Consider the following 285,460-nt stretch of genomic DNA (forward strand, 5'->3'; position numbering starts at 1 on the left):
TTATAAATGAAGAGTTCCCTGAAGACACACAACTTGGTAAGTGCAAACTCAGAGTCCTCTGATCTTTGTGTTATATGTCTGTACTTTTTTCCTTCTGTATGACTTGCCCTTCTCTTATGCTCATTCCCCTTGGACATTCCTCCTCTCTGCACCCTTCTGGCTCCCATCCACCAACCTGCTTCTCCTGCCTTGAGCCTTGGTGACACAGGAGAGCAGAAGCCAGCTGCTGATTGTGGCCATGCCTGTAATATCTGCCTTTAGCCCTATGAACTAGACTCTGGGTGACCTCACAGAGAGACACTGAAGCTAGGGTTTGTGTGAAGAGAAAAAGTGAGATCCAGCCTAAGCACTGACTTTGATATTTCACACGCTGGCATGAGATGACTCAGAGTTTTTGGGTGCCCTGGAAGTACATTCCGCCTCAACAGCCATACCCCCAAAGTATGATATTCTTCTACACTAATCTGTGGATTGATAAACCACTCTGAGACTCAGTTTCCAAACCTGTCAAGTGAGGTGGGATCGTTTACCGCACATGTCACTATGGGAGGGTGCCTAACAGAAACCAGTCAGTAAGATCACCCTCATTCTCTGGAATAAAGGGACAGTAGGCTGGGCTTGGTGGCACATGCCTACAGTCCCAGCACTTTGGGAGGCCGAGGCAGAAGAATCACCTTAGCCCAGTAGATCAAGACCAGCCTAGATAACATAGTGAAACGCAAACTCTTAAAAAAAAAATTAGCCATGCATGACACCTGCAGTCTCAGCTACTCAGGGGGAGAAGGCAGGATAATGGGGCATGAGCCCAAGAGGTCGGGGCTGCAGTGAGCTGTGATCATGCCACGCCGTGCAGCCTGGGTAACAGAGTGCTGTCTCATAGATAGTTAGTTAGATAGATAGATAGATAGATAGATAGATAGATAGATAGATGATAGATAGACAGATAGATAGACAGAGACAGACAGACAGATAGATAGACAGACAGACAGACAGATAGATAGATAGACAGATAGACAGACAGACAGATAGATAGATAGATAGACAGACAGACAGATAGATAGATAGATAGACAGGCAGATAGATAGATAGATAGACAGATAGACAGACAGACAGACAGTTAGATAGACAGACAGAGACAGAGAGACAGACAGACAGACAGAGAGATAGATAGATAGACAGATAGATAGACAAGCAGACAGATAGATAAACAGACAGACAGACAGACAGACAGATAGATAGATAGACAGACAGACAGACAGACAGACAGTTAGATCGATAGATAGATAGATAGATAGGCAGACAGATAGATAGATAGACAGATAGACAGATAGATAGATAGATAGATAGATAGATAGATAGATAGATAGATAGATAGATAGATAGATTGATAGATAGGCAGGCAGACAGACAGACAGACAGACAGACAGACAGACAGACAGATAGATAGATAGATGATAGATAGACAGACAGACAGACAGACAGTTAGATCGATAGATAGATAGATAGACAGACAGACAGACAGACAGACAGACAGACAGATAGATAGATAGATAGATAGATAGATAGATAGATAGATAGATAGGCGGGCGGGCGGACGGACGGACGGACGGACGGACGGACGGACGGACAGACAGATAGATAGATAGACAGATAGATAGACAGACAGACAGACAGTTAGATCGATAGATAGATAGGCAGACAGATAGATAGATAGACAGATAGACAGATAGATAGATAGATAGATAGGCAGACAGATGATAGATAGATAGATAGATAGATAGATAGGCAGACAGACAGAGACAGACAGACAGATAGATAGATAGATAGATAGACAGGTAGACAGATAGAAAGATAGATAAATGATAGATAGATAGATAGATAGGCAGATAGATAGATAGATAGGTAGATAGATAGATAGATAGATAGATAGATAGATAGATAGCATTTTATTCTTTGTAGCCTCTTCCTTCAGGCTTTCCAGGAGCTCTTGCCACCTCCACAGGACATGCAGGGAGGCTTTCAGTGCTCCCGTTTGTGGTCAGAGGGGCCAAAGGGCACCATAGCCACTGCCTCAGACCTCCCCCTCTCTAACCTAGGCTGGAAGGGTCTGGTTTGATATTCTGCAGGGAATTCACCCCTTGGGAATCAATCATCTTTTCCTTTTTATAATCCATTTCCTTCTCAAACTCAAGAGAGTTCTCTGTACCCGCTTCCTTTTATTTTATTTTCCATTCAGGGACCTATCATATTAGCCACCTGCCTACTGGAGAGAGTGAAAGGGATTGGATTTAGGAGGGAGAGGTGGATGGTATGTGGAAATAAGAGAAAGACATAGTAAAGAAAATCCTGGGCCGGGCTCAGTGGCTCACCCCTGTAATCTCAGCACTTTGGGAGGCTGAGGCGGGTGATTGCGTGAGCTCAGGAGTTCAAGACCAGCCTGGCCAACATGGTAAAACCCTGTCTCTACTAAACTTACAACAATTAGCCAGGTGTGGTGGCATGCACCTGTGGTCCCAGCTACACAGGAGGCTGACGTTGGAGAATTGCTTGAACCTGGGAGGCGGAGGTTGCAGTGAGCCAAGAATGTGCCACTGTACTCTAGCCTGGGCAACAGAGGGAGACTCTGTCTCAAAAAGGAAAGAAGAAAGGAGGGAGGGAGGGAGGGAGGGAGGGAGGGAGGGAGGGAGGGAGAGAAGGAAGGAAGGAGGGGAGAAAGAAAGAAAGAAAAAAAGGAAGGAAGGAAGGAGGGAGGGAGGAAGGAAGGAGGGAGGGAGGGAGGGAGGGAGGGAGGAAGGAAGGAAGGAAGGAAGGAAGGAAGGAAGGAAGGAAGGAAGGAAGGAAGGAAGGAAGGAAGGAAGGAAAGAAAGAAAAGAGAAAGAGAAAGAATCCTGGCAGTCAGAGCAGCAGGTGCCTCCTGCCAGCAGATGGCAGCACCGCACCACAGAACCTGATAAGCACTGAGAGGACAGAAGGGGAGGAGTGACCCAAAGTGAAGTATGTTTGGATTGGGAGCGCAGTGTTGAGAGAGAAGGGGTAACCTGAACCCACAGCAGGACAGCCGGCAGGGAGACTGCCAGATGCAGGGTCTAGACTGCGGAGTTCCATCCTGGGATGGAGTCTGCAGGATCTGGTCCATCCACGCTTGCATCCAGTCCTCATTTCCAATCCTGCTACCTGGTATTTGGACGACTTTGGTGAAGTCATTTCTCTGCTCTGAGCCTGAATTGTCTTCACCTGCAAAAGGAAGCCGTCTGGACAGCTCAGGCTGCAGTAACAGAACTCCATAGGCCAGGTGGCTTAAACAGCGGAAACTGGTTTCCTTATAGTTCCGGAGGCTGGAAGTCCAAGATTAGGGTACTAGCATGGTCAGTTTCTGGTTTCCCTCTTCCTGGGTTGCAGGCAGTTACCTTCTTGCTGTGTCCTCACATGGCCTTTCCTTTGTGTGCATGAAAAGCAAAAGAAGGAGAGAGAGACAGAGAGATCTGGTGTCTCTTCTCATAAGGACACTAGTCCTATATGATTAATCCTGTACCCCTATGAGCTCAGTTCACCTTAAGTAACTCTCTAAAGGCTCTGTCTCCAAATGGTCAAACTGGGAGTTAAGACTTCAACATATAGGACGGGCGCGGTGGCTCAAGCCTGTAATCCGAGCGCTTTGGGAGGCTGAGGCGGGTGGATCACGAGGTCAAGAGATCGAGACCATCCTGGTCAACAAGATGGAACCCCGTCTCTACTAAAGATACAAAAATTAGCTGGGCATGGTGGTGTGTGCCTGTAATCCCAGCTACTCGGGAGGCTGAGGCAGGAGAATTGCTTGAACCCAGGAGGCGGAGGTTGCGAGGAGCCGAGATCCTGCCATTGCACTCCAGCCTGGGTAACAAGAGCTAAACTCCGTCTCAAAAAAAAAAAAAAAAAAAAAAAAACTCCAGTGGGAAGAGGAAGCCATCTTGCTAAATCTTTCTAAATCTTGGCAACAGTTGGTATGAATACAAAGGGAGAAGACCTTATTTAACTGGCTTCAACCTCAAGAAGTCAAGCTAATCTTTTTAAACTAGAGCTCTGGGAAACACATTTGGAATCTATGGGGTCTCCCTGGAAGATTATGGGCAAGACAGGTGTGGCTTGGGATGGATCAGTAAGAGGGTGGAGCTCGGTGCTTGCACATGGATTTCCTTCCCCCACAACTTGACTCCTCTCTGGAGGACATGTCCAAATGCACTCCTCCTCCATCTCAACATAAATGCTTCTCTCGACTTATGGTATCAGTTAGAACCTCGAAGAACCTTAGAGATGTGACCACCTGCTTCCACTGTCTTTGGGGCCTGGGGAACATGCGGGACAGAAAAGAGAGGCCGTGATGGGATGCTGAGGAAGTCAGCCTGACAACATCTTCATTAGCATCCTCATATTATCGTCAATGGGACCATGTTCATTGGGGTCTGAGTCCTGGCGCTGAAGGAATACTTAGTCTAGCCAGGTGAGTAGGATAATCAATGGCGTGTGTAATGTGTTTCATGTGTGCATGGCACTTTGCAAGTTTTGAAGAACTTCATGGAGGTGGCGAATGTAGCTGAGGTAGTGTAAGAAGGCTTCGTGCAGGAGATGGGCTTTGAGCTGAAAGCTGAATGTGAAGTAGCAGACAAGAAGAGAAGGGCGGGCAGGCAGGAGGAATGCCACAGGTAAATCCTTGGGGAGACATTTACTTGGGGAGATATGCTAGATCTCAGCCCCTGTGGCTGTTGCTGAGATAAGTAATGAGTGATAAGACCGGGAAGGAATGAAGACAGTTCTTAGAGCATCTTGAATGTCAGGCGGGGGTATTCAGATTTCCCCACTAGGCCCTGGAGAGCTAGTGAGGCTGGAGTCTGTCCATGCTCTGCCTGAAGTGAAGACCAGTCTTTTAATACCTATTTCCTCCCCTCACTGTCTCCCCAAAGGTTAGACCGGGGACTAAAATCCTCCTGTGACTTAAAGCAGATGGCCCTTCTACGGGGGCCTGCATCCAGAGGCCTCCACTTCCCCCTCCCCTCCCCGGCCTTCACATTCCAATTCCCCAGCTGCGAACTCATGTGAGATCATAAGTCACAGTATCATAAACCACTCCAGAGTGTGTAATAAGTGAATTATTTACCAATGACCCTGGCTAAATGTTCACAGGGATAAATGATTAAGCCGCAGATCTGTCAAAAAGTTCCCATAAATAAGTAATTCTGTGCCGCCTTAATGGGCTTTGTAAATTACTCATTCATGCCACTGCTGGGTCATTCTCTGGGGTAAATTCCTCACACCTGCTGATTTACTGCTGAGGTCTGCACAGGGTGATAAAAATTCTGCTAGCCAGCTGGGCAGACTCCCCAGGTGCCAAGCCACCTGGCTAAGTCCCCAGGGATGAGGATACCAGAAACGGAAAGTATCCTGCATCATCTGACAAAAATGTGGGGTCAGAGGTGGGCTGACCTTCTGGGCCACTTGGAGTCTGTCCTGCAGGGCAACGTGGCAGAGCCAGAATCCTTTTGTTACAGGCCTCCATTCAATGAGCATGTACTTACCACGTCCTGTGTCCCAGGCTCTGTGTTACATGCCCAGACACCAAAGACACAGAAGTGTGCCCCAGTGGGCTTGGTCGCATGAAGGAAAGAAGGCTGGACATATGATGTAACTGATGCCATGCCAGAGTGCTACTTGAGCCCACTGGGGGAATATCTAGCTCAGATGGAGAAATTGAGGAGATGGCAAAGTATGAGGTTTGAGTTTCATTCTGCGCTAGAAAAGCCTCACTCCAATTCAGTCCAAATGGGCTGGGCCCGGTTGCTGTGATAGTGAGCAGCCCTGCATTTTCTGTGGCTTATAACCACAAAGGCTTATTTCTTACTAGGCAGTCTTGAGGGTCAGGGGAGGGCTCTGCTTCACCCCATCATCCTCCTCCCCCAGGACCTGGGCTGATGGCACAACATTATCTAGGTTATTGCTAGTCTCTGTGACCAAGAGTAAAGAGAACAGGGCAGAGCATAACTTGGTTCCTACAACTTCTGGCCAGAAGTGACACTGCCACTCACATTTTATGGGTCAAAAAAAGACCCATAGTCATGCTTTAATTAAACAGAGACAGGAAATTCTAACCTAGCGAAAAAGAGAGAGAGAAAAACAAAGGATTTGTGAACAATCCTAATGATGACCCCACAGGCAAATTCTGGTCCTGTGAATTTAGGAACCGCTATGGACTGAATGTATGCATTCCCTGCAATTTTATTTAAGCCCTAATCTCCAATGCAACGGCATTTAAAGGTGGGGCCTTTGGGAGGTGATTAGGTCATGAGGGTGCATCCCTCACGAATGGGATTAGTGCCCTAAAATACACAAAAGAGAAGATCTCTCTGTCCCTCTCCACCATGTGAGGACACAGCAAGAGGTCCAGCAAGAAGCTCAGAGCCCATCTGCCGAGGCTCAGAAGAGCGGCCCAGGACCCCGTCTGCCGAGGCTCAGAAGAGGGGCCCAGGACCCCGTCTGCCGAGGCTCAGAAGAGCGGCCCAGGACCCCGTCTGCTGGCACCGTGATCTTAGACTTTCAGCCTCCAGAACTGAGAGATACGTTTCTGTTGTTTAAGCCACGCGGTCTATGGTATTTGCCATAGCAACCCAATCTAAGCAAGACTCTACATCTGTGAGCAGGTTTCCTAAACTTACCTTTCACTTTCTTCAGCTATGAAATGGGTGAAGAATAGTAAGGACTACCTCCTAGAGGATTAAATGTGATCATCTGTGTCATGCGCTGAGCGCCATGCCTGGCGCCTGGTGAATTCCCCGTCGCTCTCTGAGCCTCTGTTACTACCATGGTGATTACCCTTCGGTGTGACAGCCTCTGTTACTACCATGGCGATTACCCTTCGGTGTGACAGCCTGTTACTACCATGGTGATTACCCTTTGGTGTGACAGCAGCAGCAGTATCCTGTAGAAGGGGACCTCTGAAGTTGAATATCGAAGAGCAGGTCATACCCACCAACACGTGTGCACACTCACCTTTACTGGTCAACGTGGTCTGAGGCAACAACATCCTCTCCAGTATCCTCTCTCCATCACCACCACCACCATCATCAGTCAGAAGCAGGTGGCAGCGATGGGCATTGCAGCAGGCCTGAGCTGCCCCATCTTCTATCTTCTCTACACACATGAAGAATTCACCTTGCTCAGGTCACTCCCCCAACCCAGGCCTCCGTTACTTCAGTACAAAACCAGAGCAATAATACTATTTAATAACCCGAGGGGTGGGCCAGAGAATCCTTCGACTTCCCCTTCCCTGCCAACGCCTTTGGTTCTTTTCTCCAACTGTCATCACCCCCACGCCTTGTAGCCTTCCTGGACCATATCTCTGCACTAGTCCTACATGACTCATGGCCTGGGTTCCAGGTGGCCCGGAAAACAGAGGAGGAGCTTCAGATGCGGCCTGGGTTTCCTCTGCCTTCCCAGAGGCCAAAGAGACATCTGTTCCTGTGGCTACCACGTCAGCACAAAATGTGTGCCAAGGGAACAGCAGGAAGGAGAGTGTGTAAATCGGCTGGTCTTCTGTGAGTGTTTCAAACTGCCTCGTAGAAGCCCAGAGCTATTGTTGGGAGGAGATCCCTGAACTGTTGCTGACCACTGAGGCTCCCAGCCTCCTCCATCAGCTTGCACAGGGGACTGTGAGGCTTAATGAGCTGATTGTCATTTAGATGATCAAGGGTACAATTCTTAGCCCAGGGGCCCACAGCCCTACCTGCTCTGCCTGAGCAAGCCTGAGGAGTCTGGGAAGCTTTATGTTCCACTCTAGAAAAAAAGACATGATTTCCCATCTTTCATAATCAAACCAACTCACACTTATTCACAGCCTGGCAGGCTTTCAGCACTGCGTGGGCATCAGTCAACTCTTCATTCGGTCCATTCCACGGCAAGCCTGTGGCCCGAGCAAGAGGCAGGTACTAAGACATATTTAGTGTGCAGTTTGTGCCTTCTAGAAATGTACAGACTATTAGGGGAGATGAGACAGAGGTGTTGCAAAATGACTGTGTAAAACAATAGGCGTTGAATGTGGCGAGGGTCAGTTGAAAACAGCTCTGATGACAATGAGCAGACAAAGAAAAGATTTGTGACATCAGAAGCTTTTTTTTGCCCACTTTCCAGCCTGGTGAGTGTGGTCCTAGCCTTAGATATGGCGGACGTTTTAGGGAGAGGTCAGGGTTCTGACCACCGAGTCCAGGTGAGCTGGACAGGTTTGGTGGTGAGGAGAGCGCAGCAGGAGAGAGCGAAGACGACGCTCACCGTGTGGGTCTGTGAGCCAGGTCAGCTGTTTCTAGCACATTTATAGAAGCAAGGAGAGCTGGCCTCGTGGGACAGGACATAAAGATGGGGAAACTGAGAGGCTTTTTGCTCCTCTCATGTAAGACTTTTGATATTAAAATCAAAACAAATATTTGTTGTGAACCTATTTATCTGTGTCATGCTCTGGATTAGGGACTTTCGTTCTGTTATTTAATTTACAACACAGCCCTTTGGATGTGCTTCACAATTCCGACTTCCCAGATTATTAAACTGAGGCGCAAAGAAGGAAATGACTCACGCACTGGCAAGTGTTGAGCCGGATTATACAGTCCGGTCTTCTAAATCCTGCCTCCAAATTCCACCCCCTCATGACCATCCTCCACTAGGGGCCATAGTGAGCCACTTAAAACACCAAATCCCATCATATTGTTAGCCTATGATCCAGCAGTAGCTCCCAGCATCCCCAGGACAAAGTCAAAATCCTGGGTATGGCATGCAAGACCTTCTCCGTCTGGCTAATTACATTTTCAATCTCGTATTCCATCTAATCCCTGCCTCACTGTCTGCGCTCGGTGATAAGAAACGCTGTGATTTATTGAGCATCTACGACGTGCCAGACACTGTTCCAAGCACTTCACATGAATTGATTTCATTCCTTCTCATGACAACCCTATGAGGCAAACACTATGATATTCTCCGCTTCATGATTGAGGAAACTGATTCACATCGTGGTTTAGTAATGTGCCCAAGGTCACCTATCTTGCAGAGAGTCTTGAAGTCACACCCAGGCAGTTCAGTTCTAGAAGAGAAATGCTGTACTCTCTGCGATTTCCACACACAACATGCTGTTTCAGGCTTCCATGATTTGATTTATATTCTCCCTCCTACCTGAAATACCATTCCCTTCTTTCTTCCCCTGGATAAAAATCACTTATCTTTCAAAACTTGGTTTAGGACTTATCTTTTCAAAGTATTTGCGTTAGTCCATTTCACACGGCTATAAAGATATTTTCTTTATAAATTACCAGCCTAGAGCTGGGTAATTTATAAAGAAAAGAGATGGTAGCTCATGCCTGTAATCCCAGCACTTGGGAGCCTGAGGTGGTCAGATCACAAGTTCAGGAGTTTGAGACCAGCCTGGACAACATGGTGAAACCCCATCTCTACTAAAAATACAAAAATTAGCTGGGTGTGGTGGCACGTGCCTGTGTCCCAGTGACTCGAGAGGCTGAGGCAGTAGAATCGCTTGAACCGGGGAGGCGGAGGTTGCAGTGAGCCAAGATCATGCCACTACACGCCAGCTTGATGACAGAATAAGACTCTGTCTCAAAAAAAAAAAAAGAAAAGAAAAGAAAAGAGATGGGCCGGGTGCGGTGGCTCACGCCTGTAATCTCAGCACGTTGGGAGGCCAAGGCGGGTGGATCACCAGGTCAAGAGATCACGACCATCCTGGTCAACATGGTGAGACCCCGTCTCTACTAAAAATACAAAAAATTAGCTGCGCATGGTGGCACGTGCCTGTAGTCCCAGCTACTCAGGAGGCTGAGGCAGGAGAATTGCCTGAACCCAGGAGGCAGAGGTTGCGGTGAGCCGAGATCGCGCCATTGCACTCCAGCCTGGGTAACAAGAGCGAAACTCCGTCTCAAAAAAAAAAAAAAAGAAAAGAGATATATTTTGGCTCAACAGGCTGTATGAGAGGCATGGTGTTGACGAGCGCAGTGGCGCGTGCCGGTAGTCCCAGCTACTCGGGAGGCTGAGGCTGGAGGATCGCTTGAGTCCAGGAGTTCTGGGCTGTAGTGCGCTATGCCGATCGGGTGTCCGCACTAAGTTCAGCATCAATATGGTGACCTCCTGGAAGCGCGGGACCACCAGGTTGCCTAAGGAGGAGTGAATCAGCCCAGGTCGGAAACAGAGCATGTCAAAACTCCCTTGCTGATCAGTAGTGGGATGGCGCCTGTGAATAGCCTCTGCACTCCAGCCTGGGCAGCACAGCGAGACCCTGTCTCTAAAGAAAAAAAAAAAAAATTAAAAAAAAAAAAAAAAGCAGCATAGTGCTGGCATCTGCTCCTGGTAAGACCTCAGAACCTTCCAATTATGATGGAAAACAAAATGGATCACATGGCTAGAGAAGGAGCAAGAGAGAGAGAGAGAGGGAGAGAGAAGGTGCCGGGCTCTTTTACACAAGCAGGTCTCCTGTGAACTCATAGACTGAGAACTCACTCATTACCACAAGGATGGTACCATGCCATTTATGAAGGATCTGCCTCCATGACTGAAACACCTCCCACCAGGCGCACCTGCAACATTCTAAGTCACATTTCACCATGAGATTTGGAGGGGACAAAACATCCAAACCATATCATTCAGCCCCTGGCTCCCCAGGTTTCATGTTTTTCTCACATTGCAAAATACAGTCATCCATTCCCAATAGTCCCCAAAAGTCATAGCTCATTCTAGCCTCAACTCAATCAAAAGTCCAAAGTCTCATCTGAGATTCAAGGCAGGTTCCTTCTACTTATGAGTCTGTAAAATCAAAAACAAGCTATTTACTTTCAAGATACCACAGTGATACGGGAGATACCGGCATTGGGTAAACATTCCGCTCTGAAAGGGAGATGCCAGCCAACAGAAAGGGACAACAGGCCCCACAGGAGTCTGAAACCAGCAGGGTAATCATTACCTCTTAAGGCTCCAAAACAATCTTTGACTCCACCTCCTGTATCCTGGGCACATTGATGCAAGATATGGATTCTCAAGGCCTTGGACAGCTCCACCCCTGTGGCTTTGCAGGGTGCACCCCTGTGGCTGCTCTCACAGGTTGGAGTTAAGGGTCTGTGGCTTTTTCAGATTCAGGAGCATGCTGCCAGTGGCTCTACCACTCGTGGGTCTGGAGGACAGCAGCCTCTTTACCACAGCTCTACTAGGCAGTGCCCTAATAGGGACTCTGTGTGGAGGCTCCAACCCCACATTTCCTCTCAGCACTGCCCTAGTAAGGTCTCTCTGTGGGGGTTCTTCCCCTGCCACAGGCTTCTGCCTGGGCACCCAGGCTTTCCAACACATCCTCTCGAATCTAGGTGGGAGATGCCAAGGCTCCTTCGTTCCTGCATGTTGCACACCTGCCGGCTTAACACCATGTGGAAGCTACCAAGTCCTTTATTTTTTGAGGCGGAGTTTTGCTCTTGTTACCCAGACTGGAGTGCAATGGCACAATCTCAGCTCACCGCAACCTCTGCCTCCCGGGTTCAGGCAATTCTCCTGCCTCAGCCTCCTGAGTAGCTGGGATTACAGGCACGCACCACCATGCCCAGCTAATTTTTTGTATTTTTAGTAGAGACGGGGTTTCACCATGTTGACCAGGATGGTCTCGATCTCTCGACCTCGTGATCCACCCACCTCGGCCTCCCAAAATGCTGGGATTACAGGCTTGAGCCACCGCGCCCGGACCGCTACCAAGTCTTGTAGTGGCACTCTCCAAAGCGGCAGCCTGAGCCGTATCTTTGCCCCTTTGAGCCAAGGCTGCAGGTTGAGTGACCAGGACGTGAGAGCAGTATGCTGAGGCTACACAGAGCAGCAGGGCCCTATGCCTGGTCCCAAAATTGGTCTTTCCTCCTAGGCCATTGGGCCTGTGATGGGAAGGGCTGACTTGAAGCTTTTGGAAACGGCTTTGAGGCCTTGTTCCCATTGTCTTGGATATTAGCCCGTGATTCCCTTTTAGTCATGCTAATCCCTCTAGCAGTGGTTACTCCGCAGCCTGCTGGTATTCCTCTTCTGCAAATGTTCTTTCCTCCTCTACCCTCCAACCAGGTCGTACATTTTCAGAAGTTTTATGGTCTGCTTCCCTTTTAATTATAACTTCCCATTTTAAGTCCTTATTTTGTTCACACATCTGACAATAGGCTGTTAGAAGCAGCCATGTGCATCTTGAATGCTTTGCTGCTTAGAACTTTTGCCAGATACCCTAGGTCATGACTCTTTTTTTTTTTTAGACAGAGTCTTGCTCTGTTGTCCAGGCTGCAGTGCAGTGGCACATTCTCAGCTCACTGCAACCTTCAACTCCCTGGTTCAGGCAATTCTCCTGACTCAGCTTCCCGAGTAGCTGGGATTACAGGCACACACCACCATGCCTAGCTAATTTTTGTATTTTTAGTACAGACAGGGATTCACCATGTTGGCCCGGATGGTCTCAATCTCCTGACCTCATGATCCTCCCACCTCAGCTTCCCAAAGTGCTGGGATTACAGACACGAGCCACCGCCCCCGGCCGGTCATCACTCTTAAGTTCAGCCTTCCACAGCTCCCTGGCCCAGACACAATGCACCAAGTTCTTTTTTAAGGCATAACAAGGGTGACCTTTGCTCTCTCAATAAATTCCTTATCCCCATGAGACCTCATCAGCCTGGCCTTCACTGTTCATATTTCCAGCCGCATTTTGGTCAAAACCACTTAATAGCTCTCTAAGAATTTCCGAAATTCCTCTCCTTGTCTTCTTCTGAGCCCTCCAAACTCTTCCAACGTCTGCCTGTTACCCAGTTCCAAAACCGCTTCCACATTTTCAGGTCTCTTTATAGCAATACTCTCCTTCTTGGTACCAATTTTTTTGTTAGTTCATTTTGCATCGCTATCAAGAAATAACCTGAGGCTGGGTAATTCCTTTTTAAGGAAATCTTTTTTTTTTTTTTGAGACGGAGTTTCGCTCTTGTTACCCAGGCTGGAGTGCAATGGCGCGATCTCGGCTCACCACAACCTCCGCCTCCTGGGTTCAGGCAATTCTCCTGCCTCAGCCTCCTCAGTAGCTGGGACTACAGGCACGCGCACCATGCCCAGCTAATTTTTTGTATTTTTAGTAGAGACGGGGTTTCACCACGTTGACCAGGATGGTCTTGATCTCTTGACCTCGTGATCCACCCACCTCGGCCTCCCAAAGTGCTGGGATTATAGGCGTGAGCCACCGCACCCGGCAGAGACTGGGTAATTCATTTTAAATAAATAAATAAATAAATAAATAAAAAGAGGTTTCTTTTGGCTCACAGATCTGTAGACTGTATAAGAAGCATGGTGATAGCACCGGCTCCTGGTAAGGCCTCAAGAAGCTTCCAATCATGGTGGTAGGCAAACTGGGAGCCAGTGTATTACACGGTAAGAAAGGGAGCAAGATAGAAGGGAGGAGGTGCCAGGTTCTTTGCGACAACCAGATGTCGTATAAACTCATAGAATGAGAACTCACTCATTACTGCAAGGACAGCACTAAGCCTTTCCTCAGGGATCCACTCCCACGACTCAGACACCTCCCACTAAGACCACCTCCAACATTTCAACATAAGATTTGGATGGGGATGCCGGGCGTGGTGGCTCATGCCTGTAATCCCAGCACTTTGGGAGGCCGAGGTGGGCGGATCACAAGGTCTAGAGATCAAGACCACCCTGGCCAACATAGTAAAACCCCGTCTTTATTAAAAAAAAAAAAAAGATCTGGATGGGGAGAAACATCCAAATTAGGCTAGAGTTTAAATTCTCCAAATTAGGCTAGAGTTTAAATTCTCCAAATTAGGCTAGAGTTTAAATTCTCCAAATTAGGCTAGAGTTTAAATTCTCCAAATTAGGCTAGAGTTTAAATTCTCCAAATTAGGCTAGAGTTTAAATTCTCCAAATTAGGCTAGAGTTTAAATTCTCCAAATTAGGCTAGAGTTTAAATTCTCCAAATTAGGCTAGAGTTTAAATTCTCCAAATTAGGCTAGAGTTTAAATTCTCCAAATTAGGCTAGAGTTTAAATTCTCCAAATTAGGCTAGAGTTTAAATTCTCCAAATTAGGCTAGAGTACGTAGGCACAGACCCTTGTAAACAGCTCCATGCCATCTCTTCTGCCTATGTGTCTGTCTCCCCCTAGACTTACGGCAAATTGAGGACAGACCATACTATATTCATCTTTATTTCGACAATCTTAAAGAAAGAATCTTGGCCCCGCTTCCCTCTCTAGTTAGCACCCATTTGTTCCCTTCTTTACACAGCATAATGTCTAAACCATGGTCCATACTCATTGTCTCTCACGTCTTTCCTCACATTCTTTCTTGAACCCACTTCGGGCAGGCCTTAGGCCCCCACTACCCCACCAGGAAGGCTGCGGCTTTTGACACAGCCGACCCCCCCTTTCCTCCTTGCATTTTTTTCTCCCCTTGGTTTCCAGGACAGCACACTCCTCTGCTTCTCTCCCCACCCTCCTTCAAAGTCTCCTTTGCTGGTGCCTTCTTGTCTCCCTGACCTCTAAAGATTGGAGCGCCCCCAATTTCAATCCCTGGACCTCTTCTCTTTTCTTACCCACACTCAGTCACATCTTACGTGATCGCATTCAGTCTCGTGGCGTTACATACCATCTATATGCTAATGACTCCCAAATGCATAACTCCTGCTCGGAATATTCTTTCCTAAATTCTACATCCCGTTATCCAACGGCACAGTAGCTCTCTCCACTTGGGTGCCTAACAGATACCTCAAACTTACCATGTCCAAAAACACGTTCCTGTTCTTTCCTCATGACCCCCACCTGCTCCTATGACTTTCTTTCCTGTCTCAACAGACGGCAGTGCCTTCACCCAGCTGTGTGGGTCGAGATCCCAGGCATCATCCTCGACTCTGTTCTTCACATACCTCATGTCTAATCATCAATAAATCATGTCCACACTGTCTTCAAGAGAAATCCAGACCCCAGCTCTCATCTTAACCCAAGCCACTCTTCACAGAAGGTTGAGCAGTCCCCCCATGGCTCTTTGCCTTTGCCCCTTTCCCTTTGCCCTCTATCCCCGACTCGGCAGCCAACAAGTTTCTATTAAAGGGTAAGTCAGGCCATACTGTGATCATTCCTCTGCTCAACCTTCCATGGGTAGCAGATCTTACTGATATTAAAAGCCCACAGTTGGCCGGGCATGGCGGCTCACGCCTATAATCCCAGCATTTTGGGAGGCCGAGGCGGGTTGATGACCTGAGGTCAGGAGTTCAAGACCAGCCTGGCCAACATGATGAAACTCCCTCTCTACTAAATATACAAAACTTAGCCAGACGTGGTGCCATGCACCTGTAATCCCAGCTATTTGGGAGGTTGATGCATGAGAATCGCTTGAACCCAGGAGGCGGAAGTTGCAGTGAGATGGCGCCACTGCACTCCAACCTGGGCTACAGAGCGAGACTTGGTCTTGTGTCTACAGAGGAAGCCCAGAGTCTCTACAGTGACCTGTATGGCCACTAATTGCCTTTCTAACCACTGCCTTTCTGATCACTTACTAGTCTCCTCACCCTCCTCTTTGCTGTTCCTCCAACACATTAAATGTGCTCCTACCTCACAGCCTTCACGTTTGCCGTGGCCTCTGCAGAATGCTTTCCCCAGATTTCTGGGTGTCTAACTCCCTCACCTCCTTTAAGTTGGTATTAAATGTCACCTCTTCAGGGAGTCTTTTTCTGGTGAAACCTTCCCACCTCCTAATATGTTCTTTCCCCACTTTCTGCTTTGTCCCCTTAGTACTTATCATTACCTAACATACTATGCATTTTACTTATTTATAATATTAACTATGTATTTCCCCTTCATAAAGGCAGAGATTTGAGGAATTCTGCCTTTTTTTTTTTTTGACATGGAGTTTTGCTGTTGTTATCCAGACTGGAGTGCAATGGCGCGATCTCAGCTCACTGCAACCTCCGCCTCCTGGGTTCAGGCAATTCTCCTGCCTCAGCCTCCCCAGTAGCTGGGATTACAAGTACACACCACCGTGACCAGCTAATTTTTTTGTATTTTTAGTAGAGACGGGGTTTCACCATGTTGACCAGGATGGTCTCGATCTCTTGACCTCGTGATCCACCTGCCTCGGCCTCCCAAAGTGCTGGGATTATAGGTCTGAGCCACTGCGCCCGGCCTTGGATTCTACTTTTATCACTGCTGTTTCTTCAGTGCCTAGTACAATACTTAGCATGTAGTAAGCACTCAATAAATACTGGTTGAATGAATGAATGAATGAATGATTCTTTGGCATTTTAGCACCTACATCCTTGGTAAGCATTCGTGGAACTGAGCAAGTTCTCCAAAGTCGACCACAGAGTGGTGTTTCTTTATTGGCAGCCAGAACAGCAAATTTTCCAAGCATCAGAGCTACTCCATTCACATGTAAATACGGAAACACAGCCCTGAGCCAGGGAGAAATTACTTCCGTGTTCTCTCTTATATGTTGATTGCCTAGGCCTCTGTCCCATCCATCAGAGAGAAGAACGGACAGTTGACTGGAATGCAGTTCACTTACAAATAGAAGAAATGACTTGAAAACCAGCTACTTGATGAGCCAAGTTCGGGAAAACGCTCTCTTCAGAAGGAGAGAGGAAGTTTCTTGCTCACCTGGGAGGAAATTTCTGGTTTACTGTGTTTCTCTCCGAAGTTATGGCTTTCCAATCCTGCCAGAAGCCACCAAGGGAGCACTGCCTTTCAGAGTGGGGCTTCCAATTCTGAAAAATTAATTTTAAATAGAGACACATTACACCTCCCCACAGAACACTTAGCAAGAAAGTGCTACTTAGACTCTGCTTGCCTGCCAACTCTGCTCAGGCTGGGGTACTGATGGCGGGTGGCTCTCTGTCCCCCAGCCCATCCCCATAGACCCAGCCCTGGCCTGGCTCCCAGCTCCTCCTCCCTTCCTGAATCTATACACACAGTCTTGCCTTCTCTTTTGCTCCTCTTCAGCGATTTCAATTCCACAAATATTTATTAAATGCCTGCTTTTTTTGCCTTGCCCTGTGCTAGGTACAGGGAAAGGGTACAAAGACAGAATGAATGTTTCCTCATTCCATTCATTAGCACTGAAAAAGGTACATTTTAGAGGCTGGACACGGTGGCTCATGCCTGTAATCCCAGCACGTTGTGAGGCCAACGCGGGAGGATTACTTGAGGTCAGGGGTTCGAAATCAGCCTAGCCAAGATGGTGAAACTCTGTCTCTACTAAAAATACAAAAATCAGCTGTGGGTGGCAGTGAGCGCCTATAGTCCCAGCTACTTGGGAGGCTGAGACAGGATAATTGCTTGAACTGGGGAGGCTGAGGTTACAGTGTGCCAAGGTGGTGCCACACTTCCTTTTTCTCCCTACATTGTGAGTTCTAGACCACCATACTACTTTCTGCCTAACTCCCCTCTCCCAGTCACCATATTCCAGCTTCCATGTCTTTCTTTCTGCCCAAATTTTTGCCCTATAAAACTGTGAGTAAGTGAATGTGTATTGTTTTCGGCAGCTGTATTTGTGACATTTTGTTACACGGCAGTGATAACTACTACCCAGAGGTCTTGAACCAGAAAAGCAGTAACAAAGAAATGTGCCTGGTCTGAGTTTCTGTAGGATCTTCTTATTTTTTTTGAGACGGAGTCTCACTCTTATTGCCCTGGCTGGAGTGCAATCTTGGCTCATCGCAACTTCTGCCTTTTGGGTTCAAATGATTCTCCTGCCTCAGCCTCCATAGTAGCTGAAATAACAGGCATCCACTACCACTCCCAGCTAATTTTTTGTATTTTTAGTAGAGACGGGGTTTCACTATGTTGGTCAGGCTAGTCTTGAACTCTTGACCTCAGGCAATCCACTGCCTCCCAAAGTGCTGGGATTACAGGAGTGAGCCACTGCACCCGGCCTTCGTAGGATCTTTTTCTGTTTTTTTTTTTTGTTTTTTTTGAGACGGAGTTTCTCTCTTGTTACCCAGGCTGGAATGCAATGGCACGATCTTGGCTCACTGCAACCTCCGCCTCCTGAGTTCAGGCAATTCTCCTGCCTCAGCCTCCCGAATAGCTGGGATTACAGGCACGTGCCACTATGTCCAGCTAATTTTTTGTATTTTTAGTAGAGACGGTGTTTCACCATGTTGACCAGGATGGTCTCAATCTCTTGACCTCGTGACCCACCCACCTCGGCCTCCAAACGTGCTGGGATTACAGGTGTGAGCCACCGCGCCCGGCCTCAGAATCTTTTTCATAGAAGAGACACCTCAGAGCTGAACAGCCATGTCTCTCCCATTAGTTTGAAACACGCCCAATGCCAGAGACCTTGTCTCCTATACTGGCTCCTCTGTTGTCCCTCCTGCCTTCCCTCCAGGCCCTGATATCCCCCAGGTGTTAGGAAACCTTGGTGGATTAAAGTTTTCAAGACACTCCTCTTAAGAGGACAGGCATAGGAAACAACCCAAGTGTCCGTCTATAGGGGATTGGTTAAATAAATCATTTTACATCCACATAATAAAATACTATTCAGTTATTACAGAAAAAAAGTTAAGCCATTTGTATAGATATGGGGAAATCTCCTGGATATATGGTTAGGCGAAAAAAGTAAAGGGTAAATCAGTGAATACTACCATTTGCATAAGAAAGGAGGAATAGGCACGTATGCATCTACAGGGGCTTCTCTTTGCATAAACACTGGGAAGACACAGCAGAAGCTAATTAAACCTACCCCCTGTAAGGGGTGGGGTGGGGGAAGAAACAGGGTAGGTGGAGGTGGTAGGAAGAAGACTCCTCGATGTATTCTGTTTTGTGTCATTTTTTGGAAACTTTGAACTAGTCAAAATGAAGTATTTAAAGGTACTGAAACATTAGGGGCAGGAGAGAAGGTGGGAATTGATTTCTAAAGGACCAAAGAAACTGAAGAGCTATGATTTGACAATAGGCAGCCCCCAAATCACAGAGAAAGAAGCCAGAGGCCAGCTTTGCTCTCGGGACCAGGAGGTTGATAACCCTGCATACTAGGTTACATTTGCCAGGTTACTTGGGCCTGTGTGGCCAGGTAGCTCTGAAAGGGCCCAGACGTGGGAAAAAAGCAGGAGAGGTGTTACGGGGGGGAAAAGCAGGAGAGGTGTTACGGGGGGGGAAAGCAGGAGAGGTGTTACGGTGCGTAGGTGCGTGCCACAGCATCCAGTCTAGGGTAATCTTGCGACCTGCAGGATTTGGTGGCACACTGTCTAGACATACAAGGTGTTATGGGCTGAATTGGGTCTCCTAGAATTCATCTGTTGAAGTCCTGACCCCAGTAACTCACAATTGACTATTTTTGGGGATATGGTCTTTAAGTTAAAATGAGGTCATTAAACTGGGTCCTAATCTGACTGATGTTCTTATAAGAAGAGGAAATTAAGGCCGGGCGCGGTGGCTCACGCCTGTAATCCCAGCACTTTGGGAGGCCGAGGTGGGTGGATCACGAGGTCAAGAGATCGAGACCATCCTGGTCAACAAGGTGAAACCCCGTCTCTACTAAAAATACAAAAATTAGCTGGGCATGGTGGTGCGCGCCTGTAGTCCCAGCTACTCAGGAGGCTGAGGCAGGGGAATTGCATGAACCCAGGAGGCGGAGGTGGTGGTGAGCCAAGATCGTGCCATTGCACTCCAGTCTGGATAGCAACTGCGAAACTCCGTCTCAAAAAAAAAAAAAGAAGAAGAAGAGGAAATTAGGACACAGGTATGCAGAGAGGGAAGACCATGTGAGGACACAGAGTCAAGAGGCCGTCTACAAGTCAAGGACACCTCAGAAAGAACTAGCCCTCCCAACACCTTGACTTGGAACTTCTAGCCTCCAGAGCTAGGAGAAAATAAACTATTGTTTTTTAATTTAATTTTATTTATTTTTGAAACAGGATCTTGCTCTTTCAACCAGGCTGGAGTGCAATAGCATGATCTCAGCTCACTGCAACTTCCACCTCCTGGGTTCAAGTGATTCTCCTGCCCCAGCCTCCCAAGTAGCTGGGATTACGGGCACCCGCCACCACCCCTGGCTAATTTTTTTGTATTTTTGGTAGAGACGGGGTTTCACCATGTCGGCTAGCTGGTCTTGAACTCCTGACCTCAGGCGATCCACCTGCCTCAGCCTCCCAAAGTGCTGGGGTTACAGAAGTGAGCCACCACGCCAGGCCACTATTGTCGTTTAAGCCGCTCAGTCTGTGCTACTTTGTTATCGTAGCTCTAGAAAATTATAACACAGAAGGGGACTGGAGGGCAGTGGAAACCGCTTTGCTAGGAAAGGGGTGAGCTTGGAGGACAGAGGTGGGTGGTATCGGGGTGGCACTGGGGAAGCACAGCTCAGGGGGATCCTGTGACAAAATGAAAGGGGTGGGTGCTTTCAAAACAGGAGCTAGCAACTTTGTGTGGAGGGGGGATTGCAGAAGACAGAAAGTCTCATTTCTCTCTCTTAAAATCCCATTTTCCCCTGGGCCAGCCCATTTCCCCCACAGCCACACTCTCAATGTGCCTCTGTTCTGTTCAGGGAGCAGAAGGTTTGTCTCCAAGGAGGGGACGGTGCCGGGCTGCCCCAGTCCCTCCCCGCCATCTGACGGCCCATTGTGTCCACAGAGCTGAGTGGAGTGATTCCGAAGGAAAATATTCCCCCCAGCTCCGGGAAGTTCTCTGGCTCCACGGCGTCCTCGGTGCAAACTGGGACGGGGGGTGGGCGGCTCTGAGGGTGCGGAGGGGCTGCGCGCCAGGCTGCGCTTCCTCCCCTGCTTTCCGCCACTCGGCACGTTGCCCCTCTCCCCTCGACCCTCGACCCCGCGGCAGCTGGGCTAGGGGCCTCCCCTTCCCCCAGCCCTTTATGGCTCTAGTTTATTTTCCAGTTAATGAAATGGGGGGAGGCCGAGTCCCTGCGGCTGCCCCTGGAGACGTCGGAGTTCAGAAGGCATCTCCTCCAAGAGACTCCAGCCTGCGTCCCCGTCCCCTTCCTCCGCCCCAGGCTGCCGTTGGGTCACACCTGCCGAACATCCCCTCCACCCGGGCCTCAGTCCGCCAGCAGGGAGCGACTGCGATCCGGCCTGGACCGAGGCCGGTGTTTGCTGGTGTGGGAGGGAAAGCCCTGTGGCCTGGAGGTCTAGCGCTGCCATGTGCCCGCTGTGCATGGTCCAGCAGGTCACTCGACCCCTCTGAGCCTTTGCTGCACCCTCTGTAAGACATGCCTTAGTAAGTGCGACATTGCTCTTTCCTCTGGAGTCAGGGAAGGTGAGGAAGACGGAAAGAGGAAACAAGCTTTGCAGCCTCCCAGCTGCCTAACCGTGGGCAGGTTACCTGACATTTCTGGGACTTCAGTTCCTTCACCTGCAAAATGGAGACGACATAGTCACAGAGGAGTAAATGAGAGAACTCATGTAAAGCCTTGGGGGTAGTGATGATGCATAGTAACTGTCAGGAAAGGTGGTGTTGTAGTTATTTTTATTTTATTTTATTTTTTTGAGACGGAGTTTCGTTCTTGTTACCCAGGCTGGCGTGCAATGGCTCGATCTCGGCTCACCGCAACCTCCGCCTCCTGGGTTCAGGCAATTCTCCTGCCTCAGCCTCCTGAGTACCTGGGATTACAGGAAGGCGCCACTATGCCCAGCTAATTTTTTGTATTTGTAGTAGAGACGGGTTTTCACCATGTTGACCAGGATGGTCTCGATCTCTTGACCTCGTGATCCACCCGCCTCGGCCTCCCAAAGTGCTGGGATTACAGGCTTGAGCCACCACGCCCGGCCCTGTAGTTACTACTATTATTATTATTATTACTATTCAACACTACCTTAATAAAATACCAGTGCTGTGGACAGAAGTGAATGCAATTTTTTAAATTATTATTTTTATTTTTGAGATGGAGTTTTGCTCTTGTTGCCCAAGCTGGAGTGCAATGGCATGATCTTGGCTCACCACAACCTCAGCCTTCCAGGTTCAAGTGATTCTCCTGCCTCAGTCTCCCGAGTAGCTGGGATTACAGGCATGCGCCACTACTGCCAGCTAATTTTGTATTTTTAGTAGAGACAGGGTTTCTCCATGTTGGTCAGGCTGGTCTCGAACTCCTGACCTTAGGTGATCCGTCCGCCTTGGCCTCCCAAAGTGCTGGGATTACAGGCAAGAGCCATCTCGCCTGGCGATGAATCCAATTTTATGCGGCATGAAGCTACACCAGCTGGAGGCGGGGTCTCCAACCCACCCCGTACAATTTCTGACAGAAAAAAAGATGAAAGCATAAATGCAAAATTAGATACATACTTGAAAATTTATTTTTAAAATGAGAAGAGGAATCGTAACAAGTTGCAAATTAAAGAGTTGGCAAATCAAAAATCATTTAAAATCCAGAAAAATAACATAGTAATTTATATTAATTAACTGCCTAGCACACTTATATAATATTTTTTTAGTTTTTCTGGAAGCATGATCTTTGATTGATTCTTCATAGTGATTCTGTCATTTTTTTATAGAGAGAGAAGAAAGCTAATTCAGTTTTCCTCTGGCATGGCTGATGAAAATTTGTTTTTTTCTTATTGATAGTATTTAAAAGTGTGTTTCTTTTCTTTTCTAAGACGGAGTTTCGCTCCTGTTACCCAGGCTGGAGTGCAATGGCATGATCTTGGCTCACGGCAACCTCCGCCTCCTGGGTTCAGGCAATTCTCCTGCCTCAGCCTCCTGAGTAGCTGGGATTACAGGCACGCACCACCATGCCCAGCTAATTTTTTGTATTTTTAGTAGAGACGGGGTTTTACCATGTTGACCAGGATGGTCTCGATCTCTTGACCTCGTGATCCACCCGTCTGGGCCTCCCAAAGTGCTGGGATACAGGCGTAAGCCACCGCTCCTGGCCAAAAGTGTGTTTCAACTTTAAAATTTTGTGAGGCTGGACGCGATGGCTCATGCCTGTAATACCAGCACTTTGAGAGGCCGAGATGGGTGGATCACGAGGTCAGGAGTTTGAGACCAGCCTGGCTAACATGGTGAAACCCTGTTTCTACTAAAAATACAAGAAATTAGCTGGGCATGGTGGCATGCGCCTGTAATCCCAGCTACCAGGGAGGCTGAGGCAGGAGAAGCACTTGAACCCAGGAGGCGGAGGTTGCAGTGAGCTGAATTGACTCCAGCCTGGGTGCCAGGGCAAGACTCTGTCTCAAGGGGAAAAAAAAAATAAGCAAAATAAAATTTCTCTAGGTAATACCATATATAATTTTAGGATAGGCCAGATATGGTGGCTCACACCTGTAATCCCAGCATTTTGGGAGGCTGAGGTGGGAGGATCACTTCAGCCCAGGAGTCTAAGGCTGCAGTGAGCTATGATTGTTCCACTGCACTCTATCCTGGACAACAGCAAGACTCTGTTTCTATTAAGAATAACAGGAATTAGGATTGTCAAATTTGAAAAAGAAAGCTATGCAAATTTTTTTCATAATTTAGCTGTTAGATTTCAGGACAGTTCAGGCTTTCTTATGTAGTTACTAATCTTAAATACTTGTTATAAAGGATGATAGTAACCGGTTTGTCCTAGATGTAGTGATCTATTATGAAGTTTATGAATGTTATTTTTATCAAACCACCAAGAAATTAGAACCTTTTGCAATGTATTCATATGAATTGCTCTTCATTAATTGAATTATTAAATAATCCAAGATCCTGTTAGAAATCTGTCTCTTCCTCTTACTGCAGTATCTCTCTGAGGATTATCTGAGTTTTATGTTACAATTCACTTCTTAATGTCAGAATAATTTCTATCTAACAATTTTATATAAAAATCAATGGAAGCTGGGCATGGTGGCTCACGCCTGTCATCTCAGCACTTTGGGAGGCCAAGGCAGGTGGATCACGAGGTCAAGAGACCAAGACCATCCTGGCCAACATGCTGAAACCCCATCTCTACTAAAAATGCAAAACTTAGCTGTGTGTGTTGGCAGGGGCCTATAGTACCAGCTACTCAGGAAGCTGAGGCAGGAGAATTGCTTGAACCCAGGAGGCAGAGGTTGCAGTGAGCCAAGATCGCACCACTGCACCCCAGCCTGGCCACAGAGTGAGACTCCATCTCAAAAAAAAAAAATCAATGGGAAATACTTTTGTATGGTATGTTTATAATTGTATATCCCACCTTATTAAACATAATTCTGACATTTTGATAAAGCACCAGTGAGAACCCAATCCACTGCTTGCAATGTTACATGTCTAGTGATCAGGAGAATTTTCCATGGGCTGGCTTCTGACTCTATACAATTCACATACTGCTTCCAGGTCCAGGGACTAGAGAACGTGCTCTTGTCACCATCAGCCTCAGGTTCTGCATCTACATGATGATACCTGAGTCAACTCGATGGCTGCAGGAATATTCCTGGAAGCCATTCCTATAACCAGAAGTTAGCAACAACTATACATACAGGTAATTGTGGGCCACATCACCTACCCCTTTAATCAAACCTAAATGTAGGTTGTGTGAAGTATCTCATGCCTGTAATTCTAGCACTTCGGGAGGCCAAGGCAGGTGGATCACTTAACGTCAGGAGTTCAAGACCAGCCTGGCCAACATGGTGAAACCCAGTCTTTACTAAAAATACAGGCCGGGCGTGGTGGCTCACACCTATAATCCCAGCACTTTGGGAGGCCGAGGTGGGTGGATCACGAGGTCAAGAGATCGAGACCATCCTGGTCAACAAGGCGAAACCCCATCTCTACTAAAAATACAAAAATTAGCTGGGCATGGTGGCACGTGCCTGTAATCCCAGCTACTCAGGAGGCTGAGGCAGGAGAATTGCTTGAACCCAGGAGGTGGAGGTTGCGCTGAGCCGAGATCGTGCCATTGCACTCCAGTCTGAGTACAACAGCGAAACTCCGTCTCAAAAAAAAAAAAATTAGCTGGGCATGGTGGTGGGTGCCTGCAATCCCAGGTACTTGGGAGGCTGAGGCAGCAGAATTGCTTGAACCCGGGAGATAGAGGTTGCAGTGAGCCTAAATTGTGCCATGGCACTCCAGTCTGGGCAACAAGAATGAAACTCCATCTCAAAAAAAAAAAAGGCTATATGTATTTTCAACTCAATTTCCACTTAGCCAAGCCCCCAAAATACCCATGGCTCCTTTACCACCTAACATGAGGGGAGGTGGGGCAGAGAGGAAATTACAATGGAAAGAGACAGGAGACTTAATGAATTGTGGTTACAATATCTTACTCTTGCATCTTTTATGCAGGACCACGTGGACATTCTAGCAGGGTTCCTCCCAGGGCCTTAGGAGGGCCCTGAACAAGTGAGCTTCATTAATTTTATGATAAGTCTGCCCCCGAATGCAGACTCTATAATTTCAGGGGGCTGTAGAAGGTCTCTCTAATATACCTCCTTATCAAGCAGAAGGGTGTCTATAATTACACTGTCAGAAATGTATTCCCTTGGTTACAGCATTGTGCCGACGCTTGCTCTCTTTTAAAATACACGTTGGTAGGGGATATGAGGGGAGGCAGGATATGGAGTCCCTCACATTTTAGTATGAATGCATTCACCGGGGGAAGTTTAGAACCGTAGGAGAATTCTCACGGTTGTAGAATAAAGAATGAAGAAAGAAAGACCGTATCACCAAAGGCGAACTTTCTTTTCTTTTTTTTTTTTTTTTTTTAAAGACGGTGTTTCACCATGTTGGTCAGGCTGGTCTCAAACTCCCAACCTCAAGTGATAGGCCAGCCTTGGCCTCCAAAGTGCTTGGATTACAGGCATGAGCCACCACGCCCAGCCAGACGAACTTTCTTCACTTCACATTTTGTGTAAAGTGATGTGCTGTGTCCTGCAGCCAAATTTGGGGTCCCAAGTGGCCTATGTGAGCAGGAGGGTCAAGGAGAACCCCTCTAGCATCCAGCATTATTTTGAGTCACTTTTCAAGTATGAGCAATAGTAGAAAGTAATTGCTAATAGTATTAATTGCAATTTCTCAACAAAATCACATTGCTTGGTAAGTATTTTGGATGGTACTGAGTGCGTTAAGCCACATTTTGGTGACTTGGTTCAGGCTAAATTGGAGAGACATGATATTTCTTTCTTTTTTTTTTTTGAGATGGAGTTTCACTCTTGTTACCCAGGCTGGAGTGCAATGGCGCGATCTCGGCTCACCGCAACCTCCGCCTCCTGGGTTCAGGCAATTCTCCTGTCTCAGCCTCCTGAGTAGCCGGGACTACAGGTGCGTGCCACCATGCCCAGCTAATTTTTGTATTTTTAGTAGAGATGGGGTTTCACCATGTTGACCAGGATGGTCTTGATCTCTTGACCTCATGATCCAACCGCCTCAGCCTCCCAAAGTGCTGGGATTATAGGCGTGAGCCACCACGCCCGGCCTGGAGAGACATGATTTTTCTAACTTCCTCTGGCTTGCTTCCCCTGCTGCCCTGTGTCCCCACTGTCCAACCTCAGCTTGTAAGAGATCCTAACTCAGGAACCAGCCTAGCCAAACTCTACCAACACCTACCCCATCCACCGTGGGCGATTTCCAGATTGTACTTTCCGTGAGCTGAGCCCTTGGTGATGTGTTCGTGAAAAGGAGAATATCAGTCCACCTTGCTTCACTCTCCATTTAGACTCTAAACAGAGGTGGTGGTAAAATCACCTGAGAAAATCCAGGAGCAGAGGAGCAGAGAAGCAGAGACTGAAGAGGAGAGCCCGTGCCGTGAGGAGCGAGGCTGGCAGGTAGGTGAGCGTTTATCTCTCCCTGAGCTGGCTCCGAGCTTTCTTTTCCCCATGTAAATGAAGCAAGGGAGGAGAAGACCCCCAGATCATAGACAGGGCCTGGGCTGCTTTTTTCATAGCAGCCATTCTCTGAAAAGTTCCTTCAAAAAACTCCACTTCGATAACCCCAGCGCCTGAGCGAGCACATTGGAACTCTCCGTGAAGAGGCAGGCTGTCAGCTGGCTGTGTGCAATGTCTTTGAGAAGAGACTACAAACCCTGGGATATGGGATAGAAATGAGGCTACGGAACACACAGCCCAAGGTCTCCGGGAACAGAAGAAACAGGGTGGAGTTTGACACACTGGGCGAGCATCCTGTGGTCACATTCACATAAGTGTGCCTTTGGGCAAGCTACTTCACCTCTCTCTGCCGCAATTCCCCTACAAAGAAGCGGGAATGATAATGCCTATCTTGTCATTATGAAGATTGAAACTAATGCCCGTAGCATGTCCGTCATAGTACAGGCATGTTGTAGATGCTCAGGAGGACTGGGTTGGCAGGAGGGACAGATATTTGGTTGAAAAAAATGTGCTCTGAGCTTCCGCCCTAGGACAGGCCAGGGAGAAAGTAAGATGTGTGGGGAAGGCTTTCAAAGTGTGGGGAGGAAACAAGCTACATAAAGACATGATGATAATAGTAAGCAGGTGACCTCCAGAAGCGGAGAGTCAGGGACTTTGGAAAGAGAGAACTGCCAGGTGCAGCAGCTTACACCTGCAATCCTAGCACTTTGGGAGGCTGAGGCGGGCGGATCACGAGGTCAGGAAATCGAGACCATTCTGGCTAATTATGGTGAAGTCCTATCTCTACTAAAAATACAAATAATTAGCCAGGCGCGGTGGGGGGGTGCAGGTAGTCCCAGCTACTCAGGAGGCTGAGATGGGAGAATCGCTTGAACCAGGAGGCGGAGGTTGCAGTGAGTCAAGATTGTACCACTCACTGCACTCCTGCATAGGTGACAGAGAGGAGACTCTGTCTCAAAAAAAAGAAAGAACTAAAAGGCATGCCTTCCCATCAGGCAGCTCAGGGAAAATGTGTCTGAGTTGGGCCCTGAACGAGGAGTTTTGACCAGAGATTACGGTAGAAAAATATATCATGTGAAGGGGAAAGTATGAACAAAGAATTAAGGAGGTAAAAACCTGAAGACGGCCGGGCGCGGGGGCTCAAGCCTGTAATCCCAGCACTGTGGGAGGCCGAGGCGGCTGGATCACGAGGTCAAGAGATCGAAACCATCCTGGCCAACATGGTGAAACCCTGTCTCTACTAAAAATACAAAATTTAGCTGGGCATGGTGGCACTCGCCTGTGGTCCCAGCTACTCAGGAGGCTGAGGCGGAAGAATCGCTTGAACCCAGAAGGTGGAGGTTGCAGTGAGCCAAGATTGCGTCACTGCACTCCAGCCTGGCAACTGAGCAAGACTCCGTCTCAAAACAAAACAAAACAAAACACCTGAAGCCTTCAGAGAACCACTAATAGGTTGGAGATTAGGGTCCATGTGACATACATGAATAAAGCTGGAAAGTGACAAAGCTGTCCATGAAGCTAGAAGGCAAGTTAAGGCCAGAGGGTTTGCGTGCCTGGAATGTGTAGCTTCAATGTTGAGAATTCTCCAACAAGCAAAGAACCACTGCGCGCTTTTGAATACACATTTTGCAGAGACAGCTCCACTTTTCAGAGCAGCCAAACACCCCCAGAGCAGGTGCCTGGCCCAGCCATCCTGTTTCATCAGAAGAACAAGGAATGTGGCCACTACAGAGCAGGGAAATGAGGGAGGGCAGGCAGGCAGGGAGAAGTACTAGTGAGTTACACCGTTATAAATACACTTTAGGGCCGTGTGACTTGGCCATAAATCGCCGCACTGTGCTCAGGTGATGTCACCCGACGCTCAGCTGTATTTATAGCTTTGTTCACTGTTCTCTGGGATTTTTTTTCTTGGCACATTCGCAGTAATAAGTGTCTCCCCCCACACACTCATCCTGAACAACAGAAGATAAACTTTTATGCCACTTCTGCTCGTCTTCTCCCAGCTCCTTGGAAGGATGATTTCCTGGACTTATCCAATGCCTGCTTAGCTGGGAATAGCCTCCTGCTGTTCAACTGCTAGCCCCGTGGCTTTGCACTCTGTAAAATGGCGCTCAGCCTCCTCTCCACTCCAGGAAATCCTTTGTGGAACTCAGAATCAGAAACATCTCCCTTTTTGCCAGGCACGCTGGTAACAACAGTCAACACCACCAGTACATGCTCCACCTGCACGGGGCTTATGACCTGGCATGGGAAACAGAAACTGATTACTGAATTAGAAGCATGTTGAATGTCACCAGTGGAAACAGAGGGTGCTTGAAGGCAATAACAAGGTGATCTAACTTGTCTGAGGAATTAGAAAGGCTTCTATGGAGAAGTGGTGTTCAGTGTGAGGTCTCAGGGATGAGTAAGACTTAGCTTAGGGGGTGAAGTTGATGTAGAGCCTCAGGTAGAAAAGAATATTTCAGGCAAGGGAGCACATGTGCTGAGACCCTAAACAATGAGAGAAATATGGCCAGTCCCCAGAACTTAGAGAAGCCTGGTGGAGTTGGAGTATAAAGGACAAGAAGGGGAGTGGAGGGTAGTGGGGTTGGGAGGGAAGGCAAATGTACCCCAGGCAGGCTCTGGGAACCAACAGGAAGGTGCTGTATCAGATCCTAAGGGAAATGGGAGCCCCAGTGAGTTTCAAGCAGGGGAATAATGTGAGATTTGAGTTTGATAAAAATTACTGGGCCTGGGCTTATGCAGAGAGGTCTTGCTGGTGTCAAGGCAGGAGAGAATATACATGGAGTAGGGTAGTAACAGTGACGATGGAAGAAAACAGGCCGCTACCTGGGGAAAAAAACAATCTACGGGATTTGGAGACTGACCGAATGTGAATGGGGATGGAGAGAGTACGTTCTCAGGGATGTCTGTTCTCAACAGGAGGATGGAGGTTGATGCCATTCTCGAAAGAGGACTGCTGAAGGAGTAGCCAGGATCTGTTGTTGTTCTGTTTTGTTTTTTGCTTGGAGGACAACATATTTCTCTGAATTTGCTTTTCTCTGGATCTGTTCCCCAAGCCTAGACCAGGGCTTTGCATGAGCAGGACCTACAGATGGGGAAGCATTGAGGCCCAGGGCTAAAGGCGAGTAGGAGAGGGAAACTGCCAATGCCTGGAAGAGAGGACTTGGTACCAGGACCTGTTTGCTGGCTCTGTCTTGGAGGCTGGAATAGAAGCACTGGGGAGATAGTAAACCAACATTCTCCATCTGTCCATTTAGGAAATGCCACCTGAGCCAGCAGCCAGACCCTGCCTGGCAGGTACCACAAGGCCTGTTCCCTGGCACAGAAGCCGGAAAGCCAGTGGAAGTAGACAGGACTTCCACCGCCCTGGAGCTTGGCGGTCACAGGCAGGAAGGCACCAAATCAGGTGAAAGGAGTGGGAGTCAGAACATTGGTCCCCATCCCTGGGCCTGGGGAAGAATCTTAGCTCTGGTTTGTTGAGGGGAAATGGACCAAGAGTTTCCGGAAGTAGTTCTAAAACACAGAGAATTTACAGAAAACCCGATGGGCTCTGATGGAACCCCTTAAAAGGCATTTCTAGAAAATATCTTGTACTTCAGTATTAGAGACAAAGAGTATTACATGCAGGCATCAGAGTTAGCAGGAAACTGAGCCCAGAGAGGGAAGCTATCTAACGCCACACTCAGGCTCTGACTGAAGATCCTGAATCTCCATTTCTAGGACACTTTTCTTGATGCCTGCAAGCTGAGTGACTCCTGTTTTACACTCAAAAAACACAGGCATTATTCTCTCTGCACTTCCCAACTCTGTTGTAATTATCTGTCTGTCTTTCCCACCGGACGATGAGCTCTTGGACAACAAGGGGCTGTGCTTTATTCTTTTTTATATCCCAAGGGCTTTGCCCAGTGCCTGGCATACAGTGAGCTTTTAATACACGTTTGTGGGATGAATAGATGAATGAATGGGTGAATGGACTAATTAATTAATCTCAACCAAAACCCTTCGCAGGCCTCTGTTCAGGAGTTACAAGAGTTGGAGTGACATTGTTAAGAGTTGTGCTTTAAGTTAATGGCCTCTCTTAGAGTCAGGGTTAAGTAAGCTTAGCCCTTCTATTTCCACTCCTATGAACCTTATTTAACTTCACTCTTCAACTGCTATGATATTCAGTGTCCTTAATACAACTCCAGGCCGTAATCCTAGCTGCAAATTCAATCTTATCTCTAGCTTGGATGAAAACATAAACCATAACCCTGTAAACCAGTTCTGATACGAGATGGATCTAATGAATGGGTGGTTATAGGTCTTCAAGGAAACACTGGGGAAGGTGAAAGATCAAGAGACTCTGGGCTTGGGGATAGAATCCAAGAAAACGAAAATCAAGGGCCAAAGGAAGCTGAGAGGCTTCTCCCTTCTCCTCGGTATCCTCTGCTTCCGGTTCACTTGATTCTCTGATTTCCAGACCCCTACAGAAGTCTAGAGCCACATAACGGGCAGAGCCGTTTAAGTATCAGGAGCGTCTCTGCTGATAAAAGCATTTGGAGTAAGACTGGGGTGCAGGGGCGGGGAAGATAGACTTAGTAAGACACGTCGGTGAATCTTGGCCTGAGAGGCCTGAGTTTTAGTCCCTCTGACAGACCATTTTACCACCTCTAAGGGGAATGGACTTCATGCTTTCTCGAGCTCTGCAGCTCCCCATTTGTTATTAATTCATTATTACTTTCTCCATTTTTTCCAAAACGTCTATTTCCCACTGCCCTCCCTGCCCCACACATACCCACTCCTAATCTCAAGGCCTCTGCCCAAAGTTGCTGAATGCTAACGCTCTTCTCCCTCTTTCTAAGCAGGTCTCCTCAATCAGGCTACTCACGGGAAGCAGGATTCTTCCAATCCCCATGACTCAGGCAATGAGAGATTCATTAAACCTACTAAGAGATAACTGGTTCGTTGAGCATAAATTGCCCTCCCCTACACACACACTTCCCTCGCCACACTGGAGCTGGAATATGAATTAATGGAGAGGGAAGGGCTGAAAACAGTGGTGTGGGATGGATCCCAGTCATTCGCAGGCAATGCCGACACATGGTAGATATACACACCGCGAGCCTGTCTTTGCCAAGGTCATTCTTTCTAAGCCTCTGCCTCTAAGCAGCTTCAACACATCCAAAGCATTTCTCCCTAAATGTTTTGGATACTTGTCAGCAGACAGTCCCTTATGGTGGCTAGCCCCTAGTCTTTCTCCTTCCACAGCAGCACTGCTTCCTTAAGTGTCCTCTGACACCCATGCCCCATCCATGGAGCTTGGCCTCCTTGGTCTCCCGTCTTCCCTTCTGGAGGAGGCCTAAAAGGACCACTTAACCCCATTGCTGCCCAGGGTGCCTCATTTCTATTGTGAATCTTTTTTTTTTTTTTTTTTTGAGACGGAGTTTCGCTCTTGTTACCCAGACTGGAGTGCAATGGCACAATCTCGGCTCACCGCAACCTCCGCCTCCTGGGTTCAAGCAATTCTCTTGCCTCAGCCTCCCGAGTAGCTGGGACTACAGGCACACACCACCATGCCCAGCTAATTTTTGTATTTTTAGTAGAGACGGGGTTTCACCTTGTTGACCAGGATGGTCTTGATCTCTTGACCTTGTGATCCACCCACCTCGGCCTCCCAAAGTGCTGGGATTATAGGCGTGAGCCACTGCACCCAGCTGTTGTGCATCTTATTGGCATCCTTATATCATTTTTTTTTTCCTTTAAGATGAGTTAGTCTAATTTCAGGTGACACAGTTTAGGGTAGAACAAGGACCAAGGAGCAGACTCTGGCAAGGTTCTGAGCTGTTTTTACTTTAAATTCACATTTATGGTACGAATGACTTAATGAAGTAAGGTTTTTTTTGTTTGTTTTGTTTTTTACAAAAGTTTATTCTTTTGTTTTGTTTTGTTTTTTTGAGACGGAGTTTCGCTCTTGTTACCCAGACTGGAGCGCAATGGCCTTGCCCAGCTAATTTTTGTATTTTTAGTAGAGACGGGGTTTCACCATGTTGACCAGGATGGTCTCGATCTCTTGACCTCGTGATCCACCCGCCTCGGCCTACCAAAGTGCTGGGATTATAGGCGTGAGCCACCGCTCCCGGCCTATTTTATCCATATTTAAACATCTGTATTCCCTGCCATAGCATCCTTTGCTACCTATAGCTGGAATTAAGCCTTGTCTGGGAACTGCTGCACATTTAAGAATAAACTTTTGCCTGTAATCCCAGCACTTCAGGAGGCCGAGGCGGGTGGATCACGAGGTCAAGAGATCGAGACCATCCTGGTCAACATGGTGAAACCCCGTCTCTGCTAAAAATACAAAAAGTTAGCTGGGCATGGTGGCGCTTGCCTGTAATCCCAGCTACTCGGGAGGCTGAGGCAGGAGAATTGCCTGAACCCAGGAGGCGGAGGTTGCGGTGAGCCGAGATCGCGCCATTGCACTCCAGCCGGGGTAACAAGAGCGAAACTCCACCTCAAAAAAAAAAAAAAAAAAAAAAAAAAAAGATGAGATAAAGGGGTCACCATCTCCTCAGGGACAAGAACAACTTGCTTTTTGCCAGATTTCTTAATTCCACCTGTGGCCAGGGGCCCCTTCCCCGAGGCCTTCGCTTTTAGCTCCTCGTGTTTCTTCTGCTCTTCTTTTCTCGTTTCCACTTGAAAGCCTTATCTTCCTCGTCCATCTCCTTGGCCTGCTTCTTGGGCTGTTTCAGGGGCTTCTTCCTGCCACTTTCACAGCCAGACATGGCACCTGCCGCCCCTTTCCCAGACCCTGCCCCCAGAAACTTGCATCGTCATGTCTTAACGCATCACATCAGAAACGTGCATCGTCATGTCTTAACGCGTCACGTCAGAAACGTGCATCGTCATGTCTTAACGCGTCACGTCAGAAACGTGCATCGTCATGTCTTAACGCATCAGGGACCTGGAGTACCTTCCTTGCCCCGCACAGATGTTGGAGAAGATGGACTAGCATGTCAACTGCTGAGCTGCCTGTTGTTTGGCAAGACATCAAGCACAGATGGCAAAACTGAGATGAGGAAACACCAGTCCAGGCCCAGAATTCTTCTTCACTTTTTTTTTAATAGGACCAGATACTCTCTACAGAGAGGCCAGCCTAACTGGACCCAGGCTCAGGGCCCCTTGGCCACTAAGGGGAGCTCTGGGGTACTTTGACTGATGCTGTCTTTCCTCTTGCCCCACTCTCTCCCATCACAGTGCAGATTAGACTTTTTCCACTGCCATAAGGCAGTGCCTTGCCTCTGCCCTTTTTCTTGTACCTCTGAAAAGCTGGGTATCTTAAGGAAAAAGAGCACATGAGAAATAAACTGGTATAACAGCGGGAAATCTCAAGGCTGACTATCTGGAAGGACTTACACAGTCACCAGGGCTATAAGATACAGGAGTGGAGAAGGGATGAAGAGCCCCCTTTACTGGGAGGAGTTTTGAAGAAGGGGCACATCTCTCAGTCTCCCTGCTCTGGGCTATAGTCTGCAGCAGAAGAAGAGACAAGGTGTCCTCTGGTGAACCCTTACCCTTGGGGACTCAAGGTTCCTTTTAGGATCAGGATTATTTTCCAGGCTGAGAAGAAGGATCTTGGCCTTTCTCTAGTAAGCAGCAGGGACACAATCCTGCACCTCTCTAGGGGGAAAAGGGACAATTTATAGAATTGCTCTGCTGTTCTTAGCCCTCATTGAGACAAAGAATTCATTTCTGTCTCTCAAGGTGGCTTCTCCTGCTGATGGTCATAAATTGCCTTCCTGCTCACTCCCTGACCTCTTGATCTTTTTGCTTTTGTGCTCAAAAAATTATTAATATTTCTCTTAACTCCATTTATAACCTTTGGCTGTTTCTCTCCTTTATTCTAGGTGCAGTAGCATCCTCAGGGATTACTTCCTCCGCCTCCGCGCCTGCCTGCTTCTGTCGGGGCAGGGCTCTGTGCACGAGGATGAAGACAAATCCACAGGAGGAGGATTCAAAAGATCTCTGTTTGGGGGAGCTCCAAAACTGAAAAATAATCACAGCTAGCATTTACTGAGCATACACTGTATGCCTGGCGTTATTCTAAGAGCTGTCTGGATATGAACTCAATCCTCACAACTACCCCGTAATGTAAGTGCTGCTATTATCCCCGTTTTCATATGAGAAAAACAAGAACTACAGATGTTAACCACATAAAATGTCTAAGGCCACGCAGAAAGGAAGGGGCAGAACCTAGATTTAAATCCCTGTGTAGTTTCAGAGCTCATGTGCTTCGCTATCAACTACTCTGCCAGGGAGGGGCTTACCCAGCTTTTGCTGTGCCCTCAGGGAGCTCCAGACTGGGGAGACATGCATATTCCTTGCCCCCCACCAAGAATCCCCAAGTTTGATAGGGGAGGCAGGTATCCTGTCCTAGGAAGGTATGTCCAGTCTGATGTAAAAGACAGAAGTTTATCTTTGGATCATCTGACTGATACTAAGGACTCAGCCCCAGGGTGTCTGCAGTTTGATGAGCTCTGTTATTAGATTCCAGGAGACTCAGTTAATTCCACTAGACCAAATTGTAAGCATTGGTGTCAGAGAGATGAGGATGGAGCAAAGCTGGGGCAGCTTAATTGGGGTTCCCCCCAGGAAGGGAGGGTGATACAAGATTGGCAATAAGCAGTAGAAATGCTAGAGGAGAGCCAGGCGCGGTGGCTCAAGCCTGTAATCCCAGCACTTTGGGAGGCTGAGGCAGGTGGATCACGAGGTCAAGAGATCGAGACCATCCTGGTCAACATGGTGAAACCCCGTCTCTACTAAAAATACAAAAAATTAGCTGGGCATAGTGGCGCGTGCCTGTAATCCCAGCTACTCGGGAGGCTGAGGCAGGAGAATTGCCTGAACCCAGGAGGCGGAGGTTGCGGTGAGCAGAGATCGCGCCATTGCACTCCAGCCTGGGTAACAAGAGCGAAACTCTGTCTCTATTAAAAAAAAAAAAAAAAAAGAAAGAAAGAAATGCTAGAGGAGAGAAGCAGGCAGGACTCTTGGTGGTGTGCAGGCTTGCCAAAGACAGTGTCTGGAAAGCAGGGATTTGCTTAGCTGAATAGTTCTCCACCCTGGCTGTCTACTAGAATCACCTGGGGCTATGTCTGAAAATACTGATGCTTGGACTTCACCCCAGAACAATTCATCTTTAGGGATGAGGTCATGGTACTGGTGTTTTGTAAAAAGCCCTCAGGGCCAGGCATGGTGGCTCACACCTGTAATCCCAGCACTTTGGAAGGCCAAGGCGGGTGGATCGCCTGAGGTCAGGACTTCGAGACCAGCCTGGCCAACATGGTGAAACATTGTGTGTACTAAAAATACAAAAACTAGCCAGGTGTGGTGGCATGCGCCTGTAATCCCACCTACTTGGGAGGCTGAGACAGGAGAATGGCTAGAACCCGGAAGATGGAGGTTACAGTAAGCTGAGATCATGCCACTGCACTCTAGCCTGGGAACAGATCAAAACTCCATCTCAAAAATAAAATAAAATATAAGGCCCTCAGGAGATGCTATGCACAGCAGGTGCTGAGGACCACTAGCTGGGGCTGAGGTCTATGGGGCCTTAAGCTCTGGGATCTGGGATGCTGGATGGCTTATATGGAAGAGATTCCAAAGATGTGAGTTTCCGGTGGACTGAGCTGGTGAGGATTTGAAATTAAAGGAAAGGGGGAGGAAAGAAGAGAGCTAAAGGACCAGAGGAGACAGGCCAGATTGTTGTTTTGGCCACTAGTGAACTAGAGACTTGGCTCCTCTGTTTCTAGGGTTTCTAGGTAAAATGGAAGGCCCACAAAACTCCAAAAGCTTTAATAACCCAGTCTATTCTCATGAAAAAAAAAAAAAAAAATAGCTATCGGGCCAGGCTCGGTGGCTCAAGCCTGTAATTCCAGCACTTTGGGAGGCTGAGGCGGGTGGATCATGAGGTCAAGAGATTGAGACCATCCTGGTCAACATGGTGAGACCCCATCTCTACTAAAAATACAAAAAATTAGCTGGGCATGGCATGGTGGCGCATGTCTGTAATCCCAGCTACTCAGGAGGCTGAGGCAGGAGAATTGCCTGAACCAAGCAGAGGTTGCGGTGAGCCAAGATTGCGCCATTGCACTCCAGCCTGGGTAACAAGAGCTAAACTCCATCTCAAAAAGAAAAAGAATAGCTATCAAGCCTGATACCAGAGGTGGAGATTAGGCAGGAAGCACTGAGCTGAGAATATTCCCTTCCTTTGATTAAAGACTTTTTAAAAATTGATACTTTCCTAGGCCAAGTGTGGTGGCTTATGCCTGTGATCCCAGAACTTTGGGAGGCCACGGCAGGCAGACCACTTGAGGTTACGGTTTCAAGACCAGCCTGGCCAACATGGCAAAAACCCATCTCTACTAATAATAAAAATATTAGCTGGATGTGGTGGCACACACCTGTAATGCCAGCTACTCGGGAGGCAGAGGCACGAGAATCACTTGAACCCAGGAGATGGAGGTTGCAGTGAGCCAAGATTGTGCCACTGCACTCCAGCCTGGGTGACAGAATGAGACTCCATCTGAAAAACAAACAAACAAAGACCCACACATACACACACACACACACACACACACACACACACACACACAATACTTTCCTAAGTCAGGGTCACCCTGGACTTCCTCTCCATGCCCCATCATGTGGAGTGGAAAGGAGAAAAGCCTATCTTGCTGACATGTCCAGAGCACCCTGCCTCAGGGCCTTTGCATTTGCTATTACCATCTGCCTGCTGCTTTCTTCCCTCAGATGCCTGAGTAGCTGAACCCTCAATTCCTTCAGGTCTGTGCCCAAAAGTGGCTTTAGCAAAACGGCTTTCTCTGACTTCCTGTCCTTCTCCCTCTCCCTAATCCGTATTCTGCTTTGTCTCCCACAGCATTTACCATAACCTAGTGTATTTTATATTTTTTCTACTGCCTCTCACTTTCCTCCAGAACATTAAAGGGAAGGACTTTGTCCATTTCTTTTTTCATTATTGTCTCCCCAAAGCCTAGATTGGTGACTGGAAAATAGCAGCCTGGAGCTGAAGAACTTTCTGTGGCATGTATGATTAATGAACTGAAAAGCCCTATTTGTCTGCGAGTTGGTGTCTGTGTATGTATGAGATTGCAGTCCTATTTCTCTGGACAAGGTATGGCCCTGTTCTTAAACCGTGTGTTTGCCTGTGCTTTGGAACATATTAGGAATTCTCTGGGTCTGTGCATACGGGGCTTGTGAGCTTGGGTGTTTTCCTGCCTTTTTCTGTCCTCTAGTTGTGTGTGGACCGCAGGCCGGTGTTAGGATCTGTGGAGGAAAGAGGAGCTGTGGCCGCTACATATCAGCAGAGGGCACCAGAGAGCCATGCACTTACTTTCAGGGGGCAGAAATTAAGAAATCTTCGCGGGGAGTGTTAGAGACCCAGGAGTTCTGGTATCTGGGAGGAGGGAGGTGGAGACCTCTTTAGACCAGCACATTACTGTAAACTTGCGCAATTCCTGCGACTCCTCTGTTCATTCCCTAGGGTCCAGACCCTCCAGCATTCCCAGCAACCCTGTGAGCAGAAGCATCTGGTTAGGGGTGAGAAGAGGAGCTGGTTGCCAAACTGGGCCCTTAAGAAAGTGGAGATCCTTCCTGAATGCTCTTCCTTCCTAGTTCCTCCGTTCCTATCCCAAAAGATCTCAAACTCCAGCGTGCTTAGAGATCCTCTGGTGGCTGTCCTCTCCTCTGGCTTGCATTCAGGGAAGTGAGGCCAGGCCTTGGCCCTTCAAAGCCATCCAGTTGGCTAGCTTCTCCATCGGGATGGATGGAAGGCTAAGATGAACAAAAGAAGGAGTCAAGTGTGCCTCTTCCAGGCTGCTAAGTCCTCCAACGCCTAGCTGTGCTCGACCTTGTCTGGGTGAAGCCAGGACAGGGTCTCAAGGCAGGTCCAAGGGGTAGCTCCGATTCTCCAGCTCTGGGTTTTGTGGGTAGGGAGAGAGGCAGGTATGCCCCTCCCCTCTCCAAGGTTTCATTAGTCAACTGAGAAATCTTAATTTGGGGAATTTAGGGGTTAGACTTTGGGTGTGGGATTTAAAAAGAAATGTCTTTATGTTTATTTAACTCCCTGCTCCCCCACCCCACTTCTAGACACACACACACACACACACACTCCCCATCCTCTAAACTAGAGGCTATGTCCCTCAGCCGTGTTCCTCCTCCACTGCTTAGTTCCATAGCCCGCGACCAAGACTGCGTCTATAAATGGGAGGGGTGGGGTGGGCAGGGGTCCTGTCGTGCCTGCTCCAGAGCCCACGACGGTCACGTTGTTCACCCCTTTTGCCTTTGCCCTCAATTCCTTTCTGTCTTTGCTCTCCTTCCATCTCAGTTCCAGCGAGGGGTGTGCGTGTGTGCGCGAGGGTTGGGGGGGGGGAGGGGGAGGGCCCGTGGAGGGAGGCGCCGTCGGAGGGAGAGTAGACGTCAGGCGGAGGGAGGGAGGCAGACAGGCAGGGAGGCAGGGGGAGAGAGGGAAGGAAGAGAAGGGGAGAGAAAGGGGGGGCAAAAACCGAAAGAGACCCTGAGAGTTAAAGCTTGAAAGGAGAAATAATTAAAGGAGGAGGGCGACCGGGACGAGAAAAAGGACTGGGAGGAAAGAGAGATAAAGAGAATCGGAGGGCAGGGAAGTGAGTTTGTGCGCGTGAGTGTGCGCGCGCGCGCGTGTGTGTGTAGGGGCGGGCGCGGGCGGGCGGGGGGCGGGCTCCCGGGCTCCCCTCCTCCCCAGCCCGCTCCTCTAGCTCGCTCGCCAACTCCGGGCCCCAGCCGCGGGCGGGCGCACGGCGGGCGGACAGCATGCTGAGCCTCCTCGTCTGGATCCTCACTCTCTCCGATACTTTCTCCCAAGGTAAGGGCCCCCAGCCCGCCCCCGGACGCTCGGCTCCCCGCCTGGGCCCGGGCACTGCGCCCCCGCTGGGGGAGTGCTGGGGTGCTCGGCGGCCCGTGGCCAGCCTCTGGGTCCGGACGCCACGAGGCGGGGGCTCGGTCTGGGCGCAGAGCCCCGGGGGCGGAGGCGCGGAGTAACGGGGGCCTGGGGAGAATGAGTTTTCCGTTGATTTGCCCAAGTTGTTTCCTCTGGCTGCGCGGGAGAACCGAGCATTGGGGCCGCGAGGGCTGGAGGTCCGAGTAAAACGGGGAACCGAACGCTTTCTCCGAGCTTCTGGCAGCCCTACCGACCCTCGTCCTCTGAGGCCCGGGTTCCGGACGCCTGAGTCCAGGCTAAGGGGAAGGCTGGGAAGAGTTTGGGATTTCGGATTTCGGGCGAGGGGGTGAGCGGCAAGCTGGGTCCCACCTCTCGAAGATGTTGCTAAGGGGATCCCTCTACTCCAGCCCACCCTCTCTGGGGACCGAGTCTGAACCACCGCTCCAGACTGCCTGGGGATGTCCCCTCTAGAGGAAGGGAGGGGTGTCTCGGGGCCCCTCCCTCTAGAGGAAGGGCTTTGGAACCCCTGCCCGCGGAGGCTCTGAGTGGAGAGTGGAGTTCCAAATACAGCTTCAGGCCCGCTTGATACCGAGGGGGGAACTCACCGGGGCGGGGGCGGGGGCGGGGGCAGTGGGGAGAGGGGGCTGACATTTTACTTGGGCTCAGGAAAAGTGTTGATGTCTGGGGTTATTTGGAACTGGCCGGGGAGAGGCGGGGAGGTGAGGGAGGTGGTTGAGAGAGGTGAGGATGTCAGTGTATCCTGGGCAGGGCTGGGGTTGGGGGAGGGAAGAGGGCTGAGGGAACCAAGGGTCCAGAATGCAGCAAGGACTGGGGTCTGTGGGAGTTGGTTCTTGCCTCCTGGGTCTGATTCTAAGGAAGATTGAATCCTGCTGAACTCCTTCCCTTCCCAAAAATGGAGCTGACACACAGAAATTGACACACAGACACCGTAAAACATTCACAGACACTGAGACAGACTACTCACCTACCGAGACAGACACATTCCCGCAAACATCCCCCACACTGAGGCAGACACATATACACAAAGACACTGAGACATCTGAGGAAGACAGATTCCTCCCCCAGATCCGCGCATACATTCATCCACCCAAACGTTACAACTACACACAGTACATGTATGCAGGCGTTTACAAGGACAGGACACACGCTCGCACAGAAACCAACCCTCTAGCAAACAAAGAAACTTGAACCGACATTCATAAGGGCAGACACCTATGGAGAAGTGCCGACTGCAGATGGTGGAGGGGGTCTCTTTTAGGGGTGTCTGGGAATGGATCTGAGAACAGCCTCAGGCATTATTGCCCTGCTTTCAGTTCCCTTCCTGCGTTTGTAGGTTCGGTGTTATGCTGGACCTTTCCTCTCCTTGCCAAAGAAGCTCCAAAGGCAGAGCTTGGCTGAGTTGGTGGGGGCAGGTCTTGATTCATCTCTCCCCATAGGGCACCCATGCCAGCCCCCCCCAACACACATATGGGAGGGGCATACATCTCTGGTGTGCGCCGAGAGTGGGAGGTGGTGCTGGGGGAAAGGAGGAGGCCTGGCCCTGGGGTTGGCAGGCCAGGCCAGCCACTTGGCAGAAAGTTGGTAAGATGACTTAAGTTCTGACTTTGTTCAGCCAAGTTGTTGGTGTCGGGGAGGAAGGGGGGTGGGCCATGGTGGGGGTGGTAGAGGGGGCCCCTGGGTCAGTATTGGTTTACGTTGGGGGCAAGCTTACATCTGCCCCTTTCTTGCAGTCCTTGCATGTCAGCAACATGGATACAAATGAGCCTTAAGGAACAAAAGCAGCAGTTAGCAAACAGGAGAGACATGTGGATTGAATTGGGGACAGAAAGAAGTGTGTGCTGTGTGCCTTTCCCTCTGGAAAGGAGTGAGGGGCTAGGGAATGCTAAGCTCCCACCTCCCTGCTCCAACAGGGGTGAAAGCAGGACCTGATGAAAGTATCTGGGGTGGGGGGAGAAGATATCAAAGAAAGGGAGAGACTAGACAGGAGGGGAGAGAAATCACTCGTGAGTGTTGGGGGAAGCTTGGCAAGGGACCGGGGAGGAGGCGAGGAGGGAAGGAGTGGGGGTCTGGGGAGACTGGGACGCACATGGGGGTGGAGGGCTTGGCAGGACCTCCTTTCCTTAGCCTCCATCCTCAGAAAGGAGTTCTAGGTCAGGGACTGGGGCAGTGAGAGAGGAAACGGAGAAGGGCGCTACATCAGGGAGGAGGGATGGTGGCTGGGAAGTGGGGATGGGGGAAGTAGGTGTCAGGAAGAGGCCACAGAATGGAGGGGAGCAGAGAGGCGAGGGGAAGGGGAGATTCAGCCTAGGCTGAGAAATAAAAATTGCATTTTAAAGAATTTCAATGGGCTTCATCAATCTTCATTTTTCACTAAATAATTTTCTGTATCTTATCTAAATGAAAACCATTATCCTTCCCCCCGTTTCCATCATGTGCCGGCTCCACAGACTGATTGCGCCGAAAATTGAAATATTTATTCATTTTCTGGGAGATTTTCTCGCTCCCTAGTCTCAGGGAGGAGAAATTGAAAAAGAAAGATTATAGCTAATCAGAGCAATGTGGGATGACAGGCCAGCTCGGGGCGGGAGCTGCCTCCAGAGGAGGGATGGATGTGGGGGCAGGAGAAAAATAAGCCCAGCCAGTCCCCAGAGCTCCCCCCGCCGCATTCCTGTCACAGCTTTTGAGGGGAGTAAAGGGTAAAGGGAAGAGGCCCGAGGGCCTCCTAAATTCCCAGGATTCAACTCCCTCAGTGCAGCTGAATCCTGGCAGAGAACGGCGGAACAGTGGGTCTGGAGAGTGGCTGGGCACTCCCCTCCGGGGGCTACACACAGACACAGACGCACACTTGAGATGTCCTACTTCTGCCCAGAGCAGGGCACTGAGGTTGGGGAAGAGGCAGGGGAGACATGGCAGAAACCAGGACACTGGGTTCCTCTCCTTGACCTTGACTGGACTCCACTTTCTGACTTCTACTCACTTAGACCCAAAGGGAGGGTGTGAACCTACCACTCGGAGCCTCAGCCCTGAGCTCCAGAGCACCCGGAGGATGCGTCAGGCCTTCTCACCTCTGCTCCTTCCCACAGCTGAGTGGCTGGTTGTTCTCGCTCTGCCTTCGGTGCTCCAGTGAGATGGGAGTAAGCCCCACCTCTTCCCCACCCTTACTCCTCTGGGACCTCTTTACATCCTTGCAGGGACTAAGCCTTAATGTCTTGTATCCTATAGTTTCTGGCACAGTGCTAAGCATGTGGTAAGTGCCCCTTAAATACCTTATCAATTGATTGATTCGATGAGAGTGCTGCAGTGCTGGAAAGAGGCAGCATTCAATGGCGATTAAATCACGGACTCGCATCCAGCCCTCACCTCCACCAACTGGTGTTCATGAGCTTGAACAAGTCATGTGCCTTCTCTGTGCCTTGGCATGCTCTTCCAGAAGTGAGAATAGAAGTCATACTTCCTCCGGTTATGGTGGCACTTGAATATGTTAGTCCACGTGAAGTGCATGAACAGCATCTGGCACAGCAAGAAGGGCTCACTTGCTATCTTAACTTTGAGGTGAGACATAGATGGGCATTTGAGTTATCTGGGCTTTTTCTTCTCTTTATGATTTGTGTGTGTGTGTGTGTGTGTGTGTGTGTGTATGTGTGTTCTTGGTCCTGGGCTTCAATAACCCTCTTTGTATCGCTCCTGGAAAGAACTGGGTTGTGGCAGACCCAGAAGGAGAAATTGTCCTCCTCCTTGGAGACCTCAGAAAAGATCTGGGGAAGGGATTTGAGGAGAGAGAACAACAGTGGAAGAGGTTGGCGTTCGAATGAGAAGGAACCAGAGCTCTTGTATGAAACAAGGAGAGACACTAGCCCCGAGGTGGCAGTATTTCAGAGTCTGAGAATAATATGGATCATTTATTGAGCCCTGTGTTAATTACTTCATATGCATTATCTAATTTAATCCACGCTACAACCCCCTGAGATTGGCTCTGTAATTATCCCCATTTCATGGATGAGAAACTGAGATTGATTTTTTTTTTTTTAAAGATATGGTCTTGCTCTGCCGCCCAGGCTAGAGTGCACTGGCTAGATTGTGGCTCACTGCAACCTCCTTCTGGGCTCAAGCCATCCTCCTACCTCAGCCTCCTAAGTAGCTGGGACCGCCCACACCTGGCTGATTTTTTTTTCTTTTGGAGAGATGGGTCTTGTTATGTTGCACAGGCCACGTCGGCCTCCCAAAGTGCTGGGATTGTAGGTGTGAGCTGCTGTAGCTGGCCAAGAAAGAAACTGAGCTGTAGATACATGAAGTCTCTCCTTGGGATACCCAGCTGATCCCAAAGCCGGTACCCTTCTCTTTTGCCAGATCCTACATGCCAGCAGAGACTGATGCTGGGCTGGGATGGGGATTTCCCTGGTCCATAGCAGAATGAGAACTAGGAAGAAAAGGGAGTATTACATAAAGGTAAATTCGCTCAAATTTTAAAAACAATCCTTTATTCTGAGATTCTGTCCTACATTTGTTGGTGTTGAATTGTTTTTCTTTGATATGATAAATCTAGCAAATGACTTTTTTCAAGGACTTGGCAAATAAAAAGGTTTATTTATTTATTTATTTTTTATTTTTTAAAGATGGGGTATCACTATGATGGCCAGACTGGTCTTGAACTCCTGACCTCAGGTGATCCACCCACCTCGGCCTCCCAGAGTGCTAGGATTACAGGTGTGAGCCACCGTTCCTGGCCAAAAGGTTTATTTCTAATATTAAACACAAATTTAATCTAATATTAAACTACGATTTGGGAATTACTCTTGTTCCATGCAAGGCTGACTCCTGAAGGGCCCAGAACCATAGAGAGGCAAGAGAAGCGCTGAGAGGGGGTCTGGGGGAAGAATCCGGGGACCAGGGTCTCCCCAAGTGTCAGCGTCCAAATTTGTCTGGTCCCTAGGTAGGCTGGTAGAATGGGAGCCTAGGGTTTTAGCTGGCTTGTTCCAACTTGCCTGGGAAAGTTTTCAACCCTCCTTCTCAGCCTGTGCTCTGGGGAACTGCCTGACCTAGGGTGGTGAAAAGTCATTGTAGGAGGTCAACTCCATACCAAAGCATCAAAATAACCTTTTATTGATTTCCTACTGTGTGCTTTTCAGGCTAACGTTGCTCCCATTTTGTAGATAAAGAAACCGCCGTTGAGAGTTTTAAGTAACTTGCTTAAGGGCACGCCTGGGGCATTAGATTCCAGATTCAAACCCTCTTTTGTCTCACTAGGAAGCCCCTTGAGTGTCCTTCAACCTGCCCAGAAGAGCCACACCCTCTCTCTCGGCATTAAGGCAGCTGTGTGGAAGGACAGGAGGAGAGAGGCTGGGCCTTTTTTCCTTTCCTGGTGCCTCACTCAGCTCAGCCCTCTTCCCCAGTTCTCAGCCCAGAAATGCCAAGGCCATGTCTATCTCCCTGCCTTGCTTTCATGATCATTTGTGAAGCAGAAGTTAGATGTCAGGATACATGTTTGAATCAGTGGGGCTGGGAGCAGTAAATACCGCCTCTAGTCAGAAGGAGGTATGGAAAGCCTCAATCCCGCTGGCCACTGTGGCTCACGCCTGTAAGCCCCGCACTTTGGGAGGCTGAGGCAGGCGGATCACCTGAGGTCCACAGTTCGAGACCAGCCTGGCCAACATGGTGAAACCCCGGCTGTACTAATAATACAAAGAAATGGCTGGGTGTGGTGGTGCACCCCTGTAATCCCAGCTCCTCGGAGGCTGAGGCAGGAGAACGGCTTGAGCCTGGAAGGCAGAGGTTGCAGCACCTGAGATCACACCATTGCACTCCAGCCTGGGGGACAGTGTGAGACTCCATCTCAAAAAAAAAAAAAAAAAAAAAAAGAGAGAAAAGCCTCAATCCTTTTCCTCTCACCATTAGAGTCTTTTATCTTTGTATCTGTATGGTGCTTGGCAATTTTAACAACTTTTTACATGTACCATTTGATAGAGAGATACAATCATCCTACGATGTAGTCAGGATAGTTATTTCTCCATTTAATAGATGAGAAAACAGAGACCTAAAGAAGTTAAATAAATTGCAAAGGGGTGGCCGTTGTTCTGGAGGGAGGGGATGGGGACAAATTCCTTAATCTCCACAATTTCTGGGAGATGTTTCCATCTGAGGCTAGAGAAATTTCTCTTCTTTCGTCCAGAGGTGAGAAAGCTGTGCCCCTTCCCGACCTACCAGCTCCTGTCTGGTTCCTTCCCAGAGCCTCTGGGCCGGTGTACCTGGCAGTCTCTGACCTGGAGGGATGGGAGTGTAGGAGTGGGTAGTCAGCGGTGGAGGAGAAAAAGGCTGTCATGTCCTTGATCCTCAAATGTGAAACCAGGGAGCAGGAAGAGGTAGTTTCAGAAATCAGGAAAAATAATGGGCTCTCTCAGTGCGAGGGAGAAAGCCATTCACTTCTGTGATGGGCTATTTTGTATTTTGCATATTTTAGCAACTAATTTAATACTGACAGTAATTGTTGGAGTTAGGTGTTATCCCCATTTTACAGATGGGCAAACAGGGATCCGAAGAAGTTAAGCAGATGGTCCAAGATGATCCAGCTAGTAAGTGACAGAGCCAGGACTAGAACCCAAACAGGAAAGCTGGGGTGGGGGCTGAGGATAATTCCCAGAAGGAAGACTGCCCATCTGCCTATTCCGCATTACTGCTGCAAGCAAGCGTGTGAACGCAACCTCACTGTATGCATATGCACATGTATTCACACATGCCTTCATGTGCGGCTATCCATGCAACCACTTCTTCTCCCCATACCCATCAGGACAGCTGTCTCTCACCTTTACGCCAGTCCTTTCAGTCACCGGAGCACTGGTGTGCAACAGTACTCCATTCTTGTGAGTCAGTTTTCTTCTAGCTATAGCAGCCCTCTGAGTCTTTAAAGGCACCCACCGCTTTTTGCCTTGCCTTGCATGCTTCGCATCCTCTCTGGTAGATGCACGCACTGTGAGTTATGAAACTTGAGAAAGAGGCTTGGGGTTCCTCATTCTGTAAGACTGGGTCCTCTCCATTCTGTAGCTCCAGCTCTTATACCTTCCCGCCCCTGGCTGTGACAATGCAAACCTGATTAAGTGCTTGGAGCATCCAGGATAAAAGTTGCTCTAGCTCCCAGATACCACTGAAGATGACATCTTCCTTTCTTCTTTCTGTCCCTCTTGCTCTCCCTCTGTCAGCTGACTCCAAGCTCCCAGCTTGTCCTTCTCTTCATGTTTAATTTATTCAGCCACTTTTATTAACCTCTGTTGTCTCCAGGGGCTGCAGTCCTCATCCCTCTCTGCCCTCCTTGAGCCCATTTAACAAAATAGGGATAGTATTTAAATGAATGAGCCTTGCAGCCAGCCAACCCCCTCAGGATTAAGGGTCTTAAATCCAGGGGTAGAAATCTCCAGAACTCTCTAGCAAATTCCATTAGTTTCCCAGGAGAGAATGCTGCTGCTTCATTCTGCGGTCTGGCTCTGGAAGGTGATGGGAGACTCACCCAGAATGCTGTGGGGCTTGTGTTTTGAGGCAGGGAATGGATAACAGGAACCCAAGTGTCTGCAGGTGTACTTGGTGCCCGGCAGAATTATCCCAGGAGGCTGCCCCATCCTAGGCTGGCTTCGGAATCTGCTAGGCATTGGATGCTTTTTCTCTCTGCCCCTTCTGAGGCAGTCTGAGGCATATATCCTCGCTGGAAGATGTGTGGGAAGGGGAAGGACTTTGGTTCCTTCCTTCAGTGAAAGGGAATTGTGTGCTTACTGTGTGCAATGCTCCAGTGTTGCAAAGTGAATAATGTACTATTTCCCTGCCCTTGAGAATCTCACTTTGTGATGTGGGTGCAAATTACTTAATCTCAGTAGGCCTCAGTTTCCTCTTTCACCAGATGGGGAGAATTATTATCTTTTAATCATCAACTGTACATTACTATATGCAAAACATACTGGTAGACATTATATGGACTAAAAAATATGACAGCACACAGCACGTGGTCCTTTCCTTCTAAGAAACTGAGATATACATACAAGAAGACTGCTGGTGGTACAAGGCATGGAGTCATTGGTGCTGAGATAGCAGCCTGCAGGTCAGAGCTGGAGAGTCCAGAGAAGGGTTTCCTGGTGGGCTGAAGTGACCAGGAAGGGCTCCATGGAGGAGGTGGGCCCAAGGGTGGACAGGACATGGATGTGGCAGGAAAAGGGAGAGCATTACCAGACCCACTGGACTTCCTAAACCAAGATGTTGCTGCTGGGATGTGTGGGGGACACTGAGGCCAGTTGGACTGAGGATTTGGGTTGGTTGGGGAGAAATAGATGAGGTGATCCAGAACGGTAGACTGGGGACAGACTGGAGGAGGCCTGCTAGAGCCAGGCCATAGGTTTCTTATGGAGACAGCCCCATAAGAAATAAGAAGCCATGGATTTTGGTTTTTTTATTTTATTTATTTATTTATTTTTGAGACGGAGTCTCGCTCTGTCGCCCAGGCTGGAGTGCAGAGGTGCACTTTAACCTCCGCTTCCTGGGTTGAAGTGATTCTCCTGCCTCAGCCTCCCTAGTAGCTGGAACTACAGGCGCCTGCCACCACACCCAGCTAATTTTTGTATTTTTAGTAGAGACGGGGTTTCCCCATATTGGCCAGGCTGCTCTCGAACTCCTGACCTTGTGATCCACCCACCTCGGCCTCCCAAAGTGCTGGGATTACAGTGGTGAGCCACTGCTCTTGGCCAGGATTTCTTATTTATTTATTTATAAAGACAGGGTTTCACCATGTTGGTTAGGCTGGTCCTGAACTCCCAACCTCAGATGATGTGCCCACCTTGGCCTCCAGAGTACTTGGATTACAGGCGTGAGCCACCACACCTGGCCTAGGATTTCTGTTTTTTTTAAGCAGGTAAAGGATGTGTTTAAAACAGATAAAATCCCCATCTCATTTCTCACCAAAGCCTCCCCTCCTCTTAAACATTACATCTACTGTAGATGCTATAGAAATTTGTAACCCCTCCAATTAAAAACATTTAAAAAAAAAAAAAAAACAGATAACCAAGGTTTGGCCAGGCAGAAGTGAACAGAAAATCTTAGAGAAATCTCAGTTCTGCCTTGGGAAGTCTCAGATCTGTGGCTTGAGCTCCAGAGACTTTGGGAGGATGAGGAAATCTTTTTCTCTGAGAATCCTTCAGTATAAGATAAAGATGCCTGGAGGCAGAGTTCAGTGGCTCCGCAACCTGACTCTGAGACCAGCTTTCTGGTACCTGTCCCCACTAGGCTTGGGACTTGTCTACACTGCCTAGAGTCAAGGGGAGCCCTCTGCTTCCATCAGAGGGCCCATCCCGGTTTAGTTTCCTTCAGGGTCAGTTCTGGGCCATTTCCATTGGTCGGTGTGGCTATAGATACATGTGCATTTAGGAGCTGAGCCTAAAGATTCTTAAAACTTCTGCTAGGAAGCGAGCTCTGGTTTTTCACATGGAATCCTTGGAAGAGGGTCTCACCAGGGGGGTGAGAGGATGTGTTCAACTTACAAGTGTTTTTTTAAATGGCTGTGCTGGGCCTAGGCCTGGGGATGGAAAGGTAGCTGAGATTTAGTCCCTGTTCTTGAAGCACTCTCAGTATGGTGTGGGAGATGGATGTATAAACACATATTGACAATTTTATAAGATAAAGGTTGAGAGAGAGGTATGTGAAACATGCTGAAGCCTAACTGTCCAGTGAGGGGGAGCGGAACAGGGAGCCAGGCGGGGGAGGGGGCCACAGATGTGAGGCTCGGGCTGCGGAGCCTCTGGAATGCGGTGCCGCGAGATATCCAGGCTCTGGACAATCCCCGATTGTACCCCCTGCTCCGGATGGAAGGAGCCGAGGAATCCAAAGGAGCAAGCCCTGGTCCCTCCCAAGGATTATGATTTCCAGGAACAAAGGCAGTTTATATAAAGCACACTTCCCCCAAATTGAATCTCCCAACCTCTTGTGTCCAGTTCTGTACTCTCCACCCCCCACTCGCACCCAATAGGGCTGTTTCTAAATTAACTTTGTCCTTGTAATCAGCTTAGCTGAGTTTTTATTATTATTATTTTTTCCTCCTCCTTCCTGAATTCTCCCAGGAACAGCCCGGGGCCCTGCTCGCTCCATTACCCAGCATCGTCAGGCCATGAGGTGCTTTTAAAGGCTTCTTCCCATTCCATTCGCTTAACTGGGAGGTTGTTAAAAGGAAAAGGAGCAGAGGTGGGCAGGCAGGGCAGAGGAAGAGAGAACGCAGTCGAGAGTGAGGGCATTTCAAAGGAGCAGAAACCAGGGCTAGGCAGGCTGGCAGAATGGTGCCTCTGAGAGAAGTGGAAGTTTTCATCTTGACTCCCGAGTCATCCAGAAGGACACTTCATCTAGACAGTGGCACTCCTGGGTTTTAATCCAAAACCCTGGGCGATTGACTTTCTCCTCTCTGTCTCAGTCCTCCCTGCCACTCCCCTCTCTCCCTGGAAGTCTCCCAGCTTGACCTCACTGTAGGATGGGATGGGGCACTCCCAGAGGTCCCACACTCCCCTCGTTGCTCGACCCTCTTCCACACACACTCTGGCTGTGCTGCCAGTGCCAGAACCCTCCAGCATTCACCCCCGGGGCAGCTACATTCTGGATGATGTTGGATCCCAGACTGCCATGCCTATCACACAGCACACATCTGGGAAGTCTCCCTTCACCAGGCAGTGGGTGAAGTGAGAATGCAAACTCGTTTCAATGTCAGTTTGAGCCAAATATAATTAGAAAGGAAAATCTTTGACCTTGCAGAAAAAAAAATCGAATGCATTGCAAAAGCAAGTTGAAATGACTTCTGGATTGTCTGCACTGCTGCCGCTCTCCATTTATGCAGAAAATCGAGAGGGGAACCTGTGAAGCCTGTGCCTAAGGGATTTAGTTCGTGCACTTTGCCTTCGGTTTCATGCCAGCGTCGTGTTTTAAGACTGTCCTCTTTCAACGCAACCTGGTTCCTGGAATTGGGAAGTACCTACAGTGCCCTGGGACCTCCTCACCAGGGGGCCTGTGGCAGAGTCAACCTCTTTGCCAGAGGGGCTTCTCCTCTGTGATCATAACAAAGTCACTTACCTGGAGACTCAGTTTTCTCATCGATAAGATGTAAATGATTACATCTATCTCCTCAGGTTGTAGTGAGGATTGAATGAGAGAATCAATATTAAGGAATGGTATCTGGAATACCATAGGTACTCAATAAATTATAGCTGTTATTAATACTGCACAGTCCTTGCTTTTTACAGTTCAGTCCAAGGCAGATCTGGAGAAAACAGACAATAGAAATGAGACATGAACAAAGAGGCCAAATACAGATCAGTCTGTTAAAGGGGCCAGGGAGGGCGACCAGTGAGGTAGGTAACCCCTGAGCTCTGTTCTCTGCGGTTCAGTGCAGTGGGAGCTTTGGGAGGCAGCACAGCATAATGGAAAGCACTCTGGTTTAGAATTAGGTCTGTGTCTTGGGTCTGGAAATTGAATGGCCTTTTTCCCTTTGTGAGTCTCAGTTTCCTTATCTGTAAAACAGAGTGATAGCACCCACTTTACCCTTTGTAAGTCCTGGAAAAGCACTCTCAGGACAGTGTACAGTAAGCTCAACTATCATTTTAAACCCTGTCTATCAGCCAGGCGTGGTGGCTCAGGCCTGTAATCCCAGCACTTTGGGAGGCTGAGGCGGGCGGATCACTTTACATCAGGTGTTTGAGACCAGCCTGGCCAACATGGTGAAACCCTATCTCAACTAAAAATACAAAAATTCACTGGACATGGTGATGTGTGCCTATAGTCCCAGCTACTCTGGAGGCTGAGGTGGGAAGATCACTTAAACCCAGGAGCAACGGTTGCAGTGAGTGGAGATCGCACCACTGCACTCCAGCCTGGGCCACAGAGCAAGACTCTGTCTCAAAAATAAATAAATAAATAAATAAATAAACAAACCCTTTCGAGATTTCAACCAGGTATGTTAGAGCAATGATTCTCAAACTTTAACCTGCTTACAAAACATCTGGGGATCTTGTTAAAATGCAGATTCTGACTCTTTCTGTATTTGCACCAAGCTCTTGGGTGATGCTGATGCTTCCTGTCCTAGGACCCCACCTGGAGGTGTGAGAGGATGCTTTCCTCGGGGAAGTAGATCTTCAACGTAATAATGAGAATCTAGAGAAAATAGATTCATTTAACTGCGTTCGCTTTTCGGCCAGCTTAGTTGTATAGCAGCCTGATGGATCACTGATCAGGAACATTGGTATGTTCTTTTTCGGGAACCAGGTTGTGGGACAAGAGAGGGCACAGAGCTTGCCATCGCGCCCATCCTCAGGCCCAAGATTGACCTAACCAAGCTCCTCCCTGCCACCTCACAAGCTCCCCGCCTCCCCACCCCACCTTGCCAAGTCTTCATTCAGGCTGCCAGCTGCGGGGTTGAAAAGCGACCTGCTGGTGTGCTGGTGGAAACCCATCCGTGCTGGAGCCAGTCATTTCCACTTTTTTTTTAAATGAAAAAAGTCCTCATAATTCATCTCTCAATGGGAGATGCCAGGGAAAGCATTTTGACAGAGCTTCTGGCTGGGGCCTTGACCCTGTTGGCTTTGGCTGAAAAACTGGGTCATGAGCAAGTTGTGTTATTTGGGAAGGAAGGAAGGAAGGTCATAGACTTAACTGGGTACATGATTTGGGGGAGCCATGGGGAACCGTCTCTGGGCAGGTCAGCACCTCACACTGACATAGACCTCGTGACTGTTCAGCCCACATGGTGAGCAAACGCACTCTCCCTCCCTTCTCTGTGTGCAGAATCCTAGGCTGTAGAAGGAGATTCACAGGCCAGAGGAGAGACTGCCTGCCTGAAGGATTCCCTTGGTTCTGTGGGAGAAGCCTGGTCCTTACATGCAGGGAATCCTGTCTACTGGGGCAAACAGGAACTCCTATTAATTTTCCTTCACCTTCTCTCCCCCGGAACATCAACACACATTCAGCCATCAGCAAGTGTGAATGAGAGCAAAGATGGGGGTGGGATCAATGTATTGGGCTTCTCGGAATGCAGAACCTGAGGTCAGGAAGTTCCTTAAGAACCTCAAAGTGGACTCTCAAACTGTCTCTTTTTTTTTTTTTTTTTTTTGAGACAGAGTTTCGCTCTTGTTACCCAAGCTGGAGTGCAATGGCACGATCTTGGCTCACCACAACCTTCGCCTTCTGGGTTCAAGCAATTCTCCTGCCTCAGCCTCCCAAGTAGCTGGGACTACAGGCGCGCACCACCATGCCCAGCTAATTTTTGTATTTTTAGTAGAGACGGGGTTTCATCTTGTTGACCTGGATGGTCTCGATCTCTTGACCTCGTGATCCACCCGCCTCGGCCTCCCAAAGTGCTGGGATTATAGGGGTGAGCCACGGCGCCCGGCCCAAACTGTCTCTCTTTAGGTTGGACTAATTTGAAGCAACCCAGAGACATTAGTGTTTGTCCTTTTTCTGAAGAGAAGGGAATTTCATTAGTACTCTCTGCTCACTCACTTTCATTTCAAATACTCCCTGGCAAGCAGGAAGTTCTTCTTTGTGTCTAACCTCAACCTTTACTGCTCCTACATGGAAATTGTCTAATTAGGTATGGTAACTGAATACGTCTCCAGTCTTCTCTATGTCTGGATAAATAACACTTTCCCCAACAGGTTTATTTTCTTGTACTTCGAGGCAAAGCTCCTTGTAATAGAGAAGCAAGCCAGGAGAGGTCATAGGCAAGACTGCCTCCTGGGCCCCATGTGAGCCCAAGAAGTTTATCTCGTTAGGGGTCAGATTTGCTTTCCAGCAAACCACCAAGGCTGTCCTCCCACAGTACCCCCAGCCAGGGCCAGGAGAACAGTGTTCACGAGAACCTGGCTGAGTCACCATGCCCTTACCTGTCTAGTTTCCCCTTCTCAGCTGCTCAGAGCAGTGGGGGCTAGAGGGCTCTGGTGTCCTTCCCGTCATTTCTAGCTGATGGCCTGAGGGCCCCTCCTCCTCTCTCAATGGGAGCCAGGCTGAGAGCAGTGCTGGCATCTGCTGCTGAAGTCAGCATGTAGGAAAGTGGGCATGGGGGTGATGGCAGAGGTGGGCCTGCCCCACAGCCAGGGCCAGTTTTAGCTTGGGAGCAGGAATATTTTCCTCTTGGAAACACTCAGAGATGTCCTTAGCCCCGCCTTGCCAGAATGGATCCCAAGAAATAGCAGCATACGCAGAGAGAGGAGGGGATGGGGTTTGTGTGATAGGGTGCCTGCCTTTGGGGATCTCCTAATCTGATGAAGGAGTGTGGGTAATTTCCTGGCATACTGGACCGTATAAGTGCAAACTTGGCTGTAAACTTGAACTTGAGGCCGGAGACTAGGTTTCTGGTACCAGCTGGCTAATTATAATGAGGGGGACATGGGTTCCCATCTCCCTCAGTGTATAAACACCTATAAAAATCATTTAAATAAGGGAAGCTTTTGGACCCTGTTGTACATCTGCACAGGAGAGGATAGAAAGAGACGCTGCAGCTGGGTCATCAGCGAGGGTAGGTTCCTCGGAAGGGGTGGGGGGAAGAGGCAGGAGGGAACGTGGAACCAGGTGGAAGGAGGACACTGGCTGGAGCCCATGAGAGAGATGAAGACCGTTCTTGTAGGAGGTCTCATAGAAAGGGTTGGGGGGCCAGAAAGAGGTCGCGCAGTAAGGGCTACGTGGGCCAGAGGGTCTGGAAGCTGAGACCTGTGGTATAGCCTTGTCAAGTGTGGTTCCTGCAGCTTTCACACATGCACAGGCAGGAGAGGACTGGGGTGAAATGTAAATCCTCTGAAGAAGTGGAGCCCATGTGTCTTCGGAGAGAGTGCAGCGTGGGCAGCCTGTCCTGGAGTTAAACCGGGCTCCAGCCTGGAGCCTGCTTGTGGGGCAGCCTGGGTTTGCTTGAGGGTAGTGCACCCTTCAAGGGTAGGAGGCTAGGACAGCCGTGGCCGAAGTCCTGGAAGTGCAGCTCGCCTGAGGCTGGCCGTCCACCGGCAGTCCCTGCGCCCTGGCTTCTCCTCACCCCGGCCGGATGCTCCCTGCTCCTGCTGTCCTTCCCTGTCTGTTGGTCTGTCACTCGGCAGGAGTGAAGTGCGCCCTGCTCCTGAAGCATTTGGAGCTTGATAATTTGTGGATTATAGCTAACTCTCGATAAAGATTCCCCTAATTGCTTGGCTCACCTCAGGTTCTATCATCAAAGCAAAGCCGGGAGGCCCCCCTCTCGCCCTCCTTTTCTTTTTATTATCTCTTAATTAATCATTCTGGCTTTCACACTTAGCAGATAATTACAGTCTCCTGGGCATGCAGCTCATTTTCATAACCTCCTGCTCCAAGCCGGCAGCTAGGGGGGTGGGGAGGAAGAGGGAGAGAAGGGGAGAGTGGGAAGAAATATACTGGAGGAGGGGGGGCAGTGAGAAGAAAGTGACACTTGGGGTGGTGAGGCAGCATGGGAGCCAGGATCCCTGGGATGCCCAGGGGACTCTGCCTGAGGGCAGGAGACTGTGCCCCCTGGGAGGCCTTACCTGGTCTGCAATGCTGGCTGCTGGCACAGCCTTCCCCTGAGCTCCCTTGGCCTGCCCCAGGGGTACAGCGGGAGGTATGTATCGGTTGGTGTCCAGGAAGCTTAGTGAAGGGCAGGAGATGGTCCCCAGTAAAGTTCAGTCAAGAATGGCTGTGATGAGGAAAGGAAGGACAGAGCTGCCATCAAAACAGGACCCGGAGACTGGCCTGGGAACTTTTCTGTTCTGGGCGAGCAGGACGCTTATCCCGAGGTTTGAGCCTGTGGAAATGACCAGGGAATGATCACTCAGTAGGATGATGAGACGAAGAGGGGAAGGGCTCACCTTTACTCAGTACCGTGTGGGAGCCACGCCAAGCATTTCACAGTGTGCTCATCACACCCGCTTTAGAGGTGAAGAAAACCGGAGAGCCAGTTATTTGTCCAAGTCACAACAAATTCATTCCAGGTCTGTCTGGTTAGTGGTAAAGGTCATGTTCTTTCCACCCAGTGGCCCGGTCTCCATGGGGTCAAGCACAGGACAGGACGTAATGGAAAAAGGGAGGGAGGGGACACCATTCCTGCTGGGCCTTCCCCTCTGGACCCAGTGGACGGTCAGCTCTGCTGTCAGAAAGGACGCCTGTCCAGATGATGAATGGGGAGGCCCAAGAGACAGAAGCCTTTGTGAGTTAGACACAGAGTTGGACCAGTGGACTAATCTCTAGTGTGCCTCATATCTGTCCCTCATTCCTGTTCCTCAGCAGTTCTTTGCAGCCCGAGTTTCTTCAGGTCCCCGAGAAGGGGATGAGAGGGACATGGAAAAGTCCTTTCCCTGGGCGCATTGAATTTTCCATTCATGACCCTAGTCCACTGTGCTTGGATTTGAGAATTAAATGAATTGGATCCTACTTCTTTGCCATTAACTAGCAGTTAGACCCTAGAATATAAACTCTGAGTTTCAATTTCTTTGTTGGCAAATGGAAATCTTGAAGAGATTGGTGACAGTATATGCAAAACAGAGCCTTTGACCCATGATAGGTGCTTAACAAATAGTGGCTGTTATTACTGCTACCTTTATTACGGCCACATGTGAAACTGCCTAGTTTAGCAGAGAGCACATAAAGCAAATGGGTTTCTTAAAAAGTTGGTGAGGGCTGGGCATGGTGGCTCACACCTAATTTAATCCCAGCACTTTGGGAGGCCAAGGCGGGCGGATCACGAGGTCAGGAGATCAAGACCATTCTGGCTAATATGGTCAAACCCCGTCTCTACTAAAATACAAAAATTAGCTGGGCATGGTAGCTTGTGCCTGTAATACCAGCTACTCAGGAGGCTGAGGCAGGAGAATTGCTTGAACCAGGGAGTCAAAAGTTGCAGTGAGCGGAGATCACGCCACTGCACTCCAGCCTGGTGACACAGTGAGACTCTGTCTCAAAAAAAAAAAAAAAAAAAAAAAAAAAATGGTGAGGGAGGCAGGGTCCTTTTGCTCTACTTCCTTGAAAAAGGAAGGAGGGCACAAAATTTCTACCTTGTGCTGCTTCTGGGGTGTGCTATTGAGAAAAGTCATGACAGCCTGTGCCGGTACAATTTTTTCCACAAATAATTGTCAGTCCAAGCTGGGGCTGCCTCTGGCTCAATGCTCATTGGCACCCAGCTCCAAGCAAAGCTGATCTCGCCTCTGCGTCCTTCCAGACCTCGGATTGCCCACCTAAAGGCTGTGTGCCAATGGGTTAAACACATCGAGTGTCACATGGCTTGCAACTTCTGACTCAGCTTCTGGTTTCCTGGGCATTACAATAGGAGCATCTATATTCAGGAGGCTGTATGGAAAGAGCACTGGGTTGTATTTTAGGTCTGGATGTGGATTTTAGCCCCAGTTGTGTCTCTACTGGAGCTACCTTACTCAGTGACCTGGGCCTGTTTGCTTATAAAATGAGGTTAATCTCCAAGATTCTTTCTGGCTGCACAGTTTCCAACTCTTTGCCATTCAGTGGGAGTTCATGAAAAGGACTGGTTCTTCCCAAGTGAGGTTCTGGATCTCTGATTTGGTTTATGAGCCAAGGCCAAGAGGTACTGATTTCAGAGGGCCAGATCACAGGTATCCCAGGAGCAGCGTTTGCTCAGGAACTAGGGTGGAAGCAAACATTTCATGCATCTTCAGATCTGGTCTGAACTTGGGGTAAGGAGAGCAGGAGTCAACACACACACCCACACACACACACACACACACACACACACACACTGTCCTGAGAATGTCCCCAGCACACACACACACACACACACACACACACTCTCTCTGTTCTGAGAATGTCCCAGCCTGCATTTTGTGCATCTTCAGATCTGGTCTGAACTTGGGGTAAGGAGAGCAGGAGTCACCAACACACACACACACCGGCACGCACACACACACTCTCTGTTCAGAGAAAGTCCTGGAAGGTGGGAACCTGAACCAAGGGTGTGGCTGCTTGTGTGTGCATGTTGATAAGAGTTTCTCCCTGAAGAAACACGCTCTGGCTTTGCCCTGGACTTTAGCTTTGGTCTATGAAAAGGTTTTGCAGAATCTTGTGGGAACATAAACATTCGGCAGATTTCTTTCCCTGAAAGCTATTTCTTCTCTTTTTCTGGGAACTTTTGCCAGCAAGATCAAGGGCCCTCCACCCTTCCCTCCTCCCTCCCCTTTGCGTGAGACACCCAACCCCCTTTCTCCTCCTCTCCAAAATGAAAACAAAGTTAACTGGTGTGTACTGGGAATCATTTCAGAGCAAACTGGGCCAGAAGAAAGGAGTAAAGCAAACAGATAGCTGTCCCAAGAGGAGAAATTATAGGAAGTGAAGGGGGGAGAGAGAGAAAAAAAAAAAATAAGCCAATGGCATCAGTGGTGAAAAGTGAATTCCAGACATTTAAAATTCTTTTGGTTTTAATCATCTCAGAGGCTGACCAGAGCTGAGCTGTGGGGGAAGGGAAAAAATGAAAACCAGGGCCCTCTACGCAGAGCAGGCTGGAATCTCAGACTCTCTGCAAAGACCTGGAGCCTTCCTGTGCAAGCTGCTCGCTCTTCTCAGCTCAAGCCTCATGACCTCCTGGGTCTGACCTCAGAAGGGTTACGTCCCCCAGAGAGCACATCTTGACTAACCCTCTCTTTTTGTCTCACTTTACTCTCAGTTTTCAAGCACTGACCTTTCGGTTTTCCAACCGGATTGCAAGTTCCCCAAGGCTCTAGATTCTGTTTTGTTAAAAGCAAAACTAACAGACGACAAACCACAGCCTGTTTCATAATCATGTCTCAGTCCCCTGCCTGAGGGTTGGACCCTTAGAGAAGCCCCAAGGCCTCTTCCTCATCCGTAAAATGGGCTGAAGAGCTGTGCCCAGCCTTGAAGAGCCTCCGGAAGGAACGGGCAGCTGGGAGGAGCCTGGCGCTGGCTCCCCCGCTGTGCCGTCTCTATTGGGCACTTCAGGAGTCTCTCAAGGCTGCCCTTGTAGGAGAGGGTGGATGCATTTCACTGAGGCCTAGGGGACGTAGGGGATCTTCTTGTCCACTTTCTCAGGGGTAGGGCTGGTTGGCAGTGCGTGAAGCTCTTGGACACAGATGGCTGGGAGATGGGATGAGGGATTCCAGGCTCTTTCCTTCCCTGGGCTGGGGTGGGTTTTAAGGTGAAGGAGGGAACCAGGAAATCTTGCCAGCTGTGGAGAGGCGATCAGTGGGAGGCGCCGAGGGCAGCAGGGTGGAAGGAGCCTGGAGGAGAAGCAGGAGACCAGGCAGTGGCCACCAGAACTTCGCTAATAGCCACACGCAGAAGCCTCCTTTCCCTGGACCGGGTCCCTCTGTGCTCAGCATCTTTCTTCTTTCTGGGCTCCCTCCACCAGCTCTTCCCGCTCAGTGTTGAGCTCTCAGTTTCCTTCTCCATCTGGAGGCAGCTCTCCTCATTCTCATGACCACCGGCTGTTTCTCCCCCCTCCACCCGCCCCCCACTTTCCCTCAAAGTTTGATTCCCGGGCCTTTGGACTTCGGTCTGTTTTTTATAGTTTTATAGTGTATCTCCCACCTCCTGCTTCCCTTTCCCAGTAAGATTGAAAAATGGAGAGCTTGAGGGTAGATTAGAGTTGATCTTAGAATGGGAGTCAGGAGACCTGGATTTTAATCTCAACTCGTCTTCTTAGACTACTTTCTCTTGGGCAAGACTTGGTTATTTTTGGGCCTCGGTTTATTGTAGTAAAATGAAGAGCTCTGTGAGTGATGCCTGAGGCCCCAAAAGTGCTTTACAGCTTCTGGAAAAAAGAGCAAGATCTGGCCGGGCGCGGTGGCTCACACCTGTAATCCCAGCACTTTGGGAGGCCGAGGCAGGTGGATCTCGAGGTCAGGAGATCGAGACCATCCTGGCCAATAAGGTGAAACCCCATCTCTACTAAAAATACAAAAATTAGCTGGGCACGGGGACTTGTGCCTGTAACCGCAGCAACTCAGGAGGCTGAGGCAGGAGAATCACTTGAGCCAGGAACTTGGAGATCACACCACTGCACTCCAGCCTGGCAACAGAGCGAGACTCCATCTCAAAAAAGAAAAGAGCAAGATATGGAGTTCAGACTGCTCAGATTCAAGGACCTATCACCTCCTGCCAGGGTAACCTTGTGCAAGTCACTTCACCTTTTTTTTTTTTTTTTTTTTTTTTGAGACAGAGACTTGCTCTGTCGCTCAGGCTGGAGTGCAGTGGCACGATCTCAGCTCACTGCAACCTCTGCCCGCCTCCTGGGTTCAAGCAATTCCCTGCCTCAGCCTCCTGAGTAGCTGAGATATGGAGTTTCACCATGTTGACCAGGCTGGTCTCGAACCAGCCTGGCATCTGCTTCATGGGGTGATGATAAAGACTGCATTAAATAATGTGCATAGAATGTGTGGCTTGGTACCCAAGACGCTGTGAGCCACTGGTATATGTTAGCTCTTACTTTTAAATCCTAACCTGATTTTGGAGTGGTGTAATAAAAAGAGTCCTGGATTTGTTATCAGAGATCTGAGTTGACATTCCATTCTTCCTTTCCCACTTTCTGTATGACCCTGTGCAAGTCTGTTTCCCTAACACTTTATAACATGGAATTCATAAGTCCTGGGATTCATAAGGCTGGGATTCTTGGGGTCTTCCTCAGAAGAGGAGGTGTGTTCTCCTCCTTCTGGTGCTTTGCCCCTCACTGGGAGTTGTGAAAATAAATTAATGTGAAGTCTCTGGGGGCCAGGGCCTTTGTCTCAGCCTCCATTATCTCCCTGGTGCATGGGCACTCAGGAAATGTAAGATAAATGATGATTATTGGAAGATACTAGTCTAGGAACAAAGAAACTGAGGCCCAGAATGGGGAAATGACTTGCTTCAGCTGGACATAGCTGACCCTTTGCTGTAGGGGGCTGTCCTGTGCATTGGAGGAGGTTTAGCTGCATTCTGGCCTCCACCCACTGCAAGCCAGTAGCACCCCAGCCTCCAGGTGTGACAATTTAAAATGTCTTCAGACACTCCAGACGTCACCTGGGAAGTAAAATTGTCCCAAGTGAGAACCACCGAGCTTAACCAGAGGAAAAGCTAGAACTGGAAATCAAGTCTTCTGACTCCCCTCCTGTAGCTTTTCCTAAAATGCCACACTGTTGTCCACCTCTCCCTTTATCCCCTACCCCATAACATTAAACGAGAGTGGTATATGTTGTTGAGGACAAAGTATTTTGTCCTCTAGCTCATTTCAGACATAACTAATTTCCACATAGTTGAGGACTGACCCGTCTGTCCAGGGTTGGGGCTAAGGAAGGAGGCAGGTGGCAAAGAGAGTCACCTGGGCAGTCCACTAAGCGAGTGGACGGAGGCCGTGACTTCCCCTAGAGCATCTCATGTTTATGATGAGGACTGCTGGATGACCTACCACATCATCACCCCGAACAGATAAAAGCAGACTCCTCGGCTGGGCGCAGTGGCTCAAGCCTGTAATCCCAGCACTTTGGGAGGCCGAGGCGGGTGGATCACGAGGTCAAGAGATCGAGACCATCTTTGTCGACAAGGTGAAACACCGTCTCTACTAAAAATACAAAAATTAGCTGGGCATGGTGGCGCATGCCTGTAGTCCCAGCTACTCAGGAGGCTGAGGCAGGAGAATTGCTTGAACCCAGGAGGCGGAGGTTGTGGTGAACCGAGATCACGCCATTGCACTCCAGTCTGGGTAACAAGAGTGAAACTCTGTCTCAAAAAAAAAGCAGACTCCTCACAATGCCAGACAGAACTGTTTGAGGTGCCTACGGCTGGCTCCCCATTTCTTCTCACCTTTCATACCCCCATCCCCCACAGTAGGTCTGAGAGGACCCAGGGCACCGTGGAGTACAGTTTGAAAATTGCAGATTTATTCCAACCCTTGAATGTTACAAACGAAAACCCAGACTCAGAGGGGAAGTGACCGGCTGTCCCATAGCACTGACCAGAACTGCGAGCTCCACGTTAGCCTCTGCCCTTGCTCTGCAACCAGCACACACACCTCCCTCCTGAGACTGGAGAATGGCCACTTCACCTAGGCTGTCTCCACAGACCTCCCTGCCTCCCCCTACCATTCCCCACTGCACAGATCAAAAAGTCCTTTCTGGGCTGGGGGTGGGGGTGGTGACTTAAGGAGCTTACTGTCCATTAATTGCAGGAGGAAGGTGGTGGTCCCTGGAGGATTTTAGGTGACACTGCTCCTGGGACTGTCAGCAGATCCCCCCCATCTTCTCCAGAGATGCCCTTGTTTTTCAACCTCTGCCCCCATCCCTCCTAAGGGGCCTATTCTTGCTGTCATGGCAACCAGGGGATTAGGACCAGCTTGGAAGCCCAAAGATACGGGAGAGGGCTTAGTAAGAAGGCAGGTGGAAGGAGGAAATGAGAGAATGAGGTGACCATAAAAAAAGAGAGCTGGGTGGGGGAAGTGGAGGGCAATGAGGAAGGTGAAGGGAAGCGGGAGATGAGAGAGAGACCTCATCTACAGTAAGAGAAAAAAAGGAGGGAGGAGGGGGAGGGAGGAGAGAGAGAGAAACCTCAACTTTTATTTAAAATCAGAGAGCAGTTGTAAGCCTGGAGTTGTTGCCATGGCAACAGCAAAGAAAAGGAGATAGAGAGCTTGTGAAGCCGTGAAAACCCAATAGGGGTAAATGTTTAAAGCCAGGAACAAAAACCATTCAGAGATAATTAAGTAACCGGCTGCAGGTTCCACACTCCTGCCCATTGTCCGGGACACGGCCTGAGATTCTAGACTCCTTCCCCCTCTTGCCTTCTCCCACCCTTGACTCCTTCCCCTCACTCACAAGGATTTCAGAGCAGCAGCCGGGGAACACCTGACCCTCCCTGTGATCTTTCCTTTAGCGAGGGACTGACCTGCTTACTTTCGTCCCAGCTCCTCAGACCAACGCTGGGCGAGTTTTCTCTCCTTCACTATTAAGAAAAATATAGTCTTTATGTGGGGGAGAAGAAGGCTTTGGTCAGACAAATGGGAGAACTTCTTGACGCTGAGTTACTAGATGGAAAACTAAGTTGTGGACTTCTTCCTTCCTTGGATACGACAGGCAAGGCCCACCTCTGTGCGAACTGCCCTCCAGGTCTCTGAATTGCCGGGATCCTTGGGGTCTTCTCGGAAGGGGAGGTGCGTTCTCCTCCTTCCAGTGCTTTACTGGCGCTACTTAACCGTGTTTAAGGCTACCACTAATTCCTCTTTGAATGCTTCTTAGGATTTTTCCAGCAGGCTTAATCTTCCCAAGCCTCAGGATGGCCAAAAGCTAAGCTGATGTTTGGGAGGGTTAGGTGTACTCTGAAGAAATTGTTTTTATGCCAAAGCCCTTTTTTCTTTCTGAAATGAGTTTCATAAAGTCATCTTACTCTTACCGCAGACATCAGAACAGCTGGCTGGCCCCTCACCTCATCTCCTTAGGGAAATAATCTTCTGAGTCCTGCCATACCTTCAATGTCTCCTAAGAAACTGTGAATATCGGAGAGGGCTGTGATGTCCTTTTCTTCCTCTCATCTCCGATGCAGTTCTGAGCTGGGGGCCAAAATAGCTAAGTAAGAAGAGTCCTGGTTTGCTGCACCTGTGGCACTCCCACACTTCTGCCCGCTGTTATCACCCACCTCCAGTCCATTCCCACATTTACTCTCAATTTTATCCTCTGACTAAGCCAGACCTCTGGAGAGTTTCGAACCAAGACAGAAAGGTTTTGGCCTCTTGAAGAATTGCTTTTACTGAACTGAGCCTTTGGTGCTGTGCCACCAGCCTGCACTGAGGAATGCTTTCAGAACAGCCCGGGGAGACTCCTTATTGCATTTACGGTAGGAATATTCTCCAGGACATGGTTCAACATATCGCAGTGTCCTTTTATGAGGATCCATGGGAGAAAGTTCCACAGCTACTTGACCTAAGCCTCTGGTTCATTTTTATTTTACGGTTACTGTAAATTCTGTCATGAATTTCGAATTTTTCCTCTTTGCAATGGCTGCTTGGAAGCTCAGGGCTAAATCTTGTACTTCATCTGATGAAGCGCTTAGGATCTTTATTTTTTTTTCTTCCTGAGACTGAGTCTCACTCTGTCACCAGGCTCGACTACAGTGGTGTGATCTGGGCTCACTGCAACCTCCATCTCCCAGGTTCAAGGGATTCTCCTGCTTCAGCCTCTAGATGGGACTACAGGCGTGCTGCCACGCCCAGCTAATTTTTGTATTTTTAGTAGAGATGGGGTTTCACCATGTTGGCCAGGATGGTCTCGATCTCTTACCTCATGATCTGCCCACCTTGGTCTCCCAAAGTGCTGGGATTACAGGCATGAGCCGCTACGCCCGGCCTGAGACACTTATGAGCTCATGGCATATGTTTAGTATATTAGTTTCACCCCAACCTCAATTTATTTCCCTGTTTTTAGTCTCTTTCCCTGCTTCCCTAATCACCACCATTCCCATCCCATTGCCCAGTTTCTTGTCTTATTTTTAATTTCATTGACCGAATCTATGTATGCTGCTTCAGATTTTCTATGGAACAAGTAAACTAATTGACTTAAGATCTATAAAACATACAGCACAGTGCCTGACAAAACAAAGCAAAGAAAATGTCAACTACTACTTTAAGTAAATAAATAATACAAATTGTTTCTAATCTTTATTTTAGAGATGTTGTAAATACAGACCAGAGACTGCAGAAAGCTAGCCAGATCAAAGGCTGCCAATTAATGGCAGTAAATATAGTTAACTCCCAGTTGACCCAGTAGAAGGAAGAGCCTTAACATGAGTAACACCCAGCCACTGATTTTTTTTTTTTTTTTTTTTTTTTGAGATGGTGTTTCGCTCGTTACCCAGGCTGGAGTGCAATGGCGCAATCACGGCTCACCGCAACCTCCACCTCCTGGGTTCAGGCAGTTCTCCTGCCTCAGCCTCCCGAGTAGCTGGGATTACAGGCATGCACCACCATGCCCAGCTAATTTTTTGTATTTTTAGTAGAGACGGGGTTTCACCATGTTGACCAGGATGGTCTCGATCTCTTGACCTCGTGATCCACCCGCCTCGGCCTCCCAAAATGCTGGGATTACAGGCTTGAGCCGCCCGGCCTTGATTTTTTTTAATCTTTTTTTTTTTTTTAACTTTGGGGATACATCATGGTGATACTATGATAAATAATCAGATTTGCCTTGCTTATTAGAGTTGACTTGGTCTGCTATTTAAATGAGTTTCTAATTCCCTGCTCACACCAGACAGACAACTGAAACCTTCTGGGTGGCAAAGACAATCAGCTTGCTTGGGATTAAGATTTTTCCATGGATAATCTCCAAAGTGAGGAACCTATGTGTGAGTAATTGAGAGCTGACAGCATTTCGTTGGATCAGTTTTGCCTAGTGAGACAGGGAGAGAACTAAGCCCAGGAAAGACAATAGGGTAAGACTAGAGGAGGCTGACAGAGTGTGACTTCTGTTTCTCAGCCTTGCTTGTACAGTCTGCCCCAGCTCAGGTGAAGCTGGCCTTGCGTTCTTTGTCGCTTTCTTATTTGCTCATTTCCAACCTACCTTTCATTTGGTCCCAGGGTAAAAAGAAAAAGAAAAAAAATCGCGGTGACATCTCTGTTTTGCTCAACCCCGCCTTCACTGAGCGTTTGCTATATGTTAGGCACTGTCAGGTCCCTGCGAGCTCCCTTTCCTGCTGAGGATGGGTTCCAGCGGAGACGCTGCTCAGTGCAAGCAGCCCAGGAAATGGGCATCCCCCCGCCCTCCCCGCCGCCCGCCGCCCGCCAGTGCTCATTTTCCTCCTTTCCTGCTTCCTCCTGTGTTTCTCAAGGACCCTCTTCCCCTCACTCCTCTCTGTTGTTCCTTCAAGGTCTTTCCAGCCCTTCTTCATTTTCTCTCCTACCCTCTTTACCTCTCTCTCTTTTTTAAGGTCCTTCTTTTCCTTTTACATTTTCAAGGCCTTACTCTTTCTTTCTATTAATCCCAGCACTTTGGGAGGCCAAGGTGGGGTGGATCATCTGAGGTCAGGAGTTTGAGACCAGCCTGGCCAACATGGTGAAACCCTGTCTCTACCAAAAATACACAAATTAGCTGGGTGTCGTGGTGTGTGCCTGGAATTCCAGCTACTTGGGAACCTGAGGCAGGAGAACTGCTTGAACCCAGGAGGAGGAGGTTGCAGTGAGCTGAGATCGCACCACTGCACTCCAGCCTGGGCAACAGAGTGAGACTCCATCGCAAAAAATCAAAAATAATAAAAAATAAATTTCTGAGAAAGGAAATAATTTTTTTTCTATTTTTGTTTTGTTTTTTTTTTTTTTTAAAAAAAACTTCTTTCCTAATTACTTACAAGGAAAAAAAAGAAGGCAGCCCTCCCTTTCAATCTTTCAGTTCTTTTGCCTAGAAGACAAAAGATCCTTCAGAATTAGAGAGGAAGACGGGAAAAGAAAAAAAAAAGATTCCATTTAAAAATCTTAAAAATCTTCATCAGGGTCAAAAACCTGACAGAAAAGCTTTGTTTGAAGGGAATGTGAAGGGGGAGGAGGCGGGAACTGGCAACTGGCAACTCTCAACCTCAAAAGGCAAATATCTTGAGAGTTGAAGGAAATCTGGAGATAGTGAACACTCCCACTGAAGTAGTGGAATAGCTTTGATTTCCTTTTTAACGGGAGAGTCTTGTCCTTTTGAGGCCAGTGGAATATGCTGAGAGGAAGAATTGGGGGGTTGGAAAGCATGGGGAAGCAGGGAACTGCCATTTAAATTTCCCCCTGGGTCAGAATTTTCAGGAGTTAGGATGACTGCAGAGAAGGCCTAGGCCTGAAGCCTCAGGCGCGGTGTGCTGCGCCATGGGTCCCAGCCTAGTACTTGCCAGAAAGGGAACCAAGCTGAGAGTAGACAGAATCAGGATGCAGGGGGACGGCCATGATGTAGAGAGCTAGTGATGGTGAAGATGGTGAAGCCCAGGGAAAGACCCATGGGCAGATAGGAGGCAGCTGGCATCATGGTCCTGGAGCCAGGAGGCATCAGAATGTGAGATGGTGCCAACCTGGGAATGCAGTGTGGTGTGTAGGGAAGCAAGGTTCCAACTGGTCAGCTTCTCTAGGGCTTTAAGCAGAAAAGACAGGTATGTCCGTTGATTGGAGGAAGGGTGAAAGCAAAAAGTAGCATGGGCCATTATCGAAAGGGTGTCAAGAATGAAAGAGGTAGAATGAGGAAGCACACATAAAACTGGACATCCAGACAAGGGGGAACCCTGGAAAAAGAAGGGAAGGGTAAAGAGGGGCAGGACCCATCACTCCTTAGGCCTCCTTCCCCGGGGGTCGTCTGAGGGAGGTTCTGTGGGCCAGTGTGAGAACTATCTGTGGCAAGTGTTTAAATCCCAGGCTGCTTTTTGACCCTGCACCTGGTTTCCAGCCATCGATTGATGTGCCACGAGAGAAGATGAACCAATTTTATCATTAGCCTGAACAAAACATAATTAGGAGGAGAAATTTGCTTCTGCTGTTGTGTTTGCTGCAGCAAAGAAGTTACATAAAATAAGGCTCATTCGGATGACTTGGGAACACCTTCCCTATTCCTGTTCCCATGTCCCGGACTCGAACCAAGTAAATAGAGCCTCAGAGCCTCCACTCTGCCTTCTAGACAGACATGTGTGTTCACGGAGCAGATCTAAGACCCTCAGCCTGCAGCAGACAGGGAACAAGGGCACACATCGAATAAGCCGGGGTGTTGTCATGATGAGCAAGTGGACAAAGGGGAGAAAAGGGAGAAGGGACGAGAGAGAGGAGCAGACTGGAGGGGAAGGAATAAAGAGCTGAGGCATAGCCCGACACCTGTGATGTTAGAGGAAGGGAAGGTGGAAAAAAAAGGCATTGAATTAGTCCCAGACAATTTCAGAAGGACAAGATGGATTCTGGAAGGAATTAACTCTGTTACATCCTGTACTAGTATTATTACTACACTCGGGCAGAGGAACGGATTCGGAGCGTTTTGGCAGACACTCTTTGGGTGATTGAGAGGGTAGGTGGGAGGGCATGGCTGTTGGGGTGACTTTGGGGATTGCATTTGGGCTGAATGTTAAGGCCACAGACACATCCCAGGCTGAGCTCCACGCTGGCCCCCTTGGACTGAGGCTTTCACTCAGGGCACTTAACTTGGGTGGAGGGAGGCAGGAGTGGAAACTCCAGGCCTAATTGCTAGGTCTCTCTCAGCTCTTCCAGGGAGCACGGGGCAGGAAATTCCTCAAATTCCAGGCTTGTAGGATCATTGCTGAGCTTAACCGCAGAGCAAGAGAAAGGCAGGAGAGGCCGAGAGCTGCCTTCTCTCCATCTTTTTTTCCCTTGCAATTTTAAAGCTGCAGCAAAATAGAAGGGTTTGGAGGTGCTGATGGCTATGAGAGAGGCCCCACACATAACACCCTCGCCCAACCGTGATAACAGAAGTCCCAAGTCTGGGAATCCCAGAGAAATTAACCCTGAATTGAGTAAGTTTGAAGTCAAAAATAGACTGCTGTGGCCTGGGTTAAGCATCTTTCCCAGGGTGAATTTTTTTTAGCTCTTCATAATAGCTAGTGGAAAGGAACTTGGTTTAGGAGAACCTGAGAAAGAAGTGACTGTCTTGCTGAAATAAATGATGGATGTGCAGAGAGCACGTCGGAAGGGGTCTTGGGGAAGCATTTCCTTTTGCTCTGACAGTGAAACCAGTCAGGTCGCTCCCTTTCTGAGCTCCCCTCCCAGAGCAACTGGCCAGGATATCCCAGCCATCACCTCTGGGGAGATGGTGCTGCCTGGACAGCCCATACGTTTTGTCACCTCCATACTGCCCCTTCAGCCACAACAACCCCACTTCCCACCCTCTACTCTCCGGAATTGCCTTCAAGATGCACCTCCATGCCACTGTCTTAAGGTAGTCTTCTCAACTCCCCCCAAAGAATGAATTGTCCTTTCTTTGGGGCTTCCAAAGGAAATTGCTTTGAAATTCCAAAAGATAATCTATTCTATTTTAATCCTAGTGGGTTGTTTAGCTCCTGCACTAGACTATAATGCTACTTGTGGATAGGGACTATGACCTGTTTATATCTGTAACTTCCATCTCTTACCTCTTTTCCCCAGCATATAGCAGAGTGACTGCCACACAGTAAATCCATCCCCCGCAAAAAAGCTGTTGAGTGAATATGCCAGTTATTTGAGTGTGGATTATCCACTTGGTAGATTCCTATAATTAATGTTTAATCCAAAGTCTAGTTTCTCTTCCAGCTCAGCTCCTCGTACTATCACTTAATATGTGCTCAGAGAATGCAAACAATTTTTAAATATTATCTTCAGTACAACATAATTAGGTGCTGCTGGAAATTCATTATCATGCTTTCCAAAGCCAAAAAGAAAGGACTTTCGTATCATCCACTCCACTGCTCTTCCTCAATGGTGTGGATAACTGAGACATAAACATTTTCATCGTAATTGATGATGGGACCACCTTAAAGGGCAGTGGGATTTACTGGGTCCCAGGAGGAGGAAGCAGTGGCCCACATCCTGTGTCATTCTTTCTTCTCCAGTTGCTAAGCTCCTTGGATTTGCACAGAACACTTAGAGCTGATGGTCCCACCCTCAGCAGCGACCTAACACTGGCCAGTGTGGGCTGGCATTAAGGAAGTATCTCCACCAAAACCTCAAAAATTCACAGTCAAAAATGCTGTATCCTAGGGCTCTTAAGTTTTTTCTTGATGAAATTATAAAATCCTTTTAGTTGTTCTTCAGACCAATTTGTCCCTCTTGGGTTATCAGGATTCTTTTCTGGTGACCAGGAGAGATTCTTTCACTGGGATATACTGCAGATTCTCTGCCAAAAAAGCAGAACTCAGCTGGCTGCATAATGCCAAAATGACTCCTTGCTTTGGCTCATTCAGTCAACTGGTGAAAGTGTCATGGTGTTATGGAAGGACCCCTGTTCGAGGCGTCACCCTCATCTTAGTTTCATTCCTGATTCTGCTACTAATGAGCTGTGTGGCTTTGAACAGTTTGCTTAGCCTCTCTGGGTTTTGGTCATCATAATCCCTAACGTGGAAGTTGGGCTAGGGAAAAGCAGAGGCTCTTTCTAGTTATAAGTCTGTGTACATCTGTAATTGAGGTTAAGAAGAAATGTGCATGCACATGACTTTTGACTGAGTACTGTTTACTTTCTATAACGGTTTACAGGATATATATAAAGTTCTATTTTCAGCCTCCCTCCCTTTCCTGGGGAAGACTGAATGGGCCCTAGAGGCTCTGTGGGTGTGGCAGCTGTGGTGGGTTTTACAAAAGGGGTTTTTCTTGGTCCCTTCTGTTCACTTGTACGATTTCAGAAGAAAATTGTGCCTATACTTAACAGGATAAACGTAAGCAGCTGCACAGAAATGTAATGTAACCTGAGGTGTTAAGGGACAGGAAATCATACTGGGTGCGGTTATGGATGGGGCCAGTTTGGCCAGGCTTCCTTAAAGAGGTAAATGTGGAGCAGGGCTCGGCAGGAGGAGACGTGGCATGGATTGCAAGGGGAGAAAGAAATCCACTCCAGGTGTGTGGGTGGGCGCAGCTGGGGTGGGGCTTGGCGGGTAGTTACTAAAGCCTTATGCGCCTGGATTCTTAGTAGGCAGCTATTGTGGCTTCTGGAGAAGTGGGTCAACATAATGAAATTTGAGAGGCTGCATTCTGATTTCTGGGCACATAAAAGTGAGGGAGGCGTGAAGCAAGGAGGATGCTGAAAGGGCCATTATCATCCAAATGAGACCAGTGGGATGTAAAGGATAAGAGCATTAAAAGTATCCTGAGAAAGAGAGTCTCAGAATTGTTTCTACTGGGGCGTCTAACTTGTAGGAAACACCTACCGTGTTCTGGGATGCCAGTTCTGGAAAGGACCTTAGAGGTGCTCTGTTCTATGAATTATGAAACCGAAGATGAGAGAAGGGCTGAGAACTGCCCAGCGCCACTCAGCAGATTCTGACAGAGGCTGGTCTAGAAGCCCTGATTCCTGACTCCCACTCCACTGTTCTTTCCGCTGCAGCTAAAAACCACCCATATTCTTTGACTTCACTCTCCCTATTGAATTTACATGTAGTTCCAAAGGGGCACCACGTGGTACCCCCAGGACCCTTACTATAGATGTGCTTCCCACCGTGGTTACCAGTTAGGAATTGCCCCAGATCCTTTGCCAGCTGCCGAAATCCAGGCCCTGAGATTTAAACTCCCCAAACAGCCTCCAGGACAGATTGCATAATAACTTCATCGGAAGGGCGGGAGAGAGAGGGTCCAAGTGTTCAGGCAAGCACCGCTCTGCCAGCTCCTCTCCACATCCGCATCTGCCGGCCTTCTGCTAAAGTGCCAGGCCCTCGCCCGTTTCCAGCCCCTTCCTCCCGCACTCTCTTACCTGCGGATACTCAGTGTTCATGCAGATGAAGAGAGACCTGGGATTAGGTCCGGGAGCAACCAGTGCCCCCCACCCCGATAATGTTAGGGTCCACGGGTGTCTTCTGAAGTTCTTTTTGGAGCCCTGTGTGGCCCCTGTTCTCTCCTCTACACAGGTTTCGCCTGCAGCCATGAAGCAGGCCAAGTGAATGGCTTGGAAGGTAATGTCTTTTACTTTGGGCCTTGGAAAGGGCAAAAAGTGCCAGTTGTGTTCCTAGGCATCATTCCAGGTCCCCTTTTCCTTTGGGAGTGGTGGAGAATGGCAGGTAGAGAGCTTCCCCCGCACCCCCACCAGCCGTGGAATGGGCCATGCCTTATCATTCTTGTCTACGAGAAACCTCCCTCACCCTCTTATTGATGGAAGGGCTCTGTAGTTTTAGATAGTCAATAGCATGTTTTCATTTCAGTTAGTTTCAATTCAGCAAGCATTTATTGAGTGCCAGGCACTGTTCGGTGCTGAGGAAACAGAGATGAATACAATATGGTTACTTGCCTTCCAGTTAAGTAAATTTTCACTTAAGAACAATAATACCAGTCTCAAATATAGCACACAGACGGACTGCAAGGGAAAGTACTTTGAAGTAGCGAATAAGAGGCTTAATTACAGGAGTCCCTCCGTCGGATGGGACCATCAATTCTCCATTCTCTGTTTAAAAGACAGCCTGGGACCAGGGAAAGAGCCTAAGAGAGGGATCGGGAGATTTGCGTGTCTTCTCCCAGCCTTGCCATTAATATTCTAGGTGCACTGGGCCATGCTAGAGCATTTCACTGCTCTAACATTCGGTGTCCTAACTCTAAATTGAGATGGGATTAAATAATGTCTTCGATCTCTTCCAGCTTTAAGATGGAGTCAATCCAGGGCAGCTTCCTGAAGGAAGTGCAGTTTCAGGAACCATTTGGAAAGTGGGAAGGAAACATTAAATTATTGGGCTGCAAAAGGTGTCGTGTTGTCAGATATCTTGGTAAAATGAAGAAATGAAGATAGGATGGTGCGGTAGCAGAAGGGGATGGAAGAGACACAGGGGTTTTGTCTTTTGTTTCTTTTTCTTTTTTTTTTCTTAAGACGGAGTCTTGGTCTGTTGCCTAGGCTGTAGTGCAGTGGTGCGATCTCTGCTCACTGCAGCCTCCGCCTCCTGGGTTCCAGCGATTATTCTGCCTCCCTAAGAGCTGGGACTATAGGTGTGTGCCACTACACCTGGCTAATTTTTGTATCTTTATTAGAGAAGGGTTTTCACCATCCTGACCTCAGGTGATCCATCCACCTCAGCCTCCCAAAGTGGCTGGGATTGCAGGTATGAGCCACCATTCCTGGCCGAGACACAGGGTTTTGAACAGGAATTGTGAACAGGTAGTGTAGGAAGTGGTAGACAGGGAGGATGAGGGTGGGAAGGCCCTTGGACCCAGCTGTAGAAGGTCATACCTGAAAACATAATGGCTTATAGAGGAGAACTTGAAACAGACCTGGCAAAGGGGATCCTGGTGTTTTCCCTCTGTCCCTTCCCCAACCCAGCTCCCCAGGATCCACCCTGACCTCAGAATTGAAGGCAGCTCAGCCCAGCAGCATTTTTAGAAGAACGGGTTAGGGTGTGACAAAACCAAGTTAAGTAACTCCTCAGAAGTCGGGACTTCTTGCCCTAAACTGAGGAAACCAGACAAAAAAAAGGGATCCTCCCTTCCGATTTCTGCAGCCACGGCTGTGGGCAGCCCAGGTGTGTGGCCAGCAGACACCCTGTCACTGAGGGACCCATAGACACTCCTACACAAAGCCTGCCCCTTTGTAGCTGCCTCCACTGGGTGGAGAAAGCCTCTTCGCTTTTCTTCTGACTCTGCAAACTGACCTGTCACCGGGTCTCACCTTCTGGACTCACGCACGGATTGAATGCAGGGGAGCACTTGGGATGAGAAAAGTCAGATGTATCCTCCCCATGGCCCCCTATTCTCTCTTCCCACCAGGAAAGGGAAAGAATGCGTGCGCAGATTTCTTTCTGGGTGGCGAAGACATGGAGTGGGAGAACCACAGGCCCTGGTAGACAAAGGAATGGAGAGGAAGGGAGTAAGAAAAGGGGACAGAGAAAACTCGGGGACACGACAGAGAAAGGAGAGCTGGAATAAACAGAGCAGAGGCCAGAGGTGAAGCGAAGGAGCAGGAGGAGCGAGGAACTGGACTGAGGAGGGACAAAGGCTAAGGGTGCCCCAGGGAGAAGGCTGGCCAGAGAGGATCTGAGAAAGGAAACAAAGGAGAGAGGTGGGGGTGGGGGACTGCCGAAAAGTGGTCTGGAGAGGAAGGAGGAAGGAAAGTCCAGAAGGAAACAGCCAGAGAGAGAAGAGAGGGGACAAACAGCAAGACCAGGCCAGGCGGGAAGAGATGCAACTGAGAGCAGCACAGAAGAGGAGAAGCAGAGGCCAGAGGGTGAGAAGATGGGAGAGGGAATGGGAGCAAAGGTGATGGCGAGGAGAGGGCAAGCAGAAGAGGCAGAACCCAGGGAGGGAGCTGCTGAAGAGGCAGCATGGCTGGTTTAATGAGCCACTCTTCTCTCCCACTCCCCAGGAGAGGCGGCTGCTGATTATGCCTTCATCCTCCCCAGGCAGGAGGAGGTCAGGAGGTCTGAAGAAATGCCCTCCCCCAGCAGAAGGGCTCGGGGAAGGAGGGTGGGGGGAGCGAGGGCTGGGGCAGGAGTAAGTAGGAGTGCTGAGCTGGCTGGGCACCAGATGGGGCCCCTGCCCTGGTTCCTGCGGGCCTCTCTTACTGCCAGCCCTGGTGGGGTGGTGGGAGGGGGCACACCTATTTGACTTGGCACTCTGGCACTGCCTTCCTCTTGGCTAAGTCATAAGAAGGCCAAAGGCTGAGTGAGAAGCAGAGAAGGAGCTGCAGGCTGGGGTTTCTCCTCCCCAGCACCTCCATGGGGCCTTTTCTCTGCCCCATATTTCTATCTGGTACTGATGTTTGCCTCTGAATCTCAGAGGCACAGAAAGCAAACCAGGGGAAGGTGAAACTCCAGCCTCTGGTCGACCTGGCTTGTCCCTGTTGCTGTCCCTCTAGTGTATCTTCACTGTAGACCTGATTATCTGGGTTCAAGGACTGAGCATCCTCTAGGCCTGGCAGAGAACACCCCACTGTTAACCTCATGGGAACATGCAGAAGATGGGGACAGCATACTTAGAGGAATACAAGGGAATGGGACACTATGTGGAAAAGTGGAAACAGCATGGGTTTGGAAGGGAGACATACTTGGTTACTGTCCCAGCTCTATCACTTACTAGGTCTTGGGCAAATGTCCAAGCACCAGTTGCGATATTAACTAACCAAGGGCCAGATACCCTTGTAAGTGATATTACTTCATTTGATCTTCACAATGATCCTATGAGGCAGGAATTTTATCATCCCCATTTTACAGTACAGGAGTCAGAGTCACAGAGAAGTAACTTGTCCAATCTCACAGCTAAGATTCGACAGAGCAGCTGGGATTGGAGTCAGACAGTCGGTCCTGGAGACCATGCTCCAAATCTCCATGCTCCAAAGCGGAAGGAAAAAAAGCAAGCCCTTTTCCCTCTGCTCTGCACCCACCACGCGCCACAATAGTAAACACAGAAGACTTCTGTGACCAAATGTGTGAGGTTTTCCCTGCACTTCAAGCAAGCAGTCAGTCCTCTAGCGGACATGGGCTGGGTGTCCTTCAATTCCACCCTGACACTATCTACCTGGAGGTAGCCTCAGATCCCCCGGGTGGAGAGCTCAGTCCTGCAAGACCGTCACCCACTTCCAGCGTCAGTTGCAAGCCCCCCACGGTTTTACCCGTGCTTCTGACTGACTGGCTATAAATGGGTGTTCCCAAGACCTCATCCTGGGGTTTTATTTTTCTCTAGCGGCTCACAGAGGTAGGAAATATGTTTACTGGTTTATTATCAAAGGATAGTAGAAAGGATATAGATATTTTTTTCTCTTTTTTATTTATTTTATTTTATTTATTTATTTAAGACGGGATTTCACCATATTGGTTAGGCTGGTCAGGTGATCTCTCCGCCTCAGCCTCCCAAAGAACTGGGATTACAGGCGTGAGCCACCGAGCCCAGCTGAAAGGATACAGATAGAGATGCACAGAGCAAGGCATGTGGGAAGGACCGTGGAGCTTCCATGCCTCCTGCGGGCGGTCTATCCTCCAGGAGCCTGCGTGTATTCAGCTACCTGGAAGATCTCAGAATCCTGTCCGTTTGAGGCTTATGAAGGCTTCGTTACATAGGCATGATTTATTAAACCATTGCTCATTGGTGATCAACTTAGCCTTCAGCCCCTCTTTTCTCCTTAGAGGCTTGGTTATGGAGCTGAAGGTCCCAACCCTGTAATCCTGCCTTGGTTTGTCTGGTGAACGTCTCCCATCCTGAAGCTACCCAGGGGCTGCCAGCCACCAGTCAGTTCATTAGCATACAAAAAGACACACGGCTTGGGAGATTCCAAGGACTTTAGGAGTGCATGCCAACAACCAGGACCAAATGTGTATTTCACCAAGGCTTTCTTAGAAAGACACAGGTGTGTGGGGAAAATTAGATCAGCTGAAAGCACTGGGTGCACAGTAGGTCCTATATGTTTGTGTTGTCTCAAAGTAAAGCAGTAGATGTGAAATTACCTTGTGAGTAGCATAGCCAGGGAGCTCCCAGCAAGGACAAATAACTTCTTATTAGGGTGCCTGGAGAAGGATTGACCTTCAGGAAGAATTAATAGGATTTCAGTCTTAGGGATATTGCAGGGGCAGCTCCAGGAAGGAATGATAATCTAGAGACTTCTTCAAAAAAGACCCACACACCTATTTCCCCATTACACTTCCCTGCAGGTTTTTTTTTTTTTTTTTTTGAGACGGAGTTTCGCTCTCGTTACCCAGGCTGGAGTGCAATGGCACAATCTCGGCTCACCGCAACCTCCACCTCCTGGGTTCAGGCAATTCTCCTGCCTTAGCCTCCTGAGTAGCTGGGATTATAGGCAGACACCACCATGACTGGCTAATTTTTTGTATTTTTAGTAGAGACGGGGTTTCACCATGTTGATCAGGATGGTCTCGATCTCTTGACCTCCTGATCCACCTGCCTCGACCTCCCAAAGTGCTGGGGTTACAGGCATGAGCCACCGCGCCCGGCCTCCCTGCAGGTTTTAATAGTGGTGTTTCTCATCACCGTCCCCTCTACACAACTCCTCCCTCACTCTCCCACCCTACCCTGTCCCTGAGGTAGGACCTGCTCATTCTGTCCCCAGGCTTGGAACACGCCACTATCTCTGCCTGAATGTCCTCTCTCCACAACAGGACCTTCACCTCCTGCAAAAGCAGCTGCAGTGGTCTGCAGGAACTGTGACTTCATTAGCCTTGTCTGCCTGCTCAGGGCCTGATGGACACCTGGGTCCGCAGGGCGTACTGTTGCATGGTAATTTGCACTAGTTGGTCCGTCACTTGAACTCCCTAATGTTGGGGAGTGTTTAGCTGTGTGATGTGTCCCATCTGGAATGGCTAGAGAAGGGTTAATGCAACTTAAATGAAATTTAGGGAGAATTTGGGCTGCTTCTTTCCTCTTTTCGTTGTTCCCAAAGCTGGAAGCAAATTCTGCTTTTAATTGTAGCAACTAGCTTTTACAAGGATCTCTGGAGTATTCATTCCATTTGCAGTGCTGTGCCAGGCCTTATGCGAGGCACAGGGCCTATAGTTTCCGCCGAGGATGGAAAGCCCAGGAGACATTTTCCTGGTGATAAGCCCTGGGATGCTTCCACATCTTAAGGGTTTGCTCAGTTGTTATTTTTTCATTTATTTTTTCTGCTTTTTTAACTCATGTAACTGAAAATGACACAGTACTTTTCAGTTTTCTAGGGATTCACAGTCTTTTTATTTAATTTTCACTACAGTCTTGTGAAGTAGGTATTATGATGTCCGTTTTATAGGTGCACAAGCTAGTAACTAAGAGGCTAATTCTCTTGCTCTGAGTCTAGGTAGAACCAGATACAGTCAGGATGCAGAAGTTAAGTTGACCTTTCTTCAGATATGAATGTATATTCCACTGCGTAACACCGTCTGGTGAAAATTACCTACCTAGAGGGCTCACAGCCCTTTAAGTTAGAATAAATGACCTTTATCTTTGTGGTCATCTGCTCAAACCTTTATTAAACACATAATTGCTTCTGGCTCAGTGTGGATGTAGTATAAAGAGATAACGTGTGGTCCAGCCCCTGCCCTCTGGGGCCTGCAGTCTAAGCCAGAGGCACTGACATGGATAAACCTGCACAGGGCATGTACAGCAGAATGAAAACAATAATCCGTCATGAATCAACAGCAAAGTATTTACAAGACTGTGCAAGGCAAGGGTAGGCGCATTTCCAGGGTAGAACAGAAGGAACAACTCTTGCCAAGGTGCCGGGGCAGATCTCCACAGTGCCAGACCGCTGCCCTAATTCTCTCTCCCTGTTGCTGTAACAAAAACCTGTGTGTGTGTGTGTGTGTGTGTATGTATGTGTGTGCACGCACGTGCGCGTGCACGTGTGTATGTACATGAATGTATGTGCATATATGCGCATACGTATAATGCACATAAAATACGTACAATTTTTAAAACACCATTCTTCAGGCTGCCAGTGCACAACTGGGCTGGTTAGAAGGTGAACAGTTATGGGAGTCTTATATTTAGATATGATGGAGAAACCTGTAGCCCTCCTGCAGCAGTATAGTGAAATTTATTTTCCTCCAGTGTACATGAAGTTTACCTCTTAACACTGAGCTTTTATGAGATGGAATGAGCACATGTAATACAGGAGAGAGAGAGAGAGAGAGAAGCAAATAGCAACTCCGAAATCAGAGAGATCCGAACTTTAATCCTCAACCTGCTAATGTGCAGTCACAATTGTGACATTGCACAATTCCTCTGAGCTTGCTGAGCCTCAGTTGCCTCTCATCCAACTGGGAAAATTATCTGTACCTTGCAGGGCAGTTCAGATAATTAAATGAGTTTGTATAAGTGAAGCACTCGATAACCGATGGTTTAATGTATTTTTGTTAAATTTTTAATTTTGTATTTTTAGTAGGTAATGTACATAGTACAAAATATAAAAACTAGAAAAGAATGAATAGTGAAAATAACTCCCATCATTCTCTTCAAGCTACCGTTTCTCTTAACTGTAAGTATTTTGGTCCTTACAAAACCCCTGTGTATAAAGCAGGGCAGGGTTTTTGATTTTTATTTCTCAGGTATGGAAATTGAAGCCCGAGAGATTAAATGGTTACCTAAAGTTACCCACATGAAAGCGGTGGGACTGGCGCCCATGTCTTCCCATTGGTACCCCAGCTTGCTGTATTTCATGTTTCACACTAGAAGATATGGTCAGAGATGGATTCCAGGCTGCTGAATCTTGTGACTTTGGGACCATAGGCTCTTTGGAGAATCTTATGAAAGTGATGGATGCTTTCTTTCTCACCCTCACATACACATGCCATTCTGACTTGCATGTATTTTAGATGGTTTCTCAACCACTAAAAGTTCAAAAGTCTAAACCATCCCAGTGCCTTTGTGTCTTCGCCAGGGTTTTAGCTCTGGGATTTATCTGGAGAGTAGTGGTATGTGCTCAGTGACCTGTAAACCAAGTCTGCTCCCCAGGGTTCTGGAGTCAGGACCCTGGAGTTGTGGGCTGGACCACACGTATCTCTTTATACTACATCCACACTGAGCGAGATGCAATTATGTGTTTGATAAAGGTTTGAGCAGATGACCATGATGATAAAGGTCATTTATTGTAACTTAAAGGGCTATGAAGCCCTCTAGGTAGGGTAATAGCCCAAGGTTCTGGAGTCAGAAGATGTGGGTTCTACTCCAGGTCATGGCATGTCTGTTTTGTGACCTTGAGTGCGTCCCTCAATTTCTCTGAGCTTCGTTTGCTTTGTCTGTTAAATGGGGTTGGTATTCTCTGTCCTCAGGAGCTGTGGACTAACATTTATAAAGTCATTTCGCAAACAGTGAAATTACAAATAAATCTAAGATATTGTTTCTCCCTGCAAGACCTGGAGCAGGTGAAAAAACCAGAAAGAAGTCTCATACCTGGAATTTCATCCAGTAGCTGGAGTACCTGCCTTGCATGGTAGAGGTTGTCCAGCCATGCACCCCATTTCTGGATTTGGTACCCAGAGTCAAGCTCCCCAGGACTAGGCATGAGTGCTGATTCATGCTGCATTGAGCATCTCAGCTCCATCTGCTTGTCCTGGTCTAAAGTGGGTGATAATCCCATTGTCAAGACATGTCTCATTAAGATGGAGCCAACAAACAGCCCAGTAGCATCAAGGCTGCTGCTTGGGAAAGAGTTCCCCCCACCGTTCATTAATGATTATGGGAGGTTTTATTCCCCCCAACAAAAGTGTTAATTAGACATTGTTCGGAACAGGGATATTACACAAATGAATTAAACTCAAACCAATCAACAAGCCAGCTCTGTGCTTCAGATCCCCTGAACGAGAAGGGAATTGAAGGCTGTAATGGGAAACAAATGGTAAGATGTCTTCCCTAATATCAAATAATAAGTAGGAAGGCGCCTGCGCTTCTAGCACTCCTCTGTCTTCTTATGCCTTTCTTTTTTTTTTTTTGAGACGGAGTTTCGCTGTTGTTACCCAGGCTGGAGTGCAATGGCGCAATCTCGGCTCACCGCAACCTCCGCCTTCTGGGTTCAGGCAACTCTCCCGCCTCAGCCTCCTGAGTAGCTGGGATTACAGGCACGCGCCACTATGCCCAGCTAATTTTTTGTATTTTTAGTAGAGACGGGGTTTCACCATGTTGACCAGGATGGTCTCGATCTCTTGACCTAGTGATCCACCCGCGTCAGCCTCCCAAAGTGCTGGGATCACAGGCTTGAGCCACCTAGCCCGGCCCTTCTTATGCCTTTCTTTCTCCCCTCCCCATCCCTACACACACACACAAACACACACACACACATATGCACTACCATGAGGCTTGGAGAGTTAGGGTTCCATTCTTGTGACTGAAACTGGCTGGGACTGCCCAGTGGTACTTCTCAGGTGCCCTCTAGGCTCAGGGCCGAGTGGGATGGAAGGGAGTCAGAAGAGCCCAGTTCCAATCCCACTCCGTCACTCACCACCCTCTTCATCAGAGAATAATGTGTGTGTAATGCTGAGGAGTTCACAGGGATGCAGTAGGCACTCAAGTGTTGAGTCCCAATGGCTGGGCGACTTTTGGAAGCATTCTGTGCCCTGGCAGCAAATTCCTGAGGCTGATGGCCCCCTGTGGGGAGAGTGGGAAGAACTGGAGGGAAAAGAGTTTTAGTCCTTGTCTTTTGAGGGATCCCAGTTGCTCAGAGGGATAGATTATAAAAGATTGAAAAGTCTTCTAAACATGGACAAATGAAGCCAGTGCAGAACTTTGGGAGGCAGGAGAGGTGCTTGAACCCACAAATTGGAGACTAGCCTGGGTAACATGGCACGAAACCCTCTCGACAAAAAGAAAAAAAATTAGCCATGTGTGGTGGTGCACACCCTTAGCCTCGGCTACTTGGGAAGCTGAGGTGGAGGGATTGCTTGAGTCTAGGTGACTGAGGCTACAGCTAGGATCGCACAACTGCACTCCAGCCTGGGCAACAGAGCCAGATCCCGCAAGTGAGAAAAAAAAAATGTAAATGAGAACAAGATAGGGCAAAATTAAGTATTAAGGACATGACGTGTGGCTGTATGGCAGGGTTGAGAAGTCGGGGCGGGGATTCTCATCACTTCTACCAGCCTGGAAGATGCTGGAGAGGATGAGGAGGAGCTGGGCCTGTCTGGCCGAAGCAGGAAGTTCAGGCTTGGGAGCCGGGAGAGAAGGTTGGGGTAGTGAGAGGCTGGCCGTTTCTGGACTCCCTGAGGGCGAGGCTGATGTTCCCCTAGGGTCTCATTCCCGGGAACATAGTAGGTGCCTGAATGCATGCATGAAGTTGGCTTTTATGCCAATGGGCTGTAAGGGAACTTGTCTCTAGGATTAGTAGGAGTCAGAAGGTAATTGAAGACGGAATTTAAAAACTTACTTTTCTTGGGAACAGGATGCAGAGGGTGGAAGTGTGGAAAAGGAAGTCCATTCAGAGGCCTCCCTGCAGGTCAGAGAAGAGATGAGCTGTCGATATCGCTTCCTTTAACTCCCTATCAGTGTGTCCGCAGGCGTAAGAACCGCGCCCCACCCCCACCTCCCACCTTTCACTGCTTGTCCCCGGGCTTCTTAAAAACCATCCCCAGCCTGGGATGGGGGATCCCACTTTTCCTTTCTTTTCTTTTTTTTTTAAGATGGAGTTCTGCTCTGTCACCCAGGCTGGAGTGCAGTGGCACGATCTGACCAGCCTGGCTAACATGGTGAAACTCTGTCTCTACTAAAAACAGAAATTGGCCAGGTGTGGTGGCGCATGCCTATAATCCCAGCTACTAGGGAGGCTGAGGCAGGAGAATTACTTGAACCTAGGAGGCGGAGGTTGCAGTAAGCTAAGACCATGCCACTGCACTCCAGTCTGGGAGACAAAGCGAGACTCCGTCGGAAAAAAAAAAGAAAATGAAGTTTTTCTTCATCCTTCTCCTCTTTGATTTTAGATGCCTCAGTTTCCCATAGATTCCCCTTTCCCAATTTTCATTATATTTTATGTCCAAGTACTTGGCATTCTTCATATCCCTGGAACCCAAGCTTCAGTAGGATTCTGAGCATGACCAAATTGAAGGGCATTGTTTCCTAGTCTCTGTTATCCAGTTACCTGGACCTTTTATTTTGTAATGTGACCTAGTGAAAGAGAGTGTGTATTAGGAGTCAGATGTGGGTTTAAGTTCCTAATCTCTCTCCAGCTGTGAGACCTTGGGAAAGTCAGGAAACTCACATTCAGCTTCCCAGGACTGAGTTCTTGTGTGGCTGAAAAAGTTAACATCAAAATGATGTGTGAATTGTAAGCTGTTCATCAAACATAAGGGAGTGTTATTTCTTGCTATTTGCATCTTAGCACAGTCACTTAGGCAATAGGGGTTAAGGGACAGGAGACTCTGGTGATCTACACCTTTGGCAACTAGGGTAGCCATATTTTTGGATAATGTGGGGCCATCTGGTTATTACTGAAAAGTCACACATTTATATCTCATGCTACCACATATAAAGGTGTATTATGTTTTCATTAAAGAAATTGAGGCAAGCTAGAAAACCAAACATTTAAATTCTCTCTCTGTTTTCTGTCTAACAAACATCTGTACTGAAATGGTTGTGTGTATGTGTTTGTGTATTTATTTTTGCCCTTGTTCTGTTTTTCTTAGCTCCTTTTCTTTCACCTCTTTGGGTATGTATTTTATCTTGGAATCTGGGAATTGAAGCAGGAACTGGTAGGAGTTATTCCCCTTGCCCCCTGGCTAGGTAGCTGTTCAGGCTCCCTCTCTGCCTCTTTTAGGAGATCAATTACTTAGCATCCGTCAGTTTCTTTTATCTTTTGGAAGGAAACCTGTTTAGAGCAGCCCCCTTGGGACTAGGGCCCGGGGCAGTGAGTGTAGTAGAGAAGTGAGGTCCAGATGCTGTATGCTGATGTACAGTTGCAACTGTACTCAGGAGCCCAACAGCAAGGACTTCAGAGAGATTTTCCCCCGTCTCTGGCATCTTTCCTCCATCAGCAGAGGGTCCAGGGTATCAGGATAATGACAAGACCCTGCCCTGAACAGTAGAAGCGTAGATACAGAGGAAGGAGAGAAATCAAGGGGGAGACAATTTTTTTTTTTTTGAGACGGAGTTTCGCTCTTGGTACCCAGGCTGGAGTGCAATGGCGCGATCTCGGCTCACTGCAACCTCCACCTCCTGGGTTCAGGCAATTCTCCTGCCTCAGCCTACTGAGTAGCTGGGATTACAGGCACGCGCCACCATGCCCAGCTAATTTTTTTGTATTTTTAGTAGAGATGGGGTTTCACCATGTTGACCAGGATGGTCTTGATCTCTCGACCTCGTGATCCACCCGCCTTGGCCTCCCAAAGTGTGGGGATTACAGGCGTGAGCCACCGTGCCCTGCCGGACAATTAATATATTATGAGTACCTACTCTGCATGAGACACTGCTAGATATTCTATTTACTGTTGACCCATTTAATTTAATTCTCATGGAGCCCTGTTAAATAAGAATTACTAACCCTATGTTCTAGATGAGATGTTAAGGCTCAAAGAAGGGAAGGTGGAGCTGAGATTCAAACCCAGGACTGTCTGACCCCTAGCAGTCCATGATCTGCTGGGGCTTCAGAGAACCACTCGGATGGAGACAGGCCATGCCCCTGCTACATGGAGACCATGTGGCTAATAACAGTAATTGAAGGCTTGGGTGATTTTAGCCACAGTCCATGTCCTAGTAGCAGTAGTGTCAATAATTTGGGAGGAATATACCTCTGCCCCTTAGAAAGGCATTTTACCTCCCCGAAGTCTCAGAAACCTACAGAGCCCTACAGAACTACACAGAGCCAAGGGAATCTGGTATTTCCAGGGGTGGATTTACGCATTAACAGTTTACCGTCAGCCTTCAATTCTCAACAAATGCAGAGAACCATAGTGTGGACAGATAATTTCCTAAACGGATAGTCAAAACCCAGGGATACTGAGGATAACTAAAAGTGTGGTTGGTTTGTGTTTTGATACAGAAGGGACCTGGGCCTTGATATCGCAATGCATATGGACTATGGTGCAAATGGCGCCCCCTGGAGCACAGAATCAGAATACAGAATTTCCATTTATTTATTCATTTATTTATTTATTACTGTTCCATACATATTTTCTGGTTGTAACTTATTCAGATAAATACTTCAATGAACTTGTAGCACCAAGTGGACAGATCAGCTGAAGGCGTTGGCCGTGGTAGATAGTTCAGGTGGTTTAGGGAGCTAAACTAAGGTGGAGAATGTGCAGCTTTTTTGGCAGACTGGATCATAAGGGGACATGCTTGATGCTTCGGTAATAGAAGGCAGTCCACTGTGTAACCTGTATTTACAAACGAGGAAAGGACATGGAGAATGAGAGCTATCCAAGACTGCTCCTGGACCTTTCCAGGTTTTGGCAGGACCTGTAAGGAGAGCAGCAAGGTTCATGGAGGAGGATGGTGTAAGTTCTCTTGAAGTAGTCACAGCCCGGGAAAGAGAGGCAGCTTGATGGCGCAGATGAACATCCCATGGACCACGATGCTTGGTGCAGGCTTAATCAGCTCCCTGGGGCTGATGTCCTCCAGTCAGCCCAAAGGGCTTGGGCTGGATTATACCTGAGGCCTCCTGATGCTTATGGCTTTCATATTTTCTGGCTTGAAGTGGGGGAAAGAGAAGGCAGTTTGGGGTGGATAGGAGGCTGTCTGGAGAAGAAAGACTGGGAGAGCCGACCGATGAGGGCCGTCAGACAGAAATGAGTTTGGCCGACGGCTGGGCTGTGGGCTTTAATCTGCCGGAGGAGCCTTGGTGAGCAGGTTTGCAGAGGGAGTCTTGGACTTCGATGGAGCCTGGGGCAGGACAGTCTCAGCAGGGCCCTTCAAGGCCTCCCGTGTCCCCTTTGGTTCTCCTATGGTAAAGAAATCCCAGAGGCTGCTATGGGCCCATGGGTGTCATGCAGCTGTGAGTCCACATTTGGAGTCCTGGACACCTGGGTTCAAGTCCCACTGTTGCCACGACTAGCACTGGACCTTGGCCTAGTTGCTTCATCCCTCTAGGCTTGTTGAAAGGGTCAACCAGCCGGGCGCAGTGGCTCACACCTGTAAATCCAGCACTTTGGGAGGCCGAGGCAGGGGGATCACGAGGTCAGGAGTTCGAGACCAGCCTGACAAATATGGTGAAACCCCGTCTCTACTAAAAATACAAAAGTTAGCTGAGCATGGTGGCACGTGCCTGTAGTCCCAGCTGCTCAGGAGGCTGAGGCAGGAGAATGGTTTGAACATGGGAGGCAGAGGTTGCAGTGAGCTGAGATCGCGCCATTACACTCCAACCTGGGCAACAGAGTAAGACTCCATCTCAAAAAAAAAGAAGATGGTCAATCACACCTACTTCTCAGGGTGTTGTGAGCATTAAGTGAATCTATGTCTGTAAAACAGTTAGCAGAGTGCCTGGCTTATATACATGTTCAATAAATGACCGTTATTTTAATTACTATTAGCTATCATTCCTTCCAAACCCTGTTTATAGCTCCCTCCTCCAGGAAGTGTACTCTGATTAGGGTCACAGGACTCCAGTTGCTCCTACACACTGCACCTGGGCTCTTGCAGCCTCACTTTGGGGTTCCCAGGTAGCTGTTGGCCTGTTGTCCTGAGTGTCCTAGGAACATGGTCTTCAGGGTGGGGGACTGTCTCCTTGTCTCCCCAGATCTTTCCTCATGGCCCATTGCAGATTCTGGCCCGCAGGGCACTGGGCTGAGCCCAGGGTGCCTGACGGATGGACTTCCTGCGACTCATACCTATTTCCTCCCCAGGAATCAATCCCAGGCCCAATGTCAGCTAGACACGGGTCAGAACCAGCCTGACAGTGGCTCAGTAGCTCTCACTAAGTTAGAATCTGGCTCTGTGCCCACAAACCTTCCTGGGAAGCTGGACTCAGGCCTGCCACCCATCTGCCTGGCTGATGAGGGAGGGAGGTCAGCTATTTCTTCCTGTTGGAGAAATAGAGGTCCTTGTGCTGACTCCATCCATTCTCCCCATGTGTGAGCTGAGTCCTGTGCATTCATCCGTCTAGTTCTCAATTCAGCAAATGTTTACTGAGGCTTCCACTCTGTGCCCTGCACTGCGATGGTCCCTGAGGGCCCAGTAGGGGTCGCTGTAATGAGACTGTGCCCTCATAGCTTGGCGGGGGCGGTCAGTCAGTGGTGGGGGGAGTGGGCAGAGAACAATAGCAAGTAAACAAGAACATATGGACTATGAATGAGTGCTATGATGTTAAAGATGAAACAGAGGGGCATGAAAAAACTGATGTCTTCCAGTCCTTTTACAGCTGTCTCTTCCTCTTTTTTTTTTTTTAGGAGGCAGAGTCTCATTATGTTGTCTGGGCTGGTCTTAAACTCCTGGCCTCAAGCGATTCTTGTCTTTGCTCCCCCCTCACCCCTTGTAAAAAAAAAGCACTGAGATTACAGATGTGATCCACTGTGCCCAGCCATTGTCTCTTCCTCTTTTAAGGAACGCTGCCTCGTGTGTAGTAGGAGAGATTATTCTTAGCCCTGAGAGATCTCACAAACTGAAGACTGAACACAAATAGGGTTTCAAAGGGTCTGGGGAAGCATTCTGTGTCATGTCAGAGAAACAGTAGACTTGCCCACCAGGGACTTTGTTTCATTCACGGCTATAACCTCAGAATCCAGAAGAGTGGTACGTAGTAGGTCTTCAATAACTATTGATTGTCTCCAGAGGGCTAAACTAGGATGAATGGATGTGAACATTGCAGAAAGGCAGAGCTCCACAGACGATAAAGAACACCTTTTTAATAGCTGTAGCTGTCAGCAGATAGAAAAGGCTGCTTCATGAGGCAGTGAGCCCTGCAGCCCGCGAGGGTTCAGGAAGAGCCAGGCTGACCGCATGCTGGGCACGCTGGACCGGAGACTTCCGATTGAGAGGAAGGTTGGACAAGGTGACCGCCGCTGTCCTTCCAACACTAGAGGCTCTGCCATTTCAGCACCACCCCTTCCCAGGCCCAGCCTGCCTGATCTGGCATCATAAATGCCCGGACTTTGCTGACAATGCCTGTGTCTTGCTTGCCATAGAATTGTCTGCGAAGAGGCGCCCTGACTGCTCAGCAGTGAAAGGGAAAATCACTTGGAAATATACTTCCCTTTACTGACCCTGCAGCTCTGTCCTCATTTTATTTTTCTGTATCAAATTGCCAACAGTAAAAATGCTGGATGCACAGCGTGTGTTGTTTGCTTCCTTTATGGCCCCTCGTTCCCACCAGTTGGCCAATGGAGAAAACAATTAGTGGTATTGGCTCGAGTCTCAGGCTGGAGGACACGAAAGCAGCAAGGGCTGAGTGGGATGTGAGAGCTGGGCAAGCTGGGGCCACCAGAGGGCCGGGATGCGTCCCACCCCGCACCCCTCACCTATTCATCAAGCCAGCTTTTCCCCGAGTCACGCCAACTGTTCCTGAACCCTCTGTCCCGCAGGGACGACCTCTTTGCCTGAGCACAGTTCTTTCCTTTTCCTCCCTACTCCATGTCTCCTGCGATGTAAATACAGTCCGGTCGTGTATCGATTGTCTGTTTCTAGGCCTTCTTTCCAAATGGCCTAGATGTTTCTACCTGTGTTGCTGTATGGGTCTCAGGGGAAGGTCCCAGAAGGCAGAGAGCATGTCTGTCTTGTTCTTTATAGGGAACTGTTCTTGTCACCTCTGGGCGCTGTTGTTATGTTTTTTGGTTTGTTTTGATGTGTTTGGCTTTTTGTTTTTTGGCAACCATGCCATCTCCTTGTGGGCTGTTGATCTGCTTATACAGCAGAGCTCAGAAGAGAGGAGGGAGTTGATCACAAGGGGTTCTCCGGCAGAGAGCATGAGACTGGGCCCCCCTTGAGGATTTTTCCTCTGGACAAATTGTTGCTTTCCTTCATTATTGCTCACATCTGGGGGATAACATACTCCTCAGTTTGGTTATTCATTCATTCATTCACTCATTCACCCATGCATTCACTCACTTGTTTGTTTAATTAACCACAGTTATTGAGGCCCTTGCATAAGACCATTCCTGGGCTTGACCTTCAGGATGTAGATATGAGTAAGAACCAGCCTCTGACCAGACATCTAACAGGGGAAACAGACATGTAGACCAAGAAATGCCGTAAAGCATAGCCAGCAAGTCCTGTAAGAGAGGTCAGAGACATGGAGAAGCAAAAGCTGGGACTTTAGAGTCAGGCAGAGCAGGGTTGAAATTCTGACCCCAGCTTTTATTGCTTTTATACCTACTCCAGCAAAGGTTTGATGGAAAGATAACACCTATCTTCCAAGACTGGTGTGAGAGAGAATTAAATTAGATAATACATAGTCAACACTCTGTCAATATGGATTCTTCCTCTCCATCGTCTAGGAGAATATAAAAGGAGTCACTGGCTTTGCCTAGGCAAGTTAGGAGGACTTCACGGTGGAGGTGGGTTTTGAACTTGATGTTATAACACAGAGAACAGTTTTCTTTCTTTTTTTTTTTTTTTTCTTTTTTGTGGAGAACGGGGTCTCAATATATTGCCCAGGCAGGTCTTGAACTCCTGGATTCAAGCTATCCTCCTGCCTCTGCCTCCCTAAGAACTGGGATTATAGGTGTGAGCCACAGCGCCCAGCCAGAGAACAGTTTTCTAGGTGAAAAAGGAGGGGAAAACATTTCAGAAAATGGGAACAGGCATTTCCTTAATATCAACCCTACTAAGGAAAAGGCTGATCTGTTCAGGGCTGGGGATGTGCTAAGGTGGCATTTGGCGGGGATGCTGAAGATAAGGTGGAAAGGAGGTTGGGAATCTGGTTATGAAGGGCTTTGGGTGTCCAGCTGAGGATTTTGAATTTTATTATCAACAACAAGGATATAATGGAGCAGTAGGTGATGTGAATCGTTTTGTGTTTTAGGATAACTCTGGATGGGGGGGCAGGGCGCGTGTGGAAGTAGAAATGGAGCAGAGGAGGGAGAGCAGGTAGCTGTGTATCCAGGAGAGACTACAAGCTGTCACGCAACAAACATTTATTGAGTAGCTGTTATGTGCCAGGCGCTCCACTGAGCATTTGGAATACAAAGATGAATTGAATAGGATCCCTGGGGTAGACAGATAAATAGAGAACACAATAAACTGTGGGAAGAGTGCTAGAGGGAAGAACAGGTCCTGTAGAGGCCTTCGGGAGGGTCACCTAATAAAAGATGCTGTGGACAAGGCCACTCATTCATCCACACAGGTGTGCATACATCTCACAACTCCCGTGTGCCACTCACAGGCAGCTTCATAAGGTGGTCCTGGTCTTGAAATTACCCAGGAGGGAAAGAATACACATTCGAAGCAAGGGAGAGACGATTCAGGAGAGGTAGCATTTAATTCAAAAAAGTATTCTGGAGTTGGAATTGACCAGTAACTTGAGATAAGGATTAAGGGAGGAGAAGGGATCCAGGCTCCTAACAGTCCCTCTGAAAGTGCTGAGGCTTGAGTGTCTAAGGGGAAAGGAAGTCCAGCAGAGCAGCCAATGGGAATGACTAGAAACCTGAGGGACCCCTGCCTCCTGAGCCTCACTTTTCCTTGTCTTAGAACCTAACCCAGAGGGGATGACTTCTCTCCACTCTCCCTGTGGAGAGGCTTTCCCACCTCTGTCTTCAGATTCCTGTCTCAGTCCTTTCCCAGAACCAGGTTCAAATCTCAGCCCCCTTACCTACTATGTGCATAATGGTGAATAAGTCTCCCTGTGGTTTGTGCAGTGGTGGAATGGGGGTGCTCTGCACCCTGTAAAACCCTAGGCTGATGCTGGAACTCTAACTGTCGTCACTGCAGGCAGCGGGCTGGCTTGGGTGGAGTGGGAGGGCATGGATTGGTGAGCTAGAGATGGCGAGGAGGGTTAGGCAGTTGGTCTGGTTCAGAGATTCTTTCTGAGGAAAGAGGGGAGAGGGACAAAGTGGACCTCAGAAGTTCAAGGGCCTTCACAGGAACTCAGAGAACTTGCTGCATTGCCCGAGCACTTCCAGAGCTCAGAGAACTTTGTTACGTCACCCTGAGCACTTGCAAAGCTCATGATGTCAGAGGAGGCTTGGAGGGAGGGACAGGAAAGGAAGGGAGTTCCTTCAGCACCAGAGTGAGGCAGGCCCAGGGCTGTGAGTGGCTGCGTGGTATGGGACTTCTCCACACCGTGTGTGTGTGCGCGCGTGTGCGTGTGTGCGCGTGTGTTTGACTCAGACGCGGTAACCTGCAGGTGAACGTGCAGGTAAGGGGACCTAGCCTAGATGCTCAGGGCCTCCTTTGCTTCGGTTTCACTGGGAGACCGCTAAGATATTTGGAAGGAATCTTTAACATGAGCCCAGAAGTATTTGCTTCTTTGGCTACGCTATTACCTCATTCTCTGTTACCTGAGCCTCAGTTTCCACGTGCGTAATATGGGGTACCAGTCCCTCCCTTGCAGAGCTACTATGAGATGAGGTGAGATTATGGAAGCAGAGTTCCATGCTGCCATAACACTAGGCAGGATTTACTGAGTGTCAGGCGCTGGCCTATGTACCTTACACGTGCATATTGCCTCATTAAAATCTTCACCGCAACCTGAGGTAGGTACGACTCTTCCCCAGTTTTGTAGATGAGAAAATGGATGCATAGACTGACTCTGGTCTGTGCTCTAGACCACCTGCTGCACCCTCCTGGTGTTACTATCTATGCCTTATAAGTTAGGATTGCCCTTCCTCGTGAGGGTGGGGGCGCTCCAACACCCGCTGCGAGGGAGCAGTGGAGAGTCGGAGAAGCCGCGTGCCGAATGGACCGTGAGCGCCACACTGTGAGAGGCTATGGGTAGGAAAAGAGAGTGGATGGAAAGCTCCTGAAAACTGAAAATGGTGACGTAAGCATGGGATATTGTTGTCCTGGCCAGCACCTCCTTCCCCCGTTATGGAAAGAGTAGAGGAAGAATGCTGACTCCAGGCCACCCCTCCTCCATTCCTGCTCAGATGTGCTCAGCCCTCGCAGCTGCACTCCTCCCTTCCCCCAACCTGTGGCCTCCACCCCAGGCGGGATCAGATATGGCCTTTGTCTTTCTGCCTGGCTGCTCCCTTTCAGGGATAAAGGCCTCTGTGTCTGGGAACACTGATAGTTCAGGGGAGCTTGAGGGGCAGCTTTGGGAAGTCAGACAGGACTCCCAAATCAACGCCTTTCCTCTCCACTCAGTGGCCCCAGCTCCCCATTACCCTCCCCTAGGCTGGGTACCCCATTACCATGAGTTCTGGGGGCTATGGAGAAAGCCTCTGCTTTCTTGGGTGCCTGCTTAGGGGGAAAGGGGACAACAGGAGAAAAATGTGCCTTCCTGGAGAGGCACTGGGGGTGGGGGTCCAGCGGTGGTGGGCTGTGCCATCCATGGCAGGGAGCTGTGAACAGCAGCGTTGTGGTGAGGCCCCCTCCCTGCTCTCTTCATGTGCTCCCACCAAGACCAGCCATGGTCTCAGCAGTGCCAAGAGGTGATGGGGGCTCCTGACCGCCCATGCCGGGTTGGGAGGTGGAGGTTTCCATGAGGACATCATGTACTTCCTGCCAGGGGAAGACAGGTACTAACTATTCCCTCGCTTAAATTAAGGTAAGCTGAGAATCATGGTGTGGAGGACAAAAAGACTAATGCAATTTTATGTCATTTTATTATCAAAATTATTATTAATGGCTATTGTTCACGTGGCGTTTACTGTGGCTAAACAATTTACACTCTTTAGTTCATCTAATCTTTACAGTCATGTTTTATAGATGAAGAAACTGAGGCTCAGAGGGATTACTTCACTTATCCCTGGTGACATTACCATTGAGGCAATGCCACAGTGAGATGAGGGTCACGCCCTTTGTAAAACCCTAAGCTGATGCTAGGACATTAATGCCGAAAAGACCCCATGTTGAACCCTGTTTTCCCAGCTTCACCCTGCAAGTTACTAGCTTTGTGACATTAGGCAAATTATTTAATTACACTTAGCCTCCGAATTTCCATCTGTAAAATGGGGTTAGTAATAAGATTATCTTCTTTTTTTTTTTTGAGACAGAATCTTGTTCTGTTGCCAGACACCAGGCTGGAGTGCAGTGGTGTGATCTCGGCTCACTGCAACCTCCGCCTCCCGGGTTCAAGCAATTCTCCTGCCTCAGCCTCCCGAGCAGCTGGGACTACAGGCGCACACCACCACGCCCAGCTAATTTTTGTGTTTTTAGTAGAGACAGGGTTTCACCATGTTGGCCAGGATGGTCTCAATCTCTTGACCTCGTGATCTGCCCGCCTTGGCCTCTCAAAGTGCTGGGATTACAAGCGTGAGCCACCATGCCCAGTCGAATAATAAGATATGTTAATGGCGGGTGTTGAGGATTCAGTGAGGCAATCCACATAAAAGAACGAGCTCAGTGTTTTGGACATTCACCCATTCATTTAGATGTGAAGTAGATGCCAGCCACATGCCAGGGACTGTGCTGCATGCTAGATATGCAAAGGTGAGCAGCTGGACATGGCCCCTGCCTTTGTGAACACAGCAGTCTCTGCAAGCCATGGTTTGTGCCAGATATAAGAAGCATTACGTAAAAGGCAGCTATAAAAAAGTGGCAGAAGAAGGTGAGCCTTCTGTCCACCTCCAAAGCCAGGTCGGGCTTAATACAAAGTCCCACATCTGGAAGGGGACAGTCGTGTGTACTGACTGAGAGGTCCATGCCCAGAGAGTGCTTCCCTCCTCCCTGGACACTCACTTGAATGAGAAGTGGACAAACTGGACTTCACTAATGGAGGACAGTGGTGAAGCGTCCATAAATCATAACGAATAATAAATAAATAAATAAATGAAAAGATTCATTTATTTATTCACTATTTTTAAAGCATTAGGCATTTTTTGTTTCTTTTGAGGCAGTCTGGCTCTGTCACCCAGACTGGAGTGCAGTGGCACAAAATCAGCTCACTGCAACCTCTGCCTCTTGGGTTCAAGTAATGCTCATGCCTCAGCCTCCTGAGTAGCTGGGATTACAGGTGTGTGCCATCACACCCAGCTAATTTTTGCAATTTTAGTAGAGGTGGGGCTTAGCCACGTTGCCCAGGCTGGTCTCAAACTCCTGGTCTCAAGTGATCTGCCCGGCTTGGCCTTCCAAAGCGCCAGGCGTTTTTCTAAGTGCTGAGGATGCAGCAATTAACAAAATGAGAAAAGAAAATCTCTACCATCATGGACCTTATATGGCTGCTGTCAGAGACGGAGACAATAAGCAAATTAATTAATAGGTTCAATATCAGTTAGTTGGATCTTGATAAAATGGAAAATAATAAAGCAAGGGAAGGAGAATCCGGAGTCTGGTGGGCAGTGGTCCAATTTTAAGTAGTGCAGTTAGGAAAGAACTCACTCAGAAGGTGATAATCAAGAAAAGATGTGAAGGAGTTCAGGGAGTAGGCACGGTAAGGGGAAGAAGCATTCCAGGCAGAGGGAAGAGCAGATGCAGAGGTCCCCGGGGCAAATGCACCTGGTGCGTGTGAGGATGAGCTAGCGTGGATGGAGGGAAGTGAGCAGGGCAGCTGGTGATGGCAGTGGGGGCGATGCCTGCACATGTGCCCGGATCATGAGGGGCTACAATACTTCCATATGATTCTAAAGGCAACTCCCAGACTCTACAGGTTAGGTAAGAGCACAGTCCCCAACAAGATTGCCCTGTTTCAGATGTCAGCTTCAAATTTGGGAGTCCCCAGGCCACCTGTACTTCCGGCCAACTGGCTACAAATTCAGCGGTTCCCACAACCCCTTTGGGTTCAATAATTTGACAGAATGACTCTCAGAACTCAGGAAAGTGCTGTACTGTTTCAGTTTTATTATGCAGGATATGAATCTGGATGAACCAAATGAAGAGACCCATGGGATGAGCTGTGAGAGGGTCCCAGGCATGGCGCTTCCGTGCCCTCTCCCTGTGGAATCAAGATGGTTCACCCTCTCTGCACATCAGCGTGTGCACCAACCAGGAAGTTCCGTGACTCTAGGTGTCCAGAGTTTTCACTGCAGTTTCATTATCAAATCATTTGACCATGTGATTGAATTCAGTCTCCAGCCTCCCTCTCCTCTGGAAGCTGGTGTCATGTAGCTCAGTGCCCTAACCTAGTCACATGGTTGATCTTTCTAGCATCCTCAGCCCCAATCCAGAGTCACCTCATAAGCCTAAACCCAAGTGTGCAATGAATAACGAAGACATTCTTATCACCTGGGACGTTCTACGGGTTTAGAACCTCTGCCCCAGGAATCTGGACCAAGGTCAGAAAAATTCTTCATTATAGGACCAGAGTCTTGAAGGAACCCTGGGACTTGGTCTTTTACTTGGAATGAAATCGGAAGTCACTGGTGGATTTTGAGCACAGGAGTGACATGGTATAATTCATGTCTTAACAGAATTGTTTTGGCTACTATGTCAAGAGTAGATTGTGTGAGGAAAGAGCAGGAGCAGAGAGACCCGTTAGGCAGCTACTGCAGGCATCCAGGCACGAGATGATGACTTGGGCACCGTTGACCCACCTAGAGGCCACAAAGAATGGTCCATTTCTGGGATTATTTGGAAGTTAGAATCAGCAGGACTCCCTTATGGATTGGGTGGAGGGTGAGGGGGTAAGATGAGTCAAGGATGACATTGAGGCTTTGTCTTGTGGACCTGGAGGAATGAAGCTGGCTTTGACTGAGAAGACCAGGTTTGGGGGTGGAAGATCAGGAGCTCAGTTTTGGACACTTTAAGTATGAGAGGCCAATGAGACACCCGAGTGGGGGTGTCCGGTGAGCAGTGTGAGTGATGCCACTGCAGCTGGAGGGAAAGGTCTGAGCTGGGATAGAACATGGAGGTAGAGATGATGTTTGAAGCTGTGCAACAGGTTGAAGTCACCAAGGGAGCGAACTGAGAGGGAGGAGAGGGCCAGGCAGGATCCTTCAACGGGACAGGGAGGAGGAACTATCAAAGGAGGCTGTGGAGCAGGCAGGGGAGTGGGAGGAAAACCAAAAGACTCTGAGGTCCTGCAGGACCGGGGGGGAAGGTCTTTGAGGAGGGAGAGATCATCTGTAACAAGTGCTGCTGATCCATTAAGCAAGATGAGGACGAAGATGAAGGCCGAAGCTGGATTTAGCAACTTGTAGGTCATTGGTAACTCAGCACTAGAAGTTCTGATGTGAGTTCATGAGTGAATGGGAGGAGAAGGATTGTGTGCACAACTACACTTCAGTACTTTTGTTATAAAGGAGAGCAGAGCGTGGAGGGGGTGGCTGGGCATAGGGTCAACAGAGGGATTTTAAGAGAGGAGAAAATGCAGCCCCTTCATATGCAGATGCCTGTGGAAACAGCAGTTTGAGAAACAGGGACGTTTGGTCATGAGAAGAAGACACTCCAGGGACATGTCATAACTTTCCTCACATGCTTAAAGGACTGTCATATGGGAGAGAATTAGATTCATTTTATGTGACTCCAGAGGGAAGGACTAGGACCAATGGTTACAAGCGACAAAGAGGAGGATTGTTGACAGCCTAAATTAGAATTTCTTGCATCCATTTATTTGCTCATTTGGGAAGTCAGTGCTGAATGCCTGCTGCACGCCTGGCACTGGCCTGGGCACCAGGGGTTGTCATGATGAAGATTCAGCCCTTTCTGGCTAATGGAAGAGAGCAACACAGACAAACAATGGTTGTGCCCTGTGGAAAGTGCTGACAAAGCCCCCGTCTGACTGGGGTGGGGAATGGGGGTTCAGGGGAAGGTCAGGCTGGGTGGAGAAGCCATCCTCGTTGGCTGAGGATATTCCATCTTCTGATAACCGAGAGCCTATTTGGCCTAAATAAATGAGGCTTAAAAAGGCACTTGAACCTCAGTTATCAGGTGCATTTTCTGGATGGCTAGGCCATGTAGATAGAGCCTTCATAAAAATGATGTCTGATAGATGGGCGGTGCTTTATCATGTACAGAGAACTTCTAATCCTCCCAGCAGCCTGCCGGGATCATTCTGGTGTCCCTGTTTTATAGTTGGGTTAACCAAGGCTCAGAGCAGTGAGCCTTGCCTAAGGTCACATCATTTTTATAAAGATGGAGCTAGGGGCCAGAACCAGGTTCATGAGTCCCTGGTCCAGTGAACACACCCTCCCAGAGCTGTGAAATGCTGAGGATAATTTACCTTCTCCCTTCTCTGACCCTTTCACCAAAGTACTTTGGGGCCAGGATTTGGGTCTCAGCTGAAACATTTCCTAACTCATGCCCCTTCCCCTGATTTCTTGGAGCTTTCCCCAGTCTGCTTTCTGCAAAAGAATCTCTTCTGATGAAGCCAGACACTTTCCTGGCCTCTGCCTGGGGCTTTCTTCCCTGCTCTTTCGCTTTGGTTCCAACCCTTCTCTTTGAATCTTACATCACATTCTTACTTAAAAAGATCTCCGGGGCCGGGTGCAGTGGCTCACACCTGTAATCCCAGCACTTTGGGAGGCCAAGGTAGGCGGATCACGAAGTCAGGAGTTTGAGATCAGCCTGGCCAACGTGGTGAAACTCTGTCTCTACTAAAAATACAAAAATTGGCTGGGCGCAGTGGCTCACGCCTGTAATCCCAGCACTTTGGGAGGCCAAGGCGGGTGGATCACGAGGTCAAGAGATCGAGACCATCCTGGTCAACATGGTGAAATCCCATCTCTACTAAAAATACAAAAAATTATCTGGGCATGGTGGCGCATGCCTGTAATCCCAGCTACTCAGGAGGATGAGGCAGGAGAATTGCCTGAACCCAGGAGGCAGAGGTTGCAGTGAGCCGAGATCGCACCATTGCACTCCAGTCTGGGTAACAAGAGCAAAACTCCGTCTCAAAAAAAAAAAACAAAATACAAAAATTAGCTGGGCATGGTCTCATGGTGGTGCATGCCTGTAATTCCAGATACTTCGGAGGTTGAGGCCAGAGAATCACTTGATCACTTGAACCAGGGAGTTGGAGGTTGCAGTGAGCCGAGATCGCACTACTGCACTCCAACCTGGCAATAGAGCGAGACTCTGCCTCAAAAAAAAAAAAAAGAGAGAGAGAGATCTGGACTTCAAGAGTGGTCTAAAATTATGGGATTCCTCAGATTTCCTAGGCCAGCAGTCCTTGGGTTCTTCTGATATTGGTGAGATCTATTTCTCCAAAAAAATTAGGGGAGTTAGATGTCTAAATGCTGTAAATAAGAAGGAAGGAAGGAAGAAGGATAGGGCAAGAATAATAGTGATCATTAAAACTTAATGTCAGGCTTACTACCTGTGAAGAATTATTTATGTTATCTCCATTTTACAAATGAGGAAACTGAGGCACGGAGAGCTTAAGCAGGTTGCGCCAGGTTGAGTAGCAGAGCTGGTTACCGAGTGGCCATGCCTAACTGCTGTGCTCCATGGCTTCTCTTAAGAAGGAAAGGAGGAGAGAAACAAGACTAGGAAAGGCTTTTTTTCAGCACAATTGTTTTGAGCCGGCAGTGTGCTGAAGCTGTGGGGGAAGAAATAGATCTAGTCCTTGCCCACAGTGAACTCACAGCTACAGAATTACAGAGCATCAAAGTTGGAAGAGACTGTGGAGATGTCATCCAAATTGGGGCACGGGGAGGCGAAGTGAAACACCTATGAAGGAAAAGGGAACATGTGCTTTTGCACGCGTACAAAAATAGCATAAAACATACAAGTCCGCGGTTCAAGGCAGGCCATTAACAACTGACGTTGAGCACCTGTTACAGTAAATGCACGTTTGGGTGCTGCTGCAGGAGTGAAGTCAAGTCCCTACCCTCCAGCTGATGGGAACCTGCCAGAGGAGGACATAGGATGACATTGACTAGGGAGTGTGAAGTATTTAAGGTGTTTGAAAAATAACGAGCAGTCCAATTTGTAGGAGTTGAGCTCACTTATGAGAGAAAGGTGAAAGGTAAGGTGGAGATGCTAAGGGAGGTAATGCAAACTGAGCTCAGAGAGTCTAGAGAAGCAGTCAGGTGGGATTTATCAGGAAAGGTTTTCTGGAAGAAGGGGGCATTTGGGTTGCAGTAACGAAGAAAAACTTGGATTTGCAACTATGGAGACAGAACGGACAATATTTGTAGAAGGAGGTGGTGTGGGAAGTAGAAAAGGAGGGAGTTAACTTTCGGATTCAGTTCAATTCCGCGGATGTAAGTTGAGCATCTACTAAGAGCCATTCATGCTTGATCAGTATAAAAATGAATTAAAAACATAGTGCCTGTCTTCAAGGAGCTTAGAATTCAGGACCTTACAGAGTTGATGGAGGATGCACAGGTACTATGGGAGTTCAGGTGGGGCCCTTGGCTCAGAGTGAGGGTTTAAGGAAGGTTCTGGGGCTGTAAGCTGGATCTGCGTCTTAAAGGATGGAGAGGAGTGAGCCAAGTGACGGTGGAGCACCGAGAGCATGGTTTGACGTGTGCAGACACCTCTGACAGTCGGGGATTCCTAGAAGATAAAGTGCATGTGGAGCGAGCAAAAGGGGATGCTGAACAGATACATAGGGCTAGATTGAACAGGGTCTGACTGAACTTGAACTTCCTCTGAAGTCCATGGAGAGCCTTTGAAGGGTTTTTCACAGGGCAATATTAGCATTCGATTTGTGTTTCAGAAAGATTATTCTTGCAACTCTGTTGGGAATGGATTCAAGGGGACCAGGCTGGTGAAGGGAACCAGTTAGAAGGTTATTGCAGTACTGCAGGGGAGTGAGGACCAAGACCTCAAGCAAAGTGGTAGGGTGGAGAGGAAGGCGTAGAAATCAGACTTCTTCAGGAGGGATATTCTGTGGTACCTGCTATGAGGTAAGAGAAGAAAGTCTGGGATGAGCTGCAGGTTTAAATGAGGGTAGGGAGGTAGCAGGGTTGGTAGGTAGAAGGACTGGAGAAATGCAGCTGAAAATCCCCATATCACGGCAGCCATGGCCCCTCAGTGAATTGGGGAGGGTCATTAGAGGCAGAGTCCACAAGTTTTGTGGACTGAGCTGGTCTTCAAGCGGTGGTGAGCAATTCCTGGAAATCCCTGGATGGGGACCAAGGACTTGGCAGTTTTTCAGATTTAAGTGAAAAATCAGTGTCTGGAAGTGGAGATTGGAGGAGAAAGGGGTGTGTGTGTGTGTGCACATACGTGTGAGATGTGGTTGGAGATTACAACATTTGGCCAGGAATTTCTGGGTTCCAGGGACTACTGCACTTCGGAGAACACACACTCAATGCAATTCTCCCCATCCCAGAGTTCTGCAAGGGATCAGGGAAATTTCCTTGACTCCTTGATTTAATCCAATCCTCTTATTTCACAGAGAGGTGAAGTGAATCCCCTGAGGTCACACAGCTGGTCAACAGTAGAGCCAGAAGCATAACTCTGGTCTCTGGACTTCTAATCAGGTGCTACTTCATTCCCACCTTTCCTCCTCAGTTCCCATTCACGGTAAACATCCCTGGAACACTGAACATTGGAAATTTCCTTGACCCCTTGCAGAACGGTGGGATGGGGGGAATTGGTTTCTGCCCATTAAAGCCAGAAGCCACTCGCTTAAGGGACCACTGAGCACCGCAGCACAGTGTGTTCCGTGTTCCAGGGACCTTTACCGTGAATGGAAACCGGGGAAGAAAGTGGGGAGTGGAGACGGCACCTGATTAGAAGTTATGCTTCTGTCTTTACTACCCACCAGCCTTGTGACCTCAGGGGATTCATGTCATCTCGCTGGGCCTCAGGTATTTCATCTGTGAAATAAGAAAATTGGATAAAATCATCTCATGTGGATTTCTTCCAGGTCTAAAATTTCATCGTTCTGAAGAATGCAGTCAGATATTTGCTCTAAGATTAGTCTGTTTGAGGCTTCACTGGTCTTGCTATCTACACTTTACCAAAATCCTACTTTTTCTGCATTCTTGAAAACCTAAGAGCAAGAAGTCCTTCATGTCTACCTTCCCTTTCTCCTGCTTCAGCATGCTCCTTATGGGGGGAGCGGGGGAAAGACATCTATCTGTCCACTGTTGCTCAGAACAAAGGTTCCCACCTCATACTTCAGTGCTGGCTCCAGTGAGTCAACTGTTCTGGTGGTGGGCATGGTGTGTGGAGGCCGAGAAGCAGATGGGCAGCCCAGCGTAGCTGCAAGGTTTTCTCACACTCGGTCCATACTCGGTGCCTTCCCCTGTCCCCTTGCCTCTGTGCCTGTGCTTATGCCGTTCCCTGACGATCTTCCTTTCCTTCCTGTGGTCTTTCCTGGAGCAAGGGGAGATACAAGAACCCTGACTCCCAGCTCCTACTTCCAGCTCTGTCCTCTATAATGACAGACGATAGAGCTCGTCTCTCTGGACTTGAGTCATTATTATGAGTGGTTCATGGCCATGCAGTGAATACTTATAGATGACAGAAGTGGCATTATTGAAATAATATCAGTGGCTAATATTTTTAAATACTTGCTATGGGCTGGGTGCTGTGGCTCATGCCTGTAATCCTAGCACTTTGGGAGGCCGAGGTGGGTGGATCACCTGAGGTCAGGAGTTCAAGACCAGCCTGGCCATCATGGTGAAACCCCATCTTTAAAAAAAAAAAAAAAATTAAAAAAAAAATAGAAAAAAAAATACTTGCTATGTATGTATATCTCATTTAGTCAACACTAGAGTAACGATCACTCTATTTAACCTCTTGTTTCCTCCTTTTTGTGCAGACATAGTGAATGGATATCTGCTCTCTTCCCCCTTCCGCTCTGTTCCTTCTTCCAACTTACTCTCTCTTGCTTCCTATTCTCCTGGGAAAAATGCAAGAGTCATTTTTCTAAAATCTTCTCTTCAGTGAGTCCCCATCATCTATAGGATGATGTTCATACTCCTTGCAATGACCTTGGATGGCCACCAGGCCACTTGCCGTTGACTTCTGCCTCCCCATCACCACACCCCTCTTCTCCAGGAAGGGAGAAGGGTGTGGTGTAAATGCCTTCACCGGCTCTGTGGTTACTCAAACTGAAGATGACCCCCCTCTCTCTCAGCTTCCACATTCTCCTAACCATTAAATCCTGTTGATTGTACCCCTTCATTTATTTCATACCTATTCCATTTCTCTTTATCCACTGTCTTCGTTTTATAATTGTTCTCCAGGAGCTATGTGGCAGCTCCCTGCTGTACCCACCCTCCCTCCAACTACTGGCAGAGCCTTCTGCCTAATCACTTCTCTTAACAACTGTGATAGAATCCGAACTCATGATCCAGCATATAATACTCTACATGATCTGGTCCCAACCTACCTCCCTTGCCCCATCTCTCTTCCCTCTCTTCTCTTGAACTCTAGCTAATCAGAACCACTTGCTGCATATGCAGCAGTCCACAAACATCCATGCCCCTGAGCCCTTGAGAACATTTATCTTCTGCCTGGAGGAACCGCCCCGCTCCCAGCTAACCCACCCAACATCCCCCTTATCGGCTTAGTGAACACCTATCATATTTCAAATCTTAGTCTAAGTGATATCTCCTCTATGACGCCTACCTGACCACCAGGCTTCCTTACTTTTATCATTGCACCTTGTATTAGTCCATTTTGTGTTGCTGTAAGGGGATACTGAAGGCTGGATAATTTATAAAGAAAAGAGATTTATTTGGCTCACGGTTCTGCAGGCTGTACAAGCATGGCACCAATATCTGCTCAGTTTCTGGTGAGGCCTCAGGAAGCTTTTACACATGGCAGAAGGCAGAAGGAGGAGCTGGTGTGTCACATGGTGAGAGAGGCAGCAAGAGAGAGAGGAGGAGGTGCCAGGCTCCTTTAAACAACCGGCTCATGTGTGAACTAACAGAGAGAGAACTCACTCATTATCCTGGGGAGGGCACCAAGTCATTCATGAGAGATCCACCCGCATTTCCCAAACGCCTCCCACAAGGCCCGCCTCCAGCATTGCCAATCACATTTCCACATGAGATTTGGAGGGCACCAACTTCCAAACCATATCACACCTAGACAGGCTGGCTGTCTTGCCTGGTTGGGGCTCTAGGAAGAAGAGGAGCACCCAGCACCTGCCCCAGGTGTGTGCCTATGGCCTTCACCCTCAGCCACCCCTCTCCTGTCCCTGGTCACATGTCATTGCTGTCACATTTGGCTCTACTAACACATCCACTGCATGTTGTGTTAATGTGCGTAAGTCTGTACCCACCTGTACGTTCCTTGAGAGCAGAAGGCATGTGGGATTCTACTTCCTGCCTCCGTCCCCCAGCACAGCACCTGACACACAGTAGAGTAAAGGTGCATTACATATTGAGTGGATAAATGAATGAATGACATTCGAGACCTGGCACAATCTGGTCAGAGTCTAGCTGTCCTTTCTTATCTTTCATGAACAATAAAAATGCAGCATCTTCAGGTTGCCATGCGCAAGTAGCTTGCAAGTGTATTTAAGGGGATTATCACTTTTAATCCTCACAACCCTGCCCTTCTGCAAATACCCAGTGACTCAGCCACACCAGACTCTTCCCAGACACACCACAGGCTTCTCTGCCCATGTCCTTTCTGTTTTTTGTGCCCAGAGTCCCTTTACTCTCATATTTCCTGGTTTGAGGTTTAATTTTGCCCTGAGGCCCTTCTCAGATTCACCCTCTCCTCCCTTCCCATTGTCGAAATTGATCATTTTTCTCCTAAACCCTAAAGCTGATGATTGACCTGAGCCTTTTATTTAGCTGAAGCTAAACATGATTTAATATAAATTTCTCAAGGACAAGGCTATGCCTTAAATAATAGAAATTTAATATAAATTTCTCCTGGACAAGGCGGTGCCTTATTAATCCTCTATCCTATGGGGCTCAACATAAACTCTGGCACATAGTAGGTCCCTAATACTTGTTTGCTACTTAGAATAGAATGGAATTGAATGGAATCAATCGTTTAGGTTTCCGAGTTCTTCCAGTTTTTGCTGGAACCACAGACCGGAAGGAATCAAGAAAGTGGTGGGGATGGGTTGAGACTGAGGGTGGGTGAGGGCAGGACCAAAGAGGGGAGGCTGCTTAACCGTGACAGGATCTCATTCATAGAAGTTATATAAACGAGATTTCTTGCCAACAAGTTGCCTGTGGATATTTATGGAAGCATCCTTGTTACTATTATTTAATTTTTTATGATCCCAACAGCATGCTGAGCTTTGAGTAACGTGCTGATGGCCAACCTACGCCTGTGCCAAGAATTTGTCAGGACGTTTTCACAAAATGGTTTTCCAAGCCCCCTCCCTGTCCTCAAAGAACTCACAGCACCTTGAGAGTTGCAAGGCATCTTCAATGCCTTCTGTCTAGCCATTCACTTTACAGATGGGGAAACAGGGCCTACAGCCGGGTGGCCCACCCACGGTCCCTCCCCGTGGCAGTAAGTGGCGGAGCTGGAGTTCAGATTCAATTCCGATTTCCAGCTGATATGCTTTCTGCTGCTTTCTCTACTAAAACCTGCCCTTACCAAATTGTCATTAGCATTCCTCATATTCTCTCTTCCTCAATTCTGTTCAATTCAACAAATATTTATTTTATCGAGTACCTACTCCTGCAGAGAGACCTGTGCTGGGGGATATTGAAACAATAGAAGGACGGGGAAGATGGAAGTTCCTGGTCTTGACAAGTTCACTACCTACACTGTGCGTGGAGGTGGGAGGCGACTGGGGTGCACTTTTATTGAGCACGAGACCAAGCATCTTCAGACTCATGTCTTTGGGCTTTCTCGCTTCCCCCTTTTTTGGGCTATCCACCATGAATCACTGTTTTTCCATGGAGGAAACTAGGACTCAGAGATGCTGCACTGGCCCCTGATTGACACTAAGTGCCTGCCCTTGAGACTCTGCTGCCTGCCTTCCCCCCGAATGAATGAGAACAAAGAAGCCTGGGGTTGTCTAGCTTATTCTCAGCCACCTGAAGAAGATGGGAGCACAGAAAGACATGAAACCAAGGAAGGGGAGGCGGCCATCTGGAGCCCCTAGAGCCTGACAGTCACTGTCATCACCAACAGCTGTTTGCACCTTGCTAGCTCCACTCTCTTTGGTACCTCCGGCCCCCTCCACTTCCTTTGGGAAGAAACACAGGTTAAGTCCTTTACTTTTGCTACCCTCATTGAGCTGAGGATTTAAGAAAGATAAGCTGGCAGGTCTGGGGGACCTGAATGTGGGGTATCTTTGTTGAGAAACAGGAGATTTATGTATCAGTAGCCTCAGTTTCCCCAACCTCATGGGCAGGAGCCGCAGCCCCCCTTCCTGTGCCCTGGCCTTCCAAGGGCCATCTCAGGAATGCCAACATGTCATTAATTTGTGTGCCTTGCAAATGCTTTATTGGCATCTCGTGGTGTTGAAAGTCATGTAATTATGAGCAGAATTTATATGTCGCCAGGGCTGCCTGGGTGCCCTGCCTGCATCTCCTTCCAGGCACTGCAAATATTGAAGGCTGGCTTAGAAAAGAATCAAACCTACCCACCTTGATATCTATGCACCCTGTAGCTAAGGTTTTCATTGAAAATCGGTTCATCTGGTCCCCGTGCCTAATTACAAGGTGCCTGCACTGCCAATGGAGCATATGGATAGGGTCCCGGCACCCTCTAGGAAAGCCTGGGGTTGGGGTCCCACATGGGGATGGCAGTGACTTAGCAGCTTTACTTCTTCCGCATCTACCACCTGAGGCCTTCTGGTTTCTTACCCATGAGCAGGCACTGGTGTTTGCTGGGAGGACTCTCCCTCAGCCCCGTCCCCCTCCCTCTCTGGCTGGTGCTTCTGCAGTGAGGACAGGATGCAGCTCACTGCCTGCTTCCTCCCTTCTGCCCTGCCAGGGATATGCTCCTCCACCCCCCCATCCTGCCCACTCCTTTCCTTTCAGCCCAAATGGGCAAAACCAGTCCCTGTTTGTCAACACCATTCTCTTTCACACCTCTGGGCCTGCCTGGAGGCCCCACGCCCCCTTCCAGGGCGCTCCTTCTCCATCCTGCTTTGTACCCTCCTCTCCCGAGAAGCCCCTGCAGTGGTGATGACAGATCATCTGCCCTTGTGTCCCTCTCCCAAGGACTTGCCTTTCCCATCAGGCTGAAGAGTCCACCACCACCTGCAATTCCTCCTCACAGGACAGGACAAGGTTCTGCACCTGGGGAATGATCAACAGGGGTCTAGGGGTGAGTGAGCCAGCCAAAGAGCCCCTGAAGGCTGATGGTTGTGACCGGGAGAGGCAGGGGTCAGGTTGGCTGTCTTGCCTGGTCAGGGCTCTAGGAAGAAGAGGAGCAGCCAGCACCTGCCCCAGGTGTGTGCCTATGGCCTTCACCCTCAGCCACCCCTCCGTTGTCCCTGGTCACATGTCACTGCTGTCACATTTGGCTCTAACAATAATTCCCTTGCTGGAGAGCAGGAGGAAGAATTCGTTTTCCAGCTCCAGCCGGGCGACTGTGAAATATGATTTCTAAAGTGTTAATAATGCATCACGTTTAGATAGCACTTTACATCTTCCAGAGCAGCTGGCTGGGTGGGGGTGATGGCAGCCTGGGCTTGGGGCTGTGGGACTGACTTCTGGGTTTCATTTCTGAACTTCTCATGTGGAACCTGTGCCTACTCCTTGGTGCCTTAGTTTCTCCTTCTAAAACAGGGAAGGAATCATTCAGTCTTGGCCTTCTGCCAGGATACGGAGGTGCCATATCCTGGCATCTTTGCCACGCCCATCTCCCTCTTCCAAACCTTCATTTATTGCTTTTTTGTCTTCTAGAAATACTCCAGCATTCCTTCCTTCATTCAGTCATCAAACCCTAATTAAGTGCCTGTCAAGTGCCAGGACCTGAGATGCAGAGATGCTACTGGCTGATGGGGGCTCTCGGGAGTGGATGGGAGAGGCATGAGTCCCGTGCCCCCAGCACTGTGGCCTAAAGTGAAGGGAGCTGAGGGTTGACACCTCCGCTCGGCTTTATTTGGGGTGTGGGGACATGTGGAATGGCCTCTGCAGGATACCAGAGCTTCTGGTAAATACCAGCCAGTTCTTTCTGTTATCCCAGAAAGGAAGCCCTGCCTTGTCTTTGGTGGTCTGCTCAAAGCCACTAACCCTTTAGGGACCTTGACTTCCTAAGATCTGGAATCTTCTCAGTCCCCTCTCCTGTGCAAGATAAGTACTCCTGTCTTTTAATTTCTCTCCAGGTCTTTTCACAGACCTAGAATATTCCTCTATATTCATGCCACTGAGCCCTTTCCCACCATCACCTAAAGGCTTGGGAGCTATATCTCCATTAGTCAGTTCATATCCATAGCCACTGCTTCCAGGAAGGCCTCCTAGGATGATCTGAGGGAAAGAGAAGATATGTAATAGTTTTATGGGTCACCCCAGGTTTCCCCATTGCTCCCACTCTAAAGTCAGTTGCCCTTGAAATGCCAGAGTACCCAGGTGCTCCGCTCTTTGCAGCAGGTAGTCCCCTGAAAAGCATATGGAAATTCTGTTTTTGTAGGTAAAATCATATTAATTTCCAAGAGACCTGGATTTCTAGTTTCCAGCAGTCCTGCTTTTGCCACCAACTGTCTGTAGTGTCTTTGGACCTCAAGTGTCCTCATCTGAAAACGAGGCTATTGAAAAGGTGGTCACCAGGGGCTTTCTCTAACCTTCTTGGATGACACTCCTCCTTCAAACAATTCCTTGGTGAATTATTAGGTAAAGAGAAGAAGCCCTTTGATAGGCATGTAATTGCCTTTGATTGATTTCACAGGGTGAGTTGGGTGCTTGTGGTTTTCTGGAGGGGCAGCTTGGCTGTGCTCAGTAATGTCCTCATAGATTGCTTGTGTCTTTGGCTGCGTCTGTGACCTGCGGGTCTGGCCCAGAGTGGAAGCTCCCCGAGGGCCAGGCCTCGGGTTCTGTAATTCTGTTTTCCCTTTGTCCTACACCACCAGCTGGATGCTGACGCAATGCTTTGTGGCGCCTGGGATGAAGAAGACACTTCCTCCCCGCCCTCAGCCCCTCTCACTCCTTTCACTTCCTAGGAAGACAATTCCTCACCAAGTTTTCCCAATGGGTTGCGCTGCCGCTGCTGCTCAGCTGACACCATAGCTGACGAGTTATTAAAAATCCTTCATTATTATTCTGTGCTGTCTCTCTCCCTCCTCCCTCCCTGCCCTGCCCCAGGCTTCCAAAGCCCATGGCTGTCACTGAGAAATGCCTGGAGGCCCCTAGCCAAGAGCTGAGGCAAGCTTTTCCACCCTCTCCTTCAAAGTGGCCCCCACGGATGTTGGCAGCCAGCCAGCCGCAATGGGTCTCACCCAGGGCGGGGGATTCTGACACCTGAGTTCCCAACTCTGCTTTCCGCAGGTCTCCGGGAGCTAGTGCAGGTACTATTAAGGCTCAAAGGTCTTTATATCAAGAAATAGTTGGAAGCCAGAGAGGGATTTTCAGTCCCTCAGGGATCTTGGTTAGGGAGATATCTCTTAGGTATGCACGTTGCAGACGACATCTGGGACCTGATGCTTCATCCCCCGGGGAGAGAGTGACAGGCCAACTCCATCATCCCATTCCTGAGCTGGGGGTCCAAACCCAGCTCATCCATCACCCGTCCTAATAATCAGATTTGGCTGTGGCAAGAACAGAACAAAATATGGAGCTCCTCTCCCAGACGCCACAGCCGACAGGTCCTGAGAGACATGGAGGGCCTTGCTCTTTGGAGAGGCAGAGAGGGAGGGGCGGGACCCAGAGGGAGACATCCCTGCTCCTGAGCTGTGGGGCAGATTGGAAGGGTCTTCAGAGCAGCTCCTTCACGGCACCCTCCCCGCCCTTCACAGCGCCCTCCCCGCTGCGTGTTTCTGTGGGCACGCCATAGCGCACTCCTGCACCCTGGGTCCGAGCAAGATGTGTCGGTTCTGCCTTCCAAACTGGAGTCCTTTCACTTACTCCCTGTCAGATTTCCTTCTGCAGGAACTGGTCTCTTCACATCGAACTCATTCTTACTGCTGTCTGAAGCATCAAGTCCCTTTGTCCGGAGCCTCACAGCCTTGGCCCAGCCCTCAAACCCATGTTCCCTCCCAGTTGCTAGCACCCAGTCCCTGGGACAGGAATAGGACCGTAGGGGAGACCGCTCTGGGTGTCTGGGTTAGAGGCAAGGGTAAGCGTCCACAGCTGGCCTGAGGATCCAGGGGCCAACCTGTCCACTTTGGCTTGGCCTCCAGGTTGAGTTGACATCTTTTGTTTGTCTCTACCTTCATTTGCCTAAATGAATTCTGAAGACTGCCATCTATCCAGAAGATGGGGACAGAAAAATCCCTGGGATTTGAGTTAGATGAAATGAGATTGGGGTTAGGAAAGTGGCCTTTAGGATTAGGGTGGGGAATACCCAGAGCGGGGGTGTGGGATTGACTAGTGCTCAGTCTGAGCGTTGGGGTGGGCAGGGGTGGGGTGTCAGGCTTTCCTTTCCCATCCCTACCCAAACCCTCATCAGCCTCCCCCGTGAGCCTGTCTCAGCTTTTCTACTCACCCCAAATTCTGCGGATCTGGGGGCGCCTAACTCTGCTCACTCGTCTCGCTGTCCTGTGTCAGTATATCAGCCTCAGAACCGCCCTAGATGCCAGAGGAGGAGCCAGAAGCAGGTGACTGATGAAGTTACCCACTAAAGCTTCACAAAAAACTGCCTAGAGAGGAGCTGGATTCAGCTGTGGCAAAGAGGATACCCCACCTCCAGGTGTAGGAGAAACCTTCAGAAAGCAGCCTGCCTCTTCCCTCACACTCTTTCACTCCATCTCTGATTTCTCCTTTCCCTTTGATCTCCCTGTGTTGCCCACCCCTGAGGAATGGGGAGGTGATCTCTCATCCCTCCACCTCTGTTGTCCCTGGTGTCTGCAGTAACCTAATGATTTCTCATTTAGTTGTTCAGGGCTGGATGCAGAAAGCCGCCTTTTGATTGCTTGTGACACCTATCTCACAACAAATTTAGCACCTCGTTTCCTGGACGAGGCAATATTCCCCCTCGATTATCTCCCAGCAAGAAGGACAGGGTGCCATGCATTCCAACGAGCAGCCTTTGCTTCCTGATATCAGAATCAATCAAGCTCACAGTCCTCCGATGGATGGATGGATGGATGAGTGGAGGATTAGGTTCTCAGGGGAGCACAGGAGGGCTCCAAGAACAAGAAAGGGGCAGAGGACAGAGCAGGACACAGGGAACCCTCCGGAAGCCCAGCCCTCAGTGGGTTTATGGGCAGAATTCTCTGAAATGGATGGTGGGGACAGGAGGAGTTGAGCCTCTACTCAGGTGGTTCTGAAACTTCCTTCCCAAACCACTCCTGAAATGTGGGTATTTCATCCAGCCACCTCCTAAACTCTGGGCTGGAGACAGCCCCGGAGTCATGTTACTTCACCCTGGAACAAGATGAGAGCAGAAGAAACACTTCCCTGCTTCAAGCCCCCACTCCAGCATTCCTCAATGCCTAGTATCGCATGGAAACGACTCTTCCTACAAAACAACTTGCTCCTGGCAAAGAGGAAGAGCAGGAATTCTAGGGATCTGCCCCATATGATTGATGAGGGGAGATGAAGAGAAATTTCTCCAGCCCAAGAGGCAAGTAGAGGCAGTTGGAGGGATAGGTTGGGAGTCTCCTCGGAAGGGGGTTAACGGAAGAGGAAGGTGCATCAGGAAGGCGCAGTGGAGGGGGAAGGGCAGATTGAAATGAGAGACCAGGGGACTTCTGCGGGCACATGGGAAAGGGATCAAAGGAGAGAAAGAGTGGTAAGAACTCAGCTGAAGACAGAAGCGTGAGAGCTGGAAGCTGTGTGGGGCAATGGTGGAAGGAAGAAGGGTGGGAATGGGTACAAAGGGCTCATCCTGGTGGCTACAGACAGGGAGATTGAGAAGGAGGGGCAAAGGTCAGAGACCCCCAGAATGTGAGCTGTGAGAGAGGACAGAAGTCATCAGCACCCCGCCCAGGAATGCAGGATGCAGGCGCCCTGCTGGGAAAGGCGCAGGAGGAGCAAAAGGAAAGGGGAGGGGGCCGATCACTAGGAGGGGTGGCAGATGGTCGCTGTCGTTAAACGGATTCCAGTAAGTCCAGGAAGCCTGAGACAGCACAGACAAGCATGGGTAAGCAGTTGGAGAAGAGAATCAAGGAGCAGAGGCTTGGAGGAAGGAACTTACGCAGAAACCTCACACCAACCTGTGTGTTTACATATAATCTAAATGTATTCCTGCTTCAGCCCTAACCACAAACAGTAACCCCGAACCCAACCTCCACCTCAACACTAATTCCAACCCAGACCTAATCCTAGCAATCACTGTAACCCCGAATCCTAACTAAAGCATGAGCTCCTGAAGGGGCACAGCATCTCAAGTCCCCTCAGAGCCAGGTACAGCATAAGTGATCAATATATGCTTATTGAATAATGAGAACGTAATAAGCCAAACCTTAGCTCTATCCTTAACAGTAATCGCTGCTTCAGTCCTGACCGCCCCCCACCCCTGCCCACCCCAACGCTCAGACTGAGCACTAGTCAATCCCACACCCCCGCTCTGCGTATTCCCCACCCTAATCCTAAAGGCCACTTTCCTAACCCCAATCTCATTTCACCTAACTAAAATCCCAGTTTTTTTCTGTCCTCACCTTCTGGATAGATGGGAGACCTCAGTTAGAATTCATCTAGGCAAACCAAGGTAGAGGCAAGCAAAAGCTGTCAACTCAACCTGGAGGCCAAGCAAAAGAGGCTTGAGTAGTCTGGGAAGACTGCCTGGAGGAAGGGGATTTGAAGGTTGCATAGCAGGCTGTGGGTGGATGTAGGTCTGCTGGGAGATGGTGGAGTGGCTGGCATGTGGACAAGTAGGTTACTCTCTCTTTCTGCTAAATACTTGCCTCCTTCATGGAAATGAGGCCACAGAGCTGCCCTGGTGTTCATATTCTTTGGGGTCTCAGGAACAGTCATCAGTGTGCCTGCCCTAAAGAGAAAGTCTTTCCATGTGCTCACACCACAGACTTGCAATTGGTCACCAACACCATGTCCCCCACCAATATCCTGTAAATTTCTGAGAGTGGTAAGATAAGTAGTTTCGGCTTCCCTGGTCTCCTCTGCTCTTGGGGCATTTGTTTTCTGCCTGACAAGGAAACTGAGTCAGGCACAGCAGGGAAGAACAAGAGCCCCAGCCTCATCAACCTTGGAGTTCTACCTCGGAGTGCTCCCTCCTCTATGCAAGCCTCTGCCTATTGAATGCTGCCTTATTGAGACCTGCTCCTACAGCTCTTAATTATGGAGCCTCCACTCCAGGCTTCCTCAGCTCCCTGCAGGAAATTAACACTCTGTGCCCCTTGCACGTGTAGAGTGAACCGAGTTAGATGGATCGATTCAGCAGCCGGTTGGAACTGCTTTTACTTTACCCAGAATTGATCCAGATGACCCCAACCTGGGGATTCTAGGAGCGTCTTTGCAGGAAATCTTTTTAATGGAGATTAATTGGAAATCCCCAGCATGTCCTGCTTACGTTCAGAAAGTGCCTCATTCTCCCTTTTGGTGGCTATAAACCAACACTAGTATGTTGACGTGTGCTAACACATGCACGCTTACCTAGACAGGTGAACGCTAACAGGGACACATGTGTCCCCCCTTGCATGCAGATACAAAACCCACTCCCATCACCATCGCAGTCTCATCCTTTCTGATTCATCTGGAGCCCGTCCCCAACGCTTATCAGGCTGACACACCCACGGACCTGTGAAGCTTAGATGTGCCACAGCTTCCACTTCAGTCTTCCTGAATCTGGACCTCTTTCTTTGTGTATGTCTGTCCTCTCAATCGCCCAGAAGTTTCTGGAGGGCAGAGCCTGAGCAATTTTCAGGAAGAGAAGGTGTTCGATTTTGAAAGATGGCTGATCATGGTTCCAATTTATTTATGCCTGAAGCCCAGCCACCTCCAACTGCTCACTGGACTTTTATGTTTCTGTGTCTTGGCTCATGCTGTTCCCTTTGTTTGAAATACTCTTCCCCCAGTTCTCTGGCTGTTGAAATATTTCTCGTCTTCAAGGCTTAATGCCATTCTTCCCGATAAATGTGTATTTATGGAATACCTACTCTGTGCCAAGTAAGGCCACCCATATCCACCTTACGAGGCTGTAGTAGGGGACCAGAACTATAAAAGGCGAACAATATGAGTCATGGCCCAAGGGGAGACCAGTTTGGAAGTCAGATATGAAAAAAAATTCAGTGTTTTTGTTCATTCAACAAACATCAGTTAAGATATTCACTCAACAATCATCTATTAAGGCTGTAAGCTCCTGAGTGGAATAAGACCCCCATGTCCATGCCCTCGGGAGTATTCAGGTTGCACGGGTTCCCAGGTCATTGTCCCCACCAAGCTGGCCCTGATTTCATCTTAGCATTGGCGGCTGCTGCATGACACTGGTAGGGTTTTTCAGCACTTAATTTGTTGTTAACTCATTAGTGTCCCCTGATAGAATGTGAGAGCTGGAAACCTCCCATTTTCCAGCTTGCCCATCCCATCAAGCACACTGCCTGGCTTCCCGGAGAGCTGTGCTCAACACGCCCGCCAGGCCGACTGTTTCTAGGATCCTAAAAGGCTTTGCTTTCCCCACTTCACACTGCTGTCTATGCCCACTGCCTTCCCAGGACAGTTTCTTCTCCCTTCTCTCGCTGCTTACCAGGAAAACTCCTACCCATCCCTCAGAGCTTGTCATAGAAATCACTTCCTGTAGGATTTCTTCCTGCACCTCCGGTACTTTCCTCCATGCTGCCTCATCATGGCTGTCCTCACACTGTATGGACTTGGTGCTTGGGTGTGTCTACTGGACCTTAAGCTGGACGATGACAGGACTAGGTCTGTCATGTTCACCTTTGTATTCCAGGGTCCAGGACAGTGGGTCCTGTCCTGGGATGAGGCTGCGTGTGGTGATGTGAACGTGTTCTGTATTGAATGTGGTAGGCATTCAATAAGTACTTATTACATGAATAAGTGTATATTGAATCCAGTTTATTTTCTCTGGAGGGTGGTGGTTCTTTTTTTTTTTTTTTTTGGCTGAGCACAGGGGACTTTATTGATGGTACACGACAAGGTGGGGCTCCCTAGGCCCCTCCCTCTTCAAGGGGTCTGCATGGAAACTGTGAGGAGGGGCAATTCAGTGTGGTGGGGGACTCAGTGTGGCAGGGACTCCCCAGCAGTGAGGGCCTCTCTTCCTCTCGTGTTCTCACTGGGGCTGGTGGTCCAGGGGTCTTACTCCTTGGAGGCCATGTGGGACATGAGGTCCACCACCCTGTTGCTGTAGCCAAATTCATTGTCATACCAGGAAATGAGCTTGACGAAGGGATCATTGAGGGCAATGCCAGCCCCAGCATTGAAGGTGGAAGAATGGGTGTTGCTGTTGAAGTCAGAGGACACCCCTGGTGCTCAGTGTAGCCCGGGATGCCCTTGAGGGGCCCTCCGACGCCTGCTTCACCACCTTCTTCATGTCACGATATTTGGCAGGTTGTACCAGGCAGCAGGTCAGGTCCACCACTGACACGTTGGCAGTGGGGACACGGAAGGCCATGCCAGTGAGCTTCCATTCAGCTCAGGGATGACCTTGCCCACGGCCTTGGCAACACCAGTAGAGGCAGGGATGGTGTTCTGGAGAGCCCCACGGCCATCACGCCACAGTTTCCCAGAGGGGCCATCCACGGTCTTCTGGGTGGCAGTGATGGAGTGGACAGTGGTCATGAGTCCTTCCACGATACCAAAGTTGTCATGGATGACCTTGGCCAGGGGCGCTAAGCAGTGGGTGCAGGAGGCATTGCTGATGATCTTGAGGCTGTTGTCATACTTCTCATGGTTCATGCCCATCACGAACAGGGGGGCATCAGCAGAGGGGGCAGATATGATGACCCTTTTGGCTCCCCCTGCAAGTGAGCCCCAGCCTTCTCCATGGTGATGAAGACGCCAGTGGACTCCACCACGTACTCAGCGCCAGCATCGCCCCACTTGATTTTGGAGGGATCTCGCTCCTGGAAGATGGTGATGGGATTTCCATTGATGGGCTTCCCGTTCTCAGCCTTGACAGTGCCGTGGAATTTGCCATGGGTGGAATCATACTGGAACATGTAGACCATGTAGTTGGGATCAATGATGGTGACAATATCCACTTTACCAGAGTTAAAAGCGGCCCTGGTGACCAGGCGCCCAATACGACCAAATCCGTTGACTCCGACCGTACCTTCCCCACGGTGTCTCAGGGATGTGGCTGGCGACGGGAGACAAGATGCAGCTGTCTGTCAAACAGGAGGAGCAGAGAGCCGAAGGTGCTGTTTTATACATTCATCCTTAATCCGTAACCAAACAATAACCAAACAGTAAGAATTTATTAATAACCAAATAATAAGCATTTATTGAGCGCCTGTGGTGTGTGTGAATGATGCATAACTAAGATTACATTTATTGCCTGAAGAAGTTTCCCATCAGGCCGGGCACGGTGGCTCACGCCTATAATCCCAGCACTTTGGGAGGCCGAGGCGGGTGGATCACGAGGTCAAGAGACCGAGACCATCCTAGTCAACAAGGTGAAACCCCGTCTTTACTAAAAATACAAATATTAGCTGGGCATGGTGGTGCGCACCTGAAGTCCCAGCTACTCAGGAGGCTGAGGCAGGAGAATTACTTGAACCCAGGAGGCGGAGGTTGCAGTGAGCCGAGATCGTGCCATTGCACTCCAGCCTGGGTAACAACAGCGAAACTCTGTCTCAAAAAAAAAAAAAAAAAGAAGTTTGCCATCTAGCCATCTGGAAAAAGAGCCAGAATAAAAAACACTATAGCTGCAGACTAAACTCCAGGTCTGAATCCACGTGACCATGTTCAAGTCTCATTACCGTTTCTCTGACATCTTATGGTTAACTGCGTGGGGAAAAGATTTTATGTATACCTTTGACTTCCATCCTACACTGTTTTTTGACCTGTTCTTTCCCCTTCAGATGGCCCTGTTTAAAGAATTCCTTCCACCCTAATTGACCTGTTACAAATTAATTACTTGGGTGTAAGTCCAAAGTAAGAAGAAGATATATGGTGTGTAAATAGAATCCTAAAGCACCAGAATTGAAAGCAATTCTAAATATTGCCTAGAGCCCTCCAGAGCATTTCTGCCAGGTGGCCATCCAGCCTTATCTTGAATACCTCTAGTGATGGGAAGCCACTGCTATGCGCTATTAGAAAGTTCTTATGTGAAGGGCCGGGCACAGTGGCTCAAGCCTGTAATCCCAGCACTTTGGGAGGCCGAGGCGGGTGGATCACGAGGTCAAGAGATCGAGACCATCCTGGTCAACATGGTGAAACCCCTTCTCTACTAAAAATACAAAAAATTAGCTGGGCATGGTGGCACGTGCCTGTAATCCCAGCTACTCAGGAGGCTGAGGCAGAATTGCCTGAACCCAGGAGGCAGAGGTTGCAGTGAGCCGAGACCGCGCCATCGCACTGCAGCCTGGGTAACAAGAGCTAAACTCAGTCTCAAAAAAAAGAAAGTTCTTATGTGAATAACAGTATCTATTCCTTGGGATCTACAGCTGTTCATGTTTATCCTAGGGCTTGTATGGAAGGCGCAGTGATGGGGTCTGGGGACACCAGTGTTATGGGCATGTCTAGTGTCTGCCAGGCCAGCCTTTCTTAGAGGCACTAGTGTGGATCCAGGGAGAATTGCTGTCTCCAGCATTCCCAGAGTCCTGCACTGTCCCGTATTAGTTGCTCACCTCGCTCATAGACCCAGATAGTCTGTATGCAAATTCTAGAAAAATCTGCAGAGTTATTTGTGATAACGGGTTCCAGCCTCTGGAAGGAGAATAATGTCTATCACCTAAACCTGCTGGCCTTTTTTTTTTTTTTTTTTTAATTTTGAGGTGGGAAACAGGGGCAGGAGGCGGAGTGGGAGGTGAGAGGGCATAGAAATGTAATAAAACTTGTTAAAATTAGAAACAGAACTGTCCTTTAGAGCGCTTGCCGGGTATCAGAAGACCTGAATTTACTTCTGGTTCTTTTGGTTTCAGGGTCAAGGAGACAGTGCCCTTGACTGTTGCCCAGCCCTTTGTGGATTTCTGAGTCGAGGCTGTTTATTCCAGAGACTGTTCCTAAAAGTGCCAGGAGACCTCGAGAGAGGGTCTGGGACGAGCCTGCATTTTTTCCTGGGCTTCCAGCCTGTTGCAGGGACCCAGGTACAATCCTGGCTCCTCTCAGACTGGGCTTCAAAGCTCTGTTCGAAACAGCGGTAACTAAGAATGTTGAAGCAAGCAGTGGGGGTCTTCAGAGCAGAACTTCCACTTGCCTTCATTCTGGAGCCTGGAGGGAGGTGTCGTGCCCAGAGGGGATGGTTTTTATGTAAAAGAAGGGAACGGGGTTAGACCCCAGGAAAAATTTTGTGCCTGCCCAGGAAAAGGCAGGATGGCAGGAGATGAAACTGATTGACCTCCCTTCTAAGAGGGCAAGGTTCCAGAGCCCCTTGAGGATGCCTGCGGGAGGGAGGCGAGCTGTGAGCTGTGTTTGTGGGAGACACAAAGACCCTGCCCTCTGTTACCTCGTGCGTTACCTGGACTATAGTCCACCTCATTCTCTTCTCTCCCTCCTTGGCTAATCCTTTCAAAACATCCTTCCATTTCCCAAGGACTTCACTCCTTTTCTCTGATCTAGAAGCTCAAGACCTTCAGATGAGGCCCAAGGGTGGGAATTGCAGCCCGGATTTCTGCCCGTGGAGCCTCACTGCCCCTGCCGCCCGCCCCTTCCCCTCAGCCTTCTCCAGTTTCTTTTCTCTCGCTCCTCTTTCCTTATCTTTGTTCTTATTTTCTTCTCCCAGATGGTCTCCTTACATTTTTTTTCCTTGATTCTCACTTCTCATTTTTTAGACATTTTCCCAACATTCTCTTCCACAATTCCCCTCTCCCCACCTTGTTTTTGCTTCTTCTTTCCATGAAGGAGGATTTCCAGGAAGAGCCTCTTCTTGCCCCACCATCAGTGCAGGAAGAGCAGGCTTTGGGGTGTTTCTGCTTCTAGAGAGGGGCCCTCTGTCATAGTGAGGCCACCGCCAAAGCCGCCAGGAATTTGGAGACATGCCCATCCCATGTACCGCCTTCCCTCACGGACCCTCAGCTCCTTCAAAATAAAGAATGTTGGAGGGGTGACCGTCAAGGCCTTTCCCACCCACCTCTCATCATCATTCTAGAAAGTTCTCTTGTCTTTCCTTTACCTGTCTCTGTCCTGTCCCCTGGTTCCTTCATACCGTGGTGTCCTCTGGGCACCTTTCTTCCTTACCCAACCTTAAAACAATCTTAACAGCCCCTTGCTCACTTTTCCCACAACCAGCTTTCTCTTTGATCTCCTTTGCTCTCTGTTTCTGCCTGTGACTCTTTCTTCCCATCTTTGTCTCTTCCCAGTCTGCCTTTGCACATCGAGGCAGCTCCTTCAGTGTCCCGCATCTGGCTTTCTTTCCCTCCCACCGTGTGGACCCCGGGGATTGCTGGCAAGTCAAGCCTTGGGCCCCGCCTCCCTGTGCTCCTGTAGGTCCGGGAGGCAGGTGCAGGGCCTGGTTGGGGAGGACAGAGGCTGCCCCTCCATTCCTGCTTTCCCACCCCAGCTCCTGGTGCCTTCCTCCATCTCCTGCAGCCTTCTCTGGCCCTGGCCTAGTTTCTGCTCGGCCGCCTCCTTCCCTCCTTGTCTTTTGCCCTCCTTCCTCTTAGCTTCCTAACTGAACTAAGTCCCTGCCTGCCACCTGCCTTCTGTCTCCCCCACCTTCCTTCTCTTGCCCACTAAAGCCAGATTGAAATTCAGGTTTTCAGCAGAACCGTCCACTGGGCCTGCCACCCGCTTTCTGCTCCTGCCTGTCGGTAGCACCTGCTATAGCCAGCACATTTAGGCTCCCTGTCCCATTGTCCTTCCCATAAAACATACTCAGGGGCCCCTGCCAGGGCACATGTGCACAGAGCTGGCCTACTAGGCCTGGCCCAGGTGCCCGGAGCTGGAGGTTGAAATGGGGCAGGTGGGAGTGTTTCCAGCCACCACTGCCAGCCTTTTCCATGTAAAGCTCAGAGTCCTGTGAGTGGGTCTGGGCTGGCAGGTCACTTCAGGGACCCCAGCCTGCCTGATCTTTAAACACCATGCACCACCATGAGCCTGTTGGCAAGGATGTGAGAAACTCTGATGGGAGTTTCTAGTGGGAAAAGAAAGGACCGCCTCTCTTCTCCTACGCTGGATACTTCATCTGAGTCCTCAGCTTCCGTCTTAGTGACGCAGACCCGCAGCCCTCCCTCCACAACCCTGCAGGATGAAAGAAGAAATGCTCCAGGGAAGAAATGCCAGGGTGGGCCCAGGTACACTACTTCCAGGAGTCTGGTGCTGAGTGCTAAGTGTCCTCAGTTTGACTGAGGCCCCAGGAGAGCAGGAGGCAGGGGTGCAATCTGAGCACACTGGGAAGGTCCATGGGGGCCAAGTGAATCTTCTCCTTCTGTTTACAGGTTAAGGAGTCTGAGACCCAGGTAAGTGAAATGACTGCTCCAAGTCATATAGCAAGTTGGTGGCAGAACCAGGACCAGACAAGCCCACACCTCTTCACTTCTGGCTTGGAGTTCTTCTGCCTCTTCCTGGCAGGGCTGTGCTGGGCTGATCCCCCTTGCGTTTTCAGGACTCTGTTCCTGCCTCTTTGGGTGACTAATCCACAGACTCAGAACAGTAAACCGTCTTGCCTTGCCACTGTGAGTGCCAGCCGCCCACGGCAGCTGGCCTCTGCAGCCTGCTCAGATGCAAGGAAACCAGGCCAGACGCTGGCCACTTGTAAAACCCCATCTGGTCCCTGGAAAGATTCCCCTACGGCTGTCCCTACCATACCCCCAGCCTTAGAGAAGGACATCAGGGTGGCGGTGGCCAAGCCGCTTGGAGTGAGGGAGGAGAGATTGATTCTTCTGCCCATGGCTTCGGCTTCCTGGGATGAGAAAGGACCAGAAGTGGGAAGGCGGTAAAGGTGGATTCAGTCTGGGCTTTTGAGGCTCCTACTGTTGAGTGTCTTTTTTCACTGCAAACTGTGAAATGAAGCCAGAGCGCTTTGGTGGGCAGACACAGGAGGTGATAATAGTCCTTAAATGTTTGGAAACTTGTCTTTGGGGAATGCCATTTGTCATTTCCCACTCTTTGTCTGATTCCCCTGTCACCTGACATCTACCCATAGTCAGTCCTCTGAGATTATCCACTGGGAGCAAGGTCATGGAGTTTTCTGACCCCTGATACCTCACCTGTCACAGGAGGGAGTTAAGAGTCTCTAAAGTCAGTCATATCAAAATTTGACATTTTAGGGTTCTGGGCCAGGCTATATAAAAGGCAAAATCAACAGACCCAGGCCCCTCATCCATAGTAGCTGGGCAGGCACAGAGCTTTCCTCCGGGTAGCCTCTGCCCGCCTCCATGGCCCTGGCCAGGTTTCTTTCTGTCTGTCCTCTCCCTGCCCAGCCCCAGCCCAGCACTCCCCTCCCTTCCTCCTCCTTCCTTGCCTTTTCTCCTCCTCTGTCAGAAGTGCCAATCTCTCCCTTTCTTCTCTCCTTCCTCCTTCGAAGGCCCAGCCTAGAGAATTGAAATCCTCTTTTCTCTGAGAGAACCCAATGTAAGGGGACCTCTCTGGGACCTCTATATTTTTCATAGAGAAGAAGGGAATGACTGGGGGGGAGGTGAACAGGATTCTGCAGGGGCGGGGGGAGCCAAGATGTGAGAGCAGAGAGGGAGGGAGAGTGGAGTATGGAGAGATTTAGTTCCATCTGAAAGCTGTCGGTGCAAATCAAAGACTTCCCTTTGAACCAGCAGCACGATCTGGAGTGGAGAGCATGGGGACTGCTCTGGCCCAGGGGGTTCATTACTGCTCGTTTGATAAATCCGGGGAGACAGGGCCTGTCCTCCACCACCCCCTCCTCTGCCGCCTGGCTCCCTGGCATCTCATGTGTTTGGCCCCATTCCCTCTCTGGTTCCGGGCTGGCCTGGCAGCCTGGGCTCTGGGAACATGACCATCAGGGCACGTGTGCAGAGACACAGGAGCAGACGGGCATCCATCGGTGCAGGGACAAGTACTTGAATGTGGGAAGGATGTGTGTGCTCATGTGCTTGATGGTAAATGCATGTGCTTGTGTGTTATGGTGCATGTGTCCCTATAAGAAGTATATGGTCTGTGTGTGCGCGCACGTGCGCATAAATCTAGGCATTTCCATCCTCTCTAGGATAGATTTAGAGGTCACTTCCTAGTTCTTCATCAAAAATGGGATTCGACCTCGTCGTCCTCCCAGGCCTTTGCAAGGGCAGGAAGTGTGTTCAGAGACTGGCTTGGCTCTGGACCCCAGTGCTATGATGAGGATGGAGCAGGGAGGTGGAGAACAAGGATAGTCACCCCAGGAAGATCAGTGTTAAGAGGGAGAGAATGCTTCAGGTGAGGGGACAGTATTAAGGGGAGATAAAGAGGCCCCTGTGGACAGGTTTGCACAGTGGCCTGAGCTGGGAGGTTCCAAGAAAAGACAGCAGTGGCCGGGCTGCTGAGATGGCATTCCAAGGGAGCCAGTGGTCTGGATCCTCGCTGTGCTTTGTCTGATACCTACCAGCTGTGTGACTAGATGAAAGTTTCTTAATGTCCCTGAGCTTTAGTTTTCTTATGAAGGATAGTCATTGTGCCTGCCTCATTGGATTGTTGTGTATAGAAGTGGCAGGCGATCAGTCCGCTGCACAGAATAGCGACTGGCCCTTTATAAGCAGCGGCTGCTTCTGCTTGTGGCCACTGGTGGCCTGAAGGCTGGTGCTTCATGAATCACCGAAACCTCTCTGGATGCTGTTAACAGGGATTCCAGCCTTGGGTACCACTCTTCCCTTCATGTAGGGACCTCTACCCCAAACCTTCTGTGTTGTGGCAGCATGTGGGACATGTCCTGTGTGGCTGTGGAGTGCTGGCCAGCCCGACCTGAGGAGTGCAGCCTCCCAGGGGGTAAACAGAGTTAAGATGGGAGTCTAAGCTGAAGGGCGGGAAGCAGGAATGGGAGATGGCCAGAAATCAGGTCACTGATAGTTCTCTTCGAAGTAGAGGTCATGAATCTAGTCTATTTAGGAGAGACTTCCTGGATTTCCCTGTAGCAGAAAATACCTGAGTTCATGTCCCATCTCTGCCACGTAACAGCTGTACCTGAAGCACCCTGAGCCTTATTTCCCTTTTCTGTAAAATGGAGATAATAATAGTGGATTATGATACAGAAACAATGTCTGCAGGGCATCCGCCTCGGTGCCTGGCACATAGTTGGCATCTTATAATTGGCGGTGTTTATTATTAAGGAACATTGCTGGGGTTGAAGGGACAAAGAAGGTAAATCAAAGCCTCACTGTTATACAGGGGCTCCCAGGAGAGTGGGGGAGACGGAAACAGACACACAGGTAATTTTCGATCCAAGACAGGCTGTGATAAAGTGTTATAACCAGAGGCACCAACGATGCAGCAGGAGAATAGGGAGGGGGTGATTCCCAGTCTGAGGTTAGAGGACCTTTGTGTTATGGGGTGCGGGTGGTGAAGGTTGTGGACGGACTTGAAAGGAAGGATGTCTGAGAGAGAGGCAGAGGGGAGGCTAGTGGGCACTTGGGGTTCTGACGCCTCTCACCGCTCCTCACCTGGGGAAGAGGCACAGAGCTGCCGCCCAATCCCCTATTGCTCTCCTAACTTCTCCCCAGAGTCCCTCTGTGCTCCCCTCACCCATCAAGGCTCTGATCTCCTCCTCACTAGGCTATTCACTTCCCTGCAAACCCTGGCTGGGCCTCCTCATAATCTCTTTCCCGGTCAGAAAAACGGAGTGTCCAACACTACAGCAGAAGATGGGGTGCCACAAGGGCCCCCACTCCCCTCCCCGCCCTGTCTTTCTGCTGGTCTCCATCTCTCTGCCTCCCTCCTCCCTGCTTTGCCTTGGGTCTCTATTACTCTGTGGGTGTCTTTGTTTCACTGGCTCCTCCTGGTGCTTTTCTCTCTGGATCCCTGGAGGTCTGACCTGCATCTTTTCCACCCTGGGCTCTTTCCACTGAGCTCGCCTCTTCCCTTGTCACTCTAGTCTCTGTTCCCTCCTCGCTCTCCCTCTGCCTCTGTGTGGGTGTCTTTGTCTTACTTCTCGGCGTCATCCGCGCCTCTGTCAGCCTTCTCCTGGGTACCGTGTGGGTGCATGTGAGTATGTGTGAGTGTGCGTGCCCTGGCACACGGGTGTGCTGCTCGGTTTTTCTCTGCCTGTCTTCACAATGACTGCTTAAGAGCTCACCACAGCTGTGATGGTGTCTGAAGACAGGGAGGGAGCAAGATCAAAGCAGGTTGGAATACACTTGAAACATACGCGCAGACTCTCACTGGCTGGCCCCAGACTGGAGCTGCCAGGATTTGACCGGCAGTGGGAGGCTGGTCTTGTTTTCACTTTATGTCAGTGGTCAGGACCTTCCTGGTTCCCCTCCCACTTGGCCCCCTGAGGTCACCTCCCCAACCCCCACATAGAGCAGTTTTTTTTGTGTTTCTGTTTGGCACTGGTTTTATTGCCTGGAAGTGGATGCAGGGGTAGGCACAGGATTGAAATGTCACCCCCAGTCCAGGGCAGGCTCTGCTTTGCGGCATGGGTGGTGGAAGGCCAGGCAAGCAGGGCCTGAGACATAGAATGTGCACACATATGTATGCCTAGACCACTTGCACTGGGTTCTTGGTGACTTCTTGACACTCAAGGTCAAACCAATACCTCACCCCCTTTTACACTGTAATGCTGCTGGGTCCCCTCACCCTTTCCTGCTGACTGAGCAGCCATGCCCTGTCCCAGGCCTGCATCTCACTGCTCACTTTCTTTTTTCTTTTCTTTTTTGAGACACAGTCTCTCTCTGTCGCCCAGGCTGGAATACAGTGGTGCAATCTCGGTTCACTGCAACCTCCGACTCCCAGATGCAAGCAATTCTCTACCTCAGCCTCCCGAGTAGCTGGGATTACAGGGCACCCACCACCACGCTCAGCTGATTTTTGTATTTTTAATAGAAACATCTTGGCCAGGCTGGTCTTGAACTCCTGACCTCGTGATCCACCCGCCTCTGCCTCCCAAAGTGCTGGGACTACAGGTGTTTGCCACTGCACCCTGCACCTCACTGCTCATTTTCTAGGCTTTCTCCTCTGCTCTCCCACATCCCTCTCGCCACGACCATATGTCAGAACTGACCAGAGCCTGTTTCCCTTGCCCTTCCCTCCTCGGCTCCTCTGTTTTCAGGCTCCAAGTTCTGCCCAGCATTGCTCCTCCTCTCGCTGGGAGGAGGGTGCTGTCCCCTTTACTCGCCCAGCCTGTCTCTGCCTCTGTGGAAGTCTGTGAGCCTCCCCTCAGGGCAGGGGCATGCGCTGGCTCCTTTTCTGGATGGAGATTTCACAGGCAGGACTGTGAACTCAGATTTACTCACTCCCACTCCCTCAGTCAACAGACATATTCGGAACATGTGGGGTGTGTCAGGCAGCAGGCCCTGCACCAGGTGATGGGCTTGATGATGAGTGACATGGTCCAGACTCCTGGAGTTGCCCCTGGGGCCCAGCAGGGATGGGGTGGCCAGTGCAACGTGGACCCTACTACAGCAGAAGTGAGATGTGAGTAGGAAGGCCTTGAGGGAACACACAAAAGTCCTGGGAGACTTCCCAGAGGAGGTGGCTGTTTGAATCCCGAGGGAACAGGGGGAGCAGTGTCCTCCCCAGGGAAAGGCCTGTTCGAAGTCATGAAGAGGTGACAAAGCTTTAGTGTATACAGATCTGACAGAACAGGACTTGGTGAGGGCAGACTTGGGGCGTTCCCATAGTCATAAGCCAGGTTGGCATAACCCAGGGGCGTCTGAACTCTATTTGGGATTCTGTGTTGACTGCAGGGGCTGTGTTGGGACCAGAAAACATTGCCTGTGGCTTTTGTAGGCTCAGGATCTAGGCTGCCTTTCCATAGAATTAAATTCCCAACTCTCTGCAGCGTTTTTACTTCCATCCCCCTGTGTCTGGACTGAATTGCTTCAACCAGGCCTAAATTAAGAGGAAACTTCAAAACTCCCAGGAAGTCAGACACCACCTTCTTTGTCATGTTCCTGCTCAGGTTTCCTGTTGTCCCTCTAATTGTCTAACTGCTCAGGAGAAATAATGATCATAGCTGCCATTTACTGTGTATAGGCAAGAGACTGAACCAAGCAGAGCATGCACCTCATCTCATTTGACGGTGACAGCCGTCCAGAAACGGGCATTAACATTCCCTAGTTTACCAGGGAGGAAAATGAAGCCTAGCAAGAAACTTGGCCAAGGTCACTGGGTGAGGAAGCCACATAGGCAATATATAAACCATAGTCTGTCTCCTAAACCTATGCTCTTAGTATTTGAGCACAGAGGGAACTAGCGGTCCTTAGTCCAGGCTTGTCATTGTATAGATGAGCAAGTGGGGGCCCGAATGAGAAACTGACAAGTCACACCACTCCTCACCTCTCTGTAAGACCCCCATCTCCTGATTCTTACTTCAAGTGCTGCCCGACTCCATCTTGCCGCAGGGTCAGCTGCCTCTCCATACCAAGTGGACAAGGGCCAGCTGCTCACTGTCCTTGAGAGACTTCAGCAAGAGACCAGGGTGTCCAGGCTTCATGCAGGAAAGCTATGCATATAAATTCCACCTCTGAGCCAGGGCTCACCAGCAACCCCACTCTTAAGCCCTTGACTTGGGCTCCGGGGGCCATGGGAAGGAGAAACGTGAGTGTGGAGAGTTTGCGGCATGTAGCTGCACCAGAGAAATGCGCAAGGATATGAATAAATTTGAATAATAATGAGGGCAATGCTTGAATTAATAATGTTGGCTGCTCACCTGACCCACCCCTCCCCCAGGATCTCAGCACCTGCCACCCTAATCGCTCAAAAGGGATTATCCTTTAGAAAACATGAATGAGAGGTCAGGTCAGCAGAGTTGGGGAGCCATTCATGGAGTATGGGAGAGGGACCCTGTTTCTAACTTCCTGGCCCCTGCAGAACCAAAGAGCTAAATGTGCACACTGAATCAAGAGTAAAGAGGCTGCCTCATGCTAGATCCCATTCTGGTTATCAGTCCACGCTGGGCCCCCGGCCACCTCTTTTTCAGTCCTCTTTCTGTTTGACAACCAATGTGGATAGATGTCAGATGTTCAGGGAGATTCAGATGGAGGAGGGAGCTTGGCCTTCTGCCTTAGAGGAGAGGTTCCCATTCTCCTGGATATAGGAGACATAGGGCATAAACATAGGGCAAACGCCCTCACCTACCTGCTGCCCTCTGCCATGTGACAAACAAAATCATGGGCATAACCCCTGATCGTTTGAGAGAGGAATCCCTGTACATGGTGATGACAGCAGGGCCGAGTGATGTGACTGGTTATATTTGCTCAAGGGGCCAAGGAATTGGGCTAGGAGGGTTTCCTGGAAGAGGAAAATGTAGAGCAGCGTTTGGGAAGAAAAGGAGAAATGGAGCTGGTGAAGGAAAAGGAAGGGCAGAGACAAGACTTGGATCCCACTTCTGCGGGGGCTTAGAAGGAGATCCCGGAGTGGGGAGGGGTGAGTTAGGTCTGCTTACACACAGAAGTGATGTTGGGTCAGAGGAATTTTAGAAAACTGTGTTAAGAAAAGGTCAGATTTGGGGATTGTGGCTTCTGCAGATTCATGAGCTGGGGAGGGAAAGAAGGAGGCGGCCGTGACTTTTGGGGAGAGCTGATTTCAGTTACCTGGCGTGACAGGTGGGGAGCATGGCAAGGAAGCCCCGGAACTCTCCTTTGCCGTCCTTCAGCCACTCCCTTGCCCCCGTCCTCCTTTCCCCACAGCCCCATAGCTCACACAGCTCTGCAAGGAGCCTGGACCTGCCCCACCACTGGGGCCGACCGGTGCCGGTTGGAGCTGGTGGGTGGGAGTGCTGGGGGAGAGAAACCCGCAGTGCAATTCCCTGCTCCATTTAGGCTCCACAATTAAAGGCAATTACTCTGCAGTTCTCTAATCAAATGCTCCCGGCCGAGCTGCCAGCCGGGCAGCCATGTGTAGCTCCCACAGCCGGAGGGAGAGTGGAACAAAGTCACGTGGCCTCTCAGCTCCCACGGTGAGGGAGGGTGGGTGTGTGCAGGTGTGTTCGTGTACACACTCCTGCCCCCCTGCACTTGGAAGCAAAGGATGAACACCGAGAAGGGCACCTGTGCCAAGAAGTGGGTTCAGAGCCCCTTTGTTCTGGATATACTTCCCATCCGGGAAGCTTCTATACACACGTGTATATGCCGGCACCATAGACTACCGTGAGGTATTCATGGAGGAAGCGGACCCGGCACAGCTGCACATGTGTTGGTTCACACTGGCTCGCGTCAGCTCACATAACCCGTCTAAGCAGGAGTCATTAATGTGGGTGGGGTGGGGCAGGGGGTAGTAGAGGAACAGCCAGAACCTGGATGCAGGGGCCCAGGTTCTAATCCCAGCTCCGCCACTAACTTGGCCTTGAGTAAGTTACTCTCCTTGGACCTCAGGGCCCTCCTCTGTAAACGGAGAAGGACTAGACACATTTCTAAGGGCTTTACATAACAGTGCCCCATTTTCTGTGATTGCTGAGCACTTCGGCTCCTAAAACCCATTCCCATGGGCCTTGGAGGGAAGAAGGAATAAAGGGCGAGGACTCAGCATCTTGGAACGAAGGGTTAAGACCGAAGGAGGGCAGGGACCAGAGAGTTCCCATCCCCAGCCAGAGGCTCCCTCCCTCCTTCTGTGTGGTGATGGGGACCCCTTAGAGAAGCCCCTCTCCTTGCTCATCTTATCCAGTGCCAGCTTTGGCTTTGCAGGGACCCAGACCCGCTTCAGTCAGGAGCCGGCCGACCAGACAGTGGTGGCTGGACAGCGGGCCGTGCTCCCCTGCGTGCTGCTCAACTACTCCGGAATTGTGCAATGGACCAAGGACGGGCTGGCTCTGGGCATGGGCCAGGGCCTCAAAGGTGAGTGCCTGGCTACCCAATGCCCCAACTGTCCCATCTTCTCCCCCATTTCCCACTTCCAGCACCTCCTGGACTCACCACCCTCCTCTGTGCTCCGGCCTCCCCTCTGTCTCTGCTCCTGAGCCCCATCTCTACGGCTTTCCCACCCTGCATCTCTGCCTTTCCTCCCACCTTGGACTGGCTTGAGGAAGGCAGTACCAAGCCGGAGAGGCCCAGGAAACCAAGAGACCTTTCCATCAGAGAGCTTCAGGCAGACACAGACCCCCTGAGGGGCACTGCAGGCAGACAGCCGTCTAGCAGGCGGTGCTCCGAGACTCCCAAGTCTGTAGGAAGGGTAGGAGAGGGCACGGGCAACTTCTGAGTCCCGCAAGTGTCTCATGCTGGCCTGGCTCGGTGCCAGCCCCTCTCCTCCCCGCTGGCCAGGCGATGTCTGCTCAGAGGCCAAAAACTCATTTTAATATCAGCCTGAGCACTCATTTATTTATTCATTCAACAAGCCTTTATTAAGCACTGGCTATGTAGCCGGTGCGAAGCAAACATAATGAGTCAGTCAAACACACACAAAAAACCAACCTCCTATATTCTAAAGCAAGTAAAGAGACCTTTGGAAAGGCTGCCCGGCAGAGTGGACACCTGGGTTCTAGTCCTGCCTCCACCACATGCCGGCTGGGCGACCTTAAGAAAGCCACTTCACCTCTCTGGGCCTTGGTTTACTGATGTATGAAACAGACTTGGTTGTTGCAGGCCTCTCTGCCTTCGAAGTGCATTTGTGAGTTTTGAACCAAATGGGAGAAGATATTTGTGAAAACACATTTTAGCTGTAAAGCACTGTAATGATGTAAATATGGGTGCGCTGTATGTTTTTATTCTGATTATTGTCGAGGGAGCTGAGATAATGTGCTGTCAGTTCCATGTCTTAGTACAGGTAGGGAAAATGCGTCTGTGTAGAGCCATCCATATAAGGGAAAGAGATGAGTCTGGTGGATCTATTGATGATAGAAAGAGAAAGAAACTGGGAGAGAGAGAGATCAATAGATATGGAGTGAGAAGAATCGATAGCCTCTGGATAGAGGGAGATCACGGGAAGCAGCAGATGTGGGAACGTGAAGGGAGGGCCAGGAAGCTGAAGGAGGTGGGGGAGCCTGGAGGAAGGAGGGCAGAGCCCACTGCCTCAGCCACTGCTTCTGTGGGAAACCGGGACTCTCTGGTTTAGGGCTCCTCCAGGGAGCTGGCAGGCCCCTGCCTCATCCTTATTCCCTGGGCCTGCCTCAGGCTTCCCTCTGCCTTCTGAGTCCTGCAGAAGTGCTCCAGTGAGGTCATGTCTGTGCCACGATGCCCTATATTTCCTGGCGCCCACACACTGGCTCTCCCTCTCTCCCCGTCTCCTTTGCTCCCTGCTGTGTGCCTTTTTCTCTCCTCTTTCTCTCCTATTATTATGAGAGGCATTTGTCTGCAAACAGCCTCAGAGATTTCATCTGCTCACCTCCCGGCTTCAGCTGCCCTCCTGTCTATTCCTCCGGCTCTATGGCTCCCAGCCTTGCCATCGGGGCATCGTGGCATCAGGTGTCTGTGTCTGGGGCCTCACCTGCTCACCCGCCAGTGGTGTCCCAGGAGAGGGCAGAGGAAGGCATACTGGCATGGGATGGCTGAAGATGCGTCCTTGTTTCAAGGTCGGGCCTCACTCTTCCTGTTTCTGCAGCCTGGCCACGGTACCGGGTCGTGGGCTCCGCAGACGCGGGACAATACAACCTGGAGATCACAGATGCTGAGCTCTCTGACGACGCCTCTTACGAGTGCCAGGCAACGGAGGCCGCCCTGCGTTCCCGGCGGGCCAAACTCACCGTGCTCAGTAAGGACCCCAGCGCCCTTCAGTACTCCCAGGCCCCATCTCTCTGTATCCTGGCGGTCTCTCCCACTTTCCAGTTCCTGCTTCAATTTCTCAGCTTCTCCCTCTCTGTGGCTGGCCTCATCCCTGCCCTAATGCTTAAGTCCAGGTAGAAGAAAGTAAACCAGGCTGGCAGGAGATGTGGGGTGCTGCGGGACCTGGGGTGCTGTGGGATGTGGGGTGCTGCGGGATGTGGGGTGCTGTGGGACGTGGGCTGTGTGAGGCCCAGCATCCTCTCTGCTTCAGCCAGTGCCTCGGCCACTCAAGGACAGGGCCTTTTGCCTTTTGGAAACAAGCCTGTCCCCATAGGAGCAGGGAAGTGTGGGGTGATGGAGACCTGGGCCCTCCTTCCCCAGCTGTCCTGGCTGTCAGGCTTGTTGGTGAGGGGACCTCTGTCTCCCTTCTATTTTCCTCTCAGCTGCATCAAAGGGCCCCCATGCCTCTCCTCCCCCTCACCCCAGCCTTGCACAGCCGTTCTTCCCCTCAGCTGCCTCCTTTCTTCCCTCAGTGCTCATCCCTCCTCTCAGATTCACCTGGGGGCCTCCTCCAGGAACAGGGGAATAGGACTGGAAGGAATAGGCCTGGAGGCTGAGAACTGGGGTGGGGGTGGGAGGCTGGGCCTGGAGGCTGAGAACTGGGGTGGGGGTGGGAGGCTGGGCCTGGAGGCTGAGAACTGGGGCGGGGGTGGGAGCCTGGGATCTTGCTGTGTCTGGATGGCTGCTGGCTCTTGGAAGTCCTGCGCCCAGACAGCCACCCACTGGGGGACCAAGCAGATGTCCCTCTATGGTAACCCCCGAGGCCATTTGCATAATGAGGGGACTCTCTCCTGCAGCAGTGCCACAGAACCAGAACGAGGCCAGCCTCAGCACACCTCTTGCCCCCCTGCCCACCTGGACCCCAGCCTCTCTCCAGGCCTCACTCTTGGTGGTGCTTCTGAAGCCGCCAGTCCTCCTGTTCTCTCCAGCACGGCTGTCTCAGTCAACGACGGTCTCTGACTCTGTTGCACTTTCTATCTTCGGCTGGGACTCTGTCCGTCTGTGACTCTTCCCTAGTTTCATTGACACTGTCCCTTTTTTTGGCCTCTGTTTGATATGTTTTGCCCCCTTCTTTTCCTTCCTTCTAACTTGAAATCACTGAGTATGTGGGAGTCCCCGAGATGGATGGGAGAAGAGAGAGAGGAGCTGAGATGAGGGGGTTTGGGCACAAGGAAACTTTTCTGTTCTTTGTTTGGTTGATTGCTTAGTTTTTTTGAGACACAGAGTCTCTGTCACCCAGGCTGGAGTGCAGTGGCACGATCTGGGCTCACTGCAATCTTCACCTCCTGGGTTCAAGCGATTCTTATGCTTCAGCCTCCTGAGTGCCTGGGATTACAGGTGCCCGCCACCATGCTTAGTAGAGACGGGGTTTCATCATGTTGGCCAGGCTGGTCTTGAACTCCTGACCTCAGGTGATCCACTGACCTTGCCTCCCAAAGTTCTGGGATCACAGGTGTAAGCCACTGCACCCAGCCTGTTCTGTTTTGTTTTTGTTTGTTTTTGCAGGGAGGGAGGTGAGAACATGACAGGTCCTCAGTGTAGTGGGAGGAGAGAGTCCTAGACTGCCAGTGCTTAGGAGACCCGGGCACCTTGGCCATTTTGGCATCATGATCCTAAAGAGGTGACAACCTCTGGGCATGAGTTTTCTCATCAGTAACATGGCATAATGACACCAGACTTTTCTTAGCAACTGCTGCTTTGCTGCACAGGGACTTGGAAACTGTGAAGGTCTGGGTGAATGTGAGGTGTCAGAATCAGTGAGGACTAGAGGGACCCAACAGCTGATTTCATTGGATGTAAAGGCCCTGAGGGACCAGGAGTCAAGGCTGTTGGATGATTTGCTTTTCCTCTGTAGGACTAAAATGGGAAGAATTAGCAAGGAGCAGGAATGAGGTTAGACAGCAAAAATTAGAGGGTGAGCATGAATGCCAAGACACCATCTTCCTTCCCTCACCGAAGCATGTCAGCACCATGCTCAACCAAGCATTCCAAGGAGCCATGAGACTCTTAGGAAACCTTCTTCCTTCTGTTTTCCTCCCTAACGCTATCTTAGACCCTGGAAGGTGCTACTGCTGCCCTGGAAAACTCCCATCCTAATGAGTGGGCTTCAGTACGCTTCTCTCTCCTACCTTATCCCGGAGACAGAGAGATGAAGAAAGGCCAGCTAAGCCACTAAGTGTTCCTGGAGCAGTGTCTTACAGTGGCAGCCAGCGGCTTGGGTCAGTCAAGGAGGAACCTGGAAAAGGAGGATATCAGTGGGAACCCTAGATGGAAGAGGGCCCTGTTTGAAACCTAGCAGGCTGGCCAGGCGCGGTGGCTCACGCCTATAATCCCAGCACTTTGGGAGGCCGAGGCGGGTGGATCACAAGGTCAAGAGATTGAGACCATCCTGGTCAACGAGGTGAAACCCCATCTCTACTAAAAATACAAAAATTAGCTGGGCATGGTGGTGCGCGCCTGTAGTCCCAGCTACTTGGGAGGCTGAGGCAGGAGAATTGCTTGAACCCAGAAGGCGGAGGTTGCGGCGAGCCAAGATCGTGCCATTGCACTCCAGTCTGGGTAACAACAGCGAAACTCCAGTGAGGGAGAGCTATATAGCAGGGAGCCCACTGACTTGTTTCAAAGGCATGCTGGGTATTGAAGGTATGGTCCTTGCTGGCTGCCTGGGTGATTTGGATGGATGAGAGAACAGGGAGAGCCCCAGGAGTAACTTTAAGCTGAAAGGTTAGTCCAGCTGCTCTTCTCCCCTCACTCTCTCCTCTCCTTGTCTTTTTTCTTAAATTCTGAAATACTCTACCGCCTGCAGCACACGGAGGCAACAAGAAGACATGACACTTCCTGCATCCCTTTCTGCATACCTGCTTACCTACAGCCTTTGCTTACGGCAACTGGGGGACCCAGACACCAGGCAGGGCAGAAATGAGGAGCCGGCCGTGCCCGGTGCCCGGTACCAGCCTCCCTGCATTGCCGTCAGCCTCATAGACTCCCCTCCTCCCCAGCCATCCTCCTTAGTGGCCACCCAGCTCCCCAGACCAGCCTTCTTCACAGAATGGCCTCTGTCATTCCCCCTTAAGGTAGGACTTTGAAGGGATGCCTCCCATTCCCCCACGGATGCAGACACAACATAGATACACAGACCTCCAAAAGCATGGTGATGAGCATGGCTTCTGGGTCAGGCAAGCCTGGTCCACGTTCCAGCTCTGCCCTCGAACTCACTGTCCTGTGTCTGAGCACATCTGCTTATCCTCTTCGAGCCTCCGTCCCTTATCTGTAAATTAGGGTTAATGATATTTACCACAGAAGGATCAATGAATAGATTTTGTGGTAGGGATTAAATGAAGTCGTATGCAGGAGGCACTTCGGCTCGCACAAGATGAACGTTCAGTGCGTGGTAGAAATGGCTCTTGTTGATCTCACCACCATTTACACTTGGCTGCACCTTCTGCGTTTTGCTTTGCCTCCACAATAGCAACTCTGGGGAGTAGGTGTCCATGTTATTTTTGAAGTTTAATAAACAGGGAAACTGAGGCCTTGTTTGATCACAGACTCAGGGGCACATGAGTGTAGGAAGGCACATGAGCATACTGTATAAAAATCAGAAACACGTGCACACATGGACTCATGCCCTCTAACAGCTGGCTCAGCAGGCACCTTAACAGCTTTGTTATCATTTGCCCCAGAGCTGAAGGGCAGGGATGAGCTCATGGAGGATGGGCAAAGAGTTTGGAAAATTCTAGAGAAAGGTGAACCACTGGCAGAGGTGACAGATAGGGAGTCTTTGTGTGAACAAAGGGGAAGGGGGCATTACCAGGGCAAAGGAAGCTGATGCCTTCCCCTTTGTTCACACGCCTGGGCATGCACCTGAGCATGGCATCTCCTCGGGGCTCTGCCCATCCAGGATCTTCCTCCTGGGCGTGGCAGCAACATGTGGCCCTAGAGGGGCCCCAAGAAGACCGGGAGGCCCTGAGCAGCAGCTCTTTATTCGTTTCTCTCCACCTTTCTCTACTTTTCAAGCTGCTCCCCATCCCCATCCCCACACCTGCCCCCATCTGGCATTGGAACCAGATACACCACAGAACAAGGAGGAGGAGCCAGGGATTCAGAGGATAACTGGCTGGGCAGGAGTTGGAGCCACTGCTACACTGGTCCAGGCAGCAAGGCTAATACAGTCCATACCACACACATGCCCTGCACATTTTACTCTGTGTACAGTATCTCATCTGACCTTCATGAGGCTCCAGTGAGTAGGCATTGCTATGTCTTGGTTTCTTCTCTGATGAAGAAGCTGAAACTCAGCAACTTTAGGAACTCATCTGAGATCACAAGACACCTTTACCTAAACAAAGGTGCCAGGATTTGAAACCAGGCAGCTTGAATCTAAGTTTCATTCTTTTCTCACTATACCACTAGGCGTGCGTGAGTCGAACAGAATGTTAAGACAGGTTGTGAGTAGTTTCTTTCTACTGGAGACCGCCAGCATGGAGACCTTCATGTAAATTCTAGGACAGCCCTGCCCAGCACTGGGCACTGTGGGTCTCCCTGGGTCTCTTCTCGAGTGTTCTGTCTGGACCCTCCTCTGAGTCTTTCTTGTCTTTCTCAGAAAGAAGCGAACAAAATCCTGTATTGGTGGGGCACGCTGGCTCATGCTTGTAATCCCAGCACTTTGAGAGGCTGATGTAGGAGGATGGCTTGAGCCCAGGAGTCTCAGACCAGCCTGGGCAACATAGAGAAACCCCTTCTCTACAAAAAATAAAAATCAGCAGGGCAGGATGGTGTGTGCCTGTAGTTTCTGATACTTGAGAGGCTGAGGTGGGAGGATTGCTTAAACCCAGGAGTTCCTTTCTCATTTCTGGTTGATGAATGCTGGGTGGACCAAAAAAATTATAATCAAGATCTTTCTGCCTTTATTTCATCAGTGTCCATTCATTAATTCAGCAAATATCCCTGAGCACCTGTGATCACCCAAGCTCTGGGCTAGACATTGAAGGGTTGATAGTATAACAGAAACAGCCCCTACCCTCAGGGAACTTACAGTCTGGTTCACCTTAGAAGCCTATGGAGACAGAGCAGGGAGAGTCCCCCTTATGTGCTGGCATCAGACATTGATCAATTCAATTCTGTAAACATTTAGCAAGAGCCGACTTTGGTCACATTCTAGGCACTGGCGACCATATGAATATTAGTGAGACAGGGTTGCCGTTTTTCCAGGGATAACAGTTTTGGTTGGGGCAGGGTTAGATCACTGCTAGGGGTAAACCAAATCCAAGGCAGATGGCGTGAAGAGCTCTGAGTGACTGGTGGGGGCCTCCACGGTGCGGGTGGGCTGCGGCATGGAAAGCCTCGTGCATCAGCTGGGATTTGAACAGGGTGGGAAGCACTTCAACAGAAGCTGTGGGAGGGGGCATGCCATATGGAAAGCAGGGCATTGCAGGTCTTGGCTTGAGGACCCTGAACAGGAGGCTGAAATGCTTGGAACTGATGCCCTAGACAGTTGCAGCCGTTGAAGAAGTTTGAGCAGGGGAGTGGCACATTCTTAGCTGTACTATAGGGAAAAAAGCCTGCTCGCAGTGTGACATGGAGCTTACTGTAATGGGCTGGCTCATCTGGCTGCTCCAGGGCAGAGGATCAGACAGGAGGGAGGAGGTGAGAAGTCCTGTGGAGGTAGTCACCTTTCCCAGCCAGACTCCCAAGGATGTGAGCTGTACTCAGAGCCTGAGATAGCCCAGCCCTTTCCTAAGTTTGATGCTTCCAGCAAGCGTATCACCTGAGAGGTCAGGAGTTTGAGACCAGCCTGGCCCACGTGGTGAAACCACCCCTACTCTCTCCTAAAAATACAAAAATTAGCCGGGAGAGGTGGTGGGCACCTATAATCCCAGCTACTTGGGAGGCTGAGGCAGGGGAATCGCTTGAATCCAGAAGACAGAGGTTGCAGTGAGCTGAGATTGTGCCACTGCATCGCAGCAGGGTGACAGAGCAAGACTCCATCTCCAACAAAAACAAACAAAAATAGTAAGGGCATGTGGTACCAGAAACTATTACAGGCCAGGAAAGAAAAACAGACAAGGACTGGGAAAGATGTGTGAGCTGAGAACCTAGGTGAAGCCACTGCAAGAGCAGTGGAGACAGTGGTTGTAGGTTAGGGGCAGGGTGGTACTGCCTACCTAGAGGCGGACCTGCAGGTGGAAGGATGCTTCCAGAGCCAGGAGTTTTGGTCGTCAGGGAAGTGTTAGCCACACCCTGCGCTGACTTTTGCTCTGCTTTCTCCCACAGTCCCCCCAGAGGACACCCGGATTGACGGAGGCCCTGTGATTCTACTGCAGGCAGGCACCCCCCACAACCTCACATGCCGGGCCTTCAATGCGAAGCCTGCTGCCACCATCATCTGGTTCCGGGACGGGACGCAGCAGGAGGGCGCTGTGGCCAGCACGGTGAGCTCCGGCCAGCTCCCCCAGCTCCTCCTGGGCCTAGCCCAGCTCACCTCTCCTTTCCCACAGCGGTTTGACCACAGACTCAGGGGCACACAGACATGAGAGGGGTCCTAGAGGTCATCTGGTTCAACCTCATTCTACAGTTGGGAAAATTGAAACCCAGAGAAGAGAAATGAATTCCCAGGTTTACTGTGCCATTCAGTAGCTGAGCAGAGACTAATAGAAATAATAAGTTGCATGGATTAGCCACCTACTGTGTGCCAGACACTGTGCATGCTAAGCACTTTATGGACAGTCTCTCTTAATCTTCGTAGGAGTCCCATAAAGGAGGCATTATTGCCAACTTACCAAGGAGGAAACTGGTGCTCAGAGAGGTTGAGTGACTTGTCCAAGGTCACACAGCTGGCAAGCAGCAGAGCTGGGGTTTGTACCTGGGCCTGACTGTGCTTTCTCTCCACTGATTACTTCTGCCTCTTTTCTTCAGCATCTGATGGTCAGATTATTCCAATCATCCCAACAAAGAGGCTGGGGAAGCAGGGATCCTTGTATACATTTTATAGATGAGGAAGCCATGAAAGATGTCAAGCGACTTGCCTGGGATGACACAGCAGAGTGGACAGTACCGCTGAAATTCCAATCTAGATTTCCTGTCTGGGGTTACGCTGCCAGCCGTGGGTAAACATATGTGGATTCAGCCCTTTGCTGGCGCTGCAGGAGCACTTCTCGGTGTGGGGAGAGAGATATTCCCACGCTCCTCAGCACACAACCCCAGGGATACCTGGATTCCGGCTTCAGTTCTTCCCTGAGCACACTGTGTGCCCTTGGACAATTCACCTCACTTTTTTCTGGCCTTAGTTTCTCCTCTGAAACATGATCATTTGGCCTCAGTGGTACTTAACTTTTTCACAACCAAAAACTGTTCTTTTTCTTCATGGGGGCTACATGTTCTTCGATATTTTGGCAACGAAACAAGTTGGTTTGTTAACATCCATTTGTCATGCACCCCATTTTTCATATTCATTAAAGACAGTGAAGCTTCAGAGCAGCACGAGGCAGCCAGTGTTACTTCGCTGGCCCTGAACTGTCCCTCTCCAGCAAAGCAGCATGCATGGTGGTCCAGCCACTGGAAAGTGTTAGCCACACCTCACTTGGATTAATAATACGGCTTCCCTCAGGCAGTTTGCAATATGGGAAACAGCTCAAGGGTTCCTGTGACCATATTTAAGGACCTTTGGCTGTCACTGAGCAAGCGCGAGACCTCAAGCCTGTGAGTCCCTTCCCTTCCCTCAAGGAGTGTACAGTTTAGCAGAAGAAACCTAACCCTGAAACACTCACTCATGGTGCCTACGAGCAAGGCTGGATGTACCTAGAGCTGTGAGCAGGACACATTTACTATAAGGTCATAAATTCAGTCTGGGAGAGAGTCCCTGGGGCTGGGCTGGTGGAAGAAGGCTTTCCGAAAGAGAAGGAATTTGCGCTGGACCCACAAGAGTGAACTCTAAGCCAGGCACGGTGGCTCATGCCTGTAATCCTAACACTTTGGGAGGCTGAGATAGGCGGATCACCTGAGTTCAGGAGTTCAAGACCAGCCTGGCCATCATGGTGAAACCCCATCTTCAAAAAAAAATTAAATAAATAAAGAGTGAACCCTAATGTAAACTGTCGACTTTAGTAATAAATAGTACGTTAGTTTTGGTCCATCCGTTGTAACAGACTTACCACTCTGACACAAGTTAGTAATGGGGAAAACTCTAAGGTCGGGGAGGAGATATATGGAAACTCTCTGTACTTTCTGCTCAATTTTTCAGGAAACTTCTTTCCAGAAGATAGTCTATGATCTGGACATAGTGGCACACCCCTGTAGTCGCAGCTACTGAGAAGGCTTAGGCAAGAGGATCTCTTGAGTCTAGGTGTTGGAGGCCAGCCTGGGCAACATAGCAAGACCCTAAAAATATATAATTTTTAATTAAAAGGAATTAATAGTCTATTGCTTAAACACACACACAAGAGGTTGTGGGAGTGAAGGGGGGTGAGCTTTAAGCTAAAGTACCCCTCCAGCCCAAGCCCATCTCTGAGTCAGGTCGCCTTAAGAGCAGAGGAGGGGGCTTTTAGCGTGACCATGTCTCCCACCCTTGTCATGTCCCAGGAATTGCTGAAGGATGGAAAGAGGGAGACCACTGTGAGCCAGCTACTGATTAACCCCACAGACCTAGACATCGGGCGAGTCTTCACCTGCCGAAGCATGAACGAGGCCATCCCCAATGGCAAGGAGACTTCCATCGAGCTGGACGTGCACCGTGAGTGGCCTGGGGGGAGCAGTCTGGAGCAGGGGAATTGGAGGAGAATGTAGGCAGCCTTTTGAGAAGTACAAACTAAGAGTCCCCCTGTGGTATCCAGGACAAACGCTCGCCTTCTTCACATCTTTCATTCCCTGGATTAAACCTCGGGGACTAAAGGCTGGTAGAGAGCATTGGCTGTGGAGTCAGGCAGTCCCCAGGTCTAAACCAGTCTCTTATTAGTCAAGGATTTACGCTCTCTGGGCCTCGGTTTCCAATTCTGTGTACTATATATTGCAAAAAATAAAATAATGGCCTACAGTCCCTTATTCAAACTAAAAGTGATTTGGTGGCAAAGCCTGAACCAAGGCTCTTCAGTCTTTAATTCAGTCTTAAGTTTCACTGCAGACGTATTCATACGTGTGGCTATGGGATGTGACTCAGACGCTGCTGGGGATCTTACACAGTAAACATACTATGCACAGCATTGCTTTTCTACATTTGAAACATTCTGAATTCTGAAATTCATCCAGTCCCAAGGGTTTCAGATAAGGGATGTGGACGTGGACCTGCCTCCTGGGGTTGTGAGCATTAAATGAGATATAGCAGAAGAGCATCTAGCATGGAGTATTCTTACCTGGTAGGTGTGTCATAAATCATCTCTGCCCAGGGAGCCATGGAGGTGTGGGCAGCAATTGGAGATGCCCACACCCCATCCCTTTTAGTGAGCCGAGCAAGCCCACACTGACGCCTAGTGGCCACAGTGAGTCATTAGTCCATTGCCTTATTTGTCCCTTTGGTGCCTTCCTTGGTCGTCACCCTAGCGTGCCCTCTAGAGGCTCCATGTGGAAAACGTGAGAAAGAGCCTGTTTATTGGAGCTGGTTCACTGCAACCTCAAATTCCCAGATGCCCCCCAGAGTGATCAGGTTTGAGTGTATGTGTTAGGGAGGGAAAAAGAAACTCAAGGGACAGAAAAGACCCTGACTCCCTGTCCTCTACTTTGCAGACCCTCCTACAGTGACCCTGTCCATCGAGCCACAGACAGTGCAGGAGGGTGAGCGTGTCGTCTTTACCTGCCAGGCCACGGCCAATCCTGAGATCTTGGGCTACAGGTGAGCGGGTCAGGGGCTGTGAGCACTCTGGGGAGTGATACAGAAGAGGTCAGGGTTGGAGACTGTACTGGGGAGGCCACTGTTGTGGATATAGTTGGGAGGGTCTGAGCCCTAATCCTGCCTCTGTGTTGCCTCCTCCCCCTAGGTGGGCCAAAGGAGGTTTCTTGATTGAAGACGCCCATGAGAGTCGCTATGAGACAAATGTGGATTATTCCTTTTTCACGGAGCCTGTGTCTTGTGAGGTTCACAACAAAGTGGGGAGCACCAATGTCAGCACTTTAGTAAATGTCCACTGTGAGTAGCTGGGAGGGCAGGGATGGGGACAGAGAGCAGGGGCCACTGAAGGGCCCGGGGCAGAGTCGGGGATGCCTACTCCAGGGAGGTAGCGAGACAGGAGGAAGAAGATTGATTGGTGTTAACCCCATGAGCTTGAGACTCTAACAAGTGGCTTCTTTCTTCCTCACAGTTGCCCCCCGGATTGTAGTTGACCCCAAACCCACAACCACAGACATTGGCTCTGATGTGACCCTCACCTGTGTCTGGGTTGGGAATCCCCCCCTCACTCTCACCTGGACCAAAAAGGACTCAAACATGGTAAGACTCTTAACTGCCTATTCTGAAGGCTGGGGGAAAGGGGTGTGGCCACAGATGGGGGCAGAGAAATCAGGGGGGCTGCATTATCTTTCAGATTAAACCTGGGCTATTTCTAGGGCCTTGGGATTTGGAGAAGCACAGTGCTTACAGTTAACCCCACCTCTCCTCACAGGACAGCTGCCAGTTCAGAAGCACTGGGGGACAGACCCAGCCGTGCCTGGGAAGCAGGGTGGGATGGGAGGAAGGAGGGCCTGGGGCGGGCCTGCTGCAGTGGCGAAGGTCTGGTACATAATGCTGCACAGGGCTGTGGGGAAGCCGAGGCGATTCGCTAGAGAAGGCTGGAGTGGCCTGCCACTCTGCAGAGACCCCCCGTTAGATCATGTGGGCCAGAAGTGCAGGAAGAGAATCTCAGAGTAAAATGTCCTACCGCACTTGGCAAGGAAAATACTAGAATAGATCATCAGAAGAGGCTAATCCTCCTAAAACGATTGCAGCCTTCACCTGCCCTCTCTGGCCTCCACCCCATCCCTGCCCACTCTTGCAGAGGTGTAGGTGTACTTACATGCCAACCTGTGTAGAGTCAGGGCATGGACCAAATGGACTCGGGAACCCCATTTCCCTTCTGGGAATTCACTTGTGGCCCTTCCTGCTTTCTTTCCAATGCCTCCGATGTGGGGCCCTCATGGACCTAGGGGCCCAGGCCTCCTGGCTCCCCACCAGAGGCTGCTCTCTCTGCCCAGGTCCTGAGTAACAGCAACCAGCTGCTGCTGAAGTCAGTGACACAAGCAGACGCTGGCACCTACACCTGCCGGGCCATCGTGCCTCGAATCGGAGTGGCGGAGCGGGAGGTGCCGCTGTATGTGAACGGTGAGTGAGTGGCCGGAGAGATAGCTGGGCCTGGGTGGGCCGGCACTGCAGTTTCTAACTGGTTCTGACTCGTGTCTTCTTGCCCGCAGGGCCCCCCATCATCTCCAGTGAGGCGGTGCAGTATGCCGTGAGGGGTGACGGTGGCAAGGTGGAGTGTTTCATTGGCAGCACGCCGCCCCCAGACCGCATAGTGAGTGCCGGGCCCGCCTGCGGACAGCCCATGTCCTGCTTCTTTGCCCAGGCCCAGCCTCCTCCGGTCTCTGCTGGTTTCACTCCTTAAATTTCCCCATCCCATTTCCATCCTTGAATCTTCTGCCTTCTGTCCCTCTGACCCTTTACCTCCTCAAACCCCACCTCCTCCCTTACTTGTTATGTGTCCCTGAGCAAATTACTTAGTGTTTTGAAACTCAGTTTCCTCATCTATTAAACAGGGGCAATAACTCCTACCTAATGGGGTTGCTGGGAGAAGTCATGGCAGCCACAGGTGTGAGACGCCTAGGCCAGCTCTCAGTTCATGTTAGTTCCCCCTCTCTCCCCTGGGCTAACACTCTCCTCCTCTTCTCCCTCATCTGCCCTGTCATAGACCTCCTGCTCTTTTCCTTGCTCCCCCTTGCCCCCCGCCACTTCCCTGTCTCCTCCTCCCCTGGCTTCTCCCTCTTCCTTCCTCCCCATCAGTTCTCCAGCCTGCCTGGCCCACTCTTCTCTCCCTCCTGCCTTCCTCCCACCAGCCCCTTTTCCTTGCCACTCTCCTCCCTCCTTTCTCCTCTCCCCCACACCATGAGCCATTAATTCCTTCCGTGACCATTAACTGTCAAACCCCTCATCACATTTAATGACCATTTGGCTAACTCCACGGCTGCCCAGGGACACTTCATTACCACGGCCGCCCAGGCAGCAGGCGGCTGGGCTCCCGGGGGGCTTTCCTTGCAGATCTAGGAGGATTGATCCCTGGAAAGGAGCCAGTTCTCAGCTGCTCCCCCTCCCTTAGGCTCCACTCTGAGGAAGGGGCCACGCAGGGGAATGGCCTGGCTGAGGGGTCAGGGATGGAGGGGTCCGGGGATACTCCATTGTGGGTTCTGCCTGTTATGAGTCTGTGGATCAGTCTCCAGGGCCAGCCAGGCAGGTCGTGTGTGTTGGTTCAAGGTAGGCCTAAAGCTTGAGTTACACCTAATTAGAATCACAGGCTGGGCGAGGTGGCTCACTCCTGTAATCCCAACACTTTGGGAAGCCAGGAGGGCAGATCACCTGAGGTCCGGAGACCAGCCTGACCAACATGGAGAAACCGCATCTCTACTAAAAATACAAAATTAGCCTGGCATGGTGGTACATGCCTATAATACCAGCTACTTGGGAGGCTGAGCCAGGAGAATAGCTTGAACCTGGGAGGCAGAGGTTGGGGTGAGCAGAGATTGTGTCATTGCACTCGGCCTGGGCAACAAAAGTGAAACTCTGTCTCAAAAAAAAAAAAAAGAATCACAGACTATCAGAGATGGAAGAAACCTTGAGCACTGACTAGCCCTAGCCTGGTTCCGTCAATGTATACATGAAGAAAATGAGGCCTAGAGAGGGACAGGGAGGCCACACGGGGACTTGATGGGGAGAGGAGGACCAGTGCAGAACTTTTTCTGCATCTGGGGTTCCCAGTGCTTTTCATTGGATCGGCTGCATCCACATCACATGCGATCATTATGAAAATAGAGATTCTCCTCCCTGGAGATTCCGATGTAGGACACAAGTCCCAAGACTTTATATTTGTAAGAATCTCCTTAGGTAAATCTGATGTCAGCCATGTTTGAGAGCCACCGCTCCCCCTTGAGCCGAGGGTGTGAGGCAGTAGGTGTGACTTAGGTTTGTTACAGGGAGGTGTTAGGCTGGGCTTGGGGGGGCACACATGGTACATAGGGGTGAGGGTACCTTCAGGGTGGATCAGCGGGCACATGAGCATGGGCTTCTTAACTCCTTCCTTCCCTCTCCACCGCAGGCATGGGCATGGAAGGAGAACTTCTTGGAGGTGGGGACCCTGGAACGCTATACAGTGGAGAGGACCAACTCAGGCAGTGGGGTGCTATCCACGCTCACCATCAACAATGTCATGGAGGCTGACTTTCAGACCCACTACAACTGCACTGCCTGGAACAGCTTCGGGCCGGGCACAGCCATCATCCAGCTGGAAGAGCGAGGTGACTGGCAGTGCTGCCTGCCAGCTGGGGTGCAGGGCAGCCTGTGGATTCTGCTCTCTCTTTTCTCCAGGGGCAGGGCTCAGCTGCTCCCCTTCCCTTGAGCTCTGCTCTGAGGGAGGGAACACACAAGGGAGGTCAGGAGTGAAGGGGTTTGGGGCTGCTCCCTTCTAGTTCCTGCCTATTGTAACAGTCTGTGCATCAGTTCCCAGAGGGATCTTAACTCCAGAGGGAAAGAACTCTTTTGGGCCTCCCCCACCAGAACCTGGCCTCCATGCTCAACTGGGGAAATTCCCTCACTTTATTAAAGTTTATTAAGCATTTGCTATGTGCTAGGCTCTGCCCTAGGGGCTGCAGGAAGTGCTGTGAACAAGACACTATCCCTGACCTCGAGAAACTTTCAGTGTAGTTGAAGGACTTACAGGGTGGTAGCAAATGAATTCAAATGGAGAAGAATCAAATGAACTGCGAACGGAATAACACCGCCTATCTCACTGGCTGCTTGTGAGGATTAAATGAGAGAATATTTACAAAACACCTGGCATATAATAGGTGTTCAGTAAGTTTGGGCCCCTCTACGTCTTCAAGAATTGTCACTCTGCTGGCAGAGAAGTGTTCTCTCCTTCAAGGCCTTTCTCGCATGATGAAAGGGGTTATTCCTTTGACTTTTGGAAGCTGCCAAGTCCAAGGAGGAAAATATAACAGTTTTTGTTTTATTTTTTTGAGAACTAACCATTTGACATAGGATATGGGGAACCCCATGGAAAATGACAGCATCCCATCAGTTCAGTCTTTTTTTTTTGAGACGGAGTTTCGCTGTTGTTACCCAGGCTGGAGTGCAATGGCGCGATCTCAACTCACTGCAACCTCCGCCTTCTGGGTTCAAGCAATTCTCCTGCCTCAGCCTCCTGAGTAGCTGGGACTACAGGCGCGCACCACCATGCCCAGCTAATTTTTGTATTTTTAGTAGGGACGGGGTTTCACCTTGTTGACCAGGATGGTCTCGATCTCTTGACCTCGTGATCCACCCGCCTCGGCCTCCCAAAGTGCTGGGATTATAGGCGTGAGCCACTGCGCCCGGCCAAGTTAAGTCTTAACTGAGGATGCCAGCAGGGGGTTGGGTGGAGAAGAATGGAGTACATACAGTAATGTGGGGCTCCGCAGGGAAGGATCTCAGAGGGGAGGAGCCCTAAGCAGGATCTGGATTCAACCAGGGCTGCTAGGAAGAGAGAGAAGGCTGGAGGCAGGATTCCTGAGTTCTTCCTCCGCTCTGGAAAGCAGAGGAAACCAGGAAAATCTCGTGGAGCCCTGGGTAGATAGGTGCAAATGGGGCAGTCACGGGGTATTGTGGATGGGAAGGTGGTGAGAGATGTCGGAGCATGTGTGGCAGACTGGAGAGTTAGGAGACAGCTGACCTCAAACAAGAGCAAGGAGCCCAGCCTCAGGCATGTGGGCTGAAGGACAGGGATAGACAGACAACCAAGGCCAGGGGCACACTCCTGCCTAGCTGCAGGGATGAAGACATGACCATGATCTCCACTCTGATGAAACTGGGGCACAGACAAAATCCAGCCACACTGCAGACCTTCCTCTCAAATCCAATGTTGACTTAAACCTAACGCTGTCCCCAGGCTCAGTCAAAACTTAGCCCTGTACACAAGCCAGGGTTGCCCTTGTAGCTGTGGCCTAGCCTTCAGCCAGCACTGAGCTTAGCTCCCAGTGTAACTCCAACCTCACCTCTTCACCTTTCCTCCCCCATCGAAAGAGGTGTTACCTGTGGGCATCATAGCTGGGGCCACCATCGGTGCAGGCATCCTGCTCATCTTCTTCTTCATCGCCTTGGTATTCTTCCTCTACCGGCGCCGCAAAGGCAGTGAGTATGGACCCTGTGCAGCCCACAGCCTCTCCCGGCCCTTCTGGGGCCATGACAGGCAGTGCTTGGGATGGGTGGGGGGTTGGCCATTGAGCTCCAGCCCAGCGGGAGCCAGAAGCAGCCACTGCAGAGGTCAGCAGGAAGCACTTGGTCCAGGCCACCTCTCCCACCCCAGGTCGCAAGGATGTGACCCTGAGGAAGCTGGATATCAAGGTGGAGACAGTGAACCGAGAGCCACTCACAATGCATTCTGACCGCGAGGATGACACCGCCAGCGTCTCCACAGCCACCCGGGTCATGAAGGCCATCTACTCGGTGAGGGTCCTGCTCCTCCCTGGCCTCCTGCCCTCTCCACCCTCTGAGGACCAGCTCTATCCCAGCTCTAATATCCACTGTCATTCCCTCCTTCCTCCGTTGGCCTTCCCTGGTCCTGCCACACACACTCTCCCACATTCACACACATACTCTCTCACACACATACCCCACGTTAGTTTCCTCCAGCAGAGAATAGGCAGGTGGGGTTCTCCAAAGGCTTCCTTTGCCCCATCTTTCCCCCCACAGACTGTGAAAGTTCGAAACCCCCAGAGGCTTTCTGGTCCATCTGCCTCATTGCTGAGATGAGGAAACAGCTCTGGAGAGGGGCAGTGACATTTACAAGGTCACATTACATGTTAGCAACAACGCTAGTGCTTGAACCCGGGTCTCTGGCCTCTTCTGCCACATCCCAGAGCCTCTGCTCAGAGAACGCAGAACTCAAGTCTGCCTTTGCCCTCAGACCCCTCCCGTGAGCAGGTGGCCTCTGCATCTGGGGAGGGATTGGTGAGAGGCAGCAAGAGCAGGGCTTCCACCTGCTGACGCCCCACTCCTGCCGCTCCCCAGTCTTTTAAGGATGATGTGGATCTGAAGCAGGACCTGCGCTGTGACACCATCGACACTCGGGAGGAGTATGAGATGAAGGTGCGGAAAGGGCAAGGTCCAAGGCACCAGGGCTGCTGGGACAGTGGGTCTCTGAGGGCCCGCAGCGGGGAGGCAAGGACAGACTTGGGCAGGAGTGGTTGGGAGGGTTTTTGAAGGAGCAAGGGAGGTGGAATACTAGATGGGGACATGGGGAGAGCCGGAGGAGGAGGCCCAGAAGGCCATGGTGAGACTTGATCAGCACCCAAGAGGGCACACTGCCTCCATCCTCTTCTCTCATTACCCCCAGGACCCCACCAATGGCTACTACAACGTGCGTGCCCATGAAGACCGCCCGTCTTCCAGGGCAGTGCTCTATGCTGACTACCGTGCCCCTGGCCCTGCCCGCTTCGACGGCCGCCCCTCATCCCGTCTCTCCCACTCCAGCGGCTATGCCCAGCTCAACACCTACAGCCGGGCCCCTGCCTCTGACTACGGCCCTGAGCCCACACCCCCTGGCCCTGCAGCCCCCGCAGGCACCGACACAACCAGCCAGCTGTCCTACGAGAACTACGAGAAGTTCAACTCCCATCCCTTCCCTGGGGCAGCTGGGTACCCCACCTACCGACTGGGCTACCCCCAGGCCCCACCCTCTGGCCTGGAGCGGACCCCATATGAGGCTTATGATCCCATTGGCAAGTACGCCACAGCCACTCGATTCTCCTACACCTCCCAGCACTCGGACTACGGCCAGCGATTCCAGCAGCGCATGCAGACTCACGTGTAGGGGCCAAAGCCTGGCTGGGGCATCTCTGCGGGGCAGAGGAGAAGGCTTTCACAGCTGTTCCCTGATATTCAGGGGCGTTGCTCATTGCTCCCTTCTCGGACCAGCCTTCCTCCTCCCACCGTGGCAAGTGGGGAGCAGGTCTCCCAGAAACACCCCGTCCCGAGGATGGTGCTCTGTGCATGCCTCAGCCTCCTGGGCTTGCCCTTCCCTCTTCTTCGGGAGGATGTGTCTCTTCTGACCTGAATTCTTGCCTGACCCCAGAATGGGGACAGGGAAAGTGAAGGTTGGGGAGAGCAGAGGGGGCACTTTTTAGCATTCCCTTTCTATCCCACCCCTCTGATCTCCTGTAAGTGGAAATAGGGGTACCCAGGGGTGGGCAGACTTTGGCCTAGGGACGTGAAGTATGGGAGGGGGTGGCTGTGGCACAGACTGGTGGAAACAGGAGAGCCTGGCCAGTCCCTCTGTTGTCTGCACTCATACCCTGGGTGCGTCTCTCCTTCCTCAGGGTACTGCAGAAGGGAGCATGGATTTATTTTCTCTCTTGTCTACAGAACAGCCGTAGCACTGCATTCAAATCCAGCCTTCAGTCAGCTGGGATCAAAATGCCAGTCACCTTGGCTGCCCACTGTGGACATCTGTCTGTCAGCATGCAGAGGGATCCAGGAATCCCCGGCAGCACTGCCCGCTTTTCTTCTCCTATGTTGGGCCAGCCAGCTAAGTCAGGGTCCTGGTGGAGAAAGAAAGATGAGGACCGTGTCCTGATGGACTAGAGACCACTGTGTGCCACACAGCAGTTTCCAGAACCAACACTAGAGGGAGCCACCCAAGCCTCTTCACCCGCAATCTGCCCCACTTCCCGGCTTTAACTCTTGAGCTGGTTTAGGGAGTGGTGAGGTGGGGTGGAGGTTTTGTAGGAGGAAACAAAAAACAATGAAAACCTCATTTGGAAAGAAAAGCTGTAGGGATTCCCCCACCTAAATACAAGTCCCAGTGGAAGGAAAAGGTGGTACCTATTCTTCTCCATGGGGTTCCCAACACCTTCCATTACTCTCAGCCTCCAAGCACTTTGAATCCATTTTATACATTCAGGTTGCCAGACCTGTCGCGCAGTGGGCTAGGATAGGGCTAGGGAGGGGCCTGGCCCTCAGGCTCTACTCTCCTACCCTAGGGCTCATCAGCTGGTTGGAGGCCACCTGCCAGGGGCGAGAGACAGGTTTTGGTTTTTTAAGTGTCTTTTTTTTTTTTTTTTTTTTCTTGGACCAATCAGATTCCTTCTTCCACTTTCAGTGCCTTGAGTGTCAAGCTTTGGATGACCGACCCTACGTGGGCGGCTGTGCAGGGAGCGGATACTCGCAAGCCTCGGACACACTGTTAAGTGTTACAGTGTTAGGGGAGAGCTGGGTGAGGGGACCTGGAGAGGTAGGGGGCCTGGAAATGCCCCTGACGGAGAACTTGTGCTGACCGGGAGAAGGTGGCACGGAAGGGCACCAGGCATTCCACAGGCCATTTCTCCATGTGCACGCACTTCCAACACACACCTTCTCAGCTGCCACCTTCTGACCAAAGAGAAGAGGCCCTCCAAGGAGAACCTGTACCCTTGCCCCAGCCCCACCTTTCTAGGAAGCAGTGTCTGGAGTCGGCAGTTTCCCGCCTCCCCAACTGCATGTCCAGCCCAGTGAGAGGCAGGGCCTCTGGTGCAATTCCCAAAGCATTCCTTGCCTTTTCTCCATGGTCACCATTCATAACTCACGTTCGTTTTAATGGATTACACGCTCATCAACCACAGGCCATTACCGCCCTTACCGAGAGGTCCGGGGGGGTGACATTCCTGGCCAGCCCCTTGCTAGTAAGGAACAGGTAGTACCCAGGAAGCAAGTCGCTCTAGTTCTAACCTCACAGGAAGCCGGCCTCTGCATCCTCCTTCATTCCAGCAGAGAAAATTCCTGTGAAGTGGGCCCTAGCTTGGGCATTTACAGGCTGCCAGCTGTGTTCCACCCCTGGAAGCTGATACCTTTCAATAGAGTCCTTTTATGAGAGCTCAGTGAGAAGGTCTGTCAGGAAATGCAGATTCCCGTACAGACAAGATCATGGGAATTTCTATTATTTTCACAAAACCCAGAAGCTATGGGTAACCCAAAGACTTAAAGTCTAAAGATGGTGGCGTTTTAAACATGAATATTAAAAAAAAATCATTTTTGTTTTGAGTTTGGCTAGATTCTCTATCCATTTTTGGCTTAAGTGTTACTTTCATTCTACTGAAATGATGGAGAGACAGGCTTACGGTCACTAGGTAGTTGAGCTGAAGGTGCAGGGAGAATTGTTCAGAAAGGAAGCCTGGTTTTCAGAAGCCAGACAGAGCTTCTTCACCGTTCTGTGCTCCTTAGCACGTCAACTGGAGCCTCTTAGGTGTCAGGCAGGCACCCTGGAAGGCACAGGGAAGTACCAGTCTCTGCCCTCTGTCATTTACATGCTGGTAGCGATCAGAATCTGAATTGGAAGCTGCCTGGCGGGCCCAGTGGAATAGCTTTTCTGGGGAGTGGAAGGTATCTTTGATCACAGAGCTTTGCTGTCGAATCCTGGAGTCCTGCAACATGGTGATGCCTCAGTAGTTTGTGAGCCTGATCACATCCGATGGCTTGTTTTAGTGGGAAGAGCAAGGAGACCCAGGACCCAGACCCAAAGCTGCCAAGGTTAGATCTCGCCCTAACTCTGTTCATTGCCCCCAGTTTTTCTGGCCTGCAAAATGAGGGGGTAGGGTTGTCACATCTAAAACTATTCTGTTTTTGCTATGCCCATTGGGTGGAGGGGTGAGGGTGGGACTGCCCATTGCTGGCAAGAAACTGGGAGCAGTAGCAAGCATGGTGAGGGCTGGGGAGCTGGTCAGGGTAGGGTTCTCTCCTGTTCGAAGAAGCTTTCACCATGGACTTCATTATCTTGTCAGAAGTGGTGTGAATGAGTTTCCACCAGGGATCCCTTCATCCCAAACAGCAACATAAAACACACCCTAAGCCTCAGAGTAAAATTGATGTGGGGTTATCCTTTGGCCATTGGGTCATCCGTGCTGCTCCCCACTCATTTCTGATGGGTTTGCAAAGGTGTCTTTTGCCAGGGTAGGCCACAGTGAGTTTCCTGTACTATGTGCCTAGGTTTCAGGCACTGCTTCTGTAGGGGAGATGGGAGCAGCCTTCCTCCACCCTGATACTTGGCAGCATTCCTCTGGGCCAGGGTCAGCTCGTTCCTCTTACCAAACACGTGAAGCCTGCAGTCCAAGCTGCCCGGAGCCAGAGGTCAGGGAGTAAGCACAGCTGCCCCCTCCAAGGAGTAGCTTGCACGGGGAGCCAGGAGAGGAAAAGGGGTACAACGGCGTTGGCATACATTCTGGATCTTCAAGATGATCTTGTGATGTTGGCCGAGCCACGGTCGCTCCCCTTGTGAAGGGCCCACCCTATATCCTAAATTCTGGATCCTTCAAAGTCCAGCCACAAAGTTTGCATTAAGCAAAAGGCTTAATACGTGAGAAAGGAAGAGGCCAGGGATGGGAGCAGTGCGGTGCTCTCCTAAATGAATGGAATCATTAGTAGGAGCACCCTGGCTTCAGGCAGCATGCTCTCTCCTTATCCCAGCAGGGCGACCATCCCCTTAACTCAGAGGGGAGCTTTATCTGCTTTAAAGTGGAGCACGGCATGCTGGAGTTTCTTGCCCTCGTGCCCTCTCGTTAACCTGTCAGAGCCACAGTCCCAGGCTCCGTAAAATGGAATCGGTTTCTCAGTAAACTTGGCCCATGTTCATAGCAATGTTCAGCCATTTGGGTTTGAAGAAAGCCGCGTTAAAGCCAAGACCCCGTTTGGAGCAAACTGCCTTGTTCCTTGCTGTGTGGAAGGTTCTGTCCCCACAGCTAAACTCCAGTTCCTCCCCAAGCACCCTGGCCTCAAAATCCTGGCTTCCCCACCAAGTCAGTGCTATCTGACCTGAGCCAGGCCGCCGCTTGGTGCCTCTACGGGCCACTGTGCGTGTTGAGAATCGCTGAAAAGGAGCAGTGAGCTCCTGACCCTGGTGAGGCCATAATGAACACTGAAGTGCACAGACCAAGGGATGTAATTGAAAGGCAATTTATATTTTTGTGAAGATGCTATAAAAGTAGCATTCCCCTTCCCCTCTCAGCCTCCTCCTATCCCCCCCCTATGGTATTTCACCTCCTCTCCTCAAGGCCAGACTTAGTGAAAGGCGTTGGCTCACCTTTGTGTGCTGGCGCTTACCTCTGGGCTGGTGGAGAGGACTGAGATGTCTGGTTTGGTAGGTAGGGGTGGGTGCAGGAGGTAGGGGGGATCCCATTTTCTCGCATCACTGTGAGGGGGCTCCAGGCCCTGTCCCTGGAGAAATAATTGCTGCGCAGAAGTCACAGGCCATACTGGGCAGTTCTGGTACAAACCTGCCCTTAAAAATAATAACAATAATAATAATAACCCCATTTACATAGGACTGTCACTCATTCCTGCCAGTCTGCTGTCCCTACCTTGGTTTTTGCTGGCCCCAACCACTGGCCTTGTTGAGTACTGATGGGCCCTGGACTCTTCTCTTTGCTTCTGGAGCTCTTCAGATGCTGCTCCCCTGAGAATAACTCTGGGGAGGGAGCAGCCAAATTCCCAGTCCGATAGAAGGTCCACACAATCTTGTTAGCAACAGTGACCCGGAAAATTTTGCTGCATCCAATTTCACCAGAAGAGGCCCAGGACTCCCTGTGGTCACATTTTCTATCCGGCCATTCTTGGGATTACAACCTCAGTTTCTAGCTCCAGTTGAATTTTCTCCACCCACACCCCAGAAATAAATGGATCCATGATGATAATTAAGAGAAGAGAAAAAAGATATTATTTTTGTTAGGACAAACCATCGTAGATTTTTAGCAATGTGTATCTGTGTGTTCCTCACACCTTTTCCTATTCTGCCTTTTTTTTCCTTTTTTTTTTAAATATTATGTACTATATTTTTAGTCTCAAACACACTATATATTATATATATTTAATTTTTTTATATATATAAATATAAATGTTTTAAAAAGTACCACGTTTTGTGTTATTTAATGCATTAACAGTAAAAAACAGGTTTGGATTGAGATTGCAGAAACAATGTTTGTGTCACCTCCAGGCTGCGGGGCGCATTCTCTAGCTTTCCACTTGTGCAGAACCCTGAGGCCAGTTACCGCAGTTCTGGGACAAACCGCTGGAGGCTCCTATGTTCAGAACACAGCATCCAAATGTTCTGTGCCAGATCCCATTATGGGAATGGGAAATGGGGAGACTTGAATCTGAGATGCAGGTCCCAAAGGAATTGGGACAGGCAAGTGTGTGAGAATGGCTGGTTTTGTTTATTTACAATGCTGTGGTTTGGGTAAAAAGCAAAGTTACCAGGTCTCCAACCTTTTGAACCTGTAGCGAAGCAGAATAAGAAAAACAGATGCTGCAGCAATGCACACACACAGAGGCCATCCTGCGGAGAAATCCTAAAGTCCCTGAGTTGAGTTCCCAAGGGTTCACTTTGCTCGTTTCTCAGGAGTGTTTGCAGATACCTGAAATTGCTTCCGGATAATATTTTGTTTTATTTTGTTTTGGAGTTTTGTTTTATTGTAGAGACAGGGTCTCACTATGTTGCCCAGGCTGGTCTCGAACTCCTGGGTTCAAGTAATCCACCCACCTCGGCCTCTGGAGTCGCTGGGATTACAGGAGTGATCCACTGCACTTGGCCCAGATAATGTTTTTTAAGCTGTAAGTCATTAGAGAAACAGGGTTTATTGTTTTCTTCATGCAGTTACCAACCAAGCAAAGTCAAGACAGTTTACAGTAGCCTTTTTTGTATACAAGGGGCACTCAACGTAGGAAGACAGGATGTAAGAGCTGAAAAAAATAACTTTTTTTTTTTTTTTTTTGAGACAGAGTTTCGCTCTTGTTACCCAGGCTAGAGTGCAATGGCGCGATCTCGGCTCACCACTACATCTGCCTTTTGGGTTCAAGCAATTCTCCTGCCCCAGCCTCCCGAGTAGCTGGGACTACAGGCGCACACCACCATGCCCAGCTAATTTTTTTGTATTTTTAGTAGAGACAGGGTTTTACCATGTTGACCAGGATGGTCTCGATCTCTTGACCTCGTGATCCACCCGCCTCAGCCTCCCAAAGTGCTGGGATTATACGGGTGAGCCACCGCGCCCAGCCATGAAAAATACTTTAGAAATAATGCAACCCACTTCAGAGGGGTAGAACTCACAGCGCTGGAGCTGCAGCTGAGGGAGGGCGCAAGGTGCCATGCGGCCCGGGGTTTGCAGGACCAAGAACCTATTGGTAGCCCCAGGTGAATCCAACCTGGAGGGAGTGAGAGGCCAAGGTGCAGGATAAATTTGGAGGCTGTACGGAAGTAAGCTGCACTGGCATAGGTGGAAATGGCACTGACAGAATACAGAAGCAAACAGAAAAGAGTAGGGAAAAATGAAAAAGCCAGGAAAGGAAGCGAAGCTGTGCAGATGTGGACCCACAGGTGGATACTATTAGGCCAAGTGGTGTCGGGTGCAGCGCTTCCTGTGTTATGTGTCCACCCTGGACACATTTATTCATCTCTGCATCCCCAGAGCCCAGCACAGGGCCAGCAGGTTCTTTGGGACAACTGTATAGGGCACTACAGAAGGCTCCAAAGACCTACACTTACTCTCAGCCACAAGCAAGGCCACAGGACCTTGACCCTGTGTATTAGGCCTCTTCCTGCAATGAGAGCCCCAGCCCCTCTAAGTCGTCTCCAGCCGGAGGATAAGTTTTAATGACATGACCCCTTTATCACTGGGCTCTGCAGAGTTTTAAATGCCACCCTGTCCTTTGGAGGCTTTTGCTTCACCACAAGAGCTATTGGCCTAGACATAAACACGCTCCTGTCTGCCTTCCACACCAATGTGTGAGTTCAAATTTCTCCATGAGACGACCCCACGTGGTTCAACCCTCCCTTCCACTTACCCTACATTTCAACACAGTTAAATGGAATTATGCCTTGTGTGTGATATGCCCCTGCCCTTTCCTCCCTCTGTGCTTTGGTCCAAGCTCTTTTCTCTGCCTGGAGTTCCCATGTCCCTCCACTTTCCCATTTCTAAGTTTTACTTATCTTCAGGGCCCAACCCCAAAAGCTGTCTCCTCCAGAAAGCGTTGCCTGACTCATTACTCACCTTCTCTTCCTCCTGGGAAGTCCCGTGGGTTAGCTGTGATCTCTGATCTCATCTCATTTATAGCCTTCTGCTTTGATAACAGGATTTTGTGTATGACACATTAGCACTTTCCTCCTCAAAGAAGGTCACTTAAAGGCAGAGAGCGCGTATCATTTATTTCAGTATCCATCATCCGACAGAGTGCCTGTAGTTTCTCAGCATGTGCTGGAGGATTGCAGGGATGGAGGGAAGAAAAGATGGAGGAGAAGCAAACTGATAAACACAATGCATAAAAGGAATTTAACCAGAGGAGTTCATGCTTGATGAAGTAGCACAGCGTGGTGATTAAAAGCGTGGACGTTCAGTCTACCAGGCTAACAGACACGGCCCGTACTTACTCTCATTAAATTCTCCCTTTCTGAGTTCCCTGGCTGATAGACAAGGCCAAGCTGACTATAAACAGAAGTGGCATGTCACTTCCAGACCAAAGCGTTTAATTGCTAGTGTGAGACCCTCCAGCCTTGTCTTCCTCTGCCCAAGTGACAGGAGCCCATTTATTCCAAATGGTATGGCTTTGTAATAGTGGAACCTGTCTGCCTGTGTCCCAGAGTGACTATGTGAAGCAGAGCCCTTTAGTCAACCCACGGTGAATATGCAGTTTGAGGGAGAAATGAATCTTTGTTAAGACCCTGAAATTGGGCTGGGCATGGTGGCTCACGCCTGTAATCCCAGCACTTTGGGAGGCCGAGGCGGGTGGATCACGAGGTCACGCCATTGCACTCCCGCCTGGGTAACAAGAGCAAAACTGCGTCTCAAAGAAAAAAAAAAGATACTGAAATTTTGTGTTTGGTTGTTACTGCAACACAGAGTATCCTATCCTGATTAGTAGAGACGGTGCTGAAATCCTGCCTTCACCTTTTGCTCGTTGTGTAAGTTACTTCACCCCTCTGCATCTCTCTTTTCTCCTCTGTGAAACAGACTAGTAATAGATTCTATTCCATAGAAAATGCTTAGCAGAGTTCCTAGCAAGTGAACACCCAGTAAAGGTTAGCCCTTGTTAGCCTAGGGCAGCAGTGGGCATCCGTCTCTTTCCCTCCTTTGCCTCTCAGAGGCATCAGGAAAGATGTCTACATTTGCCCCAGCTTATGGAAACAGCAAGGACTTCAGATTGAGAAGATGTAGCTTAAAATCCCAGCAAAGCCTCTGGTAACTGCAATGCATGGCAGGTCAGCACACCTTTTTGAGCTACCATTTCTTCTTTTTTTTTTTTTTTTGAGACGGAGTTTCGCTCTTGTTACCCAGACTGGAGTGCAATGGCACGATCTCGGCTCACCGCAACCTCCGCCTCCTGGGTTCAGGCAATTCTCCTGCCTCAGCCTCCTGACTAGCTGGGACTACAGGCGCACGCCACCATGCCCAGCTAATTTTTGTATTTTTAGTAGAGACGGGGTTTCACCTTGTTGACCAGGATGGTCGCGATCTCTTGACCTCGTGATCTACCCTCCTCAGCCTCCCAAAGTGCTGGGATTACAGGCGTGAGCCACCGCACCTGGCCCTGAGCTACCATTTCTTTATCTTTAAAATGTTGTAAACACTCAATGAGATGAGATAGACAAAACCCTTTTGTAAATTGCTAAATGCTATTCAAATGTGAGTTGATTATTTTGGTCTATTAACTCTCTGAGGCATCTTACCCCGGCCCCCGCCCCGCTCTCTGTGGCACATCTCACTGCCACAAACACGACACGAATGCTGCTCTACAGTGACCTGATATTAGGAGAATGTGCCCATCCATCGGGGCGTGATAGAGCCCATCTTGGCAGCCCCCAGGGTTCTAAAACCAAAAAAACCAGCTCTTTGTAAAGCAGGAACCTGGGGGAGGAGAAAGATCACTTCATTCGCACTCACTTTCCCATTTCCTTTACTCATTGTAATTAGCTACACAGAGGCAACCTCCCGGGGAGAGCAGAGCCGTCAGCTCCCAGAATGGAACCGGGGAGCTTTGTCTTTCTGTTCCTCTCCACATAATACTGCTCTCTTGGTGGTCGCTGTGCAAACACATCCTGCATTCAATTGCAGACTGGGAAATATTTCATATTTTGAGGATCAGATTAACGTTCCACCTCCCCAAAAGGGACCCTGGTTGGGACTTCTATTCGAACAGTATCCTGTCAGCACTCCCAGCGAAGGGGCTGGCTCCCCATGTCACGTGACCACCTGAGGGATGACCAAAACCTTGCTTTTCTCAGAGCCTCTATGATCTCCTCACTAAAATAGATGCTTCACAGTGGATAATAGAATCTCAAAAATTGAAGGCACCTCTGGGGTCATCTGGCCCTGTTACAGACCCAAAGGAGAAGCCCCAATTCAGCTTGAGACAAACAGGCTTGGCATCAAGCTGGTCTGGTCAGGGGACCAGAAAGCCAGGTGACTCTTTATGGGGTCTGGACTTTGGGATCTGAATGTCTGATTCCCCCAAGCTTCTGCAGCCACCAACTCTGTGTCTTCGGGGAAATCATTTGCCTTCTCTAGGCCTCAGTTTTCTCATCCATAAACATCTTTCATTCATGCAAAAGATATTTAATGAACATTTTCCATGTGTCTGAAACTATACCAAAACCTGGGGATACAGCAGGAAACAAAACAATGTCCCTGCTTTCACGGAATTGTGCACCTAAAAGGAAGAAGCTGAGGCAAAATTAATACACATGGAGACTGGCCGGGTGCAGTGGCTCACGCCTATAATTCCAGCACTTTGGGAGGCCGAGGAGGGTGGATCACGAGGTCAAGAGATTGAGACCCTCCTGGTCAATGTGGTGAAACCCTGTCTCTACTAAAAGTACAAAAAAAAAAAAAATTAGCTGGGCATGGTAGCTCGCGCCTGTAGTCCCAGCTACTCAGGAGGCTGAGGCAGGAGAATTGCTTGAACCCAGGAGGCAGAGGTTGCGGTGAGCCAAGATCACGCCACTGCACTCCAGCTTGTGTAACAAGAGCGAAACTCCGTCTCAAAAAAAAAAAAAAAAAAGAAAAGAAAATACACATGGAGAGTTTATTTGGGCCAGATGTGAGGATGGCAACCCAGGAGCATAGGCTCAAGTTGCCCTGAATACACACTCCAGTTAGCAGCACTTACAAGTGGATTTTTTTTTTTTTTTTTTGAGACGGAGTCTCAGTCTGTCGCCAGGCTGGAGTGCAGTGGCACGATCTCAGCTCACCGCAAACTCCGCCTCCTGGGTTCAAGCGATTCTCCTGCCTCAGCTTCCCAAGTAGCTTGGACTACAGGCACACGCCACCACACGCAGCTAATTTTTGTATTTTTAGTAGAGACGGGGTTTCACCATGTTGGCCAGGATGGGCTCGATATCTTGACCTTGTGATCTGCCTGCCTCTGCCTCCCAAAGTGCTGGGATTACAGGCATGAGCCACCACGCCCGGCCTGCAAGTGTATTTTTAAAGGCAAAAAAAAAAAAAAAAAAAAAAAAAAAAAAAAAGGCAGGGTGTGGTGGGACGGGAAGTGGACTACTACAAAGTTGTCAGGAATTCTTCTTGGTTTACAGAAATAACATTGGCTATACATTGTTAAACTATAGGGTGTGGGTCACAGTGTCCTGTGTGGCGTTATTAGGTTAATTTATAGCCGCTTGTGGAAAAGTAAGCAGTTTCAGAGGGAGGAGTGAGGTGTGATTGTGACCTCTTTTAATTTCTCTCTGGGTCTGATAATTAAAAGAACTTGCATTCCTCAAATGAAAGTTATTTTCTTTTCTCAGAACTTACACTGCAATGATGGGAGATAGACAATGACCAAATGGATGTCAGAGAGGAGTCAGGACGGACACAGGGCTGGGTGGAGTGGGTTACTGGAAAAGAGATGGGCTATTTATGTTGGATGGTCAAAGAGAGTGTCCAGGATAAAAGGACAGTAGGCTGGGCTTATATCCTGGGAAAGAATATACTAGTCTGAGGGAACAGCACCTGCGAAGACTCTGAAGCAGAAATGAGTTAGAGAGTCACGGGCCAGCAAGGAGTGTGGCTGGGGCAGCAGTATGAGCAGGGGAGGGCGATGAGGAATCCCGAGAGGGGTGAGATGGAGCAGAGCCTTTGAGGGCGGCAGGCCATTCAGAGGGCTTTGGAAATTACTGTGAGATGAGAGGACATAGTAAATCAAGCCATGTGAACTGTTTCTGTGGGTCAAAAATGGGTGAACAGCAGCAGTTTTATACGGTTCAACCTAATCCATGTAAGGTACAGTACTGTTGATTTATTATTACCACCTTTAAAACACAGCCTCTCTATCATGTTGGCAGGATTAATTGAAAGGCATGTCTTCCTCCTATTGAGGCTGAGCGGGCCTCTTTATTATTTTTACCCAATGACTGTAGCTCTGCCTCCAGGACAGTGCTGTCTGGGGGGTCTGCCACCTCCCCCTCCCTCTCTAAGCCGTTCTTTTGATATTGAAATGTAGTTGTCCTGATGTCGTGTCTCTTCTAAGAGGTTTCTTTTCTCAGTTAAATATTTCTGATTCTTCAAAACCTTTCACTTACGATACATTTTCAGATTCTTCCCGTTGTGCTAACCCTTCCTTCTGGGTGAGTTTTGAACACCCGTTAAGAAATTCAGCATCTTCCTCTTCACCCTACTCGTCTGAGGGAGAGTTCCCCATCTGAACCCATTAAGACCCTCTCTGTTCCTTCACCTCCTATTCTTCAGTAAATATAGACACTGAATTCTAGCTTTTGCCCAGGAAAGAGTGGTGTTCCCTTCACCACCCAAAGATCCTGATACCCTTCCCCTCCACTGAAGTTGGAAATGGTGCCAGGCTCTCAGGCAGAAATCCCAGGGAGATGAAATAAGGGGTTCCCAGATCCAGCAGCTCAGCTATGGCCATGCCAGACACTACAACCTACCTTCTCTGGGGATGTCCGAAACTTAATGTGCTCTATGCAGTGGGCCTACTTATAATTAAAAAAAAAATTTTTTTTTGAGACAGTCTCACTCTTTCACCAGGCTCCAGGCTGGAGTGCAATGGCGCAATTTCGGCTCACAGCAACCTCCGCCTCCTGGGTTCAGGCAGTTCTCCTGCCCCAGCCTCCTGAGTAGCTGGGATTACAGGCACACGCCACCATGCCCAGCTAATTTTTTGTATTTTTAGTAGAGACGGGGTTTCACTATGTTGACCAGGATGGTCTCGATCTCTTGACCTCGTGATCCACCCGCCTCAGCCTCCCAAAGTGCTGGGATTACAGGCTTGAGCCACTGTGCCCGGTGGAGTTTAGACTAGAACTCATGTTTTGATTCAAAAACCAAAACATGAGTTCTAGTCTAAACTCCACTTATTAGCCATTTGACTTTGGACAAGTTACTGGAACTTTCTGAGTCTTAGCTTTCTTATCCACAGAATGAGAATAATGACACTACCACACTAGCAGAATGAAGACCTAGCACAGTCGGGTACTGAGCACGTATCCCAAAGCTACCACTGCACAAGGCCTCCATTGCTATCCCCAAGTCCAAGTGTCTCTCAGCTTTTCCTTGACTCCTGCAGTGGCTAAGTGGTCTCTGCTTCTAGTTTTTGTGCCCCAGGGGTCTGTTCACAGCGGGGCATTGGTAGCAATCCTCTACCTGTTCTTATTCATTATCAGTACTAAAAATCATTAGATTTTGTCTTAGTCTGTTTGATCCCGCTATAACAAAATACCAGAAGCTGGGTGTCTTATAAATAATACAAATTATTTCTCACAGTTCTGGAGGCTGCAAAGTCCAAGACACTGATGGCAGCGTCAGTGTCTGCTGAGGGCCCATTTCCTAGTTCATAGATGGCGCCTTCTTGCTGTGTTTGCACATGGTGGACGGGACATGCAGCGCTGTATTAGGGCCTCTTATAAGAGCACTAATCCTACCCATGAGGGCTCCAACCTCAGGACCTAATCACCTCCCAAAAGGCCTCTCCTAATACCATCACCTTGCAGGTTAGGACTTCAACATAAAAACTTTGGGGGGACACAAGCATTCAAACCATAGAAGACTTTGACAACAATAAAATATAACCTTTTTGTATGACAACAGAGTAATCCTTTAAAAATGTAAATCACATCACATCACTCTTCTGCTTTAGCCCTTACGCTTCCTATCCCACTCAGAATAAAATCCGCCTTCCTATCCCACTCAGAATAAAATCCATGCTTCTGGCCAGGCACAGTGGCTCAAGCCTGTAATCCCAGCACTTTGGGAAGCCGAGGCGGGTGGGGATCACGAGGTCAAGAGATCGAGACCATCCTGGTCAACATGGTAAAACCCCATCTCTACTAAAAATACAAAAAAAATTAGCTGGGCATGGTGGCGCATGCCTGTAATCCCAGCTACTCAGGAGGCTGAGGCAGGAGAATTGCCAGGAGGTGGAGGTTGCGGTGAGCCAAGATCGCGCCATTGCACTCCCGCCTGGGTAACGAGTGAAACTCCGTCTCAAAAAAAAAAAAAAAAAATCCATGCTTCTTTCCTATCCTACAAGCCCTACCTTAGCTGTCCCCTGCCCACCCTCTCTCTATCCTTACTTTGTCACTTGACACTGTAGCTTCACTGACCTGGATGTCTGTGACATTCTATCATGGGATAAAAGTCCAAACCCTCTTATGGAGATGCTCAGCATGGGGGCTTGCAATAGAGAAGGAGTTAATATTTAGTAAGTGAGCCAGGCACTTTCGTATATGTGATTACATGCAGTTTTCAGAATAATGGGCCTCTGAAGTTAGACCTTACAGGGAATTCCCCTATCCTTCATCCCCGGTACCCAGGAGCCAGCTAGAAGAAAAGCTCAGCAAATAAACCGGAGAGGCTTCCAGCCTCAGGGCCCCTGAAGCTCCAGCTGTCTTCTCCTAATAACCTAAAGGGCTATTAACAGTTTCTTCACTTATTAAAACAATTTTTTTTTTTTTTTTGCAGCCTGTCCTTTAGGTGCTGGCTACATGCCACATGCACAAAAAGCCTGAAACCCCAGATCCTCCTTTTAAAAGGACAGTCCCTCTTCAGGGTACGAAAAGAAAAACAGATCTCATTGCTCAAGAATCAGTCTCTTTCTGATGGGAGGACACAGACCTCCACCTCTGGGCACAGGTTTCTCTGGCATTTAAAATCTTCAGGGGGATAAAGGACCGTAAAGGCAAGTGTAGAACCACTAGAATTTTGGTAAATTAGAGAGGAAAAACAAAAACTAGTATTCATCTTTAGGCCAATGGACTGATTAAGCATGTCTAATTCAGGTATCTGGGGTCCATCAATAACACTGAAGCACTCTCAGGGCAGGGAAACACCTGCATGTCTCTCTTTTCTTTGAGACGAAGTTTCGCTGTTGTTACCCAGACTGGAGTGCAATGGCGTGATCTCAGCTCACCGCAACCTCCGCCTCCTGGGTTCAGGCAATTCTCCTGCCTCAGTCTCCCGAGTAGCTGGGATTACAGGCGCGCACCACCATGCCCAGCTAATTTTTGTATTTTTAGTAGAGACGGGGTTTCATCTTGTTGACCAGGATGGTCTCGATCTCTTGACCTCATGATCCACCTGCCTCGGCCTCCCAAAGTGCTGGGATTATAGGCCTGAGCCGCCGCGCCCGGCCGGGATGTCTTTTTATCTTTAAAAAATTTGGGGTCGCCGGGCGCGGTGGCTCACTCCTGTAATCCCAGCACTTTGGGAGACCGAGGCGGGTGGATCACGAGGTCAAGAGATCGAGATCATCCTGGTCAGCATGGTGAAACCCCGTCTCTACTAAAAATACAAAAAATTAGCTGGGTATGGTGGCATGCCTGTAATCCCAGCTATTCGGGAGTCTGAGGCAGGAGAATTGCCTGAACCCAGGCGGCGGAGGTTGCAGTGAGCCAAGATCGCGCCATTGCACTCCAGCCTGGGTAACAAGAGCAAAACTCCATCTCAAAAAAAAAAAAAATAAATAATAAATAATAAAAAATTGGGGGTCTGAAATTTAAAGTAAAGGACTAGAATTGCATTTTGTTTTTTTGAGATGGAGTGTTGCTCTGTCACCAGGCTGGAGTGCAGTGGTGCAGTCTCGGCTCACTGTAACCTCCGACTTCCTGGTTCAAGCAGTTCTCTTGCCTCAGCCTCCAGAGTAGCTGGGATTACAGGCACATGCCACTATACTCAGCTAATTTTTGTATTTTTATTTGAGACAGGTAGTCGAGACAGGGTTTTACCATGTTGGGCAGGCTGGTCTCGATCTCCTGACTTCATGATCTGCCCCCACCTCGGCTTCCCAATGTGCTGGGATTATAGGTCTGAGCCACTGCACCCGGCCTAGAATTGCACTTTTTTTTGAGACAGAGTCTCACACTTTTGCCGAGGCTGGAGTGCAATGGTGCCATCTCAGCTCACTGCAACCTCTGCCTCCTGGGTTCAAGCGATTCTCCTGCCTCAGCTCCAAAATAGCTGAGACTACAGGCACGAGCCACCATGCCCAGCTAATTTTTGTATCTTTAGTAGAGACAGGGTTTCACCATGTTAACCAGGATAGTCTCAACATCTTGGCCTTTTGATCTGCCCTCCTTGGCCTCCCAAAGTGTTGGGATTGAAGGTGTGAGCCACTGCACCTGGCTAGAATTGCATTTTTTTTTTTTTTTTGAGACAGAGTCTTGCTCTGTCATCAGGCTGGAGTGCAATAGCACGATCTCAGCTCACTGCAACTTCCACCTCCCTGGTTCAAGCAGTCCTCCTGCCTCAGCCTCCGAGTGGCAGGGACTACAGGCGCATGCCACTATGCCCAGCTAATTTTTTATATTTTTAGTAGAGATGGTGTTTCACCATGTTGGCCAGGATGGTCTCAATCTCTTGACCTCGTGATCTGCCCACCTCGGCCTCCCAAAGTTCTGGGATTACAGGCATGAGCCACCACGCCTGGCCCTAGAATTGCATTTAAAAAAAATTTTTTTTTGAGATGGAATTTTGCTCTTGTTACCCAGGCTGGAGTGCAATGGGGCGATCTCGGCTTACCACAACCTCTGCCTCCTGGATTCAGGCAATTCTCCTGCCTCAGCCTCCCGTTAGCTAGGATTACAGGTGTGCGCCACCACACCCAGCTAATTTTTTGTATTCTTAGTAGAGACGGGGTTTCACCATGTTGACCAGGATGGTCTCAATCTCTTGACCTCGTGATCCCCACCCACCTCAGCCTCCCAAAGTGCTGGGATTACAGGCTTGAGCCACCGCGCCCTGTCTAGAATTGCATTTTTAAGAGAGAATTGGATCAGTGATTTCTGAGTTTCTTTCTCTGCACTAACATGTAGGATTCCATGAATCTGATCTCTGTTAGGGATGTCAACATGGTGGCAACTAAGCCATCTGAATTTTCAGAAAGTACAATTCCAAATGCTCTGCACCAACTTTCTGCTCAGAACTCATGGTTTCTGTATCTACAGTGTGTTCATCACAGATCAGTGGCAAGAGCAAGGCTCTAGATCTTTTGGCTCTAAGGCTTTCCTTCCACAGGTTGCCTTCATTATAACACTTATAAGTCTGTTCTCACACTGCCATAAAGAAATACCTGAGCCTGGGTAATGTATAAAGAAAAGAGATTTAATTGGCTCATGGTTCTGCAGACTAGCTTCTGCTCTGCTTCTTGGGAGGCCTCAGGAAACTTACAGTCATGGCAGAAGGTAAAGGGAAAGCAGGCATATCTACATGGCTGGAGCAGGAGGAAGCAAGAGAGGGGAAAGTGCCACACACTTTTAAACCAGTTCTCTCCTGAGAACTCACCCTCATGAAAATAGCCCCCCGGGGAAAATCCGCCCAATGATCCAATCACCTCCTACCAGATCACACCTCCAACACTGGGGTTTATAATTCAACCTCAGATTTGGGCTACGACACAGGCTCAAACCATGCAATTTGGTATTGACTTTGTGCAATACCTGTGAATCTTTTTGAGCCTCCATAATTGTCTTTTAAAAAGACACTTTGGTTCATTCTTTTTTCTTTCTTTCTTTTTTTGAGACATGGTTTTGGTCTCTTACCCAGGCTGGAGTAAGGATCATGGCTCACTGCAGCCTCTGCCTCCTGGGCTCGGGTGATCCTCCCACGTTAGCTTCCTGAGTAGATGGGACTACAGGTAAATGCCACCACGCCTGGCTTGGCTCATTCTTATTTAAAGACTCAAATCAGTAGTAATCTCACAGAAGGTCTGTGCCCCACCATGCCAAATTAAGTGCCCCTCCTTTGTCATCTCATAGTGCCCCCTCCTTATGGCCTCATGTGCCTCTGTTATTGCTTTTATACCAGCACAGTTTACTAAGTTATTGACAGTTTAAAGAGGAATTGTAGTGCCAGCTGTCGTCTACATCATGAAGTCTTGTTCATTTTTAAAAAATTATCTTGGCTGGGTGCAGTGGCTCATGCCTGTAATCCAAGCACTTTGGGGGGTCAAGGTGGGCAGATCACTTGAGGTCAGGAGTTCCAGACCAGCCTAGCCAACATGGTGAAATCCTGTCTCTACTAAAAATACAAAAATTAGCCCAGTGTGGTGGTGTGCCTGTAATCCCAGCTACTTGGGAGGCTGAGGCAGGGGAATTGCTTGAAACCAGGAGGTGGAGGTTGCAATGACCTGAAATGGTGCCACTGCACTACAGCCTGGGCAACAGAGTGAGACTCTGTCTCAAAAAAAAAAAAATTTCCTGTATAAAAGAAAGAAGAAAATGCTATACGGCTAAGGCCCAATCTCTCTCCTTCCCTCCACATCTAAGCTTTTGAAAGCCATTGTCGGGCCGAGCACGGTGGCTCACGCCTATAATCCCAGCACTTTGGGAGGCCGAGGTGGGTGGATCACAGGGTCAAGAGATTGAGACCATCCTGGTCAACAAGGTGAAACCCCGTCTCTACTAAAAATACAAAAATTAGCTGGGCATGGTGGCGCGTGCCTGTAATCCCAGGTACTCAGGAGGCTGAGGCAGGAGACTTGCTTGAACCCAGGAGGCAGAGGTTTCGGTGAGCCGAGATCGTGCTATTGCACTCCACCAGCCGGGGTAACAACAATGAAATTCCGTCTCAAAATAAAAAAAAAAGAAAGCCATTGTCTTTACTTGCTCATTTCACTCTCCCCCTTCTCAACACAGTGCAATCTGTCTTCTGCTCATGCCAAGCCTCCTAAACAGGTATCGTTCCAGTGGTCAAATCCAATGGTCACTTTCAGTTATTTTTTTCTATTACAGAATTTTTTTTTTTTGAGATAGAGTTTCACTCTTTGAGGCAAAAAAGTGTAGTGCGCGATCTCAGTTCACTACAGCTTCCGCCTCCCAGGTTCAAGCCATTCTCCTGTCTCAGCCTCCCAAATAGCTGGGATTTCAAGTGCCCACCACCACGCTCAGCTAATTTTCATATTTTTAGTAGAGATGGGGTTTCACCGCATTGGCCAGTCTGGTCTCGAACTCCTGACCTCGGGGGATCCACCAGCCTCAGCCCCACAAAGTGCTAGGATTACGGGCTTGAGCCACTATGCCCAACCCAGAATTTTTTAAACATATTTTAAATCACAACTTGCATACAGATGTAAAATGAATACATGTCAAAAACTGCATTTGATCCATTAATTAATGAGGGTTCCAGTAACATATTTCAACTGATTCAAAGTAAAATTCGAAGTACCACACTTATATAGGTCAGCCAGGAATTCTGAAATGAATTTACAAATAGTCATAAAACTGGTTTATCCAAGGGCACTAATCAATTGCATTCCACTAGACACAACTAATTTGCATATCTTTGTGCAAAAATCATCTGCATTATCAGTTTCTACAATTTACAGAGCTGTAAAATAGCTCATAATCAACATAAGGCAGAGATAACCCTAATGGGTAAATTAGACAGGACACTCAATAATGTTTTCTTTTTTTTGAGAGGGAGTTTCGCTGTTGTTACCCAGACTGGAGTGCAATGGCACGATTTCGGCTCACCGCAACCTCCGCCTCCTGGGTTCAGGCAATTCTCCTGCCTCAGCCTCCCGAGTAGCTGGAATTACAGGCACACGCCACCACGCCCAGCTAATTTTTGTATTTTTAGTAGAGATGGGGTTTCACCTTGTTGACCAGAATGGTCTCAATCTCTTGACCTTGTGATCCACCCACCTCGGCCTCCCAAAGTGCTGGGATTATAGGCGTGAGCCACCGTGCCCGGCCGTTTCAATACTGTTTTTTGGTCAATTTTAAAGTCTTTCCTGATAATTTCTCCTGAAACTTTCCTGACCTATCTTCAGCATGTCACACTAATGACCACTCCTTGAAACTCCTCTTTTGCTCTAGGGTGTCACCTCAGATCCTCCCCTCACCTCTCTATCCATCCTTAGCAGAAGTGGGCTCCTATTTCTCTGTCTCTCTCTCTCTCTCTTTGTTTTTGTTTTTGTTTTTGTTTTGTTTTTTGTTTTTTTTTGAGATGGATTTTCACTCTTGTTGCTTGGGCTGGAGTGCAATGGCATGGTCTTGGCTCCCTGCAACCTCTGCCTCCCAGGTTCAAGAGATTCTCCTGCCTCAGCTTCCTGAGTAGCTGGGGCTGCAGGCATGTGCCATCACGTCTGGCTAATTTTTGTATTTTTAGTAGAAATAAGGTTTCACCATGTTGAACTCCTGACCTCAGGTGATCCACCTCCCAAAGTGCTGGGATTACAGGCCCACTATAGCCACATGTCATTAGTCTAAACTCCTTAAAGCCAAGCTTATCTCTTTCCTCCCCCGTCATGTGTAATCAGTCACCTGCTGGTACCTGCCAATTCTGTCTGCTCACTCACACTTCAGCCTGGCTGCCTCTCTCCATTTCTTTTATTCCTACCTTGGTTCAGGCTTTCTTAACTAGTCTGGTTGAATACCAGAACCTGCTATCTGATCTTTTTGTCTCCAGCCTGACCCCATCTAATCCATACTTGACTCTGTTGCTTCTGAAATAATCCTTCTAAAATGCAAATCTGATATGATACTCTCATCTCTGAAATGATTCCATGGCTCTCTGTCAAGGTCAGGATAAAATTAAGCTCATTAACAAGTTGGTTGAAGGCCTCCTTAAACTGACCTCCCATCCAAGTACTAACCAGGCCCGCCCCTGCTTAGCTTCTGAGATCAGACGAAATCAGGCGTGTTCAGGGTGGTACAGCCGTAGACTAAACCGACCTCAGTCCTTTCTGTGGCCTCACCTCTTGTTGAATCCCCTCATAGGGTTTTAGAAGGCCACCTGAGTCTACTTACAATTCTCCATGATGTGGGTCATGCCATTTCTTGCCTTTCTCAGCTTTTTGGAATGGATCCTCTCCTTGAGAGGGTCCCCATCACTTTTGCCTACCCCCATTTATCTCTTGCTGACTTATGGTCATTCTTCAAAACTATATTGGGCTTCACTTCCTCCTAGATTTCTTCCTCGCCTGCTGCTGTCTGGATTGCAGGCTTGTCCTAGGTAATACCCCCATCCTTGCACCCGAGTCACACACAAGTTTGTGACTGTTGGCTTATCAGCTGTGGTCTCTTGCTTCTCTCTCTCTCTCTCTTTTTTTTTTTTTTTTTTTTTTGAGAGAGTTTCCCTCTTGTTGCCCAGGCTGGAGTGCAATAGCATGATTTTGGCTCATCGCAACCTCCGCCTCCTGGGTTCAAGCAATTCTCCTGCCTCAGCCTCCCGAGTAGCTGGGTTTACAGTCATGCGCCACCATACCTGGCTAATTTTGTAGTTTTAGTAGAGACAGGGTTTCTCCACGTTGGTTAGGCTTGTCTTGAACTCCTGACTTCAGGTGATCCGCCTGCCTTGGACTCCCAAAGTGCTGGGATTACAGGCTTAAACCACTGCGCCCGGCCCCTTGCTTTTCCCTTTCTATGCACTTAGCATACTAGGTTGTCACTGTCTACTTGTCTGGCTTTCTTATGAGACTAGGAGCCTCTTAAAGACAGGCACTAGGCTCAATATATACCCCTCTCTGCCCTCTTCAATGTCCTCCTTCTTTCTACGCAATTCCTAAGAATGTATAAATCCCCTGAGGAGGCTTCACCCAAAGACTCTCAATCTTACATAGCATCTTAGGGGAGAGCAGGAATTGCAAGGACACAATGGTAGGTGGAGGAGACCTATGGGCTTCACCGCCTCCTAGATTTCCTCCTCTCCTGCTCCCGTCTGTATTGCAGCCTTGTCCTAGGTGCTACCCCCATCCTTGTACCCGAGTCACACACCAACCTATGACGGGGCAGTGATTCGAGCCTCTAGGTTCTTCTTTTAAAACTCATTCATGGCCGGGCGCGATGGCTCATGCCTGTAATCCCAGCACTTTGGGAGGCCGAGGCGGGTGGATCACGAGGTCAAGAGATCGAGACCATCCTGGTCAACAAGGTGAAACCCCATCTCTACTAAAAATACAAAAATTAGCTGGGCATGGTGGTGCATGCCTGTAATCCCAGCTACTCAGGAGGCTGAGGCAGAATTGCCTGAACCCAGGAGGCGGAGGTTGCGGTGAGCCGAGATCGTGCCATTGCACTCCAGCCTGGGTAACAAGAGCGAAACTCCATCTCAAAAAAAAAAAAAAATAATAATAATAATAAAATAAACAAAACTCATTCATTCATGCATTCGGTACTGGACACCGTGCTGAGTCTCTGGGGGTATGGAGAGAAGTAAATTAAGGTTTCCGTCCTTTAAGAAAGTGTAGTCCAATAACAGAGAGCTACCTGTATGCAAATAACTCTAAACGTGATGTCATCGCTAAATACTAGGAGTCTGAGCAAAGTGCCACCTTAGCAAGGCAGAGGAAGCTGTTACTTCTGACTGTCGAGTTCAAAGTGAGGAGACTGAAACCTCCAAGAAGGATGAGAGGGCAGCGAGCTTTCTCTCATGAAGAAAGGCATCCCGGGCAAAGCACCGAGCGCTTGGTGTGGTTCTCCTGGGAGAAGCCCACAGTCACAGACTTGTGCAGGGATGGAGGCACTGGGAAGCAGCTCAGTGTTCAAAGCTTTTCTAGATTCTCCGGAGCTGCTGCGCCGCCCGCTCGGCAGGGGTTCCGCAGGGGCACGGCAGGGGCACGGCAGGGGCAGGCGGCGGGTGGGGGCGGGGGCTCTGCCCGCTCCGTGGCGGCCGCGGCCTCCTCCGCGCTGCTCTCCACGCCTGGTTTATTATGCACGAGGCAGGCAATTTGCCTTCCTCCCGGGGGACCCATCTCGGAGACAAGAAGGTAGTTTGTTCTCCGTAATGGCTTCTGCTGGAGTGTGGCGGGGCCCAGGCGCGAGCAGCGCAGGATGCGCCCGGCGCCCCCCGGCGGCCGCCCCGAGCCCGAGGTCGCCGTGGGAGGAGCGCTGACTCCGCGGACCCAGCCCTCCCCTGCCCTCCTCTGCTCCTCCGTAGCTCCCGAGCCGTGGCCCCTGCCTTTCTGCCGCCTCCACGTCTCTCCTCTTCCTTTCTGCCCCCTCGCCGTTTGCTACTTAAGGGCTGCCCTTTGTTTCTGCCATTTCCCCTGTCTTTCTGCTTCATATTCGTTGGGTGCCCCCATTCCTTTCTCCCCATCACCCTCTTCTTAGTGCTGGGGACCTAGGGGTGAAGAAAGAGGCAGGAGGGATACAGGGATGACTCAAATAGGCATCTTCCCCTTCACGTAACTCAGCCTGGCGGAAACTTAGCTGGCTCCCTGCCTGTCCTAGGCCCTCTCGCTTTTCCTTCTGGTCTCCTCATTGTCTGTTTCTTTGCTGACCCTGGCCTTTAGCCCTATGCCCACGGAAATACATCCCCATCACCTCTCCCATCGTTTCCGGGTGAAGATTCTCTGGGACAGATCCCTAGAATGAACAACCTGAACAACCTTCTCTCCTGAGGTCTCACCTATTGCCTCCTCATTTACCAGAAATGTTTCCCTCCCTGAAGCTGAGAGAGAAAGAGAGAGAGAGAGATCCAAACACAGCCAACCCAGGCCAGAATCTCCTGGAGAGTTCTTTGGAGTGTGGAGTGACTGACTGATTCATCTAGTGGACCAGTTGACTATCTTCCCAGCTGTGAGATAGAAAGAAGCTGAGGAGTGCACACAAAAATTAAAAAAAATTTTTAAAAGGCAGGGGCGGGGGCTGGACGCAGTGGCTCACTCCTGTCTGTAATCCCAGCACTTTGGGAGGCCAAGGTTGGCAGATCTCCTGAGTTCAGGAGTTCGAGACCAGCCTGGCCAACATGGTGAAACCCCATCTCTACTAAAAGTACAAAAATTAGCCGGGCATGGTGGCAGGTGCCTGTAATCCCAGCTACTCCAGAGGCTGAGGCAGGAGGATCGCTTGAACTCAAGAGATGGAGGTTGCAATAAGCCTCCACTGCACTCCAGCCTGGGTGACAAAGCAAGACTCTATCTCAGAAAAACAAGTAAAAATTAAAAAGAACTGAGGACACTCAGCCTGTCTCCCAGGGATCCCATGCAGAATTATTCCCAGCTCTCACTACCCCCCTCACCCTCACCATCAATCATCACCATCACACCAGGCCATGGAAGATGTGTCAGTGCAGATATCTGTATAGAGATGTATGAGCACAGAACAGAGTGAGTGACAGCATGCCATTTACATACAGATGACTGCGCTGTGGGCCTTTGGTTACTTACCTCACCTCTCTTCTTTCTTTCTTTCTTTTTGAGATGGAGTTTCGCTGTTGTTACCCAGACTGGAGTGCAATGGCAAGATCTCGGCTCACCGCAACCTCCGCCTCCTGGGTTCAAGCAATTCTCCTGCCTCAGCCTCCCGAGTAGCTGGGACTACAGGTGCGCACCATCATGCCCAGCTAATTTTTGTATTTTTAGTAGAGGCGGGGTTTCACGTTGTTGACCAGGAGGGTCTCGATCTCTTGACGTCGTGATCCACCTGCCTCGGCCTCCCAAAGTGCTGGGATTATAGACATGAGCCACCGCACCCGGCCCTCCCCTCTCAAGTCTCAATTCTCTCTTCTGTAAAATAAGGAGGTTGCATTGCATGGACTCAGAAGTCTGCAAACTTTGTTCATCTATGATTATGTTAGGGCTAGAGGCCAAGGAGACTATCTCAACAAGAGGGTGTCCTCTGCGTCTTTGTGGACTTAGGAAGGTTCTCTATAGAAGAGTGTGGCAGAGTAGGCTGGGGATAAGAAAGGAAGAGGAGCAGGCACGGCTTGGGGTAAGTTTGTGTCGAACAGCTCTGGGCAAGAGGGGCTGGCCTGGAATGTCAGGGGAGCCACAGGAAGAGTATGGGGACAGGGCTGGGTGTTGATGTTCAGAGCTTCAGGACACCCCAGAGGTGACACCTTCAATGTGGAGGAAGTCGAAAAGCTCTCAGGGGAGCAAGAAGCTGGGAGGAAGTGTCAGGTAGAACCAGAAGGATCTGTGCTGGTTGGGAGAAATCTGAGGAATCGTGACCATGCCAGTACTTGACCAGGGACCACTGGACCAGGAGTCTCCTGGACATGCGACTTAGAATGTAGGGAAGAGCTGTATTATGGGGGACCTGGTCTTTCTGTGCTGAGTCTCCTCCAAGTCTGTTGTTATCTGAGGACCCCTGATCCCTGAGGTTTGCTGGAATTTTCTTTATTTTTTTATTTTTTTTTTTTTGAGACGAAGTTTCACTCTTGTTACCCAGGCTGGAGTGCAATGGCACAATCTCGGCTCACCGTAACCTCCGCCTCCTGGGTTCAAGCAATTCTCCTGCCTCAGCCTCCCGAGTAGCCGGGATTACAGGCATGTGCCACCATGCCCAGCTAATTTTTTGTATTTTTAGTAGAGACGGGGTTTCACCATGTTGATCAGGATGGTCTCAATCTCTTGACCTCATGATCTACTCACCTTGGCCTCCCAAAGTGCTGGGATTACAGGCTTGAGCCACCGCGCCCGGCCTGGAATGTTCAATAGTACAGGGGTTGTCCTCCAAAGAACTTGTGGGTTTACTCTCAAGGTATCTCTGTCCCTTACCCCTTTTCAGGAGTGAAAAGTGGCTCCTCACTGAAAGGCTGGCAGTCCCCAGGTATGTATGTTTGTGTGGGGGCACGTGTGTGCACAGTGACATCTGTGTTAGGGAATGGGCATACGTGTGGACTCAGCTGTGCCTGGATGGGAATTTGTGGCTAGGGGCCTGTGCAGGAATGGGGTTGCTGTTGAGGTCAGGTGGGACTTGGGAGCACCTGTGAAAGCTCAGCTCTTAGCTCTGGGGAAAGAGGGAGCCAAGAGAAGGCACAGGGCCACAGGGAGAGAAGTGTTTCAAAGGGAGCCCACCCAGGTGAGGGAAGAGAATGAATTGGCCCGACAAGGAGCTGGAATCTTTCCTCAGTTACAGATCTTACCCACAAGAACAAAGGAGCAGGGAGGAGGCATGGCAGAGAGGGAAGAAGGAGGGTGAGCAGGAGCCAAATGAAGAAGGAGGACAGAGTGGGGAGGGAAGAGCAGGAAGGACAGAGCCAGAGGAGACTGATCCAAGGAGAGGCCCCCTCGGTTCACCTGTGGTTGTGAACTTGCTCTGTGCTGGGGTGGAGGGAGAGGGGGAGGGCTGTAGCTGGGGAAGGAGGAAGCCATTCCTTCCCCTAGGTCCAGAGGTCCTGTAGGGGACCACATACAACCCAGGTAATTTCACTATAAGCTAAAGGTCAGTGTGTGGGGTTGTGGGAGCAGAGATGGCTGCTAATCTTGCCTGGGGTTTCAGAGAAAGCCGAGGGGAGGGTGAGCAAGAAACTGAGATGCTTTATACAGATATAGTGAGAGAGGGAGTCTGGCAGGGAGCAATCTATTTTGAGGGACTAGAAGAGGTCAAGCTCAGTGCTAAAGAAAATGGCCCAAGAGATAAGTATTGATCACAAAGCCTCCTCACTGAAGCTCTCCCTGACCCCCTCAGTGGAGGACATCAATCACTTCTGCCTTGGTGGCTCCTCCGGGGGGACTCTTACATATTCAGCTCTTCTCTTTGATGATACAGACTGAAGTACGTCATGCCCAGAGCCAGGCATTCCACTGGTGCTTAACAGATGCTCCCTGAGGAAATGAGGAAATGACGTAGTACGCCTTGCACCCCGGAAAGCCCTCCCTCCAAGGAAGATGGCATTTTTTCCCTTTCATTGATGAGGAAGCTGAGGCTGCCCTTTAGCTTTGGGAAGATTTAATACTGAATCTTAGCATCCCTGGGCTTGAACAGTCTGTTTTTCCTTAAAAAAAAAGCTCAATATGCTTATAGCCTTGTTTTATTTTGATTAGCTTCCATGTTGGTCAATATGAAATCATCATAAATTTAAAATGACAGTGAAGGCCTGGTGTGGTGGCTCACACCTGTAATCCTAGCACTTTGAGAGGCCGAGCCTGGCAGATTACCTGAGGCCAGGAATTTGAGGCCAGCTTAGCCAACATGGTGAAGCCTCGTCTCTACTAAAAATACAAAAATCAGCCAGGCGTGGTGTCCCACATCTGTAATCCTAGCTACTGTGGAGGCTGAGGCAGGAAAATCAATTCAGCTCAGAAGGCAGAGGTTGCAGTGAGCCAAGATCACCACTGCACTCCAGCCTGAGTGACAGAGTGAGACTCTGTCTCAAAAACAAACAAAAGCAAGAAAAAAAAACAGTGAAAATTACTATCATTTTAATTTTCTTTCTTTTTTTAAGGTTGGGAGGTTTGGAGGATATATATAACGTCTTTCAGGTTTTCACCCGGGAACATTTTTTTAAAAATCTTGCCAGGCAACAACAACGAAAGTCTTTAATAGGAAGGGGGAGGAACAGGGAGAGGAGAGTAGGAGTGGAGAGAGTCTGGGCAGGAATCTAGGGAATGAGAAAGCCGGTGGGAAACTAGCATTCTGTCAGCTCCTAGATCAGAACCAGAAGCGGGTCGGGCCCCTCCAGGCTCTGCACAGCTTCTCCCCCAGGGGGAGCTGCAGAGAACCCTGGGCCGGAGCAGCGCGGCCCTGGTTGGTCTGGTTCTGGTTCTGGCTTCCCACAGAGCAACAACTTTGAACCAGGCACCAGCGCCCCATGCGTCTGTCATCCTTTAAGGGAGCCACTACTCAATCCCGAGAAGTGTTTGTGCTTCGGTGAGAGCTCGCCCCAGTTCTTCCCAGCTCCTTAGTGGGCCCCAGTTTGCGGCCAGCTGGGCCCAGCCCCCGCCCTCCCGCAGTTCAGCGCCCGCTGCCTTCCCTATCCCCGCCCCCCATCCCCAACTCACGCAGTCTGGAGGTTGCCATACTGGGAGAAGGGTACGGCAGTGCACAATTTGTCTTCGTGTAATTATCTGTCAGGTACAGCTTCTGAAACCTCAGCCACCTCCCTGCAACCATGCAGGAAAATAAATTACACACGTGCACGCGGAGACACGGCGGCACCATCTTCCCCTGGGCCCCCGGCGAGCTTGGGGGAAGAAGCTCTGCTCATCCGAGCCCAGGGTGCCGATACCTGCACTGGAGCCGGCCACCCATCTTCCCCTCTCCCTGGCCCTGCTGCTGAAGATTTCCTCTTTTCAGTGTGTTCCTTGCTGCGGGGGAGGGGAAGTCCATTCGGCTTCTAGGAAGTCATGAATGCCCAGAGAGAAAGAAAACAAATTCTATTTCTGATGAGAGTTGTTGGAGGTGGGAGAGAGGCTTTAGGATTGCCTGTAATTTCTCAAATGGACTGTAATGCAGCTACACGTGCAATGTACCGAGTCCCTGCTCTAAGATAGTGATGGTGATGCCAGCCACTTTTTAGGAGGCAGCCTGTGGGTCCCAGGCATCAAGCTGAGCTCTTTACGCATGCTTTCTCCTTGGACCCATACAAAAACCCTGTGGAATGGATGTGTTTATTCTCATTGTGGTGATGAGGACTTAGAAGCTCAGAGACGTTGACTGACTTGCCCGCAGTCACACAGCTGCTTGTACCTAACTCTCAGTCCAATTTTTCAACATTAGCAGATGGGGCTTTATGCAGGGGGGTAGAGTTGGGCAAGGTGGTGGTGAATGTGAGGCGGGGCCCTTGACTGCAGAGTGGGAGGGGGTGGGCTGGGGTGGCTGCTGCTCACTTCCTTTCGAGCTTCAGTTTCTTCCCCTTGAGATCTTTTTGGATCTTTGTGAGAATTAAACAAAATAGCAACTCTTGGTACTTACTGGAGCTCAAGAAATTAGGTGGCTCATCCTTCAGCCCTCCATTGTCCCACTGTACACAGAGGCGCTTGGTGCTGGGAGCTTGATTGGTCACAGAGGCCCCTGAGGACTCAGAGGAGCATTTTGAGTCAGGGGGTCCTGACCCTTCTGTGCCCAGGACCCCTCTGGCAGTCTGGTGAAGCCTGTGGACTCCTTACAGTGTTCCCAAATGCAGACGCTGAAATCTATAGGATTATAAAAGAAGCCAGTTTTACTGAAATACAGTTATCGAAAACATCCGAAAACAAATTTGTGACATAGTGATCTACCGCCTTCTTTAACAATGCATTCGATGACCAGATCTAGTGGCAGATCTAATAATACTGTAATTTCCAAGTTGTGATGGGTATAAAGAGTATTTCAGGAGACCACAACAACTGATAGGATATGAAAACATTTGCTTTCTATTAGTGACAGGGACACAGGTATTGCTAACACTACTGGGGCTTGTAATAAAGACATATTCAGTTCACTCAGAGGTTGGTGAAAATCTAGTCGCCCACCCCTCTAAGTACTAAGAGCCCTCAAAACATATCCAGGGATCCCAGGTTAAAAGTAAAAGTAACTGGTCGAAATCCATGTTACTGTGAATTTTTTTTTTAGACGGAGTTTCGCTCTTGTCATACAAGCTGGAGAACAATGGTGCGATCTCAGCTCACTGTAGCCTCCTCCTCCCAGGTTCAAGTGATTCTCCTACCTCAGCCTCCCGAGTAGCTGGGATTACAGGCGCCCGCCACCACGCCTGGCTAATTTTTGTATATTTGGTAGAGACTGGGTTTCACCATGCTGACCAAGCTGGTCTTGAACTTCCGACCTCAAGTGATCCACCCACCTTGGACTCCCAAAGTGCTGGGATTACAGGCCTGAGCCACCACGCCCAGCCCCAAATAAAGCCTTTCTTCAGACAGAGAGGATTTAACAGTATGCGTGCCTAGCTTTTGCTTTGCTCTACCCCAAAGAGCTTTTTGGAATATACAAGGCATTTTAATGGAGCCTGGGCCATTTTTATGGACTGGGCCGGGACCTGTCCAAGAGCCCTAAGGCATAAGCTTGGGAAGCAGGCCTCAAACCCTTCAGTGCCCCTGACTCTGATCCTCTGTGACCTCCACCTCCCTGGGTAGGGTGTCTCGGGTCCCCCTCTTCCTCTGCCTCCTTGGTTGAGCCCTGCTCCTCTACTCCTCTACACTGTGCGATGCCTGCCGTGTGGCTCACTGTGGCACAGCTGTAAGAAAACCTTGCTTGGGATATTTGTCTGGGTGACAGGAGGAACCTGGCCTCAGAGGAGCTATGGCAGCCCCTTCAAGCTGAAGAGAAAGGCAGGGTCACCATTCATTTGGGACCAAAACAACAGTGGCATTTACTGGAGATGAGGGAGTGGGGGTCAGAGGCCTCTTGGTTCTCCTCTGGCAGACTGGGTAAATTTCACTGTACAAAGCCACTGGTGACCGTAGCTGCCACATCATCTCACTGGGAGTTGAGGTGGTGTCTTCTGGAGTCAAACAGTGGAAAGACTGCAAGTCTTAGACTCAGCAGATCTGGTGAACTCTGCCTTGCTCTGAAACCTTTAGCGGGTTACTTTACTTCTCTGAGCCTGTTGTTTTAGAGAGAGGACTAGCTTCCTCTCAGTATTCTTAGGCGGAGTCGGAATAAGGTAGGTAAAATCATTTTTTAAACTCTAAAGCATTCGTCACTCATTATTATTAACAGGAAAGTACAGGTTTCCCGGATCACGTTTGTATGGTTGTCTTCGAGAACCATTTTACCAGATTGAGCATTGACTGAATCAAGGAGAGCAACTGAACTCCAAGGAACATGCTCTTGCTAAATCACTGCCCCCTTCTGAACCCACGGCGTACTGATTTTTCTGCATGCATTAAAAAGGATCTAACTATTTAGCTTTTCCTGCCTGAGACAGTTGTAAGAAATACACCGTAGACTTCACAAAGATCCTTTCTCCCTTTCCTTAGCTCCTTACAATCCTATGACATGGGTTGTTTTCTCTCCATTTTACACAAGGGGAAACTGAAGCTCACTTATATGGGGAATTAGTGGCCGGGTCAGTCTAGGAGTTCATCTTCTGACTCCTTCCAGTGTCTAATTAGAATTAAGACAGACTCATTTGGCTGGAGGGCACTGGCTCATGCCTGTAATCCCAGCACTTTGGGAGGCTGAGGCGGGTGGAAAACTGGAGGTTAGGAGCCTGGCCAACATGGTGAAACCCTGTCTCTACCAAAAATGCCAAAAATTAGCCTGGCATGATAGTGCACCCCTGTAGTCCCAGCTACTCGGGAGGCTGAGGCAGGAGAATCGCTTAAACCTGGAGGTAGAGGCTGCAGTGAGCCGAGATTGCACCATTGCACTCCAGCCTGGGCGACAGGGCAAGACTTTGTCTCAAAAAAAAAAAAAAAAAAAAGACAGACTCATTTGGGAGATTTGGGGGTGGAGGTGACAGTGATTAAAAAAGAAAGCCTGGGGAGGTGTTACAATATGAAAATCATTCTTGCTTAAAGGAAGACTGGTAACTGACTCTGAAGGGATGTGTCCCCATCCTTGGTGTTTATCATCCCCATGCCTGGGTCCGCTGCCCCTATTTACTCATGGTTGGGAAATGTCACAGGTCCTAAAACAGCTGTTTAAGGGACACATTATCTGAAGGGGCTTTCCCTGTTCTGGAAGTACCCGTTTTTGGAAGAGCTTACTTTGCTTTTTGTCCTGAGCCCTCTCTGCTGTTCTATTTGTGTGGGGTTTCTGCCCTCAGGTGGTGAGAGAGGTGAGCTCCAGGTGTGCTAGCCGGTTCGGGGAGCTCAGCTGTTGCCGATTGGTACCTCACTGTGGTGCGTCTAGCAGGACTGTCACCCACTGTGTGGTGCTCTTGACACGTGGGTCTTCCCCAGATAAAGAGGGACCTTGTGCACGCAGGCCTTGGCTTCTGGCACGAAAACATCTCCGCAGTCCACAACGTTTTGTTTCCCAGACCCCAGATCTTAACTCTGAATGCCAGGGAAAGCCAAGCACGCTCTGAGGTGATGGTGGAGAAAGCAGTGTTCCAAAAAGCTTGCCTAGGCACTTTACATGAGGTGTCTTTTTGTGAAATAAGTGTTGTGCCCATTTTACAGATAAAGAAATGAGTAAGAAAATTTAAACTGAAGGGTTTAAATCAGTGGTTTTTAAACGTTTTACTTTAAATCTGCCTTTGCAATATTAAAAATTATGGAGGATCCCAAGGAGCTTCTGTTTGTTAGAAAGTAGCACTAAACTTTAAAAAATATTTATTTTATTTAAAAATAACTATGATAAACTTATTATATAGAAAAAACACATTTGGAAAGAAGAATGACAGTGTTTTAAGTGTTTAAGATTCATCATGTAGTTTTTTAGTCTTTCTTTCTTTCTTTCTTTCGTTCTTTCTTTCGTTCTTTCTTTCTTTCTTTCTTTTTTTTTGTAATAGTTGTTTTGTTTGCGATGGAGTCTTGCTCTGTCGCCCGGGCTGGAGTGCAGTGGTGCGATCTCAGCTCACTGCAACCTCTGCTTCCCGCGTTCAAGCAATTCTCCTGCCTCAGTCTCCCAAGTAGCTGGGATTACAGGCCTGCCTAATTTTTTGTGTTTTTAGTAGAGATGAGGTTTTACCATGCTGTCCAGGCTGGTCTCAAACTCCCAGCCTCGTGATCTGCTGCCTCAGCCTTTCAAAGTGCTGGGATTACAGGCATGAGCCACCGTGCCCTGCTAAGATGCATCATACAGTCTTTCAAAAGCTCTTCTGTACACTCATGAAAGAATTAGAGTGAAAAAAACTTAATATTTTTATTAAAATAGTTTTCACTTCATGGATCCCTTGAAAGGGTTTTGGGGTATCCCGGAACTGTACATTGAGAACACGGGTTTAGGTAATCTGCTGTGGATGCATAGCTGGTATGAAGGGTGGAGCCAGTATTCCACTCCCAGTTTCTCTGAGCCACGTCTCCACACTCAGGCCTCCCCATTTACCCTCTCTGGGCACCAGAGGTCTCTGTAAAATGAGAGTGGAATTCTGGGTGGCCCGAGGATCTTCTGGCTCTGACACTCCATGAGTCTGTCTGGATGATGGCAGCTCTGGGCAGTGCTGATTCTAGAGCTGCTGCCCCTGTCCACTTAGGGAATCCACAGGTTTCGAGCGTCAGTGGGCTGGGACAGTTAGCATCTCGCAATCTCTTGAGAAGACAACTCTGTGAGTCCCAAACTTTTCTAGGTGTCTCAACTCATCCTCCGTTTGTGACATCACCTGTTTCAGCTACTGACCCAGCCAGCTGGTGCTCCAAGCTAGGAATATGGGAGTGGACAAAGGTCCCCATTGCTATCGCCTGCTTTTTGGCAAAGTTCTGAAGATAGCCCCCTCTAAATTCACTTCTACCTCCTCCATACACACGCTTAAATAACTACTGAGCAGGTTGGACCTGGTGGCTTGTGCTTGTAATCCCAGCACTTTGGGAGGTTGAAGTGGGTGGATCATCTGAGGTCGGGAGTTCAAGACCAGGCTGGCCAACGTGGTGAAACCCCATCTTTACTAAAAATACAAAAATTAGCCAAGCGTGATGGTATACACCTGTAATCTCAGCTACTTGGGAGGCTGGGGCATGAGAATCACTTGAATCCAGGTGTTGGAGGTTGCAGCAAGCCCAGATGGTGCCATTGCACTCCAGCCTGAGCAACAGAGCGAGATTCTGTCTCAACAAAACTACTGAGCAGAGAAATGTTTAAAAAGGGCAATTCAGGTGGAAAATATACAACAGGCAAAGTTAGGGAAACAGGAAAGAACCAGGAAATTTGGAACATTTTATGATAAAACTATAGCATTTTAGCCTATCTTCTTGACTTAATTTCTCAATTCCTTGTATAGGAGAAATTAGAGAACTTTGGAAAGTTTTTGATAAAACTTTGGACACGTTTATGATAAAACTAAAGCATTTTAGCCTATCTTCTTGTCTTAATTCTTCCCTATTCCTATTCATCAACCATGCCAGATTAACCTTGAATGTTGAGTTCATGTGTCACTTTCCTTCTCTGACTCCCTCTAGCTTGAAATTGAACACCCTAGCCTGATATTCAAGGTCTCTCCCATGGGCGGGTGCTGTTTTCTCACCTGACTCCCCATTGTTTCCCTGCATGCATCATGCAGCTGGCTCGCTGCTCCCTTGTCATGCCTCATGAACTCCATTCCACTCTTAAGTCTAGGCCGGCTGTTTCCCTAACATTGCAGCTGCTTCAGGATGCTCTCCCTGATTGCTCTAGCCCGCAGGACCCTCTGGCTTCAGGATGCTCTCCCTGATTGCTTTAGCCCGCAGGACCCTCTGGCTTTAGATACCAACACCACATCCTTGGCCTTTCTCAGAAACCACCTGCGGCTGCTGTTTGCCCAAGGGAAGCTCTTAGCCACATCTGGAATGAAAGCTCCCCGAAGAAGGGATTACCATCTCATTCCTCTCCACCACCTTCTCTCTGCCCTCCCCCCACAGCCGCCTTTGCTCACAGGCTGCTTTCTGATGGTCAGTGCTTGTCAGCTTGATGCCTACAGGTGCAGGAGCTGGAGCTGCAGACAGACCTCTCGGAGGGTGTTGGAGAAAAGCCATAGGAGACAAGGGAGGCAGACACAAGGCACCCCCAGCAGGGGATCTCCCTCAAGATAATACCATAAACTCACGCCAGCAGCATTTTAGAACAAAACAATTTTTGATAGAGAAAGAAGAGCTTTCTCAAAGCTGAGGATGTCTTATTCCACAATGAATGCAGGGAGCAGCATAGCATGGGAGAGAAAAATAATTCAGGCTCTGCCATGGGCCTTTGAACAGATAACCAGACTCCCTGAGGTTCTGAGCCTCAATTTTCCTTGTATACGAGGGATAATGCTCTTTTCACTGTAGAGCTAGGTAGCAAAAAGATACCGCATGTTAAGAACCAGTGTATCATTGATGCTCAATATATAACAGATGTTTTTAAAATTTGGAAATTTCCAGCCCAGGAGATCTTCTGGAAAAGAGATTCCCATTATTGTGGACAACTTGATTATAGTCCTTTATGGAGGTGGGGGGAGGGACTGACTACCCAGCTGAGTCTCTGCCTATGCTGGTACTGCAAGGACCAGGTTTGCTGATCTTTTGCTGCCATCTAATGGACATAAGCTTACAATGCAGTCTGGCCGGTTTGTCATTGAGTCCCAGTAACAGAAAACAGGAGAATGTCAGGGGCTTGAGGAGTTTGAAGAGTAAGTAAATCCAGAAGGATGGAAGGAAATGACTCCGACTCCCTGGGAGGGGGGCAACTTTGAGTCCCTGGGAAGTGTGAAACAATCTGGCCCAGGAGTCCTTTTTTTTTTTGAGACAGAGTCTCACTCTCTCGCCCAGGCTGGAGTACAGTGGGGTGATCTCGGCTAATTTCAACCTCGGCCTCCTGGGTTCAAGCAATTCTCCTGCCTCAGCCTCCTGAGCAGCTGGGACTACAGGTGCATGCCACCACGCTTGGCTAATTTTTCTGTATTTTTAGTAGAGACAGGGTTTCACTGTGTTATCCAGGAAGGTATCGATCTCCTGAACTTGCGATCCACCCACCTCAGCCTCTCAAAGTGCTGGGATTACAGTTGTGAGTCACCATGCCTGGCCTGGCCCAGGAGTCTTTTAATACATGCACTTAACTAGTAAATGCAGAAATGAACCCAGTGGAAGGAGCCTTAGAGGTCTATCCCCATTTCCCCTCCCTCCACAGCTCAGTCACCAGTGATTACTGCCCACCAGGGTTCTGTGAGATACAGTCCTGCCTGTGTCTCCAGTCTCATAATGCTTCATTTTTGTGCTTAATTTCTGTGCTCCAGAACTGCTGACTGCCTTTCTATCCCATTAATGTAGCTGACTCCTCCCTTCTCAGGCCTTGCCCCGTGCTTTCTATCGGGGGGCCTGGCCATTCTCCTTTTACCCCTCACGTGTTTCTCATCCACTTATCCCTCAGTTCTCAGCCCAGGCATTACTTCCTCAGGTAAGCTTCTCCGTCTAGATCAGATTCCTTTCATATATACTCTCATAAAGCCAGATTCCTTTTTCAGAGTATGCAATTGTTTCATTAACATGTGTCTCTCTCACTGTGCTGTTTAGGCTCTAGGAGAGAGAAGACAGGGCGCCTTTCTGCTACTCTTGTATCCCCAGCACCCAGGACAGGGTCTGGTGCACAGTAAGAGCTCAGTAAATATCTGCTGAGTGAACAGAGGCATCTGCATGTTAGGAAAGAAAAGTTTGAAGAGTGTTAGGAGTGCTGAAGATCTTTCTGCCAATTCTAAGGCATGCTCAGACCTTTGGTGGAAATTCTCCCCAACAAAGACAGGCACGGAACCCGTGCCCACTCATGTCTAGATACCACTCCCATCCCACCCCTACCTCACGCTGTTTTCCAAGCACACCATGCTCCATTGAGAAGGAATAAGACAGCCAGCTTGGGAGGAATGCTAGTGGCTTTTAGTAAAGAGGGCCTCAGCTGTCAGAGGCAACAGGGCTATATCTTTCTCAGCCATGAGGCTTTTCGGTTTCATCTGCCAGCTACTTGGTGGTCTGTTTCTGCCGAAGCTGGTCAACCACAGAAACAAACACCCGCCACCACCACTGACAACAGGCATTCGAGGAGGCAGGGGGGAGCCCTCACTGGGGTGGACTCCCTTTGGGTCTGGCAGCAACCCTAGCTTCTTCACAGCACCAAGGGACCAAGCTTTTTTTTTTTTTTTTTTTTTTTTTTTATTGTGTTTATTTGTTCTGGCTCTGAGTTCAAGTCCTGGATATCGTTATCAATTTGTTGTCTCATTGAATCTAAATCTCATTATGTGTCTTTTGTATCTGGGTGTTAAGATCTCTTATTGTTACATTAATCCTTTTACCCTTGCATCCTTGTAGTTTTGAAATCTATTTTATTAAGTGTGAGAATTGCAACTCCTGCTTTTTATTTATTTATTTTTGCTCTCCATTTGGTTGGTGAGTTTTTTTCCATCCCCTTGTTTTGAGTCTTTGTATATCTTTAGATATATCGTTAGGTTTTGTGGATAATGTATATTTTGTGTGTTTAAAATGGAGAGCTCTATTGAGTTTATTTGTTCTGGATGGGACCAAGCTTCTTAATTTCTTTTTTTTTGAGACAGAGTCTCGCTCTGTCACCCAGACTGGAGTGCAGTGGTACGATCTCAGCTCACTGCAACCTCTGCCTCCCAGGTTCAAGCAAGTCTTCTGTCTCAGCCTCCTGAGTAGCTGGGATTGTAGGCATGCACCACCATGCCTGGCTAATTTTTATATTTTTAGTAAAGATGGGGTTTCATCATGTTGGTCAGGCTGGTCTCAAACTCCTGACTTCGTGATCCACCCACCTTGGCCTCCCAAAGTGCTGGGATTACAGGCGTGAGCCACCGTGCCCGGTTCAAGCTTTTAAATATCTAGGGGCTAAAGTGCAAGTGAAAGAGTGACCCATGTTTGAGATGCAGAGTGCATGGCCCACATTCCTGGAGTGACACATTCTTCCAGTGGCCATGCACAGTTCCATGATTGTAAACAACTGGGAAAGCTTTGGAGGGAAGAGCCTTGGTTTAAGACTTCCAGAGTCATGTGCATGTGAGGGTGCAGGCCAAGGGACACCTGAGGTGACACTTCCAAAAGGAAGGGTTAACAATAGAGCTGGCAAAGAGGTTCCTCTCCTAGAAAAATATCATTCATTTCAGGCAAATGGTCAAATGCTCCCCAGGGTAACCCAAACAGAATTGGATAAGAGTTTGATTTTTCTGCTGGGCGCGGTGGCTCACGCCTATAATCCCAGCACTTTGGGAGGCTGAGGTGGGTGGATCACGAGGTCAAGAGATCGAGACCATCCTGGTCAACAAGATGAAACCCCGTCTCTACTAAAAATACAAAAAAATTAGCTGGGCATGGTGGTACGCGCCTGTAATCCCAGCTAGTCAGGAGGCCGAGGCAGGAGAATTGCTTGAACCCAGGAGGCGGAGGTTGCGGTGAACTGAGATTGTGCCATTGCACTCCAGCTTGGGTAACAAGAGAGAAACTCCGTCTCAAAAAAAAAAAAAAAAGAGTTTGATTTTTCAAAAAACTGCCTCTTTAATTTGGATTTCATTTGAAAAAGGAGTTAACTTTCTCCAAATTCTGAAAGGACAAAAAAAAATTATATAATTTTAGAATACGATATTTTAAAATTTTGTCAACCCACTAAGTTGGAGGGTGAGAGAGAAGAGGAGAGAAAAGTATATGGTTCTTCAAATCATTTCTTAAGAAACAAATACTTTTTCCTCCCAGCACTGAGTGACGAGGAGGAAGGAGTTTGCTTACAATTCAGCATACAGTGAGCCATTTCATTTCAAGGATCTTCTGGAAATGAGCGTCCAGAATAGCTTCATTATGTAACTTGAGATGCTGTGAGCTCCCAATAATTTCAATATCCCATGATCAGCACATGCCCAATTTATAGAGGAAAATGTAGGCTTTGTAATCAATTTTTACTTTTCCATGTACTTCTTTCCTCAGTGCAGAAATCAAGAGCCATTTACTATTTCAGTCTTGAAGATCCACACACACAAAGAAGGCGTTCAAACTCAGAAGCTGGGAAAAGCCGAAGAACTGCAGGAGGCGTGCATTATAAGAGGGGCGGTGGTGGAGGACGGCAATGAGGCCCGGGGGACATCAGGCAGTGGAGGAATAGGGGGAGAAAGCGGCTCTGGGCTCTGAGACAGCTCTAGGGGCCCTGCCTCTTGTACCGCCGGGTCTTTACCTCGATGGAGTCCCCACCAAGAGGTCGAGGTCTTTATGCCAGCCGCGTTGCCACCTTTCTTGGGGGTGGCTCTCTATTTCTCTTGCTTCTGTTTTCGGTTAGTTTCCAGACCAGGGTAAGTAGAGTGACCAGAGTCATCAGGAGTGTAACAAAGAAGAGAACTTTTACCAGGTGAGCAGGATTACACATGGCGGTGGTCAGTGAACCCATGTCCGAGAAGAACGCTGGAAGTTGTGGGGAGGACGTAAGCTTCCAGAAAGAGCCGAGATAGAGATGCGGTGCACGCCGACTGCCCACACCACCAAGGAAACACCAAGAGAATTGGCCTTGCTTTTGTTACATCCTAGGAGTGGGTGCGGCACAGCGACCAGACATCTACGGATTCTGGTCTTCACATGGGGCCGTTTTCCTTTGATGTAATGGAGAAGTCCTGGACATTTGCTCAGCAAGGCTGATACACAGATGACAGTTCCGGATGGGGGATGGGGCTTCTGAGGCTTTGTGATGTCACTGGAGGGTGCATTAGGGTCTGAGCCAAAGGTTCCAGTCCAGACACCTGTGTCCTCTGAGCCCCTTCTCCCCTCATGTATGGCCTCCAGACTGCAAAGGGAGTTCCCCAGTTTCCTGTGCTGATGCCCCTTCAGTTCTCTTTTATTCTTAAGTCCTTTTTAAAAACCTTTTTGATTTTAAAATCATTTTAGACCCACAGGAAGTTGCAAAGATAGTAAAAAGATGTCCTGTGTGCTCTTCACCTAATGTTGCCCTATAGTACACAATCAAAACTAGTGAACTGACATTGGTACAATGTGTAGTCCAGGCCATTTAATCACACCTGTAGATTCTTTTTTTTTTTTTTTTTTTTTTTTGAGACGGAGTTTCGCTGTTGTTACCCAGACTGGAGTGCAATGGCACGATCTCGGCTCACAGCAACCTCCGCCTTCTGGGTTCAAGCAATTCTCCTGCCTCAGCCTCCCGAGTAGCTGGGACTACAGGCGCGCACCACCATGCCCAGCTAATTTTGTATTTTTAGTAGAGACGGGGTTTCACCTTGTTGACCAGGATGGTCTCGATCTCTTGACCTCGTGATCCACCTGCCTCGGCCTCCCAAAGTACTGGGATTATAGGCGTGAGCCACCGCGCCCGGCCATACCTGTGTATTCTTGCAGCCCCCTCTGCAATCAAGATTACAGAACTATTTTATCACCACAAAGATCTGCTGGTGTCCGTATTCTATCAGTTTGACACGAAAGTAGAAACCTTACCTTCTTTTAAATCCCTTACCATTCCACTTGTGTTGTAATTGTATTAAATATTTTTCATCTATATACACTGAGACCCACATTCAGGGAATGTTATCCTTTTTGCTTCAGCCACCAAACAATTTAGAAAACTGAAGAAGAGAAGGAAAGTCTATGTATTCACACAATTTAAAGTTATTCAGCCCCGGTCATTTCTACAGCTCCGTTTTCAAGTTCACAGATTCTTTCTTCAGTCCCCTCTGTTCTGCTGCTGAGCTCATCCAGTGAGTTTTTTTATTTTGGTGGTGATAGTTTTCAATTCTAAAATTTCCATTTAGCTTCTATTCAATAAGATTTTCTATTCCTTTGTGCCAAGTGTATTCATAATTGCTCGTTGAAACATTTTTGTGATTCTTTAAAATCTTTGTCAGATAATTCCAATATCTGTGTTATCTCAGTTTTGCCATCTGCTGATTTTTTTTTTCATTCAAGTTGAGATTTTCCTAGTTCTTGGTATGATGTGTGATTTTTTAATTACACACTGGACATGTTGGGTGTTATGAGACTCTGGGTCTTGCCATAATCTGTTTCAGCAAGCTTCCTCTGACACCATGCCTGTGAGGGGAGGGAGTATCACTTGGATAATGTTAGGCAAGGGTGAAGGTCCATGTTCTCTACTCAGCCTCCTTTGACTACCCAGAGTGGGGGGAGAGGTGCTTCTGGTGGTTTCCAGACTTCCCAGGTGGCCTCCTCTGACTTCGCCCTGGCTGGGTTGGAAGGGGACCTTACTACTGCTGCTGGATGGGGAGCTCCTTACCTCTGGATGGGGATGAAACTCCCAGCTCCTTACTCCATATACTCTGATAACACCCTGGTGAGGGGTGGAGTCTGGGGAGGGTACCTCCTTACAGCTAATTAAAAGTGAAAGTCTAGGGCCAGGCTCAGTGGCTCAAGCCTGTAATCCCAGCACTTTGGGAGGCCGAGGCGGGTGGATCACGAGGTCAAGAGATTGAGACCATCCTGGTCAACATGGTGAAACCCCATCTCTACTAAAAATACAAAAAATTGGCTTGGCATGGTGGCGCGTGCCTGTAATCCCAGCTACTCAGGAGGCTGAAGCAGGAGAATTGCCTGAACCCAGGAGGCGGAGGTTGCGGTGAGCCGAGATCGCGCCATTGCACTCCAGCCTGGGTAACAAGAGCGAAACTCTGTCTCAATAAAAAAGTGAAAGTCTAGGCTCCCCACTTGGCCTTTGCTGAGAGGGGTGGTGGGGCTGTGATTTTTCCCATGGTGTTTGGCTAGAGTAGGGCAGTTCTTGTCTAAAAGTTTTCTGCCTTGCTGGATTGCCTTCCTAGTGCTTTGGCTAACGAGAACAAGCAGGCTTTTCTTGGGACCTTATTTTGTGCATGCCTTTGCCGTTTCTGGGCTGCTTCTCTAGCACCCAGTGGGGATATGTGAGTCAAAAAGAAAATCCATGAACTCATTGCATTCAATTCTTGGGTTCCAAAATCAATGTTCCAAGGTTGCTAGTCAGTCTGCTTCTTTTTCCCCACTTTTCCGTCTTTGTTTGTTGGTTTTACATATAATACCCAGGGGTTTTAGCTGTGTTCAGTTTAGCAGGAGGAATGGGGGGAAGTGAATCTACTCCAGGTGCATCCACTCCATCCTTGGGTAGAACCTCTTGCTGCTACACCAAGGGTCAGGCAAATGATGGCAGTGTGGGAGTCCCAGGATTTGAAGTCCAAGGACTCAGATCAGAGTCTGGGCACTAGTACTTCCCATGCTACTGACCTTGGTTAGGTCATTTAGTGCCTCTGGCTGAGCCTCCGTTTACTCATCAGAAATGGAATGATAGTGATAATACCAAATGTATAAATTTTTATGAGAATTGGGGCTGGGTGCGGTGGCTCACGCCTGTAATCCTAGCACTTTGGGAGGCCGAGGTGGGTGGATCACCTGAGGTCAGGAGTTCAAGACCAGCCTAGCCATCATGGTGAAACCCCACCTTTAAAAAAAAAAAAATAGAGAGAGAATAAAATGGCTGATAAATGCATAATAACTTTCAAATCATAAAATCTCATACAAAGGGCCGGGCGTGGTGGCTCACGCTTATAATCCCAGCACTTTGGAAGGCCGAGGCAGGTGGATCACAAGGTCAAGAGATCGAAACCATCCTGGTCAGCATGGTGAAACCCCGTCTCTACTAAAAATACAAAAATTAGTTGGGCATGTTGGCGCGTGCCTGTAGTCCCAGCTACTTGGGAAGCTGAGGCAGGAGAATCGCTTGAACCCAGGAGGCGGAGGTTGCGGTGAGCCGAGATTGTGCCATTGCACTTCAGCCTGGGTAACAAGAGCGAAACTCCGTCTCAAAAAAAAAAAAAAAAAAAATCTCATGCAAGTGTCAGTTATTGTAAATATAATCTAGGATGGAGGGGAAGGGAAGTGAAGAGGGGGTATCTGGAAAAACTAAGGTAGTTTAAATCTTCCCAAGTCAGTTCCCTCACTGTTATAAACATGCAAATATCTATAAGTAAATTGTCCCCCACCCCCATTCCAAGATGTCTGTATCAGTTCCCTAGAGCATGAGAAGGGCAACAGATGTGATTACACTAAGGATCGTGAGGAGTTCATCCTAGATGATCCAAGTGGGGCCTAAATACAATCACATGTATCCTTCTAAGAGAAGGAGGAAGGAGTTTAGAGAGAGACAGGACACAAAGGAGAAGGAGATGGAGCAGAGAGAGAGATGTGGCCACAAGCCAAGGACTGACAACAGTCACCAAAAACTGGGAGGGGCAAGGAGTCCCCAGTCACCTCTGGATGGAGCCTGGTATTTACATCTTGATTTCAGACTTCTAGCTTCCAGAGCTGTGAGAGAATGAATTTCCGTTGTCTTGAGCCACCAAATTTGTGGTAATCTGTAATGGCAGCCCCAGGAAGTTAATACGAGACGCTTACAGAGGTCATCTATTTAGGTGAGGCCATGGTTTGACTGGTCACCCCAGACCCCCTTTAGACAAGGAGTTCGTCGTGCCTTCTGGCTGGCACAGAGGATTCTTTGATGGGGCTCTGGCCCTGGAAGTTGGACTGCTGACCTTGGGAAAAGACCCCACAACACATCAACCCCTGAACCAACTGTCCAAGATACCAAGGTTGACTTGTTCTTCATTTATGTCTAAAGAAGTGGGGTCTGGAAACTGAGTCGCACTGAAGGGCCAGACAGCTTGAGCTCCCTCTGGTATCTTCAGAACAAGCTCCATTGGTTCACCCACCACTCGACTAAGGAAAAGTTGGCCACTGGTGAGGGCTGGCTGGCACCTCTGGATGACCTAAAGGGTTTTATCTGGAAGCCTGAGTAGGAAAAAAGAAATAGAATATGCCACTGGGGGAACACTTTCTCTACATTGCTGGTGTTTTCTTTCTTGGGGCAGAAACCTGTTAAACAAACACTCCTGGCCTCTCTCAGCTTTGGCTGTCAATCTTGGTCCCAGGATGCAGAAAGCACCCCATGCACCTGCTGCTTTCTATACATTTCCTGGGGGCATGTCCTCAGGAGTAAGAGGCCTGTGTTTTCCACTGATAATTATGATGGGTGGTGAGCCAGTCCAGTACGGCTTTTTATCAGTTATAAAAGTGAGTTTTGCCATCTGCCTCATTTCTTTGTCTCCACTGGTCCAAAACTTGAGAAAGAGAGACCTGTTATATATTCAGGTGGAAAAAGAAGACATTATGTACCAAACACTTAAACCCCAAATACCTGGTCCTCCATGGACTCTGAACCAGGCCCTGAGTTTTCTCACCTCAAACATGGCAACAATTCTAAGAGCCTCCCAGCTTTCAGTGTCTCTCCTCCCTTGAGAGCACTTAGTTACATTTCTAATGTGGAAGAGAGGAGATTAAAGTTTTCTGAGCCTCCACTAGGATGCTTTCCTAGAAGCTTTGACATAGTGTTTTATTTATTTATTTATTCTTTCTTTTTTATGTTTTTAAAACAGAGTTTCACCGTGTTGGCCAGGCTGATCTTGAACTCCCGACCTCAGGTGATCCGCCTGCCTCGGCCTCCCAAAGTGCTGAGATTACAGGCGTGAGCCGGCCCATGGTGTTTTATTTATAACAACAACTCTGAGAGATAGTAACAGCAATAATTGATTGCATGATTTCTTTTCTTATGCTAGCTACTGGGCTGTTACCTGCATTAGGTTGCTTTGTCCTCTCAGGTAAGTGAGGCTCAATGAAACTGAGTAATTTGCTCAAGGTCAGGCAGAAATTAGTGCTAGAATCAAGCATTTAATTTAGGACTTAAAAAAAAAAATTCCCAACACAGTGCTTTTTTTATTCTTGTGCTTCTTCTGTTGTAGTGCTGTTCATATATTGCTGAGAAACTAGAGTCATTAGGTTTTTCTAATTTTTTTTTTTGAGACGGAGTTTCTCTCTTGCTGCTCAGGCTGCAGTGCACTGGTGCGATCTCAGCTCACTGCAACCTCCACCTCCCGGGTTCAAGTGATTCTCTTGCTTCAGCCTCCTGAGTAGCTGGGATTACGGGTACCTGCTACCATGCCCGGCTAATTTTTGTATTTTTAGTAGAGACGGGGTTCCTCCATGTTGGTCAGGCTGGTCTCGAATTCCTGAACTCAGGTGCTCCGCCCATCTCGGCCTCCCAAAGTGCTGGGATTATAGGCGTGAGCCACCGTGCCCCACCTTCTAATTTTTATTTAAAAAATTTTAAAGTAAAAATAATATTTCTAAAGGTGTACAACATAATGTTTTATTATATAGATACATAGTGAAATGAGTATCACCATCATGCACATTAACATATCCACTTCCTCACATAGTTATCTTTTCCCTTTTTTTTTTTTTAGTGGTGACAGCCTGTGAAATCTGCTCTCTTAGTAATTTTCCAGTGTATAGTACAGTATATCAACTATCACCAGTGTATCCTGTATCAATGCAAACTCATTCTTAGGGGCTTGTAGTGCCCTCTACTAATTACCTGCTCAACCACTTCAGCCAGTGGTTTGTGTTTTGCTGTTGTTGTTGTTATTCGTTTGTTTTTCTAGACATGGTCTCACTCTGTCGCCCAGGCGGAAGTGCAGTGGTGTGATCTTGGCTCACTGCAACCTCTGCCTCCCGAGTTCAAGCTATTCTCCTGCTTTAGCCTCCTGAGTAGCTGGGACTACAGGCATGCAACACCACACCCAGCATAATCTTTGTATTTTTGGCAGAGACAGAGTTTCACCATGTTGTGCAGACTGGTCTCGAACTCCTGACCTCAAGTGATCCACCCACCTCAGCTTCCCAAAGTGATGGGATTATAGGCACGAGTCACCGCGGTGGACCATAGTCTGCTTTCACTTGACTCCTACATACCTCTTTGCCCTGCCCTCTTTCCTTTTTCTATCTCTAAGAATTTTTCCCACCTTGGTCTCTTCCTCTTCCTGTTCTTAAAGACTTAAGAACTTAAAAACTTAAAGAACAGGAAGAGAGATGACCCAGGTGGGAGCAATGAAAAAGTCAATGAAGACTGAGAAGCTGCTATCTCCTGATCACCCTAAATCAATGTTCTCCCAGTCCACCAGGCTGCTCATTTGTTCTTTCATTAATTCATTCATGTTAGCTATCCCAAAACATGTATTGAATATTTTTTCATTTTTTCTTTTTTTTTTTTTTGCCAAGGAGAAAGAGCCAGGAGCTCTGGAAGAAGCAATGATAAATCAGAGGTAAAATTCTGGGGAGCTTACATAATAGTATGTGGCTGGGTTGTCAGGTTGAGGCAGGGGTGATATCATGATCCTTCGCTAGTGTAGGAACACTTGAAGAATAAGGCAGACAAACAAATATATAGTGAATGCTACATTTTAAAAATTATTGCTGGCTGTATGTACATTATCTCACTTAATGTCCAGAGTGTCCCTCCTTCTGGCTGCGTTCTGGGTCCCAACCCTTTGGCCTAAGGGGTTCTTGCTCTCTTTCCTATGTTGGTGATGTTTTTTTGTTTTTTTAGAGGAAGTCTCGCTCTGTTGCCCAAGCTGGAGTGCAGTGGCACGATCTCAGCTCACTGCAACCTCCGCCTCCCGGGTTCAAGCGAATCTCCTGCTTCAGCCTCCTGAGTAGCTGGGATTACAGGTGCATGCCAGGATGCCTGGCTAAGTTTTGTATTTTTAGTAGAGAGGGTTTTACTCTGTTGGCCAGACTGGTCTCGAACTCCTGACCTTGTGATCCACCTGCCTCATCTTTCCAAAGTGCTGGGATTACTGGCGTGAGCCACTGTGCCGGGCTGTAACATCGTTCTTTCCAATGGCTCTTTCTTCTCAGCATAGAAATGTTAATATCCGTATTGTAATAATATTTTTGAGCACTTACTGTATGCCAGGCAGAGTTATCATATGTGGTTGGTTGAATAATAACCCTGCAAAGATGTCCACATCCTAGTCCCCAGAACCTGTGAATATGTTGTTACCTCACATGATAAAAGGGACTCTGCTGATACGATTAAGGATCCTGAAATGCAATTGTCCTGGATTATTTGGGTAGACCCACTAAAATCACAAGGGTTCTTAAAAGAATCAGACAGGCTGGGCGCGGTGGCTCACCCCTGTAATCCCAGCACTTTGGGAGGCCAAGGGAGGTGGATCATGAGGTCACGAGATCGAGACTATCCTGGTCAACAAGGTGAAACCCCATCTCTACTGAAAATACAGAAATTAGCGTGCCTGTAGTCCCAGCTACTCGGGAGGCTGAGGCAGGAGAATTGCCTGAACCCAGGAGGCAGAGGTTGCGGTGAGCCGAGATTGCGCCATTGCACTCCAGCCTGGGTGACAAGAGCGAAACTCTGTCTTAAAAAAAAAAAAAAAAGAAGAAGATGGTAAACTGCTGGCTTTGAAGACCGAGGAAGAGACGAAAGTCAAGAATTGTAAGAAGACTCTAGAAGCTAGAAAAGGAAAGGAAATAGATTCTCCCCTAGAGTCTCCCAAAGCAATGCAGCCCTGCCAACCCATTTTAGAACCCCTGATCTTTAGAACTATAAGGTAGTAAATCTGTATTATTTTAAGTTAGTAATTTCATAGTAATTCGTTACACCAGCAATAGGAAACTAATATGGCATGCTGTCTCTATCATTTAAAACCAAACCAAAACACCAAACAAAGAAACAACTCCCTTCCTCCTGTGTTCTCTCTTACTTTCTATCAAAGCCAAGTTTCTTAAAAAGTGCTGCCTCCATCCCGTCCCTCCCATTTTGATTTTTCTTCCATCCGTAATACTCAGTTTTTCCCAGGGCCAACAACAAACTTCAACTCATATATAAGAGCACTTTCCAATTCTACCTTGACATAGCAGAACTGACCAATTCCTCATTCTCTAAACCTCTTTCCCCGCTTCGCTTCAGTGGTGGCATGCCTGCACAATTTTTCTCCGACTTCAGCTCCTCCTCCTCTGCCTCCTGCCTCCCGTTGTCCTTCTGTGTGTTGGCGTTTCCCTAGTGTCCACCCTCAGTCTTTTCATCTTTTGAGACCCTCTCTGGGTTATCTCATCATTCTCATGCTTTCAGTGACAGCCTATGTTCCAATGGCTCTCTACTATGTATCTTTACTCAGGTCTCACTCCTAACTCTAGACTCGTAAAGTGAACTTCCCATTGTCTTGCCTAGTTGAATCTTCCCACAAGCATCTGTAACCCATTACGCCCAAACGCACCCTAATTATCTTCTCATTCAAATCTTCTCCTCCTCCATACTCTATCTCTAAAACAAAGAACGTGGGATTCGTGACTGCTCTTTTTCCTGACTCTGCACTGATCCAGTTTCAACGTCCTGTTGGTTCCACTTCTGAAACAGCCTCCATGTCCACTTCATCCTTATCCTCATTGCTTCACCTTAGTTCAAGCTTTCACTTCCTGGTCCTCATCAGTTCTTGCCTGGGTCACTGTAATAGTTTATCAGTGGTCTTCTTCCTAATGGTAGTTTTATTCCCTTACCATCTATACTATTCAATGCTAACGGAGTAGTCCACATAAATAAGTCAGGCTTCTCAAAATTCATCATTTGGGTCTGTGTTGCTGTTAAGATAAGTCCCGGAGACGGTTTCATCACTTATTTTGCCCCTGGTGGCCTGAAGGGCCTCAGCGGGATATACATTAAAACCTTCTCAGCCCTTCGAGGTCAGTTAATATTAAGTGTATTTTGTTGAACAAATAAATGGAGGAATGTTGCATCCAAACGCTGTTGTGTAGTAGTAGAAGAAGCTATAATTTCCCTTTCATTATAGTCAAATGGCAGGAAGGGAGCTCCTACTGGGTGAGTCAGGCTTTGAATTAACCAAGAAAGGCCTTGTGGGCCGGGCACTGTGGCTCAAGCCTGTAATCCCAGCACTTTGGGAGGCCGAGGCGGGTGGATCACGAGGTCAACAGATGGAGACCATCCTTGTCAACATGGTGAAACCCCGTCTCTACTAAAAATACACAAAATTAGCTGGGCATGGTGGTGCATGCCTGTAATCCCAGCTACTCAGGAGGCTGAGGCAGGAGAATTGCCTGAACCCGGGAGGCGGAGGTTGCGGTGAGCCGAGATCGCGCCATTGCACTCCAGCCTGGGTGACAAGAGCGAAACTCCGTCTCAAAAAAAAAAAAAGAAAAGCCTTGTGAGAATGGAGGAAAAAGTTCAGGATAATACCCCCTCCTTACTGTCTGAAGTTTTCTCTTTGGCAAGCCTTTACAAGAGAGGTGGACCAAGTACATCTGATACACAGAAGTGCAGACCCAAATACAGCCCTTTAGATGTTTCAAATATTTTTCTGCAAACATAATCTGATACATGCCGCAGGCATAAAGGGCAGTAGCTCTCGAGGAGGAGTGGGCAGCAGGGGTGGTGGTGTATCAATAGGAGTCCAGGCTTTTCCAAAACACACATGAGCTCCCTCTTCCTCAAGACCATACAAAACAATCTGTTCACATATTTAGTCAACTAATGTCATGTGCCTTTTGTGCACAAGGCACTTGGGTGCAAACATGAACAAAACAGGCTCACACTGTCTCAGCCCTCACGGGGCTTAGTCTAGTCGGGGAAGACAGACTCATTTGAAACAGTTGGGAAACGCTGTGATGAGGGAGCACAGGGAGCTTTGGAAGCAGCAGATTAGTCTCCTGCCTTAGACTTGGCAGTGTCAGGACTCCTTCAGGATAGTGGTGCTGTCTACACTGAGACCTAAAAAATGAGGAGGAGTTAGCCACGGAAAGATGGGGAAAAGGGAGAAGGGGTTTACCTGGGTGCAGTGGCTTGCTCCTATAATCCTAGCACTTGCCCGGGCACGGTGGCTCACGCCTGTAATCCCAGCACTTTGAGAGGCCGAGGCGGGTGGATCATGAGGTCAAGAGATCGAGACCATCCTGGTCAACATGGTGAAACCCCGTCTCTACTAAAAACACAAAAAATTAGCTGGGCATGGTGGTGCGTGCCTGTGATCCCAGCTACTCAGGAGGCTGAGGCAGGAGAATTGCCTGAACCCAGGAGGCGGAGGTTGCGGTGAGCCGAGATCGCGCCATTGCACTCCAGCCTGGGTAACAAGAGTGAAACTCCGTCTCAAAAAAAACAAAAAAAATTAGCCGGACATGGTGGTGGACCCCTGTAATCCCAGCTACTTGGGAGGCTGAGACAGGAGAATCACTTGAACCTGGGAGGTAGAGGTTGCAGTAAACTGAGATGATGCCACTGCACTCCAGCCTGGGTGATAGAGCGAGACTCTGTTTCAAAACAGAAAAAGAAAGAAAAAAGAGAGAGAGAAGGGATGAGGTTAGTGACAGGTGTGCTGGGTAAAGGAAACAGCATTTGTGCAGCAGAATGTCATGTATCTGGAACCCTGGAACTGTCGATTATGACCTCAAACTGAGGACACTCAGGAGAATTCACATAACTATGAAGCAGGACTAATCACCATTCCCAAGGCAGGACTCCCACCACAGGCAGGACAGCAGAGACTAACATTATGCCAATTGCCAGAAATAGGAGTCCACACATTTCCGCCCACTGCATCCTGGCCTGAAGTTCTACCAGTGTCTGCTGGAGACAACTCACATTCGCATGCAACAAATTTTGTGAGGTGGGATTATTACTTACAGGCAGGCAACATGGGACAAAATAAGCCTAGGAACCACTGTGAGGTGGTCCTCAAGGCTTAAGAAAGCTTCCTGGGCAGGATTGAGCTTGCCTGTACATGCCCCATGTGCACCACCAGTAAGGGGCTCCAAAAGGTAGCCCACCCTGAGTTATATACGTCAGGGGTCATGTGACTCACTGGGAATAGCTGGAAAGGGCATCCTGCTTCCAGGGTAGAGACTTACAAAGCCTGGGCTGTCCCTGGCAGCTTCTCTCTAACTCCAGATGTTGCATTCCCTAGGAGGGACAGGAATGGGGAGGTCCAGTCTATTTCAAGCAGTTCCTTCCTTTCTCAGGATGTTGTAGTCCCAGCACATTTTTGAGTTTTTCTTGAGAATTACAAGCAAGAAAGAGAGGACAACTGGGTTTGTCCAAAGCCACTTGGAATATTGTGCTGTGCTAACATCCTAGAGATGCCATTAAAAGTGGAAAGTTAGCTCTGCTATCCTGAACCACACCACAATATCACATCCTTAACCTCCCCTAGATTTAAAACCATCCCCTAGAAGACAATATGGAGGTAAAAAGAAAAAGGGCATTGATGGAGTCATGTGTACCCAGCCACGGAAATGAATGCTGTGCCTTTTGTTCTCACCCTCTCCAAGCGAAGGTCTCCAAGAGAATCACTCATAGAAACTGGCGAGCTGGCAATTAGGAGATCTCAATCCCTGGTTGGGTGTCTGCTGGTGAGCTTGTGGATCTGTACCCTGTGATCACTGGAGTAGAGAGAGAAGGATGACAGGGAAAGACCTATCACCTTTTTTTTTTTTTAGACGAAGTCTTGCTCTGTCACTCAGGCTGGAGTGTAGTGATGTGATCTCAGCTCACTGCAACCTCTGCTTTCTGGGTTCAAGCAATCTGTCTGCCTCAGCCTAAGTAGCTGGGATTACAGGTGTCCACCACCATGCCCAGCTAACAAAAAAAAAAAATTTCTAGTAGAGACAGGGTTTCACTATGTTGGTCAGGAGGGTCTCAAACTCCTGACTTCAGGTGATCCAACCACCTCGGCCTACCAAAGTGCTGGGATTACAGAGCTGGCCAGGAGCTATCACTCTTCCCATCTGGTTTGGCGAGGATGTGTGAGTCAAATGAACAGTGTGGAAATCGGTGTGAGATTACCATGAGTTAAACGAATAGTGTGAAACTCAACAGGGTGTGGGCCATCTTGCTGGTTCTCCTTCCAAGACAACTGGCCGCCAAGCCAGGAAACCTAGTTATGCCACCAGAGCAGGGCTGAGGGGTTGTGGGAAACAGTTATGAGGCAGGAGAATAGGGTCTGGAGGCAAGGAACCTACGGCAGTTTCATGCTAACTTCCTAGACCTAAATTGAAAGGAAGCCCTAACTTTCCATGCCGAAGTATAAAAAGGACCAGAAGCTACTCCCTTTAAAAACTCCCACCTTTTCTGCCTGGCAGATGGGAAATTGAAAGTGCTACCTCTGACTGGTTGCTTTTTGCAACCAATCAGATGTTTGCATAAGAGTGTAATTTTGTAACTTCACTTCAGCCTCTGATTGGTTGTTTTCCACAACCAATGATACTGATTGCGGGCCACCACTTCATTTACATTGGGTGAACACTAAGTGGCCAATGAGAAACCTCTAGGGGGTATTTGGATGTGAGAAAATTCTGTATCAAGGCTCTTGAGCTGCTGCTCAGGCTGCTCCCACACTGTGGAGTGTACTTTCACTTTCAATAAATCTCTGCATTTGTTGCTTCCTTCTTTCTTTGCTTTGCTGTGCATTTTGTCCAATCCTTTGTTCAAAACTCCAAGAATCTGGACAACTTGCAGTCAAGACCAGTAATAGTCAAGCTGCAGCAGATTTCCCATCAAGGAATTGTGAATTGGGAAAAGCTCCCAGGAAGCTAACCCATGTGTCCATTAAGATCTAGCATTTCGGTACCTTCCAGATGGAGGGCAAGACCAATCAGCCTTCAACTCAGAGGCAGAGAGAACCAACAGACAATTGCAATTACATGCCCAGTTAAGCAAAATGACTTTTGGCCCTCATTTCCCAGCCCTCCCTGATTTTTCCTCTGGGTCCCAACACAGTAACTATTTTAGGGAAAGGCAAACTTCTGTTAAAGACAGAATACACCACTTCCCCAAACCAAGTTCCACTGCTGAAGTCTGGCCGGTGCTGAGGGGAAGAAAAGGGTGCAAAACTTGAAATAAGTTTTAAGATTTTAAGCGGACTCCATTAGACTGGACTTGTAATAATTTACTAAACAGAAAACTACAGAATCTGTCAGGGCTGGAACGGAGGAACTGAGAGTATGGTTGAAGGCACTGGTTAAAATCTCATTGAGAATATATGTTCAGCGGAGTTCAGAATGTTTATTAAATTGTTTCTATATGCAAAAAGGCTTTGAAATAAGAGGCAGCCTGGTGTGTAAAACTGATAGTTTCTGAAGATGACTCGAACACAGAGGGAGAGAAGGAAGTCTGGAAGACTAGGAAGAAACCAGGACACGACAGCCTTGTTAAGGTGTTTGGCTTTATTCTGAGAGCAAAGATAAGCCATGAAATATTTTAATGATCAAATTTGCATCTTAAGATGATCCCACGGGGATCGGGTAGGGACTAGAAATAGGGAAATCATTTGAGCAAGAGAAAATGGTATGGCAGTGTGGATGGAAAGAAGTGGGAAGATATGTTGGTGGAGAATTGTCAGGAATTGCTTATTGCCAAGACGTGGGCTCGAGGGAAAGGATAGAAGCTTCTCTTTCTCTACCTCTCCTTCCAGCTGACCCTAGAGATCTGTCCGGTTTCCAGTCCCTGCTCACACTTCATTCAATGCTGGAGGAATGCCAGCTGCTGTCCCATGAGGACCTGGAGGTCTGTGGGCACCGACACTACCATTTCCACAGTCTTCCCAGCAGCGAGATGAGGCAGGCTGTGCCTCGAGTGTTATCTTGTTTGGAGACCGAGGTCCCCAGTTTAAGTGACTTGCTTAAGACCTCTGGGTTGTTAGAGAGTCCAAATTTCACTCTCAGCTTTAGGGCTCTTTTTTTTTTTAATTTTAATTTTAATTTTTTTTTTAAAGACAGGGTTTCATCATGTTCGTCAGGCTGGTCTTGAACTGCGGACCTCAGGTGATCCGCCCACCTTGGCCTCCAAAGTGCTTGGATTACAGGCGTGAGCCACCACACCTGGCCGCTTTAGAGCTCTTTTAATAACACTTCACTGCTACATCCCGAAGTTAAGCAAAAGAAGCAAAAATAAAGATAAAATGGAAAGTCCTGCTCCAACATAGCCTGGACCATCGCAAAATAGAGACCCGCGCCCTGCTGTCTCGATGTGCGCATGCGTCCTAGGCAGAGTCCGCCGGTAGAGGTCAGGCGGTTCGCCAATGTTCCAATTTGGAGGCAAGCCCTGGCCAAGGAGGGGAAGTGCGCATGTGCTTTAAGTCATTTCCGGGCAGAGGAAATTGGCTAATACCATTAGCTAGTGGGGATCGGAAAAAGGATGGGTCACTCGGCGTGAGCGCGGGGCACGATGGGTGTTGTAGTTTTTGCCGGGGAGGCAGCGGTTTGTTCTTTCAAGAGGAAATCTTTGCGACCAGTAGGTCCGAGCTGGCTCAAAGAAGTTGCTTGCACAGGGGAATTGAGGGTGGACTAGCTGCGTGGGTGTGGCTTAATTCTGCTGTTTCTTTTTTGGATGAGACCTTACACTTTTTGCCTTGCCTTCGTTAACGCTCAGTTTCTCCCACATCTTTACTTCTCTCTATGAAATCCCTGCCACCTACAGATTCCTTTTATTATCCCATACTGGCTGCGACTAGTCTTAAATATCCTGTTTCCACTCTCTTTCTCACACGCAGTTCCTGGAATCTACATCCTTCTCTCCCTCGTGAGTAGCTTTTCTTGTTTTTTTTTCCTAGTCAGATCTTCTCTAACACTGCCATTGCCCCAGGAGTCACGCCAAGGACCCCATGCAAAGGATCCCACAGTCCCACAGTGAACGTTTGTAGGCAAGAGCAGATCTGAATCATCCTACTTCATTTCACTTATTTCTCCTTCTCTTCTGATCCTTGTGTCTTCTGGTTTCACCTCTGTCGTCCACCTCTATATAGCCTCTTTGCTTCTTTTAAGTCTGGTGGGTGATCCTTGGCCATAGATAGTAACCCTCAGACCTGCCATTTTGTCTCTGGCCTTCACAGGTTGTAATTCTACAGAGGACACAACCCTGGGTTGACTTCTAGGTCAGAGGGTGGGAAGTGAAAGAAACTGGAAAAAGAGAGGAAACTGCTATACTATGTTTGAAGAAGTCATCAGGGAGATATATGATGAAAGAAGGGGAAGAGAGAGTAAAACTTCTTGTACCTTCAAAAACTCTTTAGTGCTGGGTGTGTGCAGCTGAGTGTGTGCAGGGGTCTGTGAGCTCTGTGGTGGGGATGCATTAGTTGGACTCCACCTAGATGCTGAGAGTTCAGTTGGAGAAAACACAGATATACAGTGAGTAATACTGCAGAATGACATCAACGTATCTTTTACTTTTTTGTGTGTGCTTCTGCTGCTTTCCTTAACTCCCCCAGCTAATTCCAAAGTATTTTGCCTCTTCACATCTCTCTCTGTTATGTACCCCTCCTCCTCTTCCCATCCTTAAGGCCCCTTTCCCCCTTGTACTGACCCAAGCTATTTCTTTTCTATATCATGTTAAAGTCATATTTTAATCTAAAATTAAAAGATGTTTTAATCAAAAACATCTTGGTTGTGTTTTCAACTTCCAGAATCTGTTTATTATCTCCTTCAAAGCATGAAATACAATAAAACCAAGGCTATCTTTTCTTTAAAAATATGTATAGTGATAGTTGAAAGTGAAGAATAATAATGGATAAGTGAAAGTTGACCAGAACCCAGGAGTTTGAGACCAGCCTGGGCAACATGGTGAAACCCCATCTATACAAAAAATACAAAAACTAGCCAGTCACGGTGGTGACTGGACCTATGATTCCAGCTACTCAGGAGGCTGAGGTGGGAGGATCACTTGAGCCCAGGAGGTTGAGGCTGCAGAGAGAGCCATAATTGTGCCACTGCCCTCCAGCCTTGGCAACAGAGTGAGACACTGTCTCAAAAAAAGAAAGTTGACCATTCCTCATTTTGGTTTTCTTCCTTTGTTTTGAATTCTCAAAAATATTGGATTCTGGTAATAATAATATGTATTTGAGGCATGTAATTTTTTTCTTTTTTTACTCAGGTTTGGTTAGCAGAACATTTCCAGGATATCACATTATACTGAAATATTACAAGAGAGGTCCATAAATGCTGAACATCCTCCTATCTGGAAAAAGTTCAGCAACAGGAAGACAGTGAAAGATAAAGATGGCCACTCACCAAGAAGAGTGTGTCAGTGCTTTCCCCTAAGATGTGATTGTCCCATAGAAGCGTTCCCCAGGGGAGTGGGTATTTGCAGGCAGTTAGGTGGGAAGAACTTCACTTAGTGTGCTGTCCTTCCTCAGCTTCAGGAGAATCCACTTGAAGGAGAAGTCCCAGATATTATGCCCAAGGTTTTGAAGCTTCTTTCAGTGCCTTCATTTCATCCAGCAGCAAAATCCTCAATGGTGAAGAAATCTATAGATGTACTGAATCTCAGAAAACGTTGGCACAACTACACCTTCATGCAGCACTGGAGAAACCTATACATTTTTTTTTTTTTTGAGACGGAGTTTCACTCTTGTTACCCAGGCTGGAGTGTCCAGGCGCGATCTCGGCTCACCGCAACCTCCATCTCCTGGGTTCAGGCAATTCTCCTGCCTCAGCCTCCTGAGTAGCTGAGATTAGAGGCACGCATCACCGTGCCCAGATGAGTTTTTGTATTTTTTTTAGTAGAGACGGGGTTTCACCATGTTGACCAGGATGGTCTCGATCTCTTGACCTCGTGATCCACCCGCCTTGGCCTCCCAAAGTGCTGGGATTACAGGCGTGAGCCACCGCACCCAGCCCGAAACCTATACATTTAAAGAAAAACAATTTTCATTTGACTCTCAGAGCTGATTGTATATTGGTGAACACATATTTTTCTGCCATTGCTTGGGGATAAGACAATGTAACAGAAACATCAAATAAAATATTGAAGAGAAAAAATACTTTTTTAAGGCTTCTAGAAAGGGTAATTGAGCATGCTCCACAGACTTCAGCTAGTTTATGAGGGGAAAAAAAAGGAGCCAACTTGAGTAATGGACTCTAGGTGACAGTTCTGTTTGAGCTGATGAAATTGGTCAGCCATGAATACTGTCAGTATCTCCCCTTACAATGCTCTTGCCATTTTGTTTTTACCCAATCTTCACTATTTGGCCTAAACATCACCTCTGTCCGTCTCAGAGTTACACTCTCCCTCCTGTGTTCTCAAATTTTCACGTAGTTGTATGTGTGATTATAACATTATGGTCTTAGCTGGTTTCAACCTCTGGTCCATTTACTCACCTCTTTTGATCATTTCCTTTTGTCTGGACCATAAATGAAAGTAAAAAAGACGTTAGGTGAGGAGAAAAGATTTGTTCATAACGGCGTTCACCTTGGCATTTGCCTTGGCTTCTGGCCTTCTTTACTCTGGGATGTACTCTCTTCTTGACCCCTCACATCCCAGGGTGAGTCCAGGGGCCCTTCCTCAAGCTCGTTGGCCCCAACTTTAGTACTTAATTATGATGTCAGGTTTAGGTGTATATCTCCCTTACAAGTTGTAAGTTCCATGTAGACGTGGAATACATCCTGTTCAGCATTGTGTTCCGACTGCATGTTACCTGGCATGCAGTCAGTGCTCGGTAAATACTTGTTGAAAGAGCAGATGAGTGAATGTGAAGCTCTTGTTTTTGCTAAACCCTTTTAAACCTTCTTGATTCCCTCTTCCCCATCATTTCCCACAGCTCTGAGCTTCTCCCCAACCATTAATATTCATGCATTTTGCCTGGTTAAACCCAGCCTGCTTGTCCCTGGCTACATGGAAAGGTACTGGATGTGGATGATTGCTGTTAATATCTAAATCTGTCGGAAGTGTCTGGATGTATTTTTTTCCAGCCTTAAGCTTATTTTATGAAATTAAAATAAATATGAAGACTCTATAGGTCTTGACCTAGTGTCATTTGAAGATGGAATTTCTCTGTAGATTAGTTTCTTGTTTGTTGCTGCTATTGCACTGTAGGCCGTTTTTGTAAGGATGATCAACTCTGAGTCATCTTTCCATCCCGTGAAGAGAACAGACTTGGGAAGAGGCTCATCTTTCTTTAGTTTGGGATCAGTGTTTTCATTTGATTATATTTAATGTTGGGAATTCATGCTACTTCCTGGCATATCGTAACAGTGTGAAGTCCCCATTTAGGAGGCACTAGAAATCTTCCACATTTCACTGCCTGTTCAATTTCTGCCACCCTTTCAGCTGTATTAATTATGACATGTCTTCCTGGATAGATATAGGTGCCCTGGAGCAAGACACACCAAAAAACAAAAAAACAAAAAAACCAAAAAAAAACCACTCCTTGTTCATCTGCTTAATTCATTGTAAAAGCATACTGTCTATGATGGCCTCAATATTGCCAGTATTTCTTTTCTCTTTCACATTCATGTCTGAAAAATGGCTCTGGGATTCAGAAGCTGAAACTTAGATTCTTTGTCAGTAAATAGTTCCCCTCTGCACGTTTCATTTTCCCTTGAATTCCCTCATATCGGGAATTCCCTGGGGTTACACATCAACCTTCTTTTGACTCCTCAGGTGGCTCATACAACCCTATTTGAGAAAAAGATTGTTGGGGAAAGAAAATGTATAGCAGAAGGGGAAGCAAAAAGGGGAAGAACAATTGTACTTAATATGGTACTTCTAGGTTTAGTTTTCTTTCCAGAGATGCTATGAAATCTAGCATAAAATTTTCCTTTTGCAAATTGTGCATTAATTTTATCCTCTTTCTTTTGGGTCTAAGGATTCTTTCTAGGCCCAGTGAAAACTTTTCCTAGATGACGTGTCCATTTGAAACACAGCATGTGCAGAGATTCCTGATAAGATGCAAGAACATGATCAAGATTGTGAACAAGCTTTGGTAGAGGGAGGGTATTGGGTGTTAGAAGCAGTGTGCAGGGGGAGCTATAGAAGGTCAGTTTTGGTTCCCTCTTTTATTTTTCTGATCAAAATGAATATGAGGAATGTGTTTACTCCCTTATGAGAGTCTAGAGAGGAAAGGGATGAGGGAGGTGAGGGAGAAGTAAAAAGGCCTACAAGGAGGTCCATGTCACCTGGATTATGTATTTCCTGTCCCTGGGGAGCATCACTGAAATGTACAAAGTTGCCTGTCAGGAATGGGGTCCTGGCTGGTCTCCCTCCCACTGGAGGGACTTTGTCCACAGTTTTACAGATTGTGAAACAAATAACTTGTTTAAAACCTCACTGCTGTTAGTAACAGAGGAGATGAAAGAATCAAGGTTTGAGAGCTGTTTGACTGAAAATCTCTTGTTCTTTTCCTTACGTTCTGTTGGCTAAGACAGTTTGGTGGTGGGATTGGGGTGGGGTGGAGTCATTGGCGTTTCTGGTACATTCCCCGAGTCCCTCATTAGTAGGGAGGGGTTGTTGGGATGCAGATGTGAACATGGACATGCTAAGTGAGGACACCGTATACTGCTGTCTCCTGTCCCTTTTCTCTTTATGTCGTGACCCTTGATCACACTAATTCGATCCCATTTCAAATTCATGCACAATTTGAAAAAGGTTACATACTCACACTACAGCATCTTGACAGCATGGAGAGACACCGAGGCAAGGGAGGCATATTTGGGCAGAGTGGGAAACGGTCTTGGTCCTCGGGTGTCTTTGGGGATTCTGCTGCCTTTCCTCAAGTACCCTACTTTTGTCTGATCATGTGTGTGTTTGGGGTGGGGTGGCTGGTGCCTAAATAGGATGGGATTTACAGTGTTCTGGAACCTATGATTTCATCTGCTACTTGATGCAGGCAGATCTACCCAGGAAATGCCCCCTCCACCTTCACTGAATCTATATTTCCATCCCCAAAATTCTGGACTACCTCTTTCTCTTTCTACTAAGAACCACTGCAGACAGTCTCATGGAGATGGTTTAAAAGAATCGGCCAATAGCTTGACTTGTTTCACTTATTTCTTGGGTTAGCAAACCCCACAGAAAACCCACTATTTCTCTTGTCTTCATAGTGACGTGGAACAGACTTGCTTGCTGTGCTTTCTCAGGCTTGGCTGACTGATTGTAAATTGAGGTCTCTTACCCTTGGATTATAAAAGCAATATATGTATATTATAGACATTTCAGAAAAATAAAAAAAATTATGAAACAAAAGTCATTTGTTTTTATCTTTACCTAGAGAAAACAGTTAACATTTTAGAAATTTCCCTTCCAATAGTTTTATCTGCGTATATATAAAAACATAATAATACATACAGCTACATTTAATAAGATGTAACTTAAAAAGTATAAACAAGACTGGGTAAAAGAAACCAAAGTGTTTGTGATAGCTGTTTCCCTTTAGTGCTTTTTTCCTTATATAAACACTTAACATCAAATAGAACTGATAAAACAGGATTGTCAAAATTGTAAGGCTACACTATAGATAGAGTAGTAGAGCTTCAGTAAGTAGAGACGATTGCCATAAGCCCGCACTGTTGTCCATGGTTACGTTTCCCGTACCTGTTGCTGGGCGGCTTATGGGAGTGTCTATCGATCAGGCACAGAGTGGGCAGCAGCTGTCGCAGAATGAAGCAAGGCATCGTTGCGTCAGGCCTGAGGGTTGAGTGAGACTATGTACAATATGATTAGTCCCAAATTAGGAAGTTAGGGACTAGCCTATAGAATATACAGCATTATCTAATGGAAGTATAATGCAAGCCATGTGTGTAACTGAAATTTTTTCTAGTAGTTACATTTAAAAGGTAAAAAGAACACGGTACGATTTTATTTTTATGTTTTAGACAGGATCTCACTGTGTTGCGTAGGCTGGTCTCAAACTCTTGGACTCAGGCTCAAGTAATCCTCTGGCTTCAGTCTTGAAAAATGCTGGGATTACAAGTATGAGCCACTGTGCCTGGCAAGAATTAATTTTAATAATATATTTAATCCAGCATATCCAAAATAATTTCTACACGTAATCAGTAGTTTAAATATTATTAATGAGGGCTGGGCGCAGTGGCTCATGTCTGTAATCCACCAGCACTTTGGGAGACAGAGGTGGGTGGATCACGAGTTCAGAAGTTCAAGACCAGCCTGGCCGATATGGGGAAACCCCGTCTCTACTAAAAATTAGCCAGGCATGGTAGCACGCGCCTGTAGTCCCAGCTGCTCCAGAGGCTGAGGCTGAGGCTGAGGCTGAGGCAGAAGAATAGCTTGAATCTGGGAGACGGAAGTTGCAGTGAGCCGAGATCATGCCACTACACTCCAGCCTGGGTGACACTGCACTCCATCTCAAAAAAAAAAAAAAAAAATTATTGATGAGATGGCTTACATTATTTTATATGTGTAACTTTTCAAAATCTGTTATATACTCTACCCTTACAATACATCTCAATGCAGACTAGCCATATTTCTGGTGCCAGTGGCTGCCATATTTGATAATGCAGATCTAGAGAAAGTTGTTCAAGTGGCTAATGGCTACCAGATTGGGTAGTGTAGATCTGAGTGGGAGGATCACTTTAGCCCAGCAATTTGAGACCAGACTGGGTAACAAAGCAAAATCCTATTTCTAATTTAAAAATTAGCTGGGCATGGTGATGTGTGTCTGTGGTCCTGGCTACTCAGGAGGCTGAGACAAGAGGAGTGTTTGATCTGGGGAGAGTGAGGTTGCAATGAGCTGTGATCACACCACTACACTCCAGCCTGGGTGAGTGAGACCTTGTTTCAAAAAAAATTTTTTTTAAAAAAGAAATTAAATGTGTTACATCACATTATTCATATGCTGAGACCCTTTCAGTGGCTCGGATCTCACTCAGAGCCCTTAAAATAGCCCACAAGGCCTATGGGATCTTGTTCCCTGATGATGGGCGCCCAGGTAGTTGCAGCAGAAGTGGTAAGCAGTTGTAGAATGCTGTTGGATATATTTTAAAGTAGAGGGGATAGATTTCTTAATGGGCTGGATGTGAGCTGGAAAATGAAGAATGATTCTGTTTTTTGCCTCAACAACTATAGGAAAGGAAGTGCCAGTGAGAGAAGAGAAAACTGGCCGGGCGCGGTGGCTCACGCCTGTGATCCCAGCACTTTCGGAGGCCGAGGCGGGCGGATCATGAGGTCAAGAGATGAGAACATCCTGGCCAACATAGTGAAACCCCGTGTCTACTAAAAATACAAAAAAAATTAGCTGGGCATGTTGGCCTGCGCCGGTTGTCCCAGCGACTAGGGAGGCTGAGGCCGGGGAATTGCTTGAGCCCAGGAGGCAGAGGTTGCAGTGAGCTGAGGTCGCGCCACTGCACTCCAGCCTGGCGCCTGGTGACGGAGTGAAACTCTGCCTCAAAAAAAAAAAAAAAAAAAAAAAAAGAAAAAACTGGTTATAGAGTAGGCCTGGCTCCTGTCCAGCACATGATAATGTAGTAAATATGTGCATCACCGTGCTGAATCCAAGCACCACAACTCTGTGAGGGAGTATTAATGGACTCCATTTTCCAGTGAGGAAATTCAGATTCAGGAAGGTAAGGGTCTTGCGCAAGTTAACATAGCTGATATAAATTAGATTTGGTGTTGAAACAAGGACTTCCTGGGTGGTCCTTAGTTCTCACAAGCTCCCGGGCTGGCCCCAGCTTTTCACAGTTGGTAGCACCACAATAAAGCAGCCAGACAAACAGGACTCTAACGTCCTCCTATTGCTCATGACCTGACTTAACTACTTACTTGCTTAAATAATTAATTTTAAGACGGAGTTTCCCTCTTGTTGCCCAGGCTGGAGTGCAATGGCAAAATCTCAGCTCACTGCAACCTCTGTCTCCTGGATTCTCCTGTCTCAGCCTCCTGAGTAGCTGGGATTACAGGCATGCGCCACCACGCCTGGCTAATTTTGTATTTTTAGTAGCGGTAGGGTATAGCCATGTTGGTCAGGCTGGTCTCAAACTCCTGACCTCAGGTGATCCACCCATCTTGGCCTCACAAAGTGCTGGGATTATAGGCATGAGCAACCCCGCCCAGCAGACCTAACTACTTTAGTTCCTCCTACATCTCTTTCCAGTTTGCTGGAAATGATCTTTTCTCACCTTGTGATTCATAGTCCCTTCTGGCCCTCCTCAGACCTGATTCGAGGCACCACTTGTCAGATAATAATCTTTTACTTTGTCATGGTTTCTTATAGACGATGCTTCTTTGGAATCTACTGCAGCTTCTTGATTGGTAACTGGACATTTTAAAACACAGTTTGCATGTAGAAATCAAATCTGGGTTTTTATATTCATATACAGCCTTGGGAAAAGTTTTTTTTTTTTTAATTATAAATACCATTTTATTTCAATTTTTTACAAATCTGGTTCTTGATCATCTTAATTATCAAGAGTCATATACAGGGAATAAGTGTTGATGTTCACCATGATTCAGGCTACTACTGTCCCATAGTCAGTAGAGCTTTTTTTTAATGTCCAGAAAGAATACTTTCAATCTTTATGAACAGCCTAGGATTTTGCAGTTGTTTTTGAAGGCTGGAATCCCCCCGATTCAAATTTTTCTTTGAATTTTAAGTCTCTTCTTTTATCGAAATATTTTATCCACTGTTGGGGACAACGTGATTCAAAACAGCTTCTTAACTTCTTGCATTGAGAGGCATCGTGTGTTCTCATCTAAACACTTCCAGTACTCATCCCGGGCTCCCCAGCAGACCTGCCTTTCCTTCATAGATGGGGCTGCCATTCCTAATGGGATGAAGCTCTCTGCCCGCCCACGTTCGGCTTCCTTTCGATGTCGGCGGGAGGACAGGGTCACGCAGGCCACCAACCGGCGGAGGAGGGGCGCGGTGCCGAGTCCTGGCACTGCAAGGTCGCCCCGCTGGCTAGAGCTCTAAAAGCAAAGAAGCGGAAAAGTTTTTTTAAAAAGATTAGTTTGTATACATATTTTATTCCTATAGCAGTTTTGCTGGGTCTGAGCTTTGAATGAGGGTGCTACCTTTTTTTTTTGAGACGGAGTTTCGCTCTTGTTACCCAGGCTGGAGTGCAATGGCGCCATCTCGGCTCACTACAACCTCCGCCTCCTGGGTTCAGCCAATTCTCCTGCCTCAGCCTCCCGAGTGGCTGGGATTACAGGCACGCGCCACCATGCCCAGCTAATTTTTTGTATCTTTAGTAGAGACGGGGTCTCACCATGTTGACCAGGATGGTTTCGATCTCTTGGCCTCGCGATCCACCCGCCTCGGCCTCCCAAAGTGCTGGGATTACAGGCTTGAGCCACCGCACCCGGCCGAGGGTGCTACCTTTATGATCATTTTAGCTTCTCATAGATTTAACTTGACACTATAAAGCTTAAAAAATTAGGCAGTTACCAAACAATTATATTAAGTGATAATTCTTGACTATAGAAAAAGATGAATCATTAGGTTTTTTAATATGAAATTCTTTCTCTAGTTGTGTATTTGCTACCAGACCATTAGCAACTTGGCAGAGAAGCTATAAGGTAACACAACCTAGAGAAAATAAAACTTTGTCACTGGAGGTCAGTCTGAAGGGCAAGCTAGAACACAGCCTGAAGGAGCAATGCGAATGTGAAACTAACATTTGATATTCATTAGGTTAATTTTCACTAAACTTCCTGGGATATACCCTTTACTCAATGAGATAAACTTGTGCGATTTTTGACTTGTGAATAGTTGAATGCCATTGTTGGTTGGAGTTTAAGACCAATAATTGCATTATTACTTGGTCTTAAACACCAAGTAATAATTGCATTCAGCGATTCCTTAATTCAATAACGCTAGACACTATTCTGAGTGTTGGAAGGTACAGCAGTGGACGAAACTGATAAAATCTCTGCTTTCATGAAAACGAATGAGGAGACGTGTCCAGTGACAGAGTTTAGAGTCAAGAATAGGTAAGTTTGGGGAAAGAAGAAGACTCGTTTGACTGTGGTTGGGATTGTGTGGTGGAAAGTTTAAAGAAATGGTGAGGGACAGGGAAGAAGTTAAAATAAGGGTTTTGTGGGTGAGCAGAAGGTCAAGGTGGAAGGGCCCTAGCCCCTGTGGTAGCTTTCAGGACAGCACTTCCTCTTCCCAGTGTAAACAGAACTTAAGAGCTACTCAGTGAACAATAGAACTTAAGATCTATCTACTCAGTATTCATTAAATATTTACTGAATTTTAAAAGGTTTATTTTTTTCTTCATGCTCAGAGAACTTGTACAAATTTTTGCTTTATGAAGGACTGAAACAAATTTTTTTATCAAAGGCTGCTGCAAGATTGAATTGTAGAAATACTGGAGACTAGTTGTGTTATAATGTGAGGGAGCTGTTTAAAGATACCAAAATAGGGTGGGGATAAGTGAATGCTTTTTTGAATGGAAAATAATAGATGTTGTGTGCTCCTAGCTGTCAGAAGAACACCGGATTTGTTATACAGGTTAGTTCTGTGATCTTTCCCCTTTGAAAGAAGTAGCAAAAGACGTGCTGGGGAAGTCACGGCACAGAAGGCACTGGTGTTGTGTCATTGCTTCTTCGATAATTTTGTCAGGCGCCCCAGGTTCATAGATTACCCTGAACTGTTCCAGTATTCAACTGGAGAAGAGAGGGGTTTTAAACAGAAGAAAATTCTTTTTTTATTATTTTTTTTGGAGACGGAGTCTCACTTTGTCACCCAGGCTGGAGTGCCATGGCTGGACCTCGGCTCACTGCAACCTCTGCCTCCTGAGTTCAAGCCATTCTCCTGCCTCAGCCTCCCGAGTAGCTGGGACTACAGGTGCTTGCCACCACGCCTGGCTATTTTTTTTTTTTTTTTAGTAGAGATGGGGTTTCACTGTGTTAGCCAGGATGGTCTCAATCTCCTGACCTCATGATCCACCCGCTTTGGCCTCCCAAAGTGCTGGGATTACAGGCGTAAGCCACTGCACCTGGCAACAGAAGAAATTCTTACAAAATTTTATAGGTTAAAGTAAATTATAGTGCAAAGCAAGCTTTTAAATAGATAAATATAGGCGGGGGCATGGTGGCTTATGCCTGTAATCCCAGCACTTTGGGAGGCCAAGGTGGGCAGATCACCTGAGGTCAGGAGTTTAAGACCAGCCTATCCAACATGCTGAAACCCCGTTTCTGCTAAAAATACAATAATTAGCCAGCTGTGGTGATGCACACCTGTAATCCCAGCTCCTTGGGAGTCTGAGGCACGAGAATCTCTTGAACCTGGGAGGCAGAGGTTGCAGTGAGCTGAGATCTTACCACTGCACTCTAGCCTGGACCATAGAGCAAGGCTCAGTCTCAAAAAAAGAGGAAAGAACCAAAGAAAGAAATATAAAGGCAACATAAATAGAAAGAAAATAATGGGAAATATTGTTAATATTAGATTAAAAAACACAAAGTACTAACACTAATATTTAAAAAACAAGGGCCTCTACATTTTAAAAAAATCTCCAGAGGCTAATTGTATACAGACAAGATTATAGTTATAATCTTTTAAGTCATACAGTTTTAAAATAGGGACTCAAAAGTTACACAGGCTACCTTGTTCAAAGTTACCAGCCAGTTTCAGCTTTCTGCATATAGCTAGCCAGTTTTCCCAACACCATTTATTAAATAGGGAATCATTTCCCCATTGCTTGTTTTGGTCTGGTTTGTCAAAGATCAGATGATTGTGGTTGTGTGGCATTCTTTCTGAGGCTTCTGTTCTGTTCCATTGGTCTATGTCTCTGTTTTGGTACCAGTACCATGCCGTTTTGAGTACAGAGGCCATGTAATATAGTTTGAAGTCAGGTAGCGTGATGCCTCAGCTTTTTTTTTTCTGCTTAGGATTGTCTTGGCTATGTGGGCTCTTTCTTGGTTCCATATGAAGTTTAAGGTGGTTTTTTCCAATTCTCTGAAGAAAGTCATTGGTAGCTTGATGGGAATAGCATTGAATCTATAAATTATTTTGGACAGTATGGCCATTTTCATGATATTGATTCTTCCTAACAATGAGCATGGAATGTTTTTCCATCTGTTTATGTCCTCTTTTATTTCCTTGAGCAGTGGTTTGTGGTTCTCCTTGAAGAGGTCCTTCACATCTCTTGTTAGTTGTATTCCTAGGTATTTTATTCTCTTTGTAGCAATTGTGAATGAGAATCCACTTACGATTTGGCTTTCTGTTTGTCTGTTATTGGTATATAGAAATGCTTGTGATTTTTGCTCAATGATTTTGTATTCTGAGACTTTGCTGAAGTTGCTTATCAGCTTAAGGAGATTTTGGACTGAGACAATGGGGTTTTCTAAATATACAATCATGTCATCTGCAAACAGGGACAATTTGATGTTCTCTCTTCCTATTCGAATATGCTTTATTTCTTTCTCTTGCTTGATGGCCCTAGCCAGAACTTCCAATACTATGTTGAATAGGAGTGGTGAGAGAGGCATCCTTGTCTTGTGCCAGTTTTCAAAGGGAATGCTTCCAGTTTTGCCCGTTCAGTATGATATTGGCAGTGTGTTTGTCATAAATAGGTCTTATCATTTTGAGATATAATCCATCAATACCTAGTTTCTTGAGAGTTCTTAGCATAAATGGATGTTGAATTTTGTCAAAAGTTTTCTTTACATCTATGGAGATATCATGTGGTTTTTGTCTTTGGTTCTGTTTATGTGATGGATTACATTTATCGATTTGTGCATATTAAACCAGCCTTGCATCCCTGGGATGAAGCTGACTTGATCGTGATAAGCTTTTTGATGTGCTGTTGGATTTGGTTTGTTGAATAAGCTTTTTGATGTGCTGCTGGATTTGGTTTGCTAGTATTTTACTGAAGATTTTTGCATTAACGTTCATCATGGATATTGGCCTGAAATTTTCTCTACCAGGTTTTGATATTAGGATGATGTCGGTCTCATAAAATGAGTTAGGAAGATTCCCTCCTTTTGTATTGTTTGGAATAGTTTTAGAAGGAATGGTACCAGCTCCTCTTTGTACCTCTGGTAGAATTCGGCTGTGAAACCATCTGGTCCTGGACTTTTTTTGGTTGGTAGGCTATTAATTGCTACCTCAACTTCAGGCCTTGTTATTGGTCTATTCAGGGATTCAACTTCTTCCTTGTGTAGTCTTGAGAGGGTGCAAGTGTTGAGGAATTTATCCATTTCTTCTAGATTCTCTGCTTTATTTGCATAGAGATGTTTGTAGTAATCTCTGATGGTAGTTTGTATTTCTGTGGGGTTGGTGGTGATATCCTCTTTATCATTTTTTAATTGCATCTTTTTGAATCTTCTCTCTTTTCTTTTTTATTAGTCTGGCTAGTGGCCTATTTTGTTGATCTTTTCAAAAAACCAGCTCTTGGATTTATTGATTTTTGGAAGGGTTTTTCGTATCTCTAGCTCCCTCAGTTCTGCTTTGATCTTAGTTATTTATTGCCTTCTGCCAGCTTTTGAATTTGTTTGATCTTGCTCCTCTGGCTCTCTACTTCCTTACACTTTATACAAAAATTAACTCTAGATGGATTAAAGAATTAAACATGAGGCCTAACACCATAAAAACCCTAAAAGAAAACCTATGCAATACCATTCAGGACACAGGCGTGGGAAAGGACTTCATGATTAAAACACCAAAAGCAATGGCAACAAAAGCTAAAATAGACAAATGGGATCTAATTAAACTTAAGAGCTTCTGCACAGCAAAAGAAACTGTCAAACTGTTGAGTGAACCAGCAACCAACAGAATGGGAAAAACTTTTGCAATCTACCCATCTGACAAAGGGCTAATATCCAGAATCTACAGAGAACTTAAACAAATTAACAAGAAAAACACAAACAACCCTGTCAAAAAAAGAAAAATTTACACAGCCAAGAAACATATGAAAAAAAGCTCATCAGCACTGGTCATTAGAGAAATGCAAATCAAAACCACATTGAGATACCACTTCACACCAGTTAGAATGGCGATCTTTAAAAAATCAGGAGATAACAGATGCTGGGGAGGATGTGGAGAAAAAGGAATGCTTTTACACTGTTGGTGGGAGTGTAAATTAATTCAACCATTGTGGAAGACAGTGCAGCAATTCCTCAAGGATCTACAAATAGAGATACCATTTTACCCAGCAATCTCATTTCTGGGTATATACCCAAAGGATTATAAATCACTCTATTATAAAGACACATGCACACGTATGTTATTGTGGCACCGTTCACAATAGCAAAGACCTGGAACCAACCCACCTACCCATCGATGATAGACTGGATAAAGAAAATGTGGCACATATACACCATGGAATACTATGCAGCCATAAAAAAGGACGAGTTCATGTCCTTGGCAGGGACATAGATGAAACTGGAAACCATCATTCTCAGTAAACTGACACACAAGAACAGAAAACCAAACACTGCACATTCTCACTTATAAGTGGATGTTGAACAATGAGAACACATGGACACCAGGAGGGGAACATCACACACCAGGGCCTGGAGGGTGGAGGGCTAGGGGAGGAATAACGGGGTGTGGGGATTGGGGAGGGATAGCATTAGGAGAATTACCTAAGGTAGATAACGGGGTGATGAATGCAGCAAACCACCAGCATGGCACGTGTATACTTATGTAACAAACCTGCAAAATCTGCACATGTATCCTAGAACTTAAAGTATAATAAATAAATTTTTTTTAAAAAAGAAAAGTTACCAGCCACATACAAGGACAGGAATTAATCTCAGATTCATTACAGCTGATATTCTGGAGACAATTTTACGCTGCTGCAATGGAAACAATGCCAGACACCATTAGGAATTACATGTCTTGGAAGTCAAACAATAAACACAGTTTTATTATTGGGCAAATCCATGCTTAAACAAAGCAAGGACACCAAAGCTAGAAAGAGAAGGGAGGAGGGATCTGTGTAGAAGACTGAGCAGCCCTAAAAGAAGGGGAGGGAATTTTTATACATTTATTTGGGAAGCTAGATAAAAGGAAGTGACCTGCTGAGCACAGGCTTAAAATTTTTTGAACTGATAATCTCTAAAGATGAATACTAAGAAAAATGAGGGTTCAAATGACTAGTGTATAAAACCAAGAAGACTATGGACCAAGCCTGGAATATTTTAAAGAAATTATTTGCATTCTGAGAATTTCTCACCTAAGTGGGAACCATGTGGCTAAGTCTTTAGCTCACAATAGCTACTGACTCATCTGGGCAGCTCCTTTCATACTTCTATTGAAACCAAAATGTTTTAGGTCCACAGTATAACATATTTTAAAAGTAGGACTTAATTAAAAACATTTACTGAGTACCTGAGATGTGTCTGAGAAGAACAGAAAATCAAACACTGCACGTTCTCACTTATAAGTGGGTGTTGAACAATGAGAACACATGGACACAGGGAGGGGAACATCATACATCAGGGCCTGGAGGGCCCTGTGCTTAGCACTGGAGATATTGAGATAAATGGAGAAGTCCCCATGCTCCAGGAACTCACAAACGAGTTAGGGAGACAGGCTGGTAGATGGTGGTAGCTGGCAGTGTGATGAGAGCTGTAATACAGGCATGCACATGGTTCTATGGAAAAACAGAACGATCACTTAGCTCAGATTGGGTGAGGAGTGGGGTTGGTAAGAGAGGTTCCTGGATTAAATGGCAGGAGACTGCCCAGCCGCCCTCGGAGCTCAGCGCCGCCGCCATGTCCTCTGGTGCCAGCGTGAACGCCCTGCAGCACCTTGTGGAGCAGCTCAAGCTGGAGGCCGCTGTAGAGAGGATCAAGGTCTCTCAGGCAGCTGCAGGGCTTCAGCAGTCCTGGATGCAGAAGGCCTGCAAGGATGCCCTGCTGGTGGCTGTGCCAGCCGGAAGTAACCCCTTCCGTGAGCCCAGATCCTGTGCTTTCCTCCGAAGACTCTAGAAGAGAAGTGCGCTGAGGAGTGCCTTCAAGCACAACGTGATGAATGACTGCCTTCAAGTCTCAAGAAAACACTTGTCCCTAGCCAAGTGACTTTAAGAGATATTTCAGTCCTTTCCTGGGGCCTGGTTCTATAGCCGAAATCACAGAAATTCATGAGTTTCTATGCAAGTAAGGAAACTGGGTGAAAGAATAGAGTTTTAAATAGTGACAGCCTGGTTTTCTGTGGAAATACTTTTATACATAAGACAAAAACCTTACCACCAAATATAGCAAAACCTACCTCTTTCATAAGTGAGTCGCTAATGTTTCTATACCTGGAATATCATGTATGTTTTATTTACTGGATGTTTGCATTTTAGGAAGGAAAATATTTTGTTTATTTAAAACATTGAATGCTTGTAATTTGTTCCTGGTAGATTTTTACATAATTAAAAAATTGTTCTCATGAATTTACAATTCCTAAATGAAGACAAAGTATGAATTGCTGGAGGGGGAAGAACAGGTTTTACTAATCGACTGATGTCTTGATTTTTCTAAATGGGAAGATTGTTTTATTTTTAACACTAAATATGGCAGCAGTTTCTTAGCAGACTTGTTTGGAAAAGTTAATGTTGTGATGATGTGCATTAGGCTGCTGCCTTGTGTATATAAATGAAGCAGATTTGATCTTTGTATTCTCAAGTTCCTCTGCTTTGTAGTTGTGGCTGTACTTAAAGAAATACAGGATTTGGGCCGGGCGCGGTGGCTCACGCCTATAATCCCAGCACTTTGGGAGGCCGAGGCGGGTGGATCACGAGGTCAAGAGATCGAGACCATCCTGGTCAACATGGTGAAACCCCGTCTCTACTAAAAATACAAAAATTAGCTGGGTGTGGTGGCACCGCCTGTAGTCCCAGCTACTCGGGAGGCTGAGGCAGGAGAATTGCCTGAACCCAGGAGTAGGAGGTTGCGGTGAGCCGAGATCGCGCCATTGCACTACAGCCTGGGCAACAAGAGCGAAACTCCGTCTCGAATTTTAAAAAAAAGGAAATACAGGATTTTATATATTTAAAAATGTTTAAAGTGTGACCCACAGAACATTGTAAATGGTTAAAAACTAACATGAAAATATTACAACCTAAAAGAATTCTTAATTTCCCAAGTGTTTTACTTTGATGATGTGCCTGTAATTTGGGACACTTTATTTTATTTTTTTTTTTTTTAAGAAGGATACATTATTTGTGTTTGTAACAGTCTTTGAAGAGCTTGGAAATAAAATTTCTGCTTAATTAAAAAAAATGGCATGAGACTGATGAGTGACTTGGAATTGCCTGAAGATGGAAATGAGTAGGTTGCGGAATCTGTAGTATGTTTACTAAGAGAAATTGGATTAAGATTCAGCTAAAAAATATCAAGTATCTGCTATGTTCCACGTGATTTATACACATTAATCTCTTACATGAGCCTCATGTGAAATTCTGATTTCATAAATAGGGAAGCTGATGCTCAAAGCGATTAAACGGCTTGCTCATAAAGTGGGGGAAAAAAGTGCTTTAAAGTCTTTTCTTTAGGCTGTTTTAGTCCACAGTGTGTCCACTTTTTTTTTTTTTTTTTTTTTTTGAGACAGAGTTTCGCTCTTGTTACCCAGGCTGGAGTGCAATGGCGCGATCTCGGCTCACCGCAACCTCCGCCTTCTGGGTTCAAGCAATTCTCCTGCCTCAGCCTCCCGAGTAGCTGGGATTACAGGCGCGCACCACGACGCCCAGCTAATTTTTTTTGTATTTTTAGTAGAGATGGGGTTTCACCTTGTTGACCAGGATGGTCTCCATCTCTTGATCTCGTGATCCGCCCGCCTCGGCCTCCCAAAGTGCTGGGATTATAGGCGTGAGCCACCGCGCCGGCCTAGTGTGTCCACTTTTAAAAGGGATGTAGTTAAAGCTAATCAGATCTTCTAGTCTCATTTCTCTTAGTGTCACTATGTAAAATAAAATGCTGTCATTGTTTGCAGAGATGTCTGGACTCACTTTGGAGAACCCAGACCTTTTCTGCTTCAAGTTTCCCACTGGATAGAACAGAGGAGCTGTGAGAATGTCCTCCCCAGATTTCTCTTTCCTAGTGGGAAGCTTATTGTTTCAGAGTTAAGAACTTGCCTCAGGCTACGATCCCATGGCTGCCGTTCTCTAACTGTATAACCTTGGGGGAAGTTACTTTGCACTTCTAAGACTGGTTTCCTAAAGTGTGATTAATAGTGGTGCCTAACTTGTCAGGCTGTTGTGAGAATCAAAAGAGAAAACGAAATGTAAAGTGCTTAACGTATTGCTGGCACATAGAAACCACTCAAGAAATATTGGCAATTAAAGTGTTATACTGAGGCAGCTCATTTCCCTAAACTCAAGTTTCACTCATTGATTTCACTCATTGACCTCTAAACTCTGAAGCCTACACTGAGGTGGTAGGCTGTGGATGAAACAGAAACTGACCACAGGAGTCAAGGCCAGGACTCTGCCAGAGAAGCCAGGTAGGTAGAAACTCAATTTTGATGCTACTGTGGAATATGATAGGCACATTTTCATTTGAGATGTGGGTGAGTATCTAGTCAAGCTGAGACAAAGAGAGGGATGAGACCATGAAGTAAGGAAGTGAAGGGGAAAAGAATGTGGGAGAGGGAAGGAGAAATGGGATGACCTGGCTGGATATAGATGCAGATGAAGGGCAGATAGAAAGAGAGAAGAATGAGATAGGTGAGAGAGAGTGGGAGAGGGATGGGGAGAGGGAGAAGAAGGAAAGAAGAAGGAGGAGGAGGAAGGAGAGGAAGAGGAGGAGGAGAAGGAAGAGGAAGAGGAGGAGGAGAGTATGATGGGAGAAGGAATCCAGAGGAATGAAAGATCCAAGAGACAAGGCAACATATGTTTTTTGTTTTTTGAGACAGAGTTTTGCTCTTGTTACCCAGGCTGGAGTGCAATGGCGCGATCTCGGCTCACCCCAACCTCCACCTTCTGGGTTCAAGCAATTCTCCTGCCTCAGCCTCCCAAGTAGCTGGGACTACAGGCGCGCACCACCATGCCCAGCTAATTTTTTGTATTTTTTAGTAGAGACGGGGTTTCACCATGTTGACCAGGATGGTCTCGATCTCTTGACCTCGTGATCCACCCGCCTCGGCCTCCCAAAGTGCTGGGATTATAGGTGTGAGCCACCGCGCCCGGCAACATATGGTTTTTAAAAAATCTCTGCAGGTGTCGATAAGTGTCTGTTATACGATGTTTACTCTTCAGAGGCATTTGCTTTGTAAATTTGTGTGTCATGGAGCAGAAAAAGGAAGTTGACAAAATGACAAGTGCTTCCTTTCTTTCCTTGAAATAAAAATCGGAAATTCTGAGAAAGCAGCCATTAAAATGAGTTTTTCTCCATCTTTTGGCTTCTCTATGAACTTTGTTGCATTTCACTGGTGTTTATTGTCCTCCTGATATGTCTTCGATTTCCACCTTACTTGAACCATAGATCATGAAAGGTGAGGCCATGAAATTAAGCTTTTGTTACAAAGTAGAAGAATTTCAGAATTGGAAGACACCCCTTCATGAAGTAATAATCTCTTCAATGGCATGTTCGGTAGATGATCATCCAGGTCCAGTATGGATATCACTACTGGAGAGTTCACAAAAATCAGACCATCTTTTTTTAATTTTATTTTTTTAATGAGATGGAGTTTCACTCTTGTTACCCAGGCTGGAGTGCAATGGCGCGATCTCGGCTCACTACAACCTCTGTCTCCTGGGTTCAGGCAATTCTCCTGCCTCAGCCTCCTGAGTAGCTGGGATTACAGGCATGCATCACTGTGCCCAGCTAATTTTTTGTATTTTTAGTAGAGACGGGGTTTCACCATGTTGACCAGGATGGTCTCGATCTGTTGACCTCGTGATCCACCTGCCTCGGCCTCCCAAAATGTTGGGACAGACATCTTTACTGGGTAACTCTAACAGTTCTATAATTTTCAGTTGCACTAAAGTTTGCCTTTTGTTAACTTTCACACATTGGGCTTAATGTCACCAGCCCAAGGAACTGCAAAGTGAGTTTCCATTTCTTCCGGAAAGACTTTTAAATAGTGGCTAGACCTTTAAATTGTTCTTCCTTTTGATAATTTAAGGCCTTTTCTATTCTGTAGGACCTCTTCCAGACAGGCTGTAACTGTAAATCTTCTTCTTCAGTCCAAGTGCTCAAAACAATATGACATGAAACCTTATAGTTGGACAATTCCTGGAAACAAGGCAGAGTAAGATAAAAGAGACAGCCTACCCATCCCATTGCATACTCCAAAGACTTGTAAATGCTGAGAGAAATGCAATCTCAAGACTTAAAACAACACAGCTGAGCTCAAGGGAGGCTTCCTATAACAAAGAGAAATATTAAATAGTGAGCTGACAGAGCAGCAGCTCATGGTGTTTTGGTACTGGCTTTGCCTACATAATGGGGACTACGTAATGCAGGGACAGAAGACTTTACCTTGGGATAGTGGGACACTCTGCAAAAGAGGTCCCCTGCATAAAACTAGGTCCTCTAATAAGTGTAAAGTTATAGCAAAAGAACAAAAAAACCTTGCCCACCGGTCCTGGGAAGTGATGAGAAAAATTGCTAGGGCTCTGGGTTAATGAAGAAAAAAAAAAGAGAGAGGATATTGGAGGAATGAAAACCCCAGGCATGTGACATTCACTTGTTTAGAGCCTCAGTATTTTGTTGATTTCATAGTGTGAACCAAAAGCTGAGAAACACAAGAACTGGTCCAGAGCCATTGTTATTCCTAGGGCCTTGGCAAAAGCACTTGTAAAATAGTTCTACATGGACTTTTTCATAACCTAAAGGATGGTACTTCCACAAAGCAAGACAATAACCAAACATTAACAAAAATGTCTATGAAGATGAGGGCACAAGAGAAAGCACAAGTTACATTGGGAAAAGAGTCAACAGATACAATAAGAAAATTTACATCCAAATAATTAGGGGCAATAAGGCAATAAGAAAGACATAAGTGTGCTTAAAATGTTTAATGACCAAAAGGAAGGAGCAGAAACCATAATGTGAAAGAAGACCAGAATGATAAAAAGAACAAAAAGAGGTTAAAAAATCATATTTTCGAGAAGTGAAAAATATTAACAAATCAAAAGACAAGTTCAAAATAAATAGCAGATCAGGGATAGTTGGTGGTAAATTTAGGAAAGGAGAAGATAGCTCTGAAAAAGTGCTCAAAATGCACTGAGTGATTATCCTAGTCCATTTTGTGTTGCTATAACAGAATGCTTGAGACTGGCTAATTTATACAGAAAAAAAGTCTGTTTAGTTCAGGATTGGCTGGTTGCATCTGAACTTCTGGTGAGTGCTTTGTGCTGTGTCCAAATGTGGTGGAGAAATGGAAGGGGAACTGGGCAGGTGCAAAAATGGACAAAACAGGACAGGCAACCCTCTTGCAGAAACGAATCTGTTTCCACCAGAACTAATCTAGTCTCATCAGAAAGACACAAATTCATCTTGATGACTTTTTAATTCTAAAATCATGTCTTAAAGGTGGTACCTCAAAACACTGCCACATAAGGGACCAAGCCTCCACATGAGTTTTGGTGAGGACAAGCCATATTCGACCCATAGCAGAGATAAACAGAAGGAAATTATACAGAAGCTAAAGAGATACAGAAGATAAGATGGAGAAGCAACCATTAAAACAGTGAGAAAAATCACGAAACGAATGAAAAATATTGGGGTTTTCAACTGGGCATGGTGGCTCAAGCCTGTAATCCCAGCACTTTGGGAGGCCGAGGCGGGTGGATCACGAGGTCAAGAGATCGAGACCATCCCGGTCAACATGGTGAAACCCATCTCTACTATAAATACAAAAAATTAGCTGGGCATGGTGGCGCGTGCCTGTAGTCCCAGCTACTCAGGAGGCTGAGGCAGGAGAATTGCCTGGACCCAGGATGCGGAGGTTGTGGTGAGCCGAGATCGTGCCATTGCACTCCAGCCTGGGTAACAAGAGCGAAACTCCGTATCAAAAAAAAAAAAAGAAAAATATTGGGGTTTTAATTTAAAAAAGTACAACTACTCTTGGGTTAATAAATGAAAACGTTTCTGTTTGGGGTCATTAGAAACAACGTGGCTGTGAACACTCTTGTACATGCCTCCGGACACACATAGGCATGCATTTATGTAAATATTCAGGAGTGGAATTGCTAGGTCAGACTTCAAACAAAGAATCTAACGATGCAGCTTAGAGAACTAGGAATCAAGAACAAACCAAAGTCAAAATTAGTAGAAGAAAAGAAATAATAACAACCAGAGCAGAAATAAATGAAATTCAGACCAAAAACAGTACAAAAAAATCAGTGAAATGAAAAGCCATTTCTTTTAGAAAGTTAAACAAAATTGGCAAATCTTTAGCTACACTATGAAAAAAAGAGAATACCCAAATAAATAAAATCAGAGGTGTGGAATTACTAGGTCAAATCTAGACTGGATTGCTTCTATGATATACATAGTTTCAATTTATGGCGCGTGGTAGGTCTCCATCCACTGCAGGTCTACAGAAGTGGTAGGAAACTCTTTGGATCCGACTTTAGATTCTCTGACTCTGTTATATGACCTTAGCCTACTGGGCACTTTTTTTTTTTTTTTTTTTGAGACGGAGTTTCGCTCTTGTTACCCAGGCTGGAGTGCAATGGCGCGATCTCAGCTCACTGCAACCTCCGCCTCCTGGGTTCAGGCAATTCTCCGGCCTCAGCCTCCTGAGTAGCTGGGATTACAGGCACGCGCCACCATGCCCAGCTAATTTTTTGTATTTTTAGTAGAGACAGGGTTTCACCATATTGACCAGGGTGGTCTCGATCTCTTGACCTTGTGATCCACCCGCCTCGGGCTCCCAAAGTGCTGGGATTACAGGTGTGAGCCACCGCGCCCAGCCGTGGGCACATTTCTTCTTTGTTTACTGGTAGAAAATATAAGAGTGTATCTACAGTGTTCACAGCTCCTAGGCTTCTATTTGATCCAGCAATGCCTGCTATGGTTTTGATATCATGTCACGCTGCATCTGTGTCTACATGCAGAAACATTCTCCACACATCCTCCACCCACAAACATGCTTGCACTCACTATCTAGATAGTTTCTTCAGGGCTGAAACTCCGCTTTTCTTTACTCTATCCTACTTCCTTCACCTCAAAAATATGTACTGAGTGCCTAAATTCTCCCAGGAACTATTCCAGGTGCCAAAGACAGCAGTGAACAAAACCAGGAAAGTTTCTTGTAGAGTCTTTACTAGGATTAAATAAGAAAATGACCATAAAGCACTTACATTAGCTGCAGACGTAGGATATGTGCTTGGAAATTTATTTGTTTAACAAATTTTTATGGAGTTTTGTTTTTTTTTTTTTTTTTTTTTTTTTTTTTTTTTTTTTGAGACAGTCTTGCTTTGTAGCCCAGGCTGGGGAGCAGTGGTGTGATCTCTTCTCACTGCTACCTCCGCCTCCCAGGTTCAAGCAATTCTCCTGCCTCAGCCTCCCAAGTGGCTAGAATTATGCACCCCCATGCCTGGCTAATTTTTGTATTTTTAGTAGAGACGGGGTTTCACCCCTTTGGCCAGGCCGATCTCAAACTCCTGATCTACCCAACTCAGCCTCCCAAAGGGCTGTGAATATAGGGATGAGGCAGCATGCCCTGCCGAGCATTTATAACGTTCTAATCAGTGTCGTTGGCACTGGAGACAGAGTATTAAGACCAGAGGCAAGAGATCAGTATCAGTAAATAACCACGTGCTGTAAATGAGCCACTTAATTTCAGGTAGTGATATGGCTGTATGATTCACATCCATCAGTGAGAGCAAACAAAAAGTAGTTTGGAGATCAATGGGAAAGTTTTATTTTAGAAACTTAAATCAAGCCAGCCAACTGAACAGTATGGCTAGGAGTAAAAAAAGAATCAAAACGTAATGCTGGTTGTTAAACTAGAACTAAGCCAATCAACATATGGCAATCAGAACCAATCAGAATACAATCTAGAGAGACAGGAGACTTTGATGCCAGACAGCTAATCAGTAGTAAGCAGATGGCACCCGTCATTTGTCTCACTAATAAAAGGAAAAAAAAAAAAATACACTGCCCTCCTATTACTTGGGCTTCTTATACCTTAAATAATTTCTGTAGCTATTTTTACTCAAATCATTTGTAATTCTTTGATTCTAGCTCTGTGTTTTGCCCATCCATGTAACGCTTATGCTCTTCTCCAACTGTGATGGCCTAGGATTACAGAATAACAAAAAAGAAAGAAAGAAAGAAACCACACTAGTCATATCACAAACACCTCCTCAGAGAGGAAGGTGCAACCCCAGAATGCAGCTATAAGATATAAAATATGCTGAACCAGGAGTTAGAAGATCAAAATTCTAATTGCATCCCTGAATCATTAACTGTGTGTTACTTTGGATTTCGTTAGATTTAGTTTCTCTTTGATTTAGTTTCCCCATTTACAAATTAAGAGTAGTAATCCCGATCTCTCATAGCTGCTGTGGGGATTAAACAAAGTGGTATATGAGAAAGGTCTTTGAAAACTAAAAATACTTTTTTTTTTTTTGAGACGGAGTTTCGCTCTTGTTACCCAGGCTGGAGTGCAATGGCACGATCTCGGCTCACGGCCACCTCCACCTCCCGGGTTCAAGCAATTCTCCTGCCTCAGCCTCCCAAGTAGCTGGGACTGCAGGCACGCGCCACCATGCCCAGCTAATTTTTGTATTTTTAGCAGAGACAGGGTTTCACCTTGTTGACCAGGATGGTCTCGATCTCTTGACCTCGTGATCCACCCGCCTCGGCCTCCCAAAGTGCTGGGATTATAGGCGTGAGCCACCGCGCCTGGCCGGAAACTAAAAAATACTTTAAAAGTGTAAGAAATGATTAATCTAAGGGCATAGGTCAAAGCCAGTCCCTGGGAAAAGCAGAAAGTACTGTGGATTGACTTTGCTCCCACCACGGGCTTTTTTGTTTTAAACAGCTTGATTGATATATCATTAACATACAGAAATTGTATACATTTAAGGCATAGAATTTGGTATTTTGATATTTGTATACATTGTGTTAAGTTAAATTTGACCTAAAGCTGCCTCTGTATGTAGTGAAGTATAACCTAACTTAATATGTGAACAATCCGTAAACAAACTGCATCATAACTTGAGAGTATATTCCTATAACAAGTAACCAGCAGGGTATAGTGGCTCATGCCTGTTCTTCCAGCACTTTGGGAGGCTGAGGTGGGTGGATTACTTGAGGTCAGGAGTTCTAGACCATCTTAGCCAATATGGTGAAACATCATCTCTACTAAAAGAATAATAAAAAAAGGGCATGGTAGTACACACCTGCAGTCCCAGCTGCTTGGGAGGCTGAAGCAGAAGAATTGCTTGAACGGGGGAGGTGGAGGTTGCAGTAAGCTGAGATTGTGCCACGGCACTCCAGCCTAGGTGATGGAAGCTCTGTCTTAAAAAAAAAACAAAACCAACCGAACAAGTAACTGAGCCTCAGCCAATCATAGCAGCCAATTATAGGCTGCAAACTGCTCAAACATGTTGAAATAAGGCAAATTCAGAGCTGTAATCAATCAGGCTATTTATGTATGCAATTTCCTTTTTCTTTCTATAAATACTGCCTGTCCATGTTGCTGGATGGAGCTCTCTGAATGGTTCACGGTGCTGCCCAATTCATGAATCATTTCCTTGCTCAAATAAACTCTACTAAATTTGATTTGTTTAAAGTTTTTCTTTTAATAGATTGATGTAAAAAGTGAAATCTGAAGTAGACCTCTAGTAACCCACAGGATCACTGAGTTACCAAGTAAATGTACTTGCTAGCGTTCAGTATGCCCATCGATCTCTTGTAGCAACTGGGATCTGGGTAAGTTTATCTCCAGATGCAAGCTCCATGGAATTGTCTGGTGAGCTCTTCGACTTTATTTGAGGATACGTTACTGAACTGGATCCAGGACTGGGTTGTAGCTGATAACTAACTGGATTGGTTCCAGTTTGGGACCTTGGGGAAATACTTTTTGAAAATGAGTTCCTCCGAACATAAGAAGCCTAACACTACACTTTCTGGGACAATAGCTAATGTTTTGTACAAAAATTGTGAGCTCAGAACCTGTGCATTTTTGGAAAAACTGGTTAACCTTAGTAAGAACAACTTAGAATTATAGTCACCACAGTGTGGAAGTTTTAACCTAGTTAAAAATATTCAGTTATGAGGTGCGTTAGAAAAGAAAGGATCTAAAATGCTAAAAAAGAAAGGTGATACATTCTTTTTTTTTTCTTTTTCACCTCCACCTCCCCAACGTGATATATTCTTTAATTGGCATGTAGAAGGATCTAAATATTTAAATCAAAGTCTGCCTCTTTAAAGGTTCCTTACAAAAGGCAAATGAAAAAAATCTGAAAAGTCTTTTTAATAATTATTAGTCAAAAGCTTTAGCCATCTGGGTTGGAAATCTTGTTCTATGGACTGAAAAAACAATTTGAGCTCAGATACTCTTTAATAAATTAGTGGGCTTGGATTATTGTACCTGGCACATGGCTAAAATTTTGGAATAAAAGCCCTAAGGTCTTTTTCTGTCTATATGTTTATGTATGTGAATGGAAACATTTATATGTTTTTCTAAAAATTGAGCATTAATATAAAAATACATTGATGCAAAACTAGAATTTGGTCCTCCTGTTAAAACAACACTTTTTTTTTTTAGTATTTATGTGCTCTAAATAGGAAACTGTGAAAGGTCTTTTTTTACCTTTTAGGAATTGGCCCAAAAAACAAAGATTCTGTGTTTTACCAAGATAATTTCCTTTGCTTTGTGTTGTCTTTTTTAGGTGTTTGATTACTTAAGAACACTGAGCCTTCTCTACTAAAACAGCTGAGGTTTTTCTATAACTATGTAACTTTCTATATTTGTTTTTTTAAGTCTTTTAATTATTACCTTGGTTAAAGAAATGAATTGTTCACAGTGACCTGTGATCCTATTTTAAGCAAATATTTTAACTCTGATATTTTTGATAAACGTCTAAAATCAAATTCTAAATTAAGTCTTTTTCTGGATCTCAAATTAATTTTTGTATTTTCAAGATGAACTTTTGGAACTTTTCAAAGAAATACCTCTCCTGATAAAAAGAGAGATGTTAAAATAACTGGACTTATTTGACATATTGAATTGTATGGGAAGCACTGTCAAATAATAAAAGTAATAATTTTCTTTGAGTTCTATTTGCATCAATATGTTATTAATGTGTTTCAGACCCTGTATAAAGTTTACAGAAATCTAACAATCCTGGTAGTGTAATCACCTAACCTGGGTTAGCCTAACTGACTCCATCTTAGCTGCAAACCTGACAAGCTCTCTAGAGCCTCTCCCTCCCTGCCGCAGCCCTTCAGGTGCATTACTGGGTCACCTGCACTCAAAGCTTTGAACCATTAAGAGTGACTCCCACTGTTCATAGTACCTGTAACCACTGTAACCGCATCCTGCTTGGCAAGGATACCTTCCTTGGTGATGGATTGTTTGGAAAGTTCCCCCGGCTACCCACCTTAGTGATTGTATGGAAATGCCCTTAGCAACCAACAATCCTGGAAACCTCCTGCCCCCTGGTTACCAGCCTCCTCCTACTAACTTGCTTCTTCTGCTTCTGTAAAATTCTCCTTCAGCTAGGCTGCCCCCTCCCCTACCTAAATCAAAGTGTAAAGGGAAATCAAACCCCTTCCTCAGGACTGAGAGATTTTGAGCATTAGCTGACTCTCGGTCGCCAGCTGAATAAAGGACTCATAATTTGAAACGGAGAGAGTGGCGTTTCCTTCTAACTCGCTCGGTTATTACAGTATAACTCTAACAATCATAATTCTAGTTACTATATTAAAACGTTTTATGCAAAAGAAATAACCAAAACACTTAGTCAATTGCATCATTACTATAGTGAACTGTCATCATATATTTAACCAAGTCTTGTCATTTACAGGGTGGTTAATTATTTACTCTGATACTTTCCTGAGTAACCATAAGCCCAAAGTGTTTCATCTTCATGGAGATTCATGAAAAAGACTCTAACAAGTACAGGTTTCTGATAACTTTAAGATTGCACCATTGGACAGTGCAAGAATTCCCAGAACTTTACTGGAGTAAGTTACTGGTTCACAAAACTCCTAACCCAACAACAAGTAGAACAAGAATTAATACCAAGGAAATGACCTGGCAGGCTTTCCTGCTAAGTCAGCCAGTACTGAAATTACTAAGATATGCAATTTGAATGAACTCCTATAAGATTGAGTTAAGTCAAATTCCCTGTGATAACTTATTTAACAAACGGTGCTGTGCACCTGAATTGGAGACAGAGAATAGACATTTAAGGGGATGTAAATCCAATGGTAAGCATAGATTCATGGAGAGCCTGAATGGCTACCTGCTTCTTCCTAAGTCCTTAAAGTTTCCATTGTCAAAAGCTGTGCACTCCATGACTTATCATGGGAAAGATAAAAGTATCCAAATTGTGAAGAAATATTGGTGGAATGACTCTTCTAAAAGGGATAAAATGATTAATGCCCACTGGCTTGTCAAATCCACAATTCTGATAAGACAATCAAAACTTTAGGTGGTGCATTTCCACTGTTTGAGGGATCACTTGACCATTCACGGACAGACTGAATTTCAATTTCTACCCTCAATGAGGTATCGGAAAGTTCTTGTAATATTTTGTATGTTTTTTGATTGTATAAAAGGTTTTCTATGTAGAAAAGCTGATACTATGATGATAATCAAGAAGTTATTAGAGGCTGGGCACGGTGGCTCATACCCGTAATCCCGGCGCTTTGGGAGGCAGAGGCAGGAAGATTATTTGAGGACAGGAGTTCAAGATCAGCCCATTTCTGAATGTCACTTTCTTTTTCTGTTTATAAATACTGCCTGCCCATATTGCTGGTGGAACTCTCTGAAACTTTACTGGTTCAGAGTGCTGCCCAATTCATGAATTATTTCTTTGCGCAAATAAACTGTGCCAAATTTAATTTGTCTAAGTATTTTTTTTTTTTTTTTTTTTGAGACAGAGTTTCGCTCTTGTTACCCAGGCTGGAGTGCAATGGTGCGATCTCGGCTCACAGCAACCTCCACCTCCTGGGTTCTGGCAATTCTCCTGCCTCAGCCTCCTGAATAGCTGGGATTACAGGCACGTGCCACCCTGCCCAGCTAATTTTTTTGTATTTTTAGTAGAGACGAGGTTTCACCATGTTGACCAGGATGGTCTCGATCTCTTGACCTCATGATCCACCCGCCTCGGCCTCCCAAAGTATTTTTTTTTTAACAATTGTGAAATGATCACAATTAAGCTAGTTAACATACCCATTACATTTGCATAGTTACTCTTTTGTGCATGTGTGCATGCATGTGTTTGTGTGTGGTGAGGAGATTTAAGATCTGTCTTCTTAGCAAATTATAAGTATACAGTATTATTAACTATCTTCACCATACTATGCATTTGATCTCCAGAACTCATTTGTCCTGTATAACGGAAACCCTTTGACCAAAATTAATGCATTTGCCCCTCCCCTCCAGCTCTTGGAAACCACTATCCCAGTCTGTTTCCATAAAATTTTACTATTTTAGAGTCCACATATAAGTGAGATCATGTAGTACCCATCATGGGTTTATTTTGAGGCCTTGAATAAATCACCATCTCTCTGTGCTAGGGTATTCTGAGTTAGACTCAATATAAAAGATGATTTTTTTCAGTAATATATTGCAAAACATTTCATAATTCAATGGTTCTTTTCCCAGAAAAAAAAAAAAAAAAAACCCGGGAAATATGCAATAGTCAAAAAGTGTCTGACTCAACTGATCTTTGGAAAAACCATCGGTATAACTCCAGATAGCCCTAACTTCTGAAGGTAATACTGCCGGGCCTCTGTTGATAAACAAGCAAAAGCACAAAACCACACGCACGAAAACCAGCTTCTTGTCTTTAAGTGTGCAAGAATGTTAGCACTTAAAATTTTAAGATATACGTAAACTAAACAGAACAGTTCAAGTTTTTAAAGGGAGCTTGGAAATTTGAAGAATGCAAAGTTAAGACTATTGCCCATGATTCATATAATTATTTTTCTTTTTACTTCCATCCTCATAGCTTCTCTCCTATCCATTAATTCCCCAATTGTGTAATCAAATTTGATCACTTAACACCTTATTGGTTACAAGAACATGTTACTATGTTATTTTAAGCTGTTTTCGGCGAATTACACATAATTAGATAGGCTGGGTTAGGGCTGTCTACAGGATCCCAGCCTAGAATGTGGTGCAGAAGCCTGTTTTCTCCAGGACTCTTGCTGCAACAGGATGTGGGAGAAGGGAAACATTAACATTAGCAGAACGGGAGGACCCAGATTATGGAGACACGATCCTTGCATTCCAGCACCTCTCCAGCTGATTTAGAAGGGGACACTGAGGGAGACAGACAAATGGCCATTTCTAGAATGATAAGCTCTGCTACATGCTGAGAGGACAGGTTCTTAAAGCCAGTTCGTGTGCAAGCTGTGGAGGTGGTAACTGCCCTACTTCTCCTGCCTAGGGTCACATAGCCTGGCAGATCTGGAAGGGCTTCCCTGAGAAATTGACCTGGGAACTGATATCTGAGTGGAAATAACTAGGCATTGGAAGGGGGTGAGGACAGGAGAGGGCCAAGCGCTTTCGTGTAGAGGGAACTTGTGTGGAGACCTTAGGCAGGAAGAGGTTTTGCATAGTGGAGGAACTGAAATCACAGTCAGGCTGAAGTACAGAGCAAAGGATGCTGGGGTGTGAGGTGAGGTCAAAAGGTAGACACCAAGGCTAGAGGCTGCATAATCTTGCCGGCTGTGCTAATGATTTTCTACCCCAAGAATGCTGCTTCAGGAGATCAGGCAAGAGGTTAGATGGTGGTGAAGGTGGAAATGTAGAGAAAGGAAAAGAAGTGAAATAGAGATTAGTTAGCGATAGATTGGATAAAAAGAGTGAGGGAGAGGGAGGTGTCAGGCTGCTGCCCAGGTTCTGAGTTGCCAAAGAGGGGCTATTTTCCTCAAGGTGATCTAAGGTTTGGAACCACGAATTTTGGTCACTTTTTATTTTGTACGTGAGAAATGGGGAGTTGGCTGTCCGGGTACACACTGTTCTTTAAAAAGGAGGCGCATATTTGGGGAGTGAATGAGTGAGGAGCCAGAGGAGAAGGTGAGTGGGCAGAGGCCAGGGAGGAGAAGAGGACGAAGGGAGTCTAGGGACGCACCTGCAAAACGGAGTCAGGGAAGACACAGCAGAGGCCGGGGAGTGGAGAGCAAGGACGGTGACAGGGAGAAAGAGAGGCTGGGGAACACTGGGGTGGAGGAATCCTGGGATATGACAGTGGTAAAGAATCGTAGCCAACCTAGTCCAATCCTCTCAACGTGCAACTGAGGAAATTAATTTTTATGCTTTTACTTTATTGTAAATGTGACATTTACACTTGAGAAATTTTGGAAAACATAAAGGTGTAAAGCAAATTAAAATCAGTCATCATCATTCCACCTAGAGACAGCTACTGCTAATGCAAGGACTTTGCTCCCTTTTTCCCTTTGCAATTTTACCAGGGTTCGAATTGTAACACAGATACCATCTTCTGTCCTGCCTCTAAAACTTAAATACCGGTGACCCAAAGTCTCCATTGAAACGGATTGAGACCCGCGGGTTGTGAAACCTACTGAAGTGAGCGGCTGTGCCAGGACTCCTGGGACCCCGACCTCTTTGCAGCTCGCACCGCTAACCGCGAGGGCGCCCTTCAGCAGAAGCAGCCCACCGCAGACACGCCGAGGGAGGAAGGCTGCCGGCGTCGGGGCTTGGGAACTGGCCGGCACCCAGGCCGAAAAGCACGTGGGCTGAGCGGGAGCGGAGAAGAGTGCTCAGGTCAGAGAGCGGCGCGAGGCGCTGTTCCGCGAGGTCCCCAAGCCCGGCGACATGGGGTGCCTGCTGTTTCTGCTGCTCTGGGCGCTCCTCCAGGCTTGGGGAAGCGCTGAAGGTGAGTGGAAAGGGGGTGCCTGCCACATGCTGAGGGGACAGGTGCCCTCGCTCGCGGGAGGGTGGAGAGAGGGAGCCGGGCAGGGACAGAGGGCGACGCCGGATGGGGCGGATGAGACCCGGGACGCAGCGGCGCGATCCTGCCAGAATACTGGCTGCTCCCTGGCTCCGGGAGAGGCAGCGCGGCTCAGAGCTCGCGGGCATCAGCCCCTCCTGAAGCTCGTCTTCCTGTTCTTTCTTTCTTCCTTCCTTCTCTTTATGCTGGCTGCTCTCCCGGCCACTTGCTACTCGCCTTGGGTCTTCATTCTCTCCCAGTCCCGCAAAGGCTTTTCCCCCTCCGCTGCCTTCAGATCTCCTCGTTCGCCAACAGCAGTTGGACGCGCACCGACGGGTTGGCGTGGCTGGGGGAGCTTCAGACGCACAGCTGGAGGAACGGCTCGGACACCATCCGCTCCCTGAAGCCCTGGTCCCAGGGCACGTTCAGCGACCGGGAGTGGAAAACGCTGCAACAGTTATTTCGGGTCTATCGAGACAGCTTCACCAGGGACGTGAAGGAATTCGCCAAAATGCTGCGCTTAGCCTGTGAGCTGAGGGATAGGATCCTGGGCCGGAACCCAAGGGGAGAGAATGGCCACAGCAGCTAAACTGGGAGACTGTGACTCCACCTGACGAGACTCTCTGCTCTGTCCACCCTCTTCTGATTTCCCTTCAACCGGGGGGAGATGTCCCAGCCTCTGACTCTTCAAAGTGTCCCTCGTTCCTGCCTACTCCAGGTCACTTATTCTCCTTCCCTTGAAGTCTGGGTCCCCATTATAACCCGCATATCGATTTCTTCTCTTTCATCTCTCTCAGTTTTTAAAATCCTATTTTGATCTCTCTCCATTCCTCTCCACAGATCCCATGGAGGTCCAGGTGTCTGCTGGCTGTGAGGTGGACCCTGGGAACGCCTCAAATAACTTCTTCCATATAGCATTTCAAGGAAGACATATCCTGAGTTTCCAAGGATTTTCTTGGGAGCTAGCCCAAGAGGCCCCAGATGTGGCAAACTCGGTCATTCGAGTGCTCAACCAGCACCAAGGGACGAAGGAAACAGTGCACTGGCTCCTTAATGACATCTGCCCCCAATATGTCAGTGGCCTCCTTGAGTCAGGGAAGGCAGAACTGGAGAAGCAAGGTCAGCCTGCCTTCCTCACCCCCTGCACTCCACTTCGGGGCTCCAAACGGGGCTTCTCCAATCTGGGGGTCGCATCCCTTTGAGCATTCAAAGGAGAGGAAGGCCCAGGAGGGGCTGGATGGGAGAGGGTATTTATTCATTTCACAGACATCAAATGAGCACCTCTTGGGTTCCATGAATTCAATTAATAAATAACTGGGGTTGAAAAATGTCAGGCAGGTAGTATCCCTACTTGGTGGGGGGATGTTAATTAATGAAATGTTTGAAATTAGCTACATATGTTTCTGCAGGACAAAGGGTGTTATCGGAGAACAGACAAGGGGCATTTATAGGGGGATGGGACCAGAGAAGGAGAAAGAGTATCAGGGCAGGTTCCCTGAAGAAGGTGGCACGAATGGGTTGAAAGTTGTGAGAGGCTTCATTTCCAAAGTGAACATGTGGGGAGCATGAGCCTGGTATGAGGCCTGGGGCCTCTAATGCAGAGTTTTCACTTTAAGATCCCCTCATTCCCTTGTTGGATACAGTGAAGCCCAAGGCCTGGCTGTCCCATGGTCCCAGTCCTGGCCCTGGCCATCTGCTGCTGGTGTGCCATGTCTCAGGATTCTACCCAAAACCTGTGTGGGTGACGTGGATGCGGGGTGAGCAGGAGCAGCCAGGCACTCAGCAAGGAGACGTCCTGCCCAATGCTGATGAGACATGGTATCTCCAAGCAACCCTGGAGGTGCCCGCTGGGGAAGCAGCTGACCTGTCCTGTCGGGTGAAGCACAGCAGTCTAGAGGGCCAGGACATTGTCCTCTACTGGGGTGAGAAGGAGCTGGGGCCCAGGCTGGAGATGCCAGGAGGTGGTCCTCAGGCATAGAGAGAGGCACTGGGGAAGGCAGTGACTTGATACACCCAGGATAGAGGAGTTTCAGAGATGAGGCCCCCAGTAGAAGGGACAGAGGGGTTTCAGATACAGGAAGGAGGGAAATAAAGACCCCAAAAGTCAAAAAGGATCGAGACAAAGTGTTCTGTCTCTCCTTTGTCTCAAAGACACAAGAAGAAACAAGACTACAAAACTCAAGGATCTAGAGGTAGGCAGCAAAGTATTCCAGGAAGATTCATTCCTTGGCAAAAAGGGAGCCAGGCCTTTGGGAAGGCAGGTTAGCAAAGACGGCTTGATTGGTTGAGTGCTCCCTGTGTAGGGGCCAAAGAATCTGCATATGCTATCTCATCTCATCATGCGCAATTCTCTTTGGAGCAAGTACTGCTCTTCTCATTCAATAGATGAGGAAATGGAGGCTGAGATAGGTTAACTGCTGAAGCCACATAGAAAGTGGATGGGCAGGATTTAGACTCAGGTCTGCCTTGCTACAAAGCTGTTGCCCTTCCCGTCTATGCTACACTAGCAAATGCTGGAGTGGGCTGAATTTGGGATGCCCAGGTTCTGAAAACAAGCTGGGGAGTCTACATTTATGAGGAATAAAAATGGGTGTTTTAAGTGGAGGAGGAAATAAGAAGTACCTGGTGTGCTCACACGTGCCTAGACCAGTGGACTGGATGCAGAGAGGGAGGATCCTGTGCTAAGAGACAGCCTTTTGTCCTCCAGAGCAGGTGGGAGCCGTGCCTCCGTGGGCTTGATTGTCTTGGCCATCCTGGCGTGCCTGCTGTTCCTCCTTGCGCTCGTCGTAGGCGTTACCTTCTGGTTTAAGAGGCTGCCGTAAGTCTCCCCTTTCCCTTTCCTCGTTCTCTCTCCCGTTCATTCGTGGGTCCCCTTTTCCCTAACGGTCTTTCCCTTTCTATTCTCTCACAGTTCCTATCAGGGCATCCTGTGACTCGGCTTGCCACATCTGTGTCTCTGAAACCCAGGACCTCTGGACCTCAGGTTCCCAGGACTTCAGTCCCGGTTTGCTCAGGAATTGAAGATGGAAGGAGAGATACCTTGAAAATGCAGAGAGCAGTCATAAGACAGCTCTCATCACACCCTTTCAACCTTTATCTAAAAGAATTTAAATTCTTTTTTTTTTTTTTGAGATGGAGTTTCGCTGTTGTTACTCAGACTGAAGTGCAATGGCACGATCTCAGCTCACCGCAACCTCCGCCTTCTGGGTTCAAGCAATTCTCCCGTCTCAGCCTCCCGAGTAGCTGGGACTACAGGCGCGCGCCACCATGCCCACCTAATTTTTGTATTTTTAGTAGAGACGGGGTTTCACCTTGTTGACTAGGATGGTCTCGATCTTTTGACCTCGTGATCCACCCGCCTTGGCCTCCCAAAGTACTGGGGTTATAGGCGTGAGCCACCACAGCCGGCCTAAGAATTTAAATTCTTCAAAAAAAAAAATTACACTACAAGTTTATAAGCCAAGCGGCTCTATAAATTCAGAAGTGTAGACCCATGCAAACTTGTATCTGAAGACCTGCCAGGGACAAGCAGGTGAGGGCTGGGGTGTGAGCGTGTGTGATGGGATCTGCCATGAACTGGAACACACATGTCCTATCCAAAGGAATCAGCTGCCGCTGCTTGTTGTTAAGTATAAAGTCAGGACCTGGCCTGGTTTTAGCCAGTTTTCAAGAAAACTGGAAATCTGGATTTTCATGCGAATATGCCTGATTTTAAAAGGTTGACTCAAATTTTTTCAAAATACTATGTGGGACACCGCAAATACGTACCTGCTGACTGATGACAAACCCAGGAGTTTGTGTCTTTTTTATAAAAAGTTTTCCCTGGATGTCATATTGGCAGTTTGAGGACACAGTTTCTATTGAAAATTTGGATTTCTGACTGAAGAAAGACATTTTCTCTTTAAAAGAAAATTAGGTTGTAAGAAACAGAGGGGTCTGTCTCAGATTTTTACTTGGTGTAATTAATAAATGAAGAGAAATCGTCGTGTATGTGTATTATGTTGAGAAAAGCTACTCTAAGTAGGGATCTTTCTCTCAAATGGTCATCATTTGTTTCCTTGGAAGAAGACTGTCATGAAGGTATCCCTTCCTTCCCAAAATGATAGCAACAACAGCAATCTCCTTTACTTACCGTTATTCTTTTTTTGAAACAGAGTCTTGCTCTGTGTCACCCAGGCTGGAGTGCAGTGACACGATCTTGGCTCACCACAACCTCCACCTCCCAGGTTCAAGCAATTCTCCTGCCTCAGCCTCCTGAGTAGCTGGGATTATAGGCGCCTGCCACCACGCCCAGCTGTTTTTTTTTTTTGTATTTTTAATAGAGATGAGGTTTCACCCTGTTGGTCAGGCTGGTCTTGATCTCCTGACCTTGTGATCTGCCCCACTCCGCCTTCCAAAGTGTTGGGATTACAGGCGTGAGCCACTGTACCTGGCCAGGTACTTATAGCTAGTCAAAGAGACAATGGAGGGAAAGGGCCCAGACCACTTGGGCAAGCATGAGCTGCAGTGATGATGGTGATAATAGCCCAGCTATGCTCTGTTCTTTTATTTTTTTTGAGACGGAGTTTTGCTCTTGTTACCCAGGCTGGAGTGCAATGGCGCGATCTCGGCTCACCGCAACCTCAGCCTCCTGGGTTCAGGCAATTCTCCTGCCTCAGCCTCCTGAGTAGCTGGTATTACAGGCACGCGCCACCATGCCCAAATAATTTTTTGTATCTTTAGTAGAGATGGGGTTTCACCATGTTGACCAGGATGGTCTTGATCTCTTGACCTCGTGATCCACCCGCCTTGGCCTCCCAAAGTGCTGGGATTACAGGCGTGAGCCACCGCGCCCGGCCCGCTCTGTTCTTATCTTAGAAAGGACAGAGCAGGAAACTTACAGGAACAGCAGATCTTTCTGATGCCAAAGAAATAAGATGGCCAAAATCATGTTTGCCTAGCTGGGAGGTAATCTCCTGGCAGAAAGGGTCCCTGAACATCCAGAAAAAAAAAGTGAGACTTAATTGTTGGAGAGTGTTAGCTTGAGAAAAGTAACATTTCACACTCTCTATACTGGACTTGCACGTATGAATTTAGGGTGAAGATTCTGCTAGCTTCAGCTGACATGTCACTCATGCCTATAATCCAAGTGCTTTGGGAGGCTGAGGTAGGGGCATGGCTTAAGGCCAGATGTTTGAAATCAGCCTGGGCAACATAGTGAGATCCTGTCCTACAAAAAATTTAAAAATTAGCCAGATGTCGTGGTGAGTGCCTGTGGTCCTAGCTACTCTGCTCTGTCTGGAAGCTGAGGTGGGAGGATCCCTTGAGCCCATGAATTCCATGATTGTGACTGCACTCTAGGTGTGACAGAGGGAGACCCCCAACCCCATCTCAAAAAAATTTTTTTTTTCTACTAGCTTCTAAATTATGGTCCCCAAATTGTAGTAACCTGACCAGACCAGCAGCCTCAGCAGGACCTGGGAACTTGTTAAAAATGCAAATTGTTATGGGGCCTCGTCCTATACCCACTGAATGAGAAACTCTGGGTCTGGGAGTGGGCTTAATAGTCAGGCCCTCTGGTGATTCTGATGCTTAGCTAAAGTTAGAGAACCACGGTTCTTAGACATCACACAACTTTCTTAAAATGCTAAGTGAAAAAGGAGATCGGTCTGGCCTTAGGGAGGGCGTCCTGGAGGGAGGGGAATCTGAAGCAGGGCTTTAAAAAACAAAGGCAGTGAGGTAAACCAGCAAGTGCACTGGGCAAGGGGACTGCAGTTCTAGCCTCTGAACCAGTTTCCTCCTGTGCCAAATGAGGATAATAACGTCTGTCTTATCTCCTAGGCTTGTGGAGTCAAGTGTGTAATATGTGTGGCAAGCTGCAATGCCTTAAACGACGTGGAGCCTGTTGCTGTGTTTGGTACCGCATTGCCCTTGGGTGGTGCTCTTCAGCTTAGCTTCCTCGAGCAGCGTTAAGTTTGTGAAGCAACCCCACTGGCCTTCCTCATTCTGAGAGCATGCGTGTTAAAGTCTCTACTGATGTCTTTTTGGAAATGCCTCTGCATGAATTTGCGGTAGCTCTCACTCATCTTTAAACAATTTTAATTTATTTAGGAAATAAATGCTTCTCTCTCCAGGAAATTTTTTCTTCTTGCAAATACTCAGTTCCAAATATCTCAGAAAATCCCGAGAAGTCATTTTAGAACCTGCTGATACTCTTTATGAATATCATGTTTCTTATTGAGTGTTGTGCTGTGTCAATTTATTACCAGTCTGCTCCAAATTCATCCTTCATAATAGGCTCAGTGATAATGACCAGAGTTCCTTTAAAGTCAGCACATTGTTAGGCTTTTTCAGTGAAGGGCCCTGGAGGGACACAGCAGGAGGAACGGGCTCTCCTGCAGCTTCCAGCTTCTGCAGGGTGGGTCAGCGAAGGAGGTGCGAGGACATCCTGTGTGGTGCTGCCTGTGGTCCCTGCCCCTCCCAGCACCCCATCCTATCTGCAGACCCTCACATCGCCTATGCTTCATCTATGCACTGCCTAGAAGTGTCCACTGAGCAGTACTTCCTCTGCAAGCCCCTGCCTCAAGCCAGGAGGGTTTCTTCCAGCTTGCCTAGCTACTTTAGGCTGTCTTTGGCCTGAGTAAACCTGTGAATGTCTCTGCTACCCAAGGTATGGGACTGACCATACCTTCTCTAATAAGCTGTGTCCCAGCCTTGGGGAGGAGTCACCCTTCCGAGCTGTTCTTCCTTGGATATTCTGCTTCTACCCTAGGGCTTTTTGTTGAGTTTTCTTAGCTATTAGAATTGTTTTTTAAAAAATTATGTTTAATAATTCTGTTAAAGTTCCTCTGTTTAACTCACGGTGGAGTTTCTGTTTTCTGATTGACTCAGGAGGATTCATGTGTCTTCTCAGCTATACACAGAAGTCTGTGAACTTTCCAAAGCTACTACGTGAATTTGCCTTGGCTTGTGAGTCTATGGCATGGACTTGGTCCACTCGGCTTTGTGGTGTAGCTCTTTCTTTACAAGCTTAGAATGGATGTTCTTCTTTGCCAAAACCATCACCGGAAGTGCCTGCTTCACTCTTTTTTGTTTTTCAACTTTTTTTTAGACAGAGTCTCACTCTATCACCCAGGCTGCGGTGCAGTGGCATAGTCTCAGCTCATTGCAACCTCCACCTCCTAGGTTCAAACGATTCTCCTGTCTCAGCCTCCTGAGTAGCTGGGATTATGGGTATGTGCCACCATGCCCAGCTAATTTTTGTATTTTTAGTAGAGACAGGTTTCACAATGTTGGCCAGGCTGGTCTCGAACTCCTGACCTTGTGATTTGCCTACCTCAGCCTCCCATAGTGCTGGGATTACAGGTGTGAGCTACTGTGCCCGGCATCAACATTTTTTACTGTACATGTTTAGGTTTGTTACAAAGGTCTATTGCATGATGCTGAGGTTTGGAGCACAAACGAATCTCTCTCAGATAGTGAGCATCGTACCCAGTAGGTAGTTTTTCAGCCCTTGTCCCCCTTCCTCTCTCCCACTCTTGTAGTCCACTGTGTCTATTGTTCTCATCTTTATGTCCATGTGTACTCAATGTTTAGCTCCCACTTATAAGTGAGAACTTGTGGTATTTGATTTTTTGTTCCTGACTTAGTTCGCTCAGGATAATGGCGTCCAGCTGCATCTATGTTGCTGCAAAGGACAATTTCAGTCCTTTTAATGGTTGCATAGTATTCCATGGTGTACATGTACCACATTTTCTTTATCCAATCTGGAGTTGATGCTGCCCTACTCTTAGTGTATCCTCTCCTCTCATTGCCTGGAGTCTCTGTTGCTTAGGGCGACTGTAATTGAGAGGCTGTGCTTAATAACTACTCCAGGATGATAGGTGTAAACTGGGACTGGCTCAGAGAAACTTTGCTCATTTATTCTTTTCCACTCATGCTGTACAGTTGCTTAAACTGGCTCCTGTTCCTTTTTGGCCTGGACCCTATTCTCAGGCCACATATATCTTCACAGTTCCCACTCCCTGTGATGTCACTTGAAAAGTGCCTCTAGGTGGAAAGGCAGGGAGCAATTAAAGGCTCACCCGGATCATTTGCCCATATTCAGTATCACAACGGTGACTTGCTGCTTTTCTCAATGTCTGAAACACTCGTTTAATATAGTTGGATGATTTTCCACAGGTTCCTTGTTGAAAAAGTTACATGCCAGTTAGTCTTTAATGACTAAGAAAAATGTCCCATTCGTTACTTTAAAATTGTGTATTTAAAAAATCTCAGCTTGCATTGTAAACCCACTGTGGAAACTTTATTTGTGAATTCAGTGTCAAGCACTGTGAAATCCGGCAGTCTCCAAGGAGATGAGGGAATTGACTGATGCCTAAAATGTTTGGTGAATGACGCTGACAGTAAGGGTGCTTCTGTGTGTTTCTTTTCCTAGCTTTACTTGTTCCTCAGAATAATAAGATTTCCTATATCCAACCAGATTTGGTGGTGCTAATATTTCTTACCCTGATGTTTACTCTTAAAACACTGGGTAAACATTTATAATGTTCTTGGTTTGCTTGGCAGAAATGAAAGCAAAACTGGGAGGGTAGTGGCAAAAGCAAAAGGACATGAAGAAGAACAATGAAAGAACTTGGTGGTGCTGAGACGCGTTCTATATGGAGTAATATGTAAAGGGCTGTTCAGTGAAGACTGAAAGTCAGAAAACTACCAAACACCTGTTCTACAGAGCTAACAATAATCCAGTCTGCAAGGGGCAGAAAACCAAAAGGGAAATAAGAAAAAGCAAAGGATACTTTAGCACAAAGAAGCTGCTATTGGAATCCCATAAAAATATGTATTTTTAAAAGTATTGGATTCAATGTATTTTGAAAAAAATTCAATTTTCTCTCTAGTTTATCTGATGCGATGAATTCATTGATTCTAGATTGGATTACTGGAGCTCTTCAGTGCCCTTTTACTTTTCTTTCTTCCTGTGAGAAAAAAGTAAATATACTTTGACTTCCCCCAGTGGGGAAGGTGGCAAGAGAGGGCTTCTGTGCTCAATATTTGCATTTCTCATGTGATTTCTAGATAAGTGGGTTTTGGAAGCAGCCCATTAACCAAATGGGCCTTAGGAATTGATGATTTTCATTTTATTTCTTTCTCTTCTCTCTTGTTTTTTTTTTTTTTTTTTGGAGATAGGGTCTTGCTCTGACACTCAGGCTAGGGTATGGTGGCATGATCATAGCTCACTGCAGCCTCGAACTCCCTGGCTCCAGAGATCCTTCTGCTTCAGCCTCCTAAATTGCTGGGATTACAGGAGCATGCCACCATTCCTGGCTAAGTTATTTTTATGTTTTAGAGATGGGGGTCTCACTATATTGCCCAGGCTGGTCTTGATTTTCTGGCTGCGAGCAGTCCTCCTGCCTCAGCTTCCTGAAGAGCTGGAAGTATATGCATGAGCTACCATGCCAGGCCTGGTTTGGCTTTCTTGGAGCATTTTTATTTAGTTTTTAATACACCTCCTTTACAAAAGTCCTAAAGTTATGTAACTGGATAATATTTTGACATTTTAACATATGCATTTATTTCTTTTCTTATATCTTTCTCTTTTCTCCTCTTTGCCCATGCAAGATATTTACACATTTCTCTTTGCCTCAGAAGAAGAATGTGGCAAGACAGAAAACAGAAATAGTTTCCCAGTCATTCTGTGTTATTTCCAGCAGCACTACCAGGGAGGGGACAAAAGCCCAGAGAGAATCACTATCAGGTTCTCCTGGACAACAGGTCATTGGTAGCCCTTAGCAAAACACACATACTTATAATTGTGTCACAGAAATACCAGAAGGGATACTGAATCTTAAAGGGCTGTGCAGAAGTGATATGTTTGTTTCAGGTTAACATATATGGCTTAACAAATGAATGTGACGTGAATGTAAGAGTTAGGATTCTGGGGATTGGGGGCAGAAATCAGGAATGATTTCTGAGTATCATTGGAGGAATGATGCTCAGAGTTAGAAATTACGTTAACTAATGGAAAATAAAGAGAGCAATCTACATATCCAACATATTGTCTAAGAGTCACATATAAAACCTATGGGATTTGGGTGGGATGACCAAGAATTATTTTACAGAACATGTCTATTGCATGGATAGATCATAAGCTCTAGCACTGGAGCCAATGCATTTTTGAGACGGCTGTTGTGACTGTATAAAAACATTCATTTGAAGTCTGGAGATGGACTTCGAATTTAATACTGATTCCTGAAACGTCTGTGGACTATAGTGAACACAGCTTGCAAGAAGACTATGGAATGATCTGCAGCCCACAGTGGACATACAGTGGTTGGGAGACAAAAGATGAAAAAACAAACCAGGATAAAACCCGTCTTGTTAGAACTTTCTGGGAAGATTAAATTCCGTTAGCTTCAGAAAAATAACTAGAAATGGAGGAAAGTAGAAAGTTGCATAAATGGCCCGTATCTCAGATTCTACATTTCAACAATAGTAACAATAGTAACACAGCTGTCACAGCAACCTCAGCTTCTTGGTAAGAGATGGGCACTGGCCTGGAGAAATTTCCACTAAGAAATGTGACTCTGGCTCATAGGGAACAGTTTTGGGTAGGCGTAAAATTGTATTTGCATTACAGACTTTTAACGAACTGAAGCTCATAAAAGAGAAACAGAAGTGAAGCTGGTTTCTCACCACCATGATCAAAAGAAACCTGACACAGTTAATGTGATGTTGGTGGTAAAATCCTACACCAGGGATGCTAGTTCAAAAATGTGACAGTTGAAATAGCCTACTGACTTTGCAGCCTTTGGGGAGCCAAGCAAGAGCAGCCTTCTATTGGGCCTGAGAGCTGGCTGCTAAGGCAAAGGGACCATCATGTCACCCACACATAGAAAAAGAATAGATATATTTAGCTCTTTTCACCGATGAGGTCACCATATACCTGGAAAACCCAAGCAACCTTATTCGGAAAAACAAATACTAAAATTTATAAGGGGATTTCAACAGGCAAAAAAAGATGAATATATGAAAATCAAAGCTATTTTTCCTGTTAATAACCAAGTAGAAATGTAAATGGGAACTAATTAGTCCACTAAAAAGAGACAAAAAATTTAAACACTTAGAAATACATTTCACAAGAATCTGTGGTCCCCTATGAAGAGAAGTATAGAGTCCTCTGAAGGACAGTAAACCATGTTCTGAATTTATAAAAAGCCATGCTATAGTCTTAGTTTAGAACATTCTGTATAGCTAAATATTAATTATGCCTTCAAATTTGTAAATTAAATACAATTCTAAGTCCTATTAAAATGACCCCAACATATGAAAAAAGAGCAGAAATGGGGAATCTGCCATAATAGATCTCAAAACCCAAAGCCAGTGTCATCAAAACATCATGGTAATAAAATAGAAGTTGACAAATAGAGGAATAGAGGAACATAATAGAAAGCTAAGAAATAGATCTCAGTATATATGAAAATTAGTGTATGTATGAGATGTTATTTCATATTACTGCAAAGAATAACTAATAGGTGGACTTACTATTCGTGTAGAAAAAAAATAATTGGAACCCTCTCTCATAAGATAAATAAACTCCAGATGTATTAAAGACATGGAAGTTTAGAATTCCTTCCTTCCTTCCTTCCTTCCTTCCTTCCTTCCTTCCTTCCTTCCTTCCTTCCTTCCTTCCCTCCCTCCCTCCCTCCTTCCCTCCTTCCCTCCTTCCCTCCTTCCCTTCTTCCTTCCTTCCTTCCTTCCTTCCTTCCTTCCTTCCTTCCTTCCTTCCTTCCTTCCTTCCTTTCTTCCTTTCTTTTTGTTGAGACAGAGTTTCACTCTTGTTGTCCAGACTGGAGTGCCATGGCACAATCTTGGCTCACTGCAAACTCCGCCTCCCAGTTCAAGCAATTCTCCTGCCTCAGCCTCCCAAGTAGCTGGGAGTATAGGCATGCATCACCACACCTGGCTCATTTTGTATTTTTAATAGAGATGGGGTTTCTCTATGTTGGTCAGTCTGGTCTTGAACTCCAGACCTCAGGTGATCCTCCTGGGTTGGCCTCACAAAGTGCTGAGATTACAGGTGTGAGCCACCACACCCAGCCTAGAATTTTTTTAAACCAAAACAGAAATTCACAAACTATAAAATAAAATATACATATATTAACAAATAAAAAGTTTTTATGGCAATAGATGGCATAAACTAACTATAGATTGGGAAAATATCTACATTACAAATGACAGATAATATTGGTTAATATTAATAATGAGCATAGTCACTCACAAATTTACAATAAAAAGTTCAACACTCAGATAATAAATGGGCAAAGACTGAAGACATAACTCATGGGCCGAGCGCATTGGCTCACGCCTATAATCCCAGCACTTTTGGAGGCTGAGGCGGGTGGATCACAGGGTCAAGAGATCAAGACCATCCTGGTCAACAAGGTGAAACCCCATCTCTACTAAAAATACAAAAAATTAGCTGGGCATGGTGGCACGTGCCTGTAATCCCAGCTACTCAGGAGGCTGGGGCAGGAGAATTGCCTGAACCAAGGAGGTGGAGGTTGCAGTGAGCCGAGATCTCGCCATTGCACTCCAGCCTGGGTAACAAGAACGAAACTCCGTCTAAAAAAAAAAAGATAACTCATGAAGAAAAATTCAAAATTGCTAACATAAGAAAGATAACCATCCTCAGTTGTCACGGAATAATGATGAGATATCTAACTTATCGAATTGGTAGCAGTGAAGGAGGATATTATTTTTTAACAGCTTTTTGAAAGCTATTGGCAAAAATCTCTTTACATGAAAAATTAATGGGCCCCTGAACTAAAAAATTCTACTCTTGGGAACATATTTTATTAAAATGAGAGCACCAGAGATTGAGGATGTATGTACAAGATGTTTGTTGCAGCCCTTTATGTAAGTAAGTATGTATTTTGTAGTAGCCAAAACCTGAAAATAGATATTGATTAGGACTAGGTGCGGTTGCTTAAAGCAAAAACAGCCCAAATAACAGAGGCTTAAACAAGTAAAAGTTTATCTTTCTCTCTTGCAGGATAGAAGTCCAGACGTAAGCACTCAAAGGCTAGCTACCTGAGGTTAACAGGGCCTGGGTTGTTGAGCTCATTGCTCTGTTACTCATTGTTACCCTTCATGCCAAAAGCTGAAGTTTGATCCATCACAAGAGTTTGCTGGGTAGCAGGATGGAGGAAGGAAAAAGGATAACTCCTTTATCCCCACTTTAAAAGTGAATGAACAGAAATCGGGTACATAAACACAAGCCTTCTGCTACTGTCTTGGTAGGAAGCATTCATGCGACCATACCAACATGCCAGTGAGGCTGGGTGAGAATATGGCTAACTGAAAATCAGATTTTGTTGCTAATGATTTGATGGAGCAACTTGCAGTTTTTGTTATAGGCAAACCATGGAATAATGGGCGGTTAACTTTGGCTTGAAAGAACTAGAACAACTTCACTAAGTTTCAAGAATCTGTAACCAATGTATTTCTCTTACATTTTTTGTTTATTCACAAAATTATATATAATTACTATGTTTGTCTATGAATATTTAAAAGACCATTTAAAAAGAAAAGTTAAAACGTAAAGAGATAAAAATATTGTGTTGGTTTATTTGGCAGTTTTTTCTTTTCTTAGTGATACATAAAATATTTGCATATTACAACTGGTGACGTCTTAGCATACTGAAATAGGATACCACAATTTAAATTAATATGAAAGTATGATACAACATTAAGACAGTAGATGCCATATGACTCTGATAATACCTTCATTTACTTTCCTAAAATTTTACAAAATTTTTGCTCTTACCTCAAAAGAATAAGTAAAATCTTTTTTTTTTTCCTTTTTTTGGGATGGAGTCTCACTCTGTACCCCAGGCTGGAGTGCAGTGGCTCAGTCTCAGCTCACTGCAACTTCTATCTCCTGGGTTCAAGCTATTCTCCTGCCTCAGCCTCCCTAGTAGCTGGGATTACAGGCACTTGCTACTCTATAGGTTATTATTATTGTTTATTTTCAGTAGAGACCGGGTTTGCCTATGTTGGCCAGGCTGGCCTTGAACTCCTGACTTCAAGTGATCTGCCCATCTCGGCCTCCCAAAGTGCTAGGATTACATTCGTGAGTAACCATGCCTGGCCAATAGGTAAAATCTTAATGCATGGCTTCATACTACCACAGCACATCTTCCTGACTCTTGGTATCTAACTCCCTGGAGTCCATTTTTGGGGCTCTACTCCTCACCTTCCTGGAATCTATTAATCAGTGTGCTGGCTCCCCTGATCCGTGTGCTGGCTCTCTTGTTCCAAAATCTATTGATCAATTACAGATCATTCAAGGGCTTTTCAAAATCGAGGAAAGATGTAATTTTTTTTTTGGTAGAGATGCCATTTTCTCTTTTCTTTTCTAAATTATTGGAATCTAGGTGAAAAAATACTTCATCTAAAACACAGGGTCATGGACGCTATGAATTGATTTGCTGAAAACTTAGATGTATATTTGGTTTGACATTTAGATGCACTCTTGGAACATTTTTAACTATAAATGCACTTTACCAGGTATAGAATTATTCAACCACTGATTAAATGAATAACACCTTGAAAAACACAGACTACCAAAGTTCACTCAAAAAGCAATAGATAACCTGAATAATTTTTTCTGATATTGATAATTTGTATTGTTCCTCTTTTTTCTCTACAGATTAGTCAGTCTAGAGGTTTATTAATTTCATTAATCTCTTCATTGATTTTCTTCTTCTGTTTAATTTGGGTTTAGTTTATTTTTTTCTAGTTTTTTTTTTTTTTTTTAAGAGACGGAGTTTCGCTCTTGTTACCCAGGCTGGAGCGCAATGGCGCGACCTCGGCTCACTGCAACCTCCGCCTCCTGGGTTCAGGCAATTCTCCTGCCTCAGCCTCCTGAGTAGCTGGGATTACAGGCACGCGCCGCCGTGCCCAGCTAATTTTTTGTATTTTTAATAGAGACGGGGTTTCACCATGTTGACCAGGATGGTCTCGATCTATTGACCTCATGATCCACCCGCCTCGGCCTCCCAAAGTGCTGGGATTACAGGCGTGAGCCACCGCGCCCGGCCCCTTTTTTCTAGTTTTTAAAGATAAAAGCTGAAGCTATTGATTTGACATTTTTATTCATTTCTTTACAAAAGTAATTAATAGCTAATTTAGTGACACAAATAAATCGTGCCTCTTCAGCAGGTAAGTCCTGATGACAAAAATAATGTAATATACAGATGATTAAAAATTCAAACAAATGCTTACAGAAAAGAAAATTAGTATCCCTTCCTCTCTGCTTTTCATTGCCCCTCTCGTAGAGGATAATCTCTCCTATTTCCCTTTTTTTAAAGCTCATCATCACTGGCCATTAAAGAAATGTAGATCAAAACCACATTGAGATACCACCTCACACCAGTTAGAATGGCGATCATTAAAAAATCAGGAGACAACAGATGCTGGGGAGGATGTGGAGAAATAGGAACACATTTACACAGTTAGAGGGAGTGTAACTTAGTTCAGCCATTGTGGAAGACAGTGTGGCAATTCCTCAAGGATCCAGAAATAGAAATTCCATTTGACCCAGCAATCCCATTACTGGGTATATACCCAAAGGATTATAAATCATTCTATTATAAACACACATGCATACCCATGTTTATTGTGGCACTGTTTACAGCAGCAAAGACTTGGAACCAAACAAAATGCCCATTGATGATAGACTGGATAAAGAAAATGTGGCACATACACACCATAGAATACTATGCAGCCATAAAAAAGGATGAGTTCATGTCCTTTGCAGGGACATGGATGAAACTGAAAATCATCATTCTCAGCAAACTTACACAAGAACAGAAAACCAAACACTGCATATTCTCACTCATAAGTGGGTGTTGAACAATGAGAACACTTGGACACAGGGAGGGGAACATCTCACATTGGGGTCTGGGGAGTAGGGGGCTAGGGGAGGAATAGCAGGGGGTGGGAGGATTGGGGAGGGAAAGCATTAGGAGAAATGCCTGATATAGATGGTGGAGCAATGGATGCAGCAAACCACCACCATGGCATGTATATACCTATTTAACAATCCTGCATGATCTGTACATATACCCCAGAACTTAACATATAATAAATTCTTAATTGATACACAATAATTGTATGTATTTATGGGGTACATGGGATATTTTGATACATGCATACAATGTGTAATGATCAAATCAGAATGTTTACCATATCCGTCACCTCAAACATTTATCATTTCTTTGTGCTTGATAACATTTCAAATCTTTTCTTCTAGCTATTTTGAAATATATAATATGTTAACTGTAATAACCTAGTGTGTATTAGCCTATCTGACTCCATCTCAGCAGTAAACTCCAGCTTAGCTTCTCTGTCTCTGCCTCGGCATTACAGGTGCATTACTGGGTCACGCTGCACTCAAAGCTTTGAACCATTAAGAGTGGTTCACACTGTTCACAGTACCTGTAACCACTGTAACCCCATCCTGCTTGGCAAGTCTACCTGCTCTTGTGAATACCTTCCTTGGTGATTGATTGTATGGAAAGTTCCCCCTGCTACCTTCCTTGATGACTGTATGGAAATGCCCTTAGCAACCAACAATCCTGGGAACCTCCTGCCCCTGGTTACCCGCTTTCTTATCTAACCTGCTTCTTCTGCTTCTATAAAATTCCAATTCAGCTAGGCTTCCCATCCCCTACCTAAATCAAGGTATAAGGGGAAATCAAGCCCCTTCCTCTGGGCCGAGAGATTTTGAGCATGAGCTGATTCTTGGTCGCCGGCTAATAAAAGACTCTTAATTTGAAACTCAGAGTGTGGCACGTTCCTTCTGACTTGCTCAGTTACAACAAACTATAGTTACCCTACTAGGCTATTGACACCAAACTTATTCCTTCTAACTGTATGTTTGTACCCATTAATGTGGCCACACCACATTGTCTTTATTCATTGATCCAGCGGTGGACACTTACATTGATTCTACGGCTTGGCTGTTGTGATAGTGCTACTGTTTTCCATAACCACGATGCTAATTTACATTCCCATCAACATTGTGTAAGAGTTCCATTTTCTACACAACTTCGCCAGCATTTGTTATTTGTGGTCTTTTTGACAGTCGTCATTTTAACTGGAGTAAGGTGATATCTCATAGTGGCTTTGATTTGCATTTCCTTGATGATCAGTGATGTTGAACATTTTTTGACACACCTATTGGTCATTTGTATGTCTTCTTTTAAGAAATTTCTCTCCATGTCCTTTGCCCACTTTTTAATGAGTTTTTTTTCTGTTGTTTGAATTTCCTGTATATTGTGGATACTAGGCCCTTACCAAATGAATAATTTGCAAATATTTTCTCCCATTCTGTGGGTTGTCACTTCTCTCTTTTGTTTCCTTTGCTGAGCAAAAAAAAAGCTTTTTAGTCTAAGATAGTCCCATTTGTCTATTTTTGTTTTTCTTGCCTGTGCTTTTGGGATCGTAGCCATAAAATCTAACCAATGTCCCGAAGCATTTTCCCTGTTTTCTTCTGGTAGTTTTATAGTTTTAGGTCTTACATTTAAGTCGTTATTCTGTTTTGCTTTAATTTTTGCATATGGTGAGAAATAGGAATCTAGTCTTATTCTTCTGCGTGTGGATATCAAGTTTTCACAACACCATATTTTATTTTACCGCGTCACACTCATATTTGATTTATTGACGTTGCTTAGTGATTTATTGGACAAAGGTCAAATCTTTGTTTTTTATTAAGTGCCTTCCACAGTACAAACTGTCATGAATAATATCTCTACAACTTAACAGTTTCGATAGCTGTTTCGACACAAATTGGTTTCAAACAGATAATTGGCAAACATAATTAAAGTCAGAATTAGACTACCCAAGTGTTATAAAACATTAATATATCAGTAATTTACAGTGTTCAATTATGGTTTGCATAATTAAGTTGAGAGTATGGCTGGGAATTACTATTATAATCCCAGAAAGTCAGAATTTTTTGGACACCAAAGCATCCTGCTATAAATTAGCAGACACAATTCAAGGGCCGTGTGCATATTCAAAGGCCATGATCTCTCAAGGAACTTGTATACTAAAGATGTAAAACAACAAAAAATCTATTCGTGCAGAAAGAATTGCCTTCTTCCCTCCCCCATTACTTCCCCTGGGTTTTCCTGATTTGATAGTAAAGCCGCAAGACGAGGCCTGAATAAAGTTATGTCACTTTCACATCCACCATCCAGCTGACAACATCCACCTTACAAATGAAGGCTTAGTTTTTATACTTTGAGACTCAACTTTTCAGAAACAGAAATTAATTTAGTAAAATGTGAGAAGGAAAGATGTGCTTTTAAAGGAAGAAAAATAAAAAATGAAAAAGCAAAGCCAACCCAACAACCGAATCACATACACACGATGATCCCACCCTGTTTTCAATGCAAGGACAAACTAGAGCCCAAGGACCCTCCAAATAGTAGTAAGAGCCAGCTCCACGTATTGAACAGCCTGTCCTGTCCCTAATATATGTTCTTGTGCCTTTGTCAATAATTGGTTGGCTGTAAATGTGGATTCATTTCTAGGTTTTCTTCCGGTCCATGTGCCTTGTTTCTATACCAATACTATGATGTTTGCTTACTGTGGCTTTGTAGCATATTTTGCAGTCAGGTGGAGTGATGGGCCTTCAACTTTGTTCTTTCTGCTCAGTATTGTTTTGGCTATTTGGGGTCTTTTGTGGTTCCATACAAATTTTAGGATTGTTTTTGCTATTTCTGTGAAGACTGTCATTGGTATTTTGATAGCAGTTGCATTGAATCTGTATATTGCTTTGGTTAGTATAAATATTTTAACAATATAATTCTTCCATTCCATGAAGATGGGATGTTTTTTCCATTTGTTTGTGTCGAGAGCATATTTGTTTTGTTCCAGTTCTTAGAAGAAAGGCATTCCGCTTCTCCCCATTCAGTATAATGTTAGCTGTGGGTTTGCCATACATGGCCTTCGTTATGTGGAGATATGCTCCTTCTATGCCTAATTTGTTGAGACTATTTATCATGAAGGGATACTGAATTTTATCAAATGCTTTTTTGTGTCAGTGGAGATGATCTTTTTTTTTTAATTCTGTTGATGTGATGTCTCACATTTATTGATTAGCATAGGTTTTACGCAGCAGGAGCTCCTGTGCTCATGATAGAATAATGGAATTTTAGATCACTGAAATTTTAAACACAATTACATTTTATAATCCTTTCAACCTAGTGGGAGATAATTATGAGAAAGACTAGATCAGTTATGAACAAAATAAAAAACCCCATAATTTTCTTTGCAATTTGGCTATGATTTAAACACAATATGCAATATTCTGTGTAGGGTGGAAAGAATGTGGAGCATATTTATTCCTGTGGTAACATAAAAAATCCCCACCCCTCAGATGTTATAAAACTCATACTCATTTATGAAACTACTGAAGAATGGTAGTTGATCTTTGTTGATTTAAAGTCTACTTTATCAGAAACGAGAATTGCAACTCCTGCTTTTTTTTGCTCTCCACTTGCTTGGTAAACCTTCCTCCATTCCCTTATTTTGAGCCTTTGTGTATCCTTGCATGTGAGATGGGTTTACTGGATACAGCACACCGATGGCTTTTAGCTTTTTATCCAATTTTCCAGTCTGTGTCTTTCTATTGGGGCGTTTAGCCCACTTACATGTTGGGTTAATATTGTTATGTGTGAGTTTGATCCTGCCATTTTGATGCTAGCTGGCTGTTTTGCCCATTAGTTGATGCAGTTTCTTCATTGTGTCAATGCTCTTTACCATTTGGTGTGTTTTTGGAGTGGCTGGTACTGGTTGTTCCTTTCTATGTTTAGTGCTTCTTTCAGGAGGTCTTGTAAAGCAGGCCTGGTGGTAATGAAATCTCTCAGTACTTGCTTGTTCATAAAGGATTTTATTTCTCCTTCGTCTATGAAGCTTAGTTTGGCTGGATATGAAATTCTGGGTTGAAAGTTCCTTTCTTTAAGGATGTTGAATATTGGCCCCCACTCTCTTCTGGCTTGTAGGGTTTCTGCTGAGAGATCTGCTGTGAGTCTGATGGGCTTCCCTTTGTAGCTAACCTGACCTTTTTCTCTGGCTGCCCTTAGCATTTTCTCCTTCATTTCAACCCTGGTGAATCTGACGATTATGTGCCTTGAGGTTGTTCTTCTTGAGGAATATCTTTGTGGTGTTCTCCGTATTTCCTGGACTTGAATGGCCTGCCTTGCTCGGTTGAGGAAGTTTTTCTGGATAATATCTTGAAGAGTATTTTCCAGCTTGGATTCATTCTCTCCATCACATTCAGGTACACCTATCAAATGTAGATTAGATCTTTTCTTTTCTTTTTTTTTTGAGATGGAATTTCACTCGTTACCCAGGCTAGAGTGCAATGGCATGATCTCGGCTCACTGCAACCTCAGCCTCCTGGGTTCAGACAATTCTCCTGCCTCAGCCTCCTGAGTAGCTGGGATTACAGGCACGCACCACCATGCCCAGCTAATTTTTTGTATTCTTAGTAGAGACGGGGTTTCACCTTGTTGACCAGGATGGTCTCGATCTCTTGACCTTGTGATCTACCTGCCTCGGCCTCCCAAAGTGCTGGGATTACAGGCTTGAGCCACCGCACCCGGCAGATCTTTTCACATAATCCCATATTTCTTGGAGGCTTTGTTCATTTCTTTTTACCCTTTTTCCTCTAATCTTGCCTTCTCGTTTTATTTCATTGAGTTGATCTTCGACCTCTGATATCCTTTCTTCTGTTTGGTCAATTCAGCTGTTGAAACTTGTATATGCTTCACGAAGTTCTCGTGTTGTGTTTTTCAGCTCCATCAGTTCACTTACATTCTTCTCTAAGCTGTTTATTCTCATTAGCATTTCGTCAAACCTTTTTGCAACGTTCTTAGTTTCTTTGCATTGGGTTAGAACATGTTCTTTTAGCTTGGTGAAGTTTGTTATTACCCACCTTCTGAAGCCTGCTTCTGTGAATTCATCAGACTCATTCTCCATATAGGTTTGTTCCCTTGCTGGTGAGGAGTTGTGATCCCTTGGAGGAGGAGAGATGTTCTGGTTTTTGGTGTTTTCATCCTTTTTGCGCTGGTTTCCTCCCATCTTCACAGAATTATCTACCTGTGGTTTTTGAAGTTGGTGACTTTGGGATGGGGTCTCTGAGTGGACATCCTTTCTGTTGATGTTGCTATTTCTTTCTGTTTTTAGTTTTCCTTCTAACAGTCAGGCTCCTCTGCTGCAGGATGGCTGGAGATCCACTCCAGGCCCTGATTGCCTGGGAATTATCTGCTGGGGCTGCAGAACAGTGAGGGTTGCTGCCGGTTTCTTCTTCTGTTATCTTCATCCCACAAGGGTACCTGCCAGATGTCAGCCAGAGCTCGCCTTTATGAGGTGCCTCTTTGGATATATGGGGGTCAGGAAGCCAGTTGAGGAGACAGTCTGTCCCTTATCACAGCTCAAGTGCTGTGCTGCAAGCTTCCTTGTTTTGTTCAGAGCTGCTGGACAGGTACAGTTAAGTCTGCTGTAGCAGAACTCATAACTACCTTTTTTCCCAGGTGCTCTGTCCTGGGAAGGTGGGGCATTATCTGGAGGTCCCAATCTTATTAATTAAAAATTAATTAGGCAAAAGAAAAATGTGAAAGGCATAAACTGGAAGATAATAAGTCTACTACATTTATTTGTAGGTACCATAATTATTGTCTATACAACAAAGAACATTTAATTTCATTCTATGCTTTTTACTCAGTCCCTAACCTGCATAGTTAGTATAGAATTTGCAAAGTTGGTAAGAGAACTAAATCAGCAATATGGTAATCCAATTCAGGACAAAGGACAACCATAGGAATTTGGTTAGAAATGCATTAATGAATTAACAAACTACCTTTGCTTTATCTAAAACTTTAAATAAATATGAATAGCAGCAAAACCAACACAGAATATAATTTATGGTGGATAAAATAAAATATAGAAACATTTAAATCAATTTGGAAATCTGGAAAAATTGATTTTTTTTTTTAGAAATAATGAGTACAAAAGAAAACTTACAAATGCAAAACCTTTGTATAGATGACTTCAACATTTGATTCACCGATTAGTGTTTTTTCCCACCATGAATAATTTTTGTCATCCGAAATAGAGCTGATGCTAATGAATATTCTTTTAATACAACAAAGATAAAATGAGGAGAACAGAAATTATTTAATTGTGGCTTTAGAATAATAGAATTAACTTGGCTTATTGAAATTCATTTGGTGAACTTTAATTTGGAGATTTAAGTAAACAGTGACTCCAGGAAGCTGGAGAAATTAGGACTTTTAGATTACAGATGCAAGATAGAGATCTCATTTAATAACGACTGTAACTCTGAGATAAAATATGGAGAAAGTAGCCCAGAGGCAGATAAAGTCCTCTGTTTACAGTAAGGTCTTATCTACAAAGCTTCCCACATCAATATAGTTTACTTACAAATACCAAAGTGAGTTTGTCTGCTCTTCTGAAAGTGGTGAGTTAGATAAGGGTCCCAACAGTCGAACAGCTGTTACTGCAGGTGAGTGTTTTACATCAGGCATGGGATTTTCAACTCATAATGAAGTGAAGTTGAACGACACAGTATTTGGAGGATTTTCCCTTGAAACCACTGAAGAGCTGTAACAGGATGTTTGTGAATGTCACCACTAGGTGGCACTGAAAGCTAAACAGTTACTGCACAGGCTGCGGCGTATTGAAGTTTTCCTATGGACAAAACTGATTTATTTTGTGTCTATGTATTTTTTGTTTGACCTTAAAACATGATAGCAGCAGACATCTCTTGTACCCTGCCGTACACCTCAGCCCATTTGTTTTCCTCCAGCCCTTTCTGAGGCCCTTGGTTACAGAACCTCAGCTCATCAGCTCACTGCATATCCCCAGCTTATTTGCCCTAAGTCTTTTTTTTTTTTTTTTTTTTTTTTTTGAGACAGAGTTTCGCTCTTATTACCCAGGCTGGAGTGCAATGGCACGATCTCGGCTCACCACAACCTCCACCTCCTGGGTTCAAGCAATTCTCCTACTTCAGCCTCCCGAGTAGCTGGGACTACAGGCTGTGCCACCATGCCCAGCTAAGTTTTTGTATTTTTAGTAGAGACGGGGTTTCACCATGTTGACCAGGATGGTCTCGATCTCTTGACCTAGTGATCCACCCGCCTCGGCCTCCCAAAGTGCTGGGATTACAGGCTTGAGCCACCACGCCAGGCTTATAGGCGTGAGTCTTTATTCACAATGTGGTTGGGACACCTGTGAGAAGTGACTTAGCATTTAGGAATGATCAAAACTGCAAGTGTGAGGGAATTAGGATCCACCGGTCATCCGTGACTATTAGGGGGCGGGAGTCACGGCTTTGCGTTCCTCTCAGGTCCCTCAGGTGGACAATTCTGAGGCAAGATCGTCACGGCTGATCAGAGGATTCCAGTGAGGTCAGATCCGGTTTTCCATCGTGGCGACCAGCCTGATAACACCACTGCACTGACTTTCTCTCCTTTCTTGTTTTACTCTTCCCAATATATTAGCCTTAGTATCTGGTAACATGTCCCATAGTCAAGTCATTTGTACAGCTCCCCACATCAATATAGTTTGCTTTGGCTTTCTCTCCTTTCCTGCCTTAGGGTCTGCTTCCTGTAAGGAACCCAAGCATAACCTACTACCCTGATAAAGAACATTTTCAGTGCTCAGAACTCTCCTTCGTGGCTCTTGTTCTCATTCAACATTCTTTAAAAGTTCTAATAATCTATTAGTTATATTTTTGATCTTCCTACTGGAATCCTGGCCAGTACTATTTTGTGTTTGCTTTCGTTATTTATTTTTTCTTTTCTTTTTTTTTTTTTTTTTTTGAGACAAGGTCTTGTTGTGTGCAGTGGCATGATTTTGGCTCACCGCAGCCTCACCCTCCCAAATAGCTGGGATGACAGGTGGGTGCCACCATACCTGGCTACTTTTTGTATTTTTCTACCTCATCTCTACAGATGGGATTTCACCATGTTTCTCTGGCTTGCTTTCTTCCATTCAACATCATTTCTATGAGATTTACCCATGTTGTGGCTTGGAGAAGTCGTTCACTGTTTTCCATGATGGTGTAGTGTTCCATTGTGTAAAATATACCACAATTTACCCATTATACTGCGGGTAGTCATTTGAATTGTTTTCAGATTTTAGCCATTTTTAATAATATCACTTTAAATACTTTTGTTCACATGTCTTAACACAAACACTCATTTCTTTTGTGAATAAACAGAAAATCGCATAGATTTTTTTTTTTGCATTTAATAGATAGTGGAAAACAGTTTTTCATAATGATTATACCAGTTTCACCTTCCCTCTTTTCTGCATCCTCACCAATATTTGGTGTTACTAACTCTTTTAGCCACTCGGATGGAGTGTAGTGTATCTAATTTTTATTTTAGTTCTTATTTCCCTGTTGATGAATGGTACTTAACATCTTTTCATATGCTGTTTAGCCATTTGGATCTATTATTTTGTGAAATGACTATTTAAAATTTTAGCTTTCATTTTGGGGTGGGGAGGTGTCCATGTTTTCTTTATTTATTTGAAGTTCTTTATATTTTGTGGGTGCTAGTTCTTTGTTGGATATATGTATTGTGAATATATATTGATGTACGTATTTTTTTCTTTACCAATCTCTAGTTTTTCTTTTACTCTCTTAAAGCTGTAGTTGGATAAAAGAATTTCTTCTTAATGGGATATAGTGTATTGACACTTTTCTTTATGGTAATTGTTATTAATTTGAGTAAATTGTTAAGTCTTACTCAAAAGTTATGAAATATTTTCCTTTATCAGGGATTCTCAAATTTGAGTGGGCATCAGAACCACTTGGAAGGCTTTTTAAAGCACAGATCTTTGGCCCCTACCCCCCCGAGTTTCTACTTCTTTGGGTCAGGGATAAATCCAGGAATTTACATTTCTTAAGATTCTCCAGATGATGGGATGGAGGATTGGTATTAGATCTTCTTTAATGTTTGGTATTGAATTCAACTGTGAGGCCATCTGGTCCTGGGTTTTTTTTGTTTGTTTGTTTTGAAAAGACACTTAATACTTGTTACTTGTTACTGGTCTATTCAGATTTCCAGTTTCTTCATAATTCAAATCTTCATGGGCTACATGTTTCTAGGAATTTATTTCTTCTAGGTCATCTAATTTGTTGTCATATAGTTGTTCATAGTAATCTCATATAATCTTTTGTATTTCTGTCTTGTAATCCCTCCTCTTTCTGGTTTTTCTTTCTTTCTTTCTTTTTTTTTTTTTTTTGAGATGGAGTCTCACTCTGTTGCCCAGGCTGGAGTGCAGTGGCACAGCAACCTCCGCCTCCTGGGTTCAAGCGATTCTCCTACCTCAGCCTCCCCAGTAGTTGGGATTACAGGTTTGCACCACCACACCCAGCTAACTTTTTGTATTTTTAGTAGCGATGGAGTTTCACCGTGTTGGCCAGGATGGTCTCACACTCTTGACCTTGTGATCCACCTGCCTCGGCCTCTCAAAGTGCTGGGATTACAGCTGTGAGCCACCGCACTCAGGCCAAGACCCCAATTTTTTTACAGATTAAAAAGACATGCAGGTGTTTCCCTGCCCTGAGAATGCTTCGGTGTTATTGATGGACCCTAGATACCTAATTAGACAGGTTTAACCATCCCATTTGCCTAAACTTCAATACTAGTTGTTTTTTCTCTTTAATCTACCAAAATCCCAGTAGTTCTACACTTGCCTTTTTTCTTTTTCTTTTTTTTTTTTAGATGAAGTTTTACTGTGCCGCCCAGGCTGGAGTGTAGTGACACAATCTCAGCTCACTGTAACCTCCCTCTGCCTCCCAGGTTCAAGTGATTCTCCTGCCTCAGCCTTCTATCTAGGATTACAGACACCTGCCACCACGCCTGGCTAATTTTTGTATTATTAGTAGAGACAAGGTTTTTCCATGTTGGCCAGACTGGTCTCAAACTCCTGACTTCAAGTGATCCACCCAACTCTACCTCACAAAGTGTTGGGATTGCAGGTGTGAGCTACCACATCTGGCCTCCTGTTTCATTTTTTATTTTATTTGAGTCTTCCTCCCTCTCCCTCCCCCCCACCCTCTTTTTTTTCTCTTACTGTAGCTAAGGATTTGTCAATTTTGTTTAGCTTTCCAAAAAACCAACTCCTAGTTTAGTTGACCTTATCTATTGTTTTTCTAGGTGCTGCCCTGATTTTTGTCATTTATTTCCTTCTTCTAACTTTGGGCTTGGTTTGTTCTTCTTTTTCCAGTTCCTTGAGGCGTGGTGTTAGGTTGTTTATTTCAGATGTTTCTTCTTTTTGGATGCAGATATTTATTCCTTTCTACCTCCTTCTTAGAACTCCGTTTTGCTGCATCTTATACATTTTGGTATGTTATGTTGCTATTTTCATTTGTTTCAAGATGTTTTTAAATTTTCTTCTTAATTTCTTTGACTCAAGGGTTATTCAGAAGCATATTGTTTAATTTCCACATATTTGTCAACTTTCCATAATTTCTCCTGTTATTGCTTTCTAGTTTCATTCTGTTGTAGTCAAAAAGATAATTGTTATATTTCAGTCTTCTTAAATTTATTAAGACTTGACTTGTGGCCTGTCTATTCTGGAGAATTTTCTATATGTATTTGAAAATAGTATGTGTTCTGTTGCTGTTGGGGGAATATTCTGTATATTTCTGCTAGATCTCTTTGGTCTAAAGAGTAGTTCAAGTCCACTGTTTCCTTATTATTGATATTTTTGTCTGGAAGATATGGCTATTGTTGAAAGTGGGTTATTGAAATCTTCCACTACTATTGTGTATCAGTGTGTGTCTCCTTTTAGATGTATTAATATTTGCTTTATATATTTAGTTGCTCCAATGTTGGGTGCATATATATTTGCAATCGTTATATCCTTAATGTGAATTGACCCCTTTATCACTATACAATGAATTACAAACATTTTGGAAGTTAAAGGTTACCTTCATGGGCCTTAGCAAGAGTCTTTGAAGTCTCATCTGTAAGACACTTCTGTTTAAAAAATTTTTTTTTGCAAGAGTAGCCTCCAAGAATGGAGAAGAATTTGGAAAGCAAGCATGTCCCATGTTATAGACTGAATTATATCCCATCATAATTCCAGTGTTGGAGCCCTAACTCCCAGTACCTTCAAATGTGACTATATTTGGAGACAGAACCTTTAAAGAGATAAAGACAAGATATGGTCTCACAGACAGAGGGAAGACCAGGGGAGGGTGGAGCAAGGAGAAGGCCACCTGCAAGAAAGGAGGGAGGCCTCACCAGAAACCAGTTTCTGCTGTTTACCATACCCACTCTGTGATGCTTTATGATGATCCTGGAAAGGAACACATCCCCGCTGTTGGCACATTTTTCTTCTAGGAGAGGCTTAGTCCTTAGCAAACAAGCATATAGGAGCCATTGCAGGATAAACATTTATGAAGAATTTTCAGAACATACGGGGGAAATCAAAGTCTTCTCAGCATAGTATTTGTAAAGAATCCTCTTAGGAGAACTTTGAGCCATCACATAGCAGAGTGTCTTCACCTACTTTCCATCTGATAATAAAGGCCCTGACAAAATAAACAAGACGGAGTTTCGCTCTTGTTACCCAGGCTGGAGTGCAATGGCACGATCTTGGCTCACCGCAATCTCTGCCTTCTGGGTTCAAGCAATTCTCCTGCCTCAGCCTCCCAAGTAGCTGGGATTACAGGCACGCGCCACCATGCCCAGCTAATTTTTGTATTTTTAGTAGAGACAGGGTTTCATCTTGTTGACCAGGATGGTCTCGATCTCTTGACCTCGTGATCCACCTGCCTCGGCCTCCCAAAGTGCTGGGATTACAGGCGTGAGCCACCGTGCCCGGCCAAAAAAAGGTGATATTAATTACAACTGATACAAGAGCGTCCCTCACATCTCCCAGGTGTATTAAGTGTTATCCTTTAGTGATTGCTAGGACTGGTGAGAACTGTTAAGCATGTTTAAAAAGATGTTGTCTGATTGCCCAAGAATTCTCATCAGCTTCTCATTGAGGAGTTAGGAGAAGTCGATACCTGAAGTAGGTGTCATATGTGGTGCTCATTATGTATGTGAATTTTAATCCTTTTTGATATCTTCATCCATTCTTTAATTCAAAAATCTCTTGAGACAGTCTCATGAATATACGGTTTCACTCTCTAAGTCCCGCCTGATTATTGCAGCCAAAAGTCTGGTGCTCAGAGTGAGCAAAGCCACCCAAACAGTGAAAATGTGGAGAAGACAGATTTAATGAGGTTGGTTCCTTTCCCTGCACTTTCTCTCATGAGAGAATGATCACACTCTATATTTATGATTGATTTACAGTTTTTTTCCTCTAGAGTTTGAGCTTTTCTCTTTCTACTCGTTCTAATCTAAGTATTTAGCATAACACTTGAGATTTGTGGACAATTAAGAAATAACTGAAATATAATTAAAAGGAACTTTGCTTTCTATTGTCTTTTATTCTGAGGAACCTATATCTTTGAGTTTTTCTTTACTATGAAAAATGAAGATTATTTTAAAAATGTATTGATTCTGCTTTGGTGCTTTTGCCTTTTCTGAATCTAAACATTCATGTCTTTCATTACTTCTGGAAAATTTTCAGTCATGCTTTAAATTTTTCCTCTTCCAATTAAGTGTTTTGTCTTTTAATGAAATTCATATTGGGCTCATATTGGATTTCACACTAGTTTTCATATCTGTTAACTTCTTTCACATTCAGCACTTATCTCTATATTGCATTAGAAAAAAGTCCTCAGTTCTCCCAATTTAGAAGTGTTTTTAATTCACTTTCTGTCTTTGTTGTTTAATCCACTCACTGAGTTTTTAACTATAGTAAAATTAGAGTTTATATTTCTAGAGGTTTAATTTGCTTTAAAATATGTTTGGTATTTTTTGATAATGTCTTTCGTTTCTTTTCAAACCTTTTGACTTTATGGTTTTAAAATATGAATTCCTCTATATGTGACATCTTAGGGAAACGAAACTATACTGTCTGCCAACTTTCCTTCATAATGGAATCTTTCTCCTTGTGCTAATTTTGGGTGGTGACCTCATCTTAGGAAAGGCTTTTTGTGAAATGTCCTTTGCAGCTTGTATTGAGAGTAGCTCTCTCGAGACCAACTTTACGTTAAATTCCACCAGGTGGCACAGAGGGATTATAAACTTGGAATTACTTTTTTTTAAAAATATATATTTATATGCAGAGCCTTGCTCTGTCACCCAGACTGGAGTGTAGTGGCAGGATCTCGGCTCACAGCAACCTCCACCTCCTGGGCTCAAGAGATTCTTGTGCCTCAGCCTCCTGAGTAGCTGGGATTACAGCTGTGCGCAACCATGCCTGGTTAATTTTTGTCTTTTTAGTAGTGACAAAGTTTTGTCATGTTTGCCAGGCTGGTCTGAAACTCCTGAACTCACATGATCCACCTGCCTTGGCCTCCCAAAGTGCTGGGATTATAGGCGTGAGCTACCATGCTCAGCTTGAAATTACTTTTAAAATTAATTTATTAGTTTACATATTTCAGGTAAACTAATAGTATTATCTGCAAGTAGATGCTTTCGAACTTCAAACTCAGACCTGCAATTAGCAATTCTCAGCAGGAAACAAACAAAAATCCCATTCATAAAATTGGATGCATTTTTTCTAGGCCACTCTATCATTGAAGTGAGGATATAGAAGCTTCAGCTGCAACTCTTATTTCCTTTTTTTTCCTTTTTTCCTGATCCAAGTGACTAACAGTAGCCAAACTCCTAGGGATCTATACAAGAAAATGCTTAGTAGGTCCAGGTGTGGATGCTGTTTTCCTTTCTGGGTTCCATTTCTTCATTTTGCCCGCTAGAGGACTTCCCTTATTTCGTTGTAAATGCAGCTACGTGTTTAAAAACACGTGTTTAAAAAGAATTTTAAAAACCTTACATTTCTGGGTGTTTTCTGTTAGTATGTCTCTTCAAGTCACATAGTGTGCTATCTTTCCAGAAGCAGAAACCCTGGTTGTTTTATGCATTACACACAGAAATCCAAGGGTCGTGTGACAAGGCAATGCTTTAGGTTAGAACAGTGAGTCCAGGAGGAGGGACTGAGGTTAGATTGATTGGTCCGGAAGTACAAGAAAATGAAGAGGAGGCTCGAGAAGCTGAGATAAAGGCTAAGGGAGAATGACAGTGAAGACACAGCAGAGTAAGAAAGATGGAGCAAGAAGAACACATGCATGGGAAGGAACAAAAGCACGTAAAACACAAAGAATGAGCCATGGTGATATTAGAGAATATTCCATTCTTTTAATCTAGTTATTTTACAGGTAAGGAAATTGAGGCCAAAGTGTTAATGATCTCTCCAATTCAGCACATCCAACAGGTGTCCCATGTGGGGGTTCATGTTGACTCAGTCTAAAGCTTATTTTAGACTGCAAGAGATGGGCTGTAAGAGGCCAGCAACACACAGGCAGGTAAAGGGAGACCTGCTGGAAGCCAGAATGGCAAGGAAAACGCTTGACGCAGAGTGGAAGGGAAAATGAGAAGCCCAGGCAGTGGGTTTCTCTGGACAGGAAATTGAGGTTTCTGTTGGTGAAGAGGGGAAGTCCGATGAGATGGGACTATGTGGGGAGGGGAGCTCTCTCCTCTGGGTTCTGAGGAGAGCTTCACTGGGGAAGGAGGAATTCAGGAGTCATGTTAACATTTGGAGGAACAGGTAAGAGTTGTTACAGTGAACAGGAACATGCTTTTGGACTGAACACCAATGATTCGAGAAAGTGTATCCTCAGGAGAGGTTTGGTGGCAAAGAAAAGAACACTGGACTTGCCTAAGACAGCTGGGACACCTGCCTGATTGAGTTCTAATCAGGGTATATGTGAATCACCCTAGTTTTCTTCTCTGGGGTTTCCTGTGTCCAGGGAGTACAAAATTATCAGTGATCAGTAATAGCCATCTCTTTCTCTCTTAATTATTTTCCTTTTCCCTGGTTCTGGTCACATTCCCTACCTATTTTATTTCTTAATTTTTGCGTAGCATTCTGCTCTTTCTCAGGCTCCACCCCCAATTTCTCAGTATCCCCCAGCCAGCTCCCAGGAGCCCAGTTCCTTTCCGTTCCCTCCTTCAGGTCCTGCCCTGTACCCACCATAGCTGAGTGCACACTCAGGAGTGGAGTTGGCTGGGAAAGTTGCAGACCCACAGTAGGACTACAGCTCTCACCAGCTGCTCCCTGCATCTCTGATCAAGATCAGCTCTGCCCACAAAAAGCTGGGGTGGGTGGAGAGACTTGTGGCTTGGCTCCACTTCTCTTTCCAATCTGCGCCCAACTTCCCCTTCCCCTGCTTCCTCCTTCTTTACCATCTCTTATGACCCTGGTGTATCTGAGCAGCTCCCAACCCTTTTGTCCCAGAACTCCATTTCTCAATTAGTTAATTCTCTTTCTTTTCCTTACCAAACCTAAGCTGATGTTTGTGTACTTTTCTTTTTCTTTCTTTTTTTTTTTTTGAGATGGAGTTTCGCTCTTGTTACCCAGGCTGGAGTGCAATGGCTCGATCTCGGCTCACCGCAACCTCCGCCTCCTGGGTTCAGGCAATTCTCCCACCTCAGCCTCCCGAGTAGCTGGGACTACAGGCGTGCACCACCATGCCCAGCTAATTTTTGTATTTTTAGTAGAGACGGGGTTTCACCATGTTGACCAAGATGGTTTCGATCTGTTGACCTCGTGATCCACCCGCCTCGGCCTCCCAAAGTGGTGGGATTATAGGCATGAGCCACTGCGCCCGGCAAAAGAAAATATTTTTAAGAAAATCAGAAGAAAGAGAAAATATGTCTGCTATACATTAAGTGGATCATCACGTGTTCATCTTGATTCGCATTGAGTAGGCAGAAGAGGAGGAGAAAGAGTTGTCTTAGCTGTGGCGGAATCAGAAGAAAATCCACGTATAAGCAAACCCACACAGTTGAAACCCATGTTATTCAAGGGTGAACTGCAGTGTGAGGGTTTGAGTCAATCTAGTCTGGTGCTAACTGGGTTAGTGTTTTGCTGTTGCTGCAATAGTCTTCAAGCTCCTCTACATTACTCTGTTCCTAGGGTGGGGCTGGTTGGTTTGCCAGAGGATTTTTTAATGTCTCCACTCTCAGGTTTTGATGTTTGCTTTGTGAAATATCTCTAGAGGACCCACCGTCATGATTTCTGCTCTTCTAGCTGCAGTCTCCCCTTGTAATTGATATTTAGGATACCGCTTGGGAGAGGGAATAGGATCACTGTCTTTTGTTCTGGTGCAGTCTCATTCTCAGGCAGGTGACTCGTTTTCGAATTTTTTGAAGTTTTGTCATATAAATGTTTCTGCCTTTTCCTACCAGTTTGGGACCTCTAATAGTCTGGAACCAGGATGTTTTCTTGTTCCTTCCCATTTTTTTCTCCTCCTCAGCTGCAGTGGGTTTTCACATATGCCCTGAGGGCAGCAGCACTTTCTGCCCTATCCCCAGCAGGTTAGGGCTTTTTTTTTTTCTATGTGACAATAGAGGAGATGGGTCTGGTTGGGACTTACTACCTTGCTGTAGCTATTCTCATACCTCAGGCCTGTATCACGAGAGGGAATTTATCTGATCTGTATCTCTGTCCCTAATATTTCAGAAGAGCTTGGGGAGGTTTCTGAAAAAGAGCTTAGAGACTGATGCGAATTTCCCTGTTTCTGTGACTCCTAGGTCTTCTATATAAATTCAAGTTGTGATTTTGATGGTCCATCGTCAAAAAATTTTAAGTATGAAAGTGAAGCTCTTTCCAGCTTTTTTGTATGCTAATCTTAACTTTAAAAAATTATGATAGACTAGACAAAGAAAATGTGGTACATATACACCATGGAATACTATGCAGCCATAAAAAACGATGAGTTCGTGTCATTTGTAGGGACTTGGATGAATCTGGAAACCATCATACTCAGCAAATTGACACAAGAACACAAAGCCAAACATCGTATGTTCTCACTCATAGGTGGGTGTTGAACAAGGAGAACACGTGGACTCAGGGAGAGGAGCATCACACACTGGGGGCAGTTGGGGGGTAGGGGAGAGACAGTGGAGGGTGGGGTGGGTGGAGAGGGATAACATGGGGAAAAATGCCAGATATAGTATGCACCTAAAGTAAAATAAAAATAAAAAATAAAAAATTGGAAACCCAGGGCTCAGAAAAGTGATGTCACTTACCCCCTGCTTCCCAAAAATTATTTGTAATTCCAGTATTTTGGGACAACGAGGTGGGTGGATCACCTGAGGTCAGGAGTTCAAGACCAACATGGTAAAATCCAGTATCTATTAATAATACAAAAGTTAGCTGGGCATGATGGTGCATGTCTGTAGTCCTAGCTACCTGGGAGGCCGAGGGAGGAGAATTTCTTGAACCTGGGAGGCAGAGGTTGCAGTGAGCCAAGATTGCACCACTGCACTCCAGCCTGGATGACAGATTGAGATTCTAAGTAAAAAAAAAAATTTATTTGCAGGCCAGGCATGGTGGCTTATGCCAATAATTCTAGCACTTTGGGAGGGTGACACAGGACAATTGCTTGAGGCCAGGAGTCTGAGGTTACAGTGAGCTATGATCATTTCACTGCACTCAAGCCTGAGTAACAGAGTGAAGCCCTGTCTCAAGAAAAAAAAATTTTTCCCCAAAATTAGCTTCAGATAATTTTTTTTTGAAATTCAAAAAATAAATAGCCCAAACACATTTACATGGATGGTACCAACGAAGCACAAGCACATATTTAGAAGCCCTTGAACAGTTAAAGCAGCATAAAAGAGGAATGTAAATCTGTCCAGCAGAGACTGTTTATGACAAAACAACCCTGAAACACACAAGTGGGACTGATAAGAAGCGATCCTGGGATAAAGTCTTTGGCATACTCCATTAACTGTACTGCTCACAAGTTCTGACTCATTTCTTATAAGTTGTAGAAAATTTATAGCAGGATCCTATATGTAAATTTCATGCTAGTAACTTGTACTTTTATCCTAAATAAAACTATATAAGACTTTCATCTCACTACATAAGATTATAAGTAATCTTTATGATATTTTATAAATAATTCTATTATAAAGACACATGCACACATGTGTCTGTTTATTGTGGCACTGGTCACAATAGCAAAGACTTGGAACCAAACCAAATGCCCACCAATGATAGACTGGATAAAGAAAATGTGACACATATACACCATGGAATACTATGCAGACATAAAAAAGGATGGGTTCATGTCCTTTGCAGGGACATGGATGAAACTGGAAACCATCATTCTCCGCAAACTGACAAAAGAACAGAAAACCAAACACTGCACGTTCTCACTCATAAGTGGGTGTTGACCAATGAGAACACATGGACTAAGGGAGAAGAACACCGTACACCGGGGTCTGGGGGGGCTAGAGGAGGAGTAGCAGGGGGTGGGGAATTGGGGAGGGATAGCATTAGGAGAAATGCCTAACGTAGATAACGGGGCGATGGATGCAGCAAACCACCACCATGGCACGTGTATACCTATGTAACAATCCTGCATGATCTGCACATGTACCCAGATCATAAAGTATAATAAAAAATTTTATGTTGTGTATCTCCTCCATAATTAAAAAATGAATGCATAGACTGAATTCATTCATTCATTTGACAAATATTCACTAACACCTATCACTTGCCAGGTACTCTGTTAGGTGGGGGGGATGACAGCATGGAACTGACACTCCAAGTCAACTACTGAAGTCAAAATTCTGGGCTGGCAAACATTGGTTAAGAGTCCCCATATTGGCCGGGCGCGGTGGCTCACGCCTGTAATCCCAGCACTTTGGGAGGCCGAGGCAGGTGGATCACGAGGTCAAGAGATTGAGACCATGCTGGTTAACAAGGTGAAACCCCGTCTCTACTGAAAATAGAAAAATTAGCTGGGCATGGTGGCGCGTGCCTGTAATCCCAGCTACTCAAGAGGCCGAGGCAGGAGAATTTCCTGAACCCAGGAGGCGGAGGTTGCGGTGAGCCGAGATCGTGCCATTGCACTCCAGCCTGGGTAACAAGAGCGAAACTCCGTCTCAAAAAATAAAGAGTCTCCATTTTAGAAAACGTTATTTTAAGAGGCTTGTTTTTATCCGGAGAGTGTTTACAATTTAATAAAACTCAGTACACCAAGTTTTAGTTCTTGGCGTGTTTTTCTCCCTCAGTAAGTTCCTTGAATAAAGCGATTGTGTTGTCAACCACCGCATATTCTTCAGTGTAGCAAGATGCTTGGCTCCAGGCAGGCGCTGAGAGAGACTGTTGGGTCAGTGAATGTGTATCAGTGAACGTCAAGCAGAGGACATTTTCTTTATATGTTTTAGTGTTCCTGTGTTTTTTTGTGATGGTTACTGGCTCTTCTCTAAGAATAATAGAGAAAAGGTGTTAGTTTATACTGTCACACAGGACAGTCACAGGGGATTCTGAAAAAGCAAAAGAACCGATGCTAAACCAGAAATGTATGTACTGGGATGGAGGGATGAGACAAGGGAAGAGAATACATGGGAAAATATTGGAAAGGACAGAGTGATGAAAAGAGCAGGGACATGGGAACACTGGGCAGCACACTGGGAGCCATTTAGTTTTATGCTCTTATTGTATGAATGGGGAAAAAAATGTCCTTAGTGGTTAAGTGGCTTCCCAATGCCACGTAAGACTTGTTCCAGAGAAGTTGCATTAGGGGAAGATGAACCGGTTGGAAGTTGGTGACAAGGAGAGAAGCTGGAAACTAGAGAGGAGAGTCAGACCCAGAGAAAAATGAGAGACTGACTAGGTGTCTCCGGGTTTGTGAAGGAGTGGATTTTCTTTGTTGCAGTCAGGGTAGGTTTGTCTGCTGGTTGCAGAAACAAGTCAGACTAGAGATACTGTGGGGTTGGTTTGTTTGGAACGGAAATCAAAGACCGATTTTTCCGAGAGAAGGAAGTAACATCTGCAAATGACATGCTGTTTCTGCTGCTTCCATTGCTAGCTGTTCTCCCAGGTGGTGAAAATGCAGATGGTAAGAACTCTGAGAACTCTGACAACTGCCCATTGGGTACATGAAGGGGTGTGTGTGTTTTCCCTAGCATGTATCTGGAGAGTGAGAGTGCCAGGCTGGTTCCACTCTGACTGTCCATGACTCCAGGTTCCCGAGCTCTTATGAAGGTGGTTGATAAGGCATGGGACTCTGTGGTAAGCAAAGGTCTGCTAAGATCATGATGGGTCCCCTTTTCTTCAGATTCTGCGTTCCTCTACTCTGGCAACTTTCTCTCTCCGTTCTCTTTCTCAATGTCTTCCCCCCATTCTATTTCTTCTTTCACCACAGGGCTCAAGGAGCCAGTCTCCTTTTATATCACCCAGATCTTATCCTTTTATAACCATTCCTGGGAAAGAAATCTCTGCTCAGGTTGGCTGGATGATTTGCAGATTCACACCTGGGACAGCAATTCCAGCACCATCATTTTCCTGTGGCCCTGGTCCAGGGGAAATGTCAGCAATGAGGAGTGGATGGAATGGGAAAGGTCATTCCGTGTAAACCTCATTCAGTCATCTGAGGCAATTCATCGGCACGCCAGTGAATGGCAGTTTAAATGTGAGTTCAGTTTCCTCCATGGAGTGTGGGGGTGTGGGAGAGAGGAAATATCTCAATGTTTCTTATTCCTGTAGAAAACAGGCTGACTCCCTTCTGTATCTTATTCTATTCTTTCCACCATAAAACTGCAATTGCAAACTTTTGTTCAAGATCTATCATCCCGAACCGTACTCTTCAAACACTTCTGCTGCTTATGAACTCCTCCCCGATTGATTGCAGGGTTGTGCTTTATTACTTTTTCTTACAGATATCCCATGGCCACACTTTTTCCTGCCCTACAATCAGATGCCTTCAGCTTTCTCACTTTCTCATTCATTCTCTTCAGCAGTCTCCATTTATATACTCATTGTAATCCACTGCATTCCATTCAACCTAAGTTGTTATAATCCCAGTTCTCTTACAGGTCCTTCCTCACCCACAGCATTCAGACTACCTTCTTTGACCAATTTTCCCTCTTCCTCATGTTACTAGTCTTTCCCCCCACCTACAGCTTCCACTAATTCCCCTTTCTCTGAATCCCTGACCAAACCAAATTTTATTCCATCCCATCAAACCCTGAAGACTCCCCCTTCTGCTTCTACAATCTTTGCTTCGACGCATTTCATTTTATGTTTTTTGTCCCTCTGTTTTCTAATTCATAACTCCAGATCCTTTTGAGATACAGGTGACAGCAGGCTGTGAGCTGCACTCTGGAAAGCTCTCAGGAAGCTTCTTTCGGGTAGCTTACCAAGGATCAGATTTCATGAGCTTCCAGAACAACTCATGCCTGCCATCTCCACTTGCTGGAAATGCAGCCAAGCGTCTCTGCAAAGGGTTCTATCAGCATCAGCATGACAAGGACGTAATACATCATCTCCTCAGTGACACCTGCCCACGTTTCCTCTTGGGTCTTCTTGATGCAGGAAAGTCACATCTCCAGCGGCAAGGTCAGTCCCATACCCTTCCTCTAAGAACTTTTGATTTGAAAAGCATACCCTGCCACCACCCCCTTCAAATTCAGAATAAGGAGGAGCTGCCCAGAAGTGGGAGAAGCTGGGAGCAGTGGCTCACATCTGTAATCCCAGAGCTTCGGGAAGTTGAGGCTGGAGGACCACTTAAGGGCAGGAGTTCCAGTCCAGCTTGAGCAGCATAGTGAGACCACCGTCTCTGAAAAGTAAAAATAAATTAGCTGGTCATGGTGGCACACACCTGTAGTCCCAGTTACTCAAGAGGCTGAGGCAGGAAGATGGCTTGGGCACAAGTGTTTGAGATTATAGTGAGCTATAATTTATAATTATGCTACTACACTCCAGCAGAGTGACAGAGACCCTGTCTCAATAAAAAGAGAAATGGGAAAGATGTGTATATGTAAACTTCTAAACTGATGTGTGACATGAAACTCCAAGTCTGTAACTGAATATCTCTTCTGTCCTTTGCAGTGAAGCCTGAGGCCTGGCTGTCCCTGGGTCCCAGTCCAGGCCCTGGCCATCTGATGCTGGTGTGCTATGTCTCAGGATTCTACCCAAAGCCTGTGTGGGTGAGGTGGATGCGGGGTGAGCAGGAGCAGCCGGGCACTCAGCGAGGGGACATCCTGCCCAATGCTGATGGAACATGGTATCTCCAAGCAACCCTGGAGGTGGCCGCTGGGGAGGCAGCTGACCTGTCCTGTCGGGTGAAGCACAGCAGTTTAGAGGGCCAGGACATCGTCCTCTACTGGGGTGAGAAGGATCTGGGGCCCAGGCTGGAAATGCCAGGAGGTGGTCCTCAGCATAGAGGGAGGGAAAGCTGAAAATTCTAGGATACTTGGGATAATAACCCCAACATGAATAAAAACAGGTAATCTAAGCAATACAAGTGTTGAAAATGAGGGCCCTGTAGATACAGGAGGATGCTGAGGGTTAGTTGAAAACTCCATCTCTGAGCAGGGATGAGAGAAAAACATAGAATGTAAGGAGATTGGTAAGTTGGACACTCAACTGAAAAAAGGAAGCCCAGGGTAATGCAGTGAAACAGGAAGTGGATGAGGGAAAATGGGGTGGATTTAACATAACATCCTTGGCATCTCCCCAAATTCACAGAACGTCACAATTCCATGGGCTTGATTATCTTGGCGGTGATAGTGCCTTTACTTCTTCTGATAGTGTGTCTTGCACTTTGGTTCAGGAAACGCTGGTGAGTTCTTTGCATGTGTCTTTCCTACTCCTACCCCCGCCCCACTTGTCTTCCCATGTTTCTTGTTTCTCTCTCCTCCATTCTTCTCTCCCCAGCCCCCTTCCCTCTTACTCCTCAATGCTCACCTCTACCTTATTCAGAGTGACTTCTATCTCTGTCCTCATCCAGTTTCCATTAAGACACATCATGAGACTTCTCATCACCGTTCTCCTTTTGGAATGAGAAACCAGCAGCCCAAGGGCTCAGGACACACCTGAACATGTCGTGGTGATGATGTCGTTTCCACTCTCCTTGTTAATTTGTTTGTTTCTGCTTAACGATCATTTGTCAATCTAAGCTCAATTTAATTTTGCAGGATTTGTTGTTCTGACCTGGGTTTTGGGACTTTAAAATTCAAATTTTATCTGTGAATGGAATGGGGTCCTAGAAAACTCCACATGCTCGACCACTAAGGGATCATCAGGCCCTTTTAGATTCCCTTCCTCCAGAGGCCTTCCCTGACTCACAGGTGGGAAGCAGTCTCGCCCTGCTCTGAACTCCCGCCACATTTCAGCCGTATTTGCTGACTGTACTCCTCACTTCCTCTCCTTCATTGCAGTTATTTAGGTCCTGCTTTTCCTTCTAATTTTTCAGGTCCTTCAATGCAAAGTACATGTGTTTTTAATCTATGTATCTCTGGTGAAGGATCTTGCCTACATGAAACATGTTCTCAATAAAACTGTTGAATTTATGCTCAATTTGCAGTCTTTTCTGATTCCTTTCCCTCCTGGTACTTTGAAGTAGTTGAGTCATTTGATATTTTTCTGGTCTAAAGTCTTCTCACTTGGCAGAGGTTTTACACATTCCTAGTTCTATAGTGTTTTAGCTGCAGAGGAGAAACACCATTTTGCCTCTCATCCTACTGTCACTGAACTATAGAGAGCTATTAGATTAATTTACTGTTCCAAGGATGCAGGCAGGATGCGAGTCTTTAGTATTCAGTGGTTCAGAGACGAGTAGCAGACTTATCACACTGGAGCTTGATAGAAAGGTCGAATTTGGACCTCACTTTAGATTTACTGAATTATAGTTTGCATTTTGGAAAACCAGCAGAATACTCAACAAGTTTATTAGAATTTGAGTGACACTCATGCGCGTGATGCCTGAGATATAGTACAAGTGTGTCACTGAAGAGAAAATGACCCAGCAATCCCATTACTGGGTATATCTTCAAAGGATTATAAATCGTTCTATTATAAAGAGACATGCCCACGTATGCTCATTGTGGCACTGTTCACAATAGCAAAGACTTGGAACCAACCCAAATGTCTGTCAATGATAGATTCGATAAAGAATGTGGCACATATACACCATGGAATATTACACAGCCATAAAAAACAATGAATTTGTGTCCTTTGTAGTGACATGGATGGATCTGGAAACCATCATTCTCAGCAAACTGATACAAGAAAAGAAAACCAAACACCGCATGTTCTCACTCATAGGCAGATGTTGAACAATGAGAGCACATGGACACAGGGAGGGGAGCACCACACACGTGGTCAGTTGGAGGGGGTTAGGGGAGGGATCGCAAAGAGTGGGGAGGTTACACATAAATTTTTGTGGGCAAATTAGCAAATGTAACATTTTTGAATAATGATGATTTTCTATTGACCCCAAATAAAAGTATTTGTCAAGATATCCATCACTAGCCTTCAATTATGAATTAATTCAACAAATATTTGTCATGATTCTGTGGTGTGCCATTTTCATTTTTTGTTATTTCTCAGTTTTCTAGTATAGTAACTTATTTGAGCTAAGCTTTGGGAAAGGGACTTAGCCCTAATTTGTTTAGGAAACTGAGAAGAGGCGCCCAAGGCAAGGAAAACATCCAGGCAGACCAGGTCCCGTTGGAAGCAGCTGCATATATGAAAATTTTGGGAAAATGAAGCTGTGACGGGAGAAAGAAAATAAAAATATGGGATAGAGGAGAGCAAAGAATGGGACTGCTGCAGTCTTTCTATCTGGGTTAGACATGATTGGTTCCAACCCATTTGGGTTTCACCCGCCTTGCCACATTTGCATAGTAGTCATCTGGCTGATCAGCCTAAGGCAATCATGGGAACTCCTCCTTCACAATGTGATAGGCTAAAGGATGGGAGGTAATCTGGGATTTAAGCCAATCACTGTATAGATCCCACTTATGCTTGCTCAGAGTGGTGGTTCACGGCTATGGACCAGTTCTAACATGACATTGTTTACATAATGCGTGATTCTTGTTTGACAATAGGGAAAAGTGATCCTGTCTCTTGTCCTGCATGGTGTAGTGTGAGGAATAAAGCTTGAAACAGCTCAAGTCATTTTTGTGAGCACTAGAGAAATCACACAGGGAAGAAGGTAGAGGAGACAGGTGTGGTTGGGACTTACTACCTTGCAGTAGCTGCTCTCATATTCAGGCCCACATCATGAGACAGGATGTATCTGGTCTATATCTCTGACCCTAATCTTTCAGAAGACCCTGGTGAGGTTCATGGAAGAGGGATGAGAGACTGATGTGAATTTCCTTGTTTCGATGACTCCCAGGGCTTCTATAGACTCATGTTAGCCTTTAGTAAGTTGTTTAAAATTTTAGCTGATTGCTCTTCTTATGGCTGGTATAGCATCTGGCACTTTTCCCATGTAAACAAGGGTTTGTGTTTCATCTGTCCTTGGAGGAGTGTCTCTCTCTTTATATTCTGGGTTAATTGATTGCCTTGATATTTCAGTTCTTTGATAAATTCACGTTGTGATTTTGACATTCCAGCTTCAAAAAATTATAAGTATTAAAATGAAGGTCTTTCCAGCTTTTTGCATGCTTATATTAACTTTAAAAAAATTATCTGTAACCCCAGCCCTTTGGGAGGCTGAGGCAGGTGGATCACCTGAGGTCAGGAGTTCGAGACCAACATGGTGAAACCCTGTCTCTATTAAAAATGCAAAAGTAAGTCAGGCGTGGTGTCCCATGCTTGTAATCCCAGCTACTCAGGAGGCCAAGGTAGGAGAACTGCTTGCACCCAGAAGGCAGAGGTTGCAGTGAGCCGAGATTGTGCCACTGCACTCCGGTCTGGGTGACAGAGTGAGATTCTGATTCAAGAAAAATAATTATTTGCAGGCCAGGAATGGTGGCTCATGCCAATAATCCCAGCGCTTTGAGAACCTGAGACAGAAAGATTGCTTGAAGCCATGAACTTGAGGTTACAGTAGTTATGATCATTCCACTGCAATTCAGCCCAAATAAATAGCTTAAACACATTTATATAGATGATACCTACAAAGAACAAACATATATATTTAGAAGCACTTGATCAGTTAAAGCAGCAAAAAAGAGGAATGTAAATCTGTCCAGCAGAGACTGTTTATCACAAAACAACTCTGAAACATACAAGTAGGACTGATAAGAAGGGATCCTGGGATACAGACTTTGGAACACCCCATTAACTACACTGCTCACAAGTTCTGACTAGTTTCTTATAAGTTATAGAAAATTTATAGCAGGATCCTACATATAAGTCTCAAACTAGTAACTTGTACTTTTCTTTTTCCTTTTATTATTTTTTAATTGCATTTTAGGTTTTGGGGTACATGTGCAGAACATGCAAGATAGTTGCATAGGTACACACGTGGCAGTGTGATTTGCTGTCTTTCTCCCCTTTACCCACATCTGGCATTTCTTCCCATGCTATTTCTCCCCAGGTCCTCCCCATCGCTATGTGATGGTTACTGGCTCTTCTCTAAGAATAATGGAGAAAATGTGTTAGTTTATACTGTCACACAGGGCAGTCACCGGGGATTCTGAAAAAGCAAAAGAACTGATGTTAAACCAGAAATGAATGTACTGGGGTTGGGGGATGAGACAAGGTAAGAGAATACATGGGAAAGTATTGGAAAGGACAGAGTGATCAAAAGAGCAGGGACATGGGAACATTGGGCAGCACACTGGGAGCCATTTAGTTTTATGCTCTTATTGTATTAATGGGAAAAAAAAATGTTCTTAGTGGTTAAGTGGCTTCTCAATGCCACATAAGACTTGTTCCAGAGAAGTTGAATTAGGGGAAGGTGAACTGGTTGGGAGTTGGTGACAAGGAGAAAAGCTGAAAACTAGAGAAGAAAGTCAGAACCAGAGGGAAATGAGAGACTGAGTAGGTGTCTCCGGGTTTGTGAAGGAGTGGATTTTCTTTATTGCAGTCAGGGGAGCTTTGTCTGCTGGTTGCAGAAAGAAGTCAGACTAGAGATACCGTGGGGTTGGTTTGTTTGGAACGGAAATCAAAGACCAATTTTTGCGAGAGAAGGAAGTCACATCTGCAAATGACATGCTGTTTCTGCTGCTTCCATTGCTAGCTGTTCTCCCAGGTGGTGAAAATGCAGATGGTAAGAACTCCGAGAACTCTGGCAACTGCCCAGTTGGGTGGATGATGTCTTGTGTGTGTGTGTGTGTGTGTGTGTGTGTGTGTGTGCACTTCCTAGCACATACCTGGAAAGTGAGAGTGACAGTCTGGTTCCACTCTGACTGTTCACGTCTCCAGGTCCCCGCGCTCTTACGAAGGAAGGTGCTTGATAATGCATGGGACACTGTGGGAAGCAAGCATCTGCTAAGATTATGATGGATCCCCTCTTCTCCAGATTCTGAATCCCCCACTCGGGCACCTTCTCCCTCCATTCTGTTTCTCAATGTCTTTCTCACATTCTACTCTACTTTCACCACAGGGTTCAAGGAGCCTGTCTCCTTCCGTGTCATCCAAATCTCATCTTTTTACAACCATTCCTGGGAACGAAACCTGGGCTCAGGTTGGCTAGGTGATTTGCAGACTCACACCTGGGACAGCAATTCCAGCACCATCATTTTCCTGTGGCCCTGGTCCAGGGGAACCTTCAGCAATGAGGAGTGGATGGACCTGGAAACGTTATTCCGTATATACTTCATTCGTTTTTTTGAGGTAGTTCATAGAGCCACCAGTGGATTAATATTTCAATGTGAGTACGGTTTCCCTGATGTGGACTGAAGAGTTGGGAGAGAGGGGATGTCTCAATGTTCCTTATTCCTGTAGGAAACAGCCTGACTTTTTCTTGTAGCTTATTCTATTCCTCCCACCATAAAACTGCAATTGGAAACTTTTGGGCAAGGTCTATCATCCAGACCCTAATTCTTCAAACACTTCTGCCTCTTATGAACTCCTGTGTCATTGATTGCAGGGTTGTACTTTATTACCTTTTCCACAGGTATCCCATGGTTATGCTTTTTTTCTGCCTAATACAGGTAAATGCCTCCAGCTTTCTCACTTTGTTGTTCATTCTCTTCAGCAGTCTCTGCATAGACTCATTGGAACCCGTTGCGTGCCGTTCAACCTAAGTTGTTATAATCCCAGTTCTCTTACACCAAGCCCTTCCTCAACTACAGCATTCACATCATTGTCTTTAATTTTCCCTCTTCCTCATGTTACTAATCTTTTCCTCCACCTATAGCTCCCACAAATTCCCCTTTCTGATGAATCCCTGACAAAACCAAGTTTTATTTCATCCCATCAATTCCTGAAGACTCCCCCTTCTGCTTCTACAATCTTTGCTTCTATGCATTTCATTTTATGTTTTTTTGTCCCTCTTTCCTCTAATTCATAACCCCAGATCCTTTTGAGATACAGATAACAGCAGGCTGTGAGGTGCACTCTGGAAAACTCTTAGGAAGCTTCGCTCGGGTTGCTTACCAAGGATCAGATTTCATGAGTTTCCAGAACAAGTCATGCCTGCCATCTCCACTTGCTGGAAATGTGGCCAAGCATGTCTGCAAATGGTTCTATCAGCATCAGCGTGACAAGGACATAATACACCATCACATCAGTGACACCTGCCCACGTTTTCTCTTGGGTCTTCTTGATGCAGGAAAGGCACATCTCCAGCGGCAAGGTCAGTCCTATACCCTTCCTCCAAGAACTTTTGATTTGAAAACTATATCCTGCCACCACCCCCATCAAATTCAGAATAAGGAGGAGCTGCCCAGAAGTGGGAGAAGCTGGGAGCAGTGGCTCACATCTGTAATCCCAGTGCTTCGGGAAGTTGAGGCTGGAGGACCACTTAAGGGCAGGAGTTCCAGTCCAGCCTGAGCAGCATAGTGAGACCACCATCTCTGAAAAATAAAAATAAATTAGCTGGTCATGGTGGCACACACCTGTAGTCCCAGTTACTCAAGAGGCTGAGGCAGGAAGATGGCTTGGGCACAAGTGTTTGAGATTATAGTGAGCTATAATTTATAATTATGCTACTACACTCCAGCAGCATGACAGAGACCCTGTCTCAATAAAAAGAGAAATGGGAAAGATGTGTATATGTAAACTTCTAAACTGATGTGTGACATGAAACTCCAAGTCTGTAACTGAATATCTCTTCTGTCCTTTGCAGTGAAGCCTGAGGCCTGGCTGTCCCTGGGTCCCAGTCCAGGCCCTGGCCATCTGCTGCTGGTGTGCCATGTCTCAGGATTCTACCCAAAGCCTGTGTGGGTGAGGTGGATGCGGGGTGAGCAGGAGCAGCCAGGCACTCAGCGAGGGGACATCCTGCCCAATGCTGATGGGACATGGTATCTCCAAGCAACCCTGGAGGTGGCCGCTGGGGAGGCAGCTGACCTGTCCTGTCGGGTGAAGCACAGCAGTTTAGAGGGCCAGGACATCGTCCTGTACTGGGGTAAGAAGGAGCTGGGGCCCAGGCTGGAAATGCCAGGGGGTGGTCCTCAGCATAGAGGGAGGGCAAGCTGAAAATTTTAGGATACTTGGGATAATAACCCCAACATGAATAAAAACAGGTAATCTAAGCAATACAAGTGTTGAAAATGAGGGCCCTGTAGACACAGGAGGATGCTGTGGGTTAGTTTATAACTCCATCTCTGAGCAGGGATGAGATAAAAGATAGAATGTAAGGAGATTGGTAAGTTGGACACTCAACTGAAAAAAGGAAGCCCAGGGTAATGCAGTGAAACAGGAAGTGGATGAGGGAAAATGGGGTGGATTTAACATAACATCCTTGGCATCTCCCCAAATTCACAGAACATCACAATTCCGTGGGCTTGATCATCTTGGCGGTGATAGTGCCTTTGCTTCTGATAGTGTGTCTTGCACTTTGGTTCAGGAAACGCTGGTGAGTTCTTTGCATGTGTCTTTCCTACTCCTACCCCCACCCCACTTGTCTTCCCATGTTTCTTGTTTCTCTCTCCTCCGTTCTTCTCTCCCCAGCCCCCTTCCCTCTTACTCCTCAATTCTCACCTCTACCTTATTCAGAATGACTTCTATCTCTGTTCTCATCCAGTTTCCGTTAAGACACGTCATGAGCCTTCTCGTCACTGTTCTTCTTTTGGGATGAGAAACCAGCAGCCCAAGGGCTCAGGACACAGCTGAACATGTCGTGGTGATGACGTCGTTTCCACTCTCCTTGTTAATTTTGCTTGTTTCTGCTTAATGATCATTTGTCAATATACGCTCAATTTAATTTTGCAGGATTTGTTGTTCTGACCTGGGTTTTGGGACTTTAAAATTCAAATTTTATCTGTGAATGGAATGGGGTCCTAGAGAACTCCACATGTTCGACCACTAATGTATCATCAGGCCCTTTTAGATTCCCTTCCTCCAGAGGGCCTTCCCTGACTCACAGGTGGGAAGCAGTCTCGCCCTGCTCTGAACTCCCGCCACATTTCAGTCGTGTTTGCTGACTGTACTCCTCACTTCCTCTCCTTCATTGCAGTTATTTAGGTCCTGCTTTTCCTTCTAATTTTTCAGCTACTTCAATGCAAAGTACATGTGTTTTACATCTACGTATTCCTGGTGAAGGATCTTGCCTGCATGAAACATGTTCTCAATAAAACTGTTGAATTTATGCTCAATTTGCAGTCTTTTCTGATTCTTTTCCTTCCTGGTACTTGGAAGTTATCTAGTCATTTGAAATTTTTCTGGTGTAAAGTCTGCTCACTTGGAGGAGGTTTTACACATTCCTAGTTCTATAGTGTTTTAGCTCCAGAGGAGAAACACCATTTTGCCTCTCATCCTACTGTCACTGAACTATAGAGAGCTATTAGATTAATTTACTGTTCCAAGGATGCAGGCAGGATGCGAGTCTTTAGTATTCAGTGGTTCAGAGACGAGTAGCAGAGTTATCACACTGGAGCTTGATAGAAAGGTCGAAATTGGACCTCACTTTAGATTTACTGAATTATAGTTTGCATTTTGGAAAACCAGCAGAATACTCAACAAGTTTATTAGAATTTGAGTGACATTCATGCACGTGATGCCTGAGATATAGTACAAGTGTGTCACTGAAGAGAAAATGACCCAGCAATCCCATTACTGGGTATATCTTCAAATACCCAGTAATGGGTATAAATCGTTCTATTATAAAGACACATGCCCATGTATGTTCATTGTGGCACTGTTCACAATAGCAAAGGCTTGGAACCAACCCCAATGTCTGTCAATGACAGATTTTATAAAGATTATGGCACATATACACCATGGAATATTACACAGCCATAAAAAACAATGAATTTGTGTCCCTCGTAGGGACAAGGATGAATCTGGAAACCATCATTCTCAGCAAACTGTTACAAGAACAGAAAACCAAACACCAAATGTTCTTACTCATAGGCAGATGTTGAACAATGAGAGCACATGGACACAGGGAGCGGAGCATCACGCACTGTGGTCAGTTGGAGGGGGTTACGGGAGGGACAGCAGGGAGTGGGGAGGTTACACATAAATTTTTGTGGGCAAATTAGCAAATGTAACATTTTTGAATAATGATGATCTACTATTGACCCCAAATAAATATATTTGTCAAGATATTCTTTACTTGACCTCAATTATGAATTAATTAAAAAAATATTTGTCATGATTCTGTGGTGTGCCATTTTCATTTTTTGTTATTTCTCAGTTTTCTAGTATAGTAACTTATTTGAGTTGAACTTTGGGAAAGGGACTTGGCTCTAATTTGTTTAGGAAACTGAGAACAGGCGCCCAAGGCAAGGGAAACATCCAGGCAGACCAGGTGCCGTTGGAAGCAGCTGCATATATAAAAATTTTTGGAAAACGAAGTTGTGACGGAGAAAGAAAATAAAAATATGAGATAGAGGAGAGCAAAGAATGGGACTGCTGCAGTCTTTCTATCTGGGTTAGATATGATTGGTTCCAACCCATTTGGGTTTCACCCGCCTTGCCACATTTGCATAGCAGTCATCTGGCTGATCAGCCTAAGGCAATCATGGGAACTCCTCCTTCACAATGTGATAGGCTAAAGGATGGGAGGTAATCTGGGATTTAAGCCAACCACAGTATAGCTCCCACTTATGCTTGTTCAGAGTGGTGGTTCACAGCCAGGGACCTGTTCTAACATGACATCGTTTACATGATGCGTGATTCTTGTGTTTGACAATAGGGAAAAGTGATCCTGTCTCTTGTCCTGCATGGTGTAGTGTGAGGTATAAAGCTTGAAACAGCTCAAGTCATTTTTGTGAGCACTAGAGAAATCACACAGGGAAGAAGGTAGAGGAGACAGGTGTGGTTGGGACTTACTACCTTGCAGTAGCTGCTCTCATATTCAGGCCCACATCATGAGACAGGATGTATCTGGTCTATATCTCTGACTCTAATATTTCAGAAGACCCTGGTGAGGTTCATGGAAGAGGGATGAGAGACTGATGTGAATTTCCTTGTTTCGATGACTCCCAGGGCTTCTATAGACTCATGCTAGCCTTTAGTAAGTTGTTTAAAATTTTAGCTGATTGCTCTTCTTATGGCTGGTATAGCATCTGGCACTTTTCCCATGTAAACAAGGGTTTGTGTTCCATCTGTCCTTGGAGGAGTGTCTCTCACTTTATATTCTGGGTTAATTGGTTGCCCTGATATTTCAGTTCTTTGATAAATTCACATTGTGATTTTGACATTCCAGCTTCAAAAAATTATAAGTATTAAAATGAGGCTGTTTCCAGCTTTTTGCATGCTTATATTAACTTTAAAAAAATTATCTGTAACCCCAGCCCTTTGGGAGGCTGAGGCAGGTGGATCCCCTGAGGTCAGGAGTTCGAGACCAACATGGTGAAACCCTGTCTCTATTAAAAATGCAAAAGTAAGCCAGGCATGGTGTCCCATGCTTGTAATCTCAGCTACTCAGGAGGCCAAGGTAGGAGAACTGCTTGCACCCAGAAGGCAGAGGTTGAAGTAAGCCGAGATCGTGCCACTGCACTCCGGTCAGGGTGACAGAGTGAGATTCTGATTCAAAAAAAAATAATTATTTGCAGGCCAGGAATGGTGGCTCATGCCAATAATCCCAGCGCTTTGAGAGCCTGAGACAGAAAGATTGCTCGAAGCCATGAATTCGAGGTTACAGTAGTTATAATCATTCCACTGCAATTCAGCCTGAGTAACAGAGTTGAACCCTGTCTCAAGAAATTTTTATTTCACTTATTCATTTCAGATATTTTTAACCCCTCAAATAAATAGCTTAAACACATTTATATAAATGATACCTACAAAGAACAAACATATATATTTAGAAGCACTTGAACAGTTAAAGAAGCATAAAAGAGGAATGTAAATCTGTTCAGCAGAGAATGTTTATAACAAAACAACTCTGAAACATACAAGTAGGACTGATAAGAAGAGATCCTGGGATACAGACTTTGGAAAACTCCATTAACTACACTGCTCACAAGTTCTGACTAGTCTCTTATAAGTCACAGGAAATTTATAGTAGGATCCTACATATAAGTCTCACACTAGTAACTTGCACTTTTCTTTTTTATTTTATTATTTTTTTATTGCATTTTAGGTTTTGGGGTACATGTGCAGAACATGCAAGATAGTTGCATAGGTACACACGTGGCAGTGTGATTTGCTGTCTTTCTCCCCTTCACACACATCTGGCATTTCTCCCCAGGCTATTTCTCCCCAGGTCCTCCCCACCGCTGTCCCTCCCTTATTCCCCCCAGTAGACCTCAGTGTGTAGTGCTCACCTCCCTGTGCCCATGTGTTCTCATTGTTCATCACCCACCTATGAGTGACAATATGCAGTATTTCATTTTCTCTTCTTGTGTCAGTTTGCTGAGAATGATGTTCTCCATATTCATCCATGTTCCTACAAAGGACACGAACTCATCATTTCTGATTCCTGGATAATATTCCATGGTGTATATGTGCCACATTTCTCCAGTCCAGTCTACCATCGATGGGCAACTGGGTTGGTTCCATGTTTTTGCTACTGTATACAGTGCTGCAGTGAACATTCGTGTGCACGTGTCCTTATAGTAGAACGATTTACAGTCTTTTGGATATATACCCAGTTATGGGATTGCTGGGTCAAATGGAATCTCTATTTCTAGGTCCTTGAGGAATCGCCACACTGTCTTCCACAATGGTCGAACAAATTTACACTCCCACCAACAGTGTAAAAGTGTTCCTGTTTCTCCACATCCTCTCCAGCATCTGTTGTCTCCAGATTTTTTAATGATCGCCATTCTAACTGGCATGAGATACCTTGGTATCTCAAGGTAGTTTTGAATTGCATTTCTCTGATGACCAGTGATGATGAGCATTTTTTCATATGTTTGTTGGCCTCATGTATGTCTTCTTTTGTAAAGTGTGTGTTCATATCCTGTGCCCATTTTTGAATGGGCTTGTTTGGTTTTTTCTTTTAAATCTGTTTGAGTTCTTTGTAAATTCTGGATATCAGCCCTTTGTCAGATGGGTAAACTGCAAAAATGTTTTCCAATTCTGTTGGTTGCCAATTCACTCTAGTGACTGTTTTTTTTTTGCCGTGGAGAAGCTGTGGAGTTTGATTAGGTCCCATTTGTCTATTTTGGCTTTTGTTGCCAATGCTTTTGGTGTTTTGTTCATGAAGTCCTTGCCTGCTCCTATGTCCTGAATGGTTTTGCCTAGATTTTCTTCTAGGGTTTTTATGGTGCCAGGTCTTATGTTTGAGTCTTTAATCCATCTGGAGTTAATTTTAGTGTAAGGTGTCAGGAAGGGGTCCAGTTTCTGCTTTCTGCACATGGCTAGCCAGTTTTCCCAGCACCATTTATTAAACAGGGAATCCTTTCCCCATTGCTTGTTTTTGTCAGGTTTATCAAAGATTGTATAGTTGTAGATATGTTGTGTTGCCTCTGATGCTCTGTTCTGTTCCATTGGTCTATATTTCTGTTTGGTTCCAGTACCATGCTTTTTTGATTACTGTAGCCTTGCAGTATATTTTGAAGTCCAGTAGTGTGATGCTTCCTGCTGTGTTCTTTTTGCTTAGAATTGACTTGGCTATGTGGGCTCTCTTTTGGTTCTATATAAAGTTCAAGGTGGTTTTTTCAGTTCTGTGAAGAAAGTCAATGGTAGCTTGATGGGGATAGCCTTGAGTCTGTAAATGACTTTTGGCAATATGGCTATTTTCACGATATTGATTCTTCCTAACCATGAACATGGAATGTTTCTCCATCTGTTTGTGTCCTCTCTTATTTCGTTGAGCAGTGGTTTGTAGTTCTCCTTGAAGAGGTCCTTTATGTTGCTTGTTAGTTGTATTCCTAGGTATTTTATTCTCTTTCTAGCACTTGTGAATGGCAGTTCGTTCTTGAGTTGGCTCTCTTTAAGTCTGCTATTGGTGTATAGGAATGCTTGTGATTTTTGCATATTGATTTTATATCCTGAGACTTTGCTGAAGTTGCTTATCAGTTTCAGGAGTTTTTGGGCTGAGACAATGGGGTCTTCTAGGTATACTATCACGTCGTCTGCAAATAGAGACAATTTGGCTTCCTCCGTTCCTATTTGTATACCCTTTATTTCTTTTTCTTGCCTGAATGTTCTGGCTAGAACTTCCAGTATTATATTGAATAGGAGTGGTGAGAGAGGGCATCCTTGTCTAGTGCCAGATTTCAAAGGGAATGCTTCCAGTTTTTGTTTATTCAGTATGATATTGGCTGTTGGTTTGTCTTAAATCGCTTTTATTATTTTGAGATACGTTCCATCAATACCGAGTTTATTGAGGGTTTTAGCATAAAGCGCTGTTGAATTTTGTCAAAGGCCTTCTCTGCGTCAATTGAGATAATCATGTGGTTTTCGTTTACTTGTACTTTTCTCCTAAATAAAACTGTATGAGTCTCCTCTCACTACATAGGATTACAAGTAATCTTTATGATATCTTTAAATAGTTTTATGTTGAATATCTCCTCCATCATTAAAAAATGAATGCATATACTGAATTCCTTCATTCATTTGACAAACATTCACTGAGTACCCGGCAAGTGGTAGGTACTTAGTTAGGTCGGGAGACAGTATGATAACGGCTTGGAGCCAACACTCCAAGTCAACCACTGAAGTTAAAATTCTGGGCTGGCTAACATAAGTTAAGAGTCCCAGTTTTGAAAATATTATTTCAAGCAGGCTTGTTTTTATCCAGAGAGTGTATAAAATATAGTAAAACTCCGTATACCAAGATTTATCATTGTTGGTGTGTGTTTCTTCCTAAGTAGAGTAAAAGCTCCTTGAAAAAAGCGATTGTGTTGTCAGCCATGAAGTTCTCACATTCTTCGGTGTAGCAAGATGCTTGGCTCCAGGCAGGTGCTGAGAGAGACTGTTGGGTCAGTGAATGTATATCAGTGAAAATCAAACAGAGGACATTTTCTTAATATGTTTTAGTGCTCCTGTGTTTTTTTTTTTTGTGATGGTTACTGGCTCTTCTCTAAGTATAATGGAGAAAAGGTGTTAGTTTATACTGTCACACAGGACAGTCACAGGGGATTCTGAAAAAGCAAAAGAACTGATGTTAAACCAGAAATGAATGTATTGGGGTGGGGGGATGAGACAAGGGAAGAGAATACATGGGAAAGTATTGGAAAGGACAGAGTGATCAAAAGAGCAGGGACATGGGAACATTGGGCAGCACACTGGGAGCCATTTAGTTTTATGCTCTTATTGTATGAATAGAAACAAAAATGTCCTTAGTGGTTAAGTGGCTTCTCAATGCCATGTAAGACTTGTTCCAGAGAAGTTGAATTAGGGGAAGGTGAACACGTTGGAAGTTGGTGACAAGGAGAAAAGCTGAAAACTAGAGAAGAAAGTCAGAACCAGAGGGAAAAGTAAGACTGAGTAGGCGTCTCCGGGTTTGTGAAAAAGTGGATTTTCTTTGTTGCAGTCAGGGGAGGTTTGTCTGCTGGTTGCAGAAAGAAGTCAGACTAGAGATACTGTGGGGTTGGTTTGTTTGGAACGGAAATCAAAGACCAATTTTTGTGAGAGAAGGAAGTCACATCTGCAAATGACATGCTGTTTCTGCTGCTTCCATTGCTAGCTGTTCTCCCAGGTGGTGAAAATGCAGACGGTAAGAACTCTGAGAACTCTGACAACTGCCAGGTTGGGTGGATGATGTCTGTGTGTGTGTGTGGGCGGGGGGGCACACTTCCTAGCACACACCTGGAAAGTGAGAGTGCCAGTCTGGTTCCACTCTGACTGTTCATGTCTCCAGGTCCCCGAGCTCTTATGAAGGAAGGTAGTTGATAATGCATAGGATACTGTGGGAAGCAAGCATCTGCTAAGATTATGATGGATCTCCTCTTCTCCGGATTCTGAATCCCCCACTCGGGCACCTTCTCCCTCCATTCTGTTTCTCAATGTCTTTCTCACATTCTACTCTACTTTCACCACAGGGATCAAGGAGCCTGTCACCTTCCGTGTCATCCAAATCTCATCCTTTTACAACCATTCCTGGGAACGAAATCTGGGCTCAGGTTGGCTGGGTGATTTGCAGACTCACACCTGGGACAGCAATTCCAGCACCATCATTTTCCTGTGGCCCTGGTCCAGGGGAAGCTTCAGCAATGAGGAGTGGATGGACCTGGATACGTTATTCCGTATACACTTTATTCGTTTTTCTGAGGCAGTTCATAGACACACCAGTGAATTAATATTTGAATGTGAGTACAGTTTCCCCGATGGGGACTGAAGAGTTGGGAGAGAGGGGATGTCTCAGTGTTCCTTATTCCTGTAGGCAACAGCCTGACTCTTTTCTGTAGCTTATTCTATTCCTCCCACCATAAAACTGCAATTGCAAACTTTTGGGAAACGTCTATCATCCAGACCCTAATTCTTCAAACACTTCTGCCACTTATGAACTCCTGTTTCATTGATTGCAGGGTTGTGCTTTATTACCTTTTCCACAGGTATCCCATGATTACGCTTTTATCTGCCTAAATACAGCTAAATGCCTCCAGCTTTCTCACTTTTTTGTTCACTCTCTTCAGCAGTCTCTGCATAGACTCATTGGAACCCGTTGCGTGCCATTCAACCTAAGTTGTTATAACCCAGTTCTCTTACACCAAGCCCTTCCTCAACTACAGCATTCAATCATTGTCTTTAATTTTCCCTCTTCCTCATGTTACTAATCTTTTCCTCCACCTATAGCTCCCACAAATTCCCCTTTCTCTGAATCCCTGACCAAACCAAATTTTTTTCCATCCCATCAATCCCTGAAGACTCCCCCCTTCTGCTTCTACAATCTTTGCTTCTACGCATTTCATTTTATGCTTTTTGTCCCTCTTTCCTCTAATTCATAACTTCAGATCCTTTTGAGATACAGATAACAGCAGGCTGCGAGGTGCACTCTGGAAAGCTCTCAGGAAGCTT

The 285,460-nt window shown here is 47.0% G+C and overlaps 5 protein-coding genes, 2 long non-coding RNA genes and 5 pseudogenes across 10 annotated transcripts; 7 read left to right on the forward strand and 5 right to left on the reverse strand.

Annotated features, from left to right (window-relative positions):
* The first annotated feature begins 23,009 nt into the window (after positions 1-23,009).
* On the forward strand, positions 23,010-35,671 carry LOC118149227 (uncharacterized). Its single transcript, XR_004736586.3, has 5 exons — positions 23,010-24,437; positions 26,610-26,718; positions 30,039-30,187; positions 31,626-31,720; positions 34,665-35,671. It is a non-coding gene; the product is annotated as an uncharacterized LOC118149227 (long non-coding RNA).
* LOC118149284 (translation machinery-associated protein 7 pseudogene) lies at positions 32,520-33,729 on the reverse strand (annotated as a pseudogene).
* Positions 35,672-39,589: 3,918 nt separating the features above from the next.
* Positions 39,590-147,790, forward strand: KIRREL1 (kirre like nephrin family adhesion molecule 1). Of its 2 annotated transcripts, none has more exons than XM_008984666.5 (15): positions 39,590-39,673; positions 126,508-126,657; positions 128,357-128,506; positions 134,848-135,005; positions 137,152-137,302; positions 138,289-138,394; positions 138,540-138,688; positions 138,861-138,988; positions 139,681-139,855; positions 139,945-140,045; positions 141,837-142,035; positions 143,798-143,905; positions 144,081-144,220; positions 144,785-144,862; positions 145,110-147,790. In XM_008984666.5, exons 1-15 carry the CDS (start codon positions 39,622-39,624, stop codon positions 145,584-145,586), a joined length of 2,322 nt encoding a protein of 773 aa, XP_008982914.3. In that variant the 5' UTR covers positions 39,590-39,621; the 3' UTR covers positions 145,587-147,790. The 2 variants fall into 2 exon arrangements, with proteins under 2 accessions (XP_008982914.3, XP_002760171.3); XM_002760125.6 differs by having other exon boundaries at positions 139,729-139,855.
* Positions 112,705-122,486, reverse strand: LOC103789031 (glyceraldehyde-3-phosphate dehydrogenase-like; annotated as a pseudogene).
* On the forward strand, positions 146,900-147,790 carry LOC108588979 (uncharacterized; annotated as a pseudogene). The gene has a single exon (XR_004736675.3). The product of XR_004736675.3 is annotated as an uncharacterized LOC108588979 (transcript).
* Positions 147,791-170,394: 22,604 nt separating this feature from the next.
* On the reverse strand, positions 170,395-174,207 carry LOC144580160 (uncharacterized). Its single transcript, XR_013529210.1, has 3 exons — positions 173,814-174,207; positions 172,901-173,002; positions 170,395-171,724 (listed from the first exon to the last, which is right to left on the reverse strand). It is a non-coding gene; the product is annotated as an uncharacterized LOC144580160 (long non-coding RNA).
* A 6,274-nt stretch (positions 174,208-180,481) lies between these two features.
* SMIM42 (small integral membrane protein 42) lies at positions 180,482-193,666 on the reverse strand. Its single transcript, XM_054247552.2, has 2 exons — positions 193,535-193,666; positions 180,482-183,947 (listed from the first exon to the last, which is right to left on the reverse strand). The coding sequence occupies exons 1-2, from the start codon at positions 193,664-193,666 to the stop codon at positions 183,651-183,653; spliced, it is 429 nt and encodes a 142-aa protein (XP_054103527.1). The 3' UTR covers positions 180,482-183,650.
* Positions 193,667-207,394: 13,728 nt separating this feature from the next.
* On the reverse strand, positions 207,395-207,878 carry LOC108588994 (cytochrome c oxidase assembly factor 6 homolog pseudogene; annotated as a pseudogene). The gene has a single exon (XR_013529211.1). The product of XR_013529211.1 is annotated as a cytochrome c oxidase assembly factor 6 homolog pseudogene (transcript).
* A 6,820-nt stretch (positions 207,879-214,698) lies between these two features.
* LOC108588980 (guanine nucleotide-binding protein G(I)/G(S)/G(O) subunit gamma-10 pseudogene) lies at positions 214,699-214,943 on the forward strand (annotated as a pseudogene).
* A 15,945-nt stretch (positions 214,944-230,888) lies between these two features.
* Positions 230,889-235,016, forward strand: CD1D (CD1d molecule). The gene is made up of 6 exons (XM_054247447.2): positions 230,889-230,977; positions 231,292-231,558; positions 231,872-232,150; positions 232,675-232,953; positions 233,744-233,849; positions 233,943-235,016. Exons 1-6 carry the CDS (start codon positions 230,917-230,919, stop codon positions 233,962-233,964), a joined length of 1,014 nt encoding a protein of 337 aa, XP_054103422.2. The 5' UTR covers positions 230,889-230,916; the 3' UTR covers positions 233,965-235,016.
* Positions 235,017-267,031: 32,015 nt separating this feature from the next.
* Positions 267,032-270,559, forward strand: LOC118149122 (T-cell surface glycoprotein CD1a-like). The gene is made up of 6 exons (XM_078355328.1): positions 267,032-267,098; positions 267,405-267,671; positions 268,319-268,597; positions 269,090-269,368; positions 269,729-269,822; positions 269,991-270,559. Exons 1-6 carry the CDS (start codon positions 267,041-267,043, stop codon positions 269,998-270,000), a joined length of 987 nt encoding a protein of 328 aa, XP_078211454.1. The 5' UTR covers positions 267,032-267,040; the 3' UTR covers positions 270,001-270,559.
* Positions 270,560-274,141: 3,582 nt separating this feature from the next.
* Positions 274,142-277,698, forward strand: LOC100396420 (T-cell surface glycoprotein CD1a-like). The gene is made up of 6 exons (XM_078355329.1): positions 274,142-274,208; positions 274,545-274,811; positions 275,460-275,738; positions 276,231-276,509; positions 276,869-276,959; positions 277,128-277,698. The coding sequence occupies exons 1-6, from the start codon at positions 274,151-274,153 to the stop codon at positions 277,135-277,137; spliced, it is 984 nt and encodes a 327-aa protein (XP_078211455.1). The 5' UTR covers positions 274,142-274,150; the 3' UTR covers positions 277,138-277,698.
* Positions 277,699-285,460: the final 7,762 nt, after the last annotated feature.

The sequence above is a fragment of the Callithrix jacchus genome, chromosome 18 (assembly GCF_049354715.1).
Source record: "Callithrix jacchus isolate 240 chromosome 18, calJac240_pri, whole genome shotgun sequence".
Lineage (NCBI taxonomy): Eukaryota > Metazoa > Chordata > Mammalia > Primates > Cebidae > Callithrix > Callithrix jacchus.

Bases quoted from the DNA above. Each gene is read 5' to 3' on its own strand.
- LOC118149122 (XM_078355328.1), top strand. From the start codon at position 267,041: ATGCTGTTTCTGCTGCTTCCATTGCTAGCTGTTCTCCCAGGTGGTGAA. The intron at 267,099-267,404 runs GTAAGAACTCTG...CTTTCACCACAG, and splicing joins AGGTGGTGAAAATGCAGATG to GGCTCAAGGAGCCAGTCTCC. The intron at 267,672-268,318 runs GTGAGTTCAGTT...TCATAACTCCAG, and splicing joins CAGTGAATGGCAGTTTAAAT to ATCCTTTTGAGATACAGGTG.
- CD1D (XM_054247447.2), top strand. From the start codon at position 230,917: ATGGGGTGCCTGCTGTTTCTGCTGCTCTGGGCGCTCCTCCAGGCTTGG. The intron at 230,978-231,291 runs GTGAGTGGAAAG...ATTCTCTCCCAG, and splicing joins GGCTTGGGGAAGCGCTGAAG to TCCCGCAAAGGCTTTTCCCC. The intron at 233,850-233,942 runs GTAAGTCTCCCC...ATTCTCTCACAG, and splicing joins TTCTGGTTTAAGAGGCTGCC to TTCCTATCAGGGCATCCTGT.
- LOC100396420 (XM_078355329.1), top strand. From the start codon at position 274,151: ATGCTGTTTCTGCTGCTTCCATTGCTAGCTGTTCTCCCAGGTGGTGAA. The intron at 274,812-275,459 runs GTGAGTACGGTT...TCATAACCCCAG, and splicing joins CAGTGGATTAATATTTCAAT to ATCCTTTTGAGATACAGATA. The intron at 275,739-276,230 runs GTCAGTCCTATA...TGTCCTTTGCAG, and splicing joins GGCACATCTCCAGCGGCAAG to TGAAGCCTGAGGCCTGGCTG.
- KIRREL1 (XM_008984666.5), top strand. From the start codon at position 39,622: ATGCTGAGCCTCCTCGTCTGGATCCTCACTCTCTCCGATACTTTCTCC. The intron at 140,046-141,836 runs GTGAGTGCCGGG...TCTCCACCGCAG, and splicing joins CGCCGCCCCCAGACCGCATA to GCATGGGCATGGAAGGAGAA. The intron at 143,906-144,080 runs GTGAGTATGGAC...CTCCCACCCCAG, and splicing joins CTACCGGCGCCGCAAAGGCA to GTCGCAAGGATGTGACCCTG.
- SMIM42 (XM_054247552.2), bottom strand. From the start codon at position 193,666: ATGTATCAGATTATGTTTGCAGAAAAATATTTGAAACATCTAAAGGGC. The intron at 183,948-193,534 runs GTAAGGAGGGGG...ATGTAACAAAAG, and splicing joins CAAAGAGAAAACTTCAGACA to CAAGGCCAATTCTCTTGGTG.